Below are 233,925 nucleotides of genomic sequence, written 5' to 3'. Positions count from 1 at the left end.
ATGTGTGTGGTAATTGGTAAAAGAAGGTGACGTGCTAGACAAGCAATTAATGCACATTAAGTTTAAAAAATGGATTGGAAAATATCTCTCACAACACTGTCACACATCACTTTTTTTAAAAGAAAAGGTGGCGTGACATGTGAATAGGTTGAGATTTTCGGCTTCGGGACCTCTGTTCCAATAGCGGGAGCAACAACGCTTGTTTTTTCAAAGTTGGAAAGTCAAATCAGAAAGTGGGGCCCAGTTCGCACATGATCTATGGAATGTTTGTTTTGTTTCTTTTTCTGACAACTACTCAAGAAGTGATTAATTATATACTAATTAACCAAAATAATCTTTAATTTGACTTACTATATTAAATTTTCTATTTTCTATTTTATAATTTTATTTTTAACTCAAGTTTAAAATATCTGCATGAGTATCGTATGGATAAGGTGATTCTAAGATTGGGTTTCATTTTTTACCAAGTTTTTTTTTCTAATAGGTCAAAATAGAAAATGAGAAGCAACAAAGTAAAAGCTTTAAATATTTATTGGGTTTTTTTTTCCTCCTTTTCTTAAAAGGTCATTTGTATTAAAAATATATAAAAAAAAAATTTACATCACAAGAATTTTCATTTGCAGAACAATGATATTTACCTTCTTCCTTATACTCTTAATATTTTTTTAAAAAATCATCATAAAAAAATTTAAAAGTAAAAAAAAAACTCCTTTATCAGAAGAGCTTATAATCTTAGTTTAATTGTTTACTATTGTTTTCTCTCTCGGCCAAAAGCCAATCAATTTTCACAATTTCTATAAAAAGCTATCTCCCTCCACTTACTTTTTGAGATCTCGTTTCTCATCAAAACACCCGATCCAACCGTTGAATCAACTCTTAAATCATCAAACATTTTTTTATTGATGTCCAGTGTTCACCCCTTACGTGTAGAGGAGATTCCACGCAGCCCCTCGCATTTGAATTCTTGGCACCAATTTTTTATTTATTATGTCACGAATTTGCCAAAATTAAAATTTATGTTCTTACAGTAAAGTCGTTACTAATTCTGATTGACTTGAAAACATCAAAACTTAAACACAAACACAATAAAACAACCAAGATCACAAAACATACACTTGAACATCAATCTTGAACAAGTATATCTATACAGATCTTTGACTTATTATAGGTAAAGAGGACAATTTCAAAAGCTATATGTGGGCATGAAGGGATGACGATACGTGAATGATATGTTTACCAAAAGGAAAAATATGATGAATGATATGTTTACCAAAAAAAAAATACGATGAATGATAATGATATATGCGGCTTTGTGCGCGTAAAGTGAAAACATGAGCAATCTCACCTAATAATATTCTTTCTTGTCCTCCCCGGAACTACCACTGAAACAATGAATGATTGAGTCAGCTTCAGATTATTTAAACCTTGACGGTAATTAAGACACAATAACAACCCTAAACCTGAATGTTAATTCTAAGTGTTTTTTGCTTGCAGGTTAAAAATATAACTTAGAACACATCAATTTTCCTTGAGCTTTTGACAAAAAGCTTCTCACTAATCTCCTCTTTAATTAGGAGATTCTGGGTTTGACAACACTATTTATGTGCTTTCTTCTTTCCTTGCTCACAGAATATGAGAACATGAAATGTTTTTTTTTTGCGTAAAATACTTATGAAGTGATTAGATACTAATTAAAAAGTATGTTTTCTGACTTGAAGCACGAAGTTCAAGTAAATGAACATTTCTATCACTGAACAGTTAGTTCTTCTTCGAAGTCCAGACAGCAATTCATATTTTTATTTATTATATAATCATTTAGGTTTGAGATTTCGTATTGTAGTTGCTGACTAAGACCTTCGTTCGCAGTTGCAACTTGCCGGCATCAAACCCTAAAAATCACATTTCGATCACCACCACAATTTTTGCTATAAATTAGTCCTCTCCCCCTCTTGTCTCTCACTCTTCTAAGCTACTTCTTCTTCTTCTTCTTCTTGTTATCTCATTAATCTTTGAAGCTATTTTTAGATTTCAATGGAGCACCTGCAGACACATGATCTCCTCAGTAACTTAGAAAACCCGTCCCGAGCACGAGGAGGAGGAGGGACCTGCCCACTTTGTGGGAGAAACTTCACGCCGGAGGACAAGGAGCACTTTCGTTATCTTGATAAAGGAACCCAAGACGAGGTGAGTAATCCCAAAACAAACACATTTTTCTTTGATTAATTCATTCATCATTGCCTTAGGAAATGGTAGGACTACTAATAATCCCATCGTTTTTTTGAACTTCTGCAGCTTCGAGTTTGCAATATGTGCTATTATAGAGACCCGGCTGTTCAGAGGGAGACTAAGAAGAGAGCGGAGAAGAGGGCTAGGGAGGAAGCAGAGGGTGGTGCTGAGGAGAAGGCTAAGAAGAAGGCTAAGAAGAAAGCAGAGGCTGCAGAGAAGAAGGCTAGGGAGGATAAAATGTGTGTCCTCAAACTGTGATAATATTCTGCTTACCATATATCTCAACTTGCCAGTGTTCTATCATCATTTATTAGAGTCATAGTACGTGTGAATTTCCTATTAAGGTTTAGGTTTGAATGGGGAAGTCTTAGGAGTTGCATTTCAGTTTGAGTTTTCTTTTGTACGTACGTAATTCTATTTCAGTTTGCTATAAATATGTGAGTGTGCTATTATAAAATATACAGACCTATTCTATGGCTCAGCATATTCTCTATTTATTATCTCTTCTTTCCTCTCAATCTCTCTCTTTTCTTCTCTAATCTACCTAATACTAATTACGTACAGATCTTGAAATTGTTTACATATCTTATAAATTTAGACATTCATGATATATTCATGATATGTGCTGAATAATACTAGATAGGGTACTTAAGTAGATAAACAAATGATGATCAGTGGCCGGGGTACTTAATTAATGAATGGAATCTTCGAGATTCACTGTTACAATCGTGCAATCACAAGTGCTGCGTTTTACTTGTTCTCTACTTTTTTAGATGGTGATATTGGCTTTGCCTTAATTGGCCTATTTGCTGCACTGTGTTTTGTAATATAACCAAGCGTTGGGAATTCCAGGAACTTGCAGCAATTATATATAGAACCTTGTATCATCAGATATGCTGCATGCATGACTGCATATATGCTGTATTCAAGTTTCTACTTAAAAATCAGAACAAAGGAAAATTGATACAGAGACCCAAAAGACAGATTAATGTATTCTAGCTCTCACAAGTTGATTAAAGAATTTAAGAAAGAAATATGTATCAACATTTTTACCCTTATTTTTTCATTTCATGTGAGTGCAAGTTCATTAAAGTTGCTTAAAAAGAAATTATTAAGTTAAAGATTATGACAACACTCAACGAATTATTGAGTTAGACTCAGATTTTTTATGCTTTTGAAAGTGAAATTGTTCAACTTCGATCTTTGACTGATAAATTAAAAACTAACTGATGATTTATTTAATTTTAATTTGGAAGACAACTGATCTAGTGAAATATTTTCACTGTCGAACAGAGATTATTACAAGAATGAATGGAATCATGCAACTGATTCACATGGAAGACATAAATTAAGGAAATGGAACTAGAATCAATCACTTGATGAGCTCGTGTATACAAAACAAAATCAATAAATCACCTTAGTTAGCTTTTTCTGTTTTAAATTGAATGCAACCTAGTTTTCTCTACAGATGTTATAAGGTCAAACAAATACTCTCTCTCTCTCTCTCTCTCTCTCTCTCTCTCTCTCCATCATTGTGAGCAGGGTTGTGAAGCTTGTCTTTAGCTTTTGTAATTTCTCACATTTAGCTCAGAAGGAATCTTTACAAATATACTTCCAAATCTAGATTTATTCATCGAGTTTCAAAAGCGATCTAGAATGATATCTACTCCAAGTTTGCTATTCACAAATCGTTTCGATTAGAAACTTTGTACTCATTTACTTAAAAAAGGCAAAATAGATAAGATATTTTTAAAGTCAAAAGTTTTCAATTGAAAACGAAATGGTCTCAATGTCGCTTCAGAACAAACTCTTCTTTTGACTTGGAGTGGCAGGAGCTTTTGTTGGTGACATTGACAGATCTGTTTGTCATTCATGACCAAGAAAACAAGCTGAGGAAGACAATGAATGATAATGATATGCGGCTTTGGCTTTGTGCACAGTGCACGTAAAGTGAAAACTTGATCAATCTCACCTAACATTCTTTCTTGTTCTCCCTGGAGCCACCACTCAAACAATGAATGATTGAGTCAGCTTCAATTATTTAAAACCTTAAATGACGGTGATTAAGGCACAATAAACGTTAATTGAAAGTGATTTTTGCTTGCAAGTCCAGCTCACTATATCATTTGAGAGTATAATCAAGCAGCTTCATTAATGAATGATCATTTTGACACCTCTGTAGATTACTATTCAAATGATTTTTTCAAAAAATACCTAATCTAACATAGATTTTTGGAAACAAACATGGCCTTTTAGTTAATGCAACTACTTTTCAAGGAAAGGTCATCTGAACAAAAGAAGTTGTTTGCATGCTTAGTAAAAGTGTATATATATGTCAATGAGAATGATATCTTTGATAACAAAATAATGAATGATAAAGACATAAAGTACGTTGCTTCCAACCTCGCTTTGCTCTCATTCCTTCTGTCATTTTCTCTGTCTTAGTCAATGAAATAAAAAGAACAGAAGTGAAAGAATCTGGACGAAAGGAACTGCACGCTTTATTGAATAAAATATTTGCAACTTGCATAGATGTGGCTATAAAATCTCAGGTATTACATGAACATTTCATCTCCCTCTGATCTCTCACTCTCTCTCTGGAGCAGCTATAGTGCTCCACCGATCGATCGATCGATCGATCATTCTAAGGTATATACTTCATACAATCTCATTCATCTTTGAAGCTATATTTAGATTTCAATGGCGAAACAGACACAAGATCTCGTCTGGCGATTGCGCCGTGAACAACGAGAAGGGAGCTGTGCAACGTGTAAGTGTACCTTCAAGGAGAAGGAGGAGTACTTTCCTAATGTTTACAATGAAATCCAGGTGAGTAATCTGAGAACAAACAAATTTCTTTAAGTATTGCCTTACGAACTTGGTAGGACTACTAACAATTCGATCGTTTTTTTGAACACCTACAGCTTCGACTTTGCAATCAGTGCTATCATAGTAACAAGGCTGCTGAGAAGAAAGCTAGAAAGGAATTAGAGGCTGCTTGTTTTGTTTTTTAAACGCTTGTTGTGCCCTCAATCTGTGATCATCTGTCATTTCTCTACATTTTCAAGTCCATTATTGAGATAGATCATGATAACGTACGACTCATTAATGAATTATTGAATTAGACTCTCAGATTTTTGTATGCTTTTGGAAATGAAAAAGCCAACTGATCTAACGAAATATTCTAAATGTTGAACAAAACTTTTTATAAGCCTGAATAGCAGCATGCAACTGACCCACATGAAAGACATTGAAAGACCTGCAAGTACCAACACTTAATTAATTCAGAGTTCTCATGAGACAAAACCAATCACCTTACTCAGTGTAATTAGTTGAGCTCTGTCGTGCACGTATTATATGTTCATACAAAGATTTGCAGCACATGCATGCATGCATGCAGAATTTCTTTATGATTTAATTTGTTTCAAAATCGAGGTTGCTTTTGCTTTCTGATTTTGGAGCTAGCTAGTAGCTAATAGGTGTCGGCGCCCTACATACTCGCGGGAACATTTAAGGTCAAATAAAAATATGCATTTGGGACGTCCCCGTCCCCACACACTTGCATGCATGCACGCACGCACGCACGCACGCAAAGATAGGTCTCATAAATAGTACGTACCAGGTCACGTCTCCTCCCAAGTAACGAAATTTCGCTGAGATATCCCAAAATCAGCTAGTTGACGAAAATCGAGATTTCGCCGACTCATATGATAAATATCGTCCAAATCTTGTAATAAAATATAAAAAATAATTGAAAAGACATGCATTAATTGCTCATTTGCTCTACGGTTTTAAATTTTCATTTTGCGTGGTTAACAAGGCTTGAACCTCATCTGAGCATTTATTGCTCAAAGGCGTGGGTAAAGAAGGCTCAACCACGTGGAAGTTGGAACCCAATTTCTGATTTAACTATTGAGTCACTGAAGTTTGTACTCTGGTGAGTGAAATTTCTGAAGCTTCAATCGTTGACGAGTGCCAGAGAGAGGAAGCGGAATTTCTGAAGCTCCGATAGCTAACGAGTACAGACCGGAGAGAGGAAGCTCATCGTTAATGTCCCATGGTCTCTCTTTCTACGTGATGTCTTGTGTTTTTATGTTTGTCACATCCTCACCCTCCTTTTCTGTTGTCGGAGGAAATTCATCTTTGGAAGTTTTTGCCTGCAAAAGTTAGGTTTTTATTTATTTATTTTTGTTTCAATTAATTTGTTGTTTGATGTGTTAGGGGAGGGAAAGCGTTGGGATCTCTTTGTAGTTCAGAATATTTGATCCTTCTCTGTTTTTTGTTTTTTTCCTTTATTCGTTATCGAATTGATTGCGATGGCTATTGCGTTTCATTTCATCGTTATTGATAACCGAGTTTGAACAATCTGTTTGCTAACTGTAAAGTCTGTAATCCAGTGATCATTTGTCAGGTGTTTTTAGGCAGTGTTTTAGTAGTATTCAAACAATTTTCGCCGTTGTTTCGCCGGAAAATCGGTGATTTTTATCGATTTTCAGGTGATATTTTGCCATCTCGTTTCGCCCCCATGTTTCGGTTCACCAAGGGGCGATATCACCAAATTTCGGTGAAAATAAGTTCCTTACTCCTCCCTCCCTCTCTCTCCCTCTCCCTCTCAAGTAGCTCTAGAAGAGTATATCTCCCATTCCTCACCCTACTTGTTACTTGTTGCTTAAAACTGTTCCGTTTGTTTTATGTTCAATGCTTAGTAATAGGAGTGGTTCTCATTAGAAACAACAACCGTACGAAGGCCAAGTTGATATATTTCAGTGATTTCTTTTATTGTAGTGTATTAGAATCACCTTTGCTGGTCCACTCTCTACAAGGTGCCATACACAACTTAACGATTAGTTTGGACTCCTTTATTCACCGTGGTAAAAAATTAAAAATAAATACTTCAATTCGTTAAATACATTAGTCTATTCTATTAGTGAAACCATTAATTTACTGTTTATATTTTTTTATTCTAAAAATATCCTTACCAAAGTCTCAGGAGAAGAATAGAAAAATCTAACAATAATGTTATCACCAATAACCTTGCAAAAGATTTTTTTTTTTTTAGTAAATGAGAATAAGATTCTTGGAGAATAAGTCTGATAGAGAAGGGTATAATAGTCTTTGCAATAATACAACTAATCATTCTAACAGAATATGACTTCTGTATTTTTTAAATATAAATCCTAGGGGAAGGTAAGGCAATTAGAGAATGGGGCTCCTCCTCCTCCTTTATCATCTTCTTCTTCTTCTTTTTTGTCATATGCATGCATAAACAGTTTAGACAATCCATCTGAAGGATATCCCAAAATTTCTGATGGGGATCCAGAATGAGTGTCAAAGAATGCTTGTGAGACATGGCATTTTTGATAGCCAGCCAGGAGATCTAATGTCATTCCTGCCCATGTAATCAAACCTTAAATGACCGTTTGCTTTTGCTATCACCTCGATTTCATATAGAAAAGAAAATAATAAATTGGAAAAAAGAGGAGAGATGGCGTAGTGAGTACTTTCTACTCATACACGCAAGTAAGTATCCAATGAAAAGATAGCTTACAAAGAAAATTTAGACCTCAAGCAGTGAAGTGAAAGGGCATTCATGCATTCTCCAGTATGTATGTATGTATATTTATTTATAGTGATCTAAGTCAATGGCAGTTATTATAAAAACGAAAAAAACGACCAATTGATGACCGTTAGGAGACGGCGCATCGTACTGACAGTTGCCATGATTTCCGTTTTCTTATGATAGAAAGCAAATCTAATGTAAAGCCAGAAAGGGAAAGTACGGCCAGGACCTTTGTTCCAAAAGTGGGAACAAGAAGTCAAGAACAACGACGCCTGTTTATTCATTCAAAGTTGGAAAAAGCCAATCAGAAGGTGGGGCCCAGTTCGCACGTGATCATGCATGGAATGTTCGTTTTTTTTTTGACGACTACTCATGAAATGATTACCAACTTGAATGCTTATGCGTCTAACGAAACTTTTTTTTTTTTTTGGGGTAGTAACTAACGAAACTTTCTTTTCCAACTTCAACTAGTTACGGAGAGAAGAAAGTAAGTTTCCAGCAGTGTCGCTTCAGAATAAAAACCCATCTTATCTTGATTCTTGACGACGACCTGGAGTAGCAGGAGCATTTCTGGGTGACATTGATAGATCTGTTTGTCATGCATGCATGAGTGCATGACCAAGAAAACAAGAGGAAGACAATGAATATTATAATTTCTTCTTCACCCTGGAGCTACCACTCAAACAATGAATGATTGAATCAACTTCAGATAATTTAAACCTGGACGGTGATTAAGACACAATAACAACCCTAAACCTTGAATGTTAATTCTTCACGGTGTTCTTTGAACACATCAATTTTCTTTGACCTTTTGACAAAAAAACTTCTCACTAATCTCCTTTTGAGGAGATTCTGTGCTTTCTTCTTTCCTAGCTTACTCACAGAATATCAGATCATGAAATGTTTACAGCAAATCATATATTTATTTATTATAATCATTTAGCCTTGATCTCCCCTATAAATTAGCCCTAGATCTCCCCCTCTTGTGTCTCACTCTCCTAAGCTACTTCTTCTTCTTCTTGTTATCTCATTCATCTTTGAAGCTATTTTTAGATTTCAATGGAGCACCTGCAGACACATGATCTCCTCAGTAACTTAGAAAACCCGTCCGGAGCACGAGGAGGAGGGACCTGCCCACTTTGTGAGAGAAACTTCACGCCGGAGGACAAGGAGCACTTTCGTTTTCTTAATAAAGGAACCCCAGACGAGGTGAGAGTAATCCCAAAACAAACACATTTTTTTTTGATTAATTCATTCATCATTGCCTTAGGAAATGGTAGTACTACTAATAATTCCATCGTTTTTCGGAACTTCTGCAGCTTCGAGTTTGCAATATGTGCTATTATAGAGACCCGGCTGTTCAGCAGAAGGAGGCTGAGAAGAGAGCTGAGAAGAAGGCTAGGAAGCAAGCAGAGGCGGCTGCTGTGAAGAAGGCTAGGGAGGAAGCAGAAATGTGTGAGCTCAAACTGTGATAGTATATATTCTGCTTACCATCTCAACTTGCCGGTGTTCTATCATCATTTATTAGAGTCATAGTGTGAATTTACTATTAAGTTTTAGGTTTGATTGGTGAAGTCTTAAGAGTTGTATTTGAGTTATTTGAGTTTTCTTTTGTAATTCTATTTCAGTAATTTGTTATAAATACGTGAGTGTGCTACTATAAAATATACAAACCTATTCTATGGCTCAGCATATTCTCTAATTGTTGTCTCTTCTTTCCCCTCAATCTCTCTTTTTTCTTCTCTAGGTCTACCTAATACTAATTACAGATCTTGAAATTGTTTACATATCATATAAGAAGAATTTAAATTTAAATTTCGACATTCATGATATATATATTCATGATATGTGCTGAATAATACTAGATAGGGTTACTTAATTAGATAAACAAATGATGATCAGTGGCCGGGGTACTTAATTAATGATTGGAATCGAGATTCACTGCTAAAATCGTGCAATCAGTAGATACTTATAATCAGCTAGATAAACAAATGATGATGCTTCTAACCATAAGTGTTTGTAATATAACCAAGCGTTGGGAATTCCAGGAACTTGCTGCAATTATAGAACCTTGTATCATCAGATGCTGCATGACTGTATATATGCTGTATTCAAGTTTCCACTTAAAAATCAGAACAAAGAAAAATTGATACAGACACCCAAAAGACAGATTAATGTATTCTAGCTCTCACAAGTTGATTAAAGAATTTAAGAAAGAAATATGTATCAACATTTTTACCCTTATTTTTCATTTCATGTGAGTGCAAGTTCATTAAAGTTGCTTAAAAAGAAATTATTAAGTTAAAGATTATGACAACACTCAACGAATTATTGAGTTAGACTCAGATTTTTTATGCTTTTGAAAGTGAAATTGTTCAACTTCGATCTTTGACTGATAAATTAAAAACTAACTGATGATTTATTTAATTTTAATTTGGAAGACAACTGATCTAGTGAAATATTTTCACTGTCGAACAGAGATTATTACAAGAATGAATGGAATCATGCAACTGATTCACATGGAAGACATAAATTAAGGAAATGGAACTAGAATCAATCACTTGATGAGCTCGTGTATACAAAACAAAATCAATAAATCACCTTAGTTAGCTTTTTCTGTTTTAAATTGAATGCAACCTAGTTTTCTCTACAGATGTTATAAGGTCAAACAAATACTCTCTCTCTCTCTTCATCATTGTGAGCAGGGTTGTGAAGCTTGTCTTTAGCTTTTGTAATTTCTCACATTTAGCTCAGAAGGAATCTTTACAAATATACTTCTAAATCTAGATTTATTCATCGAGTTTCAAAAGCGATCTAGAATGATATCTACTCCAAGTTTGCTATTCACAAATCGTTTCGATTAGAAACTTTGTACTCATTTACTTAAAAAAGGCAAATAGATAAGATATTTTTAAAGTCAAAAGTTTTCAATTGAAAACTAAGTGGTCTGGTGATACTCAGACAATTGTCTTTCAGTACACATGACACTGAAATTAAAATTTATATTCTTATAGCAGAGTCTTTATTAATTCTGATTGACTTGATGTTCTAAACACAAACACAAAAACACAAACACGATCATTGGGTTGGAACCAGGGCGGCGCGGGGGACCGGACCCCGCCCGCCAGCCGCCCGACAGCCGCCGGCGGCTGGGGAAAGGCGGAGGCCCGCGGGGCGGGGGAGGGCGGGGGGCCGCGGGGGCGCCCGGCCGGGGGGGGCGGGGGGGGGGGGCGCGCGGGGGCGGGGGCTTGGTAGTTGTGTTTGCCGCCGGGGGGGGGTTATTTGAATATAGCGAGGCGACGCGGGCCAGAGATATAGTTTATTATTTGATCCCGGCCACACCACAACACCTGTTAAAAATCAAACAAGATCACAAGACATACACTTGGAACATCATTGAACAAGTAGATCTATATTAGCTAGATCTTTGAAAAGGCAGAATCACAGTTTCCAATTTCGCTTCAGAATAAACTCTTCTTTTGACTTGGAGTGGCAGGAGCTTTTGTTGGTGACATTGACAGATCTGTTTGTCATACTAGGTCATTCATGACCAAGAAAACAAGCTGAGGAAGACAATGAATGATAATGATATGCGGCTTTGGCTTTGTGCACGTAAAGTGAAAACTTGATCAATCTCACCTAACATTCTTTCTTGTTCTCCCTGGAGCCACCACTCAAACAATGAATGATTGAGTCAGCTTCAATTATTTAAAACCTTAAATGACGGTGATTAAGGCACAATAAACGTTAATTGAAAGTGATTTTTGCTTGCAACTCCAGCTCACTATATCATTTGACAGTATAATCAAGCAGCTTCATCAATGAATGATTTTTACACCTCTGTAGATTACTATTCAAATGATTTTTCCAAAAATACCTAATCTAACATAGATTTTTGGAAACAAACATGGTCTTTTAGTTAATGCAACTACTTTTCAAGGAAAGGTCATCTGAACAAAAGAAATGCTTAGTAAAAGTGTAAATATGTCGTGAGAACAAAATAATGAATGATAAAGTACGTACTACAGAGTACTTAAATAACAGTCCATTAATGCTTCCAACATTATATCATTTCATTTTGAACGCTTTGCTTTCATTTCTTCTGTCCTTTTCTCTAAAAGAACAACAGAAGTGAAAGAATCTGGACAAAAGAAACTGCACGTTTTATTGAATAAAATACTTGCAACTTGCATAGATGTGGCTATAAAATCGTGGGTATTATGTGAACATCTCTCTCCCTCCCCCCCTCTCTCTCTCTCTTTGAAGCTATGTTTAGATTTCAATGGCGAAACCACAAGATCTCATCAGTAACCTTGGAAGCTCATTTGATCTTAAGAAAAACTTTGGAAGCTCATCGCAGTGTAATGATGCTGAAGACGTCGATTGTTCTCTCTACCTTGGTTACCCTGCTGATTACAACACAGCTCATCAACCTGTTGTCGTCTCTTCCACCTCACAGGTATGAATATAAATTTAACAACCTTCTAGCTAGTATGTTCGATGTCGAATTCGTTGAATAATTTCTTTCTTCTTGTTTCTGTTATTGGTTGCATCAAATTAAGTTACTAATGGCAATTGACAGCAACTTAATTTCTTACCTTTGTTGAAAAAACAGGTAACAACGTTATCTTCTGCTTCCTCTGCTCAAATTGTCAATCCGCAGACAACTCCTCCGCCTAGGGTAATCGTAAACTCAAAGCCAGTGAGGCGATTGTGCCGTGAACAAGGAGAAGGGATCTGCGCAACGTGTAAGCGTACCTTCAAGGAGAAGGAGGATTACTTTCCTAATGTTTACAAAGAAATCCAGGTAAGTAATCCCGAAACAAACAAATTTGTGTTAGTAATTCATTTATTATTGCGTTAGGAACTTGGTAGGACTGCTAATAATTCGATCATTTTTTTAACTCCTACAGCTTCCACTGTGCAATGTGTGCTATCATACAAACAAGGCTGCTGAGAAGAAAGCTACAAAGGAAGCAGAGGCTGCTTGTTTTGCTTTTTAAACGCTTGTTGTGCCCTATCATCATCATTATCTGTCATTCTTCCACACCCACATCAGAGAATATAGATCTACACTTTCAAGTCCATCATTGAGCTAGATCATGACAACGACTCATTGAATTAATGAATTAAACTCATTTATTTATGCTTTTGGAAGTGAAATTGGTCAACCTGGATGTTTGGCCGATAAAATAAAAAACCAATTGGTGATTTATTTTGCACATGCATGCAGAATTTTATATAAAAGCACAACCAAGGGCAAAAGTATCAGTTGGTGTCGCTGTGTCGATGGCCGGCGACACTACCGAAACCCCGAAAAAGTCGGCGACCTTTCGCCGACATTTAGTGGGGAGACTCCGCGAGAGTAGACTGAAGAGAAGACGGTAGTACACCGTTGCATACTAGGAGAGAGAGAGATCGCAGACTGAGGTCATGTTGCGGGAGAAGAGTTGGAGAGGGGAGGTCATGCGGGAGAAGAGTTGCAGGCGCTTGTAGCGGTGGTGGAGAAGAGTTGGAGAGAGAGAGAGAGCAAAGAGGGTTTTGGATTAGTTTTGTTACCGGCGAATGGAGAGAAGATTGGAATATTCCGTCAGTCGAAAAATGGAGAATTGCGACTTGTATTCAGTTATTTTCTTCCTCTCTTCCGACAGTAGAATGCATCAGTAACGGTTGTACTCATGCCGCCGGAAAAAAATGAAGAAATTGAGGGGCACCGATAATGGGCTGGTGCAACCGGAGTCGAAGAAGATGAGGCCATGATAGTAGATATAACTTTTCCACCGGTAGTAGTGAATAGTATAACTAAACTGAAATAAAAAATGCAAATTTTCGGCGAAATATTGCAGATTTCGCTTTTTTTTTATCTATTTCGCTCTGCAACGACGTGGGCGAATTTCGTACTTATACGTCAAAACTACCACACTCTTCGTACTTATACGTGAAAAGCTCCGCTTTTATATTTAAAAGTAGAAGTTTTAAATTTGAAAACGACATGGTCTGACGTTGTCGCTGAATCTATCACCGTTCGTACTTGTGCTGCCGTTTAAAGGTGACGTCACGTAAACATTATCTAACATGAGCAGTCAGTCACATCAGAAATCAGAAATCAGAAATGAATGATTACATCGACAAACAATCACATGTACGAACTTATTAGATGACGAGACGTTGCTTGCTTTCTGATATTAGGGAGTTAGGTGACTGGGCCCCACATTATGATTTAATTGTTCTAAAATCGAGGTTGCTTTCGCTTTCTGATTTTGGAACTAGCTAGCTAGTAAGTAGGTGTCGGCGCCCAACATATTCGCTGGAACATATTTTAGGTCAAACAAAGATATATACATACTTGCATGCATGCAAGCATGCAAGCAAGATAGGTCTCATAAATAGTACGTACTAGGTCACGGTCACTCTCCCTCTCTCAGGTCGCTCTGGAAGAGTAGTCATTGGTAATAGCTACCATGGAGCTTTTACTTTTAAACCATAATAAAGTATAATAACAGGCAAGCTCTCGGTATTAATATTTGGAAATCAAAATCAAAATATCACATGATAAAATTTTTTTTTTTAATTTAAATATAAAAATGAGTTTTTTACGTGTGGGTCCTTTTAATGGACTATAAATTAATGTTGGGTCCCCTTAATACAATATATTACGTGTGGGTTCCAAACAAACTAACACCATTAGAAACTAATTTATAATCACTAAAATCTTTCCATATTTATTTATTCTTTCTAATCCTATTTATTCTCTTCTCTCTCCTCTTTCCTCACACATGGCTTAGAGAACTTGGAAAAACTAAAAGTTAGGAGTTTATTCCTAAATCTTCTCCACAGGACCACAATGAGGTATTCTCTCACTTTCTCCATTTTTCCCCCCCTTTTTATTTGAATTTATATGGTCTCTCTTTCTTTATTTATTTTTTGTTGTTCTATTTATTTGATTTTTATAATATAATTTGTGAACGGAATATTTGTAAAATAACTAACCACCATGATTCATTTGGTTTGCATCTAGCCTTTACTATTGAAATCATGTTTTTTTTTTATTTAATGTTGATTTTGTAAATTTTTTTAATGAAAAAAATTAATTAAAACTAAAAAGTATTTTGAAACATATTTCTTTGTTAGTGATTCTCAAGCTTTAATTTTTCTTTTTCTTTTTTGGGTAAATAATTTACATATGTTTTTGTGAGGGTAAAAATGTCATTATCAACATTTACCTATATTTTTAAAATGTGTGGGCCCACATCCGAACATAATAAAATAATTTAGAGGTGGGACGCCGAGTGGGTCCCACATGGGCCCACAAGATGTGCAGTGAGAAATCGTCAATGCTTCATCAATGGGGAGGTGATCCGAATTCTCATTATTTAGCCCCTCCTAATATTGAATCCTAGCCCCGCCCTGGTTGACATACGTAAGATACAATGACAATGATGCGGACATAGTATCTTTCCTTTTTTTCTTTTGCAGGTTAAAACGTAAACATTTATCACAACCATCAACGTGATTGTCCATCAAATCAGACAAAGATTTGCATGTAGGCATACATGCGATATAGATTTCCTTTTTGTTTTCTTTCTTCTTTTTTTTTTATTTTTTATTTCATGTTAGTTTACATGTACCTCGACTACTACTTTGGGTAGGGGTTCATTCCAATCATAAGGAGATTTTAACTCTTGAACTCATACATTGTCAACTAGATGGAACTACAAGGGCCATGTCCTCACACCCCCCCCCCCCCTAAAAAAAAAAAGAAGAAAAAGACTTTTTGGATATTCTCATCTAACCCTCTTTCTACATGTGAAATATTAGTACTTGGATCTCCAATATTTTGATGGTGACTACGACTAGCCAGAAAAGAAGGTGATTGTGAGATGGGCTTTGGTATGTGCTCCAAAATGCCAAGGTGGCTTGGGGCTTCAAAGATTGAGAGATGTCAACTTTGCTTGTCCTTGCAAATTAGCGTGGAACATTAAACATAAAGTCTCTGCTTTTTTTCTTTTCTTAAGGGGGAAACTTGTTGACTCAAGGGGAAACCTAAAGTCTTCAGGGCAATGATCTTCTTTGCTTCTTGGCCCTTAAAAAGTTGTGGAATTTGTAAGGGCCAATGAAAGGTGGACCATAAGTGATGGCAACAACATTAATTTTTGGTTGGACCATTGGCTTGGGGATTTCTCTATTGTTGATTATGTTGGATTTCCTATGATATGAAGGAGCAATTGCAATTAAAAATGGCAAATTGTATTCAAAATGGTGGTTGGTGCCTCTTTGAGGTGACTTCGGCTAGATTCCAAGAAGTAATGGAGTTGATACATCTTACTCCTCTTCCAAGCATTGCACATTATGATATTTGTCACTGGAAAGGGATAGTTGATGGGAAGTTTACAATTCGATTAGCTTGGGAATTGTATAGAAACAGTCTTGGACATGTAAATTGGGCAAATTGCATCCAACCAATTGGGAGAAAAACAATAGATTATTTTTTGGGAGTGATTCATCTTTCCCAAACGCAGCATACAACTCTTTGTTGTATTGCGCTCTGGGCAGGATTTGGTTAAAAACCGTTAAACCGCCCGCCGTAAACCTCCGCCGTCCAATCCGGTCCCCTTGCGCCCCCGCCGCCCTCCGTTCCTTCGTCCTTCCGTCCCTTGTCCACTTGCGGGTCTGTTCTCGTCCTCCTCCCCGTTGGGTGTTTTTTTCTTGGTCTTCTTTTGTTTTTTTTCCCTTCTTTCGTGCGTGCTGTGTCCCCGTCTTCCTGTCTCGTTGTTGGGTCTTGGGTTCCTCTCCGGTTGCGCGCTTGGTGTTGTTGCTCTTTGGGTTTTGTGTCTGGCTGTTGGGCTCCTTCCCTTAGCTTGCTTCGTTGTGGCTTCTTCCCCTCCTTCTGCTTTGCGCGTCCCTTCCCTTCGTGCACGGGGGGCCGGGCGCTCCGTCCCGTCCGTTCCGCCGTGCCGTTTTCCTCCGTTTTCCGTTTCTCCGTCCGTTTTTTTCCGTTTCTCCGCCGTTTGGTCGCGTTTGGTTTGGGTTTCTTCAATCCGTCCTTCCGTTACCGTCAATCGACACCCTCCCCCTTCTTCCTTACCATGGCTAGTCTTTGTGAAATAACGTTTGGAAGTCCTCTTTATAGACTAGGCAACATTTGAGTCATATGGAAGACATGAAAGACCTGAAAGACCAAGCACTTGATGAGCTCTTGTAACCTTATTAAGAGTTCTTGCAAGACATGACAATCTCACAATCAATCACCTTGTCGATTGAGGGCTCCGATTAGTTGTCTCTTTTGTTTATAAATAATAAATTGAAAGAAATCTTGGTCTATTGTGAACGTGTTATAAGGTCAACTAATGATTTGCACAACATGCATGCATTCATGCAAAATTTCTATACTCAAAAAGCAAGGGCATGATGAGACATTCGAAAGCAAAAGTTTTATATTTGAAAGCGAAAAGGCCTGACGGTCTTCGTGCATGTCACATTCAAAGGTGACATGTTAGGTACACGAGCAATTGAAAACATCAGAAGTGAATAATGATTGCAAATGATATATTGTCAAAAAGAATAATGATTGCACCGACAGCAATCACATTGAAGATCTTGAAAAATGAGTCAATCAGTTCACATGGAAGATCTTGAAGAATAAGCTGGTTGTTTGAACTTTGAAGATTGGGTGAGCTTTTTCCCTTCTTATTTGCTATAGAATTGGAGATTTTATTATATTATAAAGAAAATCTGTCGTCAGAAGGCTTCATTTTTTTTATTTTCTTTGGAAGAATTTCCCACATATAGTATTGACATTTTGGTTGATAAGAGAGACACATCACAGAGAGAGACTCCAAACCTGGACCACTACAAGAAAAAAGGAATACCCAACCGTATTTAATATTGCCATAACTAATTAAAGTAAATGTTGTCCAATGTAGACTTCTCCATTGAAATCTAAATATGATATCAAAGATGAATGAAATTATAAAAAGATAGCTTAAGATGAAATTTCTGAACCAAATGATCAGTTGGCTCTTTTTTACAAGACTAATGTGTTCATGTTATTAAAAGTTGATTACAGAATCTAAGTGAGAAACGTGTTTATGGCTATGACTCAATGAATTATTGAGTTAGACTCACTATTTTATGCTTTTGGAAATTGGAAATAAAATTGGACAACCTCAATCTTATGAAAGTGATTGTTTACTAGAAATATTCATGAAAGTGATTGGCTCTTTGAATGCTTATGCCTCTTAACGAAACCTTTCGAACTTCAAGTAGTACATCTGATTACTCGTAAGGAGAGAACAAGATCGAATTAGTTTCCAATGTCGCTGCAAAACAAATTCTTCTCTGGACTTGGAGTACTAGGAGCGCTTTGTCGGTGATATTGAAAGATCTGTTTGTGATACTAGATCATTTATGACCAAGAAAACTCGAGGAAGACAATGAATGATAAAGTGGCTTTTCTCACCTAATATTCTTTCTTTTTCTCCCTGAAGCTACGCCTACCACTCGAACAAAGTATATTGATTAAGTCAGTTTCAGAGTATGGACATTTCTATAAATACTTCCAGACCCTTTTGTATCTATCACTTGCGTTTCTCTGATCTCTCACTCTCGTCCGGAGCAGCTATAGTGCTGGAAGAGTTATCTCTCCCATTGATCGATCAATCAATCAATCATCCTAAGCTACTTCTTATAATCTCATTCATCTTTGAACCTATATTTAGATTTCAATGGCGAAACAGACACAAGATTTCATCAGTAACCTCGGAAAATCATCGCACTGTGATGATGCTGTTGATTACAACACAACTCATCAACCTGTGGTCTCTCCCACTTCACAGGTATAAATATAAATTTAACCCTTCTAGCTAGTATGTTCGATGTTGAATTCCTTGAGTAATTTCTTTCTTCTTGTTTCTGTTATTGGATGTGTCAAATTAAGTTATTAATGGCGGAAGACAGCAAGTCAATTCTTGTCTTTGTTGAAAAACAGGGACAGCCAATTGTGCATCCACAGCCACAGCCAATCGGAAGGACCTGCCCACTGTGTCAGAAAACCTACGTGAAGAACCACTGGCGTCATATTATAAAAGAAATGGGCAAAGTGAGTAATTTCAAAACAAACAGATTTCTATAATTGATTTACGAACTTGGTAGTGCTACCAATAATTCGATCATTTTTTTGAACTTCTACAGCTTAGGGTTTGCAATAGGTGCTATTTTAGAAACAAGGCTGCTGAGAAGAAACCTAGGAAGAAAGCTGAGAAGGAAGCTGAGGAGGAAGCTAGGAAGAAAGAGGCGCCCAAAAGAAAGCAAGGAAGAAAGCTGAGAAGGAAGCAAGGAAGAAAGAGGCTGCTGTTCTTCGTTATTAAACTCATGTTGTCATTTCTCCACTTTCACATCAGAGAATCTAGATCTACGCTTTCAAGTCTACTAGTTTTGGTTGGGTCTATGATGTTAGTGCTCTCCTTATTGGTACCATAGTTATTAGCGTCTTAGTGTGGGTTTCCTACAAATGTTTTGGTTTAATTACAATAACTACTAAGAGTATTCTTGAATTTTAGTTTCCTTTTATAATTCTAATTCAGTTTGTTCTATAAATATGAGCCAGGTACTATAGAATATACAAATTTTATTCCCAGCCTATTCTCCAATCGTTCTTTTTCTCTTATCCGTCAATCTCTCTGCTTTCTTCTTCTCTCTAGTTGGTACTTGGTACTAATTTAAGATCTTAGATTTTTTTTTCCCACATAACTCATAAGAATAATATAAATTTAAATTTCAATATTCATGATATCTACTAAATAATACTAAATATTTGCTTTGTGATGCGTTGACATTTTGAGACACAGACAAAAAGAAAGAAAGAAAAAAAAAAACCATGATTTAAATGCTTAAAATTATTTTAGTAGCGTAGTTAATTAGATAAACAATTGATGATCAGAAGGGTACTTAATTAAATAAACAAATGATGCTTCTCACCAGAAGTCCTACCAAGGTTCCTTGTGTCGGCGATATATCGCCGTTTTTCGCCATGTCGCTGGGGGGCGACACAACACCCCCGAGTGACACCAAAGTAACCAAAAGTCGGAGATATAACACCGACGGTCGAAATATCGACCCTAAGATCTTCATCTTCTCAAGCTAAACTCTGCAAATTCTTCTCCTCTCACACCCTTAGGGTTCCTCCAACGAGCTTCTACTGTTTACGGTGACTGTGCCTCGTCTACAATGAAACTACCTTCACTTGGTCTCAAACCTACCACCGTTGCCTCCAAATCGCTTCTGCAATCGATCTCCTCTCTCGGAATTCGAAGAGGCCAGGTCGTCTCTGTCTTTGCCCCAAATATTCCGGCCATGTATGAACTCCACTTCGCCGTTCCGATGGCTGGAGCAATTCTCAACACCATCAACGTCCATCTCGACACTCTCACCATTTCAATCCTCCTCCGCCACGCCGAATCAAAAGTTCAAAACTCATCATCGTCAATTCCCTCTCTCGCTCCGTCCTCCTCGAAGCCCTCTCATTATTTCAACTTGAGCTATTGCACAACTGCAGCTTGCACCGATTCTGCAGTGGCCATGGCGGAGCGAGTGTTGGCAGCAGGAGTTCTGGGAGGCCCTGATAGATTTACAGCAGCATCGTCTTCTCTTCTCACTTTCTCTCTCAAAGATCCAACAGGAACAGAAAAGCCCTCTGCCGAAGACGATGAACCACCAGACCAGAGAAGACCTTTTCCGAAGACGATGAACCACTGGATAAGACGATGTTAACGACTTAACCCTCCCAAAATCGCCCGACTTTTGGCGACATGTCGCTCGAGTCGCCGTGTCGCCAGGGTCCGACACGGCGATACTGGCCGACATGCCGAACCTTGAGTCCTACACTTTTTTCCTCGCCATAGGCCTTGGCCTATTTACTGCACCGTGTTTTGTAATATAACCAGGCTAGCATTGGGAACTTGCAGCAATTATAAATTAAAACAAAGAAAAATTGATACAAGACCCAAAAACTAACCCACGACAGATTATGTATTCACGCTCTTGCAAATTGATTAAAGAACTTAAGAAAGAAATATTTGTCTATATTCTTACACTTGTTCTTCAGTTCATATGAGTGCATGAAATATGTGTCTACATCCTTACACTTGTTCTTCTTTCTTTCTTTTTTGGTAATCAACAATCTTATTCAACGCGGGCAAGGGGTGGGGAGGAACATAATTCCACCAACCACACAGTGGAAGATGGCCAATCTTTCGGGCCCGAAACCGAAAGGGCCTTCCTGGCTAAGAGATCTGCAATCACATTAGAACTCCTAGGAATAAAGGCAGGGATACAATGTGTAAAGTTATCCATTAAATAATGGATATCTTGGATCAGAGGGTCTACTACCATCGGGGGTTGAAGCTCACCTTCAAGGTACCTGATTATCTGTTTACAGTCAGACTCAATTAAAATTGACTCGTAACCGCATGCAAGTGCCTCCAATAATCCTGCTCTAAAAGCAAGGATTTCACTTTCTTCAACTGAATTATAGGTCCCAAGGTACTCTGATGAAGCACTCAATAGCTTTCCTTCGGCATCTCGAATAATAATACCTGCACCACCTTTCTTAGTTCTTGTAACCCATGAGGCATCTACATTCACTTTCACAAATCCTCTTGGAGGAGGTTCCCAAGTCAACCGACCATTTTCTTCATTGTCCACCCCCTTTCTTGATGTGGGTTTGGCTGTTTTTTGATTGTTCCAGAACTCTTGCATGGAGTAGACTGCTTTCTCCACCACTTCCTAGGGTTTCCAATTCTTGTTGCCCATGATTCGATCATTTCTAGCTTTCCATAACCACCACACTACAAAGGAACTAAGACTCTTCATAATTTCTTCATCATGCTTGTTTAACTTGCTAAATTCCTTCCATATAGATAGCCATTCTTGAAGAGATCTACATTTATCATCCGAGATTCTCCATGAGAGAGGAGAACCAAACCATACACTCTTCGCAAACTAGCAATGTAGTAGTACATGGGAAGTTGTTTCTTCATCCAAGCCACATTCTCCACATAATGCATCTACCCCAATCTTCTTGGAGATTAGGTTGGATGTAGTTGCAAGACATTCATTACACGCCCTCCATAGAAAATTTCTGATTTTTGGCCATGTTTTACACTTCCATATCTCTTTCCAGTGCTTTTCACTCAACTCATTCCAACTATGAGTTTTTGATGTTGAAGGGGTCTTCCTTTCCTCCTCTTGGTGTTGTACAAGTACTTTATATGCACTTTTCACTGAGAACTTTCCATCTCTACTGCAGCCCCAAACAAGAGCATCTTCGTTAGGGAACAATGCCAACTTGATATTTAGAATTGCATTAGCCTCTTCAGGAGAAAACCACCTAATGATTTCTATGTTGTTCCATGCTCTTGACTGTTGATCTATCAAGTCTGCCACTTTTGAAATCCCACAATCAGTCGGCTTTGTAGAAAGGACTTTGAACTTCTTGAGTGTAGAAATCCATGGATCTTTCCAAACATCGATTAGATCTCCCTTTCCTATTTTCCAAATTAGTCCTTTTTTGAGTACTTCTCTACCCTCCATGATACTTCTCCATGCCCAAGATGGATTATTGCCCAAACGTGCTTCCAAGAATGTTGTATTTGGGAAATAGATATTCTTAAGGAATTGAGCCCAACATGCATCGGGTTGAGAAAGAAATCTCCAAGGTACCTTGCTTAACATAGCTTTGTTCTGCATCAATGGATCTCTGAAGCCCACTCCTCCCTTTGCCTTTTCTTTGCACAATCTTTTCCAAGACATCCAATGTATTTTTGCTTTTTCCCTGGTCCCTCCCCAAAAGAATCTTGCAGCCCGGGCTTTCACCTTGTTCTTCAGTTCATATGAGTGCATACTTATTGAAGTTACTTGAAATTTTTTATCAAGTTAGATTATGACAACGACCCAAAATTTATTGAGTTTTACTCAGATATTTTATGCTTTTGGAAGTGAAATTGGTCAACCTCGATCTTTTGGCTTGTAAAATAAAAAACCAACTGATGATTTATTTAGTTTTAATTTCAAAGCCAGCTGATCTAACAAAATATTCTCACTGTCAAACAAAGATTATTATAAAAATGAATGGAAGCATGCAACAGGACATTAAAGAAATGGAATTGGAACGAATCACTTGATGAGTTCGTGCATACAAAACGAAATCGTTAAATCACCTTAGTTAGCCTTTTCTGTTTCAAATTGAATGCAATCTAGTTTTCTCTGGTATTATAAGGATAAACAAATACTCTCTCTCTCTCTCTCTCTCTCTCTCTCTCTCTCTCTCTCCATCATTGTGAGCTGGGTGTGAAGCTCAATAGGAATACCCATGTACTTCTAAAGCTAGATTTATTCATTAAATTTCAAAAGCGATCTAGAATGATATCTACTCCAAGTTTGCTATTCACAAGTGGTTTCGATTAGGTTTTGGGTTTACTTTGTAAATTCAAATTTTATAGATTGGTGGTTGTCGTTTACTTTAAAAAAAGCCAAGGAAAGAAAAACACATGTGTTTGTCTATCAGGAAAAAAATTGCACTTAAAAGACAAATAACTGAGATATTTTAAAAGTCAAAAGTTTTCGATTGAAATTTATATCAAATTTTATCGTGATAAAAAATATATTCGAACTTTTAACCTTGTATTATGAGGCATTAGTCATTACTAACTGAACTAACCTCCTTGTGTTATAAATACATGTTATATACCGTTTTTGTACGAGTCTGTATCTATTTCTCGTTAGGGCAGCACTGTGTGTTTTCTCAACACTTCTTCACCACACATCATGTATAAGACTTATATCTAGAACTGATAAAATCATTTGAAAAAAATCAAGATATGACAAAATGCAAGTCTTGTTTAAGAATCTAGGCATTCCTTGAGTACGAAAATTTAAACTTTTAGCCACATTATTTCATAAATGAAAAATGATAGATCAAGTTAAAAGAAGTAGAGACAATTTTAGAGAAAGAAGAAACACTCCATGTGATACGAAAGAATAAAGGCAAGGTCTGATTTAACACTCCATGTCTACCTACAACGGTTCAGGTTTCCTGGGCCTCATGGCTCCAACCTTCCTGTAAAGCAAAGAATGTTGAATATTTATCTTATATTAGTATTATGCTATACCACATGAAACATTTGACTCAACTAAGATCGATTAGATTCTCTTTCTATACTTTCCAATTTGAATATTAAATAACCTAAGTTGAATGTAATTAAGACTCTAATATGCAGAGACGTCCTTATCATGCATGCTGTAGGGTCAATTCTAGATCTTTTGTATCAAGCATTTTATAATTAGAATCTTAATTTATTATCATTTTTCATTGTCACCGGTTAGTAGTATGGTTTTTTTCCAAAATAATGTATGACCATTGGAAATCGTTTGGTTGCTTTCGTCTCCCTCTGGCTTGATTGGTGGAGTAGCCACTTTGAAATCTGTGGAAACATATCTGTGCTAACTAATTGAAAAGAATCTGTTCCGTACTGCATTAAACAAAGATTTGTGATGTGCACTTGTCAGATGAAGTTTCTATAAATAATGAGAGAGAAGAGCCTTGATTTCTATTTGTCACTTGTCCTCTCTCTGATCTCTCACTCTCTCCCAAGCAACTGTAGTGCTGGAAGAGTAGTTTCTCCCATTGATCAATCATTCTCCGAAGCTGTATTTAGATTTTAATGGGGAAACAGACACAGGATTGTTCTCCCTACCTGGCTGATTACAACACGACTCATCGACTTGTCCTCTCTTCCACTTCACAGCTACCAACAACATTAGCTGCTGCTTCCTCTGCTCAAATTTTCAATCCACTGACAACTCCTCCTCCTAAGGTAATCGTTAATCGACTGCCCCCACTACAAGGAGGAGGGACCTGCCCAATGTATAAGCGTACCTACAAGAAGGAGGAGAAACACCAGTTTGATAATGTTTATAAGGAAATCTAGGGGAGTAATCCCAAAATAAACAAATTTCTTTAATTAATTTCTATGTTTTCAAGATTGATGTTTCAAGTAGTTTCTGTGTTGTTGTTTGAGTGCACTGTACGTGTTTGTTTGTATTTAAGAGGGTTGATGTTTCAATTATATGAGAATACAGGCTTTGTTATTAGAAGAATATAAATCTAAATTTGGGCAGTTTCATGATTATCTTCTTTGTGTGAGAGAGAAAGGAGAGAGTCCGACCATGGACTACTATTAGAAAAATGGAATAAATAACCCCACAGATGCCACCAAGTGGATGCTTTCCCCCGCATCATATTTATCATTTTGAAACCTGCAAAAACTGAAAGCCTTTGAGATGTCTTTGCCTTTGAAAATTCCTGAGAATTTTCTAAGTGTTAGGAGGTCTCAATCAAGTATAACCGATACCTCTACTTAGAAAATTCCTGAAAATTTTTCTAAGTGACCAAAATCGAAGCCTTTTGAATTTGATTGTTTTGTATTGTTGTACCCTTCATATGGCTCCCATACAAAAGAGGTTTGGTTTCTAAACTTGAATTGCACTAAAATTTTAAAAGTTGATTCGGGTTACATCGCAAAGTTGCAACTATGATAACAATTAAGAATAGAACTTTTTGAGATGTCTTGCATTCCATAATCGGTCTAAGTCTTGGTTAGTTACAAGATTCTTTAACCCATATGTCCCCGATCCTATTAGCTTCACAATCATATATGGTCCTTCCCATGAAGAGTTCAATTTTCTTTGGTGACGCGGATTGGAAGCTAGAGTGTTCCTGAGAACTAAATCTCTCGATGGGTACTGTCGGCGCTTCACTCGGGCATTATAATGTGGTGCAATATTCCTTTGGTAATGCTGAGTTCGGGAAATGGCTCTTGTTCAGACTTTGTCCAATAACTCTAAGTTATCCATCAATCCTTGTTCATTAGCGTTTTCTTCGAACTCCCGTTCTCTGAGGGTCCCCGCCATTATCTTTACTGGAGCCAAAGCTTTTGACCCATATGTCAATTTAAATGGTGTTTCTCCTGCTGGTGTTTGAACCGTTGTCCGATAAGCCTAGAGCACGTTCAGGAGTTCTTCAAACCTACATAGCTTTATTGGCTTCCAACCTCTTCTTGATTCCATCCAGCAAGGTTCGGTTAGTTACCTCTACTTGACCGTTGCTTTAAGGGTTGCTAAGGAAGACATTTTTTGCTCGATCATATAGGTCCCATAGAACTGATTGAATTGTGGATTGTCAAGCTGCGTCCAATGGTCGGAAACCAGAACCTTCGGGATGCCGAATCTGTGGATAATTGATTCCAACGCTAATTTCTCAACTCTTTTTTCAATAATTGCTGCTAGTGGGATTGCTTCAACCGACTTGGTGAAGTAGTCTATTGCTACGATTAAGTATTCCCGACCACCTGTGGCCTTGCGAATTTCCCTATGATATCAATTCCCCACATTGTGAATGAAATCAGGTCAAGGATGTCAAGGTTGTTGCTGGTATCTTTGACACCGTTAAATGGCGTACGTACTCAAGGGAATACGTAATACTCCCCACTCTCTAATATGAAAAGTTACCAATGCTTAAAAAAGAGAGGAATAGTTACAATTGCCTTCTTGTACTATAGTTTAATAACTACTTTATCCCCTGTATTTTCTAAAATTACTAATGCCCCCTACCATTAAGCTCCATTTGTTAATTGATGATGTGGCACTTTCATACTTTTTCAAAATCTCCAAAATAATCCTAAGATTATTTCTTGACTTACTTACACTTTTGTTAAAGTATAGTATTACCCTTGATTAACTATGATAAAAATTAACATTTTGTTTTCAAGGAAAAAAAAAGCCGAGTAAGAAGTGGTTGAATAGTACTCAAAATAGAAACTGATGATGAGGAAAGATCAAATACAACTCGGAGTTAGGAAACTTAAAATCACATAGTATATGTTCCACTGAACTGTTAACATCACTGATCAGTTCGTCTGTTACTTCTTTTGTCTGATTTTCTCTAAGAATCTGCAACCTCTTCTTGCCTTCTTTTGCAATCTGAAAGTTGTAAATAAAATTTTGTTTTACCCGATCATCGTGAAACCATTGTGATGTCTCCTCCCAACAACAAATGTTGCACCTCTTTCTAATATTCTCTGAGCTGAGGTTGGCAACTTGCCAAGAGGGGACCAGCAAAGTTGGTTCTGATACACCACGATAAAAGAAACCAACCAAAATATATGAACTTCGCTTTCATATGGTTGTCGTTGTCGATGAAATCACCCCTATCACTGATTGTTGAATGTGAGGAATGAAACTAGAAGGAGAAATTAGGGCGACGAACAGCGAAGACTACCTTTACAGCACTACTTGAGAGAGAGAGAGAGAGAGAGAGAGAGAGAGAGAATGAGAAAGCTGAGATAGTACAGAGATGGAGTGAGAAGAGAGAATGAGAAGGCTCACCTAACACGTAATATTTATAAGAATCTTACCTGCAAGTGCGTATCTTTGTTTGACTTTTCAATATTCCCATGCACTAATGTCAGTGACCAGACCAGATAAGACAAAATAAATCAGAAAGTACGTACGAAGCCTAGTGTCTGTTAGCCTGGACTGGAGACTTAAAACGCATAATGGCACTGGAGAACACCAATATCGCATAAATGACCAGTATTGGTCCGCCGCCCGACAACGACTAGTGAATTACCGTTAAAAGACGGCGCCTCGTGCGGGCAGTTAACAATGATAGGAACAGCCGAACAGGAAGTAAATCTAGTCACGTTCACGTCAATTTAAAACGAGCCGGCGACAAAGGAAACGATTATTGAAAATTTGGACGCATTCTCCAGGTGTATTATATAGTGTGGTCCCCAGCCCCCCAACGACCAGTCAATATTCAAGGCATTTACATTAAAACCAAAAGAAACGATCAGTTAATGACCGTTAGGAGACGGCGCCCCCATTATACTATACCGACATTTACCATTTTTTTGGTTTTTTTTTCTAATAAGTACTCATGAAATGAATATACACTAATTAAAAAGGTATCCCATTTGTCCTATGAATGCATCAGAAACGAATCAGTATCTGCAAACCCGGTTGCCCTACCCACCAACTCGCCCTGGTCGAGTACCATTCCTTCCACATTTCTATACACGAACATTAATTCTAGCTATCTCCCTCTGATCTCTCTCTCTCTCTCTCTCTCTCTCTCTCTCTCTCTCTCAGATTTTATTGATAAAACAGATTCTTAGATTACAGCATTGAATTGAACAGAAGGCTTATCAACTGCAGCAAAAAGGAGGAAAGTCAGTTATTTGATATGGAAAGAAAATTATACATAAACTTTCAAACCTAACAGAATGAAAGGACAGTTAAATCATTTCATATGCCAAGAAAAACCTAACAGGTGCAGCAGAAAGATGTGAAACCATGGCCACACACGGAAGGACAGTAAAGTCATTCATAGGCAAAGACAAACCTGCCAGCAAAGAAAGCCAAAATCTTCCGTGATTGATGATTATGGGAATTGAAATATGAGGTGTCCAGCTTGCTTGCGTGAAACTTTCTACAACAAGTACACAACAACGGCATTATTTTATTATGAATAAGAAGCATTGAAATATGAGTTTCGACATGTTGACCTCCCTCCAACGTCATCAGCGTTTTGACATGTGAATCAACAACCACTAGCTACCAAGGCACTCCCTAGTAGTAGTAGTTGATGACATGGCTTGGCAGGGGTAAGGCATTGAGGTCGGCGGAACTTAGATGACTTGGCAGGACCAAATGATATTTCAGCGGCAAAATTTGACTTCGCATCAAACCTAAAAATCATATTTCTATAGAAAATCACATTTCTGTCTCCCTATAAATAATATGCATAACTCTCCATTGAAGCTACTACTTCTTGTCTTCTCATTCATCTTTGAAGCTATTTTTAGATTTCAAAATGGAGAACCAGACATATGATTTCCTCTGTAAATTTGGAACTCAAGACGGCAGCATGATGATGGTGGAGGGTACGTTGATCATTAAAACTCAACATGTCCTCTCTTCTACTTCCCAGGTATGAATAAAATCTAACCCTTCTAGCTAGTATGTTCGATGTTGAATTCCTTGAGTAATTTCTTAATTTTTTCTTGTTTCTGTTCTTGGATGCATGTATCAAACTTTTAAGTTATTAATGGCGGATGACTTAATTTCTTGGCTTTGTTGATGAAACAGGTACCAACTTTAGCTCCTGCCTCCTCTGCTCAAATTGTCAATCCACAGACAACTCCTCCGCTCAGGGTGATGGTTGACTCACAGCCAGTGAGCCAATTGCGCCGAGTACTAGGAGAAGAGACCTACCCAGACCGTAAGCGTACCTTCAAGAAGGAGAAAAAGCAGCACTTTCGTCATGTTTATGAAGGAACCCCAGACCAGGTGAGTAGTCCCAAAACAAATACATTTCTTTGATTAATTCATTCATCATTGCCTTAGGAAATGGTAGGACTGCTAATAATTCAATCGTTTTTTGGAACTTCTACAGTTTCGATTGTGCAATCGGTGCCATGGTCAACACCCGGCTACTAAGGCGAAGAAAGCTGAGAAGATAGCTAAGAAGAAGGCTAGGGAGGAAGCAGAGGCTGCTGCAGAGAAGAAGGCTAGGAAGGAAGCAGAGGCTGCTGAGAAGGAGGCTAGGGAGGAAGCAATGTGTGCTCTCAAACTGTGATAATACTCTGCTTACCATCTCAACTTGCCAGTGTTCTATCATCATTTATTAGAGTCAGTGTGAATTTCTTATTAAGGTTTGAGTTTCCTTTGGTAATTTCTACTTCAGTTTGTGATAAGTATGTGAGTGTGGTACTATAGAATATACAGACCTATTCTATGGCTCAGCATATTCTCGTAATTGTTGTTCTCTCTTATTTTCCCTCAATCTCTCTTTTTTCTTCTCTCTACCTAATACTAATGTAGAACTACGTTTTCAAGGTTGATGTTTCAAGTCTACGGGAATATAAAGGCTTTGTTGTAAGAAGCATATAAATTTATATTTCGACATTGGTGGTATCTGCTGTGACATGTCTTCACCTTTGCTCTCATAAGGATTATGTGTTGGTCAACAATAAAAATTGGAATCTGTTCATACTGAAGAAAAGTTGAGCCAAGATGCAAATGTAATAATCTCCTATTGACACAATCGTCTGATTATCAAGAAAAAATTGTACTTAAAAAGGCAAATAGATGACATATTTTAAAAATCAAAAATTTTCAAATGAAAACGAAATGGTCTTTAAGTACATATTACACTCCCTCAACTGTGGTCAATGAATTATTGAGTCCGATTTCGATTCTCCATATATGATTCTGGAAGTGCAATTGGTCAACTCGTACACTACCTTATCAGATCAACGATCGTACGCCATTTTGTTTTAAATTGAAAACCAATTAACTGGCGATTGATTTATTTTGTTTTAAGAATGAGAGTTCATCAGAAACATAGCAGATATTTCTTCATTATAAGGAATCATATGAAATTGTCTAGTATATATTTTAATACAAATTTTGGAAACAAAGTGAGTCCTCATGGATTTCTTTATCTGCAAGCCTCTGTGCTTTCTGGAATTCTTTTAGCCCAGCTCAGCATCAACTACCTTCTTTTTAGCCTATTAAAATAAAAAAAATAAAAAGATAATTATCTATTAATTTTCTTCTTCACTCTGGCTTGATTGATTGAAGTTGCTGACTTAGTACGGTCTATGCTTTGAAGTCTAGCTAAGGAACAGGAAATATATCATGATCAGCCGCCGAATTTGACGATTTAGATTTATCTAGGGAAATGATTATCTATTTGTTTTCTTCTAACTTCACTCTGGTTAGGTCTCTTTCCCTCTATTTGTCTCTTACACTGATCGAAAGAAAAACAACCGATCGATTATAAAATGCTAACTAATTGAAAAACCGTACTGCATTACACAAAGATCTGTGATGTGCAGATGAAGTTTCTATAAATAGTGAGTGAGTGAGTAGAGCCTAAATTTCTATCTATCACTTGTCCTCCCTTAGATCAGGTCTCTCACTCTCTCTCAAGCAGCTATTGTGCTGTAAGAGTAGTTTCTCCCATTGATCAATCATTCTCCGCAGCTATATTTAAAAGGAAAGAAGCTTCTCATGACTGAAAGACTGCTTCAATTAACATCATAGAATAGGTTTGTCTCCTTAATATCGGTACAACCTTATCACCATCTTGGAGTGGGTTCTTAATCAGACATATCAAGACTAATTTATTTGCTTTTGCTGAAATCGATAATGTATTCATGCTCGTACAAGTTGATTAAAGAATTTAAGAAAGAAATAGGTGTCTACATTCTTAGACTTGTTCTTCAGTTCATACGACTGCATGCTTATTGAAGTTATTTGAAAAATTATTGAGCTAGATTATGACAACGACTCAGATTTTTTATGCTTTTAGAAAGTGAGATTGGTCAACCTCGATCTTTGGAAGATAAGATTAAAAGCGAACTGGTGATTTATTTAGTTTTAAATTAAAAACTAACTTATAATCTAACGAAATATTCTCAATTTTTTAAACAAAGATTCTTACAAGCTTAGCATGAAACTGACTCATATGGAAGACCTGGAAGAACCAATCAATTGATGAATTCGTGTAAACTTATTCAAAGTTCTCATGAGACAAAACAATTACCTAATTCATTGTGGGCTCCAATTAGTTAACCTTTTTCGTTTATAAATTGAAAGAAATCTGATCTGTTTCAAATCTGGTATTATAAGTTCAAACAAAGATTTGCAGAACAATATGAAGTTTGATGCTACTCCATAGGGGAAAAAAGATCATGGGAAATGCATTGCTACTTGCTAGCAATTTTTTTATGGAATTCAAAAAAACAGTATTTTGTATTAAGTATTAGCACAGTCAAAATGGAAAGAAGGTCAAAAACAGATCTCGGAAGACAATAATTCAAGGCTACTAAGAAGCATATGATATTCAGCAGGTAAATAAGACAACTAAAATCAACTTATCATCGTTTCCAATCTTTAAGTTGAGAAGAGCATAGAGCGAGCTATCTGAAAATCTTGATCACTAGAATCAAGCATTGCTACAAGAAGACGAATTGCCCCAAGAGCTGCTTCCTTCTGCAGTGTTGCCTCTTCGAACTGCAATCTCTTGACAACCCGTTGAAGCCCCACAAAAACCTCAAATTTTCTCTTCATTTCCACCTCCAATTTGCAAACTCCCGTCTTCAACCCTTCCGATCGACAAGTTCGAAAGCTTCTTCAACCTCTCTAATCCACCATTTTTCTATTTTGTTGCTTCTAGTATAGTTTCTGAAGAGTAGTCTCTCCCAACACGAGAATAACAACACAGTGCACAAAAACTTGAATTTGAAACATCAATCTTGAACATTTAAATCTATAATTGATATCTGACTTACTTCGTACAGGTAAAGAGGAAAATTCCTAATCAGATCTGGGTCTGAAGTCATGATGACGATGATGATAGAACACTGCCAAGTTGATATGGTAAAGAGAATATATCATCGATTGAGGGCATAAAACGCGTTTAATTAAAAGCCAGTAGCCTCAGCTTCCTCCATAGCTGCCTTGTATTTTAAATAGCACTTTTTGCAACGATCGAAGCTGTAAAAATTCAAAGAAACGATGGAATTATTAGTAATACTACAAAATCAGCAATGAAATAATTAAAGAAATTTATTTGTTTTGGGATTAACCACCAAGAATTCTCTAAGAGGAAGGCGGTGGTGACGCTCGTAGTTAGGCTCACACATTCGGCACCCACTGGTCATTCCTCCAAGCATTCTTTTTTTTTTTTTGGTAAGAAGTCCTCCAAGCATTGGTTGTCAATTAACGATTACCACAGGCGACGGAGGAGGAGGAGGAGGAGGAGGAGGACTTGATTGAGTTGTGTTGTGATCAACAATGAGACCAAAATTGAGATAATGTTAGGTTTTTTTATTAAAATCTATATTATCTATGGATTAAGTTTCAAAATTAGTTTTTGCATTTCTTTTATTTAATTGTTTTGTTTGTGTGTGGGACCCATGAGGTAAGGGTGGTAATGAGGCATCATGAGTAAAGTAGGCCCTTCATGACCTTGGCTATGAGGCTCTTCATGACATTGGTCATGGGTCTTAAAGGTCTTGATCATGGTGATGAGGTGGGCTTACTTGAATGATGGAATTTACTCAAATTCTAACTCTTGACCTTCATTTCTCATTTCAACTTCATGACCATTCATGGTCATTACCATGAGTGGGGTTAAGGTCTTTGAATGGATTAAATCCAATTCATTCCAAAGAAGTGAATATGAGAGTTACTTCTCCAAGTAGTGGGGAGGTTAGGTCAAGGTGGTTTATTCTCATTGGTGGAGGAGGGACAAGCCATTGATTCTCCATTAGTGGATAATTGATTCTCCAATTCATTGTCTTAAGAATCCTAAGGGGTGTAAGGTGAGGTTTGGGCCTATATAAACCCAACATTTTTCTTGCAGTGCAATTGAGACACTCCTCACTCTCACATTATTTGTGTTACAAGTTAATTTCTTTCTTTGAATTTGTCTAAGTGTTGTGCTCTAGCTTTTGGCTCTTTGAAGTGACTAGAAGAATTACCTCATCTTCTAGTTGGAGGTTGTTTTATCTTGGAGGTGGTGGTGCGAAGAACCCTTGGTAGTAGGGTGCATCAATTACCTTAAAGACAGCACTCAAGGTGTGACTCAATCTCATTGATCGGTGGTTCGTTTGGTTGCAACTTCAAGCTCTCCGAATTGGCTAAAAGATCTTCATCTCTCAATTGTATTGCAATTTCATTTTTGTGTGTTTGAAGAATTTGTAATACAATTACCCCAACAGAGAACATTCAGCATCAGCTTTCCAGAATAACTTCCATTGCCTACTGATGTGATCGTCTGTGTTTTCAACCCCACTGATGAAATCGTGCGTGCGCTTCACCATTTGAAATCTGGATTGATATAGCTTCAAAGTTGAATGAAATTATAAGCAAAAAAGTAGCTTAATTAATCGATCAATGGGAGAGACAACTCTTTCAGCACTATAGCCGGTAGGGAGAGAGTGCGAGATCAGAGGGAGGACAAGTGAGTGATAGAAAGTCTGATCTCCTACATAGTCCTATTTATATGAAATTCTTTGCATCAAATACAAGTGTGTTTGTATTCAAGATTTGATGTTTCAAGTCTATGAGAGCAAAGGTTTTGTTATAAAAATATAAGTTCAAAATTTCGATAGATGCATGATATATAATGAACATACTTAGATATATTTAGTCTTGTCCATTTTTTTAAGTTGATTGTTTGAAGATTGGGTGAGCTTTTTCCCTTTTTGTTTTCTATAAAATTGGAGATTCTATTATATTATAAAAAAAGAATATGTTAATTACATTCTGTCACAATGTTTCTATCTTAACTGCTTTAAAGCTTTCTTTCCTCTCTGATTCAGCTTATGCTTGCGAACCCCTCCTTCTGTCTAAATCATTATTAAAAGCTTTTACATTAACTTTGTAATTAGTATTAAAAAAATATAGGTTTTCAAACTTAGAAATTTATCTTTTGTTTTCTTTCGAAGAATTTTCCACATGTAGTGTTGACATTTCGATTCATGAGAGAGAGAGAGACCAACCCTGGACCACTACAAGAAAAATAAAGTAAATGATGTCCCATGTACATTTTTCCATTGAAATCTATATATAATATCAAAGATTAATGAATTCATAAAATGATAGCTTAAGAAGAAATTTCTGAACCAAATGATGGTTGGCTCTTTTTTAAAAGGCTAATGTGTTCATGTTCTTAATTACTAGCTAGAAGCCTAGAACTGTTGTTCCATTTGATCGTCAAATGAGTTTGTACGAACTCATGAAAGTGATTGTTTACCAGAAAAACTCATGAAAGTAGGCTAGTTGACTCTTCGAATGCTTATGCCTCTACCTTCTCTTTACTTGGAATAAGAGCGTTTGTCGGTGACATTGACAGATCTGTTTGTCATACTAGGTCATTCATGACCAAGAAAACAGGGGGAAGAAAATGAATGATAAGTGGCTTTGTGCACTTTAAACATGATCAATCTCACATTCCCACCTAATATTCTTTCTTGTTCTCCCTAAAGCTACCACTTAGACAATGAATGATTAAGTCAGCTTAAAATTATTTAAACCTTGATGGTGATTAAGACACTGTAACAACCCAACCCTAAATTAACCTGAATGTTAACTGAAAGTGATTTTTACTTGCTGTCCCAGCTCACTGTATCGTTTGAGAGTATAATGAAGCTGATCAGCAGGTTCAGCAACACCCTGAGATATTAATGAATCATTTTGTCACCTCTGTAGATTGCCCGTTCGATAGATGAAGTTTCTATAAATACTGAATAGAGCCTTAATTTCTACCTATCACTTGTCCTCCCTCTGATCACTCACTCTCTCCGAAGCAGCTGTAGTGCTGGAAGCGTGGTTTCTCCTATTGATCAATCATTTTCTGAAGCTCTATTTAGATTTCAATGGGAAAGAAGACACAAGATCTCTCAAACTCGTCACCAAGAGATGACAAAGATTGTTCCTGTGCTCAAATTGTCAATCCACAGACAACTCCTCCACCTAGGGTAATCATGAACTCAGAGCTATCTGTGAGCCAATTTCTCCCACTACAAAGAGGAGGGACCTGCCCAACGTGTAAGCGTACCTTGGAGGAACTTGGTAGGACTACAAATAATTCGATTGTTTTTTCAAACTTCTACAGCTTCGACGTTGCAACAAGTGCTACCATAAAAACTATCGTGATGAGAAAAAAGCTATGAAGGAAGCAAGGCTGCTGGTTTTGAATTTTCAATGCCAGTTTTCAATATGTGACTATGTTCTCTTTAGTCTTTTCCATCAACTGTCCTCTTTAATTACCTGTAATAATCAGAAAATATAGATCTATGTTTTCAAGATTGATGTTTCAAGTCCAAGTTTTGTGTTCTTGTTTGTGTGCACTGTGCTTGTATTCAAGATTTGCAGCACACACATGCATGCATGCAAAATTTCTATAAAATAGCACGTGAAAAGCAGAGGGAGATATATTCAAAAGCAAAAGTTAATAAATTTGAAAGCGAAATGGTCTGACGTTTTTCGTTTCGCTTCCCTGAACTATCCACCGCTTTCCGCCTCTCTTTTCTCTTTTTTTGCTTTCTCCCTTTCATCTTTTTTCCTTCTCTCTCTCTCCCTGTCTCTTTTGGTTCTTTTTTTTTCGTCTGTCTCTTCTCTCTCTCTCTCTCTCTCTCTCTCTCTCTCTCCTTTCTTCCTTTGTCCGTCCCTCCTCTCCGGCGGTGCTTGTGGTGTGCGTTCCCCTCCCTGCTCCGGTGGTTGCTCTTCCTATGTCGTGGCTTGTGTCTGGGCTTCCTCTTTTGTTTTTGTTTTTCAATCTTCGTTTTGTGCCCCGGGGTGGGGGTTGGGGTTGTCTTTTTTGTTGTGGTTTTCTCGTTCGTGTGTCTTCTCCTTCTTCTCCCCTTTCTCGTTGCGTTTTCCGTTTTCTCTCGTTTTCTCTTGTCTTCTTTCCCCTTCGTCGGGCTTTTCTTTCCATGCTCTGACGTTTTTTCGCTGAATCTACCACTGCTCGTACTTGTGACGTTGAAAGGTGACGTCACGGTGCATACACAAATCGATGACATCATTTCTGATGACCAGTCACATCAGAAGTGAATGATTACATCGATAACAATCACATCGAAGTTCTCGAAGAATGAGTCAATCAGTTCATCAGTCGGTGCGATTGCTTTCTTATTTTGGGGAAGTAGGTGACTGGGCCCCACTTTTATGATTTAATTTGTTTTGTTCAATTGAGGTTGCTTTTGCTTTCTGATTTTGGAAGTAGCTAGCAGGTGTCGGCGCCCTTCTTTCTAATTTATTGAAAGCGACATGTCACCTTTGCAATATTGACGCGAATAAACAATCTGGCGGTCTGGCCTGTACACGTTCGCGTGAATATTGTATATTGTAAGGTGAAACACAGAAACGCATTTAGACATTAGGATTTTATTTGCGGCAACAGCAGGCTGCCCTTATTTGGCCACGTCATCAAAATATAAATCAATGGTCGAGATTTAAACAATGGGAGTTTATTGTAAATATTAGTTTTCTCTTTCACACTTTAAGGATTGAATTTTATTAATTTACATTGTTTAATCTAGCACCTCAAAACCCTAGCGTAATCTCACCATCCTCACCCTCCTTGCCCTCAACCATCTTTCTTCCTCCCATGTCGTCTTTCTCGCCCCCCGGCCGCGCCGCTTGGAATCGAACCCCTCTCAATTCCCTCCGTCCTCCCACCCTAGCACATCGCCCTCCCTACCCTAATCCTAATGCTCCCACTCCCAATCCGTCTCTGTCTCCCGGTTGCCTCAACCTCCACACCGTCCTTACCCTCATTCGCCATACGATCTTCTTGGTTGCACTCCTCACTCGGCATTCAATTTCTCCAATTGCGCACCGGGATTCATTGTCTTCAAGGGATGGTTCGAGCATGGTGGCAACCCTCCGAGCCACTTCGACGCATGGATACACATTATTCCCAAATTAGAATCGCTCTTCAATGGGCAATTCCAACCGTCCGAGAGACAATGAGATGGTTTTGGGTATCGGGTGAGGAGAGGACTTGTAATGTAAATTAATGAAATTTAATTCTTTAAAATGTAAAATGAAAAAGCAATATTTACACATCAATCCCTCATGTTTAAATCTCAACCGTTCACTTAAATCTTGGTGACGTGGCTTAATCTCAGCGTCGCAAAGCATTTCTCTTGCAAATAAAAATCCTCAACATCACCACATGCATGCATGCACGTAGTACGTACTATATGATCTTTCTCCTTCTATCTCACTTTTCCTCCCTCCATCTCTCTCCCTCTCACGAATGACTCTCGAAGACTAATCTCTCCCATTCCTCACCTTACTTGTTATTTGTTGTTTCATTCGTAACATTCAACAAGTGTATGAAGGCAAAGTTTATGTATTTTTGTAACTTCTTTCATCATAGTGTTTCAAAATCACTTTCACTGGTCACCTCCCAACAAGGTGCCATCCTCAGCTTAAAGATTAGTGATCTAGAGTCTTCAACTCATGGTGGTGACAGTGGCTCTGAGAATATTGAAAGGAAGTGTAAAATTTGTTGTAGGGAGAAAACATAGTAACGGCTTTTCCATTCCATCATGATCAGGCAAAACAAATTTTGTTTGAAACTTTCAAAGTGCATAAATTTTAGAGCAAAGTGTACTGGTACCCTAAAATGGAGGATTTAAAGCAATGACATCCCACTTTTTATTTTAAAAACACAAACACCCCAATTCATTAAAAACATTAGTTCATTCTGTTAGTGAAACAATTAACTCACTATTTTTTCTCTTTTTTTATTTTTTATTTTTTATTTTTATTTTATTTTAATTCAAAAATATGAGGAGAAAAAATAATCCAAAAACAATGTCTTCATCAAATAAGTTTCATAGGTAGAAGTATGTCCTTTTTTTTTTTTAGATAAATGAGAATAAAATTTATTGGAAGAGTATAATAGTCTTTGCAATAATATAACTAATCATTCTAACAGAATATGACCTATGTATTTTTTTTAACATAAAGTGGGGGTGTCAGTACTTTAAAGCTTCCATTTTGAGGTGCCAATACAATTTGCTCTAAATTTTATAACCAGCTTTTATCATTTAGTGGGTGAATTAACAAATTACGATTTTATTTTGAGATGATTACCATAACACACAAACTTTTCTAAAAATCTCTCCGCTAAATTACTAATTGCATTACCCTTCACCTTTATTTTGGAATGGGGGTGTGAAAAACTAGCCCTAACATTGGCAGTCACATATAATCTACTAACATGATGTATGTGATTTATTTCGTGATACCCAAATTAGTTCTGATTATTAAAACTATTGGTAGGTTAACGACTAATAACAAAATTCAATTTGTGAAATTACTAGTTGAACTCTTGCACCTTAAAAGAATCCTTAACAACATGACTATTAGTTTAGTGATTGATTATTTATAATAAAATCTGTACCAGTTTGTATTTGTAATTATTGTTGATTTGTTTGTTGATGTACTCCTATTAGGGATTCTGTAATGCCTGCGACTTTCAGAGACAAGCAAAGAAATCTTTAGAGAGCGAGAGCAAAAGTGGTGTTGTGAAACCCATAATCTTCTCCAGAAGAGATAAACAAGAAGTTTTGTGCCTTTATTCACCCAAAAAAAAAAGAAGTTTTGTGCCTAAAAATCAATGAATATTAATCAGAAGGATTCTAATTCTGATGGTTGTGATCATGGCTTAAAGTACCACTACATGATACGATATTAATGGATAATCGTGAGAGTAAGTTTTTGAAAGTGGGTTTTTAGAAATGGGGTGGGTTTTGGGTATTCTAAACAGGTATCAAAATTACGTTTTATATATTCACTTAAAATTAGTTTTTTAATCTAAACTTTTTATTTAGTATATTTCACGTTTCACCATGGGGTTGTATCAAAAATATGTTGAGCTCCTAAGCGCTATGAGCGATAATGGTAGCATCATCGCAACTGGATGCCAAGAAAATCACGGAGGGGGTGGGGACCAAGACGAAAGGGATTGGAATGAAAAGGAAAACCAATTCAGTTCGGTTCATATGTTTGGGTTGGTCAGTAAAATTAGCTATAAATTCACTTAAGTGGATGACTTTTGCATGTTGGGATATTTAACGATCAAAATTCAACTATTCAATAAATCTTTTAATCTAGCCGTTTGCTGCTTGGAGCAGTGCCACATAGGCACGGCTCCCAAGCAAAATCCATGGCTTCCACCTTGTTTTCTTTCTTATTTTGCTTAACCATAAATGCAATTTTTTTTGTCTTCTTCTTTCTCTTCTTATATTCTTATTCCATTGTATGTTAATGTATTTTCTTTTTCTTCTCTTTTTTTATGTTCATCGATGTACTTTTGTTCTTCATCAGCATCTAGCTTTGGCCTTTTTCTTGGATGTTTAATTTTGCCACAATTGAGAGGGTATATAATCTATTTTTTTGCAGCTTGAATCTTTTCCCCACTCTTATTGCCAATTCGTCTCTAATAAATATTTTAATCCAAACTTTTGAAATAATCCTTTAAATAAAGTATTATTGGTACATACATTTTAGTTATCATTTTGGGGGAAATCTTAAAATTTACTTGTTATTTTTCATTTTCTTAAAGGTGTTTTTTTTAAATAAAATACTAAAATGATTTTGAGGTGAGAAGAAATACAAAAAGAGGATTTGCTGTGAATAATATTTATAGTTTGGTGGTTTCTCAGTAATATTTATAAGAAAAAAACAAGGGAAGTACAAAGAGGGATAAGGTTTGAAATAACAGGGTGTTAATTGATCATAGTTTTAAAGTATCTACATCAAGTTATTGTATTGATCAGTATATATTAATTATCCATAGAACAGACAAAATTAATTATCCATAGAATACACAAAATGATGGTACCAAGTGTCAAGTGATATGGCTAACCATAATGTATTTTGGTTACTAAAAAAGAAAAAAAAAAGTTTTTTTTTCTTTCCCGGATTTGACATAGGAACTCGCATGATCTATGTCAGGTGGGCTGTAAGAAGGGATTTTGGGAGTGCTAGGGGTAAAGAATCTGAATTCATGCTTCATCTGGATCTAGATTTTTATCCAATCCATTTCTGACAAGTGGGGTTTATATGTTTTTTTTTATTTAATCACAACGCTTTGATGTGACTTGTGAATATGTGTCATACATCCTCAAATAAATGAATGGTCCATTTCCTTGTCAGAAATGATCTGGAAGAAATTCCTACTTCATCCAGCATAGAAGAGGCAATTGGGCTAGTTTCAATTAAAATTTATATGTATAAAATTTAAAGGTGCATGATGTTGCTACTGGTTCTGATGAGACCACCGAGTCACCTACAAATAAATGGGCTGACTTGTGTTGGTTGGGAGCCGTCTCTGAAAATCAAGTCAGTATGCACAAGAAAGTTACTAGGTTATCATGGTTTGGCGCAAGTCCAACCAAGCTGAACCCGGACCGGACCGGCTGGGCCATTCTAGGTATAACATATAACATGCATAAAAAACTGTTTTCCATCATAAAATTACTAAGACAGGTACAAACCGGTAAATCCTAACAGAATATCCTTATCTGGATGTTTCTAGAACTTACAGGGGTCCGGATGATAAATGGAAGATCTTTTGGGTTAAATTTGTATTAAAACAAACCTGTCCAGCTGCAAAATACCCAAATAATAATGGGAGCTTGGGACTTAACAAAAGAAGCGTGAGACCATATTTTGAAAGGCCCAATGTTGGCCCAAAATTGTGGGCTTCTGATTGGGCCACTTAGGGATGGGTTCAGTTGGCTTGATTTTAAGCCTGTAATCACTCAATCAGGCTAAGTAATTTATTTATGGCATATAAATTCTACCATTAAACTTATTTAAATTAAATCTGAACTATTTATGATGGACAATCTAGATTTGATCCTATCAAATTTGAATGGTAAAATTTTTAAAAGCCTTTGGCCAAGCAATTTACACGGCTATTTAACCACCAATTTTTATTTTTAGTAGAAACAAGCTAAACAATTTTATTACTAGACTAAATGTTGTCTTTATAACAGCTCAAGAAAAGTTTTTTGAGAAATTTCGGTGCCACCCATTGAATTACAGCCTAAACTTAATGCCACTCCTGAGTTATCCAGTTTATCAATCAAATTCTTTATAAAGTACAAGTATATCAAAGACACCTCTGTCATTAGGAAATTACATTTAAGTGTTGATGTAAACAAATTAAATATTTCAAAAGGACAAAAATTACCTTGAACCAAAAACCCTCCCTCAACTCATTTTTTTTTGTTTCCTTCTATTGTCCATGTTTTCTTCATTTTTCAATCACAAAACCTCACAAAGTTTGGGAGAGATGTGTCATTAAAATTGTTTTTAAACTTAGGATGTGGAGGTTATAATATTGGAAATATAGATAAGTAAAAATTAACGTGTTAGTAATAAGGGTCTATCCAATAAATTGAATACCTAAGCAGTAACATTAGTATTAGGGGTAGCTCAGGGGTGGGCACTGAAAAATTTTGAAAGTTTTAGTACATTTTGAATATGACAAAAATGGTTGCTTCAAGGTCATAGGATCAAACAATAGTAACTATGGGATTTGGACTTCCTCCACCAGGGTGCACGGTGCACCTAATTTTTCCCTCTCAGAACCCACCTGACATATGTCACCCCATGTTCACCTATATCAGGTGGACTGTGACACGAAAAATTGGGTGTAATGTGCATCCAGGTGGAGAAGATCTGCTACGAAGGTAGAACAAACCCCATCACAAAGCTGATTCATGTTACAATTTGAAATTCAAAGCTTGCACAAAATGATAAGGAGAACCCATAACTGGTAGCCTCTAGAGTCAACTCCAGGAATCGGTTCAAACTAGCCCAGTCCCGTCCGAGCCTCCAGCAGTCAGCCTGTCAACTCCAGGAATCGGTTCAAACTAGCCCAGTACACCTTGATCATCGATCCTGCAAAGCAGTCATGTATGGCTGCTGTCTTTCCTCAAAAAAAAAAATGCTAAGTTGGAGAGTCACCTTTATTGGCAGTGGCAGCAACCATCTCTCAGAACTTTTGCTTGGGATTCGAGTATGGTTGTGAGTGCCTCAGAGCTCTCTTCTCTTGCTTCTTAAAACGTATAAGCATTACAAAGGGTCACTTTAATCAACACTTGGGTTTCCAAGGCTACTGAGGAGATTCACTCCCCTCAGCTCATCCTCCATAGGCCTATGATTCATGTCTCGAGCTCTCTGTTTCCTATACTGGGTTTTAGGCAGTTAGGCTTGCCTTCAGTGGTGAAGAAAACCCTACTTCTAGCTCGTATCTTTGACCAAAAAGATAAAATTGATTTGGGGTAGGGAAATCTCATCCAGATATACTGCAAAGACTGCAATGGAAAGATGGAGAGTTAACCGAGACATAAAGGATGAGCTAGCAAGCTAAAGTAAGATAAGAATGGCATCGACAGATTAGTGATGTACAGATAGGTATAGGGTCATAAGGGTAGTAATCGTTTGCAAAATCAGAGGTAGTGGGTATAGTTGATAGAAGAGAAACCCATATGGACACTGCACTGTTTGTAAGAGAAAATATTCTAAATTACGAAATCAGAGGCAGCAGGGAAAGCTTATACATGCAAGAGAGCCCATATGAATACTGTACTGATCTAAATTAGGAAATCAGAGGTAGCAGGGAGAGTTTATACAAGAAAGCACATATGGACAGTAGCTCTACTGTTGTTTGTAAGAGAAAATTTTCTAAATATTCACAACAAACCATCACCGTGAGTCTATGAATAAAGCAAAATCCATGAATGACAAACAGATGTAACAAGTTCAAGGGGAGAAATCATAAGGTCCAGCAGATCAAACTGTGCTTCTATACCAGTTAAAGCAACAGAAGTAATGATTTTCAAGACCTACGGTCACCCGCTCGGTCAAGCAAGATTTTCTAAATATATATTCTAAATTAGGAAATCGGTTTCTAAAATTTCCAGGACAACCTATGATGTGGATACCATTTTCCATGGCTGGAGTCAACTGAGAACCAGTCAGATTCTGTCTGAACCCTAAAAATCCTGTATGGGCTACGCAAGGAATTAGGTATCATAAATGTAATTAGCAGGTAAAGATAGATCCGGTAGATCTTAGTAGTCCTCTCTCCATGCATGTGAATAAGAAACGACAGCAAATGGCATGGTGATGATCAGGTGATAAGACAGATAAGACAGATATCTTGGTTCGTAGATTGAATGATTGAGTCCACTAGTTGTAAAAGAGCAAACTGGAAGATATCAGGTGCATGCGTTTGCTCTCTTTATTGGCATTGTTGCAGACTTGCATCCATAGCTTTCCCAGATCTGCTTCCTTTTTCCCAGCATTTCTCTTTCAAGTTAAAAAATTGTTTTCCAAGTAAGAACAAGACAAGACAGTTTTACTTTTCAGATATCAGGAAACTGAAGGAAGAGAGAGAGAGAGGCTTATCTGTCCGTTGCAGGGGAAATGATGGAAGGTGATGCTGAACTAGTTTTCAGTGAAGATGTTGACCGATATCCTAGATTTCTAACCCTGCTGCGAAATCAATGAAGAATCAGAAAAAGAAAATGGAGAGAGAATGAATAATTTAGTGATGGAGCAGGGGCGGACCCTTAGGGGCCGGGGCCATGGCCCCCGGATTTTTAATTTTTTTTACTATTTTCTTAGTTTTTTTATTTTTTTATTAATTTTCTTCATTTTTTCAGTTTTTTTTATTCCCCAAATTTGAAAATAAATTTTAAAGGTAAAATAATGAGTATAAATGTCATCTCTATTTAAAAAATAAATCATCAATCCTTATTTATTTTTCCCTCTCTTCTTTCTCACATATTTTCTTCCTATATATTCTCCTTCTATAAACGTGGGTTAAGGGAAATTTTTGAAAAACAAATATTATTAAATATTTAAATGTTATTTCTAATGAAAATTAACTCCTTAATCCCTAATTATTCTCTCATATCTCCTATTTTCTTCCATTTATTCTCTCATGTTTCTTTTTTTTTATTTTTTATTTATTCTCTAAGTGCGGATTAAGGAAATTTTGGGGAAAAATCTTCTGCACAATTAGGTTCTCTTTCTCTTTTTCAAAATTTTTTTTCTTTTACTTATTTTTTATGTTATTCTTTATTTGATTTTATATTCTTTGTTTTTGTATTTCTTTTGAAATTTTTATTATTTGATTTTATATTGTAAATAAAATGTCTATAATTGTAAGGTAACTAACAACCATTGGCTTGCATTTTTCTTACCTAAATTTTTTTTGTTTACAAATTTTTTAGAGTTAAAGTCATGTGTATTTTTGTCAAATATATGTGTGCCCCATAAAATATATGTAGGAAAAGCATTGGTGCTTCCCCAATCTGAGAACTTTTATTATTCGCCCCCCCCCAACTATCGAATCCTGGTGCTGCCCCTGTGATGGAATTTGGTCTCAACAAGACTTCCATCTCCGGGAATTAGATACGAACCTAAATGCACTGTAGAAGCCTTGTGGTTTTACGAAAGAGAGAAATTCAAGTGTGCAAAAATCATGATATTCGCATCTAAGAACCTAAAACCACATCCACCATGCCAAATTACAAACACAAATTAAAGGGAAATCACACCATAGAGAAGAGAGAAAGAAGATGGAGCTAGACACCCCAAGAAGCCTTAACAACCTTCGCAAAAATTAACCAAAGACAGGCTTTAAACACCCATTCCAGTATAATGAAAAAGCACTGGTTCATAGTCAATGCAAAACAAGTGAATCAGAGCTTCTTATGATTCAAACATGAGTGGAATTTTCAGATTAGCTCTCATAGAAAAGATGAAGCTAAAGAGAACGATGTTAGTGTCGATCAAAATATGTATCAACGAATTTAGATGGGTAATTTTCACTAAGAGGCTTTTTTAATACTTTGACCTCAACTATAGCAAGGAGCCAAGGACCATTGCACCAACATCCATTCCTAATTTGAAGTATTATAGAATAGGGCTAATCTGTATTTATATACCCCGGATGACTATGCATTACTTAATTATTATAGGCGCATGAAAAGTGAAAGGGTGATCACCCACACGACACAATGGGTGGGAATCCCATCTCTTAGACCAGAATTAGGGGGGGAATTTTGAATTCATCCATAGTTTGAATGCAAAAAGTATTTGCTAAGATATTCATAGTGATAAATATACCATGTCAAAGTCTAAGAGAAACAAATTGAAAATTACATATAAATCTCCAACTCTAAGTTATTTGGGCCATCCCCCCCCCCCCTTCTCTTTAATGAAAAGAAAAAAGAGATGAATAGATGAAAGATTAATAACAAAGGAGACCAAAAAAATAAGAAACAAATATAGAGCTTCATAACAAAATGAAGGGTCCCTTCCAACAATTGAATTAAAACTATAAGAGGAAATGACTAACTAATGAAATGTATCACATCATCAATATGTAAGTAACCTGGCCCTAGTTCCTTAGAGATTATAATTATGACTTCAATTTATTTGTGTTCTCTTTGGATTTCTCATAGTCATTGATCCTCAAAGCTTTCTTCTCTTGCTTCTTAAAACGAATTCCACAAGCATTACAAAGGGTCTGCAAAGTTACAACAAAGAGAATATCATTATAAGTCATAGGAACTAAAGCTCTCTTGGCATTTTTTACATTTATAGATTTGCAGCCTACCTATATATGGATAATTAATTATAATAATACAGCATGGACTTTTTTCTTTTCAGTAGAAATACAGTATGGAGTTCGAACGACAATCATTTAGTTACCGATAAACATTATAGATTATATGATGAAAAACAAATTTAGTGTATCTAGTACAAAATCTAATTGCGCCACACCAAAGAGCCTTTAATCTTTCTGCTGATGAAAGAAGCCCAAGAACTAAAATATCCAAGGGAAACTGACTTAATGCCAAAATGACCAGTGTCCCCGATGGCCAGCGGAGAATTCGGTATAGCAGCTCACGTCCGTTTAAGCTGCTCGTTTCCACTGGACTAGACAAGAACCAGAGATTGATTGATAAATGACGCTTGATTATTAGGGTGGGTGAAGGTTTAGGCTACTTCACCTCTGCCAACCCCTAAGAATTTGGCGCATTGTGAAACATTTGGATTGGAAAAAAATTTGACCAAAGATGGCGAACCAGTCACCAAATTATCATTAAAATAAATAAATAAAAATTGGGGGGTGGGGGTGGGGGAGAACAAATATAAAGCAATTAATTTACCTTGCGACCACTTGGGCCTTTACGCCAGAGTGGTGTACTAGACTTCCTGCAGAATGCACATCTCTTTATATTCTCAGAACTTTCAGCGAAGTGCACTTCAGTAGAATTGGGTTTCTGTAATATTTTCTGGAACGCCGAAGGTGTTACACTCAAGAAATCAATGAACCCATTTATGGTGGTGGTGTTCCCATCGCCGTTGCAGTTGCCGGCGACATCTGCTGACCTCAGAAGGCTCTCGGATCTATGGAGATTCCAAGGATGGATTGCACTTCCAACAGTCATGAAGCCATGGTTATTGCAATCGACCTGTTTGAGCATAGAGAAAGTATTGAGCCACGTAGACCAGGATCTCCTTATGCCCTAAACACTAAATTTGAGTAGAAGTTAAACCCATCTCTGTAAAAAGTTAATGAATCATAACAAAATCCATGAATGACAAACAAGTATATAAATCCTCAAGCAGAAAACTCCTATTGTCTAACAGATATAACCTGTCTTTCTATATGCAATTATGCATGACGACCATAGCTATCTTTCAGAGATCTATGGGTCTATGATTACTTCTTTCGTACACATTCAAGATGTGAAACCCTAGGAGTTGGGTTTATACAGAATGCAAAGCAACGTTATCATTGATGATGCAGATACATACGTTATCAGTGGATTATTAATTAATAGCTATTTGTTTTGTAATGGCAGCTTTAATCGTACTGCAGCATATCTCAGATTGCATGATTGAGACCACCGATCGGGAAAAACAAGAAAAAACGGAAGGGATGAGGAACCAGTAGAGTTTGGAAGAGATCTGAGCGAAACAATTAAAAAAAAAAAAATTTACGTTGTTATTTGGAATCTTTTATTTACGTTCCAGTTCATTACTTTCGTTGACTGCCAGTAGGAGATTTGTGGATGAATCAAATTTTGGGTTGATCAGAAATTTTTGCTTTTGATTTGGATGGATCAATCACCATCCACCCATGCATGCTTTCCAAAATCAGGTTGCATGCATTTTTTTCCCCCTTTAAATCGAGTTTAAAGAATGGAAAAATGGGAGGATTCAGAGAGTGCATATCCTCTCCAAGCAGTTGTTCTTTCTCCCATCACCCCACCCTCACACATAGGGATCCAGATCCTCTCTGACCTGGTGGGCCGTCGCTCTACCCTCACAAAGGACTTGACACAAGTCTGCCCATGGAAAGGTGGGGGGTGGGGGATGGGAAGACAGGCAGTTGGGTGGAGAGGATTTGCTCACATACCACAGGCAACTGTAAGAGTGAGATGATGGGTGAACAACCTAGTTGGGTGGAGAGGATTTGGCCTCAAAGGCTATCTTTAATCCAGAGATTTCAAATCTGTGGATTCATGAATAAGAGATTTATACATGTTAGGTTGTAAAACATCCCTAGATTCATGAAACTTAAAGATTTCACTTTTTTGCCTAAAAACATGAATTAAGTCATTCTTGGATATTGGGTGAAATTCATAGATTTCACTATAAGTATAAAATTGATGAAAATTTGCGGATTCAGGCGGAGTAACCTAACGGAACTCTATGAACTTCAATAGATTTGAGGCTAACCAAATAGTTAATTTTTTGAAGCATCAATATGTAGATTTGAAATCACATTTCATTTCAAATCATTGGATTCATATAACCAAATAGGACCTAAAGCATTTGACAAGTGTGCCAACAGCTCTGAACGTGATGTAACATATTGATTCAATCCCTTTAATTCTATATACTAGGCTGGTCGAATCTAGTATCAGTGTATCACACACCATATTGGGCGGGATTAAGCACATAACACCTTTGATTTTTGCTACTGAAACTGTGAAACACATTATTACCTGTGGAGGATAAGGATGGGAGTTGATGGAGGAATGGCGAGTGCTTCCACTGGGAAGACCAAGCCTAAGAGAACAATCTACATCACCATTATCACCATTATCACCACTTGTGATTCCGTGCCTACTGAGGAGATCCAGTTCTTTCAACTCCTCCTTCCTTGGCCACCATAGATTCCACTTTCTGATCAGACTTTCTTCTGTGTTGAAGTCCATCCTTGTGTCTCTTGGCTTCCTTCAAGCATGGAGTAGTGGTTTGATTTATTTTGGTGAAGACACTGCTGCTACCTCAAATCTTTGACCATGCAAAAACCGAAAAAGTGAGGTGGGGATGAGGAATTCACAGCACTACTAAAAAAATCGTACTTGCTCTCTCATTCCTCCACCTAAGTTGGAAAACAACATTGATTGCAAATGAATATTTTGGATTAATGGAAAACAGAATGGTCTATTGGAAGATACAAGGGACAGCTGGTCGCAAAGGAGGGTTCAACCAATAGAAGGGTTTAAACAACAATGAAATATTCAGCTATGTGGTCAAACCAACTACCATCATCTGATTGGTTCTCTTTAATTGCAATCTCTAAGTCTTGGCTGATTAGGTAGCTTGATGCCAGAAGGCATCTTTGCATGAGAGTCCAAGAAATAGTTTTTGTGAAACAGCCTCTAGGGTTTGTCGGCTCCCAATGTCTGAATCATGTGCCTGGTTTGATCAGCACAAGCCTTTCTATTAGAATATGGTTTTCAGAGTTCCAAACTAACAAGTCTCAATTTATCTATATAGAGGCAATTGAGACAATTTACATCCTCTTCTATGTGGATGGCATTATTCTTACTAGTAGAGTAGTAGTAGAAATAAGCTCTTGTTGATTTTCTTCACCATGTTGGGTCCACTTTTGACATCAAAGAGATGGGATATGTTCACTGTGTTTTTTGTGAATGTTTTGTCACTAGATATGGTCTGCATCTCTGTCAGACTCGATACCTTGTAGATGTTTTAGCAAATGCAAATATGATTGATTGCAAGCTGGTTCAAACACCTATCTCCACCTCAACCCAATTGAGCAAATTTGGGAGTGACCCAATGACTGATCCAACTCAATACAAAAGCATTGTGGGTGTTCTACTGTATGCTACTCTCACTCGACTAGACATCCAGTATGTTGTAAACAAGGGTGTGTCAGTTTTTGCATACCCCAAAATTAGATCGTTTATTTACTGCTAAATATATCCTATCCTATATTAAGGGTGACTTTCCAAGTGATTAACTTTTCCATAAAGACATTGATCTAACCTTAGAAGATGCATTCTCAGATGTTGATGATCAGGTGGGATGCCTAGATGATAGAAGATCCACTGGAGGATATGCGGTTTCTTTAGGTAGAAATTAATTTTGTCTCCTGGAGCTCACGCAAGCAGGACACTATTGCCAGATCTAGTATTGAATCTGAATATATGCAGGGTCTTGGCTAATGCAACCACAAAACTAACATGGCTACAAGTCCTGATGCAAGTAACTTCACATTTTTCTTCCTAGCGCACCAGTATATATTGTGGCCAAACGTCAGCTCAAGGCTTGTTTTCTGTCAACAAAGGATCTACTGGCAAACATATTTAGAAAGCCTCTTCCACATCAACGTATCCAATATTTGTTACCAAACAATTTCAACATTTTGTCAGTTCCTTTGAGCTTACCGGGGAGTGTTAGTGAACCAACAGAAAGTCCTACATGGACTCAACAATGGCAAGTCCACACAAAGTTGGAATGTACGTACCTGGAAACTACGAATTCGATGTGAGAAGTTGTACAAAAACTAAATATCCTGTGTGTAATGCAAAGCTGACAAAGGACTTCTAAGCCTAATCTACAACCGTGTGTGAGCTGTGTAAACCCTTGAGCTCAATTCAAAATTCAAAAACCAATAGTTGTAGCAATCCCAAACTCTCTCAGATATCTATAAGAGAATGTGCACAGCAGTTCCATCATCAATAAGAAACACTACAGCAGCTAATTCTATACTGTAGACATAGGTTGAACACCTCAACCGAATCACGTGACCTCTTGTCTCTTCTCCCTTTGTTCTTATTATGTTTTACACAAAATACAGCAACCTTTTAACGTGTTCTATCACTGACAGATTTTGTTGTTTTAGTTCAGTAGCAATTATACCTTACCGTCTTGGGGGATATTTGCTTGTTACCGTTTCAGTTCTAAGACTACCAACTGTAGTGATGCATAGACAAAGGGAGAAGAAAGAAAAAAAGGTAGACAAGGAAAGCGGTTCCAGTTGGAGAGAATGGGTTTAACTTCCAGTCAATTGTATGTATCTATTTACTGTAATAATCAAATATATGTAGTAACTAGAAAACTATTCTTGCTACTTGGTGTACCTGCTCATATGACCAACCCATTAATATTAGACCAATTGCAATGCCAGGCCTAGAACCAGTTCCAAATATGGATTTCAGTCTCATAGATATTATTGGGTTAGTTTTGTTTGTAAGCTCTTAATTTGGGTAGGATATGTCAAGAGTATTTCTAGTAAGTTTTAAGTTATCCTAGCATCATTGTTTTCTTATTGAATGTCATTTTTCTTTTATTTCTCATTTATTATTTGTATGCTTGTTATCAAAATATAGCATATGGAATAGAAAAGAACTGAATTGTAGGTTCTGTGCGTGTACAACGCCCACTTCCCCTGGCGCAGCCACCATCTCCTTTCTTCTTCACTTTTTCTTTCCCCCATTAAATGACATCAAAATCCAATTCTAGGTAAAACTTTCCCCAGGATTCTTCACCACACCCAGAATCTCTTCCTCTTATATTATCCTTCTGTTACATCTCAACCAGTAGATGGAAAAAAAAAAGACAAAGAAGAAAGAAACTGTGTGTGACCATCCTATCCTGTGACCCCACTTCTCCCTCCTTCCTTGCTGTAACAGCAGAAGAAGAAAATAAAGGCCTTCCCTAACCCACTGCACCATACTAACCCAATGACTTCCTTCTTGGTAGAATCTCCGTTGCTTTTATTTTTTACTCTTTGAAATCTTCCCCACATTTTGGTTCTGCCGATTGGGAAAAAAAAATAGAAAAATGAAAACCCAGATAAGAGCGAGGGGGAAAAAAAGAGAAGCATGTCTGGTTGCTCCTGGATTCTAGCCTCTAGTCCCCCTTGGTTTAGTGATGTGTCTTTCGCATAGTTGTCAAAGCGGCAGCCTAGGCTGCAAAGTGGCTTTTTCATCCACTTTGTTTTGAACCGCTTAATTGATGCCCATTCTGCAATGGAACTCCAAGGCCCAAAGTGACCCCAGTGCCTGTCGGCAACAAAATGTGAAGTATAAACCATACTCAACATCAAGAATAAATGAATCAGTAAATACCTAGGCAAACGCTTTGACAACCATGGTTTGATGATATGAATTTTATGTTTGCGTTCTTTTTTTGAATAATTTTTCATATATGATTCTTAAATTATTATTTTTTTTTTGGGGGGGGTGAATGTGACTATTGAATATTTGTTTAGCTTATTATAGAAAATAGTTGTATTGAAAAGTAGTTATATTGAAACCTTTTGACCCAACTGCTTTTGTCGCCTTATTGTCAAGGCAGAGCCCCAATCGCTTTGGTCGCCTTGCTACTTTGACAACTATGATTTTGGGTCCTCACCTCTCAGTATTCCTCCCTGGTTCGTTGAATCCTCAATGTCCAACTGATAACATCTGTTAAACAACCCCATTTTCCAAAATTGCCCCCTTCTCAAGTTTTTCTTTTCTTAGTTTCCTATTTACCCTTCCAGTCCCATCCATAAGTTATCCTAGCATATTTTCTCTGTCTTTTTAGTTTGCAACCCTATATATTACAATTTTCCATTGTTATTCATAGACCCAGTACATAGTTGTGGGGGGAGGGGGGGAAATGAAAGAAGGTTAAAAACCAAAAGAGAATTCCAAGCTGGTGGCTGTAAATGCCAATTGACTGATGCTGGTTTTTTTTTTTTTCAGGGCCTTTTTTGGTTACTTGAGTCTAGAGATTTCAAATTTATGGAGTCATGGTTCATAAAATTAGCTATTTGGTTAGCCTTAATCTTTGGAATGAAATCTATAGATTCATCTTGAAAAAACATCTATGAAGTCATGGTTCAAATGTTTAGTGCTTTTATAGTAAAATTTCACCTCATACCCATAAATCTACAGATTCACATTTTTAGTGTAAAAATGTGAATCCCTAGATTTCATGAATCCAAGGATTCACACAACCAAACAGGTATAAATCTCCCATTTGTGAATCCAGAGTTTTGAAATCTCTGGCATGTAAACAAATAGGCCCTAGCAAAAATTTTGCTTGAGTGTTTTATTTTATTTTATTAAAATTTTTAGGAATCCTAGTAACATTGTTTTATTTTTACTGAAGTCATATTTCTTTTTTATTTAAATGATTGTGATCAACGTATTGGGAATATAAAATAACGAACCAAAGCTTGTATGTGGGTGCACTCTCTTCTCCCCCTTCCCCTTTTATGAGATTTCTTCTCTCTTCCGCTTGCTATTTAATTTGTTCTCAGATTTCCCCTCCTTTCCTCCTTTCATCACTTCCTTACTTCACTTTTTCTCTCCTTGCTTAATTTCCTTGGTACAACTCTTTAACTCTTAACACTCTTCTTCAACCTGGAGCATAAATATTACTCATCCCTATTTTGGAACATTCCTGTAGAAAAACTTCTGTAGACAAGAATTTGGTAAACAAATTACAAGTGGTAAAGCATTGCTTGCAATGAAGTGGAGATCAACTTTCTTATACTTATTTTTCAGCATTGGACCTTGGCACTGTAGTTCACCTTTTCCCTCCAAGTGTGAGGTACCACTATTCATTGGTAACTAGTGGTGACCCCTGTCGTGTCTGTTTCCTGATCTCCCCATCCCGGCTGTGCTGTTGCTGGCGTTTCTGGTTTGCTGCTCCCCGGGCTGTGCCCTCTCTTTGCCGTTTATGCCACGAAGGAAGGCATGGTATATCTTGTTAATTTGTATTAATTCAAAAATTTTTGTCTATGAACACCGTAAGGGAATTGTAATATGTTATGTAAGTGGTAAGTGGGAATAAGCATTTATGAGAGTGAGGATTGTATGATTAGTGGTTAATTAGTTCCCTAACCACGTGCATGCATGGGTATTTAAGGATCATAAGAGTGTGAATGAAGGTAGCATCGGGTTGTAGTTTATCCTAGAACAATCTCTTATAATTACTGTAGAGTTTTGAGGCTTTTCTCTAAATGGAACCAACCTCCATGACTTTTGATTGTGTTTGGTCATAAATCAAACTCTTAGAATTGTCATAGAGTAGTAGCTTTCACACAATATAACCAACCTCTTGTCTTAGTTTCTCTCTTCATTCCTGGCTGTTTATTCTTTATCGTTACTTTTTGGTGGTAGAGAAAAATGCCAAATTGAACTCCTTCACACACTTTGGAGAATACCCAGCCCCAGAGTGCGGGCGCGGGGCCGGCTCCGCCCCCCACCCCCCCCCCCCCCCTCTCTGAACTTAATCTGGGAGTTCTCGTATAGGTAGTGCACTAAGGAAGTGTCACACAGCCATGACATTCAAGCCTATTCTGATGCACTAACTATTTTCGTAGCTATGTCTAAATTGGAGAGTTTTTGGAAGAATTATGGACCTTCTTTGCATGATTTGTTTATTTTGGCATGAAATATTTTGTGGATTTGTTTGAGAACCAATACAGAAGTGCACAAGGATTATAACAGGTGAAACAGTTTACTGAAATGCTATACAGAAAAAATATCCATTTTATAAAATTACTGACTTCAGATGATCATTGATACTCATTGGCACCCATGGAGGACTCCATCCCCATCATTTAGCCAGATTCTCTCCCTCCCTCGGTCATGTTGAAATCTTTTTATTGGTCATGAGCAACCAAAAAAGTCATTTAATGATAAAAGGGTAAAAAGGAAAAAAAAAATTAATTGACAATGCTGGCAATATTTTTCCTTTGAAGTATTTGGTTGTGAAATAAACACAACCTCATTATGCATGTTTTAGAAACAAAATTCTCTTGTTCGCTACTATCAAAGGTGACTTTATTTGTGTGCAACCCTAAATTTCTAGTTTTATGGTTTCTGACATGGAAACAAAACCTTTTCTACATGAGCTTTTTAGGTTCTGACATGGATTTTTTTTGGGGGGTAGTGGAAGATTTTTGAAGGAACTTCGAATTCCAAGGAGTGATGTGACTGACAAGGCTGTGATCAGGTTGGCTGAGTCTCTTACAATGCTGACAGTTTTAGACATCAGCTACTGTTTGAAGGTCACCTGCCAAGGGCTTGAAGCTTTGGGGAAGCATTGCAAGTCTTTGGTTCAGTTGAAGAGAAATATGCCACCACCATAATGGATGGAAACAGTAGGACTGTTGCCCAAGACAGACAATAGTGAAGCCATGGTCATAGCTGATACAATGCAAGGACTTTGCCTACTAGGGCTTGGATATGGCCGTCTTGGTGATCCTGGTCTTGATGCTATCCTTACCAACTGCAGAGCCCTCACTCACCTTGACATTCATGGCTGCTGGGGCGTTAACTTTGAGGGAGATCTTGTGGAAAAGTGTTACCAAATTGATGTCTTGAAAAGTCCCTGGGATAATGACTATTATGATGCACATTCCTCAGACGATGATAACGGTGATGGAGCAGTTTGCAGCAAATAGTCATCTTTCTCAGACTTGTAGGGGATTAGCTTGGCTGTTTAATTATTGTTTTTTCCTAGACCAGGATGTTTAACTTAGTGTACATCAGTCTGTCCCAAACGAACTTTCTATTTTTTTTCCCCTGTAAATATCTTCATGTTTTTTTGGTGGTGTATATCATATGGGAAATAGAACTGTCTCCCAAAAGTCTCTTTTCCCTTGTGGAAAGAAACCTCATGTTGGAGGAGAAAGAGACAATGGAGGAAGTTGACATAAGCTGTGCTCCTGGACCTTTATCATATTTATGCTTGGCATGTTAAAAGGAAATTTATCTGTTCATTGATAGAATTGAATTTACTTGTGGGAATATTGGGCTAGATAATTGTGAATATTCTGTTGCAAACACATAATTCTTTCCCCCCTTGTCATCACTTACAGTTTCCAAAATGAAATACTCAATTCTTCTCCTAAAATGTGTACTTCTGTGCGTGTCATTACAAATCATTTCAATGATGGAGATCTGGTGTAAAGCATTATTTGTGGATAGGCCGAGTGTTAACCTACATGCTGGAAGCCTCCTGAGAAAGTTGTTTATATTATATTTTGCGCTGTAGGTTTCAGTATCCTTTGTTAGAACCAAAACCAGAGGCACAACGAATATATCAAATATATTTTATGTCAAAATCACTTACCCGAATGTAGTAGAATGAGCGAAAGGAAAACCAGCACGAACTTTCACAGGGTGAGTTGAGGTGTACCAACCGTACTTTTCCTTAAGGTTTTTGAACGCCCCCCTTTATGCTGTTGGATTTGACCTTGACGTTCTTACCTCCAAGATACAACAACTCCTAGATCCGAAGGTAATACACAGCACAAAATGAAGAAAACAAAAAATGGAATTTTCTAACACTAGATTTTCGAATTTCTGTTTTTCACCAAAAACGGAATAGATTCTTTGTTCAGAGCTTAACATCTATTTACTGACTCGTATGGACACCTTCAGAGAGCTGCATATGTACGTAAGATCACCTGCAGAGAGTTGTGACTGTATGATCAGTCACCTCCCTACTGCAAAACCCAAAAACAGGTTTTTTAGATCCAAGTCCCAAGTCCCATCATAGACACTTAATATTATTTAGATACAACAGGGTCTACTGACTCGGTCAATCTCATTGCATGCACGTGATCCACACGTAGCTCTCTACCAGCATACACCCCACTTAGGAGCTATATATGTATATATAATCATATAATCATTAGCTCCATCCGATGTAGGATTAAACACATATGGTAATCTAAATCACCTGATATACATCCAGAAGAGTCCTATAGAGTAAGAATATACAAGAGTCCTAAAACAAAACTATGGACATAGAGTTTTAATGATTTTGAAACTTATCTATATAGTATATTATATTATATTATTATTTTCTTTTAAAAACAAAATCCAACAGAAAATTGGGACTTCAACTCCAACTGGTCATCTTTGATTGGTCCAAATGGGAAAAAAAGTTAATACTGAAGCCTAGTCATCTAAGGCATTTGTATCTTCTTGTTGGAGGTAATTGTATTACAAATTCTAAAAAACACAATAATGGAATTACAATACAATTGAAAGATGAATTCTGAGAGCTTTATGTTGCAATCGAACGAACCACCGACGAACGAGGTTGAATCACATTTAGAGTGCTGTCTTTAAAATAATTGATGCACCTTACTACTAAGGGTTTGTCGCACCACCACCTCCAAGATAAAACAACATCCAACTAGAAGATAAAATAGTTCTTCTAGTCCCTTCAAAGAGCCAAAAGCTACAGCACAACACTTAGACAAACTCAAAGGGTAAGGAAGACGATATTCGCCTCGGCCATTAACTGATTAACAACTACAGACTTAAAGATCATCATCAATTGTATCTAAAGAAATTTTGATCTTCCAAAGATTGAAAACCTCAATCCACTCACAAGGCAGTCAAAAGTCCGTTCTCGACAGGAAGAAATCAGAAACAAAATCTCCATTAAATGAAATTGAAAGAAGATAAAATAAAAAAAGGCAATGCACAAGAAAGTGAGAACTTCGCGAAACAACGCCGAATCTTAAGAGCAACAACGTGGCCACAGCGAACGCCCTTCGTGCCGCTCGACGGATGAGGAAGACCAAAGAAAAGTTTCAGATTCGAGAGCCAGGAGCTTCAACAGTCAACACGATCTAGAATGCATCTTGAAGCTCTTCTTCCCTAAGCCAAAACCCTCTCTCTCTCTCTCTCTCTCTCTCTCTCTCTCTCTCTCTCTCTCTCTCTCTCTCTCTCTCTTTTTGTCTTGGTCTTCCCCATTAATCTTCCCTAGACGCTCTTCACCTGGATGGTTATTCTTCGAAGTGTTTTTTCTTTTCTTGTGGAATGGGAATGAGATTTAATTGAGTTTCAATCAAGGGTATAAGTTTGTAAATTTGAAATCTTAAGACCCTTGAATATAAAATAAAAAGATTAACATTGCAATTATAATTTGTCTTTTTAACATAAACCGTTAGATCGAAGTGACATACATGGTACAATCTTGACCATGGTACCATAAATGTATTTTGGTCATCAAAATCATGATTTATCCTTAATTAGTCATTTCTAGAAACCTCAGGGGAGTCATATGCAAAGGAGAATTTTTTTTCAAATTAAAAGTGCCATGGACCAAACTTTAGGGGGTTCAAAGTGAAAATTACTCTAAAATCAAAGTATAAAAGGAAAAACAATAATTATCTCTATATTTTATTTTTTATTGTCAAAAAAAAAAAAAAAAGTGCCTGCTAATTAAGCTCAATAGTTCAATATCAAACCTTACTGACTTGGAGTTCAATCTCTGCAACTTGGCCATGGGTATGTTGGAAGAATGTGGGCCTCTAATGGCTATGCTAATTTTGGAGTTCACCATTAACGATGCTGTTTTGCTAACTTAGTAGCAAAAGCTGCTCTTAATCATGGAATGAGTAGCAAGGTAATTGTGGCTTACACACAAGCAGTTGCATCTCTTGTAATGGCACTTGTAATTTATTTGCTTGGAGAAGGTAGTAAAAAAAAAAAAATTCTATCTCCCCAGTCCCCATTTCTCAAACCCTTGTTTGACTCTCTCAAAAGATTATGAAGTCAATTTACAGCAAAAGATTTTCTTCGATAGTGTTTGTTTACTGGAATAAAAGTGAGGTGGAAAAATTCTTTAAAAAAAGTAAATAGTGGGTGTCGTGCTCCATCGGGGCAGGAAATCTCGGCCAAGTTTCGATCTCGACCATCCGCGTGAAGTAGTGGGCCCAACCTTTCCCTCCCAAACTTTTTCAACTCCCAATGTGAGAGGTTATAAAGGTGGGAGTAAAGTGGGACCCGCAAACAACCATTTTATTTTATTTTTTCATTAAAAAAAAAACCTATCGTATCATCATCGTGTCGAGTTTGGTGTCAAATTCTTTCGGTTTCGATTTTGTTCCGTTTCGGGGTGTAGCAGAGGAAGAACATCACAAACTAGGGAATCGGACCGAAAAATCCCCACAGGTTACGCTGGCTTCCCCCACCCCTCTCTCTGTTCTATCATCTCTGTGCTGCGATTTTTGATTCTCAATCCCATTGTTTCAGGCCAAGTCCGATGACAGTCACAAACGCTTTGCAATAGCATAATCCCAATTAGTCTGATTTCATCACCTCCTTTCTGTCTTGCTTCAAGTTCTGTTAGATGGGAAGGGATTCGAGAACCCGTAGGAAGCGTTCTGAGGAGACAACAGAAGATTCATCCTCACCTTCAATCTCATCCGACAGCGAAAGCAGCCAACGTAGTAAAAGGTCAAGCAGTCGTCGCCACAAAGGAAGCAGTACAAGCAGAAGGGACAAGGAGAAGAAACGTGAAAGAGAAGAGAGACATCGTCGGAGAAGAAGGGAAAGAAGGGAGAAGAGGAGGGAGCGAAGGAGAGAAGAGAAACGAAAAGCAAAAAAGAGGGCTGAAGTATACAGTGATGATGATGATTCCAGATCCTCTAGCGAAGATGAATCGGAACCTGAAGTGTCTCAAGAAGACCCAGAAACCGTTATTCGGTACATTCTGAAGGAGTTCCCTTCTGCTGCTGATGATCTGAAACAGGTATCCATTTTTCAATTTTTTTCTCAACTTTAATTAGTAATTTGTTTCATGTTAGTCCTTGATAATTTTATTGATGATTAAGGTAGGTAGGGAAGCAACCTGTTTGTTTTTTTTCGTACTTTTCAAAGGAATGATGGGCAGAGTTAGCTTTTTGCTACCTGCTGATACTGACACGACTATTAATTGAAAATCTTTGGTGAAACTATCAAAATCAGTGTGTTGCGGCTTTTGAAAACTTGAAAACATCCTCTCTTGCAAAAAGGGACAAGGGACTTGGGGGAAGGTATGTTTCATTCATTTGCCTCTCCCAGATCCTGTATTAGTGGACCCTCGTGCATTAAGACACTAATTTTTGAAAGATGAGTGATTGGAAGAAGAAGATATCTCTTATATAATTTTAGCAATGTGTCCATATGTAGGATTCAGGGTTACTGCATGAATATTCGAGTAGATACCTTTCTTTTTCCATTCCCTTGATTGGTTCTATTCCATCTTTGAATCCTCGTGGGTGCTGGTGAGTCTTATTGTCTGTTCAATAGTGCACAGGTTTTACCCCATACCTTACCAAAACAAATCTCTTGTTGCTGCAGCTTCTTCAAGTGATTGATGATGGGCAAGCTATTGATACAAGTGGTATGCCCAATAGATCTCTGGTGAAGCTTCTGAGGAAGTTGTTTGATTCCTTGAATCTGAAAAAAAATGGTTCTGGACTTTTCTTATTGCCAACTACTCAGCGTCCTACATTGGAGGTTGTTGGTTCCATAATTACGTCACACCTAAGATCCACAGAGCAGCAGTTTTCTAATTCTGCACCGACAATTGGCACGCAGTCCCCCCAGTTGGTTGTGGAGGATGACGAATCCCCTGCTCCTGCTCCTGCCCCTAGAAGAAGGTGATAATCTATGTTTTATATCATTGCTGTTTATTTCTCTGGATGGGTTAATCACAGGCGGTTAAGTTTACTGTTTTGGTGAACTTGGCTGTTTTGTATATCAAATCCTAGATTTGTCTCTTTGGACACCATATCATTTCTCATTCAGTCACTCTTACTGCTAAACTTATGGGATGAACTTCAATCTCATTTCAGTATTAAATGCTTGGATTCTATATAGTTTTCTTTTGTCCATAGTTGTTGGGAATTTTCCACTCTATTTGGCCAAGATACATCATATAGAAATGATTATGTGAATCTGATGAGGTACGTTGGGAAAAACACTGAGAATCTCCCAGTTCCCACATCAAAACACCTCTGGGAGAGAAACCCTTAAACATAGCACCAACTATGGGAAATAAAAGAAGCAATTCTTCCTATAAAGCATTAAGGCTATCCCAAGATTTTGTTATTTGTGCTTCTTCCAAGTTCTAAATTTTCCCACCCAATTGTGAAACTGAAAATTTTCAAGTTCTGGTCACATTTGTACCAAATCCTGCATCATTAGATGAATAACAGATGCTTTTGCTGGAGAAGTCTGAGGCATTGGCAGAGAAGGCTCCTTCACAAGACACAAAGAGGAAGAAGACTAGATCAGTAACACTCGCTTTTTCTTCTTTGGCTAAAAGCCCAAAGGGCTTATACCAAAGGTCTTTTTGGGTGGGGAGTGAGGAGCTGGGAGAATGTGTTATTCTTTTCTCTATTGCTTCCATTCCTTTAAGCTTGTTTTCAGAGAGTTTGAGACATGATCTGTAGGATATAATCTCGTTTTCCCTTCTTGGGTTAGGCTTGAGAGAGCATTAATGGCAGCGTGTTATTTTTTCCTCTCTCTATTATTTCCCTTCCTTTAAGCTTGTTTTGAGAGAGAGAGTTGGGGACATAATCTGTAGGATATAATCTTGTTTCCCTTCTTGGGTTGGGCTTGAGAGAGCATTAACCTTCCTTTTCTTTTCCTGGCTTACATGTTTTTCATCTTGAAATCTTTAAGCATTTTTTTTTTCTGTGGTTTATGCTTATGATGCATCATTGTTGGCTTGGTTATAGATCTAAATGTGTGGAGAAGTCTTTCAGCTGGCAATCTTTTTTTTCCTATTATGAAAATTTTTCAAATTAAGTATCTTGGGAAGGTTGGAACTACGGTTATGCTTATGATGCATTGTTGGTGCCTTGTGCAGCGTAATTGGCCCTGAAATGCCATCTTCTGAGTTACTAGCTGCTGCAGCCAAATTGACAGAAGCTGAGGCTGTGCTGAGGTATTCACCTATAAGATCAGTTCTTCAGTAGCTTCTCTTCTTTGTAGACATCTTAAAATTGTACATGGAGCTCACAAAGTTGTAATATGCTGTTCGAATCTTAATTGACTGAGTTAATAATGATGAGTAGTTAAGCTTTATAATGTGCCCTTTCTTTTCTATGTAAAATATTGTTTTTGGGTTTGTTTTCTCTAATATTTACGTTATTTAGGGACACTGAGTTGGAGGATGACAACAGTTTGTTTATTGGTCCTCCGCCTCCTGCTGTGGTTGCCGAAGCTGCATCAGCAAATGAGGCAGAGCGCTTTGAAGAGGTCCCACTATCTATCTGTTATACATTGTTAATTAAATTTTATAACCTGATCATATCTTGTCCCCCCGCCCCCCACCCCCAAAAAGAAATATTGGTCTGATTGCATCTCTACTGTGTTGTAACTGTCATTTGGGATAATTTTCAATCTCTTTCAAACATGTTAATTGATAATCCTACACCATTAAAAAATAAATTCTTGTACCAGGTTTGTCCTTAAATTTAGTAGTAATAAAAAGTCATTTCATTGGTGCTTACATATGCATTTTTTCCTTGGCTTCCTTACTGTTAACAGGTTACAAGAATTATGGCAGCTGATGATGACACTCCATATGATGTTCTTGGAGTGAACTTGAATATGTCAGCCGACAACATGAAGAAAAGGTAAATTTAGTTTATACTGTAAGGCGTTTTCTCTCTATAACTTGTTCACTACCTTAATCCTACAATGGCAGGTCTCTTTGAAATACACAAATTTGGTATGCTTTTGATGTAGCCTAATTGAATGAGGCCAGACAGCCAAGATCTTGTTGAACCCAACTCAAATGTGTTAAAACAAAGGGTTTCTTGAAATTTCAGTTATGAGTTCTATATGGTAAAATTTGGGAAATTTCAAATGTGGTCTTGGGGGTTTTCTATGTCGGGTAATTAATACCCACCGGATAGGGCAATCAGCAAATAAAAGGAACATAGAAATTTACGTGGAAAACCCTTAACGGGAAAAACCACAAGCAAGAGAGAAACTCCAATATTTAAATAATAAATACAAGGAGGAGGAATATTCCTTTTCTAAATAGGATATTCCCTTTTGTTTTGAGGGGAGGCTTACTTTATAGCCTCCTCCTCTCCCTTCTAGTCCCACATCAGGCGATGTGGGACTAAAGTAATCAAACATTTCAACAATTGGTATTAGAGCATCTCTGGGAGGAGCAAGGTACTATGTATCTTTCATTGATGATTATTCCAGAAGATGTTGGGTGTTTCCTATCAAGAAGAAGTCAGATGTATTTTTAGTTTTCAAAACACTCAAAGCGCAAATTGAACGAGAAACTGAGTAGAAAATCAAGTGCCTCAGGATGAACAATGGCGGTGAATATACAGGAGATGACTTCTTTGAGTTTTGTACTCAAGAAGGAATCAAGAGACAATTCACGGTGGCTTACACTCCTCAACAGAATGGAGTAGCAGAGCGGATGAATAGAACTCTACTCGAAAGAACGAGAGCCATGTTAAGAACTGCAAGCATGGCTAAGTCCTTTTGGGCAGAAGCCGTAAACACTGCCTGCTATGTGATTAATCGATCACCAACAAGATCGATTGATCTGAAGACACCGATGGAGATGTGGACTGGCAAACCAGTTGATTATTCACGCCTGCACACATTTGGGAGTCTTGTGTACGTGATGTATCATTCCCAAGAAATTTCAAAGTTGGATCCAAAATCCAGAAAATGCAAATTCTTGGGATATGCTGATGGAGTCAAGGGGTATCTACTGTGGGATCCCACTGCCCACAAAGTCGTCATCAGCAGAGATGTTATTTTTGCAGAAGATAAGCTGCAAAAGGAAGATGTGAGTAGCACTTCAATAGAAATTTCGGAGAGTACAACAGTTCAGGAAGAAGAGAAGTCCAATCCAGAAAATTCTTCTGGTGCAGAATCAGAAAACGAGGAACAAGTACCAGTTGAGTCTACAACTGTAGAAGTTCGATGGTCAACTCGTGAAAGATATGCACCAACCTGGCAGTCTAATTATATTATGGAGAGCAATGTTGCATACTGTCTTCTAACAGAAGATGGGGAGCCATCAACATTCAAAGAAGCGATTGATAGCTCAGAAGCGTTACTTTGGATGGTAGCAATGCAGGAAGAACTAGAAGCTCTTCATAAAATTCTTCTGGTGCAAGATCAGAAAACGAGGAACAAGTACCAGTTGAGTCTACAACTGTAGAAGTTCGACGGTCAACTCGTGAAAGATATGCACCAACCTAGCAGTCTGATTATATTATGGAGAGCAATGTTGCATATTATCTTCTAATGGAAGATGGGGAGCCATCAACATTCAAAGAAGCGATTGATAGCTCAGAAGCGTCACTTTGGATGGTAGCAATGCAGGAAGAACTAGAAGCTCTTCATAAGAATAAAACGTGGGAGCTTGTAACTTTACCGCACGGAAGGAAACCCATTGGAAACAAATGGATTTACAAGATCAAACGAAACAGTGATGATCAAGTAGAGCGGTATCGTGCAAGATTGGCTATCAAAGGATATGCTCAAAAAGAAGGTGTCGATTTCACAAAAATCTTTTCTCCAGTGGTTCGACTTACTACTGTCCGGATAGTTCTGGCACTTTGTGCTACATTTGATCTACATCTTGAGCAGTTAGATGTAAAAATTGCATTTCTTCATGGAGATCTTGAAGAAGAAATATATATGCTCCAACCAAAAGGTTTTGAATAACCAAGAAAGAGGAACTTGGTTTGCAAGTTGATCAAATCTCTGTACGGCTTAAAACAGGCACCAAGATGTTGGTATAAGAGATTTGATTCCTTCATATTGAGCCTTGGATACAACAAGCTTGCTCCAGTCCCTTGTGCGTATTACAAGAGGTTTGGTGTTGATGATTTCATCATTTTACTGTTGTATGTTGATGATATGTTGGTGTCAGGCCCCAACAAAGATCGGATCATAGAATTAAATGCTCAGTTGGCTAGGGAATTTGAAATGAAGGCTCTGGGACCCACAAACAAGATTCTAGGGATGCAAATTCACCGAGACAGAAATAACAGGAAGATTTGGCTATCTCAGAAGAGTTACTTAAGGAAATTCTTGCGCCGCTTCAATATGCAAGACTGTAAGCCAATTTCTACTCCGCTTCCTGTTAATTTCAAGTTATCCTCAAGTATGTGTCCTAGCAATGAAGCAGAGAGGAAGGAGATGTCTCGAGTATCGTATGCATCAGCAATGAGAAGTCTGATGTTCGCTATGATATGTACAAGACCGGACATTGCACATGCAGTGGGAGTAATTAGTCGGCATATGGCGAATCCAGGACAAGAGCATTGGATTATAGTGAAGAGGATCCTAAGATACATTAAAGGAACCTCGGATGCTGCTCTATGTTATGGAGGATCTGAATTTACTATCAAAGGATATGTTGATTTTGATTTTGCAGGTGATCTTGATAAAAGAAAATCCACTACTGGCTATGTGTTTACAATTGCAGGAGGAGCTGTGAGCCGGGTATCTAAACTATAGACAGTTGTAGCATTGTCTACAACAAAGGCTGAGTATATGGCAGCTACACAAGCTTGTAAAGAAGCAATCTAGATAAGAAGATTCATGGAAGAACTTGGGCACAAACAAGAGAAGATTCTCTTATATTGTGACAGTCAGAGTGCCTTGCACATTGCAAGGAATCCAACTTTTCATTCCAGGACAAAACACATAGGAGTCCAATATCATTTTGTTCGTGAAGTGGTGGAAGACGGAAGGGTGGATACACAGAAAATCCACACGAAAGAAAACCTAGCAGATGCATTGACAAAGGCAATCAACACTGGCAAGTTCATTTGGTGCAAATCCTTGTATGGCTTGACAGAAACGTAGACAGCATGGTGGTGGCAAGATAAAGACTAGTGTGGAAATTGATTGGTTCTCAATCTAATCTCCAAGTGGGAGATTGTTGAAATGTTTGACTACTTTAGTCCCACATCGCCTGATGTGGGACTAAAAGGGAGAGGAGGAGGCTATAAAGTAAGCCTCCCCTCCTCTTGTAAAGCACACCAAAACAAAAGGGAATATCCTATTTAGAAAAGGAATATTCCTCCTCCTTGTATTTATTATTTAGATATTGGAGTTTCTCTCTTGCCCGTGGTTTTTCCCGTTAAGGGTTTTCCACGTAAATTTATGTGTTCCTTTTATTTGCTGATTGCCCTATCCGGTGGGTATTAATTACCCGACATTCTGTGTGCTTTGAAACTCTAGTGGTGGGATGGAGTTATAATGACTTGTTGACAATGGTGCTTTTTGGTTGAAAAAAGCTTGGTTGGTGTGGCGTAATATAGGGTGAAAAATCAGAATTAGGGATCTAGGGTTTATAGCAGTCAGAAAGGATGATGTATGGGGATGAATCTTCCAAGTTTGGTGGTCTGATGGGAAGATTGGGCTAGACTAGGTTCTTGTTTTTAGGGTTTTAGGGAGTCCCAAAAATAATGCTCTAACCCAAAGTTGGCTTTTTAGAATGGCTTCAAATTGGGGTGAAATCTAAGGGTTTATGGAGGCAAGCTCTGGCTGAAATGTGAGGCAATCTGATGCTTAGCTTGTTAAATATGATGTTTCTTGATTCTGGGGAAAAGAAGGGTTTGTCCAGGTATTTACTGCTTAAAATAAAGAGAAAAAGTGGGGAAGATGGGATGAGGTGCTGTGATGTGCTAATCAAATTACATGCCTTAGCCTAATAAGGACTAGTTATTTATTAACTCTACTAAGGATGAGAGGAAAAAAAAAGAGACTTGAGTAAAGGAACTTTCATGCGGAATTCAGGTGCCATGTTTTAGGTACATTAAGTTGGTTGATTACAAAGGAAACTCATCGAATGTAGGCCCAACACCTATATCTCTCAACTTTCGGCGTATTCTTAGGAAATAGAACCTTATTTAGCACTGGATCTGCATGAACTCCCCCCATCTTGAAAAGAGTTCTTCCTCGAATTTTGTACTGTTGCAGAGGGAGAGTGATGTGTATGGGAGCCTGACCCTTTTTGGGCAAAATTTTGGCAGTGTAAAAACACTAGGAATGAAATCTTCTAGTCTGGAGACCTTCTCTGCAAAAAAAAATCTAGGGGGCATGGCAAACCCATGGTGTTCATGTGCAAAATCAGCAGCCATGTCCATTACATATCCAAGTGGTGCTATTGCTTTGATCATGTCTATACAAGCTTCTGTGGGACCACCTTTATCTTTGGTAGCCTTTTCATTGAGACTTGAGTCACTTGCTCCATCTCTTCACCAACTTGAAATTTGTAGACCTGTAGTGAAGTGTTGTTAATTACCTTTTCTTATACCACTATTTGAGCCCTGCTCTTTAATGATTTCCTTTGGATTTACTTTTGGGGGACAGGCAGCAGCTATGCATGGGCTGTGTTGGGCTGACTTCATTTTATGGTACTTCCCTTGTTGGAGCTTCAAGTGCTACCTCTTTTTCCGTATCACAATTTTCCTTGATTCCTTTAACTATCAGCTCCTTTAGTCTTTTTATGCTAGCACAAGTTTGTTTTACCTTGTTACCAGGACTTTCCATACTAGCTTCCGTCTTGTTTTTGTCTTTACTGCCATTTCCATTACTCTGATATGGATCCCCAATAGTGGGGGTTTTGCTGCCTTTTGATGGGAGGTATTCTTCCTGTCTCCTCTGATTATTACCTTTGTTAATGAAAGCTTGCATGTACTCCTTAAAGTTAGGTTGCGTTGTATTATGATGTGGCCTTTCTCTATGGGGTCGTTGATACAGCTGTAGATTGAAGAGGTTCAACTAAAGGCCAATTGTCCATAATCTCAACTCAAAAAGTAAGGGTTAGCCGGCTAGACGACTTACTCTACAAAGACGGCAGAGTATGTCGGGCAAAGAGAGGCGTCTCGCGGTCCTTCATGACGCCAGAGTTGGATTACTCTTTTGGGTGGATCAAACTCTGGCTCACCCGGAAAGGCATTCTTATTGGCCCAGGATAGAAGCAGATGTCCAACGGTGATGGGTTGTGTGTGCTCTATGCAGCATGTCATTTAGGGTTTAAAGATTTTGGGATATTTGATTGGGATTCCTAAGAACATAAGTTTGGATAGCTTTGGAGAAATCTTTTTTTTTTGGGGGGGGGGGGGTGTATAAATGAATGGGGCATATTGTTGAGATATGGGATGAAACGTTATTGAAATGGAGTGAAACTTGGAAAAAACTTGGGAAATGGTATATAGGGATGATCCCTAAAGTTTGGGGTGGTCCTGACAATCAGATTGGTGTAGATTTAAGTTTGAAATTTGGGTTTTTTTGGGAAGTACCAAAATTCAAGAAAGGTTTAGAACCTAGCGTTTTGGATGGTAGTTTGATGTATATTCTTGATTGGAATAAGGAGATGATAGGTATGAGCTGTGCGATGGATTTCTAATGGATTCTAGTGGTTATATTGGGCTGTAGATAGGTTTTAATACCTAGAATTTAAGGAAAACGAAAAGACGAAAGAAAAAGGAGACTTAGGGTTGGGGAATTTTGAAGTTGAGAAGATTAGGTAAAGTAGAATTGGGGTTAGGGATAATTGAACTTACCTTTGTTGAATGTCTTCTTGAATATTCTTTGGAGAAGAAAACAGAAAGAGAAAATTAGAAATCCCACAAAGAGAAGAGAGGGGGGGGGGGGGATGCTGTGTCAATGTATCTCACTGGCAACAATAATGAGAACCCAATTTTTTTTTGGGGGTGGGGGAGGCCATGTCATTGTATCTCACTGGCAGCAATAAACAGAACCCAAAATTCAATTCATCGTCTCTTTGGTGGGGGGAATGCAACAACATATAGATCTTCTAAAATTCTTAATTTGACTGAAAAAGGATTCCTGGTCACTCTAAAGACTCAATAAAGTAAATAAACTCAAAGCAGAATTTTATCTAGTTATTAAGTATCCCAATGTTACTCAAACACCGTCTAATAATTATTTAAACAACTAATCCCGTGTACAGGCATTGCTCCTGCTTTATGTGCTTATTAATTAGGCCCATTCCATCAATAAACTCAAAAATGAGAAGCTTAATGCGTATGGAACCCATCCATGAGCCCAAAATGACTATGTAAAGCTCAATTGACCCTTTTGGACATTCTTTACCACACTTTTTTCTCCTCTTCATATTTATATTATCTGCTATTTGGAACTCTAATGTGGGCATTCATGCTAGCACCTTCCCTGTTCCCAACTTCATCGTTCGAGGACCTATGGCGGCAGTGAGCTTAGTTGATATTGTCGTGGAGCTCTATATGCTCCTAGGGAAAGAACTTTACTCAAGTAATCTTTGCCCAAATAATAGGATCATTTGCCTTCATATTTGTTTACGAGCATAACCCAATAGTTGATTGTGCTCTAGTTTCATCTTGGTAGCTCAAGTAAATCGTACCAATCAAAAATAAATTTCTAAATTATATTGCAATTCATAAAATAATTGGTGATTATTGTTGGATTTTATTAGGAGTCTAATAAGAGTTTGTATAGGAGTTAAATTAGAGTTTGCATTCATGTAAACTTCTATTCCTTGTAATAGTCTACTTTCCACTTTATTATAAATAAAGGGCTTGAGATCATGGATTAATAAGCCATTCTACTACAATCGTTTCTTTCTAAATGGCATCAGAGCCTAAGTTCGATTGAAGAATTTTTTCCTTTTGCAAAACCCATCGCAGATTTTTTGCAGATTTTCTCTTTCTTCTGCTACCATAAAACCCATCGCAGTTGCAGAATTTTCTGCAACCATCGCAGGAATTTTCTGCAACTGTAATACCATCGTAAAGCTCTTTCTTCTGCAACAATTGCAGAACTTTTCTACAACCATCGCAGGATTTTTCTGCAACTATCGCAGACATTCAAATTCCTCTTTTTTTCTACAACTATCGCAGATATTCAAATTCAGAAATTTTCTGCACCTATCGATTCTTCAATTTTGGACAGAAATCTGCCACTGCAAGAACAAGAAAAAGGAGGGAAAGAAGAAGAGAAGAGGAACCACCGCTTATACCATCACCGCCGCATCTCTTATCGAGCCGTAGCCATTGAAATTCCCTGAATTTTTTTTTTCACCCATCGTTTTTTTCGGCATACCATCACCACTACATCGCCCTCGCACCCATCGCAAACCCATCGCAAACCCTCATCAACCCATCTCCTTTTTTTTCTCTGTTCTTCAAGTACCCACCGCACTACAATGGGTTCGATTAGGGAAGACCGGAAGAAAAGGAAAGAAGAAGAGAAGAAACACCATCGCTTCGCTACTTGCTTCATCGCCGCTGCAACTTGCTTTGTCTCTCCAAGATTTGGGACTTCAAGAAGAAGAAGAGAAAACGAATCGATCAACCCGGGTAAACAATAAATCTTTGTCGAACCATATTTTGGTTCTCTCCAACTTTAGACCATATTTTGGTTCTCTCTGAATTTAGACCAAACCAAACCATATTGTTATTTTGTTTCTTATAATCTGCTATTCTGTTAAAAAAAAAAAAAGGTTATTGCATTCTGCGACGTTTCTGTTACTTCGAAAGGGTGAAGACTGAAGAACTGCAGATAATTTTGTCAACATGACAACTATTGATGATACTATCGCTCCCACTTGGATCCGAATATTTTTCCACTTTTCATTCTCTTTCGGTAAGATTTGATGGCACAAATTACTTGATCCGGTCTCGATCCGCTTACCTGACTATTGCTGGAAGAGGACTAGTTGGATACATTACGGGCACTACTATCAAACCCACTACCGTAGGTGTTTTACAGGATAAATGGATATCAAACAACTCTCTTATTATGCCATTCCTTTTGAATTCCATGCATCCAAATATTGCCTGGGGTTACCTATTACTTGATACTGCAACCCAAATCCGGAAGGCTACTACTTTGAAACATATGGACAATTGGGGAATGATGCACGTGTTTATGAGCTACGAAAGAAGCTTCATGAGACTACCCAAAAGGAACTAACTGTGGCCCACTATTATGCTGAGTTGCGATCTCTTTGACAAGAGTTGGATCATTATGGGGATTATCACCCCACTAATCCGATGATGTGGTGACATATAAGAAGTACATTGATAAGATTCAAGTATATGACTTCTTGGCAAGTTTGAACGTGGAGTACGATCGATCGAGTGCAAGTCTTAAGTCGTTCTCCCTTTCCTACACTAGAAAAGAGTCTTATGCTCTTGTTTAGTGTGAGGAAAGTCATCGATTAGTCATGCTTCATACTCCTATTATGGAGAAATCAGCTTTACAACTGCTCGCACTAAATCCGATCCGGCTAAGGAAATTGTTAAGTGTGAGCACTGTCACAAACCATATCATACCAAGGAAAAATGTTGGAAACTGCATGGGAAGCCTGCTGATTTTGAGCAAAAACGAGCACAAAGACAGGGAAAACAAAAGGCTAATCTTTCTAATACGCTTTCCACCACACCCTCTGCAGACGTTGGTTTTTCGCAGGGAGGAGTTCGCTACTCATGGACGTATTATGCGAGTCTTCACTCCGCCGGTCACAGCTTAACCATCGCTTCCTCTACTACCCTTACCAACTCCTACCTAGCTACTTCAGGATCTGGGGAAGGAGATTGGTCGTGGTAAATGGACTTTATTTGCTTGAGCTGATTGGAAGATCTACTTCTGCTTTGACTACATCTTCTAATCCGGTTCATTCGGTAATATCAGACCTTCATTAGTGGCACCATAGGCTCGGTCAACCCCCTTTCAAATTTTGTCATTTTCTCTAGATTTGTTTTCCTGATACTTTTATTTTACCATTACAATTTATTCCTTTCCAAGTTTCCCCATTGGAATTTCCTTTGTTATTATCTTCCCACGTGTAACGCTACACGTGAGGGGGAGATTGAAGATGTCTACAATTCAAAGCCTTTCATGTAGATTTCCTTATGTAGAATTTGATCTTTGTTACCTTTGAAAGTTTGTCCCTTACCTTCGCAATCTTCCACTTTAGAGATCTAACATTGCTATAGAGCTATCTTTTTGACTGTGCAGAACTTGATCTCTGTTAACCTTGGAGATTTGCCCCTTAACTTGACATCTTCCCTTCGGAGATCTAACCTTGCAAAAGACTTGTCGTTTGACCTTTGCAGAACTTGATCTCTATTACCTTTGGAGATTGTCACTTATCTTGACAAATTTTCCCCTACCTCGGAGATTGTCCCTTAACAAACTTTCCCTTTAAAGATCTAACATTGCTACAAATCAAAACTTTCACTTTGGCTGTTTTACCCTAGCTATTGTTACCCCAAAAATATATTTTCCCTCAGATTTGTGCAGAAATTTAGTCTTCTCAACATTTGAAGATTCTACTTTTTTACTTGGGCATTCTTCCTTGGAGACATAAAGTTGCAGTAAAGATGAGGACAAATCAAATGGAAGTCTATAAGGCAGACGTAATATCTAAGTTTGAAGATCAAATTGCAGATGTTTACCTGGACAGATGTTTTATATTTTTTTGGTCAAGTTGGACATGTGTGATATCCATGCCTCAACTTGAGGGGGAGTGTTGGATTCTATTAGGAGTCTAATAAGAGTTTGTATAGGAGTTAAATTAGAGTTTGCATTCATGTAAACTTCTATTCCTTGTAATAGTCTACTTTCCACTTTATTATAAATAAAGGGCTTAAGATCATGGATCAATAAGCCATTCTACTACAATCGTTTCTTTCTACAATTATCGACTTCATCGTAGTTTCTCAATCAATACACCTCTGGAGGCCTATGCTCTTCCCCTACTCTTCTGGCTTAAGACGATGAGATTGAAAATAATCTAGGTTGGTTTTTCTATGCTCTGGTACCACTTTGATATAGCCTCAATTTAATGGGGGCTAGTTCTTCTGAGGTTTTTTAGAGAATCAACTCATATGGTACCATGAAAGGGTTTCTTGATCTTAGAGACATGGGGTGAACATTTTAGAGATGGGGGATTGTGTCTCTAAGTGATAGAATGGGTCAACTTGGAAGTAATGTAGGTAATGATTCATGGATAGAATTCCACAAGTTTGGTTGGGTTTGGATGGCTAAAGTGGAAGATATGAGGGTTCTTGTTTAGGGGGTTTGAGGGTCGAAAATTCAAGAAAATATAAAAAAAAAAGGTGAGATGGAAGGCGAAAGGGAGATTGCTGGCTTGCCAAATACTTGGAAGAAAGTTTCTGGGTGAGCTGTGATGATGGTGCACAATACTAAAGGCTGGTCAAGTCCAAAGCCTAGAGAAATCTTAGCTTGACTTCGCTAGAGACCCTCTCACTCAGCACCTAGAGATTCCTTACCGCTGCTGAATAGCATGTTCTTCTCTATCAATTTATAGAAGAATTGATGTAACCAGGGTTAGCAGGTCCAAGGAGGCCCTAAATTTAGGCCCAAAACAACCCCTTGGACATGTGGTAGCCAAGGCTGGTCAAATGCCCTAAGGGGTATTTTGGTCATTGTCACACCCTCCTTTGGGTGTCATGGGTCCAGTCAGATTATATGTCTTGTCAGGAGCCAGGATCTATTTTTAATTTTTTAGTTGATTATGTCATGGCCAACTTATGAAAGAATCTTACTCCAGGTGGGAGTCCTACTTGGAATTATTTTCCTTTTAGATAATTATTATTTTATTTGTTAATTTTTGTGGTCCTTAAGGGGGCTCTTTTTTAGTTGTTGGTGAGTTATGAAGTTGTTATTTAGTTGGTAGTTGTTAAGGGATTTCCAATATAATTTTGATTCCCAATTTAAATCCAAGTTTGTTAGTCAAGTAGTTTGAGTCCAAGTGTCTTTCCTTCTTTGTAATTGGCTATTGGCTATAAAAAAAAGCCAACCCCATCATGTAAAGATTAGACTAGATTAATAGAAACTGAAGAGCATTGAAAGAATTGGAATTGTGGTATTCCCCATGGTTGAGTGTGAGTTTTCAGCAAGTCTTCTTCAACCACCTTCAACCTCTAAAGCTTGCGACAGCCTAGTAAGAGTGTTCCAGCCTACTCCCCAGCAAGTACAATTCCAGCCCCTCCCCTAGCCTAACCTTTCCCAAGCCCCTTCCCCTCTCCTCTGCCCTGTGGTAGCAACATCCCATCCCTCCCCCTTCTTCTAAACCTTGTGCCAGCCTCTCCCCAGCCCTCCGCTTATTCCTACCAGCCCTTTCCACCTTTCTTGATCTTGTGGCAGCATTAGAAGAAAAGAAGGGAAGAAGGAAAGAAGAGAAGAAAGGCAGAAAATATAGAAAAAGATAAGAAATAAAGAAAGAAGAAAGAGGAAGACTGGAGATCAAGAAAGAAAAGGAAATTCAAGATTCTTGCAAGTCATTCAAGAAAGCATCAAGAATCTACCAAGAAAGCCTCCTAGTCTAGCCGCAAGTTTCCGTACCCTTTCCCCCTAACTGCAAGCTTTCCTATCCCCCTTTGCTCTAATTACTAGCTCCCACACTTCCTTTTCTTTCACACATCCATTATCTTAAGGTTTGTTAAATCCCTAACCTTCCCATTTGATTTGTCAATACCCTAATCTTCCCCTCCTTACCCTAGATTGTTAAACCCTATCTCATTCCATTTGAACACTAATTTTCTCATCCCTGCCTGCCTAAGGTGACTTTGGATATCCAGAAACCGTATCCACCACAATCCACCATCCAACTTTAGGTTTTGTTAAAACCCCAACCCTTGCTAATCTTTCCCATATACAATAACACAATTTTCCAGATAGATCCAATCACCTTGGTGGTCCTTGTTGACCTGAAATTTCCTTATTTACTTCACCAAAGTCATCCCATCTAGGATATAGATAAAACTCTAACCTTAGGGATAGCTCAATTGATAGGTGGTTCTACTTGAGAGGGTCTTGAAGACTAGCCCAGAACCTGGGTTACGTCAAAAGTTTGATCACAGATCAAGCCTTTTATGAAACCTACCTTTTTTGTGAAATCTCCTTCAATGGCTGATCTCAACAACAAATCATAGTCAAATTTATGCCCTCATGGAACCTTAATGTATGCAAGTATTGGTTTGTATTAATATGTCCTCCATTGCAAGCAGCTCCAACATCTCTTTTTGGCTTGACTCCTGGCACCCCTTGGCATTCTCTTCCATGTCATGGGAGCCATCCCTGCTCCTCCTTAAGATTCCACAAGGGGGAAAAAGTAGTGATGGAAGCCCCCTTTCCCTAGCAAAGAAGTGACACCTTTCAAATGAGGTGGATCTTTCCCTTGGCAGGCCCAGATATTCTTTCTTCTAAGTAGCACAAATGTTAGATCTTCCGATACATCTTTCTCAAAGCGAGAAGGCAGGATCACTTCTCACAGATGATTCATTTTGACTTTAATTTAGGAAAAGAGTTTTCTTGAAACCCTCTTTATGATCTCACCGTGGAGCTAAAATCCCGCTTTGAAACTATAGCTTTAGTAAGAGCTGTCTACTCAGGTATCCCTGAAAGCTCTCCCCTCTCTGCCTTCATTTGTGTGGGTTCTTGGTCTCCGCCCTCCCCCACCCTCAGGAACTAGACCCAATCTGGCCATTACTTCCTTCGCTACCTAACCCTGGTCCCCCCCCCCCCCCGGCCCCCCCCTGTGATAAACTCCTCTGGCTTACTTCTAGATTCGGTGTTTTCTCTAGGGCTTCTCCTTGAGACTTTATCCGCTCCCCCTCACCCCCTGTGCCATGGTCTAACCTTGTCTGGTTTTCTGGTCAATATCCCCTGCCACTGTCTTACGGCTTGGAGAACCCTCTCTCTGACTTCCCACCCAATCTTTTCTCATCAGTCACTTGATCTCCCTATCTCCTACATTTTCTGCCCCTCAGCTGAAGACGTCCCCCAACTTTTCTTTGCCTTCCCTTCTTCCATACCAATTTGGCTTCGAGCCCTTGCCTATATTTATCCTACCTCTAGGTGCCCTGGCCTATTCTAGGTAGAGTATTGTTAGCTAGCCTTCACATTCAAAAAGGCCACTCCCTGCCTAACTCTATTGGGAAGCTGGTTTTCAGTGCTTGCATCTTGCAGATTTGGTTGGAGCGTAACTTGGGCAGATAGACAAATCTAGATCTCCTGACCAGATTTGGAAGGCCATGCCCCTTGTCCCCCATAGGTCATTTCTATATACCCCAAGGAACATGCTCATTGTTGTTACTTGGTCTTGGTGTTTAGATAGCTCTTTGTTGTCCTAGGCTCTTGCAGTGCAGCTCCCCCCCCCCCCCCCCCTCTCTTTCCTCCTCGTTCTTCTTCTTTTCTTTCAGTTATAAACTTATAATATATTCTTTATTCACCCAAAAGAAATATGAACACGAACTCGGTACCAACCAAGATGATCAACCCACCTGGACAGGTTGACAACAATGACTACCTTTTCGTATGTTTTTTACTGGGTTATTGAAATTTTCCTGCAGTTGTTTAATGCAACTTTCTTCATGCTGTCATAAAATAGATGGGTTACTGTTAAGTTTTTCTGGAAAATGATATACATATTAATGTGTTTTTATAAGCGGTACTGTAATTTTGCTGGGAAATGATTTATTCATAGTGTCTTTTCATAAATACATTTTTTGTTGTCTATCAGATATTGGAAACTATCTCTATTGGTACATCCGGATAAATGCTCTCATCCACAAGCCCAGCAGGCATTTGTCAAATTAAACAAGGCGTTTAAAGATTTACAAGATCCTGATAAGGTACTTTGCAATTCAATATTCAAGGGTTTTGTTATGGCACTTTCTACTTATTTTATTGTACTTGCATGTCATATGTCTGCATCAAATACATTGACACCCTATGTTTTCTATGGAAGTTTTATGGGTAACAAAGAAATATTGTTGTTCTGGTGTGCACTCACTTTGCTCCAATGTTCTGGCTAACAGAATCATATATTTTAGTTGGTTCCATTAACTAGTCCTTATCCTTACTTCCTTAGGTGTTGGTCATTATACTTGTACTTTCTCTTCATTATCAAATCTTCTTTTTTTATCAAACCAACTCAAAGCATCTAAGAAAAGGATCTAAATATGTATATGTCACTAATGCATTAGTGAGGCACGTGAGGGCCACTGGCAAGAACAATTGGTGGCATGCCAGCATGGAAGATTCTAAAGCGAAGCAAAAGCACACAAGCACCACTGGCACACTAATAGTGTTCAAGATTTTTAACAGTGCTATCAATGGAATAGGTTTTTTGTGTGGGTTTAATTGAGCAGAGGTTGGCTGGGTGGATCGCCTAATTATACCAGGTGGCATGGCTGATAGCTCTAATTTTTTTTGGATAGGTGGATCTCTATGATCTTCTGTTCAGATTTCATTTTTCAGCCAGAGTTTGCCATGTGGCGAAACAAAGTTCTGGAAAATCTGGGACTACCAAGTGAGTGCTTGAGTGTACTTGGAAGAGTACTTAATTGAATTTGGAGCTGAGGTTTTACAGATGTCAATCCAGACCATTCCTAGGATATCTGATGGCTGGAATTGCCACATCCTTATTCCACGTGGCACAGTTAGATGAGCCACTGAATCGAGCTTAAATGGTGGACCACCCAGCCAACCTTTTACCTATCTTTGAATTTCTTAGAAATCATTTTTGTGTAGTATTTATGTTTCATTTTTCCTTTCCAATTTAATCTGGCCTCACTTCTTAACACATTTACGATCAGAAGTTTGATTTTGTTCTTCCTAGTTTGAGAGCCGATGTTGTGATTGATTTTACCATATATTGCTTCTAATCGGAAATTTTCGTGTTCTTTGTTTTCTGATGTTTTTTGTTGTTTCTTGTAGAGAAAAGTGATTGATGACAAAATCAGACTGAAGGAGGAGCAGGAAGCATTCAAGGTATTACTGTTCTTCAAACTAAAATATATTTGAAATTTTGGTGATTTTCATTATAGGAAATCTGCTCTCTCCCTTGTTGTTCCATTGATATGTATTTCCTTGCATGTCGTACCTTGACCATGTTAACTGAGTCTTCTCATTGTTTTGTGGATGTGTATTTTTTTGCTTGTTGAATCCTTGACATTATATTCAAACATCCACACCCTTTTAACTGACTGAGCAATCCGGCTGCTTGTTCTCTTGTGTGTGTGACTCATTTTTTTCCCAATAAAAATCTATGACCGATCAGATTTTATGTTTACTCTGATTGACCCACCTGTTTTGGTTAGATGAATCTGGCATTACTTAAGCATTTTTTATTCCTTTCCTTGAATTTACTAATTTTGATCATTGAATACTTCATTCATCTTCCTTGAAAAGCCTGCTCAGTTTTTATGATCCCATGTGATGGGCAAGTTGTGTTTGTAATATTCTTTGATTTTGCATCTGCAGGCAGAATTAAAAGAACGTCGTGAAGCTGCCCAATGGCGAAGATTGCAAGGTTAGCTATTTGTTTCTCAGGGATATTTAAGTTGGTGGTCGCGTTTCAAGTTTGATAGAATTCCAGAATCTGTCATTAGCTTAAGAACAGAAAAGAACAAAGAAGAGATTTTTTTGGGTCAAAAAGGTTGGGGGGGGGGGGGGGATCCCGATTAGAATTTCTTAAACTAATGAGAGTATAAGAAGAGATGGGGAGATGAGAGTTCGTGCATGCTCTCCCCTTGTCAAGATAGCTTTATTCACGAGTTCTGGGATTCGGAAAAACTCTTAATCCTGATTACATGAGGTTTCCCAAAAGTGATTACATATTATGCCAAGAAAATAGAGTGGAATAGAAGGCCAATTTTCAGCCCATGATGAATCCTTGTCAACCACTCAACCAAGTGACCAATAAATAAAAACCTAAGCTAAAATAGAATGTGAAATATTAACAAAGTTCTTTCATACTCTATTTTTTTCCACGGTATTTCATTACAAACCTTGAGCTATGATTTAATCGATGTGTAGGTTTGATGCATAATCCATCCATGCTTTATGGTGGGTTGTAAAATCTATCCGGATCATAGACTTCTGCATAACGAACTAAAAACATTGTTTCTCTTTTTAGATCAGTAAAGCAAAAGGTATAGCTGTTGCAGACAACCCAACCTTAGACTTTGTTTGTGAGGAGATTACCCTGAACACTCCCTTGGTTTGTGAGGAGATCGCCAGCAACCTTAGACTTGGTTTGTGATCATTAACATATGCATAATGAACTACAAACATTGTTTCATCTCTTTATGCTCTATCAAGCTTTTTTCCTTTATATATAATCTTTTGAAGCCATAGATTGTGAAGTCGGTCAGTCAATTTGTGACTGTAAATAGTTGATGTCATTCTTAACCCCCCCCCCCCCAACCAAAAGAAAAAAAAAAGAAAAAAGAAAAAAGAGGGTTGCTGTCATGATATTAATTGAGGCTTTTTAATTGTTGCAGGTATATCGATGCCAGGTGATGATGAGCTTCTAGAGACAATTAAACAACCCCAAAAAAGAGAAGAGTGGATGACAACATTGCCACCTGAAAGAAAGGTAGTTTCTCCAAAAATTGTTGACATCTCTTGTTTATTTTGTGATCTGTTGCTTGGGATCCGAAAAACAATGCGCTTTTCATTTTTTTTGCTCAGCCGGGTATGACCATGCATTCAACAACATCTTTTAGTAAGACTACTAAAGAAGGCCGTGGTGACACCAGTGCTTGGACTACTACTCCAATGGATAGGGCCCAGCAAGCAAAAATGAAGTATGATAATCTCTGTCAAAGCATGTTTTCTTGCATTATGCTTCACTTCTCACTGTTAAAGAAGGATTCGGTAACACAATTTCATACTTTTTCAGTTACTTAGAGGCTTATAATAAAGCAGCCGAACTCGCATCAATTGAAGAGGAAAAGAAAAGAAAAAGTTCAGATGCAGACTTGGTAGACAAATATAATCAGTCAAAACGGTCAAAGTCGCTGGTACAGAAACACCAGGAAGAGGCAGCCGGTAGTCGTTCCAAGAAAAAGATCAAGCTGCAAAAGGATAAAGAAGAATGGGTTGGAAAGCACCCATGGAAGCCATGGGATCGTGAGAATGACCTTACGGCTGGTAGACAGAAGGTTAAGTTAGATCCAGAAAACATGATGCAGGGTTTGTCTTCACGTTTTTCTTCAGGAGCTGTACAAAGAAACTTCCTTTAGGCATATCAGGTTGTCTTGTGAGTTGGACCTAAGATGTATACTACATAAGCTCAAAGTGTTTGTCATGAAAACCACTAGTCCAGCACCAAGAGTGGAAACCTAAGGAGAACAAAATTTTTATTTTATATGAAAGCTATCCAAAGCATTGCATTCTTTGAAATTTTCACTTTCGATTGGACACCATGGGGTTTTGCTTTTGATCTGCTGGGGAATTCATCATCTGGGTTTGGATGGAACCAGAGTAGCTTTTCTGATAGGTGAAATTTAGCTGAGGCTATGTTGATTTTCAATCAAATGTCTGCTTCTTAATTCCATTTAGGCCTCAGACAGATTAGTGTTTTGATGCTTACAGAAGAAATAAACTTTGTTAGTTGCTCGAGAGACCTTGGCTTCAGCAGCAGCTTGTAGGCAGGTTCAAGATTTTACTCGGAAGCCCCCTCATCTCTCTCAAGCCAAGTTCTCCCCTTACGGAAGCAGGTAGCATGAGAAACCAATCTCTTTTGTGTTTTCGAGCAAATGAATGGAATCTCCAATTTATTATTAACTTAAATAAAGTATGGTTTAGATTCTTAGGAAAATCCCTAAAGCCAGAATATATGATCCTCCTCATCTCCTCCATGAAAGATAGGTCATTAACCGACATTGATATTTTGGTGGCCTACCAAAGTAACAATTAATGTGCAGCACTAAGTTGCGTACAGTGAGGATGGAATGGATGGTCGAAGGTGAATCTCAACCACCCAATTTGCGTTATTATTAACTTTTTTAACCATATGTTATAACCAAAATAAAAATTGCAAATTGAGTGGTCGAGATTTGGACCTTGATCACTCAGGGAGATCGTGGCCATACACAGCTTAGTGCTGCGTATTAAATGTGCAGCACTAAATACCCATTAGTTTGTGTAATGTGGCATACAAAATAATCGCCAAAGTCCTCGCCAACCGTTTACAGCCTCTTTTACCATCCCTCATCTCACCTTATGAAACTATGGATGGATTAAGGAAGAAGACAATGTTAGTGAATAAAAGAGTTTTAAATGGGGATTTTTGGAGTGTCTAATCAATCGGTTTTTCACAAATGGGTAGGGCATAAGTTAAAATGGGTTTAACTCAAGGTTTCTACACCTAAAAGTTTTATTCAAGGTTTCTACACCTAAAAGTCACCTTTTGTTAATCTCAACCATCTAAATGGTATTTTTCACGTGTCAAATAGTGGTGGTGCACTGTTGGGCACTACAGAGAGATGTGCACAACAAACGATTGTTTTCCTCTTAAAAGTGCTCTTGTAAGAGAAAGGCATTTTTATATGTAACAGGTTGTTGACAAAACACACCATTGTAATTCTAGGATCAGATTGACCACTCCGAGCAACTTCTGGTAGGGAAATCTGAGGACACTCGAACAACCAAGTTGAAAAGAATTGGGTACATAGGACAGCCCTACCGAAGGCCTCAGCTGGCGAAGAAGCATGGAGAGTGAACTCCATCAAAAGAAATAACATAGGATGGCCATGTGATACAATGCGAGATCCAATTGATGGACCAAGGATGGCATCTTTATTTGTAGCCTTTCTAAAGATGAACAGGTTGAAGGAGCACAAAAAAAAACTCGACACCAAATCATAAGCCTTCCTTGGACTCCTTTTTTCATATGGTAGCCTTGTATAAGCTAATGAAGGCAATTTGATTCACCTCAATAGTGGAATTTATAAGTTTAGTGTGCAATAAATCTACAAATAATGGAACTAACAACAATATGTCTAAGTATCCACTTTAGGAATAAGAGTGACCCTTAACACTTCAACTGATTCATGTCCAACAAGTCGTTCCCTATACAGGATATCCTCATCCAGCAATCCTCCATAAATTGCAACTTGAAGATTGTAGAACTCATTTTTAAGGGTTGAGACCCGAAGATCTAATATGTGAAACTTTTGTCTACTCCATCTCTTATCAAATTCTTCAACTTGGTAGTCATCATATGTATATAAGAGAGCCAAATAAAAGAATGTTACAAATAGATTGAACCAAGGGCATGAAATTAGGATGATCGACCCAATGGTTCAGAAAGAAAAACTTTTAGTCATTTTACAGGGGGTCGATCCTCCATTGAGTTAGATTTTATGCACAAACTTTTCCTCCACCTTCTTTAGGGAGATTCCAGAAACCCCAAGGATGGAGAATGAGTGTGCAGCATGAACCACCACCCAAGGACCCACCTCTAAGATTTGCTTGTTCAAGATAGTTTCCAAAATTCAAAAATAAAAATCCCACTGCATGCATGTCCAAAGCATAAACCTCCATGGCTCCCATTTGTGCTCATTAATTTCTCTTGCATAAAGCAATTTAATTAATTTATTGTGAATGGTATTCTTTCACATCCTACTAGTTACAGATATGTGAATCTAAACAAAAGATGACCATTCAAGATTTAATTTTAACTTTAATTTATTTTATTAAAAGCAATTGCATTTGGAAAGATTTCTCTCATAATAATTATTTTTCCAATTTTATCAATTTTATTTATTGATGATACCAAAAATTCTAATTCAAACTAATTTTTCTTGAACATACAACTAAAGCTTTATTAATAAGAACATGTATACATGGATTCTTAATTTCCTTGGGGCCAAGAGCCAAGGGATGCCATATATTTGAATTATATTTAAAAGGTACTTTGAGGATGTGATCAAGATGCGTGTAAATTGGTAAAAAAAAAAAAACAATTTTATTTTTTATATGAATAGTAAAACCTTTAGAAGAAGAATTGGTTATATATTATAAATGTTTTCACAGGAATAAAAGAAAGGGTGAACTCAGTTTTTAAGGCTTCCACACGAGCCAACTCCGGAGGAACAATTTTTCTATGCAGCCTTACCCCAAGAATACAATCATAATATATATTATAAATAAAATGATGGCTCTGCTTGAGTTACCATTTTTGCAGTTAGGTTTCCATCCATCAATACAGAGAATTACTGTCAACGTGAATATAAGGTATCCCAGAAGGTGTGGGATGATTTTCACAATGCTATTCTTTTTCCTTTTCTGTTTCTGTTTCTGGTAAACTTCATGATACTATTCAGCATTTTAACCACTGCCCATCAGCTGTTCTCCGAAACACGCGTGGTTTATCCATGGGAAATGTTTCTCTCCAATTTGGTTGCCGAATCAAAAAGTCCAATAGCCTGAAAGAACAAATAGAGTATTAAATACAACAACAACAACAACAACAATAAGCCTTGTCTCCAACTAAATAGGGTAAATAAAAAGGGGTAGAAAATTCTTTAGGCTTTGGTTACAAAGTAGAATATTAAAAATCTATAGATTTCATCTGGAGTTAATTTAAATTATTGGTGTGGGAAATATTGATTTTCTAAAAAATTATTTGTGAGATTTTTCTTACTTTTTTTTCAAATCCCTAAAATGATCTTAGATTTCTGTTGTTTTTGGTTTCTTAGTTTGAGTTGGAAATCTTGTTTGTAAAAACAAGCTTTCTTTTCTTTAATCCCAAAATGGTAGATTGTTTGTCTACTTGGGAGGGGGGAAAGGGGAAACAAGTTTTCTTTAATCAAGGAAACTTGTCTATTAAAGAAAACTTGTCTGCTGATGTGCAGCCCAACTTTCCCACCTCATGCTATTTTAAAACCCCACATATTTGGTGTGACTTTGTGGAAAAGTTGGGAAAAGTAAAAAGTGGGATCCACCCCTATCACTTTTCCACAAAACCCTTTCCTTTCCTTTCCTTTCCTTTCCTTCTCCCTCACCCCACTACACATGGGACCCACATTTTTCTTTTCCCACCCCCACCTTTGCAAACAAATGCAGCCTAGAAGAAGAGTTTATAGCTGCAAGCCTGCACCTATCCTTCAAGCGTCACTACTCTGGCCCAATTAAGCTTATCCTTTGCATGAGGTGGTCTGGGCCTCAAGATGGCTAGACCAGTTTTGTGTCCCCAATCGGAGCCCATTTAACACTGACTCCATCAAGCCCATTAACATATTGATCCCTGATCAGGCCCACAAACTACAATAAGTGCCTGACTTCTTGCCCTAAATGAGTTAAATGGAGCTTGACTCATTGTACAAATTGACTATAGTGGTGTTTCTATTCTTCTTCCATGGGTGGCTAAGAAGAGATTTTCAAATTTGTCATTAGGCTATATTTTTCCATATCATCATCATACATAGCACGGCTTTTATTTTTCTGTTCGTCTTCCTCTCTGCTTCTCTCCCCTCACTCTCCCTCTCTCTCCCTCTCTCTTTTTCCGGAAGTACTACATCATCGACTGCTTACCTCCGGCACCTGGCGCGTCACGGACTACCGGAAAGCGGAATAAAGAAAGCAGCTGTACTGCCTTGCCGCGGGATAGTCCTTTTGCTGGACAGCCGCCCCGTTTGGCGGATTCACACCTTCAATCGGAGACAAAGCACACCTGCGGGGTTGAAGGTGTGAATCCGCCAGGTCTGAGCAGAGAAGCACACCTGCGGGGTTTAGACAAAACACACCAGAAAGATTTTCTCTGGTGTGCTTTGAATTGCAAAGAAAATCTTTCAATTGCAAAGTCGGAGCAGAGAAGCAGCAAAGCCTCATTCTGAAGCACCAGAAATCACGGGTACGTAAACGAACAAATTACTGAAATTAGGAGTGTGTTTGTGGATTTCTTGGGTTTCTTCTATCCTTCGTGAAACCCAAATATTTTGAGTCCCAATAAATCTCATCAATTGTTTAGTAGGAATAAATTATAGGGCTTTGTTCTGATTCTTCTTTTTCTCTTTAAACCCTAGAGAGAGGTAACAGTTGACAGAGACAGATTAGTGAGGGTTAGTAAACATGGATGAGTACCAGAACATGGACAGATTTGGAATGGAAAACGATTTCGAAGATGGGCAATATATTGGCGGTGAGTTTTATTACAGGAAACGCAAGGAGGGGCGACGACAGACCAAGGAAGACGTACTCTATGGTGTTTTTGCCGACAGCGATTCGGATGCTGAAAATAGTTCTTCGAGGAAGCGACGAAAGGATTTCTCCAAAAAATCTGATTTCACTAAGCCCGTGAGTTTTGTTTCCACTGGTGTTGTGATGCCTAATCGGGAGATTGATAAGAATGCCAAAGAAGAGAAGAATGAGGAGATGGAAATCGAGCTGGAGGCAGATGAGGAGGAAGGGACTTCTGGGTTGGGACTTGGAGCTAATAATGCTGGATCAGGATTGGGGTTTAAGTCAAGTTTGAAGAAAAATGATAGTCCAGAAGAAAATGGTGACGGTGGTGGTGATGATGATGAGTTTTTGCCCACTGCATTTGGGAGAAAGATCAAGGAGGGTGCGCAACAGCGGGAGCAAGAGAGGGTGAAGTCCAAAGTAGCTTCAAAATCCCAAAGGGGGAGGATGGAACCACAGTTTGCTGGTGTAGGGGGGTTTGAGAAACATACAAAGGGGATAGGGTTGAAATTGCTTGAGAAGATGGGATATAAAGGAGGAGGTCTGGGAAAAAATGCGCAAGGTATTGTTGCTCCTATCGAAGCTAAGTTGCGTCCTAAACTCATGGGCATGGGTTTTAATGATTACAAAGAGACGAGTTTGCCAGTGTTAGAAGAATCAGAGGAGAAGAAAGCACCGACTGGAGTTGCTCGCCCTGTGAAAGAGAAGCTTTGGTCCAAGAAAAACCGAGGTAAGAAGAAGGAATATATTACTGCAGAAGAGCTGTTGGCAAGGAAGCAAGAGCAGGGTCTGGAGGTTGTTCAGAAGGTGCTTGATATGAGGGGGCCGCAGGTTCGGGTTTTAACAAACTTGGAAAACTTGAATGCTGAAGAAAAGGCTAGGGAAAATGATACTCCAATGCCTGAGCTTCAACATAATATCAAATTGATTTTAGATTTAGCTGAGCTTGACGTACAGAAACTGGATAGGGACTTGAGGAATGAGAGAGAGACTGCAGTGAGTTTGCAGGCAGAGAAAGAGAAGTTCCAGAAGGAGGCAATTCGGCAGAAAAAGCAATTGGATAATATGGAGTACATTTCTGGTGTGTTGGTTCAGATAGGTGAGGAGAATTCCTCTGGGACTTTGACATTAGATTCACTTGCAACTGCATTCCATGAGTTACAGCAGAAATATACTGATGACTACAAACTCTGCAACTTGTCATCCATTGCCTGTTCATTTGCCTTGCCCTTACTAATTAGGGTCTTTCAGGGATGGGATCCACTTCAAAATCCACTGCATGGACTAGACGTGATATCTACTTGGAAAAATCTGTTGCAAGGGGATGATCCCTTTGATTATTCAGATGCTGCATCTTCCTATGTCCAATTGGTTATGGAGGTTGTCCTTCCTGCTGTGAGAATTTCTGGGACAAATACATGGAAAGCCAGAGATCCCGAACCAATGCTGCGGTTTGTGGAATCATGGGAGAAGTTATTGCCTCGTTCAGTTCTTCAGACAATTCTAGAGAACGTTGTTATGCCGAAACTATCGGAGGCTGTAGAGTCATGGGATCCACGTCGGGAGACTGTGTCCATTCATGTCTGGGTGCATCCGTGGCTTCCCTTGTTGGGACATAAGTTGGAGATTTTGTACCATACAATACGGTTCAAACTGGGAAATGTCCTTCATGCATGGCACCCGAGTGATGCTTCTGCTTACACAATGCTATCTCCTTGGAAAACTGTATTTGATCCTGCCAGTTGGGAACAGCTGATAGTCCGCTATATAGTTCCTAAGTTGTTGAACATAATGCAGGAGTTCCAGGTGAACCCTTCAAATCAAAAGCTTGATCAGTTCTATTGGGTAACATCTTGGGCATCTGCTATTCCAATTCATCACATGGTCTCAATGTTTGAAGTTGCTTTTTTCCCTAAGTGGCAACAGGTGCTGTATCACTGGTTGTGCTCTAACCCTAATTTTGAAGAAGTCACACAGTGGTATTTGGGCTGGAAAGGACTTCTTCCTGCAGAATTACTGGCGAATGAGCGTATTCGATATCAGCTTAATGTTGGGCTTGAAATGATGAACCAGGCTGTAGAAGGTATGGAAGTGGTACAACCTGGAGCAAGAGAGAATATTAGCTATCTTAGGGTCACAGAACAAAGACAGTTTGAGCAGCAGAAAGCAGCAGCAGCTTATGCTCAACAACAAGCTTCAGAGTTAAGCTTGAAAGAAGTCATTGAGACTTACGCGCAGCAGCATGAGTTACTATTTAGGCCTAAACCTGGTAGAATGCACAATGGTCTTCAGATCTATGGCTTTGGCAATGTAAGCATATATATGGACTCCTTAAACCAGAAGGTTTTTGCGCAAAGAGAGGATGGGTGGTCACTGGTGTCTTTAGAGCAGTTGCTTGATTTGCACCGAGGTGCTGGGCAGAAAAGGCGATGAATACTATGTGTATCCTATGGACAATTCATTCATGAAAAAGAAGGTTTGTTCAGCCTTGGATTTTTTTTTTTTTTTTTAAATAATAGAGAATCAGTCTCCATCTATAATTAATTGCTTACCTACTCATCCACACACCTCAGAAATTTTGGTTCTATTCTGTCATTCACATGTAAGACAACGATCTTATCCTTCTTGCTGTTGTTTTCTTTTATGGTAGAGAAGAGGATATTACATTATGAGAAAAGTCTAGATATCTGGATAATTCAACTGGAGCATAAACTACAGAGTATGGGAATTAAACGACAGTAATACGTCCATGCGATACGTGTCTGAACAAAATTTCACATTAATTTTCCATAGAAGAGAATCCCAGTGCCCAAGGCTTCTACTAACACAGGGTCTGAGAGAGGGCAAACTTATGCTTCCTCACCCCATGCTTTGCAGGAGCAGCTGTTTCCAACTTCTCCCCATCTTAATTGCAAAATATCTTTCTCATTAGTTCGACAATTAGGATGTGGACAAGTTGGAATAATTTTTGGACACTGACAAAAGTGCCAGCGTAGTGGCTAGACTGAACATACTTGAATTTTGAAGAATCGTGAACATAGTTATCCAAGTGCTAAGCAATTCAAGGCATTTGATGGCTAGCTAACAGCTTAGAGGAAAAAGTGCCTGCCTAGGGCTGTAGTATTTGTTAATGTATTATTGTCAGATTTGTTCATCTGAGTCTTAGATACCTAGAGAGACTTTCAAAGTCCTACACTCCTACTAATGAATTAATTTTTTCCTCTTGTTTCTTTTGGTTTAAGAAAAGGGTGAATGTATGATCTTTGCAGTTTGCTCATACTGGCTTTACAATTTGGAATTAGATATACATTTTTATATTATGTCAGCTACTAACCAAGGGAAGAAAAAAAAAACATGATTGCCTTACCTGAACACTGCCAATGCTTCAATTCTGGTGCCAAGCTGGGATAGTGGTAATGAGTTTCGTTAGGTTGGCACGTGGCAAATGGCATTAGATCAAAGCCTCTAGTAAATGGCTTGAAAATCGATTATGGAACATTTTGAACACTCTTGATTGGTAAGATTATCTGAACATAAAGCTTGCAAATCACAAGCATTTTATTTATTTTGGGGCTGGTTATTGTTGTGGGGGTGGCTGGGTTGTTCTTGTCAGGAACCGATCAATTGTTGCTTTTAGTCTTTATCTGTTACATTGAAGTCTGATTAATATATTAGTTGCTGTTTTCTATTGCAGATAAGTGGTGTCACCTAGGAAATAGGCTTCCTGATCATGGCCATTAACATATACTTTATTGCAACCGGCTATGTCAACTTACTACTGTGTTACTGAGTAGACTAAAATATAAGACAGTCTGAAATAAAGATTTCAAGAAAAAATAAGGATGAAGAGAAACCAGAGGGCAAGAAGGGAGTGGAGTTGTAGGGAAGAGGAGGAGATGGACTGGAAGGTGGAGGAGAAAGAAATAGGAAGAACTGAAGAAGAAAGAGATAAGAACAAGAGGATGAATTGGTGGTGGGAGAAAGAGGTTACAATAGGGGCTGTAGGCCAATGTTTCTGCTCTTAAATAAAATTTCGTGCCTGATACTCTCTTTTTTCGTGTGTGTGTGTGTGTGTGTGTTTCTGTTCATTTGGGACTTCTGTACCTACAATGATGTATGTGGAAGTGGAAAGAAGTATTTCTGCCACTAAAAAGGAACAGAGAACACGTATAGACTGCATATAATGTAGTTCTTTGGTTTCTACCGAATGATAAAATGTCATACTACATATATTTTCATTACTACAGCAGAGATTAGCCTTATCCTTGTACCTGTTTGAATCATGGACAGCTTAACCAGAGGCATAGAATCTGATGTCCCATGGTGTATGCATGGTTTATAATCTTTTTTGTTGATATTGTATTGGTAGATGAGACAAAATTAGGATTGATAGCAACTAGAACTATGGAAACCAACCTTGTAATCAAATGTCTAAAGATAAGTAAAATTAAAATTTAAGGCTGAAATTCATCCCCCACCCCCAAAAAAAATAAAAATAAAAATAAAAATTTAAGGCTGAAATATGGTATGTAAATTCAGCTACTCTTAGATGGAAGTGGAACATTAAAGTGAATATTTGTGAGAGGGAGACCTCATAAAGTTATCAGTATAGAGCTGTTTGGGATCAATTGTAAATGAGGAGGGTAAAATAGAAGAAAGCATTACCTAGAGGATTAAAATAGGGTGGATGGAGTGGAGATGTGCATCTGGGGTTCTGTGTTATCAGTGTATCCCTATGAAAGCTTAAATGATAAGTATAATAGCACTGTCATAGTGTCATTAGACTAGCTATCATGTATAGGGTGGTATGATGCACTGTGAAGGAGTGTCATATTGTTAGACTTGAGGTTGTTGAGATGAGATGGATATGTGGGAAATCTAGGAAGGATAAAGTAGGAATTACCATGTTTAGCTGGGTGGGAGTGGCTCTGATTCTTTACCAATTCAGAAAGAGTTAAGGTGGTGTGGCCATGTACAATGAGACCTTTGGACAGTGCAGTTCAAAGGAGTGATCTACTTCATATTGTGTGAAGAGCCTGAGGCAGCCTTAAGGTAACCATAGGAGAAGACGAGAAGTGATTATAAAAGAGATGTTTAGCTGAGACCTGGTTCATAGCATGACTGCGAGTTCACTCGAAAGTATATGTGTGGTCGACCCCATTGTCGGACATGAGCTAATGTTGGGCAGTTAAGAAACGGTATGTGGCTAAAAAGGGTTGATGCCCCTAGAGCTTGTGTCGAAGTTGTAACCAGGCTCCTTTTCTTCTTTTCCCTCTTGGGATCAGGATCTATGTAGCTGAACCCATTATGTTGGGATCAAGGTTCGAAAGTTCCTCTTAATTTTCCATCTTGGTCTAGTTGAGATTCTCGAAATCTTGAGTTCTAGAAGAGATCTCGTGTTGTGTTTGGTTTTGGATTGATGTGCCATGGGTCAAATCTGCATGGTTGATATTTTTGAACCCGTACCATGAGCGCTAGGAAATATTCTTGCTAGTAGCTGTCTTCTTTAATTGTGAATTGATACTTCAGGAAAAACGTACGAGACTTGAACTGCAAGATTACTGTTATTATTTAACCATTAGATATGTGATTTTCGTTTCCATTAAGCCCTTCTCCACTGTTCTTTTAGCTTTCTCTTTGTTCTTGTTCTTCAGGGCTTAATTATTTCTTCTTTATACTAGGATATTTCTCCTAATCTATAATATCTTGCCATTTTAATGCTGTTTGTGCTGCTTGTCTGAAGCCTGGGAAGGGTTGTATAGCTTGTAGCCAGCAAAAAGTCTTCATCCATACCATTTTAAATGAGTCTTGAAATTCTTTCTGTTGACTTTTAGGTGAATGCCAGAGCTCAGGATTTGTTTTCCACCATGGCTGGCTTATAATTGTAGTCTTAAGTAACAAGTACATGAAAACCTGTATGTGTCTGACAGGGCAATACTAAAAGTTTGCAGCTGAACCATCTTATTATTTCCTTTCTTATGGGCAATCACTTGGGTATGACGATAAACATTCTCTATTCAAGCCACTACACCCCCCCCCCCCCCCCCCCCCCACACACCCCCCACCTCCCTCCTTTGATCTGCACATTCCTTTTTTTTTTTCTTGATTTTTTTAGATTAAGATATCCAACTTGTCTGGTAGTATGGGGATGCATGAATGTGTCTAAAAAGTGCATGTGGCCAGATGCAAAGTAGGTCTGCCCTAGTAATTTAAGTTGTGAAATTCCTAGTGGAATCATATTGAGTTTATTTTTATGAGAGCAGATAATGACTTGACTTGACTTTTGTGGGTCTGGATCTGCACTGAGATGTCAGTTTGACTCTTTTCATGTCATGAGGCTTATAGGCTTTTCTTAGGATTAAGAATCACACCATACTGAGTGTCCTCCTTAATAGTTGAATGTATGACTTAGTTCTTTTAATTCAGAATTGCTGTAACATTATTTTCCTTAAACGTGTTCTCATTGACTTAAAGACATTGAAGTAAATATTCCAGCATCTTTCGGTTGGTTAACCCCGTGAAGAGAGCCGTTTTCACCACCTGATCGTCCAAATTCTCTATCTCCATGGTAACTTTATTGAATCTCTTCAAGAACTCCTAAATCGATTCACTTCTTCCCTGTTTGACTGTAAAGAGTGTTTCCTCCGTTTTCTTGATTTGGATTCCACTCTGAAAACGTCAGACGAACTTGCGGGCAAGCTCGTCGAAATCACTGATTCTTCCCGAAGGAAGGTTGGGGAACCACTTTTGTGCTGCCCTGGTTAGGGAAGAGACGAATACTCTGCAAAGAATCTCGTTAGAGTTTCCAACTACTGCCATTGTCTGCTGATAATAACTAATATGGGCTGTGGGGTCTCCCGAACTATCAAAAGCTGTAAAAGTTGGGAGTCTAAAATTGTGTGGAAACTCGAACAAAGCAATAGCATCAGTAAAAGGAGTTTTTTGGATGACCGAATAGAAAGAGTACTATTACAAACGATAGAAGACAATTCCTGAAATGGGCCAAGTATCAAATTTCCAAGCCCATTCCCCCAAAAAGAAAGTCATCAATTTTCATTTACAGAGTAAGCTGACAGATGGTATTATAGAATGGATCTTGTTTCATTGCCTTTTTCTTTAGATGATCAATGACTCCCTTTCTTTTGAAGCTTCTCAAGTTAAAATTCCCATAGAGCTCTGAATACACGAAGAAAACCACAAGAAGCAAAAAAACAAACCGGATCCAGAAGTCGGATGCTCTTCATGTATAGAAATTGATGTATAGCCAGGAATATGCACTGACTGCAGATCAGTCAAACCAAAAGAAAGAGAAGCCCTTGAGTTAAACAGAAAAGTAGAGTGTTTGTGTGTGTGAGAGAGAGAGAGAGAGAGGGAGAGACTACCCCTATATGCTAGTATGGCAGAACCAAACGATTCACCTCAATGTGAAGCTACATCCATTATTAGATTTTTCACTATATGATTCTCGAAAACAACTGCATTCAATGTTTTATTACAAGAGGTATATATATGTGTGTGAGTGCTTACAAACCCTAAGCCACAGCTATTCATGGCCAAAAGTCCATACTACAAAGGAACTCCGAGGCCCACAGAAACATGGACCCTTTACAAGCTATAGGGATGTTGCCCTCACACCTCTGCCGGGTCCGGCCTCCCTTGACCCCCGCCCGCTCACCAAGAGCGAGACCCATGTCCATCGGCAACATAATGTGAAGTATGAGCCATACTAAACAAAAGTATTTGGTTCACTTCACTCAGACCTAGAAGTTATAAAAGAGGTACGAACATACGTTCACTATTGTTATTATCTTTTACACTCCGAAAAGGAAATGATCATAATAGAAAAATATCAAACAGAACTTGAATTTAAACGTTGGTTTTCTTCCACACAAGCCAATTCCGGAGGAACAGTTTTTCTATGCAGCCTTACCCCAAGAATACAATCATAATATTATAAATAAAATGATTGCTCTGCTTGAGTTACCATTTTTGCAGTTAGGTTTCCATCCATCAATACAGAGAATTACTGTCAACGTGAATATAAGGTATCCCAGAAGGTGTGGGAGGATTTTCACAATGCTATTCTTTTTCCTTTTCTGTTTCTGGTAAACTTCATGATACTATTCAGCATTTTAACCACTGCCCATCAGCTGTTCTCCGAAACATGCGTGGTTTACCCATGGGAAATGTTTCTCTCCAATTTGGTTGCCGAATCAAATAGTCCAATAACCTGAAAGAACAAATAGAGTATTAAATACTTCTTATAATCTCTATAGTTGGATATCTGCCAAACCAAGGTCTGTGTGGTCTAGATCAGGTTTTCACTTTACATACTTTACATATGCAAATGCACTACAAGTAGTCAACATTCAGTGTACACTCAGAAGTGGAGCAAAATTAGCCAAAAGTGTATAAAATCCATGATGTTTACATCAGAATTTAAATTCCCACATTTCCAAAAATACATTTTTTTTTGTTGTTTTATTTGTTTAATCAGTGAGATTTTCTTCTGGGTCTCTGAAAAAAAGTTTTCTTTTATTTTCCCCCCATTTACTGCATTTTCCAAAAGTGACAGATTCTCACCCTGTTGGCAGTCAAAAGGTATTTTTAACTGCATATGTTGCATCCATCATAACATTTCAGGAGGATACCAAGATACACAATGTTGGAAGTTGAAATTCATTACATCATGTTTTAGTGGCAAAATAATTTTGGCTGACAGTTGGCAGAACTTACCTTCTCTCCTTATCAACAAAATCTGGACCTTCTGCATCAGGTGAAGTAGAACATCTGAGAAGGATTTCCGAATCAGATAGTTGCTGCAGTGAGAAGGCAAAATATTTCCAGCGCGGTGTCCTACATACAAGGAAATAAGAGAACAACATATCACAAAACCAAGTGAACATGGGGAAATCCATCAACCCGAGAACGAGGAAGAACAAGAAGAAACATATGACAAGCCGAGTCAAGTTTCCAGACCACATAATTGTCATAGATCTTCATGATAATGGTTTTTCCAGAGAAATGTGCATATCTAGGCATTACTAACCAACAGCATGGGGCAATTTGGTATTGGTCACTGTGTGTATCATATGTTTCAAGCAACTTCCCACTCCAAGTGGGGTCTTCTGAGGATACCATCAGTCGGATTCTCCTGACAATTTCATCTGGACATCTCGAGCTTCTATCAAAGATTGCTGGCCTGACCAACCCAGTCGATGTCTCTACCTTAAAAAAATAATAATAAATAAATAAAAGAAAAGAAAAGAAACAAAGAAAGAAAAGAAGCAAAACTTCCACAATGTACATTAATGCTAAGAACAGGAAATACATCATTCTTGAACCATAAGTACCATATATATTAACTTTCTGTACAAACACCAGTGCCTATTTTTCGGTGGTAAAAAAACAATCACAAAGGTTGGTGAACTTCTTAGTACTTGCCGCATGATAAGTGATGGTACACATGAGTGGATCCAGTTATGGAGGATTTCACACCGACTTATTTATCAATTATGGGTTGATAAAAGTGATCAAAGCATTCTTTCAAAATTTCACCAAATTACAACATTGGGTGCATTTTTAACACACATAAGATGAATGCCCATTTCTTTACCCAGAAGACCGGGAAAAGAAGAAAAGAAGAAGAAAAAAAGAATCCCATTTGAGGTTGCAATTTGACCATAAATTGGTGGCATGTGCATAAAAGTTAAACCCTGGTGACCTTACCTTGAGAACATTATGAGATTTTTCTCTTTTCATTTTGGAAGAGGTCTACATAAATATTGTTCCATGTAGTGTTTATTCTAATTGAAGTAACTCACATCCTCCAGAAATTTGACAAAGATTGCCAATGCAATCACTGCAACATAAGATTTCATACATAGTTCCTACAAGGTTACAATAGTGCATTCATATTTCACATTACTTTTATTGTTTGTAAGGGTTGATTACAAGATCCAACTGGGCAAACACTGTGAAACAATACCTAACTGCTCTAAATCAAAACTATGCGAAACAATACCTAACTGCTCTAAATCAAAACTAATGGTTCACAACTCAAAAGTTGATAAGAGGAATGATGTGCAAAACCATTCCAACACTACTCTTCACTTACAGGATGCAAAATTTGCATAAGCAGAAAAACCTTCAGAACCAAATGGTGCATACGAAAACCTATCCCATACTAAACTAATGCTCTTTAGGAAAACATTCACAAAACTAGCATCCATGTTTTCATTGTATCGTTCTGTCTGGTTTTACGAACACACATTCTCCTAATATTGTAATAGAGAAGCCACACTGACAAAAAGAATCATCACGTCAGAGAATAAAAGAAAAAGCAAGTGAAGTTAGTTTCACAGTTGAAGCTCAGTTAGGTCATCATCATAATTACATTATCAATCTGGATTGTACTTGAAGGATCGAGTTGTTCTTCACCCACAGTGAATGAGAAACCCTCACCATTTGCATTGGTCCTTTCTTATTGGACTAGGGAGGGGTGTTTTCGACCCCGTGCATAAGGGTTGGGAGTTTATGATGAAACAGGAGTCCAACACAAGATTCATATTACCAGCGGTAATGAGATTTTTACTTCTTCACTGATGAAGGCAATCATACTTAAATAACTCAAGCCAGCCAAATTACTCTTCATTTACATCATCAAGGTAGAGGAAACTGTAATATTAACCAGCAACTTACCACAAACCCAGTAAAAATGGGGAATGTACTTGCATCAGAATCTCTCCTAGTATTGTGCTTAAGAACACAGATGGTCTGAATATGAAAATTTTCCTTGCTCTGCTGCAAAGCTTCAACTATTTTTGAACACAAAGGAAAAGAATAACCATCTGATTCTGTATGGAACTCTGATTCAAGTATTTCATGCGGTCGCTGCATTCAAAAGTAATAAACCTAACCTGGTCATTCTGCACCTTAAAAAGGGAAATTACACCTACAAAAAAGCTAAACACAAACATAAGATCTTGGGAGGAAAAACCTTATGTGAGGCATCTTCATAGCCACCAATCAGATGCACCTGCAGTGTATTTGCACAAAGATATCAATCCATGAAAAATTACAAAAAAGTAAAGCAAACACAACAACCATAATTGCAGCAAGAAATGTCCAAAGAAGAAACAGACATCCAGCTCAGCAGCTGGTACATGATCATTGACCAACGACATCATCTGTGTGAGACCCAAATCAACAACCCCAGGAGAATCCATATGTGCAACAGAAGTCCTGCATGAAAGGCATATACAACAGCAAATCATTTACCTGATAACTGGATCACAACAAGCTACAACTCTAGCACATCCATTTTTGATTAATTGATCCTTACATTCCAGTCCTCCTGTTGCGGATTACAAGGCCCACACATGTAGTTGCTTCATCAGTGCCAACTATCTTCAAAATTAAGGACAAGAAATAAGGCTTGTCAGTATTAGAATATGGGATTTATCATGATTTCTCACAGTAGAACATAAACTTCAAATGACAAATTTATGTCTTCATCAAGTGCAAACACATTTCATAACTTTATCCACTAGGAATATATCTTAATAGTTACTTTGAAGGGCTTAATAGTTGTCCTGCTTACTTGCCATTTGCTAGGCCCAATTTCCATGCCGACTGCAGAAGGATACCAGAGGGCAGACTTAAAAAGGATATTTCAGTACAGAATAAGATATAAATTTTCATTTGTCCAAACAGAAAACAAGAAGAAAAAAACAACAATAAGTCTTGTCCCAACTAAATGGGGTCAGCTACATAGATTCTTGTCTTCCAGTCAATTCTGTTTGAGGCCATGTTAGATACAAGGCCTAAGCTATGCACATCCTTTCTCACCACTTCTCTTAAGGTTATCTTAGGTCTGCCCCTAGCTCTTCTAGTTCCTTCAATCTGGATTATATCACTTTTCCAAACAAAAATCAGCAAGTCAAATTAAAAACAAGCAAGGAAGTAGGAGGCATGAATTGACAACATTTCAAAGTTGACAAACTATGGTAGTTGACAAACCATAGCTTTAGGCTTAAAGCAACATCCAAAGCCCATTCCAGAGCCTAAAGTGGGCATTAAGAAATGCATTTAACGATATGGTGTGGTGAGGCAATACCCCAGGAATCAAATCTCTAAGTTGAGACAGCTTTGAACCCTTCTTTGTTGGCTTTTTTTAAGGATTAATTGTACCAAAGCACTGTCCAGCAAACAAACCCGACCACGGTGTCCAAAAGCTATAATGATGGTGCACGGAAATCCAAGTAATCTACCATCGTGAAGTGTCGTCAAAGGTGAAATAAAAGTGGTAATATGTCTAGAACAAAAATGTATGCCATAATTTAACTTTTCTTCCCAGGGTTTGGGTATTTTTTATTTTTAATTTTTTACCCCTTTCTTTGGGAGGGAGGTTTACTTTTTCCAACTGTATAATAGCATAGGTTTAGCCAGAAAGACAGTATGCTAAGGCTTGATGAACTAGTTACATCAATTCCACATGGTAGCTTGGGTGGGAACCCCCAGGAAATACAGAAATACTAATGATGGAATCAGTCAGAAACTAGAGGAAATAATGGGTCCACCCTTCCTTTCATGCATTTTCCACTTGAAAGTTTCTCGAGAAAACTATATTCTTGGCCTTGAATTCTTCTCTTTTCCTTTTTTCTAGTTCTTTTTTCTGGAGAGTAATAGGTGATGGTAGGACCTTCTCAAGCTTGGTCTTGAGTCCCACCGAAATCTTACTGACAGCAATGGAAATTATCATTCATGGCAACAGATTCAATACAGACAGCAACAAAATATAACTCTGTTCTTTCAATAACTCTGATAAACTTCAACAACATAAACAAATAACACCAGAAAACTATGAATTCAGAAAAGGAAAACAGCAGAATAATATTGGAGATATAGTCGATTTCATCAAGCTTCCCTGATTGGATATAACTGATGAATACAGACTGATACTACTAACTGATAAGAACTTCTGAAATAAAGAGAAACTACATAGAACTTTGATGAACAAGTTCATCCCAATGGCTAGGCCATTCCCCAGAGGTTTCCCTCTCCTCAAGCATTCGCTTGCATCTCTTTTTCCTCCCCCCTTTTCCTCTCCTCCTATTCCCTTACATACTCCCTGAATTCTAACAAACTCCTACGCACAACAAACTCTTACACAATCAGCCACTCATCTGTTGCCACCTGGATTGTTCCTTCTGCTCCTCTGTTTACAGCAGGTTAGTGGTTGCTGTCCAATTGGATGCTGCCATCCATCTTCTCCTCATTTGGATCCCCTGTAGCAGCTATAGGCGATATTGCGTACTCCCTCTTATTCCTTCGCTTGTACACCTTGGTTATTAGGGGCTTATCAGGTGATTGTTGAGAATCACTTACAAGTGATACCACTTCTCATTTATTTCACAAGGCTTATCTCATCATGCTGTAGCTGAAGCTGAATTGTTATCTTGGTTCTTGAGTAGCCTTGTGTTCTCCTTGGCCACAATTCAGATAGGAACCTCTCATTTTTCTTGTTCATGGTGTTGGTGGAATACTTCCTCGTAGGGTCTTTATTCATTGCTTCCATCAACTCCTTATGGACAGGTGGAAAGGGGATTGGGGAGAATCAATGCAGAACAGGGAAAAACCCTAAACTTTAAAAAGGTGTTCACAGAACTCCTTCCAAGTAAATTGCAACAACAGATGGATTTCAGTGAGTGGATGTGGTGATGTAAATCCAATTCTAGGGATAGGGTTTCTTGGAAAGATCCCTAGAGTTTAGGATTCGCCAAGAATCTTACAGCAAATTATTCCAATAATCTTAAGGGATCCTATGGGTAGATGGAAATTGGAGGGAAAGATAAGGGAAAAAGAAATGGGGATCCTACAGGTTGTTAGCATTTTAACAAATCTATATGGGTAGGGTAATTGGGGAAAAGGTCAAATTAGATTTTCTCAATCTTTCGTTTCTTTTCTATTATTTTCTTCTTTCTTTGTTTTTCTTTTTCTTTTTCTTTTCATTTCTTTTTTCTGATTTTCTTTTCCTCAGTTTCTGATTCTGCCACAAGGAAGAAAAGAGGGAAGGGGAGGCTGCGATGAAAGAGAAGAGGGTGAAAGAAGGGGCAGCAGACTAGCACAGGGGTGGGGGAGGGGTGGGGCAGTATAGTAGGGGTAAGGGGGAGGGTTTTAGGGGTCGCAGGGGCCTGGGAAGATGCTGCCAGTGGTGCAGCAGCAGGGGTAGGGGAATCCTAGGGTTGTGCAGGACAGCAGGAAGAAAAAGGGAAAAGAGAAGAAGTGGGCAGGGGTTGTGGAGGGAATTTACTCGCTGGTTTGCTGAAATCTTTGAAGGTTGCTTTCTGGAACTGTTGATTGACTGCCGTAGATCTTGAAGACCATCAAGAAGGGTTGAAGAAGAGGCTGGAAATTAAATGGTGCTAAATACTGAAGAAGATTTTTTCTAAAAGCTGCTGAGGCCCCCTCAAACAGGAACCCTAGTTGTCAACTCAATAATTTTTCATTCAATAATCAGACTTGAGAATTATAAAGAATACTATGCTATTTACAGCCTTCAAAAGACTCCAGGACCGAGTGGGATTCTGTAACAGACAAGGATCCCACCACTTAACATGGACTGTTGATTTGGAATCTAACAATTAAAGACACATGCTGAAAATAAAATACTAAGTAACTTCAGACTCAATTTTAAGGAATTCCACTTGAAAAAGACTTCCCTAGGACACTCAATCACTAACTACTAAAAGAGTCAAAAGACAACTTCTAATTAAAAGTAAACTCTTACGATAAGACCTCTAAAGATAGGAACCCTTTATCAAGGTCTACTATCCACACCCTAACCAATTCCAAAACAACTCAAATTAAGAAATAAAAATCAACACAAACTCTAGAAAATAAATTTGGAAATAATTCCAGCACTGAAAAGAGGGCTAAAATGCCCTAAATACCCCCCTAGGGGGTTCGACCAGCTCAAGGGGGCTTCTTGGAGCCATCTAGTGGGCTCCACTTAGGGTTCGGCAAAGGGGGGTCTCTATGTTCACATCATGTGGTTTAGAAGCAAGGGCTCTCCATAGTTCACATGAGTGAAAAAAATAATAGATACTCTTTCTGTCAAAAAAAAAAATAGAACAAAATCTAAGAATCCAACAATGCTACATCAAAAAAGTTCATTAAATAGTGTGGTGGATGTCTGGTAAGTGCTACATAATAAACAGTTGCATTGAAGTTCAAAAAGCAAAAGAAACAGGAGAGCAGTAAGTAGAAATAAAAAGACGATGAAAATAGTCATCAACAGCTTTCATCAGTCATGATGCCCAAGCTTTCTCACAAAAAAGAAAGGGGGAGGGGGAAGACACATTAATATGAAGTTATTATACGAGTAAACAAACCCCCAGAATACCCACACTACAACCAATAAGAAGTCAACAACCCTAGCCACATGTCAATTTAGAAGTCCATCCTTCTGATGGAGAGTAGATCTAAACAGGTTAACCCAACCCTCCAAGTTGGAACTAATTCTGATCTTCAGATAGAGAGATGATGAATTCAAAATTGAAAAGTAGAATTAGTAGGTAAGCTGTAACTATAAAAACCAGTAGCAAGAATGGCTCCATAGCTTAGGCCTCAACGACTGGAAGCAGCTCTCCAAAACTCAATTGATTCTGATCAGTTGTTGCAGAATAAAATTGGAAAGGGGATAGGGATGGCTCTCTCAGCTTTTCATCCTCTCACCCAGGGCAAAACATTGCAAAAGGCAAATAGTCCACTCAATCAAGAATAGAAAGGGGAGGGTTGGCTCTCTCAGCCTCTCATCCTCTCACCAGGGCAATAAACATTGCTCAAGGCAAATGATCCACTCACCGTAACTCTTGGGGTAATACATGATATATAGACTCAAGTGTTGAGCCCCATAATGGAAACAAATAAATTAGAAATCTCTTAAAACGTTGACAGTTGAGTTACAAGAATCTAAACTAAAATTATAACTAAAAAGAATAGAAGCTTGATCCATGTCAACAAGGAAACCAACTTAGTCTTCAATGTTTTAGAAGGACCAGCCGATCCCAAAAGCTTGTGGCCTCCACTCTATTGTCTCCAGTTACCAGCTGAGGGCTAGAAATTTGGACAAATTTGCCCCAACAATTTCGGTTTGAGAGATCCAAATAACTCTCAGCCATGTGGGCTGGCCCACTTTAAAGTTGGTTGGCCTTATTTTTTTTTTGGGGGGGGGTAAAAAGTTCATCAATTGATTTAAAGGCAAATTACATATAGACCCCATGTATTTGCAATCAATTACATCTACTAACTACCCTTGAAAAAAAAATCAATTACAAATGCCCCCTACTGCTTCAGTAAAGCTGCCCATTTACAGCTTTAAATTCTTAACAGTAGGGGGCATCTGTAATTGATTTTTTTTCAGGGGTAGTAGATCTAACTGATTACAAACACAGAGGGTCCATATGTAATTTGTCCTTGATTTAATGGAACAGAACTGTGGTTCTTATGGCTGGAATATGATTTGCCAAAGAACCTGTCTACATCACACATTAATGGAGCTCACATTTCAAAAACATGTTAATTAACTAGTGAAAACAGAACCAATTGATAAAAGCAAATGGCATAAATGTTTAAAACTTAGGATAGTCACTTCCGAATAATATGTTTACATTTGTTTGGTTTCATATAAACAAATTATGCATCAGACTCTACATGCCAAATATCGTCAACACATCTATTGTATAGACAACACCCCCAACACCTGCATCACATAGAGCTATAAGAATGAAAATATTGCAAGATAGCGTACCTCGACAAGTGCAGGATCAACAGTTGCATATTCTCTTTGAAACACATAAACATATTTAACCGGTGATGATCTCCCCAAATCAGATTCTCCAGGGACTGAAATTTTACTTGCTGGGACAGACTTCAACAAATTTGAAGCAGATACTAGTACAGGGTGTTCTAACAAGGCCTCAAGGATTTCACTTCCCTGATTACAGAGGTAAAATTTCAGGTTTGTCTGGTGCAAGAATATTGATAGGGATATGAGAACTATTAAAAAGTATATCACAAGCCAAAAGAAGTCAATTACTGTTTTCCTCCTTGACCAATGTTTGTGTCTCTCTCATAGTCCCCCACCCCCCCCGGCAGTACCCCACCAAAAAGAAAAAGAAAGCTTGCCAAATTGTCTCCTATAATCAGCTTGTATATTTCAAATCTGAAGCTACACTTTGTCATTTCCATTGGACATTGTCTTTTGTTTCAACATAAAATGAGTCACAGTGAATTTTCAATGACTGTAAAATTTCTGGTGACATTCTAGTCCATTGAATATAAAAATATGGATTAAAAAGTTACAGGGGTATGGTCTGTAAGGGAGTTGCCCCGATAAATGATAAGCTCCAAAAACAGTCATTTAAGGTGGTATGGTCATATGCTCAAAAGAGGTCTAGGGATGCACCTGTAAGGAGTTATATGATCCCAATTGAAGGAGATAAAGGAGCCAAGAGCAGGAATAAAATGGCCATAAGAGAAGTTGTGATGAAGGGCATGGTTGAGGTCATGTTCCAACTATGACATTGGATGGAGCCTATTGAAGAGCAAGGACTGATGTAGCAAACCCTGTTTAGCTGAGATTCTCTTGAGTCTTGAGTTGCTAGCTGTGCCTCTTTCTTCTTACTGGCCATAGGAGAAGTTGTGATGAAGAACATGGTTGAAGTCAGTTATTGTCCCAAGTATGACCTCAGATGGAGCCTATTGAAGGGCAAGGACTGATGTAGCAAACCCTTGTTTAGCTGAGATTCTCTTGAGTTGCTAGGCTATGCCTCTTTCCTCTTAACTTTTCCCTTTATTTTGAAACAACCTAGTAAGGATGAGCAATATGATCCCATTTGAAGGAGCTAAAAGGGGTAGTGGCAGGCCTAAAATCACTTAGGTAAGTTGTAAGGAAGGATATACATAGTCTAGGTCTTGTTTGTAGCTATCAAAGGGACTCCAAGGCATCCCGACCTTTTGAAGGCCTTATTGCAAGGTGGCTTGCATCATCTATATTGGTGTTGAATCCCATACTGGCTTTTATAGTTTCATTAAGTAATGGTTAGAGGTATTATTCATAAATAAGCAAATACCCATTCCCCTTATTTGAAGCCAATAAAAATAGTTAAAAAGTAAAATTCCAAAAGGCAAAAAAAAGTAAGTCAACCCCACTTCAAGAACAAAAACTATATTTTCATCGATAAGCAACATTTTCAACTTTCTAATGGTGGGTTTTTTCCCTCAAATCTAAGAGCTTCTTAAATCTAGTATGTTTAAACATTGTTAAAAACCAAAAGTGAAACAAAATATTCATTTGTTTTGATACTTTAATAAAATTTTCCATTCAGAGCAATACTTATAGCATTTGCACATATGAAATATTAACTCCTTCAACATAAATTAAAATATAAGCAATCTTGGATTTGTTGGAAAGCTGGTTTGTGCTCTATCTAACTCAAAAATGTCTCATACTCTCATGGAGAAATAAAATTATTATCAGTAAAAATTTTTAGAGAAAAACATATTTATATTGTTATGTTTGTAAAGCCCACCCAAGTCCTAACCCGATACTATGTTGTATGAACTGGACTAGAGAAATCGAACCCTCCTTGGACTATACGGGTGGACAACACTGGGCCTGAACACAAATCTCCAGGTGATGATGGTGGGGACATCACTTATGTGGCTGTATTCAAGTCAGAAAGGAGGAGGGGACCCGGCATATCAGGCTTGGGGAGGTGGATCGCACGTTTCCAAGGAATGCACATCACCAAAACCCATGAACATGTATCATTATATGTTTATTAACAGTTCCGGCTGCAGTACAGTCAAGTTGCAAGCCAATTTGGGATAGAATAGAGTGAGAATTAAGTCTTGAGTCTTGCACATGAAATGAATCCCTTCAATTCTAAAAAACAATGCAAAAAGAATCAAATCATTTGGGTAAGTATCAAAGGAGTTATGGCCAGAACAGTGCACAGGTCTGATCAACCAGGAAGAGGGGACAGTTGATCAAATCACCCAGCACCTCAGCTGTCCGATCAACCATCCCCTCCACTCGTGGTTAATAAGTTAGATACGAGCTAGGGGACCTGGAATTCTGTAAGTGCCCTCTAAGGACTATCCTAAAACCCTACTTAAACCTCTTATTCTAAGTTAGAACATCCTACAAGGAAAGAGTGAGAGAATGAGGCAAGGAGGCTAGGGGACCGTGGAGAGCTGACAGGTCACCAAGAACAACATTGGATCAGGTAATCCTTACTCTCCTCGACAACCCTATACCATTTTTGTATCTTTTGATGGGTCCTTGATAATGGGCCCAACGGCTCAAGCTTGGGAATGGGGGAAATCATGGGGTTTCATTGAATGAAGGTGGATGTGTAATTCATCAACCAAAAGTGAGCCTAAGGCAATAAAGACGCTGTAGAGACAGTAAACCATGATCTCACTCCATTCATAAGTAGAAGGGCATTGAAAATCATGGACTGAATATGCAAGACCATCATTCCCCATGCAATTGAGGTAATAAGTAGTTTTAGGAAATGGGAATGAGACGATCAAGATTGTGGAAAACCCCAATTGAACCCAGAGAAGAAAAGCTTCAAATGTCCAGTTCAAATTCAGACAACAACACTACTGGTCAATCGGATCGACCACCACTCCTACTGTCTAATTGACTGGCGGGTGCAAGTAGGGGAATTTTGGGAATCAGGCTTGTAAGAAAACTCTGTCACGTGCACTAACACCTACACAATATGACTAGGAGTTAGAACTCCAGGTTGGGGAGGCTACAAAAGAAATCTCATATTGAACCAAGGGTTTGAATTCCAACACCGAGGTAGGGGATGTGTGCTAGAATTCTAGGAATTTTACTAGTCCATTCGATGTTTTAAACTCTGTTTTTTATAAAGTTTGCTGTGATGATTGCATTATTACGGTGATTACATGCATATATGCCTGATTATGAGAAATGACAGGATATTGTGGAATGCAAAAGGTCATGGCGATGGAAATTGCACTGATATATTCAAATTCAGCATTTTGATTATATTCTTGATATAAGAAACTGGAAATGAATAGGGAATGATGATGAACATGCAAGTTATGAAAAGAGGGGCAGGGGTGTGAGGGTGTGAATGTAATTAGGAATTGAGTATGTGTATGGACTTTAGCATGTGCATTCGGCATTCTAACATATATCTTGTGCATGGCATCACACTAGAATGCATGGTCAAGGATAATATGACATGCTACAACCCTACCAACAAGGGCTATGGTTTTGGGTGAGCTGTGGTTTGAATTTTAAATCTATTTTTGCATTGTTTATGTTGAAGTGTGAGGTGCTAAAAGAATGGAATGAGAGATGATAAAAGAGAGTGGTGTGAAGGTGAGAACAGTGTTGAGGGTTTCCAAAGTAATGGCCGAATCTATGAGGGGCCACAAGGTAATAGTGGCATTCTATTCACTAGGTCATCAAGGGTCTCCCAAAGTGACAATCAAATCTGTGAGGAGGTACAAGTAGCCTTAGTAGGGTCATCAGAGGTACTAACCCAAAGCAACAGCAGAATCCATAAGGATTAATGTCCCATGTTCCTAATGTAGCATGATGAGTAGATGACCACCGCATGGCTAGGGATTTCCCATATCACAACCCTACCTAACTAGGGCTATAAAGAGTTGGATAACCAATCGTGATTGCATGGCGTATCCATAGAAGAAAATTCGACCGAAAATTGTCGAAATTTCGGTCGAAATGTCTGCATTTTTAAAAACCAAAATGAAATTCCAATTATTTCAGAAAAGTGTCAAATTTCGACCATTTCGACCAAAATTTCGACATTTCAGCATTCCAACTTGTTTTTCATAAGTTTTTGTTGATTTCTATCCCATTTTCACCTAATTTCCACTACTCCTTTGCCTTCAAACACCACTTTTGCTCATTTTTTTGCCTCCAAACACCTCCTAAGCCACAACAACTACAAAGGAAACTCCAGCAACAATAGAATGTGAAGCATGAGCCACACGCAACAGTTCCAAACCTCCCCTTTTTTTATTTTTGTTTTGTTCATGCCTTAAATGGTCTTGTATTGCCTTGAAATTAATATATGTTTAGCCTATGACTATATCTATGATTTTGTTTTGTTAAACTTATCTTTTTATTATTTGCTACCATTTTTTCATTTTTTTATTTTAATAATTATTTTCTAAAATTATGTATTTTTATTTTATGTATATATGATCTATAGGCTTCAGCTTAATATATTTGAGACACCATCACTTGATCTAGTTGGTCATTTTATTTTGTTGACTTGTTGTATATGTAACCATTCTATCAAATAATTCATGTATGTTGTTGATTTTATGCATGTATGCAATACAGTTTGCACTTGTCGGAACCAGTCATTTGTTAGTATACTTGAATGATAAATTTTCAATGGTTTTTTTTTTTTTACAAAATATTAGTTCCATTGTGTTTATTATGCTTGAAATAGGTAGTATACAAGAATCCAAATCATTTTGAGTCCATATGAGGCCCGAAATTGAACTTCTAATTTTCAGAAAAAGTGTCCAGTTTCAATCGAAATTTCGGCCTTTTGCAAGGTCAAAATTCTTGTTTTGGTCGAATTTTCTTCCTTGGGTGTATCTCATATAAAGCGCACACATCTTGTTGCATGTGGGATCCCAAAAGACGGCCAAATCTGTGAGGGCCATATGTCACTAACAAGACACCATCAACTGAACTATGGCATTTATGTTTCCAAGGATGGCCAATCTATAAAGTGCATACAGTTTGTAGGGTTAAAAGGGGGGGGGGGGTTAGCCCCAAAATGACAGCCAAATCCATGAAGGGTTGGTTCCCAATTGTATGTGCATGATAATAGATAGTGGACCTGCATTCTTGATATTGTAATGCTCTTTGTGGCATGTAAGGCAACATCTACTCATGCATTTGACTTGCTTGTGTTCCCCTCGAGTTCGGTGGAACTCAACCCTCAGGAATCTCTCCTTTTTTATGATAAACTAGGTATAGAAGCCTTGAGAAAGCCAAAGGCTAGCACAAGTGAGGCAAATGGTAGAGAGACTGCAGGAGATGACATGCCCTTACACAATACCCTCTGTGTGTGCTACTACTCCTATGCTTATGGATCATAAAAACTATTACACTTTAATTCCGACATTGTAATTAACGAGGGGTTGTGATCATAAACTTTACTTATCATTAGATTCCTTTATTATGCACTTAATGATATTATGATTTTCTTTTCCATGCTCTCAAATATGTGATATGGGTTGTTACACGGTTATGGTACCCCATCAAGGACCTGAAGATATGACCCGGGTGGGGTATGACAACGTTAATATGATAAATATAGCTTTTTTATGTGTATATTTTTTATGCATATCCCATATTGATGTGATTCATTAATTTTGTATGACATAGAAGTAGAATTATATAATATTTAATATAAGGGGCCGCCTTGGCACAATGGTTGGTGGATCACAGTTGTAGCATAAGGTCAAGGTATCGAAACAACCTCTCAAAAAAAATTGCTAGGGTAAGGTGCATTGGAAAATCAACCTCAAACTCTACTTGTGATGAAGCCTTAGACACTATGTTCGCTCTTTATATAATAGACAAAATGCTACTTGTGCAAAAATAAAATTTTTGCATTTAAAAATGGATCCCACAACAGTTTGTTCACCATAGCAACGGCTTATGACCACCCATACCCGAGGTGCTTAAGAAGACAGTTGAAATGCCATGGTCACCTGACCACCTTAATAACTATGCTCTTGTTCCAACTCCGTCCTCAGTAAAGCAAGTCGAAGGGTAACAATTGCTGTAGCAGAACTGGCTACTGTATGCCTCTTTCCTCTTACTTTCATTGTTAACTTTTCTTTTTATTTTCCACCTGCCATTTTCGGTTTGTCATCTCACTTCACATCCCTATTTTCTCATCTCTACATTCCCCCTTTTTTTTTGGGACCTCAACTTTCCCTACCTAATTTTGTTTAAATCCGGGCTCAACCCCGTTATTTTGGTCTACAGTCGCTGTTGTTGTAAACTTTTACAGGTGCCATGCTAGTCTTCCTATTAACAATTCTTTTTTATGGGATGCGACATTGAATTCAGGCTTATTATTTGAGAACCCAAACATGCAGAGAGGTAAACGAGAAGCATTATGATAGAGATTACAAGTACTCGGAAGGGGTACAGTTTACTACAGTCTGGCTTAAGTATTGACTTATATGAAGAAAATAAAGGGACAAATATCTTTTATAGGGAGGACTGAGGAGATAACTACTTTGTATATAAGGTGTTGGTCTTTGACAAATAAAGAGACATTATCATTGAGTACATTAAACAAACAAGTAATGGGGAATTAAACAAAACTAATTAAACTACAAATGCTGGCGTAACCAACTGTTAAAGAGCCGAAAGTTCGAAATGAAAAATAAGGAAGCAGACAAAGAAAATTAGAAAATGATTTAAATTCATTAAACTTGATATTGCTAGTAAGTTTGCGAGGTTTAGCCGTTCAGCATGAACTGAACAGTCACTTCTGATTGAAACAAAGAAAATCGCAACACTCACAGCAAGAACTTTCGAAGAAATAATGGAAGATTAAGGGTCTTAGGTACCTGAGACGAAGATGAGGACGATGATGGGTTTGGAAAAGGAACCCCGTCGACCGATATCATGACTCCGTCCCTTGAATTGATGATGCTCTGTGAAACACCCGAAGAGAGCTGTTTATGACTTAATTTGTTAATCAAAAGCCAAAACCCACAGAAGAAGTTATTGCAACACTGTCGTTGGAAAATAAAAGGGAAAGTGGCACTGTGGCAGCATCCAACTTCCAACTCACCCAGCACGACTTGGTAAATTTGGATCCAATAATTATTTAGAATGGAGTGATGGACGATTAAGACCTCAATTAAGAAAAAGGAAAAGTTAAAAAATAGAAATAAAAAAAGCGCGCAAATAAAACTGGATTCTAGATTTGAAAATATTTCTTTTATTAAAAAAAATAAAACTCAAGCAACTCCAACGTGATTTTTAATATTTAAAGTATTTTTTGTTGGGATATTATGGTTTTTTTTTTTTTCTTTTCGGTAGTATAACATGTTTTCTTTCTATTAAAAAAATATTATAGTTTTTTTTTTGAGAGATGTTATGGTTTTTTTTTTTCTTTGGGGTATTGAGTTTTAACATTTGGAGAAGGTTTTACATAATTAATTTCTTAAAAAACAATACCAAAAATAAATTATCTGAATAGGTAGACGTAAGGGTGTCAATCGGTAGTACGGTACCAATTTTGAATACCAAAAACCAAAACCGTATCGTACCGAATTTAATGGTATGGTATGGTACGGTTTCGGTATTTAAAAAAACAATTCGGTACGTTGCAGTATTAAATCGGTATGGAAAAACGGTTTAAATACGGTATCTAGTGTGGTGCAATTTTGATACGAATTAACTTATGCCACTGTTGTTATTAGTTCATTAAGATTCCGATGAAATTGTGATCAACCAATCAATAGAATTTGAAATTAATAGAGATAAAGCAAGTAAATTTATTTTTTAATAAAGACAAAACAAGTAAATCTAAGAAGAGGACTGAATGATGAAACTAAAAACTAAAATAGGGAATTAGGAATAGGGTAAAGGTAAAGTGTTTTAATTGTAAAATTACAATTTATATCCCTTAATTTAGTACAATTTCGGTATATACCGACGGTATGAGTACCTAAAACCGAACCGTACCGAATAAATTCAGTTTCGGTATGTACCGTATGAACGGTACGGTGTGGTTTTAGATGGCACGGTTCGGTATGGTTAACGGTTTCGGTACACAATTGACACCGTTAGGTAGACACAACTCAAAAGCATTGTTTACCCTTAAAATAAATATATATTAAAAAAAAAAAGTTAAAAAAAATAAGAAGAAGAAGAAGAAGAAGACGAGTCATAAGCTTTGTCCATCCTTCCCTTGCTACAAGCAACAAAATTTCTTACTTGCTCTTGGTCGCATGAAACAAAATCTCGTTGGGATTTGCCGATTCGCCACCTGGCAAACTAGGCAAACCGGCGAAATCTCCGCGGAGATTTCGCCGATATTTACCTGGGCTGAAAGGTTCCCTGCAAATGTGCTATTCTGCTACTCATGTTTACGTTTAATGATATCAATCAAAAACGAGTAGCAAATCCCTACAAATCTGCTATTCTCCAAGTCTCCAACCTCGTTTTCTCTTCCAAGTTCCAACCAAGGAACGAAATATGCAAATATAAGGAACGTTTTCGGATTTCTGCAAATCTGCAGCGGTGGTATTTACTACTTCTCTTATGTTTCTCTCTTTTCTTCTTCTTCTTCTTCTCCTTCAACGATTCGGCGATGTTTGTTTGATTTACCATAAAATCGACGATTTTCACTGATTCGCCGAAAAATCATCGATTTTCCAACGACATTTAAAAAAAAATCGTTTCGCCCCCTGGTTTCGATTCACCAAGGGGCAAAATCACCGAAATTCGGCAATATTTTGCCAAATTTTGGCGATATGTTCTTCTGTGCTTGGTAGTACAAGTAGTGAAATGCTTAAATTGCCCTTGATGTATAAAACAAAAAGTCCATCCCCTTTTACTGTTCCACTAGTTGGCCAACCTGCAACCACAAGGATTTATTCTATACTTGGTTCATTTTTAAGGAGTAAAGTGCCTCATAAATAATAGGTCAACAGTTCAAATCCCCTAGGGCTTCGGTTTCTCCTCTATATGTAAGTTACATTTCCCTGTATATTCAAGCTATGACTCCTAAGAAAACAAGGCCCGCATTTTTGTCAAGATGAAAATTATTGAGTTTAAGGAAGTTTCAAGGTAGATTTTTGAAACATTGTCACTATCAACATCAACAATAAAAGGAAATTAATATTTACATGAGCTCCCTCCATTTCCATTGGAAACAAGCACGCCCCTTTTATAATTAAAACCCTACAAATATCCCTCGACACTTGACATTGTTAATGACCATACATAACTAATTGTTTAGATTTAAATTAAATTTCCATTATGACCATATTACCCCTATAGCATTGCAAATTTTGCCCTTTATTGCTTGGTTTGTCAAAGGGCAATATTTTACCCTAACCAATATCTATACTTAGAGAAATCACATCAAAATTGTTGATTTTCTGGCAAACTAGCAAAATACTGGCAAATTTCTCAAACAAGGCTATGTAAGTCTCAACTCCTACCTTGATCCTTTTGAACCAATCACACCAAGATCAATAACTTCTCTTCTTCCTCCTCTAGAATAGTAGAAACAAGTTCATCCTAGAATTCCATTCCACCGTCACTAATCTATTCGAACCCCTCAAAACCGAACTCTCCTCAAAGGGCAAAGCTAAATTCACTATCCAAAATGATCAAACTTCCTTTGATTTCCCCACTCGTGCCTTCCATGGAGTGAATCCAGCCGACACAAAAATCAGCAAGGAAGCCCCATTGATCACCAAATGGGTCACTGTTCAGCTTGCCCCGATTCTCACAGTGGGATTGTCCAAACTTGTGGAAAAATTACTCCACCACTCCTTCCGACTTCCTTCTTTCTTCGTCAAGAGTGATTACTAGAAAGTCTATGATTTCTTCTACAAAGCATTGAGTTGAATCCTTGATAAAGTCAAGAAGATGGGAATTAAGAGTGAAGAAGTTTGCCCAAACCTCATTTTTGTTGTTGTTTCTCAATCGACGAATTCCCCGCAAAGCTGAACAGCTATTATTTATAGTTGGAGATGGACATATTAGATTTTAATGGACCAATTCAAGAGGGGATAAAGCAAAGTCGGTGGGGGTGAGGAACTAAGAATTGTTGGCAAAATCTTCTTAGATTTTACAAAATCGAAATGTGAAATTTCGCTGAGACTTTGCACCTTGTAATAGGCTTTGTAACGATATTAGTATGAACATGACCTAATTGTAATTTTTATAATAATAGGAACGATAATCAATTTTAGCCCCAAAATAAAGACTGAAACCTGAAATTTTCGAATACAATTATGAAAAGGGTGAAGGGCAATTAGGTAAACACGTACCAACAACAACACGTCACACATGATTGGACATAGATCCTCCCTCTGCTATGCAAGGACCAAGGATTATTCTAGTAGGAAAAACTAAAAAGTCCTTATATGTAATATGCCATTTTACCTAAAAGGAAAAAAAAAGAAAAAATGTAATATGCCATTCTTTTATATATAAAATAATCGCCCTTATACCAGAAAAGAATCAACGGTGGAGGATGTTTGGTTACATTTATTATCCGAATCCATTTTTCAGGTTGAGATTCCACCCGCACCACTTCTATAACTTCAATCGACAGTAGACTTCTCCTGTGATTTCGTTTTGGCGAATACCCGAGGAGGTGATTTAAGTTATTTAACTAAATGCTTGGAGCACCGAAACTTGATCGTGAAACTTGATCGTTTGAAAGGAAAAAAAAAAAAAAAAAAAAAAAAAAACACATTCCCAAATGGGAAGCAATCAAAGAACATCCAAGAACGAACTGAACAGTCGCTGCTGTCAATAGGGTTTCTGGACTCTCGACCTCCATTCCTGGGCTGCTACACCTCCACCTCCACCTCTTCATTTTCATCTCGAAGAACCAGGAAGCAAAGGTTGAGAAACGAGAATCTTTTTCCCTTAATCTAATTGAGAACCCAAATTCAATTTTCCTCAACTTTTGAAACCCTTTAACATCTGAAAAAACGATGGACTTGTTCATCAGTTTGGCCTGGAGAACGAAGAAGATGATCTGAGAAAAGAAAGGTGTTCTAAGAGTCGTGGGAGTTCTGGGTCGGGTTTCAGATATGGGTGGTGGGTTTAAAACGGGTTTCACAGCACAAGATTTTAATCCCACATGATCCAGATTTGCAGTTGATATCATGTCACGTTTGTGAGAGGAGAGAGAGGGAGATGGAGAGAGAGAGGGGAACCGTAGAACAACGAAGGATGCTTCAACGGTACTCTTCTCGCACTTATTCTCTATAATCTATATCATCATCCTTCTACAATTAGGGCAACCTCCTCTGAATTCTCAATTGGTTCGCGCCTTTTTTTCTCCCCTCATTTTTTTTCATATCTTAAGAGTGCGAATCTCGTTCTGTTTCGAGTTTGATTTGATTCATAATTCATTATTGAGTTGATTCTGAAATCGAATCATCGGCTATGGTTGGCTGAAGCTGGCTCTGATGCATTTGGTTCTTGTTTTCATCAAAGGAATCGATCTCATCCAAGTCTGCTAAAATCTCTCATTCGGTCTGTGATTGATTTCTCACCTACCATTTTTGCAATTATAATGTTTGCATTAGCTTTAGTTTTCGTTTCATTTATATTCTTATCAATAATTGGGACTCTGAGACATAAGGCACTCTCTTTCTTGCCAAGATTTTCAGATCAATTAGTTAAATGTATCCTATCTCTTCTGCAAAATTTTTCTGCTTCGAAGTTGAAGTTGATTTAACTATCTGGCTACTGTTGTCTTTCCTATAGTTGATTATTCTTTTGACTTGATCCACTCAACATTATGCCATTCTATGTCAGTTACGGTTGAGTCACAACCAGTTGTTGATTATTAGCCATCTATCAAGATAATGTACTACAGCTGGGGTGTCAGGACATCAATTTAAGTGTGATTTGTAGCCAGGAGCAGTTATCAACTCTTGTGAGGTTTTTAGTTACTGTTACAATGGTTGTTTATACAAGAGATTTCTATAGAAGGTCTTGCGCTGTTTCTATTTTGTGCATGTGTGTGTGTATATGTGTATGCGTTATAAATGTATCATTTTCTAGTTCAGTGCTTATTACCTCCGATACTTTGCTGGTATTATTGCATTAGGTGTTTGACAAAAGCTATAAAGTGATGGTCTAAATGTTACCTGCTTTGCCATGCAGTATGCTTCTTATATTTGCATTGACTGTAATAATACTAAGGTCTCTGATCAGTTAGGCCATTAAAATATGGTTAGAAGATAATGGTCAATTAGATGTTGATATTGTTTGATGTAATTCTACTTGTCACATTTATAGAAAATCAAGACATATATCTCATTGCATTAATTGGTGCAGGAAATATGTATAGAGGCAATTTATCCAACCACTCATTCTACCACGAAGGCTGATTATGATTCTCCTTTTTCAATACATCTTTTAGCCATTTGGTTGGAGGTTCTACACAGAGGAAGTGCTACAAGTTGATTATAATTCTTTTTCATGCATCTTTTTTTCATTTGGTTGGAAGTTCCATACTGAGGAAATGCTACCTAAGGTTTCTCGGGGGTTTTCTTTCTTTGGGACTGGGGATCCCTTTTTGTTTGATAAGAAGAAGGTTGATGATACTGCCCCTAGTTCTGGAATGTCTCCATCTCTTAAACTACAAACGGATAGAGATGTGTATCGACCTGGTGAATCAGTTCTTGTGACTATTGAGATTTGTAACCCAAAGCCTACTAATGAGATAGCTGAACAAGAGCACGTGACCTCCAGCACATATTCACTTCTGGTTGAAAGAATAGCTTTTGAACTGAAGGGAATCGAGAAGTTGGATACTCAGTGGTTTGCCACTCAGAAACCATTTCCTGGGTCAAAACAGAGGAGAGGTTTGTCTTGCTCTTTACTGCAAATTAATGAAGTACTTAAATTAAAATCCATTTGGAGAGCCTTTTGTTGTTAATCACCTATCATAGTCCTGGTGTGTTTTGATTTTTTTGATTTTTTCCTGCTTTCAGTTTTACAAGAAAGACATGGTTCTATGTTTTATATATCAAATACTATGCCTTTTATATTAAGTTATGTAATCTGTACACCCACATTGGTGACAGAATCACATGATTGGTCATTCTTGCTACCTTGTTGATGTAGAATCAAAGGCTGGGAAAATGAAAACCATGGAGCCAGGACCAAATGGACCACCAATGGACCATGCCAGCTCAAGTCAGCCCATTCAATCCAGCAGGTCTTCTAGAAGGGACAAAAAGAGGCCAAAACATTGAATTCATATTACTGTTCACGCGAACAGGGCACAGCCTATACTTGACTTGAGCAAAATATTCTTAGAAGATTAGTGGGGCTCAATAAAAATTAGATTAGATGAAGATTTTATTCTGGGGAAATTTAGAAGCTTTGTTTGGTTTCTATTTTAATAGCTTTTATTTTCATTATCATGCATATGGTTGAATTATAAGGCCCAGTAGTTTCTAAATTCTATTACATTTCCTTATTTGAATTAGAGTCCTAGTTAGAGAATTAGTCATAGTTTAGGAGTCTTTGATTTTCTATACATATGATTTAATCCACCATCATTATACAGAATGAATAGAATGAATTCAGTTGTGAACTAGAGAGCCTGTGTGGCTGTGTGCACTTGCAGTTTCTTCTCCTCCACCCCATTTTTTATTTGTTTTCCTCTTCCTCTTCTTCCTATTCTTCTAATGCTCACTCTATGAAAGACCACCATAGCAGCCTATTCTCCGGCATGAGTTGTGAATGTGATCTTCCCCTCCTTTCTTCCTATTCTCTTGATTATCTCTCAGTGCAGCCCACCTCAGCAGGGCTTTTCAGGTTTCTGAATTATTTGCAGCCATCATTTTTGTAATAGCCATGTGCATGAGCAGTCACCCCTGGGAATTTCCATGATAATTCCACATTTCCAAATAATCAGATTGTTCAGATTTCACAATGTTTTTTAAACATTAAGTCCCCTACTTCGTTCTTTTAGATGAAATTTCAGAGAAGACAGAAACAAATAATATCCAAGATTCATGATTCGTTTTGTCACGTGACAACAATAAATTTATCATTTTTGACAACAATATATATATATATATATATTTTTTTTTTTTTGTATTTTTTTTTTGGGGGGGGGGGGGGGGAGGGGGGGGGGGGGGGAGGGTTTCACTAGTACAATTTATTTGGCTTAATTTTGTTATTGATTTGTGCAGGTGAACAGGTTTTCCTTGACTCTTCTACGCCTTCTATCATTTCAAATCAGATCATTTCCTCAGGTGGCACTAAAACATGTAAGTCACTCTGCATTCCTATAACTGAACCAATTAAAATCAGGACAGCATTTTCTGAATGTGGACTATTGTGGTGGCTTCCTTGTTCAGCTTTTGTACTAGTAGTGTTTCTTATCTTTATGTGGTTTAGGAATATGTGTGATTTTGATAATGTGAGGAACAATAATGCAAAATTTTAGAGATTAAAGGGAGGAAATACGGATCTTGCTAGGTGTAGTCTTACCCCTTTTTATCTATCTTATACATAGAATTGGAAAGCTTTTTGCTACTCCTCTCATCTTCTCCAGTAAATATTTTATTTGTGTTTTATCAAGGCTTGCAGGATTGGTGTTTGATTCAATCAACACCTTGCACTGTGAAGCCTGGGTGTTTGATCCACTCGATTCCTTGACAGTGTGAAGCTCAGGAGGTTCAAACTAAAACTCTCCTTCACTTTGTTAAAGATCTCGTTCAAATTATTTTTCAAAATCTGATTTTTGTTCAAGTTTCACTATCAACCAAGCTGCTGCCAAGGTTACACCATGGCAACTGTGAGTTTAATGTTCCTAACCCCAATCTTCTAATCTTCTACTGCTCCAAAATCTAACTTTTCCCATTTTTATTTTCAATTTCCCCAACATCAAATCCTGTCCAGATCTATCCAACCAGCCATGATGCCGCAAATTGGGATCAAGTACTACTGTGCACAAATCCATTAAAGCGCTGGCAAACCCCATCTCAATCAATCTAAGTTTCATCTAGACCACACCAACCTTCAGAATTATCTACTGATCTGACCCATTACTTCCCATACTCTCCTTAAAAAAAAATTCATAATTTCTTGAATTCTGATTAGGTAACCCAAGAATTTCCACAATTTTCTCTTTCACAGAGGACACCACACCCTAATTTTCTGTAATCAAATTTCAGCAAGTTTCAACCCCAAAACTTCATCAAACCTTCACTAATAAATTCCCAACATTCAAACTGACCTAAGACCTAGTTTTGACCAAGGTAAAACATTTCGGTGAAATTCGCCGAAATTTCACCGAATTTCCCCCAGTTTGGGTGAGTAGTGAACCGAAAAATGCACCGAAAAATGAAATTGAAAAATATTGCTGGAGAATCACTAAATATCGCCGGAAAAATGCCAAATCTGTAAAAAATTGCCACCGAACCTGCAAAATATCACCGGAAATGGATTGATTGCCACCTAGATCTGCTGCTATGTTTGTATTATGTGTTCTTCATTGCCTCTTCGGTTCGATCGACCAAAAAAATTATCTCTGTGTTCAATTTCATGGTTGAAATCCTTTTATCACCGGCAAAATCCATGGTTTGATGGAGAAGAAGTGAAGGACTGGAGGAACTGAAGAAAAACTGAAGAAGACGACGACTCATCTTGTGTAGCTGTCTTCCAGGTTCCATCAATGTTAAAAATTAATTTTTTTTGTTAAAGTTAAAAAGTTGATTTGACATATGGCAGTTGCATTTGTATTTTGTAGCCACACATGTAAGAAGTGAAAAAGTGATTGATATTTTGTTTTTTAATAAAATATGACTTGACATTTAAGGCCACACACGTAAATCGATGTCACTCACACTGTTTTTTACACAGTATCACGCACAGAGTATATCGGCAAAATCTTGGCGAGGTTCGTCGAGACTTCGCACATTGGTTTTGACCAATTCAATTTGCCTGTTCATAGTAGATCCTGGTCTAGTTGATCCCTCATCAATGTAGATGTAGAACTACATCACCCAAAGTATAAGGGTTTGGGCTTAATTGAAGACCAACTATATTCTGAAAACAGACCTAAAACCAAGCATCCAATGGTGGATTTTTCAGAGTGTATTTAAGTTCTGTTTAACACTTACTTGTGGCTGGGAATTGAAACCAAATTCAGGGCAAGTTATTCTTTTGAAATCTGGAATTAATTACCAACAAGGCTTAAAGCTATTGAGTAAGTGTCAATGACTATCCAAGGCTGCTGGTAGAACAGAGTAGGGGAAGGGGAAATCCAAGTAAAGTTGACCTTGTAGGTCTGGTCTCTCATCCATTGTATCTAACGGCTCTTTTCCAGCAAAGCAATCTCAGATTTCATTAATTAAATAATATCTGTGGCTTGAGCCTTACATTTCTTATGTAAACTGCAAATAGACTCCAACTTATACAGTTATACTATGAAACTGAAAACCAATTTCCACCATGATTAGGAGTGTTACAATATTGCTGAAATTAAGAACACTGCTGATAACTAACTATTTCTACTTAAACTAGGAATGGAAATAATCTACCACTAAGCCTACCTTGTGCCCACCTTTTAATCCTGTTAAAAAGGCCTATTACAAAGGAAAAACATGAGATCAAGTGCTCAATACCTTTCTCATGGCTCATTCCCAATGACACAATCCAGTGGATGTCTGCATTCTGATTATTATGTCACTCTCTTATTGCTTCATGGAAGGTTGTGTGTACTTGGTTCATGGTCATGTTGGTACAACTAATGCTATTATTGCTACATCCTTCGGAGAAGCTTGAATATGCTGCATGGAAGACTAGTTGCCACTCTATTCATAATAGACATTGATGCATGTGGTGTTTCAGCTGGAATTTAGTTCTGCATGTACCAAGATGTATCGGAGGCTATTATACCAGCGTGTCAGCAACTGTCGGTTGGGGTATTGACTTGAAAGTAATTATGGCATCCCAAACTCATGCTGATTCAGCATATGTAGTCTTCCCAGGCTAAAAGAAAACTATCCCGTATCTGCATATAGTTTGAGTTTCCCCATTTAGCCGAAGAAGAGACAGGTGGTTTTTGTTCTTTCTTGTGTAATATCCAGTCTGTTGAATTCTGTATAGCCTCTGATTTTGGGTCTTTCTGAAGTGTCTGGACCTTTATAAAATGTAAAATATAATTGTAAAAGTGTACCATTTGAAAAATGTTTAGTATAAAATAGAATAGGGTAAGTGTGCTGTATGGCCCTATGGTTGGGTTGGGGCATAGCTGTTCCAGTGGGACCTGTATCCATCCAATGGTGAGGATAACCAGAGAATCCCTTCGCTTGGCTCAATTAGGTAATCCCGTATGGGAGCTCTCTACGTGACCATATGGCCTTATCTTGTATTGCCAGTATACTGTGTTTAAAGTCATACTTGTCTTACTTTATTATTTCTGCTATTGACCATTTTTTTTAACTCCTGTGAGTGATGTTTCTCGTTAATGTTAACGGTTTTGGTCATCATTATTGGTATTATTACTATTTAAATGAGTGGATTCCTGCGGCTGCTGGATTTCGTGCTTGTATCAGACCAGTCACTCTATCTGTGAGCTTGAGAGGAAGGCCTTAACGTACAGTTTTCTACAAATAACTGAGTATTGGTCTTTGAGTTCAAGCTCGACTCAAGCTAACATGCTATTGGCTCCACTCAGCTAATTAATGGTGATATTCTGTGGGTTTTTAACCAAAAAATGTTATCATCATATTATTTTTCATTCATAGTATTTAATTGACATCCAGATTAGTTGCTATTGTAGATCTGTTAATTTTTCTGCTATGTGCATGGTAGTTTTTAACTTCATTATTTCCATATGAATAAAAATTTTCTACATCTGTGATCAAAATTGATTTGCTTCTTACTTGCTACTTACGGAATTTTTTTTCTTCTGCAGACATAGTACGAGTAGAGCTACCAGAGGTCATACCTCCATCATACAGGGGAGCCACTATTCGTTATCTCTATTTCGTTAAAACTACAATTTCTGGATGGTGGTTGGTATTGGAGAATGGCACTTCCAGTATGGAGCAAAAGGATCTGATTCAGCTGGTTGGTATTTAGCCTTCTGTAGCAGATCCAAACAGTTGCTGAAATAAACTTTAGTTCTGTTGTTTTAGTCCTGTGCATTGCTTCATGATGCACTGTTGTTGAAAGAGTTATCATTGTTCTTTTTTTGTTCTCAACTTTTTTCTATATTTTCCTCTTCCATTTCTTTGAATAAACCCATGTTACAGGCTATTTTGTTCATTAGAAGGTTATCTTCAGTTTGGTCTCCCTGGGTACTCTTTGAGTCCTGATCATATCTTGGTTTGTCATCACCTGGATGGTTCTGCTTTCAACTTAGTGGTCTATTTAAATTGTATGGCTATGAAGAACTGGATTCTCCCTTTGTATTTTCAGCCATCCTCTCCCCCCTGCCAAGAAAGTAAATTCTAAGTATTTGACCACTTCTCATAACTTCTCTTCTGATGAGTTGATCTATGGTTGGAGAGTGAAGATCTACATTCCTGACCCAATTTAGTTGGACTATGTAGTTAGGATGCTGTTTTTGTAATACATGTCTTTCTTGAAGTCAAGAGCAGAACGTTGACATTCTATTACATGGTATGTAGCTAAGTTGGTTCAATGCTCCCTAGAGTTTGTGTCATTGTTGTGTACTCCTTATTAATTTTACTAGGATTAGTCTGATTTGTTGTTGTTTATCTTGATACACCATTCCTTTTCTTTCTTGAGAGTTCTGCATATTTGAAGGCTATCTTCAGTTTGGTCATCAATCAGAGGCAAGGAGTTGTGATGATAAGCTGGTACAGATGTGTCTTTTTTTCAGTGCTTTGTCGTCTCTCTCCATATCTTTCCTTTTGATTCAGATCTGACACCAAATTGGCCTACTTTTCTTTGAAATCAACCTAGGGTTGATAGGTATGGGTGTTGGGCCTCTGTTTAATATGTTTGTGTGGTCATGGGCTTATTCTATGGCCTCAAAAGTTCAGTTCCTAGGCTAAACACGTGAACAGTTTAATTAATTGCTTTGATTAATGTAAATTCTGTAACTTAAGTTATAAGGCAAAACAGCCTTTTCTTTTGTTTTTATTTCAGTTTTAAGCATCCTAGTCTAAGTTAAATAGTTTATATTTTGATTTAATTTCTATTTCAAGTGGAGTCCAGCTGGGAGTCAGATCACTCGACGGAGAGAGGTCAGATTGAATATTGAATGAGAAAAAGCTTCTCTGTGAGTAATTCCTCTTTTGTTTGTTAGTGAGTCCTAGTTCTGTCAATTGGGAATTGAGATCCAAAGTTCAGAAGGGTTGTAAAGGTGAACTTAAGCCTAGACACCTGCAGCTGGTTGAAGATCAGAGTTCAACCTTAATTCTCCATCTGAGTATTCCATCCTCAAGGCTCCCTTCAGGTATTACTGGCAGCCTACATCTATCCCTTTCTGCTATCACATCTCTTTTTCTCTTTTTCTTGAATTTTCAAAGACCCAAGACTCTACATCAATTTTACTGTTATATCTACCCCACACTTTAGGTTCAGTGTCCCCCCAGCCCTGGTGACCTTAGATTCTAGTTTGACCCCCCATTCTGGCCATCCAATTTTAAAAAATAGGTATTTTCTTGAATTTTAGTACTCCCTAAATCCCCAAGAACCCTTATATCTCCAAATCTAGCCATCTACATCCAACCAAACTTGTGGATCTGATAGGAACATCCTATTTAGACTAACAAAGCAAGAAAGAGAACACTGAAAACATGAAAGACACCCTACAGCATACGCTCAGCCAAAGGCTGCTCAAAACGCTCAGAAATTGACCGATACCCTCAACTTGCAACTTCTGCCTTTTTATCCCTCACTGTTAGTCGGTTATGATAACTCCCACCGTTTCATTACCACCACCTTTGAAATCCACCTTGTCCTTAAGGTGAGGCAAGATCAGAAGCTTGGTCTTCACATGCTTGCTGCACCACCATGCCGATTCAGCAACGTTCTTGATGGCCCAATAGCAGACCAATTGCCAGAGACGCAGCTGGTGTCGAATGCCAGCCTTGCAATATCGTTTTCCCACCAATAGCTGTTATTATGAGCATCTTGATGGCAATTAAACCTACTAAAAGTGAAAGTACATTTGGCCAGTCCCTGAGAAGCTCTATCTTGGTAGGTGCTCTGTAGTAACATAAAATAAGCCAAGAAATAGGCCTCTAGAGGGCATTATATCAGCTTCAATCTGTGTAAGGTAATATGTCTCCACCAGATCAGAACTTTGAGTGGAAATGGAACTCCAAAATTTCCAGTAGCCCTATTTGGTGGAAGCTCAAAAGCCATGAAAACAACAGTAGATAAGATAACCTGATTTAATCCCATACCAAATGCAAACTTTGAAAGAGTGTTTAACTGCACCAGTGAATGCTCTAAATCCATTAAAACATCTTGAAAATATTACAAGAAGCTGCCTTCTCTGGAAGCTTATTTGTCATGGAGTCTAGGAGTAAGACCTAAGAGAATCCTTATGCCTTGCTTGAGTTTGCACTTTTAGAACTGGTGCATAGTTGGGATATGGAGTTCACACTCCTAGTTTGGCCAGGGGTGGCATAATGATATTCATCTTCCATAAACAAATGGATGGAAGCTGTAACTTCTTTGAAATAGTTGCCAACAGGGGAAGCATATATGACAAACGTGTGTTCAGGAACTGGAGCTAAATCCTTCATGGGTCCACTTCCCATAAGCAGCAGCCAAAAATACAAGGATCCCTTCCTTGAAGGCTGAACCCTATGCTTTTAAGGCCAGAGGTACTTGCTTTATGGCATCAACGAATTGCTTAATAGAGGGCGATAACATGCATCTTCTCTCAGCACCCATCTGCATATGTGTAGCATCTTCTTCTAGGCAAGAGAGAAGGACATGACCATCTTCTTTCTGGTAGGGTTTTAAAGCTTGAAATGGTCCCCTAGGGAAGTTTCCATTGCCACCAACTCCTCCTGGTTTGTCTTCATCCAAGAGATATCGTCAGAGTTTGGTTCACTGCAACATCCTTTACCACTGTGAGTAGCTGCTGGAGGCTTTGGTTTGTAGATTTATGCGTTGTAATGAAGGTGGAGCAAAGGATTTTTGTTAATACCCTTGCTTGTAGTTGTAAATACCTTTGATCAGTGCACTTGTTTGTCGATTTGGTTGGACCTGCGTTGGAATGGTTCCTTGCATTGTACTAGCTCTCTTGTCGTTCTTTCGTCCAGCTGCCAAGGTTGTCAAGGTGATAAAGAGAGGTGAAGCGATAGAGGGAGACGAAAACCAAGGCGACAAGGTGACACCAAGTCGCCTTGAGCCAAAAGGGGCTAGGACGCCTTGACAACCTTGCCAGCTTGTCAAGGTGATAAGGCGAGGTGAGGTGATAGAGGATGACAAAAACCAAGACATCAAGCAAGGCGAGAAGGGGATACCAGATTGCCGTGACCCAGAAAAGGGCCCTAGGAGATGCTTAGGCAATGCCTTGATAACCCTGCCAGCTGCTTTGGTTAGGCCCATGGAAATATAGCGTAGTGTCGGTTTTGGGTTAATGGGATGGGTTGGGTCTGGCCCATGAGAGTGCCTTATGATTCTTGATAGCCCCCTCCTTGGCTTCGACTGGTTGGTCTTGGCCCATTGTCCAACTCATTGTAGCAGGCTGAGACAATTAACTTCATTGCGTAACCCAACGCTAATTCCATCGCCTTGAGCTCTGGTTGCCATCTCAAACTTCCCTCCCCTCACTATGTAGTCAGCAGTGGTGCCCTTCTGCTGGGGGGTAAACTCTAACTCTTCATGTCTCTCTTTCGGCGGCGAGTAGAACCCTTGATATGTGGTCTCCTTCAACCCAATGTACAACGCATTAGGCTGCTGCAACTCCGTCTTTTCTGTGAACTCCGATGCTGGCAAGACGACCTTGATGGCCTTCCCATGTAGAAGGTAAGCCCTGATTTCTTCTCTGGAACTCGGATTCTTATTCTCATCCTCAATATGTTGAATTAGGAAGATTAGTTTTGAATCGAGGGTGGACAGCCACCCTTTGAGTTCCCTCATAGTCATGGCTAGGTTTTTAGCTCTCCCCCTCATTCTACTCTCAACTATTCCCTAGATCAACGCGCTCTGATACCAAGTGATATGAACCCCTATCTGGACTAACAAAGCATGAAAGAAAATATAAAAGACAAAATGGTTTTGATGGTGCCAATCACCCCCTACAGCATACACTGCCCAAAACACTTACAAATTAACCGATTCCCTCACCTCACAACCCCCCACCCCCCACCCCACCCCCACACAAAAAAAAAAAAAAAAATCCCCCACTATTAGTTGGTTATGGTAACTCCCACTCTCTTTTTCCTCCATGTGGCCTATCAGGATCATATCCCTATATCATTACTTACATCCCCTTCAAGTTTTGTCCCGTTCCTATAACTTTTCATTCCATATCTCAAGAACTTGCCCCATCCCACCATTCTAGATCTCTCCAGACTAACACTTTATTGTCTTGGTAACCACTTCATCCAAAAATCCTTGCTAGAGAATTTGAAGTCCAACAGTCTAAGCCCAACTGAGGTTATACCGATAACCGGAATTTCAAGAAACCCTTTCTTGGCCCTATATGAGTTGGTTCTCTTAGGGCCTGTTTGGTTACATGAGTCTGGAGATTTCAAATATCTAGAGATTTCAAATCTATGGAGTCATAATTTATAAAATTAAATGTTTGGTTGTGGAATGAAATATGTGGATTCATCCTAAAAAACTTTTAATCAACGTGATTTTTGTGAATGTACAAATGTATAGCTTTTTTGAAATCTCTGGATTTCACCCCTTACCCATAAATCTACAGATTCATGTTTTTAGTGTAAAAAGGTGAATCTCTAGATTTCATGAATCTAGAGATTTTTACAACCAAACGGGTATAATTCTCAGATTCATGAATCCAGAGATTTAAAATCTCTAGATTCATGTAACCAAACAGGCCCTTAAAGATTTTGGAAGAAGTGGCCGTCATTCAATTGGGGCTACATCACCTCTAGAAAGTAAATTGATTGTTGAGATGCTTCAGTGGCAGCATGCACTATGGAACTAAAACATCTTTGGATGTTTGCCCTTTCAAAACTGCCCTTGCGGGTCTTCGACTCACTATTTCTCTGTAGAGTTGTTGGCTGGGCTTGTTGGAAGGATTGGAAGACTATAAGGGAATATTGTAGTTGGATTAGAAATTTGGTTCATTGATAATTTTAAAGGACATAAATGAATCATGCTGTACTTAGGAAAAGGTTGTGAAGCATTCAAGTGAGTAGGGGAGCCTTAAAGGATGATTACGAGGGATAGAATATGACACTTCCATTTGGTGGTGGAATCCAATGAAATCAATTCTTGTTATGTAACTTCTGTGTACAAAAGCATTATAAAAGAATGTGACGGTAACTTCCTTCTGCTCCAGGCTATTTCACTTCTTTCATTAATAATTAATCCTTGTCAATTCTTGCTTCAAGATTGTCGATGCAACTTTTCTTTAACACTGTGGTGGAGGCCTCTTGTGAAGGAGTGGGGTGAGGTAGTATGAAATTGTAGTAAGACAAAATCGGGTGGTAGATAGGGTGTGATTTGGTTGTTAATAGATCTAATTTACACTTTTTTATGGTTTTCTTATAAAGGGTAGATTTGCTAGGGTCTTTGATGATCTCTTATTTTTCTTGTAAGATTCCCACTCTGGGAAGATTTGATTTGTTTTGTATTTGGTAACTTATGACTATAAATAAAACTCTTGCTGTGTCCCTCAGGCACAAGCCAGGATTTCTCCAATTCTTCCAACAGAAATAAAGAAACTAGGAACATTCGTGAGGAAGTCACTTTATGAATCCATTTTGTTAAGATGGGAGATTAGTACTTGTTCATCAGATTTGTTGGAAATAATCCTTAATTTCTGCAATAATGGAAGCCTTCTTTTCGGTTCTTGCTCTTGACAACAAGCTCAGTCTTGAATATTGATGACCTCCAAGATGCCTGCTTAAGAGGTAAGGTGGGGTGGGGTTGAGCACATTTCCTTTGGGAAAAATATTGTGAATGATATTCTTAATGGGATTGTAGGCAGAGGGTTGTGGTTCAGCCCCTTCCCTCTCCCTCCTACTACTTATGGGACCAAGCAATCAAGAGGTTGAGAGCACTAGCAGAAAACTGAAGCTTATCAGGTTGTTCTCTTTGTCCTTTATTGTTTTTTCTTCTTGTTGTAGGATACGCATAAAAAGGGTCTGGCTGGGTCTTTTTTGGTCCCAACTGCCTACCTATGCTCCAACCCTCCTACTTTACTTGGGCTTTGGACTGGCAGCAAATACTGGCGGAGGCAAGGATCCCTTGTGGCGGACCCTATTTAGTTGGGACAAGGCTTGTTGTTGATTTTTCTTATGGGATCTCTTTGAACTTCCTTCTACTCTCTTGGAAATTCCCGTTTCTTCATTCCTTTCTTCCCTCCATGATGTAACCCAGGTTCTAGGTTAGCCTGCAGGATCTTTCTTTACTTAGAACCAGCTAATAAATAGGCCATCTCTAAGGTTAGGGTGGTTTTGCTAACAAATGGGTGATTTTAGGATAACAAGGATCCTAGGAGGATCTATTTGGGAAATTGTGTCTTGTGTATGGAACGGATTAGGGAAGGGTTTAGGGTTTTGACAATCAGACAGAGGGGTAGATTTGGAAACTTAATTTGTATGTTAGAAGTGTTTTTGGGTTGATTGTATAATGCCTTAACTTAATGGAGTCTGTTCTGTTGGTTGATCGTGTGTGTGTGTGTGTGTCTGGAGTTTCCTCTTTTCCTTCTCCAGGTCTCTCTCTCTCTCTCACTCTCACTCATAAACCTTTCTCTTTAATTAAGTTTTTTGTGAAGCTGTTTTGCACTGCCCTAATGCTGCATATTTTCAGCCTTCCTAGGGGTTTAGAATCTACCCGGTAACTCCATACGTTTTTAAGTGGTTTGTTTCAACTCAATGACATCTTATACAATTTTCAATTTTTTTCAAAAAAAGTTCTCATTGTTTTATCAATCTTTTGTATCTGCTGCTGGGTTTCCTTAGTTATGATACTGTTTTTCTCTTAGGAATTTACGTGTAGTTTCTTCTGAATCTTCTCAGCAGACTGCTCTGTTAGGAGTTCTGGTTATTATACCCATGTCTAGGGTCTCTGTCATCATGCTAAGTTGGTTAAATTAATGGGTTTCTCTTGCTGGTCAAATAAACTTCTCGTCCACAAACATTTTTTTTCCATTGTCTCCAGATATTTAGGACTAATCTATATGTTACCTGTGTTGATTAAGCTGATTCTGATACTTTAGCGGATGAGGCATTTGTTCTTTTGGTAGTTTGTTCAAATTGTATGCTTTGTGAATATATTTAATATAATATGCAATTGCTTAAGGTTCTGTTAGCTTTGGTGTTTTTCTTCTCTGCTAGTCTACGTTGGATGTAATGCTATTACCAACAATGTGACCAAGGTGCCTGGACACATAGGCATCTCCTTGGATGGACCTTGACAACTGTGGTTGTTTGGCTATATATTATATCAATTAACATTATCCTTTGTTTAATTGTGTTAATAATCAGTGAACTCTGCAGGAAGCTCGTGCTCCGTTGCAAATATGGATTACACAGAAGACTAGTAGCTTGTTAAATGAAGGTGGTCAAAACGATGGTATGCTCCTAATGTATATAAGCCACTACACATGCACTAAGCTCAAGCTTTAAGTTTTCTTTTCTGTTCCATCATTCATCTCCTTCCAACAGGCTGCAGTAGCCCTTTCAAAGAAAACAAATGTCTACTATAGTCTGTGTGGTTGTAAGTACTTGTAACTGTCCACTATGCTAAAAGACTGAAAATCTGAACACAAGGAATGAAAAAAGAAGGAACTGCCCGTATAAGGGATGGAAATAACTGGAATAAATGCAAAATCAGGGGTGAATGGCTTGGACTTGGGCCGAGATGATAACTTTTGTAGTATAACTGGGTCTGGACTAAGGCTAGGATGAGCAGCACCCATGTATCCTACATCAGTCTATTTCAATAGTCATCCATTTGAACATGTACTCCTGATAGTATCCATCTGCTTTTTGTGCTTTTCAGTATGCATATTGAAAGAATAGCATATGGGGAGCTTAATTGTGCTGGTATGTTTGCAGGAATGTTGCCCGCTGTGACCGTCCAAACAGATATTTATTGGAAAGAGAAGGATGCAGATTCTGAATGGGTAGGCATTTGACCATATTAGATGGCACTTATTTATTCTATTTCATGTGGCTTCTTGGAAATCCTTTCAGTGTTCCGTTTATACTTTTGACACACAGACAACTACATCAAGAATTTTTTGATGTTTCAATAATGCATTTGCGAAGTGTAAATAAATATTTGTGAGAGGTAAGTACTTATACTGTATTTACAGGTTAGGGCCAATGAAACATTTGATGGACTTGAAGAAGGCTATGAAAGCTCCAAGGATGAGATTTCATCTGTTTCTTCTTTCAATGCTGCAAGGGAAAGTCTGCCACGGGCTTTTGGAAGTTCTTTGTCCTTGCAATCATCTGCAGCAAGGTCTTCAAGCAAAGATCTGTTGAACCCCCAAGGAGAACGTGCCAGTCTGTCTTCCTATGTACCCTTGCCCCAGCTCTCTGTAACTGAGGTCTTATATGATCCTGTTGGGGGTAAGCTCTCTCTCTATCTCTCTGTTCTAGACGATATAACTATTTTCTCCTTAGCTTCTCCATAGAAAAGGGTTATTTTCCGGTTGAAGTTTACTATTCCTTTAACATATTGTGCAGTTCTGTAATATTTATCTTGTCAATTTGTGGTTGCTTGCGTCTCACTTCGAGTTCATAATGCAAAAGTTCCTGTGTGTTGTATTTTGCATGATTTCTTATCTGTTTGGATAGCTATGTTAATTGCTCATGGTTTTATTTTGAAGTCTGATTCCGGAATGATGGTTTACATTTGCAAACAGATGAACCCTCTCCTACGAAGCCTTCAGCTATTATCTCTCCTAGTCAGCAGAGAAAGCTTACAAATCCTTTCTCCCATGATGATGGCATTGGAACCCCCTCTATACCTGGATCCGTTGAGCCTGTAGCATGTAAATAATTGTATTTTCTTCATCAGATAGCATTTGTTTCTCTTTTTTGCTGGTATCCCAAGATTTTCTGTATTAATACCAGTCAGCTTATTTCTGGCAAACATTTTCTACAGCAGAAGGCTTTATTCGTGGACGATCTTACAATATCCGCCTGGATGATCAAGTTTTGCTACGATACACGCCCAAGAACTCCGACTCAACCTATTATTTCAGTGATATGGTAAACACACTGCAATAACTTTGTATTCACATTCTGCATTTTTCCAAGAACTGCTGCAGCTTTGCATTTATTTCCTAATATCTTGGCAACAGATTGGTGGCACTCTCACTTTCTTTCATGAAGAAGGAGCTAGGAGATGTCTTGAGGTAATTGTATACTTGGATTAGTAGGACAGTCTAAAGTATTTGATATGTGCGTGCTTCCATGCACACATACATTGCATTGAAGATCAACTGATGCTTCTTCTTCAATAATGACCTGAACTATTTTACTCTCCCAGGTTTCAGTAACCCTAGAGACTTCAGAAACTATAGCTCAGCGTTTTATTCATCCTTCACGAAGGAATTCCCCGACAACTACAAAGGTATATTGCCTTTTCTTTTCTTCATGCTTTCTAGGTACGAGATTCATTTTGACATAAGTTCATACTTAAATCATTCTTTTGAGGGAACATCAATGTCTTTCCGCTTCTTCTCCCCCTATAGATGGTAACAGTACTGTGAATGGGCTTACCCTGATTACACCACATGACATAGCTCGGTTAGTACCTTGTAACCAAAGATGGTCCTAATGGTGTCATGTGCCATCTCCAAATCATGGTTAATTTCAGTCCAAAGACTCTCTGTTTTGTCACAAAAATGAAACCTTCCATTTTTTGCTGATTTTGAATCTAAAAGTAAATGTTTTGACCACGGAAACTATAAGGCTCTTTTACAATGTTCTCCTTTCTTACTTTTTATCATCAATCAATTCTTGAAAATCAGAATAAGTTTGTATCGCACCAACATGTTTACCTTGGTCTTAGCTCTTTTGGGGTATAATATGCCTTATATTTACTTAAGAGACCAATTCGCATATGGACATAACCACAAGATTATTTATTGTTTATTTTCTTTTATACTAATTGTTTACTCGTATGTTTTGCTGCTTCGACTTATGATTCAGTTTCCATGGGTTTATCTGACCAGTTTGTATTTCCTTGCAGATACAGAGTGATTACCATGAAGTTGTTTCTGATTTGGTGCAGACAAGCTTTCTTTTCTCCATTCCCATGGATGGGCCTATGTCTTTTTTCACACCTCATGTTTCAGTGCAGTGGGCCCTCCGCTTTGAGTTTTATACGACACCTAAAAATGTGGATTGGACCAGGTACATCTGTATACTTTGCATATGTTTTTTTAAGAGGTAGGCATTTTAGTGTTAGTATTTATCTAAGAGGTAGACATTTTAGTGTTTAGTATTTATCTTTAGGTAGTTGTTAGTGTTTTCTCACTGCAAGGGTACAGGCATAGCAGAAAACATTCAATAGAGGCTCTAAATTACATGTTTACAAATTGGGAATGGTTGGGTTTTGGTGACAAGTCCTGCATGTAAAATGAATTGCTCAGTAATGATTTACAATGCACCCCCCCCCCTCTTTAGTAGACCCTATTTTCAAAGATTAAGTGGGTAAAAATTCAGCTGTCAACTTGTTGTCCATAATATGGTGTGCAGTTTAGTTTATATAATTATTTTCCTAACACATAAACAAGATAGTTTAGTTGTGATCAGATGAGTATGTTGAGATGGATTAATGGTAAAACCAGAAAAGATAAAGAGTGAACATCAAAAGTTGTTTTAAGTTGATGTGGACATGTGAATTAAGAAATAGGGGGTGTTAGAATTGTTTTAGTTTGTAGTATCTAAAAACATAATGAGCAGGTATAATCACTTGTAGCTCCAACTCTCAAATGAATTGTTGAATAAAAGTTTTAATTCATCCAAAAATAAATAAAAAATGAGCAGGTATCATATGACTTTAAGAGAAGTAGTGGTAAAAGAGTTGAATGGTGAAACAGGATCCAGGTGGCCAACCCTATTAGTGGGGACAGGGCTTACTTTAGTTAGTGTCTGCATTTTGCAAATATTGGTGTTCTTTAATGCTTGGAATGAATATTCTGGACTTTCGATGTTCATTTAAAGTTTCATTAAAAAGGCGAGGGGGGTCCGTCTGAGTCTAGTCCGCCTGTCGTGCCCTCGGGTGATGGCGGCCGGGATGTTGTTACGCTGCTGTGGGTTGTATTCCTAATGTGTTTCATAGAGGGGTTCTTTAGTTTACACCAGCATTCTGTCAGTGCACATCAGGGTAGATGACGGCATTCTATGAGGATGATGATTTGTTAAGATAACTGTATACATGAACTGTGGGATTGTGTATTCACTAATGTTGATTTGTCTTGCCACATTTGTTTCTGGCATCTGTTACTGATTATTTCTCTTGAGTCAGATATGAGCATCCCCTTCTTATCGAGGGAAGAGATAAAGGTGAGTGGGTTCTTCCAATAACAGTCCATGCGCCTCCACTGCGTGGCCAAACTGCTCATTCAAGAGCTGAGAAGCCGTCATCTCTAGGACCATTGTGGGTTCGTGGTTGAAGGTCAGCTTTTCTGTCCAAGTCTAATTCGCACTTGTTTGACTAATTTCTTCAAGGTGGATAATTTTCTGTGTGCATAGTGTGCATTATTTTGTGTTTCTTTGGAAGTGTTACACAGTATAGTCTCATGGGCTATCATATAACTTTCTGAGAAATTGGCTTTAATCTGTAAGAAATGTCTTACTTTTAGAGGAAGGACCTTGATTATTCCTAGTTCTTTTGAGTAAATTTGACATTGATATCTTTGTCTTGACATCCAACAGCTGAGGACATAACAGTTTCTTTCAATTCAACTCCATTGACTCTTATGCCCACTGAATGTGTTTGGCTACATGGACTACGTTTAGTTCATTCAACTAATTACTCAAAACTAATGCTCCCGATTGTCATCTCTGACTGTAGTTTATGTTTTTCTGTTTCCCCCATTCCTTTTTATGCCCTGATTAGTTAGTTTATACCCTTATTTTAGTGAGTCAAAAACGACATGCTAACTAAGGGTTTTTGCTGCAGTATCCAGAGTTGTCGGAGTGAAAGCATCATGAAGCTAGAGATCAGATTTATCTCTACTGCAGTAAAATGGTGTTGGGGGAATTTTATCAACTGTGCATCTTCTGCAAGTGCAGTGTAAAATGCCAATGGTGAAAGCATGGTATAATCAAATTTGCCTGCAAGAGCAGCATAGTATGCCTATAGAGGACACCGTCTGTGTTTCCGTCAGTATAGCGCATTTTCCAGAGCATTAAGCATCAAGGCTCGTGCTCCTCGCCTCAAATTTTTGTTTCATCTTTCTATTTTTTTCTTTCTTAGTACTGATTCCCTCAAGCCACCCTTCTTCCTTCCCCCTCTCTTTTCAAAGAAATTCATGGTGGCTGACTGCAGTGCCTTGCCATACTATTTTAAGAGTGCATCATTCCTGGGAGCTCACTGTGCCTTCTGCTAATAATTTCATATGCCCCCTTACATTGCCTGGGTGTGTACTGTGTTACCACTCTATTATATCTGCACAATCTCTCTTTTTCGTGGTTCCATCTGGGCTTAATTTTGATGTTGGTTTTACATGAGACCTTCTGTACCTTTGTATCACAATCAATGGTAGAATCGAAGTGTTTGGTTTTCTTTTCTTTTTTGGTTGAAGAAGTTTCATAGGTGATTGAAGGACATAAACGAGTCACTTCTTTTTTGGTTCTCTTTCTTTTTCGGTTGAAGAAGTTTCATAGTTAATTGATTGAAGGACATAAACGAGCCACTTATTTTTGGGTGAAGAATCATGCTTTGATAATAGATTTATTGCAAGTCGTTAAGCTGATGGTGGATTTAACTTTAATCCTTCTGAGACTGATTTTTTCTACCAAGGGAGTCAGTTATCAGTAGAGGTGTAAATGGATAATCGGAATTTACTTTTGGATTCCATCCATTTAGGGGTATTCGAATCCGTCCGATTACTAATAGGATGCGGTTATAATATACTATTTTCTTATCGATTATTATCTGTCCAATAAAATTATCCGATTAAATTACTTATTTAGATTTATTTTTCTTATTTTTATAATTTTTTTACCTGGTATATGTGACTATTTTTCTAGATTTTTTACTAAAATAGCTATTAATAGTTGTTAAATTCTTAAATTTCAAACATAACCCTCACAAATAAAATGGTAAATATGTAAATAAGTAGTCAAAAATTTGTATTTAATTTGTATTCATGCACATCTCTAAGAATCTACTTAAGAAATAACTATTCGATTATCATTCGAATTCAATTGAATCTGTCCAAACATATAGGATATTATCCAAATCTGTTCAAATATAATAGGATGTGGATATTGTATTACCACTATCTGATCTGAATCCGGTCCATTTACACCCTAGTTATCGTGAAGAAGACATTGCGCTTTAGTTTAGTACATGGGAGCTAAGTCACCAACAACTTTCAAACAGATAAAATTAAAATGGGGGTATATTGGTCATTATACTATAATAAGGATGTTTTGATTATTTTACATCTACACTTAAGAGTTTTACCCCTCTATAGCAAATGCCATGTAATTTACTCAAGGAAAAATAATAAACTACATCTAATTATGTTGAATAAGTTCTAATTAAAGAGGATAAAAGTAGAAAATTTAAAACTAACATGTATTCAATTTAATGGATTTCTATAAAACAGGGCAGGAAGAAATAGCAAATTAGTTTACTATTATAATGGATGAATAGTGCTCTACATCCAAATCGGGGGGCCCCTGTTGAAAAATTATTAAAAAAAAACTCCCCCAACCCCCCCCCCCCCTATTTTGGGGGTGGAAAGCGGGGGAGACTTTTGGCTCCCGGATCCGGCTCATAATGGATTCCTATAAAAGATGGAAAAGTTGATAAGAAAGAGAGAAAAAAATAATAATAACATTAAGAAAAAATAAGAAAAAGAAATCACCATAATTTATTAAAAGACAAGAATAAAGATAATTTGATTATTTTGAAATATCAATAGAGAATGAGCTGTAATAGTTTATTTTTTTTGGAAGAATGAGAGATGAAACTATTGACGAAGGAATAAGATTAAAACTATTGATGCAGGAATAAGATTAATTAGATACGTATAGGAGAGGGGCAATTTCCCTTTTACGATTGATAATTTAGAAAAACCAATGTAACCTTTTATTGTTTAAGCTTATACCTAAGCCGGTGTAACATCGCCCAATCTCCGTACAACCCGATTGATCGGGTGTAACCTTGCCATTAACCTTGACTTGTCAATCTCATTGGTTCCTCTTCCTATATCGACGGGAATACAGCCGAGTGAGGCTCTAAAAAAAAGGGTGGGAAATTCGGGACATGGCCGATTATGGAATTGAATCAAAACGCACATCATGCTCAAACAAATCAGCCAAGCTTCCCTTTTTTTTATATTGAGAAAGTCAACTCCGTCAGCATCCGTGCTGGAACCAATAACGGAGAGGCATAATCCCCAGAAGATACGATGGCTCTTGTCGGGCGGACTTGCCAAAAACACATAAGGTTTTTAAAACCGGTACAAGGTTAGGGAGATTTGTACAACAATCCGCAACAGTGAGACCCACCACTTTTTTTTTTTTTTTTTTGCATCAAAATCGATTATCTCCGTCCCTCATTTCCTCCTCTTCCATTTTCTTTGATTTGTAAATCCATTATTGCTTGTTTGAGGAAAGAAATTGCATTGTAAAAACATAGAACCAAATTAATGAAAGACTCCCTATTAGACAGTTTGTATAAAAAAACAGAAGTAATAATTAGGCAAAATGCTGGTACAGTTAGTGGCCAGTTAAACCTATACCTGCTTCGGTAAATGTGCTGTTTAGAGAGATTTTAGGCCATGAGATCTTACATTTTAGTCGAGATTTCAATCTGGATCAGTTGTTTCTCAACCTTCGAGGTTAAAATCTTGAAACCAAGATCATGCAATCCCCCACTAAAGGCCGGTATTAGGTTTTTAAATGTCTCAACAGAACTAAACACTCAACACCAAGCAAAATCCATGCAATCCCTCACTAGAGGGAGCGACAACAGGGCCAGCTTAAGCCATCGATCCAACGACGGTTCTCCTAAAGAGAATCAAGAATGCGATTTATGAACGGACCAGACGCTGACTGGAGAGTCAGCGATGCTTGTACAGATAGGTCTTCAGCTCAAGCCATTAATTTCCTATCCTTGACATGGTTTCTCCTAAAGAAAATCAAAATGCGATTTATGAACGGACCAGACCAGAATAGACCAGAACCGGATTGCACCCGATTCTTGATTGACACCCCCAACGACATGATAATTCATTGCCAGATCCACAACGTACGCGGCAACTATACCCTAAAATCCACACCGCCATAAATGAACCCAAGATTCGACACGTGTCACACGTGTCCTCATGGAATTGCATTGTTCCTCGCGCTCACTCTAGCGAACCGCCACGTACAAGGACGGTTAAACTTTAAAGTACCGTATCTTAACGATCCACAAAACTAAAAACCGTGCCTGAGATACACGTGTCTCAACGTCGACGTGTCGGTCTTTCAGAGTTTCTTCTTCCTCTATATATTTCATTTCATGCAGAACCATTTCCATATCCAACGAAGTTCATTAATCTCAGTTTTCTGAATCAGCTGTTCTAGTTTTTGTTTTAATCGGAGAAAGATAAAGATGCAGTCGGCGAAGGAAGCAGCGTCAAACGTGGCAGCATCGGCTAAGTCCGGCATGGACAAGACGAAGGCCACGGTGCAAGAGAAGGTAGAGAAGATTACATCTCATAACCCAGTAGAGAAAGATATGGCAACACATCGTAAACAAGAGAAGATTGATCAAGCTGAGTTGAACAAGCAAGCGGCGCATGATCATAACGCGGCGGCGAGACAGCAACATTCCGCCACCACCGGTCACACCACGGCAACTGGGATGAACCCAATGCACGGCACCGGCACTGGTACCACCACCACTACCACCACCGGGCATACCGGACATACTACAAACCCCACCATGGGTGGTGGCTACAACCAGGGAGCAGGTGGTGGTTATACTCATTGAGAGATTGTTGATTAGGGTTTGATGAACAACGGTCTGTGAAATAAAAATGTTGTCCTTTGCTTTATTTCATTGGGTTATTGTGTTGTAGTTGGGTTTGATGGTTGACCGTTTTGTTCGGTTGTTGTTGTGCTTTGAAGGTTGCTTTGTACTGGAAATTTTATGTTTATATAAACAGATTAAAATCACCGTTGTGACTTTTAAGGCTCTAAACCCAATTCCAATCTGCTTTGATTTAATTTACTTGGATCTCAACTTTGATTTTGTTGCCTTCATTGCTGACATAATTACATTTATATATAGTGCTTTAATGTCAAAAAGGAGATTTGCAGGAATTCTGGAACGACTTCATTAAAATGAATTTTAGGTGCTTGAGCAATGCCTTCTTGAAAAAAGAGATTGGATTTAACGAACTGCGTCCTCACACACACGCACTTTAAAAGGGATGCAGGTGGAGAAGTTAGATTCTGCTGCGTTGAATCGTTTAACGTGATTTTAAGCTTTCAGATCATGTATTTTGATTGAAATTTATTTTGGAATCTCCTGTTTCTCAACATGATCCAACAGGGTTCAGTGCATTACAGCATTACTGGTGCAAGCAAATTGAATAGGGCAATGCCCGAGACAAAAAAAAATTATGGCCAAGTATACCGTACACCTGATGATTTGAAGTCTAAATCCCCCACAGCTTTATTTTTGTCTTCTTGAGTAAAAACTATATTCAGCAAAGTGGAGAGGATAAAACAACCTCAAATTTTGTTTAGGTTATAATAACTCAAATTCAATCTTAATCTCACTCAATATTTCCTTAGGTTCAAATGACACAAATGATATATTACCCTCTTTTGCTAAACATTTATAATAAAGTTTATTTAATTGCGATGATTTTATGACATAACACGATGTCAATAATATTTTCTTTTTCTTCTTGGAATTGTCTTAATTTCAAGCAACTCAAAAAAGCAAAACCAAAATAATCCGTAGGCATAAACCAAGAGTATCATCAATTGACACTGCATGCATGCGTAAATACATGATCATGCTTTGTAAGGAAGTGGGAATCCATTATATGTTAAGAAACAATACCTAAATATGCAGTGGAAATGGATAGAGAGACACAAGAAACGAGAGACACAATCATTACGAGTCTTAGTAATTGCACTAATCAATATCAGAGAGAAAAATTACAGTGCTAAGAATCTACCCTCACAAGTTCACAAAGCATGAACCAGGAAGTACAACAATAGTAAGATTAGAATACACCTTGAACGAGAAGAACTTGTTGTACTCTTCAACACGAATGAAGAACAATTAAGAACCAGTAGTTTCACACATGATGCAATCAAGAAACTCCATCTTCACCATATTCGAGAGCTAATTTGAAGAGGAACCAGAAACCAAGCAATCGTAGACCAAAGAGCAACCTCTCTCACTCGAACTCTCCTCAAGAAAATGACGCATCTACTGAACCCTAAACCTAAAAGAGGATATATATATATATTAACTACCAAAATGACCAAATTGCCCTAAAGACATTTACATAATACACTTATGTCCCAAATACATGTAAAAAGACAGCAAAACCCCTGGATTGAAGACACATTATAGCAGTTTAGGAGTTCGGCAAGAAGAAACCCATTTGGTGAGGAATGCAGTATCCATTAAGGTAGGTTAATTATACTGTATTGAAGTTAACTTTGAGTTATGATTATAATACCTTTAGAAGTGAATAAAATGCAATGTACACTAAGTTACGTGTGTAAGTTTGATTACAAATCTTCACTAAGACAATATAACACCAAATTTGGAGTCTCCCCATTTGGCAAGAAGGAGCAAGTGTTCATAAAATGTGGTTATTCAAGTGAAACATGTTAAGCTAATTTCAAGTTTTGTAGACATGGGAGGCTTATCTAGTTCCCTAAACCATCAGCTAATCAACAAAGTGACGATTTTTCATTTCCTATTATGATGCTCACATCCATATAATTTGCCACAAGGTTGATTCTCATGATATTGACAAAGTCATATCTCTTGCACTCGGTAACATGTTTGTGTATACAATGTATCCAATCTGTTTTTGGTGACGGTTTGAGGTGCCAATAGTATGATTTTGGCGCGGTTTATGGAAACGAGCCAATAGTATGCTTTGGCGACGGTTTAGAGAAACCGTTGCCCAAGGTTTAATTTAGCGGTTCTTGGGACTGTCCAAAATGTTTTCCAAGTCGACCCCAAAAAACAATCCGTGATGCCAGTTTAGGCGACGACAATGGCGACGGTCATAAATCGTAGCCATTTATTTTTGGTGACGGTTTTATGGTTTTTGAAACCGTCGCCAAAAATAGGTTTTTTTGTAGTGTTCATGTAACATGGTTATATCTCTTTGCACTTGATAACATGTTTGTGTATAGATGAGGATGACCAAAATTATTTGTTCAGATATTTTATGAATTCTACTAAAAGGCCTAGGGTTGTGTAATATATGGAAGAGGGCTCCTTGAAAAGTACGGATTTGTATCCTCCATTGACTAGGGTTGAGTAGGTTTTGCATTTGGCCTCAGTGTTTTTTTTTTGTTTTTTTTTTTGGAACTAAGGTTCATCAGGCCAGAGTTACTCCCGGGGGGCACCCCGGGGGCCACCCCCGGGAGTTGACACGCTTTAACCCCTTGGCGATAATTGCCCGCGTTCAATGGAGAGGGTCAATTATGGTGGACCAACCATTTTGGTTTTCTTTCTTTCTTTTTTTTTTCAACTTTTTGAACTGCACCGACTGAAACCCAAAAAAGAAAAGAAAAAGCAAAACAAGTGATCGAGATCGAATCTTTATCACCACTTTAAATCCCAACCATAGGCAACCCAGTGCATCATTGCCATCAAAACACCCCTTTAGGTAAGGGTGTCAATTGCGTACCGAAACCATTAAACCATACCGAACCGTGCCGTCTAAAACCACACCGTACCGTTCAAAACCGAATTTCTTCGGTAGGGTTCCGGTTTTAGGTACTCATACCGTCGGTATGTATCGAATTGGTACCATACCAAATTAAGGGATATAAGTTGTAATTTTACAATCATAACATTTTATCTTTACCCTATCCTTAAATCCCTATTTCAGTTTTTCATTTCATCATTCACTTCTCTTCTTAGATTTACTTGTTTTATCTCTGTTAATTTCAAATTCTATCGATTGGTTGATCACAATTTCATTAGAATCTTAATGAACTAATAATAAAAGTGGCATAAGTTCATTCGTACCAAAATTCTACCGTACTAGATACCGTGTTTAAACCGTTTTCCCATACCGATTTAATACCCAAAACCGTATCGAACTATTTTTGTAAATACCAAAACAGTATCGTACCGTTTAAATTCGGTATGGTACAGTTTTGGTTTTTGATATTCAAAGTTGGAACCATACCGATTGACACCCTTACCTATAGGTTTTAGAGGGTTTTGTGTTTATTCATTGGCCGGCAATTTAGTTCAAATTCTAGGTCACTGGTCAGCCAAAAAATTTTAATTTGAAGAAAAAAATTCTCTCTCTCGCTTCTATTTGATCTCTATATTTACTCTCTCCTTTCTCAAAAGTTTTACCATCTTAAATTGAACTATTTTCATCCAAATCAAATTGAATCAAGCATATTTATGAATCTATTATTTTTTCCATGGGTTAGAATGGGAATATTATATATGGCATAAGTAAGAGTTAAATTCACGACCCTTCTTTAAGAAATGTTGATCTTATCCATCTAAGTATTGATGAATTTATTCAAAGCAACGATGATAAATCCACCCACGTGTAGTCCCTGGTTTTACTACACGTGTCCACAGGTGCTACGCTGTCCAAATACCTAATAGCCACGTACCAAGGCGACAAACATTAAAAAAATAATACTCAATAAATAAATAAACATAAAAAACCATAGCCGAAAATATGACCAATCACAACCAGGGATAAACACGTGTTCTCCTTACACGTGTCAAGCCAACCATGGTTAGGTCATAGGCAAGTATGTTCGTTCTACTTGTATATATACGATGCCCTGGCCTTTGCTTTTCCAATCATCGTTGCCGATAGCGAAAGCGAAAGCAGTGTTTATTTCTTACTCGGAAGTCTATATTCAAATCGGAGAAGATGCAGCCGGCGAAGGGAGCAGCATCGAACGTTGCAGCGTCAGCGAAGGCGGGCATGGAGAAAACGAAAGCCACAGTTCAAGAAAAGGTGGAGAGGCTGACGGCTCATAATCCACTGGAGAAGGACATGGCTACTCAACGTAAGCAAGAAAAGATCGACCAGGCCGAGTTGAACAAGCAATCAGTGCTTCAGCATAACGCGGCGGTGAAACACCACTCCACTAACACCAACACCACCACCACCACAACTACTCCATTGCATGGACATGGCATCACCGGCCATGGCCACAAGACCGGCGGTTTATGAAGTTGAAAAGGACATTAGGGTTCGCAGGAAATAATGTAATTTAGGGTGCTTTGTTTGAATGTGATGTGTGGTTTCTACTTTCTACTTTCTGTATTTGGAAATGAAGATTGAATAATGGTTGTTTTAGTTTTTCTTTCATTTTGGGCTCACCATGCTTCTCTATATCTCTACTGCTTCTCCAGAACTAAAAACTGGACACAGAACAGTGGATAGCTTATAGTGTAAAAAGAGTTTCCCATGGAGTAATGTCCTTCCTGCAAGCAGAGCTAGTTTATCGCTAACCCTAAATCATAAAAGCCCACGTTTTTAATTTCCATCGACTTCAGATCTATGAATCTTTTGCTTGAATTAACGAGGGAGCTACCCTCGAGTATATGTATGGTTTCGCAATTAATGCCCAGTGTTGTTCATTAATTCCACTGATTTTGCTAGGGAGCAGCGCCATTCCAAGCAGTCAAAGGTCTAGATATGTTTTGGAGTTCAGAGCAAATTTGGACCGTTGAGTGAAGTGTTGATTCAACAGTCTAAATTTTTTTGGATCCTAAATTGAATCTAGACCATGCACTGCTGGGAGCAATGTTGTTCTCAAGCACGATCTTCATTCTACGGCATCCACCATTCTCATTGAATTAGATTTTGATCTCAATTATTGGCGACACAGTAGCACTGATCCAGCATTGTATAGGCCTAATTGGCATTGAATTTTCAAGCTTACCCAAAAAAAATTACATTGATTCAATACCCTATGAAATCAAGTCGAAGTGGTTTTGTCATTCATTTTAGTTTATTTCTTTTCCTTTTGTATCCTTTATTGTTGGTAATACAGAAATGGTTATTTAGTTTTTTTTTTTCCTCTTTTTTTTGAAGCAAGGGAGTTTTTATATTTAAAGAATGGGGTATTATATACGTTTCACAAAGGTCGAATCTATAACCTCTTCACTAAGAAGTGAGTGTTTACCACACTATTAATCCTAGTACATATAATAGTTTTTTTTCTACTTTATCATTTTTTTGGTCATCTCAAGATTTAAAAATCTTATGGGACAGTAATTTACCAGAAAAAAAGAGTTATGATTGTTTAAATTTAGATGTTGCGTACAAGTAAGGGTGTCAATCGGTACGGTTTCGGTATTATACCAACTTTGAATACCGAAAACCAGAACCATATCGTATAGAATTTACACGGTAGGTACAGTTTTATGTATTAAATCGGTGCGGAAAATTGTTTAAACACGGTATCTAATGCGGTACAGTTTTGGTACGAATGAACTTATGCCACTTTTGTTATTATTTTATTAAGATCCTAATGAAATTGTGATCGACCAATCAATAGAATTTGATATTAACAGAGATAGAGCAAGTAAGTCTAATTAATAAAGACAAAACAAGTAAATCTAATAAGAGTGTTTGAATTGTAAATTACAATTTATATCCCTTAATTTGGTATGGTACCAATTCGGTACAATTTCGATACATACCGACAATATGAGTATCTAAAACCAACCATACCAAAGAAATTCGATTTTTGTACGTACCATACCGAATTTTGAACGGTATAGTTTAATACATTAGTTCACTCAGTTTTATCAAAGGCACTACCAAATCAAGATCCTGGTAAGTATACTTTGAAGAGTGAAGACCATCTGTTTTACTACAACTCTATAAATTCTCAATTTTATGTCAAATTTTATCAGGGCTAGGTTTTAGTAAATCTTAAATCATGTTTCATAAATAAAAAAAATTTATTGATTCTTCTGCGGACATAACACAATAATAGGATAAATCTTAAAATATGGTAACTCAATGACCTTCAAACCGCCTAGTGATGCTTCTGCGGACAATCACGTTGCGCTATTGCACATCCAACTATCAAGGCACACGTGTCGCCATTAATCAAACCATCCACACGTGTCACGAGTAAATCGCAATGCCAAACTCAACGAACAGCCACGTAACAAGTCGGTACATTAAGAACCTTATCAACGAGAGACAAAAATCCATAATCGTGTCACCACTCACTACTCTAAGAAATCACCACGTGTATTTATGTCCACGTGGCAAATTTCTGGGCCCCTGCTTCGTCTATATAATCGCACGCACGAACTGCTCTAATCATTCGGTTACCGTTTCAAATCGAAAAGAACCTGTATTAGTCTTCAGATTCACCCAGGTTGACGGAAAATCATATTTTTCAGATCGGAGAAGATGCAGTCGGCGAAGGAAACAGTGTCGAACATTGCAGCATCGGCCAAGTCCGGCATGGACAAGACTAAAGCAACAGTACAAGAGAAGGTGGAGAAGATGACTGCTCATGATCAAGTGGAGAAGGACATGGCTACCCAACGTAAGCAAGATAAGATCGAGGAGGCCGAGTGGAACAAGCAGTCGGTGCAACACCATAACGCGGCGGCGAAGCAACAGCACACCACCGCCGCCGCCGCGGGTCGTACAACTGTCCAATTGCACAAACAAGGCTTGACCGAACACCCACTCGCAGGAGTAGATGAACCGGCATTTGCGTCTCACCCATATGAAACCACCACCACCACCACCAACATGGCTCCTTCTGATCCTCGTTTGATCGGTGGTTACACCCAGATTGGAAGCTACGGCACTAGTACCCAGACAGGAGGCTACGGCACGGGAACCGGCGGTGGTTACACCCAGACAGGAGTCCACGGCACCGGGACCGGCGGTGGTTACAACCAGACAGGAGGGTACGGCACCGGGACTGACTCTGGCTACACCCAAACAGGAGTCCAGGGCACTGGGACTGGCGGTGGTGACAACCAGACGGGAGTCCACGGCACTGACACTGCCGGTGGTTACAACCAGACAGGAGGCTACGGCACCTGGACTGACGGTGGCTACACCCAAACAGGACTCCAGGGCAGCGGCGCTGGTGGTGACTACACCCAGACAGGTGTCCAAGGCACCGACACAGGTGGTGGCAACACCGTGACGAGACGCCGGGGAACCGGCACCGGCGGTGGCTACACCCAGACCGGTGGTGGGGTCAGCTGAAACGATGGTTAGGGTTCGGTGAAATTGGGTTTTTAATCAAAAATAAAATGTTGTTGATACTGCACGTTCTTTGTTTGGAATTGGATTTAGTAATTAGTTGTGGTAGTCATAATTGGGCCGGGTGTTGAATGTATAAGCTCACTAAAGCTAAGCCCATAAGATTAGTCTCATGGGATTTATCAAGGGCCGGGCTGTGTTGGTGGGCCTTTTGTTTTAGTTGTAATATTTTAAGCCCATAAATATTTCAGCTTATAATTTGAATATTATGTTTGTTTTTTTTTTTTTTTTTTCGGGGTACAAAAAGGCTTTATTAAGCTAGGGATGGGATATGAATATGCCTAGAATTGTACCCACGACCTCTTCACTCAGAAGTTTTTCTTTTGATTTCAACCACTAGAACAGCTTTGTCTTGTCAATATTATATTTTTCATTTGAGCAAATTGCATTCACACTCAAAAATGGAATCTTTAAAGCACCAATATTCTATTTTTTGTTTGAAAAATACACACTCCCATTCATCAAAAAAAATAAAGTCCATTTTGTTAGTAAAACACTTAATCCATTGTTTATTTTTTTTCAAAAATATTTTTTTAAAATATGATAAAAAAAAATCCGACAAACAATGTCTTCGGAATATTTTTTTTTTTTTCTTTTTTTTTTCTCTTTTTTTTTCTCTTTTTTTTTTGGTTGTAAATGTATAATAGTCTTTGCAATAATATATCTCAAACAAAAAAAGATGTCAATATTTTAAAGCTTAGCTTTCATTTAGAAGGGCCAGTACAATTTTCCTTTCATTTTGATTCCATAAATATTTTTTCCCATATAATATATAAAATTTGTAATGCCTTTGTAGAATTTGATATCTTGCAATTAATTTCTTCTAAAATTGGTTGGGAGGTAATGTTTTCATTGCTTATATTAGGGGAGTTGTTTGGTATTAGTCAAGTGAAAATGATACAGCAATGTCAATAATTCATCCAAGAGCAAGAACAAGTCTTCATGGCTTTTGGGGTTTGGCCATAAGGCACATGTTCTAGTTATGCCCTTGGAAGAGTGTCTTTGAAAGAATAAAGAAGATTTGTTGCTTCTATGTAACATGTTTACATCCATGGGTGGAATGATTTATTTTAATTACTTCAAATGACTAATACTTAAGTTGTTGAGGAAGGTTTGGCTCTTATTGTTGAAATTCATTTCCTTTCCCTTTTGCGTAGCTCTCAATCCATTATGTTTGATCAATCATTTTACACTAAAACAATCAAGGTTTATCTTTACTTCGTCTTATGCGGGGGTGAAGATCGATATAAAAGTCATCGTAGACTCTAGAAGAGCTTTAGGACTTGCTGGAGTTCGTGGAAGATCTAATCAGATACTCAATTATAGTTAATGGACATAGTTAATGGACAGAGGGAGTGTGAGGGGATGTATTCGCACAGATGAAAAAGGGTGGGAAAAAAATGTAGATGAGGGAATAAGAAAGAAAATAAAAGTATTGTGTAGAAAAGTTTCAAATATGAGTCCTATTTTTATTGTATTTTTTTTTTTTTTTTTTACACAATTTCATTAAATATATAGGTTTTTTAAAAGAAATGGTGTGACAAAACTAAATCCCATGTAAGCTGATAAGTTTCTGTAAATTTTTCTACTCCATTAAACTAAATAATTTAGATTTTGAAATTCATAAAAGAAGGGAGTTTTGGCAAAAGAAGTGACAATGGGGGTGGTGATGGGCAAAGGAAGACGATGGCCTATATGGTTGTTGATAATATAACATAGGTGTAAAATTATAATTTCAACTTTTTTAAGTTAAAGATCTTGGTAAGAAGTTTTAGTGAATTTAGGCCGAAACTTGGTGAAATTCACCCAATTCAAAAGGTAGTGAACCAAAATAGGGGGCGAAAAGGATTATCGATTTATTAACATGTTTTTAGGTGGAATTATGTTCAATTTTTCTTTCATATTATTTGCATTATTACTCTATTTTTGCTTCAACTTTCGACCATGAACACTATGTGTGAAGAACAAAACCAAAAACGACTCAAAATTAAAAATCCAAATTTAACTAGGAAGCTAAAAGTGGCTCGAAAACCCACTAAATTATGGAATTTGGCAGTGAAAACACCTTACTAAGCATGTGACGATCAAGAACAGTTTGTCTCAAAATGATATGGACATCAGTTTTTTGCCCAAAAAAACACAAAATACCTCCTCAAAACTGGAGGTAGAAATCCTACCGAAAAGGTGAAATTTTGATCAAACTATCCGTGAATTTTGCTAGTTTATCTAAGAGGTGAAACAACAAAATTCGCCAATATTTCGCACCTTACCTGAGATAAAATGAAGGTATGATGGTCATTTTGTGGACTAAAACGTAATTTTCCCAATAATGGTGACCCTTCATCCTAGTACCTTAGCCGAGTTTAGGGATGAATCTCTCCAACATAAAATTTTCAAAAACAAATACGCAAAAGATATCTAGGTAATTTTCATCTGAACCTTGAGGTTTATTCCATGTCATTTTTATTCAAAATAAATGGACATTTTGCATCTGCCTCCTTTGAGGTATCCAATAAGATCGACTAAGGACAAATTGTGATATTTATGATGAAAATACTCTCATTTCTATTATACCGTAAGATTTGCATCATGTATTCACAATTAAATCCAACGGTGAAAATAAAAAAATGGGATATTTGCATATTGTAAATTTATGAATTATTAAACATTTGAATATAAAATCAAATATTGTGCTTTAAAATCAACGTCGAAATTGAAGGCAATACGTCATTTTCCTGCTAATTCTCCGGCCAAAATTCACTTCCGCTGCAAAATAGAAAAGGCGAAGAAGTTTTGCAATTCATATCACGAGAAAGTGTCTGCAACTCTTTGGTATTTCCTTCTCTTTAGACGTGAGGGTATTTTCATCATAAATATCACAATTTGTTGTTAATTGATCTTATTACATACTTGAGGGAGGTAGATGCAAATGTTCATTTATTTGGAATAAAAATGATACGATAAAACCTCAGGGGTACGGATGAAAATCACCCAAGATATCTGTTCCCGGCAAAACCTTGTTAAACCCTCTATGGTCTCTTATATTGCTCTCTGCACGCTCTCTTTTCTCTCTTTTACTCTCTCATCATCTCTGCGATCTCCTTCTCAAGACCCACCCGCGGTTCAAGTTTCCTGCCCGGGTATTCCTGTCGAGGTAAATTTCTCTCTCTCTCTCTCTCTCTCTCTCTCTCTCTTCATGTTCTCTGTTCTCTCTGTCTCTTCGATTACAGCTATTTCTCGAAGCTTTGATGGAATAACGAAGAACTCGATTTCAGTACATATATGGATGAAGACGATAAGATGTTAGTAGTGTTTTTGCAGCTTCGAGCAGGATGTTGCGGGGTCTGGGGATGTTAGTGGCTCTCTTCACTTCAAATCTCTCTCACTGATCCCCTGTAGGGTTGGGTACATCATCGTTAAACCGCACAGATAGAGACCTAAATCCTTATCAGACCCCAGTATAATGTTTAGTTTTTTAGTGGAATTCGTCTTCTGTTCACTCATCGATGGTTGGTTACTTGCTCAAACCATCCAATCTAAAGTATTTCGTTGTGAAAAATATTATTTATTGTTGGTTGTGGGGATCCCATTTGCTACATAACAAAACTGTAGATTTCAAACGTCTTTTGTTCACCCTATTTCAAACTAGGGCATTTGAGTTATATTTCTAGACAAATTTCAAGGTTTCCCACCGGAGCAGGTGGGTGTGGGAAATTTCAGCTTTAATTGAAGTTTGGGTTCTTGTTACTTTTCGTCAATATCTGATATTAAAGTGGGAATTTTGGAGCAGTCAACTGAGTTTTCTAAATGAATACTTGTTTCTCCCTGTGAAGATTTTATATTGAAGCTGGAACTTTGAGTTTTGAACAATTATGGAGGTTGATAGGCCCGACGGTCGTACAAGGAATCAGTTGAGACCACTTGCCTGTTCTCGCAATATTCTTAACCGAGCTCATGGTTCAGCTCGTTGGTCTCAAGGTAAATCCACAGAGTAAAGAAAGGATTATTTTATTTCTTATTTTACACTGAGATGAGCTACACTTCTACAGTAAGTTCTTGATTCTCTTTCTTAGGAAAAAGCTTGCAGCCATTTGGACGGATTGTATATTTCTACTTCTCATCCTTGATAATGGGTTCTTGACAAGCTTTCTATGGGTGCTTTTATCAACCTAGGTGATACAATTGTGTTGGCTGCTGTTTATGGGCCAAAAACAGGAACAAGGAAGAACGAAAACCCTGAGAAGGCCTCCATTGAGATAATCTGGAAGCCCAAAACTGGGCAGGTGGGTAGGTACCATATTTCCTTTAACCTCTTATGCATTTTTTATGGTCCATCCCTGCAGCAGTATATAAATATGAATCCTATAAGTTGTGATACTTGTGAAAGAAGTTGTTGAAAACCTACTCTGCATAATGGAAGAATGGGAAAACCCTTTCAGTTGACCAATTGACTGACAGTTTCACTTTCCTAAAGCTCTGGTCATTAACCATATCATTGGTTGTAGTTACATTATTATTGTAAATTGACTGATGAATGAATGTAAATCATAATAATTCATTCACTCTAAGCTTTAAAATTAGTCCTTCAATATCTAGGTAAAAACCATTGAAATGGTAATTGATGTGAACCAGATTCTAGGGTTTAGTTGTTGGATTATTTGCCTAGAATCAAGCTCACTCTAGGATCCTTTTCCATGAGAATCAGCAGTTCTCTAGGGCAGTAATTGTCTTTGATATAGGGCTAGATAGGTTTTGGCCAGGCTAGGGGACTTAAGGTTCTTATGTTTAAGAGTTGATACCTTGCTGTAATTATGGTTTCAGATCTGAAATTGTAATTAGGGTTAGGTTTTAAAGGAATCTAGGGTTAACTGGGGGAATTCCAGCGTTTGGCTAGGTCAGGAGTAATGCTGCTGTTTGTATTTTGTAATTTCATATTTATTCCTGAAGGGTTAGGGTCTGGAGGGGAGGCAGAGAAGGTAATCCTAAAAGGGTTTGAAGTTTGGTTGAGGGGTTACAGAGTTATGTGACTCTCAATGAAACTTGGGTTTAGGGTTTCTAGAGGTTTAAGATGAATTGCAGAAAATTACGAAACCTAATGGAGGAAGGGTTAATAATGAAACTCAGAGTAGGAATGAGGTTGGCGGAGGGTGTGATCCCATAGGGGAAGGGAGAGAATGAAAGGGGTAGGGAATCTAGGACTTTAGAGGGGTGGGGGTTGCTGCTGCCTTGGGACAGAAGAGGGGGGGGGGAAAGGTAGGTTTGCGATGAGGTAGGGGAGGGACAGGGTTGAACTCGCTTGATTGGGAGGACTTGAAGCTGCTGCCGAAGCTTGAAGGAGGAGGAAACTTGAAGCAAAGTGAGATTCCTACTAGGAACCCATGACTCACTCTTCCTTCAATCTCAGATTTTATTTGATAACTCAAGACGGCCTGTTGCATCCTATCGTGGCTTATTTACAGCATACATGAAGGAAAACATAAAAGGATTTGATTTCCTAAAAGAAATCATACTAGGACTCTTTAACTTGTAATTTAAATCAAACTTAAACTCTTACTTGATTCAAGACTCCAACTCAAACAAAGATCTCTATCATGCCTCACTCTAGAAAAAATTCAATTTGGATTATAAGAGTAGAGATGGAATCGTAACAAGAAACAGATTGAAATTAGTGGATTCCTTCACGATGACAGGGACTCTTCAATAACTTGCAAAATATTGACTGGAATTAAAAATACAAAAGTAGATCTAAAGTCCTAATAACATTTTGGACCCAATGACGACCTAACATTGGATTCCACGAAAGTTGTCGAAATGACCAAAATTCCCATGGTATGACTAGAGGCTGTAGGGTTTGGGGAGAGTAACCCTAGGCCCTGTGTTGCTCCTGGAAACAGTTTACATCAGTAATGTATCATAAATCTGACACTGCAGTAAAACTGTATTTATAAAAAACCAAAATTTTTGGTTACTGACACCTATAAAATTGAGAATTTTAGAACTTAAAAGAGCATCTTATCCGTATTCATGGACTGAAAAAATATGCAATAGCATGCGTGGTGTTTTGCCTGCTGATCCTAACAGATGAACTCCCAAGTAATTGATTATAGTGATTATTTCAAGTGTCAACTTTAGATTTTCCTAATACTATAATTGGATATTTGTGGTTACTGCTTCTTTTCCCGTCCAGGCAAAGCAGAGAAGGAGTATGAAATGATACTGAAGAGAACCTTACAAAGTATCTGTATTTTGACCATTAATCAGAACACCACAACCTCCATAATACTTCAGGTGAACTTTGTTTTCTGTTTTATGTTGAAAATGTTGTGATCATTTATATGTGCTTCTTTTCCATATGTGATGTGTTGATATTAAGCTAAACTTTTAGCTATATCAATTCAGTTATAGTTCTGCCAGAGTTGGGAGCAACTTTGGCCCTTGTTTTAAATATGAACTTTGATAACATATTGGTGAAAAGGGGTTTGTCTTTCTGAAACCAGCTGTTGACAGAGTTCTACCTTGTACCTAACCCCTTTTGAAAGAGTTCAGGTATAATAGGATAAGGGCCAAAGTATGGCTTACAGGTGGATTGGCATTCAACAATAAATTTGCTAAGGGTATTTATTGGGAACTGACAAGCATTAAAAATTGAATTTTTCTTTTACAGAGATATCTTTATGCCTTTATTAAGTTTTCTTGCACTCTGTTTTGTTTACCAATGAATACATTGCTGTGCTGAATTGGCACTTCTGATAATTACCTATCCTGGTGTCACTGTGTATTCAGATTGATGTCCCCCTTTTATGTGATGTCATTTCTTTACTTTTGCATGGTTCCTAATTAGAGACACTTTCTGATCCTATGGTAAGGCATCTTTAACATAGGGTCTACCGAAAAGAGATGCCAGTGAGACGTCTCCATTTATATATGGTAAATTTGTCTGTAGTAAGGAGATAACCTGGATGTTGAGCTTATCTATTATGCCCATTGAAGATATATTTTAGCATGTTAGTCAATACCAAGTACAGTCACATGACAACTCATATTAAATTAATTATTTCTAATTGGCTATTCTCATCAATTGTTGTACTGTCAAGAGCCCAGCCACATAAATTAGTTACCTGAGTTGTTGCTTTCTACATACTTTTGAGTCTTATGTGATTTCTATTATAGAAAAAAGAAAGGGTAATTTTCATTTTGACCCCCTAAGGTTTTGCCCAAGTCATTTTTAATAATAATAAAAAAAAGTGTCATTTTGTATTTACCTTGCCTATCCAAAAAAGACCAACTAACGACACATCATTAATGACCAAATGATTTCCATTAGTTCAGTCATTTTTATGACAAAAATGCCTTTATATCCTTTTGATTTCCTTTATTTAACTTACCAATATAAATGTTACCAAAAAAATAAATAATATTTTTCAACAAAAAGTTGACAGAATAACAATGATGGTTCATTTCTATAATTGGTTAATATTTTATTATATAAAATAATACTTTTTAATACTTTTTAATGTCTTAAATATTTAAATGTCTAAACATTCAAATTAGTAATTTAAAAGAAATTTTTATTAACCTATCAAATAGTTTAAAATGTTATTTTTCTAAATAACTCCAAGTTTAACTATTTGAGAGATTAAAAATTATTATTTTAACCAAATCATGGAAGTTAACTCTAATTATTATATTTTCAAATTTTTGTTAAAAATTATTTTTTCTTTTTTTTGGTAATATTTACTCTAGTAAGTTGAAGACAGGGAATCAAATGGGTATAAGGGCATTTTGATCATAAAGATGACTAAACTAATGGAAACCATTTGATCATTAATGGTGCGTCCTTAGTTTGTCTTTTTTGGATATCATAGGGGAGGCAAATACAAAATGTCACTTTTTTCTTTTTTTTTGTTTAAGTGTGACTTGGGACAAACTTCAGGGGGTCCAGTAAAAATTATTCAAAAAGAAACTGAAGACGATCCAAAGAAGAATGGAAATTGCAAACAACAATCTCACAATGAATACAGGGTTTTACTTGGTTTGGTAAGTTCGCAACTTCCATGATGAGTTGACAGTTGTTTTGCTATCAATGGAGAACAGATTTGCATGCTGCTTGTCCTTATGCATCTCTCAGGTTGTGTTCAAGAGAAAGGACATTTATTACACATTTATGGTGAAAAACCCTAAGTGGAATTGACCCACAAATCAAGCGACAGAACAAGACATCATACCCCAATATCATAGCAACCTCTTATTCTGTGATATTGCTGGTTGCTGCAGTGTGTATCAGATCATGATGATACTGATTAGTTCTGACTGTCCAATTGTTAAAAAATGTTGTATCCTTCCAGCTTAAACTTTTAACTTTTTACCAAAATTAAGAGATTGTTCTTTTATGTATTTAATCATTACTTGTTTCATCCGATGGAGAAAATGACTTGACCATGAAGTGGGCTTAAAGCATTCCTGTTGTCTTCCTTACCAGATTCTGAGTTCTTCTGCTTCTTATGCAGGTTGTCAATGATGATGGTTCAGTATCCTTCGTGGCTTTGTTTCCTGTTTCATACCGCCATATGCTTGGTAGAATTAACAAGTGGAACCTGTCATTGGTTAACTATTGAGGTTTCTCATTGTTTTATCTAGATTGGTTGCTGTTTTAAGTTATTGTCCAGGAAAATCCTTGACAGAAACTCTAAAGCTTCTCCCATGTGCCATAAATGCAGCCTGTGCTGCCCTTGTTGATGCTGGAATTCCTGTAAAGCATCTTGCTGGTAAGCAAATGTTAATGATATTCCCTCCATTTAACCTCACGAGATTTGTGTCATTACTGATTGTTTCTTGCTGGTCTATACAGTTGCTATTTGTTGTGCTATAGCAGGAAGTGGATCTGTTATTCTGGATCCCACCAAGCTAGAAGAGCAGGTAATTCTTCTTCCTTGTCTAACTGCACCTGAGTTTCTGGTATCCTGCTTTTTATTTTATCTTGCTTAATTAGTGTACACAAATGTCGCACTTCTTCTCTGGCTATCCAGTGTAATTAGTGTGCTCTGTCTGACTCATGCAACTCAATTGGAGCTTCTCTAGCTGTACTTGGATACCCTGATACTAAATGCCTAAAACAGATGTAAACCGAAATTGTAGGGATGTTGCCCTAGATGTAGGTTTACTCTAGGATCCTCTTCAATAGAATTTACAGTTAATTAGGGTTTAGAATACCCTACAGTCGAATGGAATGGGGGTGGTTATCGGTAATTTTTTTCACTTATTGTTTTGAAAGCTTTAAGGTCTGAGAGGAATTAGGGTTTCTTGGGTTGCGGGAATTCAGGAGATATGGGGTTCCTTTGTGATAAGGGTTGTTAAAAAAATATTTCCTAAGGGATCAGTTAGGTTATGTTTTATGGTCAAAAGATGTGAAAACCCAACCCATGGCCAGTATGGGATAAACTCCTTGAGGTGGAAGCTTTGGTTCATAGGTGTCAAAGTGGGTTGAAACTTGAAGGGAATGTAGGTAATAATATAAGAAGATGATTCCTCAAGTTTGGTGGGGTTTGGCCGTTTGGATGGCTAAATTGAAATATATTAAGGTTCTTGTTTTTAAAGTTTTGGGAAGTATGAAAGTTCAAGAAAATAATTATATTTTGAAATCAGATGGTCAGAATGGGGTTAATTTTGCATGTAAAGTCACTAGGGTTGCGGAATGAGGTTCTTAAAGTTCGGGACAGATCTAATGGTTAGATTAGTGTAGATCTGACCTTGAGATTTGGGTCTCTAGATTAATCCGAAAATTCAAGAGCATAGAAAGAAGGGTGTGTAGGGATGCGGTTGGGGATGTTGTTTTTTCTTACTTGGGGATTGAATAAGGCTGCTGGAGTTGTTGAATTGCTGCTGTATATTGAAGACCACTTGCTGAAATTGAAGAAGATAGCAAACTAATTCTGCCGTGGCCCTCCCATGAAGACCATGACTTGGATTTCCTCCAAACTCAGATTTGTATTAATCAATTCAACTTGTGTATACATGGTTTGAAGGCTTTAATATAGCCTCAATAAAGAAATAAAAAAAGGGCTTTAAGTTGGAAAACTAGTTAGAACTCTAATGGGCTTAACTAATTCTAACTTGACTGCCAATTGATTAAGACTTTGACCCAAACAAGAAAACTCCATAACTAACTTTAGAGTTTAGAGGACTCCTATCCAAAAGTCTTAGAGTAGATATGGAATCCTAAAAGTAAGGAGAATTAAAATGAACTCAAATTAGGGGATGGGAATCTCACCTAAGGACTCTTAAATAACTTGCAAAATTAGAAAAATAAAATAATGATATACCTAAGGTCCGAAGACACCCTGGACACAATGGGACTCAAACCTAGTTGTCACAAATTTGAAAAATGCTGAATTAGGGGCCCTAGGGTTTGGGAATCAACCCTAGGCCCTGTGGGATATATGGAAATAGTTTATATCAACATTTGTCAGTAGGTATGGATGGAGATATTCCCTAGAAATGCATTGGCAGCCACAAACTGAAAACAGTGACTATGGACCAATGATTTTGGTGTCATGATGCAACTTACTCATTATATTTCAAATATTTTTTCCAGCTCATGCAAAAATATGTTTACTGTCTTAATCTACTTCAATCTTTTAGTTACCAAGTTGCCTGGCTTATTGGCAGCAGAAAATGGAGGCTTTCACCTATTTGGTATTTCCCAATTCAGCTCTTTCTGTGCTTCCTGAAGGATCGTTACAAGTTGATGGACAACCAATGGAACATGGAATTATTACTTCTGTTACCCATGGTGTAATTTCTGGTATTTCCCTCAATCTGTCTCTTTAGCTCTGTTAGGCTGTCTTGGTTGCTTTCCAATACATCTTGGGGTAGGCATAGGAAGAGGGAAAATAAATATGGTTTTGCTGCATTTCTCATTTATCAAAACAACCAAATTCTAGGGCTGGCTTATTATTAGATGCAAATTCTGAAGGGATAACAAGGGTCTAATTTATCATATACTAGTTGATGAGAAAGTACTAAGCACGAGCAAATGAAAGAATTATAAACATTCACTCTAGGATCCAATTGGAGAACTGCGAAGAATTAATTTTTCCTGATGATATCGATAGTAGATACATATCATGATGCATAAGCCAAGTCTTCCCACCCCAAGTGAAAGGCTAAGACTAGGAAAAGGCCCTAGGATTGCTGACCAGCAGCACATGAATAAGTGGAACTTGTTCCTGCTACTGATTGTTTGACTAGCTTATGATTTCGGTTGGGACAGGAGCAGTCTATTCATTCTACCTGGCTGGAGGAACAGCTTAGTCCCTTCACTCCTGAGATAAGTCACTTCTTTTTTCAGTAAGGAGCCCACAATGGTCCATGAGTCCTTGTGCAGTTTCTAGTTAAATTGACCTTGTAGTTGCTGTTTTATTTTCTAGCATAGTTCATATTTTAAGAGTCTTAATCCCACTAGGACTCCTTTATATATTAGTTTCTACTTTTCTTTTCATTTGTTTATTTATTATAAACAAGATCCACTACCTCTCTGGACCTGTTATTTAGGAATTTCTATTCCATATGTTCCTTTTGTGAGTTGGATATTGGTCTTTATATTTGTAAGAGCCTTTAGTTCTCAGTCACAATGTATGAGATGAGTGGAAGCGTGGTTTGTAGCCTAAGTGCTATGAGATGCAGGGAGTTTAGGTCACATACTTATGTCTAAAAGACGGACCAAAGTCTCAGATGATAACCTCATTGGTCCCATCTTTGGTCCCATCCTGGATGATGTTTTAAGCTTGATTAAAAGGCTGGATTGGCTAGAGTTGCTATTTCTGAATTTCACTTGGTAATTTTGGGTCCCTGTCATGTTTCCACATTCACCATCAGTTTCACCTGTAATTTGAGGAGTTAATGCACTCTATATTGGGGAATTGATCTAACTACCCTTGGGGAAATGGTTTGGGAATTGATCTGACTACCCTTGGAAAGTTTTGATGATCACAAACCATGGTTGTTGAACTGTTAGCCTAAGCACGCCTTGGCAGGCGCTTGGGCCCATTTTTGGGTGATGTAGCCTCAAAGTTGAGGGCCAGTTACAGGATCAAATCAGCAGGCTTAGTTAGGGCTTCACAAGCCCTGCAATTAGGGTTGTAGGGGCTGTTTAGGGTTTGGGATGTATTGGGAAGAGTAGGATACGTGCAGCTAGGGCGTGTAGGCTTTGGGGTTGAAAAAAAAAAAAATCTGAATCTGGTTACTCTCAAATTCAGATTCAATTTCAAGTCTAGGGTTTAGTGGAAAAATTTAGGCTTTCTAGCTCTAGAGTTCCTAGGGGCTGGCTAGGTTAGGGTTGAAAGTTGAGAAGGGCGAGGGGATGAAGTATCCACAAGGAGAAAGGATTCAGGTGAGACGATTGAGAGATATAGTGTAGGGAATATAAGGGTTTTGTGGAAGAAGATCAAGTGCAGCTTTAGGGCTTTTGGATGGGCAATTGGGGTGAGGAATGGGATTGAATGCTAGGGAAGGAAAAAGGGGGTGTTTGGTTGTTTTGTTTTTTTTCTTCTTTTTCTTTGGGGGTGGGGGGGATTATCTGCAAGGGGGTGGGAGTTGGGGTAGGGGTTTAGGAGATATGGGAGTTAGGTTTTTGGGAAGAAAGAAGGGGTGCCACAGGGCGCAGGCTTTGATAGGGGGAAAGAGAAGGGCTGCGATGGGGAAAGAGAGGGGAAGTGTGGGGATGCTTTGCCTAACTGATGTAGAGCTTGAAGAAGACAAATTGCAAGAACAAGGACCTCAACTACGCTGCTGCAGGGTTTCCTCCCTTGGAAGCCCTCACTCCACTTGATCTATCCTTCAAGCAGATTTTGTTAATCATCAAAGCTGATTTGATTACATGTGTTGGGCTATATTATAACCTTACATTGAAGGATTCCTACGAGGTCTCAACTCTCAAATTGGAAAGCAAAGCAAACAAGGACTTCTAAAATAATTAGGAATGCTACTCCAATTAGAACTCTTCCTTATCTCAACCTAGAATGATTCAAATTACACAATAAGATTAGGACTAGACTCCTAGTGAAATTTGAATAAGCTGATTGCCCACTTCCAGCTGGATGATGTCCATCCAGCTCCCTAGATTAGGATTTTTATGAACTTTAAATTCTGTTTTTATTTGGTACTCCATTACTTGAGGGGGAGCATATACTACGCCCACTACTCCATCCATTTAAGGGAGCCTTCCTTTTTGACTTGACAAAAGGGGAGAAGTAGGATATGGTTCAGTTTGTTATATCTTGCTATATCCTATTGGCAAAATGAGAAATGGAATCTTCATTCTTGAGTTGAGAATTATATGATATATAATTTTGTCTCTATTGAATCATATGTATTTGTCATCATCAAAAAGAGGGAGATTTTTACCACCACACCAGGATTTGTGTGGATTGGGGGTTGGGGTGGTTGATCTAGATGCTTAGATGTTCAGCATTTAATATGCTAGAGGAGCTAACAAGACCAGGGCTGGTTCACTTCTCCAATTGGTGAACCAAACCCTTGGGCCATTATTCTGTTGGGTTGGGATTATTTTTTGTATTGTTGCGGTATTGAAGGGTGTTTTAAAGGCTATTTTGACCTAGTGTGGAATTATTTAAATACTGTTGTTAGTTCTTAAAAACAGTCGTCGTTTGGGGTTTATATGTGACCCTACTTAGGTTATGATATTTCATATCTATCCCCTCCATTAAGGAATGCTGAAGTATCAGGTCGGCAGCTGAACTGGAAAAACCCTCGCCAAACCCTTATTACATGGATTTTAGAAACTTAACTATTCAATGTCACGGCGGGGCATTCAACTGCAAGCAACATGGTATGCTTTGTCTGGTTGTCGTCAATACCGATTAGTAATTAGCTTGGGTGTCCACCGTAAGGGACACGTAATCAACGGTTCTCACATTGTGGACTGAGTGTGGGTAAATTAGACAGTCCAGAAGTAGTAAGTTACAAGTATGGGAACATATGGAAGGATTAGTGCATTCCTTTAGTCTAGGAGAAAATACTAGCATAGGAAGCGTGACCTGAATGGATGCCTTGCGAGGGTTAGCATGGTCTATGAAGGTGTACGTGGAAGATGTGTTTTGGAGAGAGGATCTCTTCTAAGGCGGGCATCATAGTATCCAAATAGGTTTCTTCTTTAATTAAAAGGTCTGATGGGGGATTGCCTAACCTGACAACATAAATTAGTGGTAATGAGTATATGTTTCATTATGCCGCACTGTGGATTCATAATTTAACTAACTAAAGGAGAAATAAATTAGAGCCTCTTGATTTTTTTTTTCTCGGAAATTTAGAATCCCAAAACTACGAGTTGCAAACAAGGAACTGATTCCTTTTAAGGGTTTTATATAGATAATAAGCTCGGAAGAAACCCTGTAGTCTTGATATCATTTGATAAATCTCACCCCAATTCTCATTTGATGGTTGGTCCAACAAGTGTTTTGCTGACTGTTTTTGTTGTAGTTAGATGCACAAAATGGCAAACCATGGTGAGGCCTGGATTTTTATTTGTGGTAGCTCAGTTTGGAGCCTTGCTACCATTGGAGTATGCCACGAGTAAAAACTTCAATCTAATGGTCATGTATGAAAATGTGGGCATCAGTGTAAATATCAGCCTTTTATATTACGCTCTAGACCTTGTGATTTTCTAAATTTTCATTTTTAAACCCACAAGTCATGCAGTCGAAGGAAACTCTCCTGTGACAACCTAATTCGCACACGTTCACCCTTCAAAACTGCAACCTTCGTCCTGTTGCTCCCTTTCTTGTCAACCGAATCACCTCTTTTTGAAGATCTTTGGTTTCTCTCTCTCATTCCCTTTGGCGTACTTCTTGGATAAATAGAAATCTCTCTATCAATGCTTTTCCATGTTTCCTACCAATCCATTGGACGAATTAACACCCTTATTAGCCTTTCCTGTTGCCTCCTTGTAAACCCTTTGTACTCCCAACATATGTTGACCATTAGATTGAAAGGTCTCGAGCATATTAGAAAAAAACTGATATTTACACAAATACCTTGTGCGTTTTCATTCATGACCATTGGGTTGAAGTTTTTGCATGTGGCATAAATCTAAAGATAGCATGGCTGCAAGCCAGGCTACCTCAAATAAAATCCACGAGGCCTGGAGTATGACTAGTATTTCACTTGGTGGATTTTATGATGAATAAATTTTTTACCTCTTATGTCGCATTGCTGTTAGGTTTTTTTCCCCTAGATTATTTTTGGTGACAGTCTCTAGTCATAAGCATGAGTTTGTACTGTAATTTTCCTTATAATGTATCTTGGAGATAAATAACTATAAATGGAAAATTTTGGTTGCCATTTGCCTTACCATTGTTATGTACTGCAAATGCTCAGGCCATATTGTGTGGTATTTACTTAGTATTTTTGTTTGTAGATACTTTTAAGCTAAACTATTTTTCTTGTGTTAATCTTGTTCAGTGGATGATTATCTTTTCTGCTTAGAACGAGGACAAGCTGCTAGTGCAAAGATCTCTGATTTCCTTAGGAGAAGCTTGCAATCAAATGCCCTGAGCGACACACCGAAGGCGGCATAGCTTCTGACTTCATTCTGATATTGTGACAAGGATATCTATATTCACATTCATGTTGAGGGTTGGTGGATGTAATTTAGTATACTATATTATTGTTTACTCGTTGATTTAATTTATATATGAATTTTTTTTGGAGGTTGGGGCAGAAGCCCAACAGAAAAACAAAAGTAACACCAAACTGAAAAGCCAGATCGGCCTGAAGAATCCCCATCAACTCCTGATGCGGATCCTGAGAGAATATTGATTGCACGTCTGAACTGCATCTTCGAGCATCTGTGACATTCAATCGGCAGCATTATTCACGGTCCTGCATACATGGCTAACGCGTATGCTTCGATACACACCTGTGAACCACCTAATTCTTCTACTTGTCCTCTTTGTTTCTCTAATTCCGCTGTTTTCAAATTAACCATTACTGTTCTTGATTTCGTTTTCAACAGTTGTTTCTGGATTCAAGCCTTCGAACAATATGAATATCCACTGTGTAATACCCACAGTTTTTGTGAAGCTAATCTGGCAAGCTGTTCTGCTGTTAGTGTTCCAAGTTCAACATTCATGTTTGCCTCGACAGGCATGCCTCTTCAAAGTCTCTGAAACTGTCCAAACAAATCAATAACGCATGTCCAATGCTTTAAAGAGGGCTGAATTCCATATGCAGTGATCATCAAATGACAAGTCCTGAGTGACAGCAAGAAGAAAGTAAAGACAGAAGGTGATGGGATTCGGTTTAAAGCCATCTTCTTCCATTTGAAAGAGAAGAGAGCATGCTTCTTCTCCTAGTCCATTAACTCCACACCCTGCAATCATCGTGTTCTAGGAACTTAATTGGATCCATTGAGCCACCCATCTGCTCAAACAAGGACCTTGCACTGACTATATAAGACCATTCTTTGCATTAAGCATCAACCAATGAATTGCCAACAATAGCTTCTAAGGCCAAGCCAATTTTGAAAGTAAAACCATGCATCATTTCAGCTCCTTGACCAGCTGAAATGGTAGTAGAGGCCTGAATAAGACAGCTCCTTAACTGCTCGGTGAAACAGTTACAGTAGTAGGGTTGAGAGACCATTCTTGACATATCCACAACACAAAGCATTGTGTTCCATGCAATAAAATTCTTTGAAGGCATATTGTTGAAAAATGCTAGAGGTATTCACACCCCTCAATCCCATATGTGTCTATAATTGCATTGCCAACAGTAATATGTGAATCAAAACCCCTAGAAAGGCAATGGCAATGAACCATACTTCCCTGTTTTAGAGATCCAAATTCACCACATGATTGAAATAGCATCATCATGGTGATTGAATGTGGCAAGACCTCACTCTGAAGCATTTCAATAAAGAGTTACATGCCCAAGTTAGCATGCTGGTTGAACTTGTACCCTAAAATCCTGAAATCATTGCATTCCAGGTAGCAATTAACATTGATTTTCGGCTTGGATGCAAACAAAGAGGTAGTAGATTTAATTTCTAAACACTTGCATTATGCATCAACCGTTTTAGTGCCCAAAACAGTACCACTCTCCTACTCTAGACGTCTCTTGATAACAATTCCATGGACAGTACAAATGCTTCTCAGATCTGCTAAGCTTGCATATGCTGGAACAACATTAGCAATAATGATAGAATCAGGCTTAACATGTGCATCTGATAGCATCTGTTCAAACAACAACACTGCATCATAGTCATGCCCCTTTTTTGAATACCCTTCAATTAGTGAATTCCATGAAACCAAGCTTCTTTCTGACTAGCCAGCATCAAATATGCTTCAGGCATAATCAACACTACCACATTTTGAGTGCATGTCCAGAATCAAAGTTCCTAAGTGAAAATCAGATAATAGGCCGGCCCATGTGGATCTACAAGCCATGTATACTCTCCCATGTATCTCAACCCTACCTGCTTTGACATACATTGAAATCAATGAATTAGAAATGGCAACATCTGAGTAAAAGCTTTTTTTGAGTCGGAAAACAATGAATCAATAACCCCATCAGTATGCAACTCAGTTCACCACAAGCCATAATTGCATGGGAAACAGATTCTGTATTTGTCTATTTGGTGAGGAACCTCTGACTCAATTATCTGGTAAAAGACCATCATCAGCTCCGTATAAAACCATTTGATCCAAAACCATTGATCATCGTATTGTATTGACACTGAATCTTTCAGGGGCATTTCTTCAAACACCAAGAGAACATCTTGAGTTCTGCCCATTTTTGAGTTCATTGACAATAGTGAGTTGCCAATTGCTGTCTGACTTCCAAACCTGCATTTTATTAGGTAACCATGAAGGCCCAAGCCAATATCAGGAGCAGGAAGTTATAGAGTAATTTATGTCAATCTTTATGGTCGTAAATTGAAATTATAATGTTTGGTACACTTTTTATTTATAAAAATAAAGGAAAAAAGGAACGCTACCCGGTTGCGTGGTTCTACGCTATAGGTTCCTGACTATACAGAAACTCAAACAACTGCGTTCAGAGAGACAGAGATGGAGATGGAACCGAGATGCATACACTGCGGATTTGGAATAAAAAGACTGTTCGTGCAATACTCTCCTGGGAATATCCGACTAATGAAATGCGTGAGTGTGGTTTTGATTGCAGAACTGGTTATCCATTTTAGTTTAGTTTCCATTTTCATCTTCATTTCTGAAGTGGTTTTCTTGCAATACTAACCATATGGGCAGGAAAACTGCAAGGAAGTCGCCGACGAGTACATCGAATGCGAGATCATGGTATAAACCCTGAAACTATTTATTCTGAATATATTCTGTTTCTTCAATGCTTTACTTGCTCTTAAACTATTGAATTTGATAATAATGCTTTCGTTTTGGCTCCAAAGATTCCTTTGATCGATTTGATTTTGCTTAAGAGGAAAGCTTATCGGCATTTTCTGTACAATATGCTGAACCGAGAAATGTACACGGAGGTATCGAGCTTACTCTGTTATCTCCCCATTTCTTTTTAGTATGTATCTCGGTTGTAGAAGGTTTTGCATGACCTTAATGATTTCTCCATCTTGTAAATATGTCATGGAAATTGTTAGCTGCTTCCATTGTTACTCTTTGTAATGGGTTGTGAAAGTCTCAAGCAAAGTAAAATTTCTAATAATTCAGTAGTTACCTTATAATGATTGTATTGAAATTGAAATAGAACTGAGTTTCCTGCCAAACTACCTTTCCGATTGAAATTTGTTGTCATGTATGCTTTTGTAACATCAATATTATTTGATATCTTGCAGGGAACATTGTGGAAGACTGGTTTTGTTTTTCTTATGTTGGATGCATGTATCCATTCATCAGTATAACTTTCTTGCCTAGACTGTTGGATTATTTATTGATTTTCATCCCTATTGTGCCATATGTAAGAACCTTAGTGATCAAAGGTGGAACACTGGTTTTAAGTAGAAGTCAAGGAGCTCGCTGTTTGTCCTCAAGTTCCTTTTCATCGGCTTGGGTATTTGGGAAGGTATGCTGAGTGTCTTTAAGTAAGCATGGTTATAATTTTTAGGGTATTGCAGTTCAGCATACTTTCATTTTAGATTGACTTTTGTATTGGTCATTGCAGATGTTGATGAATGTTATTTTAGGAAATCTTATATTTTTCAATGTTCTCATTGTTGCAACAAGGCTGTCACTGAGATCATCATTTAAGGAGATCAGGTAAAGACACTCTCTCATACTGTTAGGCTTTGTTAAGGATTTCAAGGAGGATGTGTATTAGTTCTGAAGAATCTAGGCAACAGATCTCCTAGATAAGTAACTTAACTTTGCGGTTTAAATCACATTAATAGTTTGCAAGTTCTGTAACATCCCGTAAAAATATACTTAATCTATTCATTTTAATTATTTTATACCATTTCCCCCCCCCCCCCCCCCATTTACAATTTAGGTTCCATTTGACAACAGTTCTAGTGTTTCTGCTTTAGAAAACTGCCAAAACACTTTTTCATGTTTCTGCTGCATGAAAATAAAACCTGTTATTAGAATTATGAAATTTCCATTTGTGGGCTTTTAACCCATTAAATCAAATCAAAGATTTTTATCCGATCCGACCCTGATTCCTATTTATCTCCTCCTCATAACGCAGTCACTCATAGGCATGAGCTGAAGCCTTTCTAGACAGCCTATATTTCTATCAAAGTTCCAATTATCAATGTCCATCAGTTGAATCAATCACTAAATAGTTGAAATGGCTAATCAGGTTCAAAAACTCATCTCGTTTCAGTGTTTCGACCAAAATTTTGGCGAAACATGGTACCAAACTTTACCAGCTTATGGTTGATGGCTCCATGGGTTCTAAGGCTGAATTTTACCTGGTTGTTGATGGACAGCCTATTTTAAGGCCAATAAGCACATTTTCAAAGTTATCTTTTACAAAAACATAATACATATTGGTCTCTTGATTCACCTATGCTTAGTTGTATGGGAGGAGAGTGATTGTTGTATTTTCACAAATCTAAATATGATTTTGAAGTATAAATTGACATAACATTATTTTTTCTCCCAAGCCTTCTCTCTTTTTTTCCTCTCCAAGTACCCGTTGTAAGTGTTAAAGCATGGGTATCATGGGGTGCTGGTCCATGGAAGTGGTATACTATGGAATCATTCTGTCCAATAACTTGGTTTGCTAGTTAGTTGTCCTTATCTTTATTTCCTTTATCGTTTTTCTATGTAGGCTTAGTAGGTCACTGTATCTTTGTTATTATAGTTCCACTCTTGGTAGATTCCTGTAAAGAGTAAGTGACTGGAATAGCATGTATTAGTTGACTGTCGCAATAGGAAGCAATCTTTCCATCACATTCTAGTCATTCTCTGTCAACTTCATTTTCTCCATCTTTGTGCTGGTTTTCATGCAGAAATACTGCCTTGGACTGACCCAAACCCAACCGAGTTTCCAAACCAAGATGAATCAGGTCCAGTTTTAGTCATAGGTCTATTAGAATAGTACTAGTTGACTTTATTGTGGTAATAATATGTTATTCTTTTAAGTTTAGAAATTCGGGTACGTTTGCAAGAATTAAAAGTTAACAGTTGGTTAGAAGGATGCTTGGGAGATTATTTCCTTGTCAATTACTCAATTTTATTTCTTAGTTTACTAGTTTCCTATGTTAGCTGGATTTTCTTCTTTTAGGTAGCTTGTAAAAGGGCGAACCCAATGCCGGAAGCTTCTGCCCAAGCGAAGTCCTGGGGCGATTTTCCTACACAGCCTTACCCCACCAATTTTTGCTGAAAGGCTATTTCAACCCCTTCTTCTAGATAGCTTGTATTAGGATGAAATATCAGGTTGGAATACGGATTGAGTTTATGGTTTTGAGAGCCTGTGTTGCTGAGCGCATATGCACCCTTCTCTCTCCCCATCCCCCCCCCCCCCCCCAAATAAAAATTTTCTTTTCTTTCTCTTATGTGATATTTCCCCTCCCTCTAGTCCTCCTCTTCTTCTAATTTTCCCTTTGTCAAAGCCCACTACAGCAGACCCTTCTCAGGTCTGCACCAGTTTTACTAGTACTATTACAGTAAGCAATCATAATGCTGTAGCTCCTCACAAAGAGAATTCTTGGCTGTGGGTTTTGAGTTGCTGCTTACAAGAGGTCCATGTATAGTAGTTTGATTCCATGGCTATGTGCCACTATCTTCTGCAAGTAAGATGCACTTGGATCATAATGCTTTTCATCTGCAAATGGGGAAGAATCCAACTAGAAAAGGGTTTCCCCAGCAGTGATCTGCTGGTGTTTATAGTTCAAATGGAAGAGTTGGGCTTCTAATAACACTGCCGAACAATTTGCCTGGCAGCAAAATGTAGTATTCATATTACTTTCTTTTTTAGGGTGTGGTCTCCTTGTAAAGATTAGTGTAGGTCGACTTCAGTGCATTTGCTGTGCTTTCTATTGCTAAATTTTATTTTATTAGTAATAAGAAAAACTGAATTATTTATTGCTATTTGACACGTTAAAATTGCTTTCTCCTCCTGCTCTATGTGAAGTATGTTGTTTTCCCAAGAATATTGTGCTCTCTATACCTTCTGATTTTCTGGACATGTCTATAACAACTATTCAGGAGCAAAATATTCTGCATCGGATTTCAGATATTTAAATAAATGGATATTTTCTGTATAGTACATTCAAACATTGATTAAAAGTTTGTCTCAATTTGCACATGCACAGGCACAAAGATCTTTTGCTGGCCATTCTTGTTTCAAGCTACTTCAAAATTTTCCTCCTCACAATGATGGTACATGTGCTTAACTGACAACATCATAGTAGCAAACTGCATTTTATACTCATGTTGCCTTGTTATTTCTTTTCCGTATTCTTTGTCTGACCAACTCATCCCTGTTGTTTTTTATGGTATGTATTTTTGTATCCTATCTTTCTTTTCTGAATGCCTTCTATCTATGCTAATTATCCATTACATTTGGGTTTTGTGTCATACAGGTGTGGGAATTTCCACCTTCTGCTATTTTCATCGTTGATGGTTTTGTCCTATCAGCCAACGCAGTCTCTTTGCAAGGTCAGAGATGTAATCTTTCACATAACAAGAGTCAGAATTTAATTTACTATTGCTGCTTGTGACGATACGTATATAACCTCTTTTCTGTGACAAGCTTGTAGTTGTACTCATGACTTTCTCAAGGTCAGATTTTCGGTCTAATATAACTTCTCCACCGGATCGTAGAAGCATCTAGCTTCAATGAATCTTACTTTGGCAGCCTCTATCATGCCCTAAAGTATCATTGTTGAAATTTGCATTGTATCATAAATAGAGCTCTCAAAAAAAAAACATATGACTATAATGCTTGAATGATCAATTATATAACCAAGCCTCTTTATTTATAACAAGAAAGGAGAGAGCAAAATCATGAAATTGGCCATGGATTATGTGTTACCGTTCACACATAATAGAAAATCAAAGAATACCCCCTGGTAATTATAAGGTATGTTATTTGATGCTTCCTCTCAAGTTGGAGCAAAGATATCTGGGATGCTCAATGTAACTAGAGAAATATGAAACAATTTTCCAGTCTCTTAGCGAAATATCAAATCTGGCTGACCAGCTGACTTCACAAAGGGAACTCAAACCAGCCCTTCTAATTTTTTTTTTTATGAAATGCTTATCAACTTCTACATGCTTATCTTGGTCATGCTGCAACTGGTTATGGGCAATGCTGATAGCTGTATTGTTGTTGTAATACAACATCATAGGGAGACAAACAGGAACCCAAGCTTTTGCTGCAGACCTTTGAGCCATAGCAACTGACAAGTACCTTGTATCATAGCACGGAGGTCTAGATACGCATTTGATTGTGCTACCACAATTATTTCTATTTTTGCTGTGCCAGTAACAAGATTTCTACCTACAAAAGTATAGCAACCTAAGCTATTGATAAAGGGTAGCCTTCTATACTTGGTATGACATGTCGCACGAGAGTGGGAAATACCACAACCAGGAAGGGCTGTGTTGTTGTAAAATTTATTGTCCAACCACAGGCAGAATACCCTCATCATTCTAGTCAACAGAAATTTACCTTGATTGGGACAAATGTGAACTTACCCTGATCTGCTGAATATATATCTGAAACTATCAGTTGCTCTCATGCTCTAGATTTTCGACTTATTCCATGTCCATCTACTTGAGCTGTCCTACATGATGAGGGGTCATGCCATGTACAGATGGAAAAGAGAATACAACTGACTTGTGGTCAGGTGGTCAGGTGGCCAGGGATTGAATGGGTCAGGTGTAGGCTCAACAATTTCCGTCCAAGCATATTTTAGAAACGTTTCATACCAGGCTTCACTGAAGCGAATTTCAGTAAATACTTGTATCTCCTCCTTGTCTATTTTTGATTCCTAATACAACCACACAATAAATATAATCGTAAGATTGATTTAAATTACATCCCTTGCTAATATCATATCCTAATTTGGTGACTCTCTTTTGAACCAGTGATGATTGATTTAAATTACTTGCTAATATCAAATCCTAATGTGGCGACTTTCTTTTGAACCAGTGATGACAGATGCCAGTACAATACGATGTCTTGGAGCATGTTTCAGTGCACATGTCATGAAGTTCTTGTCTAGCCAGATGCTAGAAGTTATTTCCTCAAGATCCTTGAGATATTTTAGAATTAGCTGTTAATTGCCATTTCTCTTTTGCTTTACTTTTTCTTCCTCTAGAGAGGAGGTTGGACTATTGCAGGTTGGTATGTTCAATATATGAGACAAAGTGCTGCATTCGGAGTTAAAACTTACAAAAGAGGGAAGGAAGCTGCATGTTGTACAAGGCAAAGGCAGCACTTGCTCCAGGTCTAGGCAAACTCCAGAGACAAGACTACAGCAGAAGCTAGTCAACCTAATGGCAACCCATTCTTACCAGATTCCTGCATAGCAGCATTTGGTTGTATTTAATATGCTATTTGTGAATATGATTTTAAACCACAAGGCTGCTTGAGCAAGGGACATGGTTAATATCCTTTTATCTAGTTAGAGATGTTCTTCAAATAAAAGACTTGATGAATGGTTGCTGTTGTAGACAGTAACCAGATTGGTTTTCTTAGGTTGAGTTTCATGTCTCAGTTGTGTATATGATTCAAGAGGTGGGCAAGATCTTACTTTGTCACCAACATGGTTGGTAGCCTAATGGAAGGAAATATTCATTCCATCATTCAAGCCAGCAAGTTGTGGTTCAAATTTAATGAGTCCCATTATTGCTTGTTTGGTCGTGTGGAAGTGCTATTCATTTTGCCGGGTAAATGCTTGAATGCATGGTCACTATCATTGTTCAGGATGATTTCCAGAATGGCCAGCTTTATTAGCTATCAAAGTCATGATATGAAATCTCCCTAGAATTCGGACATCACCAAAGTTAGGTAAGATTTTGAGCTGAAGTAGTGACAATTATTGAAATCTTGAGGGGCCATTGCTTTTGTGGCAGAGAAGAGAGGAGTTGCTCTGCCTTGTCACAGTTGTGCCAGATTTCATGGATCAGAATTTTGAATGTGCTTGCATAGGGTAGCACATATTGCTTCCCCACTGTTCCCATTGTCCAAGATTCGTATATATAATGTCTCTTTTCACCTACAAGTCCTACACTCCATCCTGCTTTGCTTAGAAATTCGTTATGTACCCCTGCACATAATAACGTGTGTGAATAATTTGTTCGTATAATAGGGATTGAGTTATGAGTTTGGTACTGTATATTATTTTGGACACCATAAGGCTCCTCCCAATTAGCTGGCCTAAGATTGAGTTCATGTATCCATGTCTAGATATTTTCTAAAACCCTATGCGGGTTTGGTCTACTTTAAGAAGTTATTACAGTATTTCTTTTGACCCATAGGAAATAACAAGTGATGACAAAAACATAGAAAAATGTACCATTGGGTTGTTGGTTTATCTAGTTGGTAGCCAACTAGCATTTGATTGCACAAGTGCAAAATTGAGATATGGGCAAAGTGTTCCTTTCACAGTCTTAACGGTCTTGCCGCCCAGATTCTCTTGGTACATTCGTGATACGGGTGGTTTTCTACCCGACCGGCTTTAAACCCGGGTGGGGCTAAACCAAACACGTAGTCAAGACCTTTACCGACTAACCAAAGAAGAGCGTCATTTACGCTGGACCTACATAGCAACAACGCCCTAGATAGAAGGTCAACTACAATGATGATTAAGCGGGACGGACGACAAGGAAGCGTAGTCCAGGGAGAGATAGTAGTTCTCGACGAGAAACCTGCCCAACACAGAAAATGTAATACATACATTATAAAAGCAAGGATTCACCTCTGGTGAGCATCCAATACATTCTGAACATAATCCTGTGTAACTCTTGCATGGGATCTTAATCTGTTCACTGTCTAACTAGCCATCGGAGTCGGCTGTCAGGTGTATGAGCCGGCCCTCATCTAACCTTTCTTGCAGGACTCATCGTCTTGGGAACCCGAAGGGGCTTAGTCGGCATCACAATAATAACTGAGACACATCAATTCACATGAAAAGAAAACATACCAAAGAGTCTATGTCTTATCTCCACACAGTTCATAAAAATTGTACGTCTCCGTCCATTGAGATAATGTAGATCTAACTGCCAACCCTGCATTCAAGAGACACAAAAAGAAATACTTAAATTTAGGTGCAGTGGTAATTTAAGTATCAAAATAAGAACGTTATCAAATGTATATGATATCTTCCAATTATTGTTGAAATGGTTAGAACCCCTTCTCCCCAACCTCTATTTTTTTTTATTTTTTATGGATAACTACAAAATTCTTGGAAAGAAGGTTAATTTGTTTTTGTAAGGAAGGTAGTTTTACAAAGGAAGAAGGCATTTTGTTGGATATTACAAGAAAGAAAATTTTGTTTTTTTGGATGACTTAACAACAAAGTTATGGGATTGGGTGTAGTTGGAGTGGTTCTTAATTAGCACGAAATAGTAATATTGTCCTTTTCAGTTATAAGAGGGGTTTTTGGTATTTGTCAAGGTGAGATGATAATGTCATTTTCTTATTCTTACAAGTTCCATCCTTCTCTCTATTTCAATGGTTCAAGGAACAAGTATAATGGTCTTTGGGGTTTAGCCATAATTAGGTTAGGCATTTGTCAATCTTGGTGCCCAAGATCAAATCAATCAAATTTCGTTCGAGTGGGACATACACTAACCATGAGTTGCTCAGCCATGACGTTTACGCAAAATATTTCTTCATTGACTAATGCAAACTCTCTAGTCAAGGACGAGACTTGAATGTTGCGCATTTAATGCGTAGCATCAGCTGCCAACGGCTGAGATTTCGATATCAATTGTCCTTTTTACAACTGGTTGAAAGCGAGACAGATGGTCGAAACTAAATCTCGACAGTTGGCAGCACAGTGCTACACATTAAATGCACTAAAGTTGAATTGCTATTCAAAACATTACTTCACATGATTCATGTTAAAATCGATTTAAAAAAAAATTAAAAAAAAAGGTAGATTTTTCTTACTTTTCATGATCATTCAAAAAACATGACCCATTCCAATCACACCCATGGAAAGTGTGTTTAAAAGAAAAAGAAGATTTATTGCTGGTATGCAAACGTACTTCCATCTGATAAATGATTTGTTTTCACTATTTTGAATGGTTGTTTACAATTGTATTTACAAAGTTACTGTTCATGTTTACAAGTTTATTAGGACTCTTTGGTTGATTGTGATCTGCTCGTTGAAGAGTTTTGTATGTATATAAACTCTCCTGTTGCTGGTGATCAGGGTTGTAGCTTGAGTTTGTATAGAGTCCTTGAGTTGAACTTCAAGAATGGTGGCTAGGATTTCAGATGAAGATTGTGACCGTTGTGCAAAGAAGCACATCCACAGTATTCATTCTTATTCAAAGTTTCAATCAAATTATCAAAATATTGTCAAATGAAGATAAATATTTAATACAAAAAGATCTTATTATATAATTTATAATTGATTTCTCTGATCTTTTTTTAACTAAATTGCACCAATAAGGTGCTTGGTTAAACTTCTATTACACATTAACTTCATGTTACATTGAATATGCCAATATCTTTTCATTCTGTCAACACTGGTGTTCAGACCTTTGACCCGACTATTCCCACAATATCAAACTATATATTAGTTCTTTTTTTCTTGGGTAAAAACATTATATATTAGTTCTTCACCGACCCAATAATATATTATATATGACAAATAGTATTTTATCTTCACTTTACATAATCATGAAGACTCTCCAAATTTTCATACTGCTAATCAAGTCTTCATGCATGCTATTATTTCCATAATACTTGAGTTGAAGTCGAATGTGAATATTTTATATTTGGTTGTTGGATAACTAGTTGTAAAAGAATCAAGTTATGCGCTTTAGGTAGCAACTGAACTAAGATTCATATAGCATTTTTTTTCTTTCCTTTTGTAACATGCCCCTATCAGTGGAAGTTATGTCATAGCATGCATGTTTGTTGTATGTGCTGAAATCGACCGATGATGAGAATGATTGAATGGATCCCTACTTCGTCAATGCATGAGCCATCAAGATCACATTTTGTTGATTCTACTTGTACCTTTTTCTTTAGACTATGTCACGAAGAGAACACTCAATGATGCTACTTTAGTTTGTTCCTTAGGATTAGGGATGATGCGGTCTCGTAAGACAAGATTGTGAAAGCAGTTGGGGATAATCCAAATGGCACAAGGGCTATGAGAAAACTTTTTATTTTATACCCAACAGTGATGTGACTCATTGCCCCTGCGACTTGTCATTTAACAAAGTTATGAGTACATCATATGAGAATAACTCACATTGCTCACTATGAGGGATCGAGAGTGTGAAACTAGGTATATTAAATTGTTTAGGGTATAATGAGATAATTTCGAGTGACGTGCTATGTTAGTTAGATGGAGACTTGAAATAGCACTCCTACACTAGATACATCTCTAAGGTTGTACGTTCCATTTTCACACTGGAAGGATTAGAGTTGATGAGAGCATTTGGATAACTCCACCACCTTGTGGCGAGTGAGAGATGTTAATAGTAGTTGGTGGGTCCCACAACAATTTGCCCCATACGTGACGGCAAAACGGTTACGTAGTTTAGGATGACAATCCCTCTATTTATTTGAGTTTAAGCAAGACTCTAATATTGAGAATACCAAATAGATGACTAATAATAAAATACTCTCATTTGCTTTGCGAATTCTCCATAAAGAGAAACTAATCTTAAACTTCAGTCACTATGGTTCGTTGATTTGAAAGTGTGGAAATAACCTAAATAGTAAACAAGGCAAATCAAGGGGAAAGGGAATACAAAGAAGCACATCTTATGTCTAGATATATTGTAGTTAAGATCACTAAGATAAACGATTAATGCTCATCCTTTTATGATTTTAATTTAGAGATTGTAGTATAGATTACATATTTATAGTTACAAGAATCATGCTCAACATTAATCTTAGACTATAACTTTAGAGTTTGAATTATTCAAGTTATCTATTTGTGTTTGGTATGAATTATGTTTCTTATGTGTTTTAATATAATTTTGAATCTGATCCACTTATGGATGAGATATAATCTACTGGAGTCCCTTGAATAGTTGAGTTTGAGTAGAATTCTTAAAGCCTTTCACGCATGGGGTAGTGGTGGCTAGGGCAACTCTAGATTCTACTAATCTAAGGTTGCCGTGATGTTTCTATTTTGCATTCAGACTACAAAAAACCGTTATTATCCTTAACAAACCTTTATTAGTTGACTAACCATGCATTGGCTCCCATTCTAATTAACTATTACAAAACTAGTAAGAGTTATTTTATTGCCAAACCTATTTTCCATTTGCCTAGCGCTCATGCTCAAGCCAAAGAGCACACAACAGTGTCTAATGTAAGAAACAGAGGATCAGAGAATATTCAAACCTGAGACACAAAGTTTACCAAATCACTTGGAATTATTTATTATAAACACTACTTATCAAAGCAATTTTCAATTTTCAATTTATCAAAGATAGTTTTCAGTGGTAGATCCGAAAACGAGTCTTGACCGACTTCGATTCGTATTTTAGTTCCGCCCAATACTAGGACTGTGTTGTCATTTGAGTCAAACATGGGGGTAATATCGTCACTGTGGTAAAAGAAAATTCAAGTTGCCCATGAAAGCTAGATATTTTCTTCGGGTGCGATCCGAAGTCATTATTCAACAATCAACACCATCCATGCGTGGAAGACAACATGATGAACGGTCAGATTTGTCCGGCTGCCGAACGATACGAAAAGCAATAAACCCTATCTGCCTCCTCCAATCACTAGTTGCAACGTGTACTAGTAGCGATACAAAACAAGTACGACCGCGAAGTTGATTACTAGTGGGACCCAGTGGTGGGACCCATGTAAGGCATTCCAAGGAGAGAGAGAGAAAAAAAAGCTTAAATACAGAGTTGATGATGGAGAAACAAAATAGTTCGCCTCAGATTAGAACTCGCCAGGGGAGACTGGGAGAGTGATAGAGCGTGCGAAATCTTGAGAGGAAATAGCAAGGAGGAGCGAGGGAGATTTCTCTCGCCGGAAAGTTTTCTCTCGAGGTATTCTTCTACTTATCTTCTTTTTCATCTTTGTTGGTGGTGTTGTATTTTTCTCTGATTCTGTTGTTCACAAATTAATTGTTAGTTTGTTCTTGATTTCGTTTTCAACGTTTGTTTCTGGATTCAAGCCATCGAACGGCCTAAGAATGTCGTATTTAAGGTAGATCTAGTGCCAATGGTTAGCTTCATTGACTGTTCTCTGCAAGATCTCTGATCTTGAAGCTAGCAGTTCTCTGGTAATCTTAAAAGTTATATTTCCATCGAGTCTTCCTGTGGTTGATTCATTCGGTTTTGTTCAAGTTGGAATTGGCTTTCTGTTGATGAGATATCTTATAATTGTTTTGAGTTCATTATGGAAATTTTTTTTAGATGACCGACGATTTGTACAGAATTGCGGAACGTTAATCTTCCCCGATAGTAGGATCTGAGGTTTGATGTTTCTAATGTTTCCGGTTTCGATCTTTTACTCTAGGAACGCCTGCCTGTGTTGGATTCATGGATCTTGCATTTTGCTTTCCTCCGGACTCTGTTGTGATTCCCCTCTCGCCGTACATCTTTGATTCTTGAAATCGATTCTATTTTAATCTTTTGGCCTAAAAAGTGGTCACGCATGGGGAGAGTTTCGAGTACAATTTCGCGTTTGGCATTTGCACGAATGGCACTGTTCACGGAACTGTATAAAAAAAGTAGGGGTAGTTTAGTCTTTTTACAGGTTACCTGTTTCATTGAGTCATTAGGTTTTTTTGAGTGGCTCGGTTAGCGTGCCGCCGCTTCAGACTGCGAAGCAGCCGCATGATTTCGCCGGGTTTGAAGCCTGCGATTTGGTCTACTTTTGATTCTGTTTCTTTCAAATAAAATAATAGGAAAAAAAAAAGGGATCTTGCTTGGAATATTTCCCGCCCAGAGGGTGTGTGCTCCTCCCATTGGGCCCACTTTATGCACTGAATGTTTTCAGTGAATGATGGGAACTTAAGTGGTCCCACATCACACAGATTTTTTTTTTGGTACAAAGGCGCTTTAAAGGGGATACGGATTCTTGCCGGCGGGTCCCCATCCTACTACCCTCCATTGCCGCCCCGATTTTTTGAAGGCGCTTTATATGGGGATGGGGATATCTAGCCGCACACAGAATTTTCTCTAACCCTGGTGAGATCAACAAGGTTGTTCATATGATTGGTATATTGAATCCCAGGTTCGCAGACGATCCCAATCTAGTGTGATTGTGTTCACTAGGGTTTTTATCTGTTGTTTCTCAGATCCATACCTCCTTATCTTCTTGGGAGTCTAAATTCTAGGGTAATCCTTTTGCCTTTTAATGGCCAGACAACTATGGAGATGAGGTCATCTAAGGCGGTAGTGTACCCCATATAGGTATACGGATGAGTAATCTGGGCCGACCTGGTGGTCCATATAGATGTAGGAGTTTGTGGGCTAGACTATCAGATATATTAATTCGATTAAATAAAATATTTCCTTAGTTTTCCTTAAAATAAATCAAATCATGTGAGTAGTTGGAGTCGAGTAGAAGCTATGTTGCATGCTTCCAATAAAAAACTGTGGGCAACGCCCTGTCTCAACCCATATGCTTTGATGAATTTTCTGACCAAGACTTTTGGATGCGGGGACAATGGTAGCTTTTGTTCAAAAAACCCTACTTAGTATTTTGTTCAAAAATTAAAAAAAAAAAGAAAAACAAAAGAAAAGAGTGATTTGAACGAACCTAATTAATGCAATAAGGGACTGGCCTAAATGGTGCTAGGAAAGTGACTTAAACAATAAAGAGGACATGCTTCATGTTCAAACTTGTCCTGTCCTTCCACGCCTTCTGATGACTTTGAAAAAATTATGTTCAAAAAGATTAGAAGACTACCCCAACTTGTGCTGTGGGACCGGCTTCCAGGCGTGTAACCATTAAATTTACCGAAAAATTGTGCGGTTCACATATATATCATTCCCAAGTGGAGATTTGTCTCGTCATCCCACATGGAGAATGGGTTGGATGGCGTAAGGTCTGTATGAAATCTTGAAAACCGTTGCTGTTCAATCCTGGCCCTTACAATTTGGCAGCCATTGAGGGAGTGAGTTTGATTCAGAGGCCCTTTATTAGGTGAAAACTGTAACCAGCTAAGAAAATCTTTCCGCAGTTTGTTCCGTTTTCCATTTTCTCTCCTCCTTTAAATGGGTTGGAAACTTGGAATGATTGAATCCCCATTTATTTACGGAGGACTGACGACGACAACCAATTCTTTTCTTGCAGAAGACTTCTCCACAATAATCAACTGACGAAAACCCATTCCTTTGCGGAAGACTTCTCCACAAGAATCAACCAATGGGTGCCGGTGGTCGAAGGGCCGTCACTTCACCAAGGAAGATAGACGGAGAGGAGGAGCAAAACAAAAAACACGATGTCGTCCTCCAAAGAGTCCCACACGCCAAACCTCCCTTCACATTAGGCGAAATCAAGAAAGCCATTCCACCCCATTGCTTCAAACGCTCTGTCCTTCGTTCCTTCTCTTACGTCGTTTACGATCTCATCGTTGTTTCCATTCTCTACTACCTCGCCACCACCTTCTTCCACCGCCTCCCAACACCTCTCTCCCTTGTTGCCTGGCCTATTTATTGGGCAGTCCAAGGTTGTGTCCTTACCGGCGTGTGGGTCATCGCCCATGAGTGTGGCCATCATGCCTTCAGCGACTACCAATGGTTGGACGACACGGTGGGTCTCATCCTCCATTCTTGCCTCCTCGTCCCTTACTTCTCATGGAAGTACAGCCACCGTCGCCACCACTCCAACACCGGCTCCCTTGAGCGCGACGAGGTTTTCGTGCCCAAGCCCAAATCAAGCCTTGCTTGGTATTCCAAATATCTTAACAACAACCCAGTTGGCCGACTCTTCACCCTCATCGTAACCCTAACCCTAGGCTGGCCTCTTTACTTGGCCTTCAACGTCTCCGGCCGCCACTACGAAAGATTCGCCTGCCACTTCGATCCTCACGGCCCCATTTACAACGAGCGTGAAAGCCTCCAGATATACATCTCCGACGTCGGAATTCTCGCCGTCTCATATGGGCTCTACTGCCTCATGGCTGCCAAAGGCCTGGCTTGGGTACTCTGCATGTATGGCGTGCCATTGTTGATCGTGAATGGATTCTTGGTGTTGATAACCTACTTGCAGCACACCCACTCGGCTCTACCTCACTATGACTCGTCGGAATGGGATTGGTTGAGAGGAGCATTGGCGACGATGGACAGAGATTATGGGTTGTTGAACAAAGTATTTCATAACATCACCGACACTCATGTTGCTCACCATCTGTTCTCGACAATGCCACATTACCATGCCATGGAAGCAACCAAAGCTATCAAACCCATACTTGGCGAGTATTACCAATTCGATAGAACACCATTCTACAAGGCAATGTGGAGAGAGGCCAGGGAATGTGCATATGTGGAGCCTGATGAGGGTTCAAAAGATACAGGTGTCTTCTGGTACCGCAACAAGTTTTGAGTTTTGCCGATGTTTGTCTTGTGAGTTGTAGCTCACAAATCACAAGACAGATACACTGATTAATGGCTCATTGTTGAGGAGTTCTTTCTTTTCATTCTTGAAGAGGACCCGGATTTTCTACCAAGAAAAAGAGGACCGGATCAACTTCTTTCTGATTATTATTATTATTTGAACTTATGGAAAATATTGATTCCCCAAACCCACTCAAAAAAATGGAAATTTAGCATTACTTTGTGGCGTTGTGTTTGGTGATTTTTGTCATGCGGTATGAAATGAACAGAAGAGATATCTGTTAAGGGGACAGGCATGAACCGTGACATTCAGATGGTTTGTGTTAATTTTTCTATGTTGCACCTCTATTTCTGTTTTTAGAAAAATCATTTGTAGTCTCTTTTTTCTGTACTGTTTTCCACTGTCCATAATATTTTATTGTTAATTAAAATTATGTACACAGTCTTAACTGATATTGTTTTGTGGGCATGGGCTTGACTTGAATATTGCGCTTTAAATCTTCAACACTGAAATTGAACTAGAGCGGTGTAGCCATATCTCTATCTCTGTAATTTTCTCCATTATTATTATCTAATAGGAAACACTGCACTTGTTGGTAATTGGAATGAAAGGGAGCATGGAGAGATGGAATTCAGGTCTTCTCCATCTGAGAAACTCCTGCAATTCTCCCACCTTTCTAGTTGTGTTGTTACGAGCCTGCCCATGCTATGTCTGTGGACGAGGGGTGGGAGAACTGGCTGCTTAGGTCGTTTCACAAGGTTGATTAATTGGTTGTCCATTTCTAATGCCATAGAAGCAGGTGTGGGGTGGGCATGCTTCTAGCATAGTGGTGGTAGTTTTCTACAATACCTCCATCCCCCGTGGTTGTGGAGAAAAAGATGTTCGGCTCCGGCCTTTTCCAGGATAATCTACATGAATTTTGGGCTGGAAAATTGAGCCCAGTAAGCGTAATCCAATTATAATTCTCGCTTAATATCGAAGTGTACCAACGAATTGGACGAATATCTAATGAATTTTATTGCAGCTCAACAGTCCGTCCTGAAGTGACTTCCAAGCCTCTCAACACCCTGTTTTTTTAATGAGAAAACGCGATCAAAGGAGTGTGTTTGGAGAATGAGCATCGGGGATTGGGTATCAATTATCGGTTTCACTGCTCCATAGAGGTGGGCACTAGACCCGTCATAATCTCCTGTTATTCCTGGGTTGTTGGATCAGCACTGGCCCCAATTGAGGCTATTATTGCATCGAAGGGTATGTTAGGCGCATCTCGAACAAGATGATCCAATTCCCTGGCTTTGACTAGATTAATGATTTGTTGTTGATATGTCGTTGAGAAACTCAATCGAGACTGATAGATGAGATGTCATTGTCAGACTAAGTTTATGAGAGATGAGAGGTCATTGTGAGCCTTAAAGTTTCTATAAATGAGATGTCATTGGGTTCTTCTTATACCTTTCTACCTCATATTTTGGAAAAGGTTTTTGCCCTAAACGAGTGATGGAAGAAGGAACTAACTTTTGCTTCCTGACAGAATTTTTTGACCTCTACCCCATTACTACTACTTGTCCATTGTATAAGAAACCTCCCACAGCTCCCTTGTTTGGAGGAGTATGACTATAGGGATTGTCATTCCTAAGCCCCCTCCCAAAAAAACAAAGGGAGAGAGACTATAGGGGTAGACATATCGAAATATATACCTTAACTTCAAAAGAATATTAGTTATAATATTTATTTTCTAGTTCTCTTTCAGATATTTGTAACATCTATAAGGTGCGTTTTTTTGACGAACTTCACTATTTCGCCTTTTGGTGAAACCAGAGAAACAACGAATTTTGCCAAAAAATCAGACGAAGTTTCGCCTAGTAAGGTCGGTCCGTCGTCTTAAGTTCATATATTTTTATATTTAAAATTTAAAATATAAAAAGCTAGGTTGGCAGTTGGAGTTTTAAGGTGTTAATAATTACTATGAGAAAAAAAAGTCTAAAAGTGAAATTGACAGAACTAGCTAGTGGGTTCCACTAATTACATGTCATGTCACATAACAATACAACAACACACATGAAGTATGTTCATAAAATATTAGGAAATTTCGCAAGAAATTATAAAATCTGCAATGCATCGCTGATTTTTTGTAAAATTTTTTCCTAAGAGTGTTTTGATTCGGGGAGGCGAGCTAGGCAAAATTCTCCAACTTTTGGTGAAATTGGCCAAAACTTCCTACTATTATCTTACGGTGTGTCCATTTAAGGGATGTGAAATAAAAAAAAAGGTAGGGGTACTCCGAGACATTAAATGAGATCGATTGGTCTTTTTTTAATGGTAAGAAATGAGATTGGTCATATGCAACAAATTCGGCTATAATAGGGGCGTCAATGGTTCGGGCTGAAAAACACTCAATTCAAATACAGTCCATAATGAAAATAAGGGTTTCGGGTCAGTTTCGAACTGGTGCGGTTTAGATTCAGGCTAACTAACAATTTAAAATCGGGTTACTAATGATTTGGGTTCGAGTTTACTAATGATTTGTTGATATATTTTTTTTTTGTCCTTCATTATTTTCAAAATATTCTTACAACTTTTCCATGGAAGTAATGTGGGCATTAATGGATTAAAGTAACAAATAAATTGTTCTATGGCACATCAGTTTAGCAATTCAAATCCATCACGTAGTATTACTAATGGACAACCCTAGTGTTAAAATAGATGGAACATGTAAAAATTATTCCAAAATTGCAGCAGCATCCAATCTAATTTGGTTTAGTGAGTATCTTGGGACAAATTACTGTAAATTTTATCTGTTAATTAGCGGTTCTGAGCACTGTCAAGTTGCTATTGAAAGTTTCCCATTTCAACCCAATAATTAGAGCCTCTTGATTTTTTTTTCTTTGAAATTTAGAATCCCAAAACTATGAGTTGCAAACAAGAATTCCTTTTAAGGTTTTTATATAGATAATAAGCTCGGAAGAATCCCTGCAAACTTAATCTCATTTGATAAATTTCTTCCCAATTCTCATTTGATGGTTGGTCCAACCAAGTGGTTTTGCTGACTGTTTTTTTTTTTTTTTTGAGCCTTGGTATGGTTGTAGTATCCCACGAGTTAAAACTTCAATCTAATGGTCATGATGAAAATGCTAGGCATCAGTGTAAATATCAGCTTTTTATATTACGCTCTAGACCTTTTGATTTTTTAAATTTTCATTATTAAACCCACAATTCATGCTATTGAAGGAAACTCTCCTGGGAGAACCTAATTTGCACACGTCCACCCTTCAAATTAAACTGCAACCTTCATCGTGTTGCTCCCTTCGCTTGTCAACCGAATCACCTCTTTTTGAAGATCGTTGGTTTCTCACACTCTCATTTCCTTTGGCGTACTTCTTGGAGAAATAGAAATCTCTCTATCAATGCTTTCTGTGTTTCCTGCCAATCCATTGGACGAATTAACACCCTTATTAGCCTTTTCCGGTGCCTCCGCGTAAACCCTTTGTACTCCCAACATATCTTGACCGTTAGATTGAAAGGTCTCGAGCGAGGCCTGCAGTATGACTAGTAAATCTAAAAGATGGCATGGCTACAAGTCAGGCTACCACAAATAAAAATCCGCGAGGCCTGCAGTATGACTAGTATTTCACTTGGTGGATTTTATGATGAATAAATTTTTTACCTCTTATGTCGCATTGCTGTTAGGTTTTTTTTCCCTAGATTATTTTTGGTGACAGAGACTAGAGACTTAAGGTGTTTTACTTAATTCTAATCTATGCTTTCAAAAATATTGTTTCTTGATGCCAAAACTTGTATAAATTTCAACTTATATTCCACAAATCACCAAAACACCTGAGCCTATTTTACAGTTGGTTATCAAAATCTTACTCAAAATAATTACAAGCGGTCTACTTGGTTTAGCCAAAAAAAAAGAAGGAAAAGATAAACGTTTCTATTATTAAATAAATAAATAAATCTCCTAATGCATAGGTAGACTAGAGATGGCATGTAGGTTCATCTGGACTAGTAATTTTACGCGCCTGTCAACTACATCTTTAGAGGAACTTTTAATTAATATAAGTGAGACTTCACTTCTGGCCCCGAGGGGCTTCAATCTTTGATCTTCTACGTTGAAGTGTTAGTCTTTTGCCAATTGAGCTACCTTTCAGGTTCTCAGTATTTAGGTTTTTTATTTTTTTTTTGCATTTAGTCCATGCTGTCCACCCAATCAGCAGATGAACAACGTCTTGATGTACAAAGGGTTGGACCGTCAGATGTTTTAAAGCATGTTACGGATTTGACGCTCTAGCTCTGTGTGGAGTTCGACTCGAGTGTTGTGCAATTAAATGCATAGCACTGTGCTTGGTTTTGATCGTCCGTTTCTCAAAAGTCTGAAAACACACTTTTCGGAAATAGACGGTCGAGATCGAGATCTCGATCATTCGCTACAGGTGTTGCGTATTAATTGTCCAAGCAATTTCCCTCTATGTGTCCTGATGTCATCCATCCAGTGGTTGCATAAATGGGCGCACAAATAATTGGGCGTATCCAAAAATGGTTAGAGCCTCTTATCCCAACCTTTTTCATACAAGACTAAGAAATTCTTGGGAAGAAAGGTACTTTTACTAAGAAGGCATTTTGTTAGGTATAAAACAAGAAAGAAAATTGTTGGGTATTATTGTTAGGATTATCCTAATATAATATGTGTGCTTGGACTAATTACTGGGGTTAATAATTGTTGGGATCTCAAAACATCGGACCAATACACTACTATTAGGTTTGTATTAAGACACAACTTCAATAGTAGAAGATGGTTGAATGATTTCATATGAGAAAACCTCAAATATATAGACAGCATACATCCCATGCTGGTAGGTAATTATGAACAAATAACAATAAAGGAAATAAATAAAAGATGAAAATACAAAACATGGAAATGTTTGTATGGAAATACAATGTATAAAAGTTGGGTTTCTAATAACACTGCCGAACAATTTTTCCTTAGCAGCAATATATCACGATATATAGGGAGAAATGACGAGATATCACCGAGAAATCGGCGATATCCTGCCCATATTGTTTCGGGGCGATGCTTCGGTCCGCCCCGTAGCGATATGGCGATATTTTGTTCCATGCGCATCCCTGTTGTTTTTTATGGTATGTATTTTTGTATCCTATCATTTCTTTTCTGAGTGCCTTCTATCTATGCTAATTATCCATTACATTTGGGTTTTGCGTCATATAGGTGTGGGAAATTCCATCTTCTGCTATTTTCATCGTTGATGGTTTTGTCCTATCAGCCAACACAGTCTCTTTGCAAGGTCAGAGATGTAATCTTTCACATAACAAGAGTCAGAATTTAATTTACTATTGCTGCTTGTGACGATACGTATATAACCTCTTTTCTGTGACAAGCTTGTAGTTGTACTCATGACTTTCTCAAGGTCAGATTTTTGGTCTAATATAACTTTTCCACCGGATCGTAGAAGCATCTAGCTTCAATGAATCTTACTTTGGCAGCCTCTATCATGCCCTTAAGTATCATTGTTGAAATTTGCATTGTATCATAAATAGAGCTCTCAAAAAAACATGACTATAATGCTTGAATGATCAATTATATAACCAAGCCTTTTTATTTATAACAAGAAAGGAGAGAGCAGAATCATGAAATTGGCCATGGATTATGTGTTACCGTTCACACATAATAGAAAATCAAAGAATTACCCACTGGTAATTATGGGGTATGTTATTTGATGCTTCCTCTCAAGTTGGAGCAAAGATATCTGGATGCCCAATGTAACTAGAGAAATATGAAACAATTTTCCAGTCTCTTAGCGAAAATATCAAATCTGGCTGACCAGCTGACTTCACAAAGGGAACTCAAACCAGCCCTTCTAACTTCTTCTTTTTTATGAAATGCTTATCAACTTCTACATGCTTATCTTGGTCATGCTGCAACTGGTTATGGGCAATGCTGATAGCTGTATTGTTGTTGTAATACAACATCATAGGGAGACAAACAGGAACACAAGCTTTTGCTGCAGACCTTTGAGCCATAGCAACTGACAAGTACCTTGTTCCATAGCACGGAAGTCTAGATCCACATTTGATTGTGCTACTACAATTATTTCTATTTTTGCTGTGCCAGTAACAATATTTCTACCTACAAAAGTATAGCAACCTAAGCTATTGATAAAGGGTAGCCTTCTGTACTTGGTATGACATGTCCCATGACAGTGGCATGGGAAATACCACAACCCAGGAAGGGCTGTGTAACCTGTGTTGTTGTAAAATTTATTGTCCAACCGCAGGCAGAATACCCTCATGCCTCATCATTCTAGTCAAAGTTACAGAAATTTACCTTGATTGATGGGACAAATGTGAAACTTACCGTGATCTGCTGAACATATATCTGAAACCATCAGTTGCTCTCATGCTCTAGATTCTCGACTTATTCCATGTCCATCTACTTGAGCTGGCCGACCCAGGATTGAATATTGGGGGGCCAAAGAACGAAAGTCTAGATTGGGGAAGAACAAATACTTTTTCGCCATATTGTGGGGCCTTATAAGCCCATTGGGGCTTCCACCTATGATTATTTTATTATATTAAGATATGCCCACATATTTTGTGGGCCCACCATATTTGACAAAAATAGGTAATTATTGATAATAATTTTTTTTTTCAACAATATATAGGTAAATTAAAGTATAAAAAAAAAAAAAAGACTTTCAACCCTAAAAAGTCAAATGCAAACTATTTTTTAGGTAAGAGATACAATATATAATCAAATAGCAAAAATAACAAAAGAAATAAAGAAACAAAAATACAAATCTAATAAAGAAAAACAAAAAAAGAAAAAGAAAAAATATAAACAATATATTGTTTTTTTCCCAAATTTTCCTTGCCGCTTATGGTTGAAGAAGAATAAATAGGAAAAAATAAACGGAAGAGAATAAATGAAGAATAGAGAATGAGAGAATAAATAGGGATTTAGGAGGAGTTAGTTTCTAATTAGGAATGGCATTTTGAATTTCTAATAAGATTTTTTTCAAAAATTTCTTTAACCCACCATTATAGAAAGAGAAGAGAATAAATAGGAAAAAAAGATGTGAGAGAGAAGAGAGGGGAGAATAAATAGGGATTGAGGAGTTAGTTTTTAACTAGGGATGACAATTATACCCATTATTTTACCTTTCAAAATTATTCTCAAAATTGAGGGGGGGCCAAATAGTGACATTTCACATGTGAGAAGAGAAAAACACTGAAAAAAATGAAGAAAATTAATACAAAAAGTGAAATAAGAAGGGAATTATTAAAAATATTTAAAAATCCGGGGGGGCCCATGGCCCCCCTCGGCCCCTTAGTGGGTCCGTCCCTGCTTGAGCTGTCCTACATGATGAGAGGTCATGCCATGCACAGATGGAAAAGAGAATACAACTGACTCGTGGTCAGGTGGCCAGGGATTGAATGGGTCAGCTGTAGGCCCAACAATTTCCATCCAAGCATATTTTAGAAACATTTCTTATCAGGCTTCACTGTAGCAAATTTCAGTAAATACTTGTATCTTCTCCTTGTCTTTTTTTGATTCCTAATACACAACCACACAATAAATATAATCGTAAGATTGATTTAAATTACATCCCTTGCTAATATCATATCCTAATTTGGTGACTTTCTTTTGAACCAGTGATGATTGATTTAAATTACTTGCTAATATCATATCCTAATGTGGCGACTTTCTTTTGAACCAGTGATGACAGATGCCAGTACAATACATGTCATGAAGTTCTTGTCTAGCCAGATGCTAGAAGTTATTTCCTCAAGATCCTTGAGATATCTTAGAATTAGCTGTTAAATTGCCATTTCTCTTTTGCTTTCCTTTTTCTTCCTCTAGAGAGGAGGTTGGTATGTTCAATATATGAGACGAAGTGCTGCATTCAGAGTTAAAACTTACAAAAGAGGGAAGGAAGCTGCATGTTGTTCAAGGCAAAGGCAGCACTTGCTCCAGGTCTAGGCAAACTCCAGAGACAAGACTACAGCAGAAGCTAGTCAACCTAATGGCAACCCATTCTTACCAGATTCCTGCATAGCAGCATTTGGTTGTATTTAATATGTTATTTGTGAATATGATTTTAATCCACAAGGCTGCTTGAGCAAGGGACATGGTTAATATCCTTTAAGAAATTATTACAATATTTCTTTCAACCCATAGGAAATAACAAGTGATGACATAAACAAAGAAAAATGTATCATCGGGTTGTTGGTTTATCTAGTTGGTAGCCGACTAGCATTTGATTGCACTAGTGCAAAATTGATATATGGGCAAAGTGTTCCGTTCATAGTCCTAACGGTCTTGTCGCCCAGATTCTCTTGGTATATTCGCATGAAAAGAATACATACCAAAGAGTCTATATCTTATCTCCACATAATTCACAAAAATTGTACGTCTCTATCCATTGAGATAATGTAGATCTAACTGCCAACCCTGCATTCAAAAGAATCAGGCAAACAAAATGGTGCTTTGTTAACTAAGTTGGCATATCGATTGTGGGCTGAACCTGATACTCTCTGGTCTCGATTTGTTAAATCCATTTACTACCCAAAGTGCACTTTCCTAGACTCTCATCTGGGCAACCAACCATCATGGGCATGGCGCGGTATACAAATGGGCAAGGAAATTCTGAAAGAAAATCTACTTTGGATGGTTGAGAAAGGTAATCACATCAGTGTGTGGGATGATTATTGGATCCCAACAATACCACCTTTTCACCACAAACTCTCAAGGCCATGGCGCTCAATTGGTTGGGGAACTAATTGATGAGCAACAACGACGATGGAACGAAGATCTAGTAGATGCTTTGTTTGACACTCACAGTAGCAACACAAATCAAAAGAATTCCATTGAGTTTATTTCCCCAAGAAGATAAACAAGTATGGGGAGCTTGCAAAAACAGGTGTATTTTCAGTTAAAAGTGCTTACTCACTGCAATCCGCAACAACAAAGATATTAGTCAACAACGAATCAAGCCTCTACTTCTCACATACCTAAATGGAAATTGGTGGACAAAACAACTTGGCAATCTATTTGGAAATGCATCACTCTACCAAAGGTCCGTCACTTTGTATGGCGAGCATGTGCTCGAGGGACTACCCACAGCAGTCCTACAACGGCCTGAAACATTTTTGACGAGATCAACATGTATGCGCCTACAAGTCCTACACACATAACACCATGAGGATACGAGAACATATTTTATTGGGATGTTCATTTGCTCGTACTTTGGTTCTCAAGTAGAGTTACATTTATTCCTCCACTGATCACGACTTAAACTTTGGACACCGGCTTAAGAGTTTATGGGAGGTTATGAAATCACCAAAGCACATAATAACATGTTCACTAGTTTAGTATTCTTCACTTGTTGGGAAATCGGGAAAGCAAGGAACGAGTTTGATATTCGGGAGGCGATTAGCTTGGAGAGGTAGCTCGGGCGGACATAAGGCTCCTCCCGAGTTAGCTGGGAATCCCTTAAACCAACACTCCCACAACACCCACCTCACGTATCCATGTCTAGACATTGGCTAAAACCCTATGCCGCGGTTGGTCTACGTTAAGCGGTGATGCCTCGTATCTGCAAGTTGGGACAGGGATTGGGATTTGTCCTACGCAACTCTAATGGCGACGGGATATAAGCAAGTGATGACAACAAACAAACTCAAATGGGAGCAGCCCTCGCCATCGATCCGGTGTCTCCAATCTTTGAATGAAGGCATCAACAAACTCATTATCCGATTGCACTTGTTATTAATGCTCTAAATCATGGAAAGGTGAGTAGACAAAGGGAACTTGATCCCATAATCCTGACGGATATTCACCACCTCTGTTCCTATTTAGAGTCTCTCAAATGTGTCATATTCAGGCATGAAAAGGTTGGCTAATCACCTACCAAGGATGGCCAAATCGTTCGGCTGATGTCATGGCCACTATCCACTCCCAAGTGAAGGCTTTGATGTTTCGTCTCTGTCCATTGAGATTTAATGAAGAGTCTGATTACCAAAAAAAAAACCCTGCATTCAAAAGACACAAAAAGAAATACTTAAATTTATGGTGCAATTGGTAATTTAAGTATCAAAATAGAAACATTATCAAATGCATTAATATATATATATATATATATATATATATATATATATATATAAATCTCTCTTGAGGTTGTAATCGTGGTGCACGTAAAGCTGGATGAACCTCATCAAAAAAAAAAAAAAAAACCCTATCTACCTCCTCCAATCACTAGATGCAACTTGCAACGTGGACTACTCCAATCACTAGATGGAACTTGCAACGTGGACTAAGTAGCGATACAAAACAAGTACAACGGCGACGTTGATTACTTAGGTGGGACCCAGTGGTGGGACCCATGTAAGGCATTCCAAGGAGAGAGGGAAAAAAGAAAAAAAAAAGCTTAAATACAGAGTTGATGCTGGAGGAACAAAATAGTTCGCCTGAGATTGAAACTCGCCAGGGGAGACTGGGAGAGTGATAGAGCGTGCGAAAACCCATTCCTTTGCAGAAGACTTCTCCACAAGAATCAACCAATGGGTGCCGGTGGTCGAAGGGCCGTCACTTCACCAAGGAAGATAGACGGAGAGGAGGAGCAAAACAAAAAACACGATGTCGTCCTCCAAAGAGTCCCTCACGCCAAACCTCCCTTCACATTAGGCGAAATCAAGAAAGCCATTCCACCCCATTGCTTCAAACGCTCTGTCCTTCGTTCCTTCTCTTACGTCGTTTACGATCTCATCGTTGTTTCCATTCTCTACTACCTCGCCACCACCTTCTTCCACCGCCTCCCAACACCTCTCTCCCTTGTTGCCTGGCCTATTTATTGGGCAGTCCAAGGTTGTGTCCTCATCGGCGTCTGGGTCATCGCCCATGAGTGCGGCCATCATGCCTTCAGCGACTACCAATGGCTGGACGACACGGTGGGTCTCATCCTCCATTCTTGCCTCCTTGTCCCTTACTTCTCATGGAAGTACAGCCACCGTCGCCACCACTCCAACACCGGTTCCCTTGAGCGCGACGAGGTTTTCGTGCCCAAGCCCAAATCAAGCCTTGCTTGGTACTCCAGATATCTTAACAACAACCCAGTTGGCCGAGTCCTCACCCTCACCGTAACCCTAACTCTAGGCTGGCCTCTTTACTTGGCCTTCAACGTCTCCGGCCGCCACTACGAACGATTCGCCTGCCACTTCGATCCTCACGGCCCCATCTACAACGAGCGTGAAAGCCTCCAGATATACATCTCCGACGTCGGAATTCTCGCCGTCTCATATGGGCTCTACTGCCTCGTGGCTGCCAAAGGCCTGGCTTGGGTACTCTGCATGTATGGCGTGCCATTGTTGATTGTGAATGGATTATTGGTGTTGATAACCTACTTGCAGCACACCCACTTGGCTCTACCTCACTACGACTCGTCGGAATGGGATTGGTTGAGAGGAGCATTGGCGACGATGGACAGGGATTATGGGTTGTTGAACAAAGTATTTCATAACATCACCGACACTCATGTTGCTCACCATCTGTTCTCGACAATGCCACATTACCATGCCATGGAAGCAACCAAAGCTATCAAACCCATACTTGGCGAATATCACCTGTTCGATGGAACATCATTCTACAAGGCAATGTGGAGAGAGGCCAGGGAATGTGCATATGTGGAGCCTGATGAGGGTTCAAAAGATACAGGTGTCTTCTGGTACCGCAACAAGTTTTGAGTTTTGCTTGAGTTGTGGCTCACAAATCACAAGACAGATTATACTGAATAATGGCTCACTGTTGAGGAGTTCTTTCTTTTCATTCTTGAAGATGACTGGATCTTCTACCAAGAAAAGGAGGACCCGATCAATTTCTGTCTGATTATTACTATTATTTGAACTTATGGAAAATATTGACTCCCCAACTTTATTCAAAAAATAAAATAAAATAGGAATAATTACTATTGCCTCCTTATACTTTGGTTTTATTACTAATCAAACCCCCTTCTTAATGAAATTACTATTGCCCTCTCATTTCTAAAGGTGTCTTAAAGTGTTAAGTGGCAGTTAACATCAAATATGAAATGTCTATTTTGCCCTTCAAATTAAGAAGTAAAAAAATATGACATTACCCTCATTTATAGAAACTATATTGCATGTCAATTATATCCTTAAAATCTTATATTTTAGAATTAGTTTTGGATTTGGTGGGACCACATACTTATGATTGTTGAAACTTTCACATTTCACTTAAATTTTTCATAATCACCATGATGGAAGTTTTACAAAACAAATTAGCATATAAGATCTAATTGATAGAAAATTTGGTAACATACATAATGGTCAGCATATATTAGGTGATTTTCAATTTTCAGCTTTGAATTAGATTTGATATTTCTTCATATTTTAGTTTCTATTTAATTACATCTTTCCTTTATTTGGTGATTTATTTTTAGAGAAAAAAAAATCACATCTTTCCTTTATTTGGTGGTTTCTTTTTAAAAAAGAAAAGTGAAATTAAAGTTAATTTTTTTCTATTAAGGGTAGTATTATAACTTGATAAAAGAGCAAATAAGTAAAAAGATAATTGTAGGGTTATTTTTAGAATTTTGAAAAGTATATAGATGCCACATCATCAGTAAACTGACGGAGCTTAACGGTAGGGGGCATTAGTAATTGTTGACAAAGTTAAAGGTTGGAATAATAATTTTAAAAAGTACAGGGGATAAATTAGTAATAAAATCAAAGTACAATGGGGCAACAGTAATTATCCCAATAAAATAAAATGGAAATTTAGCATTAGTTTGTGGCGTTGTGCTTGGTGATTTTGTCATGCGGTATGAAATGAACAGAAGAGATATCTGTTATGGGGACAGGCATGAACCGTGACATTCAGATGGTTTGTTTTAATTTTTCTATGTGACACCTCTATTTCTGATTTTAGAAAAATCATTTGTCGTCTCTTTTTCTATACTGTTTTCCCATGTTCATAATATTTTATTGTTGATTAAAATTATGTAGACCGTCTAACTGATATTGTTCTGTGGGCATGACCTGAATATTGTGCATTAAATGTGCAACACTGAAATTGAACTAGAGCAGTGTAGCCATATCTCTGTAATTTTCTCCATTATTATTATCTAATATGAAACACTACACTTGTTGGTAATTGGAATGAAAAGGAGCATGGAGAGATGGAATTCAGGTCTTCTCCATCTGAGAAACCCCCCCCCCCCCCCCACTTCAATTCTCCCATCTTTCCAATTGGGTTGTTACCAGCCTGCCCATGTCTATGGGCGAGGGGGTGGGAGGACGGGCTACTCAGGTCGTTTCACAAGGTTGATTGATTGGTTGTCCATTTCTAATGCCATAGAAGTAGGTGTGGGGTGGGCGTGCTTCTAGCATAGTGGTGGTAGTTTTCTACAAAACCTTTCAGGTTAATCTACACGAGTTATGGGCTGGAAAATTGAGCCCAGTAAGCATAAGTCAATTAATTCTCGCTTAATATCGAAGTTTACCAACGAATTGGACCGGATATCTAATGAATTTTATTGCAGCTCAACAGTCCATCCTAAAGTGATTAATGATCTGTTGTTGATATGTCGTTGAAAAACTCAATCGAGACTGATAGATGAGATGTCATTGTCAGACTAAGTTTTTTGAGAGATGAGATGTCATTGTGAGACTTAAAGTTTCTATAAATGAGATGTCATTGGTTCTTCTTATACTTTTCTACCTCATATTTTGGAAAAGTTTTTTGCCCTAAATGAGTGATGGAAGAAGGAACTAACTTCTACTTCTTGACAGAATTTTTTACCTCTACCCCACTACTACTACTTGTCATAGTATGATAAACCTCCCTCAACTCCCTTGTTTGGACAAGTTTGGAGGAGTATGACTATAGGGATTGTCATTCCTAAGCCCCCCCCCCCAAAAGGGAGAGAGAAACTATAGGGATAAACATATCGAAGTATTTACCTTAACTTCAAAAGAATATTAATTTATAATATTTATTTTCTAGTTCTCTTTCAGATATTTGTAACATCTATAAGGTACGGTTTTTTTACAAACTTCACTATTTTGCCCTCTGGTGAAACTAGAGAAACAACTCATTTTGCAAAAAAATCAGACGAAGTTTCACCTAGTAAGATCGGTACGTCATCTGAATTTCAGTATATTTTTATATTTAAAATGGAGATTTGAAATATGAAAAGCTAGGTTGGCAGTTGGGGTTTTCAAAAGGTGTTAATAATTACTATGGGAAAAAAAGTCTATAAGTGAAATTGACAGAACTAGCTGTTTTTTTTTTTTGGTAAGAACTAATTACATGTCATGTCACATAACAATCCAACAACACACATGAAGTATGTTTATAAAATATTAGGAAATTCAGCAAGAAATTATAAAATCTGCAATGCATCTCTGATTTTTTGTAGATTATGTTTCGAAGAGTGTTTGATTCGGGGAGGTGAACTAAGCAAATTTCTCCAATTTTTGGCGAAGTTGGCCAAAACTTCTTACCATTATCTTAAAGTTTGTCCATTTAAGGGAAGTGAAATAAAAAAAAAAAAAGTAGGGGGTACTCCGAGACATTAAATGAGATCGTTTGGTCTTTTTTCTAATGGTAAGAAATGAGAATGGTCATATGCAACAAATTCAGCTATAATAGGGGCGTCAATGGTTCGGGCTGAAAAACACTCAACCCAAATAAGTCCATAAGGAAAATAAGGGTTTCGGGTCAGTTTCGGGCTGGTGCGATTTAAGTTTAGACTAACTAATGATTTAGAATTGGGCTTACTAACGATTTGGGTTCGGATTTACTATCGGTTTGTACAATATATTCTTTTTTTCCTTGACTATTTTCAAAATGTTCTTACAATTTTTCCATGGAAGTAATCTGGGCATTAATGGATTAAAGTAACAAATAGATTGAACGTCTATGCCACATGAGTTTAGCAATTCAAATCCATCACATAGCATTACTAATGGACAACCCTAGTGTTAAAATAGATGGAACATGTAAAAATAGTACTTCATTCATGTGCCTCATAAGTCATAACCCTATATAATGAAATATTTTTATTCATTATTCCATTGTCTTACAACTTTCCAATAGAAGTAATCTAGGTATGGGGTACCAATTCAAATGTATGACATATCTTTATAATTTATTTTATTTTATTTACTTATAATGGATTTAACGGGCTGGTTTTAGTTTGGGCTAGTGGGCCGCATACGGGTTGGCCCAAATCAGCCCGAACTAATTCGGGTTGGAGTTGCTCAACCCAAACACAGTCGGTTAGGCTTTGGTTCGGGCCAGTTCAGGTTGACACCAACTATGTTAACTTCCCGAGAAATATCATTGAACTGAATCTCTTAGAAAGCTATATCCATAGGTGCTTAATGTCATTAATGATTTAACCTGATTTTCCAGCTCGGTTCTGAAAAGGGGGAGTTGAGCAACTGAATTATAGTGTGATTATCACTTTCAACTATGATCTTTGGAATGTGCTTGTCTTCTGCCCAGCAAAGAGCTCGTCGATCTAAAGCAAGAGCAATCGGTGACAATGGATTCCTGAAACCCATAGCCTCCACCAAAACAGAAAATCAGAATGTTAGTTTATGATCTCTGGAAATTCCTCCATAGCCTGATAAGCCTTTTTCTTTAGAGGTTGAACCACCAACATTGAATTTTACCCATGATTCCTGTGGAGGAACCTCAACAGATAGGCTTTTCTGGGTACTGTTGTTGGAGAGTGGAATGGTGAATAATCAGCTACAACCCATCAAGCTAGAAAGCATATCTCATCTGCTTTTGGAGGCGTTGAGCTAGATATGAGATCTGTATAGTAACTCAAATGACCCATTGTGCTGAGAGTTGAACAATAGTACGATTCCTTCTTGTTGAATATGTCGAAAGCATGTTGTCATGTTGATCATGTCTTTCATTTGATCACTGACTGAGCTGCTGTTATTCCAACCGGGCACTAACAGTATTTCCCAAACCCTTCATGAAATCCTGCATGAATCTACTCCAAAGAGAAGAGGATTTGATTTGCCTGTTGCACTTAAAAATTTTGCCCTTTAATCTTGCAAACGGGAATTAACTCTATGAAGAAGATCTTCCCAATACTTTCTTTTGAGTTTTCCTTGAATAAGAGGGATACCTAAATAAATCTCCAACTCTACTAATGGGGTAATGTGCAAATGAGCAGAAAGATCTTTTTTTCAGACTTGAAGAAGTGCTCGGGCTACATGAGCTAGAGTTTCCTTGAATATTGATAATATTGCTGGATGATCTTATAAAAGGTTGTTGCTTCTAAGTGAGTGGCCTGACCAAAAATGCTAAGTAGGAAATCTTCCCTTCTAGATAACTAAATTCCTCTCTTGAGGCCTTCTCAAGATTAGAGGTAAGAAACTCTTTGCAAAGACCTCTTGAGGGTTTGAGTGACTCAGTAGGGGATTCATTCAAGAGATTGAATAGAGTACTGAGTTGAGGTGATATAGAACATAGTCCAATGAATCCATTGCTAGTGTTGTTTTGATGATATTCCACTCAAGTCTGTCATATGTCTTGTTCATGTTGAGTTTCATTGCAATTAAACCTTATGAATCAATTCATGAGCTATTAAAATATTATTCTGAATGTTTTCATTGAAAATATATGTGATGAGGCAAAATGTGTATAAATCTATTTACCATCACCTTAGGTATGATTGTATGACTTATGTAGCATAGACTTATAGGTTGATAATCTCCTAACAGATTTTGGAGTGTCTACTTTGAGAATCAAAATTAAAAAGGTTATCATTCAATGAGAAAGAATAAGAACCTGTGTTGAAGAAATCTGAAGTCATATCTTGTTTGATATATTCTTAGAAAGCTAAAGAATTAAAAGTACATTCTTAGAAAACTAAAGAAGAATTTTGAATCATAAAATCAATACTAGAAAATTGTAAAGCATGTACCACAACTTCAATAATGTCATATTTCTTATTTTTACCATTTTCCTTGCTCAATGTTGTCTCCTCCTTTCTTTTTCGTCCTAAAACATCATCCCTAGTATATGAACTCAATCATTTTCTTGTTAAGAACTAAATGCAACTCACATCTAATTAAAAAAATAAGCATAACTAACACTCCATTATAATTAGATCAAGTATCTCTTATTTAATTCCTATCATGTCAAGTTTAATTATTGAGAGGATATCTTTTTGACATGGGTCTGGGGGATGTTCCTCCATTAAATCTTGGATAATTCTTATATAGCCCCCAGAACTTTCAGTGTGGAGAGTTTAATATAAATTGTCTTCTGGCCCAGAAAAAAAAAAAGAAAAAGGGAGAAGAAGAGAGACTGTTATACATTGACTAATAAAATAGTGAAATCGTGTGTCATGAGCATTTTTTAAATCATTTCTTACCCTTTTTCCACTAGAGAAAAAAATAAAAGAAAAAAGATTTGTTACCTAATTTTATTCTTTTTGGATAAAGATTTGTTACTTAAAATAAATCAACTAAAAAAAAAAGCCTTTCAGAAGCTATGCATCAAATATATTGCAACTGCTGAAATGCAACTATGCTCTATGCAAGTCTTAGAATCTGTTTGGTTGATCATTCATCCCACTTCCTTCCCCTCCACCCCCCCCTTACTCTTTCTCTCTCCTTCCCTCTGCAACATGCAAAGCATAAAGATACACACAGAGCCTCTTTGCGCTGGACAGAAGAAATAAATTTTTGTGAGTTTGAAACAAAGGAAGATAGAAACGGCATGAACTTAGAAGTCCATCACTAACAAATCTCATCTCTCTCTCTCTCTCTGTCGCGATAATAATATTAAAGCCCTTCCAGCTAAGGAACTGTGGTGGGTGGTGAAGTTGGTCTGCACTCCTGATCCTTTACCTGAACATTTTGCTTTTATCACTCATAAAATATACAACTGCAGGCCATGGCCGTGTTCATTGATGAAAACCAAATATTGATTAGTACATGGACTCTCTCTCTCTCTCTCTCTTGAACAATAGGTGAATTTCATTGATATATATGAACCATTAGACTTATTTACAGATGACTTCTCTCTATATTATTTTCATCTTATAAAATGCTATTTTTCACTTGTCCCTTAGCAAGATATTTCTAAGAAAATCTAATACTCTAATCTCCATATAATTATAACCTATATCTTTAGATGAGTAATTGACCCAAAACCTATACCAATCTAACTATAATTATATAAAACTGCCAAAAACAAGATACATCCAAACATAACAAATAAATGAAATTTATCTACTACAGTGAGAGCTACAAAACATTTGATTAAGAAAAGATATTCTTCAATACGTAATCCTTATCCTACCTCTCACCAAGAGGTTGTTTCCATACTTTAAACTCGTAACCACTTGGTAATTGCTTGGATATGTCTACACATATCATTAATCCAACTTATCTTAATGAATCAAAAATATATATTTATTGATTCATAATATGCAATGGTCACAGGATTGATAATATATATATTTAGGATCTGACGTACCCAAAGAAGAAAATGAATGGGGGCATGGAGACAAAGTGTGTCACGCACAGTAGGAGATATATATGTCATACAAGGTTACAAACAGGCAAACAGGCAAACAGGCAATGGTGCTCCACACGTCCAGAGCCCAATCACTCGCACCAAAAGGCAGACATCAAAGTGAATAGATCAATAATGTAAACGTAGTTGGCTCCCGCTAACCATAACGCATGGAGATTAATTTCCAGTAGATTGGAGGGTCTGGTCTCAAAGAAGGAAATCTCCTTGTCAGTTAAGGCCGTGCACAAGGAGTCTGGATTACCTTTTCATCGGAGCAGCACTCTTTATGCTTTTTTACCACACATTTTATATACAGTTCATGTCTAAAACTGATACAATAATTAAAGGATGAAACTCCCAGCAGCCTCACATGGACCACACACAAAATGTATAGTAAAAAAACGTGAAGAAGCACCATGTACTCGCCTGACTATGAAGTACTCCAAATTCGAGCGCAAGCAAAGCAAGGCGAGCTTGGGGTTTATGGCCCCATAGGTAGGCTTGAGAGGAGGGGATGTTGGGGCTGTCAGGGCCTCAGGTGAGTGGGATGAGTAGCATGAGCAGCTGGGGTTGGCCCGTGGCTTGCTGCTGGCACCAGTCTTGTGCCAATGGATCTACTTCTGGAGATGCCTCTGGACCTCATAGATACAGGTTTTAAATCTTCCATTATTTGTTATATTTGCTGCTAGTGGAAGCTAATTTCTCTCCCTAGCATTCTTATATTATTATTGAAGAAGAATCAGTAAGGTTGGATGTATCAGATACAGCTAAAATTGCAGGTTGAATGATTTGCTTCCTAATTTATATGGTTATATACAATTACTATAAGTCATTTTTCGCTTTGATATAAATAATCTTTTAATAATAAATAAATAAAAATTGATTCTTGTATAAGTCACCAATATTTGTAGTTAGAAACTTCACTGTAAATATGAGGAAGCTTCAGTTATGTAGTATCAATGGGGATTAGAGGCTTAGACACCAATTAAAAAAAATTAAAAACTGAAAGTGACTTTTGTCTTTGAAGGGGGAAAATTTTGATGGAGGCAACTAAAGGAATTGATTTTTTAAGTTTCTTATAGTAGTAGATATCTCAATCGCATGGCCACATATTAAGATGATGTCTATTCTGACTTTGGTAGATAATTAATTCATATTAATTAGTTCGTAAAAAAATTTATAATTTAATTCAATTAGATATTTCTTACTTAAAGATCATCATCAGTGGTATATTTTTTAAGTTATCTGCGATATCAAAAGTCGGTATTTTTCTATATTTGACAATACCCATTTACACTGAAACTTGATATATAAGTAGAGAACGATGTGGTGTCTACCTTGTTCGTAACTGAAACACTCATCCAATTTGCCAATTTGCCAAGTGGTTGACATTTGGATCATTAACATTGTTTTCATAATGTGTATTGTAACATTCTAGCTAGAAATTAAAACACGGAGACTTTTTTGTATTCCACAAATTTAAGAATTCTCTTTTTTATTTCCCACCATCTGCCACTTGGAGTATAGAAAATATTTTGAGCTGAACTGCAAAAATAAACTAAAACTAGAAATTGAATGTGACTTGTATCTCCTCTAGAAATTTCAGTTTTTCCCCCCTCTGATAAAATACCAGATTTTCAAACTGAAAGAGCCGTACAAGCTCATACTTAACACTAAATTTAGTAAGCTGTGTAGTTATTTTCCACCCTATCCTACCAAACACTATGACTAAGGAGCAAAATCCCATCTTCCAAGGATGAAAGGCACCTCCACTACTAGAAGGACATATATATCATTCAAAATCCACACTAAAAATAAGGAAATTAAGGACATTGATCCTTGCATTTTCTAAAGTTACAGCTTTTTGGAGATGAAAGTCATTTTAGTATAATTTCAATGTCAACATTTGTCGGTGGATTCCACTTCACAGTGTAGATTTTCTTATATTTCTAGAAGTGTCAATGTTATAGTTGAAACCCTAGTCTGGAGGGCTCTGTCTATTAAAGGTAGGACGGAACCTTGATTGCTCTTGAATGATTAAACTTTTACCCAAAAATAAAACATTTGTCGGTGAATTCATCTTTAGATAGAAGATCTTCCAAACCATCCGGAGTTGACCATATGAAATTATCCCTCAGTTCTAGATGCATTCTCAAATCTCATATGAAAAGCATTTGAGAATTACTTCTATTGAAACCATCGAAATTTATAATTTTCATGATAAAAATCCACTTTTAGGGTCGGTGAATACATTTTTGTAAAGGGAATAAACAAAATTCCGTACCTGTTGGACTCTCTCTGTCTCTTGAAGTTCTTAAAAGGTCTTCACCCAAAAAAAAAAGTTCTTAATAGGTATTTTGATTAAGTATTTATCAAATCCTTGCTTCCCACAAGCACCCTCAATCATTAATTTTGTTTTTCAAAACCTCCTTTTTGCGTTCATATTCTTCTACATCGATCTATTTAAACACCCTCACCATTCTTTTCCAGCCAATTTGAAATCAGCACCAAAGCCCACCTCCCTCAAAGCAACCCTTCTCTCTTTCTCTCTCTCAGAGACCTTCTCTCTTTCCAAAGTCCATCAGAATAGAATTGAATTGAAGCCATGAAAGAGATGATGAAGTCTCACACATGTGATCCCAAAAAGATTTCTTCAGCTCTAGCCATGCACAAAGGCTCTCACGTAATATCAAAATTCCAGCCAAAGATCAGAATAGTTCATATATTTGCACCGGAGATCATAAAAACTGATGTTGCCAATTTCAGAGAGCTGGTGCAGAAACTCACTGGGAAGCCCACAGATCACAAAGGCAGCAACAAGAAGAAAGCAAACTGTGTTAGCAGAGAAGAAACATTAATTTCCAGCTTCAAGACCACCAAAACCAGAGATCTACAAGATGGGTCTCAGAGAATCAAGGAAGAGGAGGATAGAGAGATGTGGGGAGGTGAGAATTCAACTGGTTTCTTCAACGCGTTTGGAGATTTGGATAGTTTTATTCAAGGTCTTGGTGAATTCCCTTTGCTTCCTTCCAATTCTTCTCAAATGGATATGCTTGGGCTTGAAGAAACACATCTTTCTCCTAGTTATTAGAAGTCATGGATTGGGTTTTGCTTGTTAGTTCTACTGTGAGATACTGTTGTTGGCTTTAGATGTCCTTATAGTAGTTTTACTGACACAATTCCCTTTCTTGCCTTTGATCCTCATCACATCCACACCCACTTTGCTGTAAATATAGTAACTGAGTTCATGTATCTGCAGAGCCTATATCACTTAACATTTTGATTCTTTGATTTATTTTCTTCATGTCTCTACATTTTGAGGTAGTGAATGAATTCATGTTATCCCTTTTCATCTTCTCTTTTGTTTCTTAGCTTGTATTGCTTAATTGAATATCTATATGGGTTTTGTTTTCTTTGAGGTTCTCTTCCTCTCATCTTCCTCTCATACACTGAAGAGGGCTGTGATATTTACTAGCTAGCTAAGCCTATAGGGTTTTTTTCTTCCCTTGCAAGTATCATTATATAGTATATTATTTCTCCCTATCATTTTCTTTATTTTTCTAATCTTGGTTTAAGAGAGGAAGTCGCCTCCCACTCCTCCAAGTTGGTATTAACATCTACAATTCAAAAATCACAAAGATTACCTACCCATTTCATTGTTTACTCAGTATCATCAACTCCTTATCTTCAAGAATAAAGCATATATATACAAATGTTAACATCAACTCTTCAAATTTATTCCTGTATGATATAAAATATATATCTGGTGGTAGTTGTTCTACGCAGCCATTTAGAATTATAGTCCTCAGACATTAAACATTGTGAATTGGACTCAATTGACAGAAGAAAGTTATGGAAAGGGTTCGCTATATTGCCTGAGTTTGCTTTTAAGTAAATGAAAGATTTCACAGAGCAATAAACATGAACAGCAATACATGAAGAGATTTGTGCATGATTTCATTTTTGAGATGGGTAAAATTTATAAACACAATTGAGAAGGATCATGGTTTCTCTTCTTTCTCAATGCATTCAAGGACATGGGCTACCCTATGCAATAGGATTGTTGATCCTGAATTCAGGCATGCAGATTGAACCTTGAAGAGCTGATGCAGGCACAATGGATTTAGGAAATTTTGCCAAACCATGATGGTTTATTTAGAAATCAAGATTGACAATTTGAGATATTGGTAGGCGCCAATGGAAAATTTCTCAAAACCAGTCTGCCTCATGGAGTGACTAATTGTAGCATATCTTCAAGAATTTTTGTAGAATTCACTAGAGGTAGTTCCTTATTGAATTTTAATTATAATCGTTGGATAATCAATCGTCGATTGTCATAAACACTAGGTGCAGGAAATGGCAAGAAAATACTTATAGAGTTTGAATTCCCTTGGGGCTCGGGGTATAGCCCCGCCTATTATGTAATACCCCCTCCATCCACCAATATATAAAACCGCTTGTAATCAAAATTTTTTTTATAAAGAATATGTAAATCCCTCAAGATTAAATGGCTTGTAAAACAAGAATTTCACATTCAATGTGCAATATGAAGATCCAAAACAAAGGGGGATAGCTCATGAACTTGCAAGTCAATGCTCTTATAAGGGGAGCCTAAATGTTGGGGGATAAGATACAATGTTTGTATTCCATTGCTTGATTTGTAGAATGATTCCTAAGGGCCGTTAAGAAGCAGAAGGGTTCGTGGCCTAAAGAAATAGGCTCTTCTGGTTTTCGTGGGATTTCCATTCACTAGAAGATCCATGTGAAGGTTTGGCAGAAACAATGCCTAAATTTTTATTTTTATTTTCCTTTTAAAACTGATGATTTTATACATATCTAATTAGATGTCACTAGAAATAGTCAAAACTCAACATCTTCACTAAGAAGTATTGGTCATTGCAAATTAAATCATTTTTATTTTTTTTTTAAGAAATCAAAACTGCCAAATGAACCTTTGGTGGTATATATCCTGAGGAATTTTGCCAATGTACATAAATTTTTATGTTCATTTTGTGAATATTACTTGTTAATTTCGTTTTTTTTTTTTTCTTTCTAAAATTCTTCTATTTCTAGTATATATGGACATCTAATTCACCGTTCATTATTTTGTTACCAAAAAATTGATCCTTCATCATTGGTACTTTAGGTTGTATATCTTGAAATAAAGACCAAACAAAACCATATGGTATTAGGTGGAGAGAGGGGGGAAATCCTCTCTTGTGCACGGCAATGTACTTTTTATACCAAATAACAAGCTGAGATTTAAAGTTGAATTTCAATTTTGAAAAGTCCAAAATACCCTTATAGTTTTTTGTTTTCTCAACCAATTATTTGGCGTATATGTGCAGTACTGTGAAAAATAGAAAGATGTGCACAGCAAAGGATGTTTTTCCGTAAAAGGACATGCACTTCCTTACGCTAATTCTATTGAAACTAACAAATTGGTAAGAATTTGTGTATAAAATCTAGGGCAAAATGAAGTTTCTCCCCCAATCCGTCTACAAAAATAACCAAATGCAGCCTTTAACTATCATGCCTTCAATCCTCTCAGGGTGGTTGTAGCCATCAGCCCCTAAGTCCCAAGCCATTACAGGATTCAATCTCAAAGACTTTCAGTAATTAACGATCTCCAAAGTCAACAATAATGCTTAATTGTCCATTAGCCGATAATCCAGAGAACAAGTGGTTGGTGATTTTGACACCCTTGAAGCCTTAAACACCTGTGGTTCTCTAACTTACTGATTAAAAAAATAGTAAATTGGTGTAGTACTTGCGTGATTCCAGATCTCTTTTTCACTTTCACTATTCCAATACAAAGAGATGACTTTCTGGTACACCTGAATAGAAAGAGAAAAGACAAAATGACTGGGTATGGATTGATACAGACTTTGACTTAACACAAGGTTAAGTCAACACCAAAGTCAATGTCGATCATACACAAATTGCATGTTTAATCAAACAATGACTTTTGAGTAAATCCAAAAGATGAAACTGACATGCCAATTACAAAATCAAATTTTGTCAATGTTTACGAGATGTTTATGTCAGATGCAATTATGTCAAGCCTCCTACAGAGATCGAGCTGATTATTCCAGATATTATTGCACCCCAGTAACTCTTTCCAGAATTCTTTAATATCCCAAAGGTTATAAACTCATCAGTTTTTGTTTAACTTAATAAAGATCAAATCTTATCTAAAACTCCAACTTTTCATCAAAGTTGAAAGTTAAATCATATAAATATGTATCAGCACTAGTTGAAACCGATATAGAAATGACCCCATTAAATATCAGGCCTCTAAACCCTAAACTCTAGTTTTGTTTAATGGTAATTCTAATTTATAATTCCATATATAATAAACAACCCAACAAAATGAGGAGGGCTAACCCTCTCAAATAATTAGGAGCACAGTGTCTTGCACTAGGTAACAAACATTTTAACTCTAAATTAAACAGAAAAAGGGACAGATTAAAGTCCCTTTATCAACAGAGGAGCACAGAATCTAGAGACAGATCATATGAAACCACCACCCAATATCACTGACACTTACCAATTAAAATAGTGGTTTATTAATTATTAAGATTTTAGATACTCAGAAATCCTTCCTGGTCAAAACTTAAAATACAGATTTCAAAAAACAAAAACAACTCACACTGGAAGCAAGAACGATCCAATTGTATTAGATTACAGACGACTTAGCATACAAGTCTATGTTCCCATTAAAATCTGTGTTAAGAAGTCTTATCAATTCACATTTAATACAAAATAATCATAGGGTGCTGTTTCTTCTTTACCTAGTTCTCAAACTCCAAGCTGGATCCAGACATGAGGAAGGTAGAAGCATCCCACCTTGTGAGGAGATCGGGTATTCCGGTGGTATCCTTTATCTGAAATACACAGCAGTCACACAACAGAATCCATTAAGACCTATTGCTCCCTCACACAAACCATGGGATCAATCTAACATGCAGATATGTCAAACAAAAAAAAATAAATAGGTGAACTATATTGGTCAAAAATGATTATTTTTCAGATGTCACTAAAAGCAAACTGTTCTGCCATGTGGACAAGATGCACATGTCTCAATTGTTAGTTTAATTCAATCCAATGCACCCTCTGCATTGGCACATCCAATGTACCAGAACTCTAGGCATTATTGTGCACTCTCCCTACTCTCAGAAAGAATTAGACAGATTAAAAACCAAAAAAAAAAAAAAAGCATCCTAAAAATTTTTCCAGTGATTTTTCAGAAATATCACCTTAAATTGTTGTTAACTTGTTCAGAGTTGTAGACCACCCAAAGAGATCATCATACATTAAAATACCAAGGATGATGGATTCAGTTTCACTGTATATTCCAGTTTTATGGACATAAAAATAAGGTCACTCTATTTTCCACTAAATCTTTTACCCCCTACCACACCGAACTGATGGAGAAAAAGCTCCACGGAACCAAGGTACAATGGCTTCAAAAACTCAAGCGATACGTAATCACTGTTGTCATGATACCTTTGTGATTCAAGAACGCTGAGTGAGGAAACCTGAGTCAACAACAATAAAGCAACAAGGTAAGATCTATGGGTACAACTCTGTAGGTGCTGAGTTATGTGTGATTTATAAATGAGAAAACCAGGACTGGCTTCAATCTGTTCCCTATTCACAACATTAGTCCACCTCATTCACCTTCTCTGAGGTTGGGAATTGGACCAGATTTTGCTTATGGGACTGCTGACAATCTAGGCAAGGCCGGTCCAATACTCGTTATGTCAGAGGGTATACCATCAAAAGGATTAATCATAGTATAGATTTAATGGCTCTCCTGTAAAATCAGTCTTAGTTTATGTCCTATTCAAATTTAGCCCATGATAGGTCTAGGTCAGTCCAATATTGATGAAATTGCTAGTTCATGGCAAAGTTTAACTTGTCTCATCTCGGTGTCTCGATCTAACACTGAGATATTGAGATTTGGCCGAAATTCCAGCAAAACTTGGTATACCATTGTAACATGTTTTGGTTGAATGTTTTGGTGGGTTCTAGGTGGTTTTGGGGTCTAATATTGTTGGTTGAGTCCTATAAGGAGTTCAATTTTATTAGAATTTTAGTTTGTGTAATTTTCTATTTCTTGTTACCCAAGTAAGGGTATTTATATAATAGTCATTTGTTCACTTTATTATAAATAGAGGGCTTAAGATCACATTGATCGATTTAAGTTATTCTACCACAATCGTTTTTCTCAACATGGCATCAGAGCCAAAAATCGATTAGAGAAAAAAAAGGAAAGAAAAGCAAGAAAGGAATGATCATCTCTCTCTCACGATTCTGCAACTAGGCCTACTACCGTTGTGACTACACCATCGCTGCCCTTCACCTCTTCAGCTACCAGCAACCATCGATTCTCCTTTTTTCCTTTTTCTTTTTTGGAACCGCAAGAGTCCATTGCTTCTTTTTTTGGAATCGCAAGAGTCCATCACTGCCTTTTTCCATTCCCATCGCCTTCCAGCAGCAGTTGTTTTGAAAGGGTGAAGATTGCAGAACTACAGACAACTTTTTTGGAATGGCAACCACCGATGGTACTACTACCTCCATTGGCTCCGAACATTACCCCACTCTTCATCCTCTTTCAGTAAGATTTGATATAACACATCATTTGATTTGGTCTCGATCTGCTTACCTGACTATTGCCGGAAGAGGACTTGTTGGACACCTTATGGGTGCCACTATCAAACCTCCCACCACAAGTGTTTCACAGGATAAATGGATCTCGAATGACTCTCTTATTATGTCATTTCTTTTGAATTCCATGACTCCAAATATTGCTCGTGGATACCTATTACTTGATACTGCAACCCAAATCTGAAAGGCTACTACTGAAACATATGGACAGTTGGGGAATGATGCACAAGTTTACGAGCTATGGAAGAAGCTTCATGAGACTACCCAAAAGGAACTAACTATAGCCCAATATTATTCAGAATTGCAATCTCTTTAGCAGGATTTGGATCACTATAGGGATTATCACCCCACTAATCTGGATGATGTGGCCACTTATAGGAAACATGTTGATAAGATTCAGGTATATGACTTCTTGGCGGGTTTGAATGTGGAGCATGATTAGATTAGAGTGCAAGTATTGAGTCATTCTCCCTTTCCTACACTAGAACAGTCCTATGCCCTTGTTCAGTGTGAGGAAAGCCATCGATTAGCCATGCTTCATACTCCTATTGTGGAGAAATCAGCCTTAAAGTCTGTTAGCACTAAATCTAATTCGGCCAAAGAGATTGTCAAGTGTGAGCACTATCACAAACCATATCATAACAAGGCCAATTGTTGGAAGTTCCATGGGAAGCTTGCTGATTTTGAGCAGAAAAGGGCAGAAAGAAGAGGAAAACCGAAGGCTAATCTTTCTGAGATGATTTCCACAACACCCTCTGCAGACGTTGGTTTTTCCCAGGAGTTAGCTACTCTGCGACATATTCTGTAGTCTTCTACTGTTGGTACAGCCCCTACTACTGTTTTCTCCACTACCTATATCAATTCCTACCTTGCTACTTCAGGTAAAACTTTTACCAACTTCCATATTACTTCAGTTTCTGCTCCATGGATCATTGATACAGGAGCCACAGATCATATAATAGGTTCATCCTCCTTTTTCTTACATTATTCTCTAACTTCTCGAAAATATAAAGTTTGAATTGCTAATAGCTCCTATTCTTCCATTGCTGGAAAAGTGACCATTCAACATTCTCCATCACTTTCTTTATCTAAAGTTTTACATGTTCCCTCTTTTTCTACTAACTTGTTATCTATCAGTAGTCTTACAAATGACTTGAATTGTAAAGTGACATTTTTCCCATCTTACTGTGTCTTCCAAGATCTAGTAACAGGGAAGGAGATTGGACGTGGTAAACTAGACAATGGACATTATCTGCTAGAGCCGATTGAAGGATTTACTTCTACTCTAACTACATCTTCTAAACAAGTCCGTTCGGTAATATCAGACCTTCATCAATGGCACCGTAGGACGTCCACGTGCCCTTCCTCTACTGCTATTATTGTTTCTTCCTTCATATTGGGTAGAGTCTTTTACTGCAAATGCTTTTTCTTCATTCTTCTCTTGTGATTTGTTCAATCAATACTGTGAGAAACAAGGAATAAACAGAGAACTGACTACACCCTACACTCCAGAGCAAAATGAAGTGGCGGAGAGGAAGAACAGGACAATTGTTGAAATGGCAAGAACTCTGCTAAAGAGTAAGGGGCTACCTAATAGTTTTTGGGCCGAGGCAGTGACTACTGCAACTTATTTGATCAATTTGTCATCACCAAGAGTTGTTCTTAACAAAACTCCCTATGAGGTCTGGTCAGGTAAAAAGCCTTCTGTTGAGAATCTTAAAGTTTTTGGTTGTATTGTGTATGTATTGATTAATGCACATGAAAGACATAAGCTAGAAGGAAAATCATAAGTGCATTTTCATTGGTTATTGCTCACAATCTAAGGCTTATAGGGTCTATAATCCAGCAAAGGTAAAGTGATTATAAGCAGGAACAAAGTGTTTAATGAGGAAGAAAGCTGGCAGTGGGAAGACAAGGGAAAGGCACCTGCAATTTAGATCGAAGATGGTGAAGAGTTAAATAGCAAGGAGACGAGGAGTATGACAACATCAAGATCAAATTCAGCCACAAGTTCAGACAACTCGAACACAGTGGACAGATCAAATAGCACAACCTCAATTCACCAGGGCAGCAACTCAAATTCATCTAACAATAGTGCAGGTTCCACTGTTGGAGATACAGACAATGATGATGATGATAGTGAGACGCCACCAAGGAAGGTAAGGTTACTTAAAGAGATTTATGAGTCTTGCACGTTTGCTCTCTATGTGTCTGAACCTTCCTCATATGAAGAAGCAACAGAGAAGTTAGAATGCAAACTAGCAATGGAGGAGGAAATGACAGCAATTGAGAGGAATGAAACCTGGAGCTTGGTTGATCTACCAAAGGGTAAGAAAACCATCGGTTTGAAATGGGTATTCAAGACTAAATACAATCCAGATAGGACTTTACTTAAGCATAAGGCAAGCCTGGTGGTGAAGGGCTACTCACAATGGAAAGGGATAGATTTTGAAGAAACCTTTTCTCTTGTGGCAAGGTTTGAAACAATTAGAGTAGTGCTATCAATAACAACATTTCTCAAGCTTTGTGTTTATCAATTTGATGTAAAGTCTGCATTTCTTAGTGGAGAACTAAGTGAGGAAGTCTACATAGCTCATCCTGATGGGTTTATTAGTCAAGAGAGTCCAGATAAGGTCTATAAACTCAAGAAAGCCTTATATGGGCTCAAACAAGCTCCTAGGGCATGGTACATGAAAATAGATGCATATTTTCTGCAATTTGGCTTTAAAAGAAGTGAAAATGAACCAACAGTATACATAAAGAACTGTGGAAAGTATGACTTCTTATTAGTATGTGTGTATGTTGATGATATGATATATATGGGGACTAACAGTATTTTGGTTGCAGAATTTAAGAGCCAAATTATGAACAAGTTTGACATGACAGATCTGGGTAAGCTTCACTATTTTTTGGGAATGGAGGTAAAGAAATGTAAGGAGGGGATCTTCATAGCTCAAAGGAAATATGCAATTGATCTTCTGAAGAAGTTCAATCTGAACGGTTCCAAAGCTCTAGAGACCCCATGAATGTGAATGAGAAACTTCAGGAGGATGATGGATCCGGAGTTGCTGATGGGCACAAATTCAGTGAAGGGCGGGCCTAGTTGGAGGTTTAATTTATCTTACTCCTATACAAGGCCGGATATTATGTTTGCAGTGAGTATGATATCAAGGTTTATGCAAAAACCAACAAAACACCATTATGGAGCAGCTAAGAGAGTATTAAAGTATAGTGTAGGAACTCTAGAATTGGGGATTTGGTATTGTCAAACTAAATCTCTGAAACTGGAAGGTTACTGTGACAGTGATTGGGCAGGCTCATCAATTGATAGAAAAAGTACAGCAGGGTTTTGTTTTACTCTTGGATCCGGAGTGGTTACTTGGAGATCAAAGAAACAATCTACAGTTGCCTTATCATCGTGCGAGGCAGAATGTATAGCTGCAGGAGCTGCAGCATGTGAAGCTGTTTGGATGAGAAAACTCTTACTTGACCTGGGTATGAAGCAAGAAGGGGCAACTGAGATTCAAAGTGATAGTAGTTCTGCTATAGCTATGACCAAAAACCCAGTCTTTCATGGTCAAGCTAAGCATATAGAAATTAAGCATAATTTTATAAGGGAGCTAGTAGCTAAGGGTGAAATCCATCTCAAGTTTTGTAGCTCAGATGATCAGGTGGCTGACATCTTCACAAAGGCACTGTCATACTTTAGGTTCAGTCACTTGCGTAGTAAGCTTGGGATGAGAGAGTTTGAATCAAGAGGGGGTGTTAGGAATGTGATCGCAACGGCAACAACGGCTAGTTGAGGAAGTCCATGTTGTTTTTGAATAACCTCCCATTATTTTAGGAGCTGATTTTGTAGTTCACGTTATTCCCATGTTATCAAGTTGTTAGTGGTTATCAAGTTTGTTAGTGGGTATCCGTTGTGGGGTTTGGGAGGTTAGTTTGTTTTTATTTTGTTATATATTCAGCTTGTTTCCTTGGTAAAGAGATACACAGCTTTTGGATTAATGTGAGAAGAGTTGCATCACTTTGCTTTTCTGCTGTATTGTTCTTTTTTTCTACTACCTCAAAGCTATTTTATTCTATCATTTGTGATGCAACTCTTCTCACATTAATCCAAAAGCTGCATGTTTTTTTACCAAGGAAACAAGCTGAATATATAACAAAATAAAAACAAACTAACCTCCCAAAGCCCACAACGGATACCCACCAACAAACTTGATAACCACTAACAACTTGACAACTTGGGAATAACGTGAACTACAAAATCAGCTCCTAAAATAATGGGACGGTTATTCAAAAACAACATGGATTTCTTCAACTAGCCGTTACTTGCTTCTCAACCAACCTGGACTTCTTCAACTAGCCGTTGCTGCCGATGCTGATTTGAATCACATTCCTAACACCCCCTCTTGATTCAAACCGATGGTTTTCTTACCCTTTGGTAGATCAACCAAGCTCCAGGTTTCATTCCTCCCAATTGCTGTCATTTCCTCCTCCATTGCTAGTTTCCATTCTAACTTCTCTGCTGCTTCTTCATATGAGGAAGGTTCAGACACATAGAGAACAAACAAGCAAGACTCATAAATCTCTTTAAGTAACCTTACCTTCCTTGGTGGCGTCTCACTATCATCATCATCATTGTCTGTATCTCCAACAGTGGAACCTGCACTATTGTTAGACGAATTTGAGTTGCTGCCCTGGTGAATTGAGGTTGTGCTATTTGATCTGTCCACTGTGTTCGAGCTGTCTGAACTTGTGACTGAATTTGATCTTGATGTTGTCATACACCTCGTCTCCTTGCTATTTAACTCTTCACCATCTTCAATCTGAATTGCAGGTGCCTTTCCCTTGTCTTCCCACTGCCAGCTTTCTTCCTCATTAAACATTATGTTCCTACTTATAATCACTTTACCCGTTGCTGGATTATAGACCCTATAAGCCTTAGATTGTGAGCAATAACCAATGAAAATGCAATTATGATTTTCCTTCTAGCTTATGTCTTTCATGTGCATTAATCAATACATACACAATACAACCAAAAACTTTAAGATGCTCAACAGAAGGCTTTTTTACCTGACCAGACCTCATAGGGAGTTTTGTTAAGAACAGCTCTTGTTGGTGACAAATTGATTAAATAAATTGCAGTAGTCACTGCCTCGGCCCAAAAACTATTAGGTAGCCCCTTACTCTTTAGCAGAGTTCTTGCCATTTCAACAATTGTCCTGTTCTTCCTCTCCGCCACTTCATTTTGCTCTGGAGTGTAGGGTGCAATCAGTTCTCTGCGTGTTCCATGTTTCTCACAGTACTGATTGAACTCTTCAGAAGTGAACTCTCCTCCTCTGTCAATGCGCAATGTCTTCAGGTTGCTACCCTTCTGCTTTTCCACAAGAGCCTTGAACTTGACGAAGTGGTCAAAGGCTTCTGACTTAAATTTGAGGAAATACACCCAGCTCATTCTACTGTGATCATCAACAAACAATAGAAAGTATTTGTTGCCACCTAATGATTCAGTCCTCATGGGGCCACACAAATCAGCATGTACAAGCTCCAACGCCTCAGTTGCTCTCTAGGATTGACCAATAGGGAACGACCTTTTGCTATGCTTCCCATACATGCATCCCTCACATACTGCCTCAAACATTTCAATTCGTGGAAGACCACTTACCATCTCCTTTTGATTCAACAACTTTAATCCAGCTGTGTTTAGGTGACCATAGTTGAGAGGCATTCTTAGACATAGTGACCATTGCATGACCTTCCAATTTGCTGAAAACTAAGGGAAACATGTGGTTTTCAGTCATGTTTACTTTGGCCAAAACATGATCAATTGCCTTTTCAGTAATGGTGCAACAAGTTTCATCAAATAATATAGTAAAGCCACTAAGTAAAAGTTGTCCCACACTCAAGAGGTTGTGGGCCAACTTTGGAGCATATAAAACATTAGAAATGTATTTAATTTTTCCAGAAATAGACTTTACCTCAACTATCCCTTTCCCTCTTCTTGTATTTGCTTGTTGTTCCCCAAACTGATCACCCTTCTTTGAGTTTCATCAAGCTCTCTAAACATCTCCTTCATTCCAGTCATGTGGTTAAAGCAACCACTATCTATGAACCATACAGCCTTTTCTTTCCTTTCATGTTCCATTAATGCCATGAACAGAAAATCTTCTTCTATTGCTTCAATTTCCTCAGCAAACTCAGCTTGATTCCTCCTGTAGTCTCTTGCAAGATGTCCTTGTTTATCACAAGTGTAACATCTCCTTTGCTCCACCCAACCTCTGCCTCTACCTCTTCCTCTTGAACTTCCACGTGCCCTTCCTCTACTGCTATTGTTGTTTCTTCCTTCATATTGGGTAGAGTCTTTTACTGCAAATGCTTTTTCTTCATTCTTCTCTTATGATCTATTCAATCGATCCTCATGAGCCTGCAGTGATCCCATGAGTTCATCCACAGTGAAGATTGACAGGTCCTTTGACTCCTCAATTGCTGCAACCACATCATCGAATCTTGGAGTTAGACTTCTAAGTATATTTGCAACAACAATCTCATCCGTGATGTTCTCTCCATAGGACTTCATGTGATTGACAATTGCTTTTGTCCTTGATAGGAAGTCTTGAACAGATTCGTTGGATTGCATTGATAATGTCTCAAACTCCCTTCTCAATGATTGGAGTTTAACAATAATGACTTTGGATGATCCTTGAAATTCAATTTTCAGGGTCTCCCACGCCTCCTTTGCACTTTCTGCTTCTGAAATTCGTGAGAAAATACTTTCATGAAGTCCTTGCTAAATGAAAAAAGAGCTTTTGCATCTTTTTTCCTATTCTCCCTCAACTTTGCTTCATCATCAACCTCATTATAGCCATCATCAACCACCTCCCAAAGCTCCTGAGACTTGAAGAGTGTTCTCATCTTGATCCTCCAGAAATCGAAATTCTCACCCTTGAAAATTGGAATCATAGACAGCATTGAGTTGGTTCCTAAGGAGGCCATTGCTTTTTAAGTCAGAAAAAAGAACCTAGCTATGATACCAAAATAACTTTGAGGTAGTAGAAAAGAAGAACAATACAGCAGAAAAGCAAAGTGATGCAACTCTTCTCACATTAATCCAAAGGTCACCCCCCTCTAGGAACTCTTAATAAAGTATTTCTTAATTTAGTTTCTTCTTGTAATAAGGATAAATTTTTTTGTGAAGCCTACATTTTTACAAAGCAAACTCGTTCCATTAATTTACCTTCTCTTCATAATAGAAAATCTATTTCTTTTGTACTAATTCATACTGATATGTGGGGCCCCTGCCGACGTGTGTCTATTACTAGCCATAGGTACTTTGTTACTTTTATTGATCGTCACTCTCATTCTATATGGATTGATCTTTTAAAACAAAAACATGGGGTTTTTTTGATGTTTTCGTGATTTTCATTATATGATTAAAACTCAGTTCAATGCCATTGTGAAGATCCTTCACAGTGACAATGGCACAAAGTATATTGATGGTGAATTTCAGAGATATCTCTCTGACTCTGGCATAATACACCAGACTAGTTGTGTTGATACGGCTACCCAAAATGGGGTTTGCCAAAAGAAAGAATCAGCATCTTTTAGAGATAACCTGTTCAATTATGATTGCTATGAATGTCCCTGACCAATATTGGAGTGATGCTATACTCACTGCTTCTTACCTTATGAATAGGATTCTCAATAAATACTTGGTTTTAAATATCCTAATGAGATTCTCTAAGGAGCCTCTTCTTTTGTTCTTCCCTAAAAGGTTTTTGGTTGTGTGTTATGCCAGAATCACAGCCCACCAGAGTAAGCTGGCTCCCGCAGCCTACGCTGCATATTTATAAGGTATTCTGCTAGTCAGAAATGTACAAATGTTATCATCCTCCTTCCAGAAAGACTATTGTGTCTATTGATGTAATTTTTAATGAGTCTTGCCCTTACTATACACCTCCAGGGGAAGAGTCCTAGAGGAGAGGTGTTCTTTCCAACTTTAGACCTTCCTATCACACACAATGACTCCCACACACCACCATAACACAACTTAGGAGTTCAATAAGAGTTTCTTGACCAAGGGGAGACTTCGGCTAGTACCCCCGAGGACTCATCTCCCCCTCCGCATACTCTCGAGGTCTGTCAAGGGAGACCAGATTGACCATACTAAGGAGGTCTTTCAAAACAAGATTGATCATAATAAGGAGGTGAAAACTTATCAAAGGAAGAATTACAATCGGCTAAAGCAGGTGGAGAAAAGTGACATGGTGCCACTTCAGTCCCTTACTCCAGAATCAGATTCTATTGTTCCTCCTCGGGTATCTTCTTATGATCTTCCTATTGCTATTAGGGAAGGAGTTCGATCTTGTACTCAACATACCATAGCTAAATATGTTTCTTATGACTCTTTGTCTGACTCTTACAATGGTTTTATGTCCTCTTTATTATATGTTTCTATTCTGAGAAATTGGCAGGAAGCCTATGCTGATAAGAGATGGGAGGCAACTATGATAGAGGAAATGCAAGCAACAAAGAAAAATGATACTTGGGAGTTGATTTCACTTCCTCTAAGAGAAAAATATGTGGGTTGTAAATGGGTGTTTGTGGTTAAACAAAATATGGATGGATCCATCAACAGGTTAAAGGCTAGACTAGTTGCAAAGGGGTTTACCCAAACATATGGGATTGATTATCAAGAGACTTTTGCCCCTAATGCGAAACTGAACACTATTAGAGTTTTGTTGTTTGTAGCTGTGAACAAAGACTGGAACTTACACCAATTACATGTAAAGAATGCCTTCTTGCATAGGGAGTTGGAGGAAGAAGTCTATATGGAAATCCCACATGGTTTCTCTAATGACAATATTGCAGGGAAAGTTTGTTGGTTGAAGAGGTCAATTTATGGGTTAAATCAGTATCCTAGATGCTGGTTTTGACGCCTCCAGAAGGCAGTGACCTCTATTAGGTACAAACAAAGCAATGTTGATCATACACTGTTTGTCAAGAAATCAAGTACCATATCACACTTCTTATTGTTTATGTGAACGATATTGTCATCACAGGGAATGATGGTAAGGAAATTCAAAGGTTGAAGGACTTTCTTATCAAAGAGTTTAAGATTAAAGATCTAGGGAAGTTATAATACTTCTTAGGGATTGAGTTGGCTCGATCAAAGAAGGGTATTTACTATCTTAGAGGAAGTATGTCATAGATTTATTATCAGAAGTGGGAATGTTGGGGTGTAAAACAGTTAATACCCCCATTGAGGCTGGAACTAAACTTAAAGAAAAAGAAGGAGAACCAGTGGACAAAGGAAGATATCAAAGGTGGTAGGGAAGCTTATTTACTTATCTCACACCAAGCCAAACATTGCTTATGCCGTGGGGATAGTGAGCCAGTTCATGCATGATCCATATTTAACTCATGTGAAGGTTATTACCAGAATACTGCAGTATTTAAAGGGAACTCCTGAAAAAGGAATACTTTTGTCACCCACTGATAATCTCAGGGTAGAATCATACATTTGATGCAGACTGAGTAGATCTCCTGACGAGAAGTCAATTTCAGGTTACTGTACATTTGTTGGAGGTAATCTTGTTACTTAGAGGAGTAAGAAACAAAATGTGGTAGTTTTATCCAGTACTGAAGCTGAATATAGAGACATGGTTCGTGGAGTTTATGAGTTACTATGGTTGAAAGGCCTACTAGAAGATATTAGAGTCCAAATTCCAAACCCTATGATGCTATATTGTGACAATAAGGCTGCCCTTAGTATTGCCCATAAACCTGTACAACATAATCGAACTAAGCACATTGAAATTGATAGATTTTTTGTTAAAGGAACTGGAACAAGGGCTTATCAGCATACTTTTTGTGAGGTTCAGAGACCAAGTGGCAAATATTTTCACGAAGGGTTTAAACAAAGGAGATTTCCTTCCTATAGTAGGCAAGTTAGGCATAACTAATATCTATGCCTCAACTTGAAGGGGAGTGTTGGTTGAGTCCTATAAGGAGTTCATTCTATTAGAGTTTTAGTTTGTGTAATTTTCTATTTCTTGTTACCCAAGTAAGGGTATTTATGTAATAGCCATTTTTTCACTTTATTATAAATAGAGGGCTTAAGATCACACTGATCGATCAAGTCATTCTACCTCTTGTTTTTCTTAACAGATATTTTGTGTACATCCTAATTTAAACCTAATAAACACAATGCCAATGTTATATTTTACTAAAACCTAACACACAATGGTAATCTTGATTTGCACATGTCCGACTGTATGCGGATAATGTTGGATCTTATGTTTTCACAAATGTAAACATGGATATTCACGAGAATACTGAAGCTTTCTTTAAAATGCAAGAACAAATATTTAGAAATAGTCAAATCTCAATTACAATTTAAAAATTAAAAATTACATATCATAACCTACAATTACAACCCCTTAAAGTTTTACTGAAATTTCACACATCTCCAGAAGTTCCGAAATTTCATCAAAATATTGAAAATTTGATCAAAATTCAGTCAACTAACCAACATTTCATTTCAGTACAAGTTTCGTCTCAATAGGCTCAAGATGGCCAAAAATTCCGTGTCATGAGATTTTGTACATTGGTTCATGGATGGACAAGAGCTAAAGTGGACCTCACCTTGATCAATCAAAAAACCTCTATCAAGAGACTAATAGAAGAGCTTCAAGTCCCCCAAGGCAATAGGTTAGTCTCTGGAATAAGTTTCTGACTGCCTACACTTCATCTATGGAGGCTCCTCTCTTGTATCAGGCTGGCAGATGTGTTTTGGTACATATGACAAAATATAATCCCAACCAGAATCTGAAGAAAAAGAGAAGATATGGGTGAGAAAGTGGAACTGTCTAGAGTTGTAGAATTGATGATCTAGCAGCCCCACCCACCCCACCCCCCCGGTTGCTTTATTTATAATCATAAAACTATGTATTAGAGGATTCTTTATAAAAGGAATTAGAAAAGAAAACAAATTTAAACTTGAAACTAGACTAACCTATCTTGGACATACTAGATCAAGTTATAATCATTACACTACCTCAAGCAGTAGTGTACATATAAAATAAAAAAATAAGGGATAATTATTGTTGACCCCTATACTATAGCTTAATTACTACTTTATCCCCTATACTTTTTTAAATTATTAATCTAACCTTAGACTTTACCTGTAATTATTGTTGCCCCCCTACCGTTAAACTCCATTAGTTAAGTGATGATGTGGCAATTTTTTATTCATTTAAAAATTCCAAAATAACCCGAAGATTTTATTCTACTTATTTACACTTTATATTAAATTATATTATTACTTTAGTAATGAGGGAAAAAATTAGCCCTAATTTGGTAGCTCCTTATTTTTTAGCATTTTTATATTTATTTTTCAATTTGGTTTTATTTTTTAATTTTTGTTATTTACTTTCCAATTTGATGTTATCAATTTCAAGAAGTTCCTACTTCCATTAGGTTTTCATTTATAACTATCTAATTTGGCATTATCAATTTTGGGAAGTTCCTTTTCTTAGCAGAATAATTTAATTTAGGTTGTCTTTTTTTTGGAATTCAAAATAATAAGAATACAACTCTAAAATTGGTACTTGATATGGTTTTTTTCTAAATGAGGATAGTATTGTGTTTTGACTTCTTAATTTTAGAAGGACAAAATAGACATTAAACATTCAACTGTAACGGTCTCTTAACACTGTTAGACCTGAGGGGGGCAATAGTAATTTTATAAAGAGTATGGTCCTTTTAGTAATTAAGCTATAGTACAGGGGGGCAACAGTAATTATCCCAAAAAATAAATAAATAAAAGAAGGGTCCAACTTAGACCAATAATAATTAGTATTTATATTATTAGATATTAAAAGTAAAACCAGTCTTCAATACTAGTCATAGAGACCAATGGGTGTATATAGAGAGATGAGCGTCACTTAGGTAGCAATATGAAGTTAAGCACTCAAAAATCATCCATAGTGTCAATAGATATGAGGCCTTTTATGCATCAGATTCTGCTCAGATGAGCAGGGTAGTGGTCATATGGATTGACAAGCTCGCACTTCCACTTAGTTATTAACCAATGATTTATTCATATGTGGTGACTTGTCATTGATGACTAAGGTTGAAGGACTTATGATCTCATTGTCAAATAGTATCTCATAGTAGGAGGAAAAATCAAGCCTGACAAATCAATCAGCAACGAGCAAAATACACAGTACTGAACACTTACTGCAATCTGTAATATCATATCAGCAACAGCAATATCAAAAGCACTTTACAAAGAAGGCTAGTGTAGCAACCCTTCAGAAAGAAGGTCAATCATGGAATGTCATCTTCTAAAAGAAAAAAGGATGATAGTACAGCAACCAGCAGCTACACCAAAAGCCCTTCTCAAGAAAGGCAGGCAGCGAGCAGTATTCTGCTCAAACAATGTCAGATATAGAGCCCCAAACAAAGGTCATAGATAAAAACTCTAATGATGGGTAGGCAATATGGAATACTATGGATTAAATAGCATCATATTGTTGTAGACAGACAGGTAGTATAGGTGATTCTGCACGAAATAGAATCATGGTGCTGTAAAATAGGTAATACAGGGTTACTGCAGACCATGCGACATCAGATTGCTATAGACCAAATAATTATGAAATGTTTTCTTGATGGGTAGGCAATATAGGTTACTATGAATTAAATACCATCATGTTGTTGTAGACAGATAGGTAGTACAGGTGATTGCGCACCAAATAGTAGCATGTTGCTGTAAAATAGGAAAAAAGGGTTACTGCTGACCAGGCAACATCAGATTGTTGTAGACCAAATAACTATGAATTGTTCTTTCCTTCACCAGGATTAAACAATCAATCCCAGTTTGGAATCCTAGCTTTCATTTGAATCCTTGTTCAATTTTGAGCATTTTCAAGTGATTAAGAGTCCTCTAGGTTGTGTTTGGTTCCACAATTCCTTGGAGTCAACATCAGAATTATGTTTTTAGAAAATCATGATTCAGCGGAATTAGGTTTTGTAGGATCGTATTCATAATAAAAAGAACTGTTCAGCCCCCCTGATTTTGACAAGTGAATCTGTCTGAAAAAACAGTTGTTTACCCTGATTCTGACAAGTGAATATGTCTGAAAAACCATTTGGTTGCCTTGCTTCTATGAGTGGATTTAACTTGAATCACTTGAAAAACCATTTGGTTAGCCCGATTCAGTGAGTGGATTCAACCTGATCAGTTTTTTTTAAACTTAAAAATAAAACAGATGTATTTTTATTCATACCAAAATCAAAGAAAACAGCTAGCTTTCATGAGGACCTTTGGATCTAAAACCATAGAGATGAAGATTTTCAAAAATGCATTAACAAAATCAACCAAACCCCCATCTTTTATCTTGAAATTGAAGATGATGCCTAACACTCATCTATAATGCTCTTTTTCGAAAAAAGAAAAACAATGTTCTTGAAACATGATGACACTCATTTTTCCCTCTAAAAATGCTACAACCAGCTTTCCTTTTTCATCTCTATAATCGAATCAGTACACCTCATAGTTGGATTACCTGTTCATTACAGATTCTGGCAATCGACTCCTAGTTGGATCCTTCCCAATCTTAGACTGCATCATCCAGCTTCTCTAGAAGGATGCCAAATTGCAGGGAAACTTTACTATGCGTTCACTTGACCTAATTCCATGGAGTTGAAATCCGTGGAATCAGGAGTTCTATTTAATTAACCGTTTAGCTACTTTATGTGAGGGATTCACATTGGAATCAAGAATCATGCAGAGTCATGAATTTTACCTACTAATTGGAATTTTTTAGGTTTAAGAGTTTGAAGGGAAAATCCAAGACTTCCATCCCCAGTATATAAACCAAAACTGAAGAGAGAGCTATGACTGGTATGTCTACTATGCTGTTTCTTCCTTCATACTTCTAACTCTCCTTTCTTCGTGTTTTGTTGGTCACCAACTTGCTGTTCTTTGCGTGAATGGTTCCTTTGCATTCATGAGTATGTGTTTGGTTTCCCAATTCCATTGTCGGTAGCAGTGATTCCAACTTCAAATCCATGGAATCAGCAATGTCGCATCGTAACTCATTAAAATTAACCGTTTGGTTACCTTGATCCTGTAAATTGATTCATCCTTGCAAAAATTATCTGGTTTCCCTAATTCTGGGTATTGGGTCATCCTGAAAAACAGTTCAGTTATCCTAAATCTGTAAAATGATTCCATCCTAGGCATCCCACATCCTTTGTCAGATTCAGGATGGAATCATTTTACAGAATCAGGACGACCAAACAGTGTTTTGGGATGATTCAGTACACAGAACTAGGGAAATCAAACAGTTTTCCAGTATGAAACCGTTCACATGATCAGAGTAACCAAACGGTTAATTTTATTTAACTAAAATTCTATGGATACTGATTCCATGGATTTGAAATCATAATCAATTGAATCAACTATGGAATCAAGTAACCAAATGCAAACCTTAGAGCATATTCATAAATCTAGTCTCTTACCAACCAATAACAGCTTGAAGGAGTAAAGAGTAAAGCAGAAAAGTTCTGCTAGTTAGTTCTGGTGGCATAACTAGTCCAGAAACCAAAAGACAAAAGACTTAAGAGAAATCACGTTCTCTCTTGCTAAAACCAAGTTAGTGTTAGAAGAGTAAGCGATAACAGAAATCAAAAAACAGTCACCTAAGTTAAGAGGAACAAAGACTTAGTAGATTCAAAGGCTCCCTATCAGAAACTATACCTGTACAACTCAATTACTGAAGAATCTTTATAATCAAATTCCATAACTCTATCCTACATGCCTCTCAAAATGAATAAAAAGAATGTAGATAAGGGAGAAGCCCGGTGACGAAGGCTTCAGCCCAAGGAGTTTTTTTTTTCTTTTTCTTTTTTTCTTTTTTTTCCTCTGTTTTCTGGCAGGGAGAGGGGATTTTCCTATGCAGCCTTACCCCAGCAATTTTTGCTCAGAGGCTGTTTTGATACCTTGACCTTAGGCTACAACTGTGGCACACTAACCATTGTGCCAAGGTCCACCCCTAATAAAATGAATGTAGAAAAAAGCCACCCATTAATCATGCTAACTGAACCCTAGGTGAATTAGAGTCTAAGAATGGAGAGTTTTACTTACAGAGCCTGCAGTGCCTTGGTGAGAAGATGAGATACCAATGCTATCTCCGGTTTATGTTGCAAAGACTGCAGCTGCTGTTGCTTCCAGACAAAACTATGAGTAGGGTCATTGACAACACCAGCATGGGCAGAAACTGCAGGTCTCTCAACTAACCAAATGAAATGGAGATGGGAATCTGGATGATTCAATGATTCTCTATGCCTCCCTGTCATCCCATCTGATACTCCCACTATCCAATGTTCAAAACAGTCTACATATCCGTTGTGTTTCAGTGATCATGGCTTCAGAAAGAGCCATATCCAGTGCACAGGGCTCCCGTGTTTAGTAGGGTACAGCTTCAATACCTGAAAGAAAAAAACCTTCAAGCTGAAATGGTGGTTTTACAAAAAATATAAAGTAAGTTCAAGCCTAAGCACCATCACATACTATGCTAAACTAATTTCTTTAAATAGGAGAAAATCATATTTGATGAAGTATAGGGTTTATAGGGTGGATTTAGAATCATAAAAACATACATGAGTTGGAAGCACCAACTAATTATGCATCACTATTAACAAATTGAAACGTTAAATCTTTCTCCATTTTCTCAATTCCTAGCAAATGACACGATTCTTATCCAACGAAATTATTGCAATTTTTAATGAATAGAAAGCAAGGGAGGAGGGATAGCAAGAAGCACACTCACAACAAGCAGAGGAACTTACGGCCAAAAGTAGAACTTCATCAGTAGATAGCCTCTCCATTGCATTCGCATAAGCCGCCGAAACACCCTGTACTCTCCATTGAGTCGTCGATCTGAAAGCTCCGAAGATTGACTATAGCAAAGCGAAATTACCGATTCTTGGATAGAAAGTAAGAAAAATGAAAGTTGAGATCGAGTCTCGGAAGGAGCATAGAAGGAAATATTTGCTTGTACTTGTTGATAGCCCTAATTCTCCGGACACGGAACCTCAGAATCAGAATAGCGAGAAAACGATGAATAAAACGATGGGGATCCTGAACGAAATCCTACAGAAAAAAAAAAAATTGGGGACAAACATAACAGCTCTGAGGCAAAATCATAAATTTAGAAAGAATCAAACTGAACCCTGTTGAGAAATCAGAATCTCAAAATTGGAGTTTTTGGATAAATTCGCCTTAAAAATTGTGTGTCGATTTGTAATTAACCCTAATTTTTGGTAATTAATCCGAATCTCCTTATCTGGTTCTCGACTTTGTATATGATGTCGCTCGCTGATGATTGGCTGCTGAGGGCAAGCTGCAAATGCCGCAAAACTGACGAAATTAATGATCAAAAAGCCCCTCTGATTACCGTTTGACGCGTAAGCGCACGTAGCGGGAAAATTAACGTTCAGTTTTTAAACGTACCCAACGACCACGTGGCAATTTTATTTTTTTGTTTCAGTAGAAATATGAAATATATATATATATATATGTAATACATGAAATGGTGAAACAATTAACGTTCAGTCTTTTTCACCTTGGCGGTGAATCAAAGTTTCTTGAGTTTGATTCCCAAAAGTCAATAGAGCTTTTTGACCCATGTTGCATGGATCGGGGGAAGTTTGGCTATTTAATTGAACGGTTTGGCGCGTGCATGTTGAACGTACTGGCAATAAGGTTACCGTATGGATGTCTAAGTTTTTGCTCGATTCGGAGTATTCTTGAATGTTCTTTCAAGATGTTCCCCAAGATTTGGAGGAGATCCTTTAGGCAGACTGTGTTGTTGTTTCTTGTTCATTCTCTTTCAGTCTTTGACTCCGTTGTGTCATACTAAAAAAATAAATAGTGAGAAAAACGTCACACACTTACATCAAACTCACAATCCATTAAGAGGAAATATGCCAAACCATCAGACATGACACTGATAGGGCCATCCAAACTAGGAAGTTAGCAAAGTTATTTTCCCCTCTTGGAATAAATAGAAAATTATCATGTGACAAATAGGAAACCCAAAGATAATCATCATCGTAACATGGTATAACTGAAACTAAGACACACTTTCAGAACAGCTTGTAGTTGTGCAACGTGCAACTTATTGATCAATAGTAACTTCCACTAGTATTGTTGGTGATATAGCTTCATGTGTCAAATCCAGATCAAATAGAATTGTGGGCAATTTATCATGAATACCAAACTTCTGGAAGCAATTAAAGCATTTAAGACTGAAAACGATGTACCGAAATCACCATTATTTGTAGCATCCCTTGACATCTGGTGATCATAATTGATCCTAATTCTATTTGAATAAGAAAATTCACAACCATAGTGGCAGAAGCATGCTCTTAGAAGCGAAGAGTGTCAAAAACACTAACATTGAAGTAGGATAGTGATCCATCTTGGAGCTATTTTATGGTGAAATATTACCATCTTAGTAAGTACTCAAACAAAATGAGCCCAAAAATGAAAAAAATGTTCAATATTTCAGCGACATCTCACTGAAATTTCAATAATTTCAATTGTTTCACTCGAAAATTTCAATGGAATCGTGAAAATTCCAAAGGGTTGTACCATACAAGGCTTATAACTATGGATATGGATATGATGGAGCACAATGTGGTTCATCTGCTAATTCCAGTAGTATTTTGGCATATGGATATGTAGATGGATTAGGTGCATCATTAGTAAACTCCATTTTTGGATATCTATTAGAACCAAAACAGTCAATCATGCCAATTCGGTAACTGGATTACAGTCCATGGTCGTACGACGCATTTCCTATGGTAATATATCTACTTAATGTTAAAGAATACTACCTATAGAAAGCTAGCAATTACAGACTATATAAATAACTTTATGTATGCCATGTCATGGCTTAGATATGTCCAGTATTCAAAGTACCCAAGGGATAGATCCAGCCTGACACACACTTGTGTGTTGAATTTTACTTGTTGTATTGTTGTTGCATGTTATGAAAATCTTAATGTTGTCTTACATAATATTCATATTTAAACTCGTGAAAATTATATGTTATAGACTTTGAGTTTCACCTACATATAGCAAGGTATGTTCCAATCAAGAATACCATTTTAGCTGAAGTTTCAAGCAAAAATGACACTTTCATTATGTTTAATAACCTCAAATTATGATAGACATTAGAAACTAACAAACAAAAAATTCTAAAATTTCGTTAATATTTTTGTAAGTCTTGCTAAAGAGTGAGATTGCGAGATGAACTCAAATTTTGAACTTTGCTTACTTTTCCACACAAATGAAAATAAAAAAGATTAAGAGTTGTCTCTTCATTTGTGCATAGAGAGACAGGGAGCAGAGTGGAGAACAAATTGAAAATATGGCATTGTCTCAATCACGAATTCTAGAGGACTCCTACCAAAAAGGGGAGGGGGGTGAGGATTTTTTTTTCCTTCACTGCACTCTGTTGGATCCTCCAAGATCTATATGGTTCCTATAATAATTAAAGCATGTTATGAATACAATCGCGGAAGCTTAGATGAATAAATACCTCTAGTGTTTTGTTGTAGATCTGCCTTCTTGACTCTCCTTGAATCTTCCGTAGCCTTTCACCTTTTGGAATCCTTCTTTGATTTTTGTGGAAACCATCTCAAACCCAAATATTGCGTGTGACGGCTACGGGGACCCAATGAGTTATTTATAATATAAAACCCTAACCTTTAACCACTCCCACAATAGTAAAGGTCAGTAATACCCCTGAATGAATATGAGCCCAGATAAAGGGACCAGTGTTAGTTAAGCCCACAAAACCCAACAATCTCCCACTTGGGCTATACTAACACAAGTACCTTTACCTAAGTATTCGGCCATAATCCTTCATCACTCAGAAAACCTGATTCAACCAACAAACAATTAATGTGAACAACAGTAGGAGATGCTCCTCAATATACGGAACACAACTATCTGCCATTACAATCATTAACAACTCGCTGATATGAATCCTTGGGGTGCATACAAGAGGTAAAGAATGCAAAACCTTATGTGATCACAAAAGCATTCCCTTTTGTGGGTCCTTTCCTGATCAATGATCAGTCTACCTTGAATTACCTCATAGGTAGAATACTCAGATATTATAATTTGGCAAACCGCCATTGATCGATCTAACATTAATATCTGACTTTAGCAATACCGCCAATTGGCATAACCGCCTATGGCAAAACGCCTATGGCAAAACCGCCCATTGGCATAACCGCCTATTGGCAAAATTGCTAACCAGGATTTAGGCTAAATACCGCCATAAATCTGAACCTTGACTAAATACCGTCATAAATCAGAACTTTGGCTAAATACCGCCATTGTCATTAAAACCTTGGCTAAATACCGCCATTGTCATTAGAACATCAAATGTAGCAAATGTAAATCTACATTATTTACTTTAATCATTAACACAAGATGAAAACGAAATAATCATCTTATTAATGAATAAATTTCATAGTGAAGTCAAAGAATGTTGAATAAAAACAAACAACAACTCCCACTAAATGAAAGTACCTTAGTAAGTGGAAGACATTTTGATGGTACTTTAAATGACATATATAACTTATCAAAGTCAATTTTAGGCATTCATTTAATAATAATGATAAAAAATATATATATTACCAAAGAAGGAAAAATTACCATCATGCTGGTAAGAGTTACCATTCACATTACTACATTTCAACCTTTGGGTTGAGAATGCACTAGTCCCCTTACAATTTGCAACTACCGCGGGATATATGACTTTGAAAGTGCCAACACCTTTGGGTTAATGGTACTTCTAAGTCATCATATTCCTTTAAAAACATATGCATAAACATACTTTGATGATGACACCTTTGGGTGAACACCATCAATTTTCTGCAGTAATATACCTTGGATCACATAATATTATAATAAAATTATATTTTACCACTTTGGTGGGTTCCACATAATTCTATCATAACATTATGTAATCCTATTTGCAGTAATTTATAATGGGATTCTTTCAATGAGAAAACAACTATGCACATCCAATGTAAATTGTTTCCATATTCTATAAACTTTTAAAAGAAAAAAAATTTTACAGAAATATTTCTTTGGCACAAAACAAATATATTAATCCACATTAAAAATGAGTGCAACAATAATCCTTGAAAATCTCTTACCTTTGGGTAAATAAAATACCTTAAATTATTATTCACTCCCACTCGTGTGCAAATGTCACCAAACTTTGACTACTATAACAGACTATAGGAAAGTAGAGTGATGCCACTTTGGTGGATTACACTTCTCCTCTTATTATCTCCATAAAAATTTGTAGTCAAAAAACAAAAATACGCACAATATATTAACACGTATACAACCTCAATTATCAATTATTGATAAAACTATAATTTTTCACCATTACCATAAATAGAAAACTAAAATAAATATTTAATTCAAATTATAAAACAATTGATCGGATTAATCAAACTAATTCAAGTTCTAATGCAATGGTACCTTAAAGAAAACGTGCATGCTCACCCAATTCTATTTTAATCTGTGGTGATATTTCATGGGTTGAAATTTGGTACTTTTAGCCAATCCAACCATTAAGTAGCCATGACACCTTACCCCCTTTTGCCCTTTGATACTTGTTAGGAATAATGGATGCACAATTACGAACAAAGAAGAACACAAGTAAAGCACACAAGGGATTTAACGTGGTTCGGCAAAACCATGCCTACGTCCACCAGAGAGAAAATGAGTTTCACTATTTCCAGGAAACCTTACACTACTCTCACACACACAAAGTGCCACCATTTGCTTGCTCCCCATCCTTATCCTCAGGATGTGTTTCCCAATCCCTTACAGGGATTGATTCCCCAATCTCCTACAGAGATAGATACCTATAGGTTATCCCACAGAGACTATTTATAGGGAAACCTAAAACCCTAATCCCAATGTAATTATAGTTTTACCCTAGTATTAGTAATTGACCCAAATCCTGTTTCAATTACAAATACAACCAAAACCATAATTACATGGACCCACAGAATACAAGACACCCACACCCAACAATCTCCACGTTGGCTTGAATTCTGCAAACCACATTGAAGAAAATCGTTGATGATGTCTCTCTGCAATTACCAGTCTCTGTGTATCCACCACACCTTACCGCATGGCCCACATCCCCTCCAGGGATGCTTTTGTTAAGCCCCATGCAAACTCCATAGCCCATCTAATACATGACCCAAGCATGTACCAAATATTCTTCCTTGTACTTCTAGCCACTTATTTGGTCATTCTGATGTTGGATAGACAGACAACATGGTTCGGGCATACACTAAGTTTCATAATAAAAACCACTAATATTCTTTTACCATGTATTAGCTATGTGCACCAGTATTTCAACCAATAAATTTGTAAAATCATGCCATGCTAAACTGATCATACAAGGAAGCAACTAGTTCAGCAAATGGGATGGCTTTAACTGAAAAACATACTAGATTGTATCAATTCAAAATGAAAATCAACCCCTCAGTTGCAATCTTTCCGAACTTATGTACAAAGAGCATGGCTAACACTGGATGAAATAAGTCAATGAGAAAACACACAAAAAAACAATGCATATCAGACATTGAAATGGATTCCATGTGCTCAGACTACATAAATAAATCAAATTGTCAAATATCATCCAAAAGAAGAGGATATATAATTAGAGGGAATCCAAATCATTTTGATCAATCACAGTTCAAACAAGTGTACTTTGAGTTTGTCTAAGCCCATGATTTATTCCAAACTTTCAGAAAATGCAGGATATTATCAAATTCAATCAAAAAACACTAATTAATTTTATTCACTTTAAAGTCATAAAAACCATCAAATTACTCAAACAACCCAATACAATGGCCATGAAGTGACGCAGCTGGTTGAAAGTAATTACTTGGGCATCAAATTTTCATGCCTATATTATCATCATGTGTTCCAGCAAAAAGCATCCAATTGCCAACAACAAGAGCATGGACTTATCCAACAGGTCCAGTAAGACTAAGTTCATTGATGTACCATATTTATCATAGGCAGTTTGGGTGTTCCACGCCTTGATAACATTTAGAATTCAAGAAGCCTTCACTGATCATGCATCCAATCTCACCTCCAACCAGCAACTACCCTCCATGTGCGGGACCTGTGCGGGACCTGTGCAACCTCAGTTATGTCTGGCGAGGTCCCCAACAATTCTCCCCCCAGATCCAACGCAAGATTATTAGATAACTGAACCTCAACACAATCCTGACGAGGTCCTAAAATCCTCCAATAATCCCCCCAAAACCCCAAATAGTACCATGGGGCAGTCCCTTATTTCCCTCTTTTTTTTTTTTTTTTTTTTTTTTTTTTGAAAAGGAGAATTTCACTTTAAATAAAAGAAGTGAATTTTACTATTTTTATAAATCAGTGAAAACCAAATGATAAAGCATATCAGGTTTTTCTTCAACCGAAGCCCTTCGGTGCCCCATAACCGTTCTACATGTCGCAAGCCTTGTAGCCGAAGAGATTGCACGTTAGGCAGTGAAGAGGGATATGCATTCAAGCCTAACCTCTTGCTCAGAGAACCCTTCCCTTAAAAGTATAAATATAGGTAACAGGGAAAGGAAAAGAAAAAAGAAAAAAAAATTCAGGCAGAGCGCTGATAGACCATGTAAATAAAACTTCTTCAATGGTCTGACATAATTGGTTACCCATTGGTCTGACATTTGGAATAGCATATAAAGAGACAAAGCTGTGCACCTAGAAAAAGCAGTTGAGGCACAATTTCTTTAAGATTGGGGACATAAAATTGAAGACTAAGATGAGAAGTATTTGAAATCTGTCATGGAAACAAAATTATAGGATGTACATGGAGATCCCAACTAATGTTCTGGTCCATCAAGATTAATTGCATGTTTCCAACGGACTAAAATTCCCTTGTAAACATCATACGCTGGATAATGAGATTTGTTCATCAAAGCAGAGATGTGCAGAAATTTAAAAATTTATGATAAGAACTAGTCTCACCAGAATGGAGATTGACTTTGGATCTCAGAAGTAAAAACCGAGGAGCAGAACATCCTTTCGTAAGACATTGCAGATTAGTTCAACATTAAAGCCAATGTAATTTTTTTACGAACGCAAAAACTCTTTCCAATGGATCTCGTAACAATTGCAAGTATAGAACACATTGATGAAATCCACCTTTATTAAATTAACCCAGTCTAGATTCAATTTGCAATCAGCAAACACTTATAGAGTTTCCATCTCTTTTCAGATTTGCATTGAAAAAGATTGTATCAAAATAGAATAATCTTTATTCCAATTCCTAAGCTGTCAAGCTATGACGGATTTAGAAAACTCGAGCAGTAATCTCAAATGCAGCTTATCTTTAATCATGGATACTATGCAAAGTAGAAAGAGCAATCGTTTTTGATAAATAGTAATTTTATCAGAGAAATGCCATGGCAAACCATAATTATAATTCAAGATAATCGTGGAAAGGCAGGATTAGAATAGAGACGAAATATTATAGAACTTTATATGATACTATTCTATTTAATGGGAAACCTTAAACTTAAACAGAAAAGAACTGCAGAAGTAATGTGATCAGTTCCAACTAGTCGGTAGGGTTCAGGAAGCTCAATTAATTAAGCATTATCCATGGTATTCCTATTGCCAGGAATTATTCAGTTTGATTGCAACTAAAGCACAAATCCTTTTTATCCACGAAACCTGCAACTCCAAATAGGAAAAACCCAAAACCCATAACCCGTTTTGGAGGTTTTAGTCATAAAAAAAAATAAATAAACAATTGGGAATCAAATATAATGAGAAACCAATCAAACTCTTTGTGGAGGATTCCGATAGTTCAAATCCATCTTAACCAAAAGATCATCAACAAATGGAACTGACTCCTAACTCAGAATTGGCGATCACGAAATAGATCAATTAAAAGTAGAAAGAATAAAGAGAAACGGGATTGAAGGAACAATTGAAGAGTTGGGATGCAGGCCACTGCTTCATCGCCAGTTGGCCGACGAAAAGGAGACCGTGTTCTTTAAAAAAAAATTTGAACCCAAAAACATCCACAACCAAATTCAAGATCTCATCATTCTAAATCCTAAAATTTTACCAATAATACAAGAAACTCAATAAATTTATTAACAAATCATGCATGTTAAAACAATTCTCACATTTGGATCCAAAGATAATCTAGGTTCCGTTAAAACATGAATCTTCCATTGGATCTCAATAATAATAAAAAAATTAAAAAAAAATTATTATCCATCTAGGTTTCAATTAACCCTAGATCCTCCCATTTGATCAAATTCAAAATCAAATCAAATAACACCCAGAAATCAATAATTCATAACATTAAATTATTATAGAAAAATGGCTCTGATGCCAATTGTTGGAGGAGATCTATATGGTTCCTATAATAATTAAAGCATGTTATGAATACAATCGCCGAAGCTTAGATGAATAAATACCTCTAGTGTTTTGTTGTAGATCTGCCTTCTTGACTCTCCTTGAATCTTCCGTAGCCTTTCACCTTTTGGAATCCTTCTTTGAGTTTTGTGGAAACCATCTCAAACCCAAATATTGTGTGTGACGGCTACGGGGACCCAAGGAGTTATTTACAATATAAAACCCTAACCTTTAACCACTCCCACAATAGTAAAGGTCAGTAATACCCCTGAATGAATATGAGCCAAGATAAAGGGACCAGTGTTAGTTAAGCCCACAAAACCCAACACACTCACCTTTCCTTTTCAACACGGTAATCAAGAGTTAATTATTGACGCCATCTATACTATAGCTAAATTACTACCTTATTGCTTACTTACTATCTTACCCATTTTACTTCTTAAAATTACTATCCAATTTTAGATTATGCCTTAAATTACTGTTGCCCATACTATTAAGCTACACTAGTTAATTGATGATGAGGCATCATTGCATTTTTCAAAAGTCCAAAATAACCAAGGGGTTTGTAATTAATTAGGAATTACTTCTTGTACTATAGCTTAATTGCTAATAAAAACTATATTGTTTATGAGATTACTATTGCCCCTCACTCATAATGGTGTTAAGAGATTGTTAAGGTTCGGTGTGCAACGTCTATTTTGCCATTTGTTATAATTAAAAAGCCAAAAAATGTAATGCATTCATTTAGATAAAACATGTGAAATACTAGTTTTGCCTTTATATTCTAAAATCATTTTGAATTTCATGGAATCAGACATTGATAAGATGACATAAGGGTTAAATAATTAATAACAAAATTTTTGGGTTATTTTGGAATTTTATAAATATTAAAAAGATATCATGTCATTAACCAATTAATAAAGATTGGTAGGGGTATCAGTAATTTGAGACAAAGTCTAAAATTGAGTTAATAATTTAAAAAAAAATTAGAAAATAAGGTAGTAATTAAACTATAGTACAAAAGAATATCAATAGTTCTAATGGAGGACAAAATAGACATCATACATCCAATTGTAAACTTAAAAGCCTCTAACAGAATTATAAGTAAAGGAAACAATAGTAGTTTCATAAAGAACAACTAAATAATCATGCTTCTAAATCATTGCAACACAGTTGCTTGTAATAACTACTTTATTGAATTTTCTTTACAAAAAAAAGGAAAAAAAAAGAAGAAGAAAATAAAGAAAGAAAACTAATAATCAAGCTTTATTACATGAGGCAATACTAATTACCTTTAAAAATTTATTAAAAGTTTATTAATATGAAAGGTCAAAACATCTTTTTTTTTATTAGTTAAGGTTCAGCTGGCCAACTTACATGCATCTTAACTACTCCTCAAGTATGGCTATCACATATAATTTAGATATAAGACAAGACTTCACCACTAGCTTTTGAGAGATTTGATCTGACTTTCTACATGGCATTAGATATAATTTAGATTTTTATTTTGCCAATGCCATATGAAAAAATAAGATCAAAACGTCTAATAAGAAAATAAGATCAATATGGTGGAAAATTTTGTCATCCACAAGAATGGTTGGATACTTTCTGTTATGGTCATTATGGTTCAAGCCACTGAACCCGAGTGAATCATTCGAATCAAGCTAATGACTCAGATTTGGTCCAAGATGGTTCATCTGATGCTTCTCAGATGGGGCACTTTTCGGAAGAAATGTTTGCTGAGAAGCTGAGCGGAAGTAAGCATAATAGTGACACACAACTGTCATCATGCGACTTCCCGACAAAAGTAGCGCTGATAAAAGATTCAACGTATCTTTATCTAGACGTCAATCACAACATTAAATTCAGCACTGAATGCAATAAGAATCATTAAATACTCATTGTTGGCAATGAAGCTTCTCATTCGTCCAAAGCCAGCCTCGAGTAATGCACACCAACGTTTTGTCTCCCCAACTGAATATTGATGTCACATCAAGGTCAACTTGATGCTGACCACTTGATTCACTAACGAGATATTCAGCTGTCCTGAAGATCACACGATATAGCTTGTTGAGCAAGCCTTTACAGTAATCCATCTCCACCATTCACCCTCTAAGATGGGCATCGTAGTTCGGAGGGTTATGGATTGTCCACTATCAGTTTGGATATGGATTAGTTATATATACCATCACTATGTATGGAGAACGGTAAGACTTGAATACTCTAGCCATTACTCCCCGGCATTTACTCATGAATAACATTATCTTCTTTATTTTCTTGAGCATCTATTTCTCAATAGGAAGACTATGGTTCTCTTATTTGAATTGACTTAATCATTGGAGGTGACTTCCCGTCTTTGGAGGCAACCCACTCTTACACTTATTTTGTATTCAGAAACCAGACGTAGAACAAGACGAACCAAGGAGCTTCCTGCTATTTTTACTACAACATTTTAAAGTAGGAAGTCAGAAGAACATCTCAGAGCAGCACGGATTTTGATGTGGAAAAATCGGCGATTGATCGGCCACCAAACATCAAAAGAAACGGTTTGGGTGCGTGCTACCGAACTTTTCAACCGTTTTTATCAGCTGGGTCACGCTCGCATGGCACAAAGTGACAAAGCCTCTGCAGCAAAAGTAAGTTCACACGTGCTTACCAAATATACAATGAAAGGGAATTTGGGATTGAATGGTTATAATTGTGCCACGTGTGTAAGAATTATAAAATATATAAGAACGATTTAATGGTTGTGAATGACAACAAGGGTCTTAAGTGTAAATGTAAATTTTTATTTACCAAACTTCTCCCTTCAAATTTAGAATAAAAGCTTTATTTGTGGCCTTCTCTAACTTACATATCTAATTCAGAATTCTAAATTTTTTTCGTTCTCTATAATGAATAAGCCAGCAGTTGATCTTCTCCAATGAAACCAGCATCTTTTTAATAAGCTACATAGTAGATAATTCCAATGAGATCGCAATTGACAACCGTTTTTTTTTTTTTGGTTAACAATTGACAACCGTTTTGTACTTTAATTCTTATGATTCTGAGAAAAAAGTGAACATCAATGCAAACAATAGGTCTCACATAACCAACGACCAAAAATCTTAAAAAGATATGTGCCAAGAAACTAAGGTAACAAATATGCATTCATAATAACAAGTGATATTGGCTCAAAAATCCCTTAGAATGGGCGAAGCTGTGTTATATTTGGAAAGGAGAGAATGTGTCTAACATTGAAACAAGAAGAGTGTTCATCGAAAGTGTTGTGGAAGGTAGGCAACTCAAGAGCCCCTCGTAAATAACCACATACACCTCTTCGAAGAATTGGAGAACCCTTTGGGAGAAATCCATTACATTCCTTCGGAGAGTTGGAGAACCCTTTGAGAATAATCCATTACACTCCCCCTCAGGTAGTTGGAGAACCCTTTGGGAATAATCTTTTACATCCCTCGGGGAGTTGAAGATTCCTTTGGGAATAATCCATTACACCCCCTCACGGAGTTGGAGAGTCTTTTCCTAAAGGATCTCTCAAAATTGACTCGGGATAGGCTCGGACAATGAGAGAACTAAGTCTGAAGATGAACGTTGAAGATGATCAAGTCAAAAGGTTAGTTAGAGATAACCACCCATCATACTCACTTTGAAACGTGGGGAAGTAGATGATGGAGTAACGGCTCCATTAGCCCCACTAAGAAAATGAACGTGCTTAATAAGGCAACTCGCCCCACTATTCGACTTAGTAAGCGAAATCTACAAAGGGGTCACCCCTAGGTAACCATTATATAACCTCTATACTAAGATGGGCAAGGTTTGAGATTTTATTCACTATCATTCTTTACGCTTTGATAACTCTCTGAGAGCCTTATATTGTTGTCTTGACTAACTTGGATGTAGGAGGTAGTTTCTCGACTAATACTAGGTCGGACAGTTCTAATTTCCTTTGTAAGTGTAGGCATCACATGTACCCATATCGAGTTGGAGAAGCCTTCAAGATGTCATCCAACTACCTAGCTAACGTGAAGATGGTCTAGACGCAACAGAAAGTTAAGTTCATTAGCCTAAATGTTTTGCATTATCTCTTTCACAAATCACATTTTTCACCTAATTTTCAATTTTAATCTCCACCTCGTATTTCTATAAATAAGGGGCATAAAGACTTCCAAGAACTCTCAATATCTAGTGCTCAAGTCATCGAATGAAAAATCCTAGTTTAAGAAAAGATTAATTTCATTTTGATCTTTATCTCTGTAGATGAGTAGATCTCCATGAAGACGAAAGGAGAGAAGACGAAAGAGAAGAATGGTGTGAGTTTACAAGTGCAAATTTGAAATATTAAAGGCCATAGAGTGTTACATAAATAATTATTATTTACACATATGCCCTCGCATTCTGATTTTGACGATTGCGTTAAGTCCTAGACCACGTGGTAGGACCTGAAAAGAAAATCAGCGAAAAATTGCTCGTTCGTTGAGTGCCGCATTTTGATACCAAAAAAATCCAAAAAAGTGCCACGCTAACGGAAGATTATTCACATTTGTTCGTGTAATCTACGCTATTTTGGTATAATTTATAGATGGATTCCAAATGGACGGCTCGAAACGACATGGTCGATGTTCCTTTGTCATCCTTGGATGGTCTTACGCTCTTATTACGACGATTTCGTTGCCATTTGGCTAATGGCCTTTCTCTTTTCTTAAATGTCTAAACTGCCCCTACGAGGGCCTGGTGATCTGGTCTGACTTTTTAGATGGAAAATCCTGTTTTACCTGAAAAGGAGAAAAGGAATGCATAGAACAAGTAAAAAGGGAATATTACAAAGATAATGAGAAAAATGGCTTTGAACCCTAATCAACTGTTAGGATTTAAAAACCAAACCTAAAAGTTGTTGGGGCTCAAGGTGGCTTAAGACAAACATTATAATTACTTTATGATTAAGCACTTTTATTTTTGCTTGCATATTTTTCATAGTTTTGTCTTTTAACTTTGACTATGAGACCTTTGAGTTGATCTATTTGTAAAATTGCAGGTCTGTTTAACCTAAAAGTAATAAAACCATTATTTTCGGACAACTCAACTCATGTGTATAAATATTATTTTTATTTTTAGAATATAACCTTCACCAAAGAAATGTTGCTCTCATTTTTCAATAGCTTACCGTTAGTATTTTTTTAATATTTAAAGTGAGTCTATCACACCCCATAAGGAGGGAACATTTATAAAATATAGTACATTTTACAATTACCAATGAAATGTACATTGATTGCATGACCTCTTTAGATTTACATAAAAATACCAAACCTGTTTGACATTTATTTATGTCTATATAGATTAACTCAGTAATTCAGCACTGGTAATGTTAAACAAATATAAGAAATGTGTTTTTATTGTAATCTTTTAATATTTATTCTTAACAAACTTAACAAATCATACACGCATTAAACTTGACATGATGATTAAGTGACACTAAGTTCCATGCATCTAATGATATTATAGCCCTATTTGACCTCCTAAAGTAGCACAAATAGTGCCCATTAAAGAGCCCTTACTACATTATAGAGCAACATGTTTCTTTATTTTCTCTAAGATGTCAATTGACTTTTATTTTCTATAAAAAAATATAAAAATATTGACCTTTAATTGTTAGTATATTGAATTTAATTTGATAGCCAAGTATTATTAAAGTGAAAGAAACATAGTAATATGTTAGAAAATGTCATTTTTCTAGA

General features: G+C 37.6%; 9 protein-coding genes and 4 pseudogenes across 17 annotated transcripts; 10 read left to right on the top strand and 3 right to left on the bottom strand.

Moving 5' to 3' along the window:
- Positions 1-20,965: 20,965 nt before the first annotated feature.
- On the bottom strand, positions 20,966-21,541 carry LOC149001433 (uncharacterized). Its single transcript, XM_089137040.1, has 2 exons — positions 21,193-21,541; positions 20,966-21,075 (listed from the first exon to the last, which is right to left on the bottom strand). Exons 1-2 carry the CDS (start codon positions 21,539-21,541, stop codon positions 20,966-20,968), a joined length of 459 nt encoding a protein of 152 aa, XP_088993166.1.
- Positions 21,542-49,396: 27,855 nt separating this feature from the next.
- On the top strand, positions 49,397-55,202 carry LOC149001432 (F-box protein FBW2-like; annotated as a pseudogene).
- A 3,433-nt stretch (positions 55,203-58,635) lies between these two features.
- Positions 58,636-80,213, top strand: LOC149001431 (uncharacterized). The gene is made up of 11 exons (XM_089137240.1): positions 58,636-59,296; positions 59,887-60,188; positions 61,403-61,480; positions 61,692-61,794; positions 62,086-62,174; positions 76,094-76,205; positions 77,293-77,346; positions 77,839-77,887; positions 78,861-78,955; positions 79,051-79,166; positions 79,262-80,213. The coding sequence occupies exons 1-11, from the start codon at positions 58,895-58,897 to the stop codon at positions 79,602-79,604; spliced, it is 1,743 nt and encodes a 580-aa protein (XP_088993366.1). The 5' UTR covers positions 58,636-58,894; the 3' UTR covers positions 79,605-80,213.
- A 3,518-nt stretch (positions 80,214-83,731) lies between these two features.
- Positions 83,732-90,581, top strand: LOC149001430 (septin and tuftelin-interacting protein 1 homolog 1 pseudogene; annotated as a pseudogene). 3 transcript variants are annotated; one of them, XR_016170132.1, is made up of 3 exons: positions 83,732-84,220; positions 84,393-87,025; positions 90,384-90,581. The product of XR_016170132.1 is annotated as a septin and tuftelin-interacting protein 1 homolog 1 pseudogene, transcript variant X3 (transcript). The 3 variants fall into 3 exon arrangements; XR_016170131.1 differs by lacking the exon at positions 90,384-90,581 and adding an exon at positions 88,244-90,362; XR_016170130.1 differs by lacking the exon at positions 90,384-90,581 and having other exon boundaries at positions 84,393-87,065.
- A 1,861-nt stretch (positions 90,582-92,442) lies between these two features.
- Positions 92,443-108,469, bottom strand: LOC149001429 (protein N-terminal asparagine amidohydrolase family protein). Its single transcript, XM_089136352.1, has 9 exons — positions 108,238-108,469; positions 101,363-101,548; positions 95,894-95,958; positions 95,694-95,793; positions 95,549-95,587; positions 95,251-95,442; positions 93,599-93,777; positions 93,286-93,405; positions 92,443-92,779 (listed from the first exon to the last, which is right to left on the bottom strand). The coding sequence occupies exons 1-9, from the start codon at positions 108,295-108,297 to the stop codon at positions 92,674-92,676; spliced, it is 1,047 nt and encodes a 348-aa protein (XP_088992478.1). The 5' UTR covers positions 108,298-108,469; the 3' UTR covers positions 92,443-92,673.
- A 3,526-nt stretch (positions 108,470-111,995) lies between these two features.
- Positions 111,996-132,291, top strand: LOC149001427 (immunoglobulin). Of its 4 annotated transcripts, none has more exons than XM_089136273.1 (14): positions 111,996-112,266; positions 113,717-114,246; positions 115,588-115,665; positions 119,322-119,476; positions 127,039-127,114; positions 127,600-127,667; positions 127,860-128,118; positions 128,415-128,543; positions 128,657-128,763; positions 128,856-128,909; positions 129,044-129,127; positions 129,749-129,912; positions 131,030-131,179; positions 131,687-132,291. In XM_089136273.1, exons 2-13 carry the CDS (start codon positions 113,904-113,906, stop codon positions 131,175-131,177), a joined length of 1,665 nt encoding a protein of 554 aa, XP_088992399.1. In that variant the 5' UTR covers positions 111,996-112,266; positions 113,717-113,903; the 3' UTR covers positions 131,178-131,179; positions 131,687-132,291. The 4 variants fall into 4 exon arrangements, with proteins under 4 accessions (XP_088992399.1, XP_088992397.1, XP_088992398.1 ...); XM_089136271.1 differs by lacking the exon at positions 111,996-112,266 and adding an exon at positions 112,276-112,611; XM_089136272.1 differs by lacking the exon at positions 111,996-112,266 and adding an exon at positions 112,276-112,906.
- On the bottom strand, positions 121,843-122,947 carry LOC149001428 (branched-chain amino acid aminotransferase 2, chloroplastic-like; annotated as a pseudogene).
- Positions 132,292-135,340: 3,049 nt separating the features above from the next.
- On the top strand, positions 135,341-135,721 carry LEA4-5 (Late Embryogenesis Abundant 4-5). Its single transcript, XM_089137033.1, has one exon. The coding sequence runs from the start codon at positions 135,341-135,343 to the stop codon at positions 135,719-135,721; it is 381 nt and encodes a 126-aa protein (XP_088993159.1).
- Positions 135,722-146,279: 10,558 nt separating this feature from the next.
- LOC149001425 (exosome complex exonuclease RRP46 homolog) lies at positions 146,280-159,365 on the top strand. 3 transcript variants are annotated; one of them, XM_089138871.1, is made up of 9 exons: positions 146,280-146,391; positions 147,071-147,215; positions 147,411-147,524; positions 149,425-149,525; positions 151,745-151,765; positions 151,930-152,002; positions 152,086-152,153; positions 153,903-154,038; positions 158,715-159,364. In XM_089138871.1, exons 2-9 carry the CDS (start codon positions 147,110-147,112, stop codon positions 158,828-158,830), a joined length of 735 nt encoding a protein of 244 aa, XP_088994997.1. In that variant the 5' UTR covers positions 146,280-146,391; positions 147,071-147,109; the 3' UTR covers positions 158,831-159,364. The 3 variants fall into 3 exon arrangements, with proteins under 3 accessions (XP_088994997.1, XP_088994999.1, XP_088994998.1); XM_089138873.1 differs by having other exon boundaries at positions 153,906-154,038; positions 158,715-159,359; XM_089138872.1 differs by lacking the exon at positions 146,280-146,391 and adding an exon at positions 146,442-146,746 and having other exon boundaries at positions 158,715-159,365.
- Positions 159,366-160,776: 1,411 nt separating this feature from the next.
- LOC149001424 (protein ARV 2-like) lies at positions 160,777-168,179 on the top strand. The gene is made up of 9 exons (XM_089136605.1): positions 160,777-161,416; positions 161,522-161,569; positions 161,677-161,763; positions 162,076-162,121; positions 162,220-162,302; positions 162,402-162,496; positions 164,998-165,064; positions 165,268-165,343; positions 166,842-168,179. The coding sequence occupies exons 1-9, from the start codon at positions 161,324-161,326 to the stop codon at positions 166,970-166,972; spliced, it is 726 nt and encodes a 241-aa protein (XP_088992731.1). The 5' UTR covers positions 160,777-161,323; the 3' UTR covers positions 166,973-168,179.
- A 4,578-nt stretch (positions 168,180-172,757) lies between these two features.
- On the top strand, positions 172,758-177,740 carry LOC149001423 (delta(12)-fatty-acid desaturase FAD2-like). Its single transcript, XM_089136604.1, has 2 exons — positions 172,758-172,894; positions 175,152-177,740. The coding sequence occupies exon 2, from the start codon at positions 175,224-175,226 to the stop codon at positions 176,400-176,402; it is 1,179 nt and encodes a 392-aa protein (XP_088992730.1). The 5' UTR covers positions 172,758-172,894; positions 175,152-175,223; the 3' UTR covers positions 176,403-177,740.
- A 9,173-nt stretch (positions 177,741-186,913) lies between these two features.
- Positions 186,914-188,349, top strand: LOC149001422 (delta(12)-fatty-acid desaturase FAD2-like). Its single transcript, XM_089137390.1, has one exon. It carries the CDS (start codon positions 186,993-186,995, stop codon positions 188,169-188,171), a length of 1,179 nt encoding a protein of 392 aa, XP_088993516.1. The 5' UTR covers positions 186,914-186,992; the 3' UTR covers positions 188,172-188,349.
- A 9,066-nt stretch (positions 188,350-197,415) lies between these two features.
- On the top strand, positions 197,416-199,036 carry LOC149001421 (VQ motif-containing protein 25 pseudogene; annotated as a pseudogene).
- Positions 199,037-233,925: the final 34,889 nt, after the last annotated feature.

This window comes from Hakea prostrata, chromosome 10 (genome assembly GCF_041222555.1).
Source record: "Hakea prostrata isolate BN-2017 chromosome 10, UWA_Hpros_2, whole genome shotgun sequence".
NCBI lineage: Eukaryota > Viridiplantae > Streptophyta > Magnoliopsida > Proteales > Proteaceae > Hakea > Hakea prostrata.
This window is presented reverse-complemented; position numbering and strand designations above follow the sequence as displayed.

Coding starts and splice junctions, on each gene's coding strand:
- LOC149001433 (XM_089137040.1), bottom strand. CDS start 21,541: ATGCAAGAGTTCTGGAACAATCAAAAAACAGCCAAACCCACATCAAGA. Junction 21,076..21,192: donor GATAATCAGGTACCTTGAAG/GTGAGCTTCAAC, acceptor ATGTGATTGCAG/ATCTCTTAGCCAGGAAGGCC.
- LOC149001431 (XM_089137240.1), top strand. CDS start 58,895: ATGGGAAGGGATTCGAGAACCCGTAGGAAGCGTTCTGAGGAGACAACA. Junction 61,481..61,691: donor GAAGCTGAGGCTGTGCTGAG/GTATTCACCTAT, acceptor TACGTTATTTAG/GGACACTGAGTTGGAGGATG. Junction 76,206..77,292: donor ATTTACAAGATCCTGATAAG/GTACTTTGCAAT, acceptor TGTTTCTTGTAG/AGAAAAGTGATTGATGACAA.
- LOC149001429 (XM_089136352.1), bottom strand. CDS start 108,297: ATGATATCGGTCGACGGGGTTCCTTTTCCAAACCCATCATCGTCCTCA. Junction 95,959..101,362: donor TTGATCCTGCACTTGTCGAG/GTACGCTATCTT, acceptor TTAATTTTGAAG/ATAGTTGGCACTGATGAAGC. Junction 93,778..95,250: donor CCATTTTTACTGGGTTTGTG/GTAAGTTGCTGG, acceptor TATTTTTTTAAG/GTAGAGACATCGACTGGGTT.
- LOC149001427 (XM_089136273.1), top strand. CDS start 113,904: ATGCTACCTAAGGTTTCTCGGGGGTTTTCTTTCTTTGGGACTGGGGAT. Junction 127,115..127,599: donor TGAAGGTGGTCAAAACGATG/GTATGCTCCTAA, acceptor GTATGTTTGCAG/GAATGTTGCCCGCTGTGACC. Junction 128,119..128,414: donor CTTATATGATCCTGTTGGGG/GTAAGCTCTCTC, acceptor ATTTGCAAACAG/ATGAACCCTCTCCTACGAAG.
- LEA4-5 (XM_089137033.1), top strand. CDS start 135,341: ATGCAGTCGGCGAAGGAAGCAGCGTCAAACGTGGCAGCATCGGCTAAG.
- LOC149001425 (XM_089138872.1), top strand. CDS start 147,110: ATGGAGGTTGATAGGCCCGACGGTCGTACAAGGAATCAGTTGAGACCA. Junction 149,526..151,744: donor CAACCTCCATAATACTTCAG/GTGAACTTTGTT, acceptor CTTCTTATGCAG/GTTGTCAATGATGATGGTTC. Junction 152,154..153,902: donor CCACCAAGCTAGAAGAGCAG/GTAATTCTTCTT, acceptor GCTTATTGGCAG/CAGAAAATGGAGGCTTTCAC.
- LOC149001424 (XM_089136605.1), top strand. CDS start 161,324: ATGGAGATGGAACCGAGATGCATACACTGCGGATTTGGAATAAAAAGA. Junction 161,764..162,075: donor ACCGAGAAATGTACACGGAG/GTATCGAGCTTA, acceptor GATATCTTGCAG/GGAACATTGTGGAAGACTGG. Junction 162,303..162,401: donor CGGCTTGGGTATTTGGGAAG/GTATGCTGAGTG, acceptor TGGTCATTGCAG/ATGTTGATGAATGTTATTTT.
- LOC149001423 (XM_089136604.1), top strand. CDS start 175,224: ATGGGTGCCGGTGGTCGAAGGGCCGTCACTTCACCAAGGAAGATAGAC.
- LOC149001422 (XM_089137390.1), top strand. CDS start 186,993: ATGGGTGCCGGTGGTCGAAGGGCCGTCACTTCACCAAGGAAGATAGAC.